Here is a 286940-nt window from a genome sequence, read left to right as displayed (position 1 = left end):
CACTGAGCGCTCGGAGTTGTCACTGTCTGATATCCTGCTGTCCCCTCAGCCCCACTGTCGCGGCTCAGCGACTGAGGGGCCAGGCCACGAGGGGCTGCAGCCCCCGCAGCTCCGAGGGGCAGCCCCCCTCACCTATTTCCAGGGTCACGCGCTCCTCGTGAGTGTCGGATGCCCTCCTCCCTCGGGCCTCATCTGGGTACTTTGCCTTCTCAGCCCCTTTCCCCAGAAGGGAAAATACTACAATACAAGCGCATGGACTGCTCAGGGATGCTGGAGTCCATTCCTTTCAGAGGCTTTCCTCATCAAAAAGCAGAAATACCTCCCTCCTGGGATGCGTTTAAGCTTCAAGTGGGAAAAAAAAGTTATGAACACCACTCCCAGCCCCTGCTTAGCAGACAGCAGGCACTGCATATGGGACCGTGCCTTCCTGTTTCCCAGATGTACAGTTTTCCAGTGATTCCCTTTAATCCTGACCTAGATCCCACATGCTGTGGTACAGCTAAGCCCATGCATTTCACCACCATAATAAAAATATTTGGGGGGCAGCTCAGTTGGTAAAGGATCTGCCTGCAATGCAGCTCCCAGTTCGATTCCTGGGTCGCCGCTGGAGAAGGGGGCTAACTCAGAATTCTGGCCTGAGGCCTGGACTGATCCCCAGGGGTGGCAAGAGTCGGACTCCACTGAGCGACTTTCACTTTTTCCCTTTTCCTGAAGAGGCTCATTTCACCACCAGTGTTACCCACTGGCAGCTCCCAGTGCGGCCGGAAGCGGGCCTAACTCAGTTCAGGGGCTGGGATCCCCAGGTGGTGAGAGGGCAAGCCTCCCAGAGTTCAGGGGCTGCAGGGTGGTGAGAGGGGGCGTCCCCAGATCCTAAAAGAAAGGAGCAGTGCTGGGAGTGGGGGTGGGGGTGGTTGTGGAAAGTGAGGCTGGAGGGTGCAATGGTTAGAGCCAATTTGGGAGCCAGACACAAGCTGGGTTCAGAGCTGATCCCACACTGCAGGGAGTCCACTCTGAGCTTTGGTTTCCTCCTCTGCCAAAATGCTGGCTGAGTGACCCTCCTCCTTGCCCGTGGCAGGAGGTGGAGAGGGTGTCTCCCAGGAGTCTGCTTGCATTCTGCGTGGTGTAACGCCCTAGTCTGGGCGTGTTTGTGTGTTTGCCCCAGACACAAACCCACAAAAGTGTCCAGGGAGCCAGATCCTTGGCCAGCCTGGACAGCAGTGGACGGCCAGGAAGCAGCAGCCAAGGAGCTGAGCTGGTCAGACACTTCATCAGTGACTGAACCCACACAGTCTAAGACCAAAAGTCCAGGGGCACATCAGTGGTTTTCAAACCTCACAAATACGGAAGGAGCCAGAACATTTCTTCTAGAGGTTGGTCCTTCAAAGCCCATCATTCTTGATTGACAGCGCTTTGGAGCAACTAAAGCCTCAGGAAGAGAAGGCCAGCCTTCCTGGTGGGCCCTCCCAATCAGCACCTATGCCAAGGAGAGAAACGTACAGCCAAGGAATGTGGCCGGAACACAGGGAAGTGTCAGCACAGCACGAAGGCACACAGATCAGATCAGATCAGTCGTGTCCGACTCTTTGCCCCACCCCCAACCACTCAACTCCCATCCTGAGGGAAATTCACACCCTGCCTGTCCCGGGCCCTTCGGGAGAGAGAACTGGCAATGGTGCCCAGACCCCACCATCACTGGGACTCTCAAGGGAGCTTTCCAAAAATGCAGATGCCCAGGCTCCCCTCTCGACCAGCTGAACCAGAATCTCTGCGGTGGAAGTGAGAAGTCCTCATTTATTACATCCCTGGATTCAGAAGGTCGTTAGGTTCCAAAACTGGAATTGAGTCTCTGTTTGCTTTTCCCAGCATTGGGGAGGAAGAGGGAGGGAGGGAGGGAGGGAGTTTTTACAGTGGAAGAATTTTCTATCGATCGTGACGGTCCGTCTCTTAACAGTTCCAAATCAGCCGCTTCACCCAGGAATCCAAGGGACACACGGGGAAACACACACAGGCCCCCTGGGCCCAAGATCACGTGCTCAGCCAGTTGCCAGGAACCTGGCCCCAGGGCCTGTCACAATCTCAAAGGGCCATCGGTCCCCCAGGTTCAGCCCCACTGGCTCGTGGCCAGCGGTCTGGCGGCCGAGGTGGCGTCCACGGCTGGTCACAGGTGGCGGGCTGCCTCCCAGACAATCTGCAGGGCCATGGAGGCGCAGGGGAGCTGGGCCAGGGTGTAGGCCAGGGAGCGGGTGGGCGCCCGCAGTTTCCCCAGGTATGCCACGGTGTGTACCATACGGCCCAGGAAGAAGACCAGGAAGTGCATCCGGGCGACGAAGGGGTTCGGTCCGAGGAAAGAGTAGACAAAGCCCAGGAACAGGAAGGGGTAGATGGTCTCCATGTCGTTCCGGTGGGCTCTGAGAAGGCAAAGGGGTGCAGTCAGCCAGGTGTAAGCTTTGAGAATGTCCTGGGTGCTGGGACCCTCTGCCCTCAAAGGCCCTGCGCCTCCGGGGATCATCTCTGGCAACCAGACTGACGTCCATCGCGGCCGGGCAAAGAGGTAACCCAGAGGCAGAGGGGGCCGTGACTCCAAGCTGGTGCCTGCGAACAGCTCAGGAAGCGAAGCCCTGTTAATGGCCTGGGAGCCACGAAGGGCTGCCGCTTGGGTTCTGCTACCAAGCCCCAGGGCCCGCCAGGACCCAGCACCTGCCATGGTCTCCCCCATCCTCCCCTCTGGCCTTGGACACCAGCAAGGAAAAGTGGGGCTCAGTGGGGTTGCGTGAAAGCTGGGGCAGGGCCTAGGTCTGCCTCCAGCCCCTGATCATTTTTTTTTTTCAATTTTGGCTGTACCACGTGGCTTATGGGATCTCAGTTCCCTGACCAGGAATTGAACCCAGGACACAGTGGTGAAAGTGCTGAATCCTAACCCCTAGACTACCAGGGAACTCCCCAGCCCATGCTGGGTACCTCCCCAAGGCAGGGCTTTTCTGAGGCCGCTTCCTTCTGAATGCAGGTTCCTGGACCCTCCCCAGTAGGACGGGCTAAGAGCACACGTCTGACATCCACGCCTGGCTCTGTCTTCTTCTGCTCCTAAGTCTAAGCAAACCCTTCCTCCTCTCAGGGATTCAGGAATAACAGTAACAACTTCCACTCACGGAGCCAGCCAATCGCTGGGCAGTAGTGATGCTGTTTCCTCTGTGCTACCCTGCTTCTTTCTTTCTTTAAAATGATCAAGTGTGTGTATATGTGCGGTGATGGGAGTGAGCGTGGGGGTGGCTGTGTATAACCCGGCCAAAAAAATGACCAACAAAGAAAACTCATCCACTTCTGCTAAGAGTTGGTTTACATTTTCCATGACTCCTGCTAATGGGCAGCTTCCTCTGCGGAGGGAGGTCGAGTCCCATAAATTAGAGACTGAGCAAGAGACCGAAGCCAGAGATGGCATGTTGGAGGCCAGATAAACAGGAACACAGTGCCCGAGCCATAACCTCCCCTGAGGAAAGGCCACATGTGTGAGGCATGGAGATGCTGCTGGAAGCGAAGCCCCTTCTTCAAGCCTTTCAGCGGGAAGGTTTCACCAAGGTTGCACCAGCAAGCCAGGCCCAGCCCAACAGCCCCTAAGTGGGGACCTGCTGTGGTCCTGCTCTTTCGTCCCACTCTTGCAAGGAGAGTCTCAGCCAAGGGCTATGGTATGTGGATGCTCGGAATTGGGCAGGGTGGGAAAGAGCAGCACTCTGCAACCCAGGGCTACAGGGGTCTCTGCACCCACTAGGGTGGGTGTGGTCAGGGAAAGAGACATTTTGGTAAAGCCTGAAAAATGAGGGGCCATCTGTGCAGGAATGAACTCTCCAGGGAGAAGGATGGGCATGTGCAAAGGCCCTGAGGTGGGAATGGTCAGAGTGTGTTCAAGGCTTAGTAAGTGAGCATTCCACACGTGTCTGGAATGCGGTCATAAGAGGGAGTGAGGCAGGATCAAGATAAGTGGGGGAGAAAGCCCTCAGGAAGCAGGGTAAAGGGTCTGGAATTCAATCTGGATGTACAAAAGCTCCCATAAACCCATCAGGGCCTGGATCTTTCTTAGGTCAAACTTGGGACACAGCAGTTGGAGTCTCTGTCCCCATATCCTGGACCAAACAAGAGTCTTCCTTCTCCTTATCTCACAGAGCCCGACCTTGGAATCCAGCCCCAGGGAGCACAAGTCTATAGCAGGGCCGGTCTCACCAGCTGGGGGAAATACTGCTGGATGCCCAGGTGAAAGAAGCCGGCTGGGTCTTGGCTTCAGGGACAAAGTGGGAGGGAAACTGAGGATGGGGGCCACTCCAGTTCCTTAATCAATCGAGCAAGTCCCTTATGTTATCTGGGAAGAGGCAGCAACTGTGGCTCTAAAATCATCCCATGCTATGGAGAAAGAGCTGTGTAACAGCAACCTCCCTACACACACCTCAGAGAACCTATTTCATGTGAAGTCTGTATGTCCCAGAATATGGTCTGCCTCCCACAGGTGACTCACGAAATGGTGCCAGCCGGGAGTATTTTTGTCATCCTGGACGTTTCTGGGAAAGTTTCAGGAAAAGCATAACTAGCATGTGATACCCATTCATTCAGACACTTCTCCTTAAAAGAGGTATTTACACTTTAAGAGTGAGTCACTTCTCAGAAAGCTGTTGAGAGGATCCTTGGCCAAACCCCAAGCACAGGTGAGAAAACAAAATCAGGGGACACAGGGTGGGGAGGAGGCATAAGGATGGGAGGAGCGGCCCCACCTCTTGGCCCCCGCATTCGGGACTAGAGGATTCAGGGGGTCACCTTTGAGGGAGCAGAGGCGTCTGGGAGCTGATAAAGCCCCTCAGCTCTGACCTTCAGCCCCTGGGGTCCCCAGTCTCCCATCCTCCTCCCTCTGGTACAATGAATACCACAGCAGGGCCCTGGCAAAGCCACAAGTGGTAAGGATGGAGGAGACGTGGGGAAATCAGCTGGATGAGGCAAGGTAACTCACGCCCTCCTCCCACCTCAGGATCTGAGCAGAGAGACATGGAGAGAGTCACGTACCAGACAGATGCTTGGGCAAAAACGTGTCATTCCAATAATAACCACTTTTTTTAAGGTGAAGGTCGCTCAAAGCAGTTTCCTGCTTTGGACTTGCATGGCCTCCTGCAGCATCAGGCCGGCCCCTTCCCCTCACCAGACATCGCAACACTAGCTGTACTTTACTGCATCAGGTGACAGGGGTGGGGAGAGGGCCCTATCCCCCTCTCCGCCCTGCCCCGCCCCTCCTGGGCAGGGACGGCAGCTGGCAGCCAGCCAGCCAGCTCTCTCCTTTTATGTCAGGCCCGCTCTCTATCCACACAGATGATTTCTTAGAAGTCAGGTTTGATACAAGGTAAAGACTGCTTAGTTTTAAAGGCAGGTATAAAATAGAGTTAAACTGCATTCTTGCAAGGAGGGCAGAGCCCATATCTGACAGCCTGGGCTCAATGGCAGCTTAGCCATCATGAGCGATGTGGCCTTGGCAGACCAGCTTCCTCCTCTATAGCTACTACAGTGGGTTGCCATGCCCTCCTCCAGGAGATCTTCCCAACCCAGGGATCCAACCCAGGTCTCCCACACTGCAGGTGGATTCTTTACCATCTGAGCCACCAGGGAAGCCCAAGAATACTGGAGTGGGTAGCCTGTCCCTTCTCCAGGGGATCTTCCTGACCCAGGGATCGAACCCAGGTCTCCTGCATTGCAGGCAGCTTCTCTACTATCTGAGCCACCAGGGAAGCTCAAGAATACTGGAGTGGGTAGCCTATCCCTTCTCCAGGGGATCTTCCTGACCCAGGGATCGAACCCAGGTCTCCTGCATTGCAGGCAGCTTCTCTACTATCTGAGCCACCAGGGAAGCTCAAGAATACTGGAGTGGGTAGCCTATCCCTTCTGCAGGGGGAGCTTCCCGACCCAGGAAACAAACTGGACTCTCCTGCATTGCTGGTGGATTCTTTACCAGCTCAGCTACCAGGAAAACTGGAGAAACTTAATAGGGAATCACTAAAAGGATGAGCCTGGGTTTCAAAACTTTCCTTGAAATCTGTTTTCCGACTTCCCCCAGAGTGGGGTTCACGTTTGGGCTCCAGCCTACACTCACCCACAAGGCAGATCTGTGCTCTAAGAACCAGGGCCTAAGTGTTTTCCTGTTTGTGTAGAAGGTGGCCCTGGCTGCACTAAAACCCTGGTCTAATATTTAACCCACATTTGCTTCCAGGGCATCTCCCATCAGGTTCCAGCCAGTTCTCCAGTAGCAGATGGCAGGATGTGTGGTTCTCTGTACCCTTGAGGTTTCATGATGCTTTGTGAAGTCAGGAGGAGGAGCCCTGGGGGCCCAGGAGCCCCTGGGTCTGGCATAGTAAGTCTCAGTAAATACCAGTCCATGGAAGGTCCCCAATAAACACTCACAGAATTATAAAAAGCATTATTAGATAAGAGGTGCTCAAAAAGTGCTGAACTGACTTTCAGCCATTTGAGCATTCGAAAAGTAGACAATAGGGGCTTCTCTGGTGGCTCAAGTGGTAAAGAATCTACCCGCAATGCAAGAGACACGAGTTTGTTCCCTGGGCCAGGAAGATCCCCTGGAGAAGGAAATGGCAACCTACTCCAGTATTCTTGCCTGGGAAATCCAATGGACAGAGGAGCCTGGTGGGCTACAGTCAGACATGACTTAGTGACTAAACAACAACTGTAGATAAATTAAATTGTGTGTGTGTGTGGGGGGGGTAGGGGGTTGGCGGTGTCTTGGCACCAGGCAGGTGTGTGGTCTCTCCCTGGCATGGTTACAGCCAGTAGAAATAAAGCACTCCAGAACCTGTGTAACTACTCCTGTGCCACAAGTAAGCTTGGCTACGCAGAACTCTCACACCCTGGGAGAAGACAAACACTCCTCTGGGTGGATGTTCTGAGCTGGCTCGGGGTATACACAGTCTTGGCAGCCTGCTGTCCCTGCTACTAATCACTCCCTCCCCCATAACCAGGTGGCGTGAGGGTCACATATGGATTATCGTGATGGGTCAGGCTTTTGTTCACCGAAGTACAACTAGTGCTTAGCACAGTACGTAATACTTAGGAAGTGAAGTGAAAGTCTCTCAGTCGTGTCTAACTCATTGTGACCCCATGGACTATACAGCCCATGGAATTCTCCAGGCCAGAATACTGGAGTGGGTAGCCTTTCCCTTCTCCAGGGGGTCTTCCCAACCCAGAGCTCCAACTCAGGTCTCCCAAATTGTGGGCAGATTCTGTACCAGCTGAGCTACCAAGGAAGCCCCCGACGCTTAGGAAGTGCTCATTAAATGTGGAATGAACAAACAGATGGACGGAACTCATATGAAGGACTGTATCTATAGTTACGTTGTTGTTGTCACTAAGTTGTATCCAACTCTTTTATCCAACTCTTCTGCGACCCAGCGGACTGCAGCCCCTCCAGGGTCCTCAGTCCGTGGGATTTTCCAGGCAAGAATACTGGAGTGGGTTGCCATTTCCTTCTCCAGGGGATCTTCCCAGCCCAGGGACTGAACTCATGTCTCCTGCATTGCAGGTGGATTCTTTACCACTGAGCCACCAGGGAAGCCCGTAGTTACATTAGAAAGGGTGAAATAGCAATGAATCTCACTTTCTATATTATGCATTTCTGTAACTTAAAAAAAAACGCAAGTACACGTGTCATTTTCAATGGCCAAGAAAAGTGTAAGGAAAAACCCCACTGACTTTCTTTCAGTAAAAGAATCTCTACTATTTTTACTGCTTTGTCCCACCCATTTCTGCCTGTGACTCATGGGAACGTGATAAGAACCATGTGAGGGTTTGTCTCCGTCTCCCTCCTGTCTAAGCTGCCCATCCTTCCCATCCCCATTCCACTCCACTGACAATCCCCATCCCTGGGGAGGGCCTCCTCCTGGTTCTCCAGCCTGTTGGTGTAAAACAGCAGAGGAAACTGCCAAAATACCCACTGAGACCAGCGATGTGAAATTAACACCTGATGGAATTTTACACAGCCCCTTTCTTTTCTTGGCTGCACCATGAGGCTGGTGGGATCTCAGCTCCCTGACCAGGAATTGAACCCAGCCCACAGCAGTGAAACCACTAAGTCCTAACCATTAGACCACCAGGGAACTCCCTACACAGCTCTTTTTTAAGAATCACTTTTTGAGTAGTATCTACTGACATGGAAAGTGTTCATGAAGTAACGTTATCTGAAAAAACGCAGAACCCCAAATTAGGTGTACAGTGCATACCTTATGCTATGGAAAATACTTAGACAGATGGCAAAGAGGAGATAGAAGAACATGTCAACAATGACTGGAATCGTGAGTGGTTTTCCCCCTTATCCTCTACACGTTTTCACTATTCCCAAACTACAATGAATAGTTCTGATCTCTGTAAGAAAAAACTATTTTGGATTGACTGGGGAAAGCTAAGCCTACGAAAAGATGTTCATCTTCACTAGGAAATGCAGAGTAAAGGGGCTTCCCTGGTGGTCCTGTGGTTAGCCACAACTAGAGAAAGCCCACGAGCAGCAACAAAGACCCAGCGCAGCCAAAAAAGAAAGGCAGGGAGAAAAAAACGCAACGTAAAAGTGAAAGGGGACGTGCATTTTCACCCATCACGTTGACAGGGATCCAGCCAAAGATGGATCCACTGAGTTGGCAGCAGCATAGAGACACATGTCACACACCAGTGGTGGGAGTGGATTTAGGTACCATTAGACAGTATTTCTTACCATTTGATTGCATCCTGCAGGTCTGTTCACATGTACACACTAAGGCAAAGGAAAGAAGTTTGGATGCGCTCTGTTCATAACAGAGAAAGACTTAGCCTAAATGCCATCAGAGGGGAAGAGGTTGGATCAACTACAGACCATCCATTCAACAGAGAAATGGCATAAATACTATGGCACCGATGTAATGAACGAAGCCCCTATATAGGCTGATATGAAACAATTTCTGTTGTTACATTAAAAAAAACCCACCGTATAAATAAATGGGTAAAGGGTGACCCTTTGGGGATACAGAGGAAAAAGCACAGCATGTGTGTTGTAAATGCAGGAGAAGTTTCTCCAAGAAGATGCATAAGACACCAGTAACACCATGAGTCCCTGGAGAGCAGATTCTTCAGGTCAGAGCTTACACACAGACTGAATGAATTCGCACTGAATAACCTTTTCTAACTCTGCCATCCTGAGCCATGAGGACGTACTACAATACTTTCCCTAACTTTTCTTTTCTTAACTAATACTTAACTAGAAATGAAATCAATGAATAAATGAAGACTGTTTAAGAGGATTCAGAAGGCAGAAGATCTTGGCCCCTGGGTATCCTCCAAGCGCCCCATGTTCAGAAGAGGGTCTGAAAGGGCAGGCTGTGATCTCGCCAAGTGCCAAGGGTACTTGCCTGAGGCAGCGTTCCACATCTGGGTCGTTCCGGCAATACTGGAGGCCTCCATGTCTCTGAGCATCCTCGGGGTTGGCAAAAGCCTGGAATACATCAGCTGAGAATTACTGTTCATGAGATGGACGGCCCAGTGGACTAGGTCTGTGGCGATGCAGTCACATACATGTCCATTCAGCAGTGTCCGTGAGCTCCTACTGTGTGCTGAGCGCTGGCGACTCATCATGAACAAGGCTGCTATGAACTAAATGCTCGTGTCGCTGCAGATTTCCTGTGTTAAAACCTAACTCCTGGTGTGATGGTGTTGAGAGGTGAGGCCTTTGGGAGGTGATGAGTTCACGAGGGTGGAGCTCTCTTGAATGAGATCAACATTCATAAAAGAGACTCCAGAGAGCTCCCTTAGCCCTTTGCGGTGTGAGGACACAGCGAAAAGACCACCATCTATGAATCAGGAAGTGGGCCCTCACCAGACACTGAACCTGCCGGTGCCCTGACCTTGGACTTTCCAGTCTCTAAAACTGTGAGAAATAAACTTTTGTTGTTGCTAGGCCACCCAGTCTCTGGTATTTTTTTATATAGCAGCGTGAAAAGAGTGAGAAAAAGGCTCCCTCATCCCTGTTCTTGGGAAGCTCACGGTGTAATGAGGGATTTGCCAATGAACCAGAAAAGATCAGGTGGTCAGAGTAAGGAAAAAGAAGACAGGGTTAGCTTTGAGAATGTTCATGGGAGATCTGGCCAAGTTTGGGAATCAGAGAAGGCTTCTCTGAGGCAGTGACAGTAAAGCTGAGACTTGAAGGATGCAGCAACATTAACCAGAAAATGGGAGGTTATAGAAACAGCATTCAAGGCATCAGGAACAGCATGTGCAAAGGCCCTGGGGTCAGAAGAAGAACATGTGTGAAGGATAAAAAACCAGCATGGCTGGAGCAGTGACAAGCAAGGGACAGAGTTCCGAGATCAAGTTGTAGGGGTCCTAGTGGCATCCTAAAAATTAGGCTTTGAACTGACAGCAGTGAAAGAGACTCCACAGGCCCCATTGAGAAACCCAGCCCCACGGGAACCAACTGCAGGTATCTGAACTTCCCTGGGTCTCAGCTTCCTCGTCTGTGAACTCCAGATCACACTGAGATCACCTACCACACGAACAGCAAGGAAGGTAAGTGGAGATGCCATGGCACGATGCCTGGCACCAGGAGGGAGCTTGAGGAATTGTCACTGCAAAGCAGGGACCCGAAGTTACACTCAGGTCGTTGAAGTCCACGCCTCTCGCTCCTGCTGCACCGTTGCCTGCACGCATGCAGCCAGCCCGCCCCACCAGCCCCTCAGCAGACTCGAATCTCTGCAGCGTGCCTTCTGCATCGCTCATCCAGTGACGGGCCCTGCTGCTTCCAGTATCTGTCCCCACCATGTTAGTCACTCAGTCGTGTCCAACACTTTGCAGCTCCACGGACTGCAGCCCACCAGGCTCCTCTGTCCATGGGATTTCCCAGGCAAGAATACTGGAGTGGGTTGCCATTCCCTTCTCCAGGGGATCTTCGTGACCCAGGGATCAAACCCAGGTCTCCTGCATTGCCAGCAGATTCTTTACCATCTGACCCAGCAGGGGAGCCCCTAGTTTGTCCCCAAGTGCTTGCTTTTTTTCTCCCCATCCTGTCCGATGGGTCTGGCCCTCTTCACCCTGGAGATGAATGCAGTGTCTGTCATGATCAAGAGCCCCCCCAACAGGAATTCCTCTTTGCTGGCCCTTAAGTCACAGAATCACTGATTCTGATGGCCCTGCATGCAGTCTGTGGGCCTGTGACACCTTTCACGGGGTCTTGGCATTCAGTGGGCACCTGTCCTAGGTGCCCACAGTCCACGAGGCTGCTCACCCCTGAAGACAGCATGGATACACGTTGGCCAGGCCAGGAGCCACGGCAGTGCAGGCATTGGAAGCAGAAGCACTGCCTCCAGCAGGGACCAGGGAGCAGGGTGGGCAGGCCTTGGGATGTACTGCCCTCCAGGAGACCTAGGTCCGGTCATGTTAATTCCAATTGTTAATAAGTAATGAAGACTAACAATGGTGGGGGCATTTGCTCAGTGCCAGGTGCTGAACTCTCCTGGTACTGTGTGACTACCCTGAAGTTTACAAATGAGGAAATCAAGCTCTCAGACTTGCCCACGGTCCCCAGGCTAATGGGTGGAGGAGCCAGAGCATCCCCGAGTCACCTCCCCACGGGGTAGTTCCCCCAGCTCCTCCCTGGCTACCTGAACACAGGGAGCAGGAATGAGAGGGAAATTCACAGGGTTGGGAGAACCCGGGAACAGCCCAGAATGGAGGTTTCCTTCTGCCACACCCTACTGACCCGACAGAAAGGCACCCCAACAGGTTTGACTCTTCCTTCCCTAATCCACGTGAAAAGAAAGCTCTGTGTGCAGCATGGCCCTGGGATAATGCCATCCCCTCATGGCAGGGTGTGGGCTCCGGAGCTGGGCACCTGGATCCAAACCCTGCCATCACAGGCAACGTCATCGGTCAGAGCCCACGTTTCTGGTGTGGGTCAGAAGTTGAATACCGCCCCCTCCTCCCCACCAGGATGGGGATTAACGCTCACTCCAAGAAGGACCCAGTTAGTCTGTGAGAAAGACTCCGTGAGGCTTTCCCAGCGTATGGGGTGGGTACAGGGCAGGGAGAGGTCAGGATGACCAGTGTGTCTCTCTCTGCTCCAGGAGTTTCTTCACCTGGGAAGCTGACCTGCCTTGTGTCCCGTCTGTACCTCTTGAGACTCGGGGCTGAGCAAGACCACCCCCTCTCCACCGTCCACCTTCAGGACGATGTCCGATCCAGCCTCGACTTGCCTTTGAGCTGGGCAAAGGGGCAGGGCCGGGGACATCTCCTCTCTGAAATATCTGGTGGATAATCAACTATCCCTCGCGGCGCTCAGGATGGCTGGCGAACTTGGCCGGAAGGTTTCCGCGGGCTCTGGCCTCCCGCCCAGTGGCTCCTCGAGCCCCGCCTCACCCCACACCCGCTCAGATCTTGGCGTCAATCTTTATTGTTGTTTTGGCTCCGGGACTCAGATCGGTGGGGGAAATTCCTCTCGAACTCCGGGGGACCCTGGCCCGAGATCCGCCGTGCGAAGGCTGCGGTGGGTTTGGGAGCGACCTCGCCGGGGGCCAGTCGGGAATTTCCACTGAAAGGTTTCTCGGGGCTCCTGTTGGGTCGGTTTCCATCCCACCCATATATCAGCTCTCTGGTGCGGGAAACCGCCGGGTCAGAGGGAGGCTGAGCCCCCCTGCAAACTCAAGTGGGACTTGGGAATCTGGCTGTGCCGAGAACTTACCTGGGACACAGCAAGCGGGTAAAACGCTTTTAAAACACCAGGCCGATGCTCGCTTAGGCGGCGCCAATACTGAGACGGGCGCGCTACCAAGGTGAGCACGGCCCCTGCGCAAGGAGAACGTGCAAATTCGAATGAAAACAAAACAACCAGGGGACCAGGACGTGCGGGCCACAGAGGAGCCATCCCACAGGGCTGGGAGGGGCAGGTCGTTCCCAGCCCGCTCCCGCACACTCCGGGGGCCGGGTCCCCGACTCCAGCCTTCCCGGCGGCTGCGGGAGACGTGAGCGCACGCACGCAGGACTGGGGGTCCCCGAGAGAAGCACCTACCTTCTTCCGCAGCCTCACTTGGCCGGTGATGACGGCCACCACGTACATTTTGATGACCAGCAGCGCGCTGCAGAGCAGGAAGGCGGGGAGCACCTGGCCGTTCATCAGCTCCAGGCCGGAGGGCGGCATCTCGGTGGCGGCGGCGGCGGCGGCGGCGGCGGCGGCGGCTAGGGAAAGAGAGCTCGGCGCGTGTGTCTCCTGGAGCAAGGAGGGGAGGGGAGAGGAGAGCGCAGGGAGGCTTGTCTGTACTCTGCACCCGCCCACTCCCAGCCAAAGGCTCTTGGGTTTTGGAAGAAGCAGTCACCGTGGGGGGTTTGTGGGTGAGGGGTGTCCCTACTGGGCCTCTAGCCCCGCCCCACCCCTCCAGGGCAAATCCTTAAACGCTTTCTAGTCTGTTTCCTCCATCTAGGAATTGGAGGGTTGTGTGGCCCTTCCTGCCTGCCAGGGGGTGCAACAAAGCCAGGAGCGTGCCCTGACCTCCACGGGGTGGTAGATTCACTAACCCGGGCTTCCCTGAGGGTCACGGCAGGGAGTGGGCTTGAGATCCGAACTCTCTGCTCCCACGTTCAGCCTGGACACTTGAACCACAGCCTAAGGACACTAATATGACTTTGTTGAATAGTGTGCCCCTCCCCACCTCTCCCCACTCCCAATGATGTCCAATCTCCATCCTCAGAGCGGGTGTGTATGTTAGAGAACATGGCCAAGGGGCTTTGCAGGGAGTAAGATAAGGTCCTAAAATGGGGAGATTTTCCTGGATTCTCCGTGAATCCAGTTGAATCAGAAGAGTCCTCCTGTGCTTCCCTGGTGGCTCAGTGGTAAAGAATCCACCTGCCAATGCAAGAGACACGGGTTGGATCCCTCATTCAGGAAGATCCCACATGCTGTGGAGCAACTAAGCCCATGCCCCACAACTACTGAGCCTGTGCTCCAGAGCCTGTGCTCCCCAAGAAGAGAAGCCCACACACTGCAACTAGAGAGGAGCCCCAGCTCGAGAAAAGCCTGCTCAACAGTGAAGACTCAGCACAGCCAAAAATGAAAATAAATCAATAAAAAGAAGTGTCCTCCTAAAAGAGAGGCCATAGAATTAGGGGAGAAAGCTGTGAAGACAGAAGCAGAGGTCAGAGGAGAGAAGATACTCCACTGCTAGCCTCAAAGGTGAAGGGAAGACGAGCCAGAGAACGCAGCCTCTAGGAGCTGGACAAGACTGGGAGAAAAAGTCTCCCCCGGAGCTTCTAGAAGGAACCAGCCTTGTGGATACCGTAACTGTAGCCTACCGAGATTGATTTTGGGCCTTTGGCCTCCAGACTGTGAGATAACACATGTGTGTTGTTTTATGCCACTAAATTTCAGGTAATTTATCACAGGAGCCATAGGAAACTAGCGTACTCTTCTACTGTCTTCTAGTATCATTTTAGTTTTCCAGGAAATTCCCAGGCAAACAGTTTGATTGTTCATTACAGGAACTTCTCAAAAGATCCGTCAGCTCTTCAGTGATGATCAACAGATTGTGAGCCCTTTGAATTTCTTGCTTCAAAATCCTCACCCAGCTGTGTCCTCCCCTCCCCATAGCCCCCTCCCCAGGTGTGCGGTGGGACCTTGGCAAAGGCAGTGATCTTGTCACTGTAGTTTTACCAATGTGGCTTGCTTTGCTAGGGGGCTTCTCGATGACTCAGCAGGTGAAGAATCTGCCTGCAGTGCAGGAGACACAGCAGACTTGGGTTTGATCCCTGGATCGGGAAGATCCCTGGAGGAGGAAATGGCAACACACTCCAATATTCTTGCCTGAAAAATACCATGGACAGAAGAGCCCTGCGGGCTACATAGTCCATTGCATCACAAAGAGTTGGACATGCCTAAGCACCAGCATGAGACCCTGGGGAAGTGCGGAAGATGGAAAAGTTAGTTTCTGGCGCCCATTCTGACCTTGGACCTGCCCGGAAGGACAGCAGTGTCAGTCTGGTTACCCTAAAACTGGGTTCCCCCTTGGTGGGTGTTGAGTCAAAAGACATACCGAGCCAAAGATCAGGAGAAGGAAGGATTTACTTCTTGCAGCAAGTAAGAAGAACACTGGGTATCTTTCTGCAATCAGTGTCTCCCCAGCAGCACAACTGGGGAAGTTTTAAGCTGAGGGTATATGCGTATTCATAGAGTGACTTGAGCAGAGGACAATTCATCAGAGAATCATGGCAAAGGTTGACAGAGTCCAAGCTTTGAAAGTGAAAGTGAAGTTGCTCAGCCGTGTCCAACTCTTTGTGACCCCATGGACTGTAGCCTACCAGGCTCCTCCATCCATGGGATTTTCCAGGCAAGAATACTGGAGTGGGTTGCCATTTCCTTCTCCAGGAGATCTTCCCGACCCAGAGTTTGAACCCAGGTCTTGAGCATTGTAGGCAGACACTTTACCGTCTGAGCCACCAGGGAAGTCCAAGCTTTCAGTTCAGTTCAGTTCAGTCGCTCAGTCGTGTCCAACTCTTTGTGACCCCATGAATTGCAGCACGCCAGGCCTCCCTGTCCATCACCAACTCCCGGAGTTTACCCAAACTCATATCCATTGAGTCGGTGATGCCATCCAGCCATCTCATCCTCTGTCATCCCCTTCTCCTCTGCCCCCAATCCCTCCCAGCATCAGAGTCTTTTCCAATGAGTCAACTCTTCACTTGAGGTGGCCAAAGTATTGGAGTTTCAGCTTCAGTATCAGTCCTTTCAATGAACACCCAGGACTGATCTCCTGTAGAATGGACTGGTTGGATCTCCTTGCAGTCCAAGGGACTCTCAAGAGTCTTCTCCAACACTACAGTTCAAAAGCATCAATTCTTCGGCGCTCAGCTTTCTTCACAGTCCAACTCTCACATGCATACATGACCACTGGAAAAACCATAGCCTTGACTAGACGGACCTTTGTTGGCAAAGTAATGTCTCTGCTTTTGAATATGCTATCTAGGTTGGTCATAACTTTCCTTCCAAGGAGTAAGCATCTTTTAATTTCATGGCTGCAGTCACCAGCTGCAGTGATTTTGGAGCCCCAAAAAATAAAGCCTGACACTGTTTCCATTGTTTCCCCATCTATTTCCCATGAAGTGGTGGGACCGGATGCCGTGATCTTAGTTTTCTGAATATTGAGCTTTAAACCAACTTTTTCACTCTCCTCTTTCACCTTCATCAAGAGGCTTTTTAGTTCCTCTTCACTTTCTGCCATAAGGGTGGTGTCATCTGCATATCTGAGGTTATTGATATTTCTCCTGGCAATCTTGATTCCAGCTTGTGCTTCTTCCAGCCCAGCGTTTCTCATGATGTACTCTGCATTTAAGTTAAATAAGCAGGGTGAAAATATACAGCCTTGACGTACTCCTTTTCCTATTTGGAACCAGTCTGTTGTTCCATGTCCAGTTCTAACTGTTGCTTCCTGACCTGCATATAGGTTTCTCAAGAGACAGGTCAGGTGGTCTGGTATTCCCATCTCTTGAAGAATTTTCCACAGTTTGTTGTGATCCACACAGTCAAAGGCTTTGGCATAGTCAAGAAAGCAGAAATAGATGTTTTCCTGGAACTCTCTTGCTTTTTCAATGATTCAGCGGATGTTGGCAATTTGATCTCTGGTTCCTCTGTTTTTTCTAAAACCAGCTTGAACATCTGGAAGTTCACGGTTCATGTATTGCTGAAGACTGGCTTGGAGCATTACTTTACTAGCATGTGAGATGAGTGCAATTGTGTGGTAGTTTGAGCATTCTTTGGCATTGCCTTTCTTTGGGATTGGAATGAAAACTGACCTTTTCCAGTCCTGTGGCCACTGCTGAGTTTTCCAAATGTGCTGGCATATTGAGTGCAGCACTTTCACACCATCATCTTTCAGGATTTGAAATAGCTCAACTGGAATTCCATCACCTCCACTAGCTTTGTTCATAGTGATGTTTTCTAAGGCCAACTTCACTTCACATTCCAGGATGTCTGGCTCCAGGTGAGTGATCACACCACCGTGATTATCTGGGTAGTTGATTAAAATTCCAAGGCTCAGAAAATGTTATTATCATTCCCCAGGTTTTGGTTGATCTGGGAGCCAAGCATGTAAGGAGGCTTTAAATTCAGAAAAATGCCTAGGAAGGTGCTTCAGGCTAATTTTTATCATGGAAACTTTACATGGGAGTTTTTACAACTCCTCCTGCCTGATAGCAGTTTGTTCTTTGGTTCCCTTAATCTCATTATTACTGGGACCCGTTCAAGGACTAGCACTGTGGCCAGGCTTAGATCACAAAATGGCTTAGGTCAAAATGGCTTCTCTTGTGTCCAAAAAACCATATACGGTTCTTTTCTTCTGGGGACCCCCTACCCTATCTTACAGCCTAGCCTGTACTCCAAAGCAGCAGAGACCAAGGAAAGACTTGAGCAGAGGGCAAAGACGCTGGCCGTGGACTCTGAAGCCAGATTCAGCTGGGCTCGAATCCCAGAGCCAGCCCTCAGTGACAGCTGTGTAGCTTTGGGCAGGCAGCTGCCCTCTCTGAACCCATTTATTCAACTGTAAAATTCAGCCAACAGTCAGTCACTCCCCACAGTAGTTGTGGGAACAAAGAGGAGTTATGTCTGATTATTAAGCACCTGGTACATAATTGACCCTCCATCAGTTGGAGCCTCTGAGCCTTGGTTTCCTCATCAAGATGGGGATAATGATGGCTAGCCAGCAAGGTTCAGAGTCAGACACGACTGAAGTGACTTAGCAGCAGCAGCAGCAGCTAGCAAGGTTGCTGGGAGGGAGACGCTTGGAAAATGCCCACTCTTGCTGCAGGGAACAGTGGGTTGGAGGGGTCGGGGAGGGGAGGGGAGGGGCTGGCTTCTTGTCCATTTATATGTGCCAAGCCTCCCTTTATCTGGACAAAAGATGTGTTTGACACCCATGTCACTGGAGCATGGGGCTGCGGACAGATTGTCCTAGCCTCATGAGATAAATGATAGAACGCAATCAAGGACCATCACAGAAAGCAATGGATGTCCTGAAACATGTTTTATCTCTGACAGGAGACTGGGAGGAACTGTGCTAACTTGCTCCTTGTTGATGTTTTGTCTGAGAACAGAGGCTGCCCACCTCTCTTGCCATCAATTCAGGGAAACCACTGGAGGGGGCTGTCTCCCTCGTCCAAAAGCTCTGTTATAGGGCAGGGGTCTTTCTCTGCACCACCCCTGAACTGTGGGCTGGAGACAGCCAAGGGGGGACCCTCATGTTCATCCCTCCTTGGGCCAAGGGGCCTGCTTGGTCTTCTAAAATAGCTAGGTAGAAACCTCATCAGCAGAGGCAGGGAAAACCAGGGTGGACAAAGATTACCTACTGTTACCTGTAGCCGAAAATAAGAGGGACTTTGTGGGGGAGGCCCTTCTGACCCACGTGTGTGACTTCACGGTAGGAATCTTTTCCTCATCGTCTGCTGACATGAACCAGCTAAGCCAGGGCCCAGTAAGGACAACAAACCCTTCTCTGATCTTCTTTCAAGAATTTCCCTAAAGCCTCCCTCAGTCGGCGGAGCTGCCTGCTGTTGTTTTTGGTGGTGGTGTTAATTTTCTCTGAGCTCCAGTTACATTCTTTGCCTATAAAATGGGATCCGTGCCCCTCCCCCCTCCACTCCTTGCAGGGGGCGTGGTGGGGGGGGCGGTGCTGGGCGGAGAGCAGGAGGTGAGAGTGTGCACCATGGGCCTGGCCCCAAGGCCCCCAAAAATACAGGGGTGAATGCACAAAAATGAGGGCAAGAGAAGGCCCTGAGCCACCCCGGGAAGAGGCCTGCCACCTGGGCTTTGTAAATGTTTGGTCTTGTCCGGGTAGTAGTTCCACAGGTGACTATATACCTAAAAATTCACCACGGTATAGTCAAAATGTGTTACATTGCTGTTTAAAAAGAAAAAAAAAAAAGCTACAAACGTTTCCCCGTCCCAAGTCTAGAGCCCTGAGCAGAGAGCAGCTGCTGTGTGCCAGCCTTCTTCCAGCTCACTCTCCTCGGCATTTCCCGAGGATCAGAGACCAAGTTCTTCCCGCTGTTTCAATTGTCTGTGACTTCAGAAGAGGCTTAGAGAGACGAGGAAGTGGCCCCACCTCAGTTCCTGACCTCGGTCATTATTACTGGGGTTTTCTCCAGCCAGGGATGGGGAAACGCAGTGATTAAAAAAAAAAAAATAGACTGTCTCAGCATCATGCTTTCTCAGAGAAGCAATGTTTGCGAAATGTGGTATGTGGTCAACGGGAGAAGCAAACCTGGATGAGTGAATGCTTTCAGATGGCTCTGCAGCCCCTCCTGGGGCAGAGGCCACCAGGTGGGAACCTTGAGCTCCCCTTGAGATGAGCAATTCAAGGAAGGGCTGTTGCTTTTCATCTGCCAGCTCACCTCTCCTATCTGCCTTCCTCTAGGAAATCACAACCTTCCTTTCATCTCCTTGCACCCCATGGGGTAGCCATGTGACCCAGACCAGCCAATCACAATGTTTTTAGCATTTGGGCACTGAGATTGGTTCAAGCAGAGCCAATCAGAAACGTTCTCTGGGAGTTTATATTCCCACACTGATAAAGAAATCCCTCTAGGCTCCAGGTTTGGGGTTGGGGTGGGGCGGCTGTGGTAGTGGTGGCCTGATGCTTCGTGCAGCCGTTCACTTTCCCACTGTCCCTGCATGGTGCAGGCTGTTATTCTCAAGGAAACAAAGAGGCTCCAATCTCTGACTCATCCAGCCTAGGAGTCTAGGCGTTTCCTTTTTAGCTTCAATAAAACATCACTCAAATCACATCCCTCCTCTGCTCCAAACTCTGCAGTGGTGCCCATCTCACTCAGAATAAACGCCAAAGTTTGAACAACAGCGCATGGCCCTAGCCCATCTGGTCCCCATCTGGTTTTCTATGAACTCCCTTCTTACTCCTTCCTCTCCTCATTCATTCAGTTCGGTCACACTGCCCTCCTTGCTGGTCCTCAAATATAGGCCTGACACTGTCCTTTCTCTGATCCCTCTGCCTGGAATTCTCTCCTCCCAGGCATCCATTGCATTGACAACTCACCTTCAAGTCTTTGCTCAAGTCTCACCTTCCCAATCCCTTTCAATCAGTTTTGAAGCCTGTCTCCACCCCCAGCTTTCCTGATGCCATTTCCCTATCTCCACTTTTTCTTTTCTTAACACATATCACTCAAAGACAGATCAGATAACTTATTTAGTATCCTTACCCAGCAATTCATTCCAGTATTCTTGCCTGGGAAATCCCCTGGACAGAGGAGCCTGGCAAGCTACAGTCCATGGGGTCACCAAAGTGTCAGACACCACTTAGTGACTAAAATGCTCTAATACCTGGCTTTCTTGGGGAGGGGTATCTCTTTTGTTTACTAATGAACCACCAGCATCAGTCCCACGCCTGACATGTAGACACCACTGTTACCTGTTGAACGGAATTGAACTGAAGTAAGGCAATGGCACCCCACTCCAGTACTCTTGCCTGGGAACTCTCATGGACAGAGGAGCCTGGTAGGCTGCAGTCCATGGGGTCCCAAAGAGTCGGACCCGACTGAGCAACTTCACTTTCACTTTTCATTTTCATGCATTAGAGAAGGAAATGGCGACCCACTCCAGTGTTCTTGCCTGGAGAATCCCAGGGATGGCGGAGCCTGGTGGGCTGCCATCTATGGGGTCCCACAGAGTTGGACACAACTGAAGCAACTTAGCACGCATGCATGCAAGCTAATTTGATTTGGATATCTTTATAAATATATCAGAATATGAATCTAGTCCAAAATAAGTAAAGTCCCAGAGTTTAGTTCTGCATTCCAACTCCCATCTGCTTACTTCTTGGAATTCCCCTGCAGCGAGCCTGGCTGTCTCTCCTGCCTGCCAAGCAAAGAGTACAGGAAGAGAACTGGGTGTCTCTGAGTGGGACTGGCTGCCAGGCAGGTTGGGACCAGAACAAGATTGCCCCAGGACACCTATCTTTGATAACTATTCAGTTAGGGCTGGAAAAGAAAATGTGACTTCAAATTTGGATAGTTGGCATGCTGACAACACAAACACTCATCCAGCAGTGTAGAAATATAGAAGCTGACCTTTATTGACAAGGATAAATGGTTAAGCTCGGAAGCCACCCATCAGTGAACCAGGCTGATCTGGGGCTTCTATGACAAACCTAGACAGAATATTAAAAAAGCAGAGACATCACATTGCCAACAAAGGTCCATATAGTCAAAGCTGTGTGGATCACAGTAAACTGTGGAAAATTCTGAAAGAGATGGGAATACCAGACCACCTGACCTGCCTCTTGAGAAATTTGTTTGTTTGTTTGTTTTTTGAGAAATTTGTATGCAAGTCAGGAAACAACAGTTAGAACTGGACATGGAAAAACAGACTGGTTCCAAATAGGAAAAGGAGTATGTCAAGGCTGTGTATTGTCACCCTGCTTATTTAACTTAAATGCAGAGTACATCATGAGAAATGCTGGGCTGGAAGAAACACAAGCTGGAATCAAGATTGCCGGGAGAAATATCAATAACCTCAGATATGCAGATGGCACCACCCTTATGGAAGAAAGGGAAGAGGAATTAAAAAGCCTCTTGATGAAGGTGAAAGAGGAGAGTGAAAAAATTGGCTTAAAACTCAACATTCAGAAAACGAAGATCATGGCATCTGGTCCCATCACTTCATGGGAAATAGATGGGGAAACAGTGTCAGACTTTATTTTTTTGGGCTCCAAAATCACTGCAGATGGTGATTGCAGCCATGAAATTAAAAGATGCTTACTCCTTGGAAGAAAAGTTATGACCAACCTAGATCAGATCAGATCAGTCACTCAGTCGTGTCTGACTCTTTGCGACCCCATGAATCTCAGCACGCCAGGCCTCCCTGTCCATCACCAACTCCCGGAGTTCACTCAGACTCATGTCCATCGAGTCAGTGATGCCATCCAGCCATCTCATCCTCTGTCGTCCCCTTCTCCGACATTACTTTGCCAACAAAGGTCCGTCTAGTCAAGGCTATGGTTTTTCCAGTGGTCATGTATGGATGTGAGAGTTGGACTGTGAAGAAAGCTGAGCGCTGAAGAATTGATGCCTTTGAACTGTGGTGTTGGAGAAGACTCTTGAGAGTTCCTTGGACTGCAAGGAGATCCAACCAGTCCATTCTGAAGGAGATCAGCCCTGGGATTTCTTTGGAAGGAATGATGCTAAAGCTGAAACTCCAGTACTTTGGCCACCTCATGCAAAGAGTTGACTCATTGGAAAAGACTCTGATGCTGGGAGGATTGGGGCAGGAGGAGAAGGGGACGACAGAGGATGAGATGGCTGGATGGCATCACTGACTCGATGGACGTGAGTCTGAGTGAACTCCGGGAGTTGGTGAAGGACAGGGAGGCCTGGCGTGCTGCAATTCATGGGGTCGCAAAGAGTCGGACATGACTGAGCGACTGAACTGAACTGAACTGAACTGATGGTTTTTCCAGTAGTCATGTACAGATGTGAGAGTTGGACCATTAAGAAGGCTGAGTGCCAAAGAATTGATGCTTTCCAACTGTGGTGCTGGAAAAGACTCTTGAGAGTCCCTTGGACGGCAAAGAGATCGTACCCGTCAATCCTAAAGGAAATCAACCCTGAATATTCACTGGAAGAACTGATGCCGAAGTTGAAGCTCCAATACTTTAGCCATCTGATGCAAAGAGCTAACTCATTGGAAAAGACCCTGATGCTGGGAAAGATTGAAGGCAGGAGGAGGAGGAGCAAACAGAGGATGAGATGGTTGGATGGCAACACTGACTCAGTGGACATGAGTTTTAGCAAACTCCAGGACATAGTGGAGGACAGAGAAGCCCGGCATCCTGCAGTCCATGGAGTCGCAAAGAGTTGGACAGGACTTAGCTATTGAACGACAACAGTTGGCACTACTGATAAAGAACCCACCTTCCAATGCAAGAGATGAGAGAGATCCCCTGGAGGGGGGCATGGCAACCCACTCCAGTATTCTTGCCTGAAGAAGCCCATGGACAGAGGAGCCTGGTGGGCTATGGTCCACAGGGTCATAAAGACTCATACATGACTGAAGTAATTTAGCATGCGTGCATGCCAAGCTCTCTGTCTAGGCTCCTGAGTCCAGCCTGACCCTGAAACCCATTCTTGAGATAACCTTCAGGGATGATGCCATCCCACTAAGGACCAGAGTCAGATGGGATGATGGCCCCAGGGTCACTGCAGCATTGCCCTCACACCCGACACAGGGCTAATCACAGACGTCATGATATTCAACCTTCCTGAGAAGAGATGACTGTTAGACCCACTTTTGAGATGCGGGGCTCAGATGGAAGCTGTACTTGCCCCGGGTCCTACAGCTGGGCTTTGGTCCAGGAGGACATTCTTTTAATTGATTTACTTATTTATGGCTGCATTGGGTCTTCGTTGCTTTGCACGGGCTTTCTCTAGTTGCGGTGAGCAGGGGCCGCTCTTCGTTGCTGTGTGTGGGCTTCTCGTCGCTGTGGCTTCTCTCGTTGTGGAGCACAGGCTCTAGGCATGCAGACTTCAGTAGCTTCAGCCTGTGGGCTCAGTAGTTGTGGCCCATGCGTTTAGCTGCTGCACGGCATGTGGCATCTTCCCGGACCAGGGATTGAACCCGTGTCCCCTGCATTGACAGGTGGAGTGTCATCTACTGCCCCACCAGGGAAGTCCAAGGTGGACATTCTTGTCACAGAGTCCGTGCTGTTCTACCAGGCCCACAGGAGCTGGTACGTGGCAGGCACTCAAGAGGCAGCAACCTTTACTGTGTAATTTTAAATTATTTTTGGCCCCACCATGTGGCCTGAGGATTCTTAGTTCTCTAACCAGGGATTGAACCCTCACCCTTTACCATAGAAGCATGGAGTCTTAACCACTGGACCACTAGGGAAGCCCTCTTTTATTAATCAATTTTTTTAACTTTTAAATAATTTAATGTGTAATATAAGGTCCTTTCCACTGTCTCCAAGCTTCTCCACATCAGGAAACTCTTCCTAATGAGAAATAGCAGGATTGCTCAGATGTAAAGCCCAGTGACTATCCAGAAAAGACTGGATAGTCACGCAATGGGATATTATTCAGCCATTAAAGGGAATGGCATACTGACAGACTACAGTTCGGATGAACCTGAAAAACATCAAGATGAGAGAAAGGAGCCAGACACAGAAATCCACCTACTGTATGATTCTCTGGCTAGGTGTCAACTACAAATTGGCACTTACCAAGAGCATTGCCAATGACTGAACCACAAAGGCATTTGCCATCTGCCTCTATGGAAATTGAACCCCATGCTGCTATAGGTGTTGACCTTCAACAGTCCCTGAGGGAGTTCAGGGTGGAGCGAGGCACTCCATGCTCCAGGGAATCTGGTGGGACAGATCTTTAGATAGTTGGATGTTTTTAGGAACAGATTTTATGATCTCAATCCTTGCATCTCCTCATATCCTAGAGAAGCACTGAATCCCTTCATGGTGACATCAGATCCTCATGACTAACAAAAACCTTTTGTAAAATGAGTGCTTCATGGCACTGAACTCCCCCTTCACCAAACCCTTCAGTTCAGTTTAGTTCAGTCGCTCAGTCGTGTCCAACTCTGCAACCCCACAGACTGGAGCACTGCAGGCCTCCCTGTCTATCACCACTCTCGGAGTTTACTCAAACTCATGTCCATTGAGTCAGTGATGCCATCCAACCATCTCATCCTCTATCGTTCCCTCCTCCTCCCACTTTCAATCCTTCCCAGCATCAGAGTCTTTTCAAATGAGTCAGCTCTTTGCATCAGGTGGCCAAAGTATTGGAGTTTCAGCTTCAACATCAGTCCTTCCAATGAATATTCAGGACTTATTACCTTTTGGATGGACTGGTTGGATGTCCTTGCAGTCCAAGGGACTCTCAAGAGTCTTCTCCAACACAGTTCAAAAACATCAATTCTTCGGTGCTCAGCTTTCTTTATAGTCCAACTCTCACATCCATACATGACTACTGGAAAAACCATAGCCTTGACTAGATGGACATTTGTTGGCAAAGTACTGTCTCTGCTTTTTAATATGCTGCCTAGATTGGTCATAACTTTTCTTCCAAGGAGTAAGCGTCTTTTAATTTCATGGTTGCAGCCACCATCTGCAGTGATTTTGGAGTCCAAAAAAATAAAGTCTGTCACTGTTTCCACTGTTTCCCCATCTATTTGCCATGAAGTGATGGGACCAGATGCCACGTTCTTAGTTTTATGAATGTTGACTTTTAAGCCAACTTTTTCACTCTTTCACTTTTATCAAGAGGCTCTTTAGTTCTTCTTCGATTTCTGCCACAAGCGTGGTATCATTTGCATATCTGAGGTTATTAATATTTTTCCTGGCCATCTTGATTCCAGCTTGTGCTTCATCCAGCCCAGCGTTTCTCATGATGTAGTCTGCATAGAAGTTAAATAAGCAGGGTGACAGTATACAGCCTTAATGTACTCCTTTTCCTATTTGGAACCAGTCTGTGGTTCCATGTCCAGTTCTAACGGTTGCTTTCTGATTTCTCAGGAGGCAGGTAAGGTGGTCTGGTATTCCCATCTCTTTCAGAATTTTCAACAGTTTGTTGTGATCTACACAGTCAAAGGCTTTGGCATAGTCAATAGAGCAGAAGTAGATGTTTTTCTGGAACTTGCTTGCTTTTTCGATGATCCAACGGATGTTGGCAATTTGATCTCTGGTTCCTCTGCCTTTTCTAAATCCAGCTTGAACATCTGGAAGTTCACAGTTCACATACTGCTTCTGTTAGGTCCATACCATTACCAAAACCTTATATATTGACTTTTCCCCACTGCCGCTTTGGAGCTGTCTCTCGGAGCTATCTGAGATGCTGCCTCCTGGGCTGCAGTCCTCATTTTGCCCCAAATAAAACTTAACTCACAACTCTTAAGTTATACATCTTTTTTTTTTTTTTACATCTTTTTTTTTTTTAAGTTGGCATAAGCAATATCCAGAAGAGGCAAATCCAGAGACAGAAAACAGATGGTGGCCAGGGGGCAGTGGAGCGGGGCATGGGAGTGATGGTTTGATGCATACACAGTGTCCTTGGGGGAAGATGAAAATGTTTCAGAGAGGGTTGGTGGTGATGGGTGCACAACAATATGAACACACTTGATGTCCCTGAATTGTACACTTTAAAATGGCTAATTTTCCACGAAAAAGAAAAGCCAAGGTGGCCGTCTTGTTCGTGGCTGTATTTGCACACCTAGAGCAGCATCTGCATAGAGCTGTGCTGGGTCAGCATTTGTCAGGAGACGGACTGCCTGCCTGTGTGCACGAGAGGCTGGTGAGTTGCTGGGGCTGGCCGTGGCTCCCGTCCTGGTCTGTCTCTGGGGAGGGAAACGCCCTCCCAGCTCTTCCGAGCTCTGACCCAGCGTGTCCTGGATGGACCCCATCTGCTGCTCCTGGGCTCCGGGCCTCAGATCCCGGCACTGATGCAGTCAGGCAGGATCAGCAGTTCCTGGAAACAGCTTGGGGACATGACATAGCCTAGAGGAGCGGGCGGAGTGAGTAGGAGAGAGGAGAAATGTTTGTCTCAGCACGAACCACGGCCAAGACTTTTCCAGGGAAGCGGCAGTCAGCCCGAGCGTGGAATCCAGGCAGAGGCTCCGGAATCAGCCAGGGTTGAGGCCCCTCCCTGTCCGGGGTGCTCGCATTGAGCGGAACATGCCAGCCTGCTCTCCCACGCACGCCACCCACCGATGCTGTTTTCCTGTGTCCGGCTCTCAGACACATCGGGAGCCCATTTCATGGGAGGCCCTGGAGGGGCTCTTGTACATTCCTGAGATCGTGTTCAGCGTGCGATGGCTCAGGGGACAGCTGGCTAAGGTTTTCAAAGGCAGGAACGATGGGAACACCCCCACCTCCCACTTCTTCAGCAGCCTCCAGGCCCCCAAACTTCCTCCACTCCACCAAAAAAAGCGCCAACCCCTCTCCCTCCAGGACAAAGACAGTCTTTTATGACTGTAGGCTTCTAAACTAATCCTCCAAATATGCCAGATGCCGAAACTGTCCAGGGGGCAAAGAGGTCACTTCCTGCTTTAGCTCTGGTGCAAGGGTCATTTCTGCAAGTCCCGGTTGGGCCATCTCCACTCGAACCCTGCCAGTTTGGGGAACTCACTGTCTTCCAGTAATAATAACAAGAGCAGCAATAGCAATGGCAGCTGTTAGCCTTAGGTAACCTCCCAGGAGCCAGGCTTCCTTTCCATGCTGTACCTGTAAACCTGCCTTTTGTTTTATGTCTAGCGCCTCGGCCTGTGATAGGGAGCATTCTCAGGCCTGTTTCCTACATGGGAAAATGGACTCAGGGCTCAGAATGACCTTCTCTAAGACCACAGATTTGGGCAGAGATGGAAATACCCCAAGACAGAGCCCGTGCTCTCAGCCTCCAGGTAGAGCTAAGGTTTGAACTGAAGTCAGCCATTCCCATCCTGCACAACTCTCTGTTCAAAATTCTTCCTTTACACTGAGCTGGATCTGCCTTCCTGGGCCACCGAAAATAGTGCTATTCCCTTCTTCTCCCCACTGCCCTTCAGAAATTGGAGGACACACTGGGTCCATCCAAATCTCCTCTTCTGGGTGAAACAGCTGCCACCCCATCAGCTGATCCTTAGATCCCATATTTTCCAGCGGCCACGACCCAGTTCAGAAAGATTCCTCTTAGAGGGGCCATCACCCCGTGTGTCACTGAACCAACTCAGACCAGAGGGGAAAATTCTTACCCCTCGCAGCTACAGACACAGGAAGCACAGTGACCCCAAGCCGGGCTGGTTACCAAGTTTGTGGGCCCCAGTGCAAAATGAAAATGCAAAGTCTCTTGTTCAGCAGTTATTAAGAAGACAGCAGAGCAGCTAACCAAGCTCAGGACCCTGTGTGAACACACAGGACTGGCCCTGAGCTCAGGGTAACTGAGTGTGGGGTGAGAGGAGAAGGCATGTCCTAATCAAAGCCAGAGAAGGAATAACATCAGACCTTGATAGGACCTTTCTGGAGGCCAGCATCTTATTATAAATAAAAACACAAACAGTAATTGTTGCTGTTTGTTGTTCAGTTGCTACGTCACATATGACTCTTTGCAACCCCATAGACTGTAGCATGCCAGGCTCCTCTGTCCTCCACTATCTCCTAGAGTTTGCTCAAATTCATACCCATCGAGTTGGTGATGCTGTCTTACCATCTCATCCTCTGTTGCCACCTTCTCCACCTGCCCTCAATTTTCCCCAGCATCAGGGTTTTTTCTAGTGATTCGGCTCTTCGCATCAGGTGACCAAAGTATTGCAGCTTCAGGGTAACTCTAAGAGCTAATGAGAGGTCTGACAACAATCTTTTGGAGCAAATACTCATAACACCAAAATTTCCAATTTTCATAGAAGATTCCTGAGGTTCCAGGGAGAAAAACAGCAATAGTAACAGGATCACAAGTGGAGAATTCAGATCCTGATCCACAGAGTTGCAGACCCATGCTGTGAACCCCTTTGCAGTCCAGCCTCTACAAAGACAGAGGTTAACATGTCTGTAGGGTGTTGAATAATGTCCCCAGAAAACATATGTCTGAGTCCTAACCCACAGCACCTGTGAATGTGCCCTTATTTGGAAACGGGGTCTGTATTAGGGTTTTCCAGAGAAACAAAATCAAACACAAAATCAGGGACTTCCCTGGTGGTCCAGTGGTTAAGAATCCGCCTTCCAACCCAGGTGACACAGATTCAATCCCTGGCCAGGGAACTAAGATCCCACAAACTGCAGGGCAACTAAGCCTGAGTGCCAGAAGTACTGAGTCTGAGTGCTACAGTAAAGATCAGACACCTCTCCCCCCCAAAAAATCAATCATCAATCAAATCATTTATATGTATGTGTGTGTGTGTGTGTGTGTGTGTATATACACAGAGAGAGAGGAGAGATTATATGACTATATAACTATATAGATATAATCTAAGTGGCTTCAGTTGTGTCTGACTCTTTGTGACTTTATGGACTGTAGCCCGCCAGGCTTCTCTGTCCATGGGATTCTCCAGGCAAGCATACTGGAGTGGTTGCCATTTCCTTCTCCAGGGGATCTTTCCAACCCAGGGATCAAACCCGAGTCTCCTGAGTCTCCTGCACTGGCAGGCAGGTTCTTTACCACTAGCACCACCTGGGTATCTATATATAATCCATATAGAGTTTGTCTATCTATCTATCCTCTAAAGGGATTTATTATGAGAAATTAGCTCATGTGATTACAGAGTCTGAGAAGTCCTGTCAATTGCCATCTGCAAGCTGGAGACCCGGGAAACTGGTAGCATCGTTCAGTCCAAGTCCAAAGGCCTGAGAACCAGGGGAGTCAATGGTTTAAACCTCAGCCTGAGGGCTGGGGAAGCGAGTGAGCCTGGGAGGCAGGAAAAGAAGAGTGAATCCTCGTTCAGCCCTGGTGACTGGATGGAGCCCACCTACGCTGGGGAGGGCGTCGGACTTTCCTGAATCCACTGATTCAAATGCTAATCTCATCCAGAAACATTCTCACAGACACCCTCAGAAGTAATGCTTGATCTAGGTACCCAGTGACCAGTCAAGTTGACACATTAAGGTAACCACCACAGGGTCTCTGCATACGTAATTCAGCTCACTGTTTTTCAGCGCTAAGCCGTGTCCCACTCTGTGACCCCATGGACGGCAGCACACCAGTCCTGCCGTACCTCCCCTATCCTTCACGATCACTTAGATCCTTAATTAAGTTAAGGATCTTGAAATGAAGTCATCTCAGATTTGAGGTGGACTCAACGCAATGGCTGGTGACCTTGAGAGCGAACAGAGAAGGAGACTCAGATGCAGAAGAAAGGCCATGTAGAGACAGAGGCAGAAATTGGACTGATGCAGCCACAAGCCAAGGAACACCAAGGGCTTCCAGCCGACACCTGAAGCTGGGCAAGAGGCATGAAAGAGAATCCCCCAGAGGTTACCAACCCTGCCTACACTGGGATTTCAGACCTCTGGCTTCCAGAACTACTAGAGAAAAAAATTCTGTTGTTTATATGCGGTAATTTGTCACGGCAGCCCCAAGAAACTAACAAAATGTCTTTCTGTGTTTTTAAAAGGGTTTGCATGTCCACAGGACACGTGTAACTGCTGGTTGGATCTCTAGAGAGTGCTTACTTCATGTAATCCAGCCAAAGACCAAAGATATCTTTAACCAGTACCGCCAACCTAAAAATAAATCTGCAGGCACCTTCCTGGATCCTCAGAGACCCAAGAACTGTGGATGGGAAGTGTGACTCTGGTTCAATGCCTTGTTGAACAAGGAGCCAGAGAGGACAGGTGGCTTCCTTTCCCTGGAGAAAGCTCCAAGGTCAGCACGAGGGCCAGCCATGTTCGTAAGTAACAATTTTCTAGTAACCATGTCTAAAAAAAACAAAAGAAAGAAACAGTGAAATGAATTTCAATAACTGTTTGAGTTCCCCCAGAATACTGTAATAAATCACCAGAGATTTGGTGAAGTTCAAACAACAGAAACTTAACTCTCTCAAGTTCTGGAGGCTGAAAGTCTGAAACCCAGGTGTGAGCAGGGATGAGCTCCCCCCACCCTCTAGGAGAAAATCTGTTCCTTGTCTCTTCCAGCTTCCTTGGCTTGTGGTTGCACCCCTCCCACTTACAAGGAAGGAAGCCTGGCGTGCTGCTGTCCACAGGGTTGCAAAGAGTCGGATGTGACTGAGCTACTGAACAACAACATGTGATTTCACTTAGGGTTTACCTGGCTAATCCATGATAATCTCCTTATTTGAAGATCTTCAACTGAAGACTTTCCTGGTGGTCCAGTGGTTAAGACTCCACACTTTGGGGGCATGGGTTCAATTCCTGGTCAGGGAAGTAAGATTTCATAGCCAAAAAAAATCTTTAACTGAAACACAATTGCAATAAAGACCCTTTCTCCATTACAGTAACACTTATAGATTCCAGGAGTTAAGACATAATATCTGGTCCCATCACTTCATGGGAAATAGATGGGGAAACAGTGGAAACAGTGTCAGACTTTATTTTGGGGGGCTCCAAAATCACTGCAGATGGTGATTGCAGCCATGAAATTAAAAGACGCTTACTCCTTGGAAGGAAAGTTATGACCAACCTAGATAGCATATTCAAAAGCAGAGACATTACTTTGCCAACAAAGGTCCGTCTAGTCAAGGCTATGGTTTTTCCTGTAGTTATGTATGGATGTGAGAGTTGGACTGTGAAGAAAGCTGAGCGCTGAAGAATTGATGCTTTTGAACTGTGGTGTTGGAGAAGACTCTTGAGAGTCCCTTGGACTGCAAGGAGATCCAACCAGTCCATTCTGAAGGAGATCAGCCCTGGGATTTCTTTGGAAGGAATGATGCTAAAGCTGAAGCTCCAGTACTTTGGCCACCTCATACGAAGAGCTGACTCATTGGAAAAGACTCTGATGCTGGGAGGGATTGGGGGCAGGAGGAGAAGGGGACGACAGAGGATGAGATGGCTGGATGGCATCACTGACTCGATGGACATGAGTCTGAGTGAACTCTGGGAGTTGGTGATGGACAGGGAGGCCTGGGGTGCTGCAATTCATGGGGTCGCAAAGAGTCGGACATGACTGAGCGACTGAACTGAACTGATCCTTGGGATATCATTTAGCCAACATAATATATTTTGAGCTTCCTAGTTGGCACTAGCGGTAAAGAGCCTGCCTACCAAAGCAGGAAATGCAGGTTTGATCCTTGAGTCAGAAAGATTCCCTGAAGGAGGGCATGGCAACCCACTCCAGTATTCTTGCCTGGAGAATCCCCTGGATAGAGGAGCCTGGCAGGCTACACCCTCCCACTTACAAGGAAGGAAGCCTGGAGTACTGCAGTCCATGTGATTGAAAAGAGTCGGATGCAACTGAAGTGATTTAGCACACACACAGAAATGTATTTTATTTAACCAGTAGATCCAAAATATCATTTTAACATATAATCAATATTTTTAAATTATTAATTAGATATTTAACTTTTTTTTTTCATATTCAGGTATGAATTTTACACTCATGACACATCTCAGTTTGGGCTTTTCACATTTCAGGAGCTCAGGGATCATTTCTGGTTTGAGGTTGCCATAGGGACAGTGCAGCTCTACATAAAATATTCTAGGACTTGTCTTTCTGGTTTTATTTTATTTCCTTAAGACACTTGATACAAAGGTCACAGATGTGATTAGAATCTCAAGCGAAACTCAAGCCTTTCAGTTCAGCTCCCAGGACCTGTGAATCAATCTGTCAAAGTTGCCTGTGAGGTATGGGCCCAAATAGGGGTTGATTTCGAGCAAGTTGGACTTAAAAAATTCAACTCTGAAAACCCCAGCTTATTACCAAAAGAACAGAACTCTGCTTCCTGTCTGTGATGATAATGTCAACCCAGAGGTTGAGTTTTAGTTTGAAAGGCGCTGACTTTCTGTGACCACTCTATATGTTAAATCTTCTTATCCCACTTTTGAAGAAAGTAAAACTGGGACCTGGAGATGCCCAGTTACCTGCCCTCAGGGCCAAGCGGCTAAGGAGCAGCAAGGAGCACAGGCCTGATTCAGTTGCTGCCAGGCACCACCGCTTCCTCCCTGAGCCTCACTTTCCCCATCTCTAAAATGGGCATGAGAATAGACCTTCCTCTGAGGATTACTGAGCTAATCCAGGTAGCACATAGAATTGTGACTGGCATTACATGCACACGACTGCTGCTGCTGGTGTTGGGATAGGTTTATTTAAGTGATCCTGTCTAACGCCAGAGGCAGAGCCCTCAGGCTAGGGTGTGTGTGTGTGTGTGTGTGTGTGTGTGTGTGTGAGAAGGGCCACCGGCCCTCCCTGGAGGTCCCTTTGGATAGACCCATTTGAATGCAGAGTTCCAAAGAATAGCAAGGAGAGATAAGAAAGCCTTCCTCAGAGATCAATGCAAAGAAATAGAGGAAACAGTAGAATGGGAAAGACTAGAGATCTCTTCAAGAAAATTAGAGATACCGAGGGGACATTTCATGCAAAGATGGGCTCAATAAGAGACAGAAATGGTATGGATCTAACAGAAGCAGAAGGTATTAAGAAGAGGTGGCAAGAATACACAGAAGAACTGCACCAAAAAGATCTTCACGACCCAGATAATCACAATGGTGTGATCACTCACCTAAAGCCAGACATCCTGGAATGTGAAGTCAAGTGCGCCTTAGGAAGCATCACTATGAATAAAGCTAGTGGAAGTGATGGAATTCCAGTTGAGCTATTTCAAATCCTAAAAGATGATGTTGTGAAAGTGCTGCACTCAATATGCCAGCACATTTGGAAAACTCAGCAGTGGCCACAGGACTGGAAAAGGTCAGTTTTTCGTTCCAAATCCAAAGAAATGCAATGCCAAAGAATGTTCAAACTATTGCACAATTGCACTCATCTCACATGCTAGTGAAGTAATGCTCAAAGTTCTTGAAGCCAGGCTTTGACAGTGAGTGAACCATGAACTTCCAGATGTTCAAGCTGGATTTAGAAAAGGCAGAGGAACCAGACATCAAATTGCCAACATCCATTGGATCATTGAAAAAGCAAGACAGTTCCAAAAAAACATCTATTTCTGCTTTATTGACTATGCCAAAGCCTTTGACTGTGTGGATCACAACAAACTGTGGAAAATTCTTAAAGAGATGGGAATATCAGACCACTTGACTGCCTCCTGAGAAATCTGTATACAGGTCAAGAAGCAACAGTTAGAACTGGACATGGAACAACAGACTGGTTCCAAATCAGGAAAGGAGTACGTCAACGCTGTATATTGGCACCTGTTTATTTAACTTATATGCAGAGTACATCATGAGAAATGCCGGGCTGGATGAAGCACAAGCTGGAATCAAGATTGCCGGGAGAAATATCAATAACCTCAGATATGCAGATGACACCACCCTTATGGCAGAAAGTGAAGAGGAACTAAAAAGCCTCTTGATGAAAGTGAAAGAGGAGAGTGAAAAAGTTGGCTTAAAGCTCAACATTCAGAAAACGAAGATCGTGGCATCTGGTCCCATCACTTCATGGCAAATAGGGAAACAATGGAAACAGTGACAGACTATTTTGGGGGGCTCCAAAATCACTGCAGATGGTGACTGCAGCCATGAAATTAAAAGGCATGCTCTTTTAATTTCTCTGAGAAGTTGGCATGAGCAGCAGCAACAGATCAAATAAAACTGATAAAAGGCCCCTCCATGAATATGTTTGCTCCTTGAAAAGAAAAGCTATGACCAACCTAGACAGCTTATTAAAAAGCAGAGACATCACTTTGCCAACAAAGGTCTGTCTAGTCAAAGCTGTGGTTTTTCCAGTAGTCATGTATGGATGTGAGAGTTGAACTATAAAGAAAGCTGAGTGCCGAAGAATTGATGCTTTTGAACTGTGGTGTTGGAGAAGACTCTTGAGAATGCCTTGGACTGCAAGGAGATCCTACCAGTCAATCCTCAAGGAAATCAGTCCTGAATATTCATGGGAAGGACTGATGCTGAAGCTGAAACTCTAATACTCTAGGCTCCAGATGTGAAGAGCTGACTCATTGGAAAAGACCCTGATGCTGGGAAAGATTGAAGGCTGGAGGAGAAGGGAAAGTCTGAGGATGAGATGGTTGGATGGCATCATTGACCTGATGGACATGAGTCTGAATAAGCTCCAAGAGTTGGTGATGGACAGGGGAGCCTGGTGTGCTGCATTCCATGGGGTCACCAAGAGTTGGACACGACTGAGCAACTGAACTGAACTGAACTGGCAGTCCAGTGGTTAAGATTTCACCTTCCAAAGCAGGGGGCATGGGTTCGATCACTGGTAGGGGAGCTAAGATCCCACGTGCCTTGTGCCTAAAAAAACCAACATAAACAACAGAAGTAATATTTAGCAAACTCAATAAAGACTTTAAAAATGGTCCACAGTTCAGTTCAGTTCAGTCACTCAGTCATGTCCGACTCTTTGCGACCCCAGGAACTGCAGCATGCCAGGCCTCCCTGTCCTTCACCAACTCCTGGAGTTCACTCAAACTCATATCCATCAAGTTGGTGATGCCATCCAGCCATCTCATCCTCTGTCATCCCCTTTTCCTCCTGCCCCCAATCCCTCCCAGCATCAGGGTCTTTTCCAATGAGTCAACTCTTTGCATGAGGTGGCCAAAGTACTGGAGTTTCAGCTTTATCATCAGTCCTTACAAAGAACACCCAGGACCGATCTCCTTTAGAATGGACTGGTTGGATCTCCTTGCAGTCCGAGAGACCCTCAAGAGTCTTCTCCAACACCACAGTTCAAAAGCATCAATTCTTTGGCACTCAGCTTTCTTCACAGTCCAACTCTCACATCCATACAGGCCACTGGAAAAACCATAGCCTTGACTAGACGGACCTTTGTTGGCAAAGTAATGTCTCTGCTTTTCAATATGCTATCTAGGTTGGTCATAACTTTCCTTCCAAGGAGTAAGCATCTTTTAATTTCATGGCTGCAGTCATCACCTGCAGTGATTTTGGAGTCCCAAAAAATAAAGTCTGACACTGTTTCTACTGTTTCCCCATGTATTTCCCATGAAATGATGGGACTGGGTGCCGTGATCTTAGTTTTCTGAATGTTGAGCTTTAAGCCAACTTTTTCACTCTCCTCTTTCACTTTCATCAAGAGGCTTTTTGTTCCTCTTCACTTTCTGCCATAAGGGTGGTGTCATCTGCGTATCTGAGGTTATTGATATTTCTCCTGGCAATCTTGATTCCAGCTTGTGCTTCTCCCAGCCCAGAGTCTCTCATGATATACTCTGCACTTAAGTTAAATAAGCAGGGTGACAATATACAGCCTTGACGTACTCCTTTTCCTATTTGGAACCAGTCTGTTGTTCCATGTCCAGTTCTAACTGTTGCTTCCTGACCTGCATATAGGTTTTGCAAGAGGCAAGTCAGGTGGTCTGGTATTCCCATCTCTTTCAGAATTTTCCACAGTTTATTGTGATCCACACAGTCTCCCCCGCCCAGAAAAAAAAAATCTTTAAAAAAACAACTGTTTCTTAAAAAAATACAAAACATAATGATGTGTGTACTAGGTAAGGAAGAAAGGAGTCGGGGTGTTGCTGGACGGCCCAAGAACCCAACTGACTGGTTGGAAACTAGGGGGTGTACTGGCAAGACCAGAATGTTGGCCCCCTATAGGGGGCTTACCTCTATAGAGATAGCTGACGCAGGGAAGCAGCCCCAGGCTGGTCAGAGCCACCATGGCCACAGCTGATTGGACAACAGAGAATATCTGACCGCAGGCAGCCAATGGGAGGCTAACCCACAGCCAATGAAATTCACAGCTGGACAGCTCCACCCAAACAGACGTCCCCAGGTGTGAACAGAAGATACCAAGAGAGATGGAAAGGTGGGCATGGGGATGGAGCCTGGACCACGAAGAAGAGTCTGAGCTCAGCTGTCCAAGAAGTCGGTGCGAGCAGCAGGAACAGATCAAAGAACGTTGACAAAAGGCCCCTCCATGAATCCGCTTCGGGTCCTCGCCAGCCCTGGGATCCTCACCTGTGTTCCCATGTCCCCCAGGAGAGGTTCCCCTTGCACCCACCGCGGCGTCTCACAGGAAGTCCCTCGAACCCTGAAGCCTCAGTGTGGCTCTAGCAACCAGGAAGCTACCTGCCACCAACCAGAGCTAGTCAGCGCGGGTCTGCCACCTGCTCTACACGGCACCGAGTCCACTGGAGGCCAAGTCCCCACAGAAGAGCGTTTCAGATCCGGCTTGTCCTCTGAGTACCATAGGATAAGATGACATTTTCCATGCAACCCTCTCTCTGCTTCCCTTCCCCCGACCTGACCGTAACTCCTCCTCCCTGAAGGCCTCCCTGCTCCCACTTCATCCCAAGAGCCAGATCCCCACTACCAGATAAGAGCACAGTATTGACCCAGACCCGCCCCTTCCAGCCAGCAGCCCCCTCCTCACTGTGGATTTGCTACCTGTCCATTCTCTGGGCAAGATTCTGGCCATGTGGACCCATCAAAGGCCACTAGGGCCACGGGTGCATCACTGTTGACCGTGTTGGCAGCAGCAACTGAGAAAAGAGACAAACCAGCACTCTGGGGAGGGGGTGAGACCCCAAGGATGAGCAGGAAAGTTTGGCTCCCAGGAAAGAGTGAAACCTGGCAGAGAGAATTGGCTTTCCCCTCCCAGACAGGCCAACTGAGAGACAGAGCTTCAGCTTGAGCTCGAAACACAAGCTGGGCAGTAAACTTAGTGATAAAGTAAAAAGTGTTACATAACAAGATTACCAACAATGAGTCAACTTTAGCTGCCGGACTCTGTGTATACACAGTATTAGTCAGTTGTCTTCCTTATTCCCATTTTAGAGGTGAGGAAGTTGAGGTTCAGAGGAGTGAAATGACTTGATCAATTTCCATGCTAAACCACAGTGAGATCTATATACATATACCTGATATATGTGAAAAAGACTTCAGAGAGCTGGGGGCAGGGTGGAGGAAAGGACTTGGCTTGAGAATGGGCTGATACTCAGATGGAGCTGACCCCCACGGGGCCAGCTGGACCCTCTGACCTTTCCCACAAGCTCCAGCTTCCAATTCAAACTGTCCATCTCAGAACTGCAGTCAAGTAGCACGTGGGCTCTCATCGACTGCTCAGCCCAGAATGCTGGGCTATGGAGGGGGGCGGGGAGGGGGTGGGATGCTCCAGAAGCTTCCTCAGCTTGGAGCCAGGAGAGGAAGGACCAGATATGTCCCCAACTTCACTGTTTCAGGGCAAGCTACAGCCAGGGACCCACGCAGCTCGGTTTTATGCACCTCTGGAGGCCCTGTCCCCGCCACCTCATCATAAACCATCCCCTCCCACCCGGGAGACAGCGCGGTTTTGGCCGCAGTTCCCGCAGGAAGGAAAAATGCTGTTTCCTCCTGGTTGGAGGTTGGATTTGCTTCCAGTTGTCAGTCATCCCCCAGCTCTGCACGGAGCAGGTGAAAAGTCAGGCGGGTGATCGGAATGCCAAGGCCAGCCCCTGTGGGAACCAGGGACCTGCAAGGCCCAAGAACAGTTTTTGTGTGTCTGTTTGTTTTTGGCTGTGCCACAAGGCTTGTGGGATCTTATCGCTGACCAGGGATTGAACCCAGGCCCTCGGCAGTGAGAGCGCGGCGTCCTAACCCCTGGCTCATCAGGGCATTCCCAAGAACAGCCATTTATTTTTTTTCTTTAACATTTAATTTATTAGTTGCGGTATGCGGGATCTAGTTCCCTGACCAGGGAGCAAACCCAGGCCCCCTGCATTGGGAGCGCTGAGTCTTAGCCACTGGCCCATCAGGGAGCTCCTGAGAACAGCCATTTCTTCAGGTTGCAGAATTTGAGTGGGAGACCGGAGTGCCCAGCGAGGTGTCTTGCTCCCTCATTCATTCACTGATTCGTCCATTCAACTCCTGAACCCTGAGTGCTGCGCTGTGTGCCCGGGTCACAGACGTCATATCAGAGGCTCCCGACATTGGGAGGGGTTCAGGGCTCCCTCCGAAGCCGTCACTTGACCCGGCGACCTCTCCCTAACCCAGGCCTGGAGTTCCTCTGAGCCAGTCTTGGCCCTCCATCCTGCCTCATCCCCTGTCCCCGGGTACCCTTTCCTGAGCTCACAGGCGCTGACTTCAGTGATGTAACTGCTGGCCTGAAATCTGAGGGGCTTGGGGCTTTGCTTTTCTCCAGCGTGACTCAGGCACAGACAGGACCTGGGATGTGGTAAGGTTCTCTGTTTTTACGCAATTGTTTTCTTCACTCAAACCACAAGCTTTGTAGGGGGCATCCCCACCTCCCTTCTCAACCCAGTGACGGTCAGGATTTAGACACTGAGTAAATAAAGAACCTCTCCTCTGCTGGGGTCAAGCCCAGTCCTCAAGAAAGTGCTGCCGTGGAGGCAGGCCTCGGTCCAGAAACACCCTCTGCCCCCGCAAGGCTGGGACGCAAGGCTGCCTCCCTCCTCCCTCCCTCCTTCCCCTTCTCCCCTTCTCCCTTTGCCTCTTTTCCCTCTTCCCCAGGCAAGAAAGTGGTCTCACGTTCCACTGCTCAGCAATGAGAGATTTGATGTTTCCTAAACTTACTGTATTTCCTTTGGTTTTTATTTTTGTTTCTTTATTTGCATGCACCGGGTCTCAAGTGCCGCACAAGGGATCTTCCGTCTTCGCTACAGCATACGGCATCTTTAGCTGCATTGTGTGGGGTCTTCGGTTGTGGCATGCCAACTCTTAGTTGCGGCATGTGGGATCTAGTTCCTTGACCAGGGCTCAGGCCCCCTGCATTGAGAGCGCAGTCTTAGCCACAGGACCACCAAGGGTAGTCCCTGGGTCGCTATATTTCTGAGAAAGAAAACCTGAATAGATGAATAGATGATTCATTCATTCATGGAGTGGCACAGAACTATTAAGAGCATATGTTCGGGAGTCAACCTGTTGGTGTGTCCAGCTTCACTGCTTGCTGTCTTTGCGATCGTAGACCGGTGAATCCCCACTGTACCTCCATCCCCTTGTATGGGGTGTGGTGAGGACCGAGGAGGGCTTCCCAGGTGGCGCGAGTGGTAAACAACCCGCCTGCCAATGAAGTAGATGTAAGAGATGCGGGTTCGATCCCTGGGTTGGGAAGATCCCCTGGAAGAGGGCATAGCAACCCACTCCAGGATCCGTGCCTGGATAATCCCACGGACAGAGGAGCTTGGTGGGCTACAGTCCATGGGTTGCAGAGAGTCAGACACGACTGAAGTGACTTGCACGCATGCATGAGGACTCGGGAAACGGTGTCAGCAAGGTGAGGTGCTGAGCACCTCTCTGAGGGCCCTAGGAGCCTCTGGGGGTCTCAGGCCGGGGGGCGAGCGGTCAGGTCTCTGGCTGCTGGGGGGATGGGGTGCCAGAGGAGAGGGGACAAGTGAAGAAGCCAGTGAGGTTGCCTGGGTGGGAAAGGATGAGGCCCGAGAAAAATACAGCAGAGACCGGCAGGCCTGAGCCATAGGCTGGCCACCAGGGGTCAGAGACAGAGGTCAGAAGAGCTGATCCCTCTGGGGGAAGGAGGGGAATTGATCAGGATGAGATGCAAGGGAACTTCCTGGGCGCTGAGAAGTTTCTCCACCTCCATCTGGGTGGTAGTAACACGCATGTCTACAAAGGTTTAAAAAAAAATTTTTTGTGTGTGGAGCTGTCACTTAAGATTTGTGTGTTTTACTGAGATAAATTGTACCTCAATAAAACAATAAAGGGAATCCCCTGGCGGACCAGTGCTTAGGACTCAGCACTTCCACTGCTGGGTCCCAGGTTCAACCCCTGGCCAGGGAACTAAGATCCTGCAAGCCAAGCGGTGCAGCCAAAACAAAAAAAAAAAAAAGAGAGAGAGGGGAGAGAAATAAATAAATAAATTTAAAATAAAATTCCAATGCTCACATCTAGGACTTGAATAGCTGAGTAGATGGGGATGTCATTTCTGGAGGTGGGAAGCCTGAAAGAAATGCTGACTTGAGAGAAAAGATCAAGAATTAGGTGGGACTAATTTGTGGGCCTTCTCTGGTGGCCTAGTGACTAAGACTCCAGGCTCCAAATGCAGGGGACTTGAGTTCAATCCCCGGTCAGGGAACTAGATTCCACATGCTGCCACTGAAAGATCCCACATCCCGCAGCTAAGACCAGCGCAAGCAAAATAAGTAAATAAAATATTAAAAGAAAAAAATCACTGACTGCAGTGGGAGAAGGGTTGGCGGTGGGTGAGGGAAGGGGTGAGCTGAAAGTCCTTTGAATAAATCAGATGTTATCTTGCCTAGGGAACTTTTCACTGAAGTTCCCCAAATTCTCCACATGGGGCTTAATAGAAACTTAGATATAAAAAGGAATGTTTTTTAGTCAGCAAAAGCTAATGTGGTCTTAGGTTAGAGTGACAGAGCTCAGGACCAAGCCGTGGAGAGATGGCCCAAATACATGACTTTTCCACTTCCAGAACAGCTATCGTATCAATCACTTTCCTGTAGAAACAAAAGCAAAAAGTCGCACATAGTGACATCGGACATTTCTGTGACGGGAGGAAAGGTGCATGCTAAAAGACCCTGCTGCTGGGAAAGGCTGAGGGCAGGAGGAGAAGGGGACGACAGGATGAGATGGCTGGATGGCATCACCGACTCGACGGGCATGAGTCTGAGCAAACTCTGGGAGTTAGTGATGGACAGGGAGGCCTGGCGTGCTGCGGTCCATGGGGTTGCAAAGAGTCAGACACAACTGAGCAACTGAACTGAACTGAAGTCCCTTCAAGTTGTGTCTGCCTCTGCAACCCCATGGACCGTAGCCCGCCAGACTCCTCTGTCCATGGGGTTCTCCAGACAGGGATGCTGGAGTGGGTTCCCATTTCCTTCTCCAGGGGATCTTTCTGACCCGGGGATCTAACCCACGTCTCTTATGTCTCCTGCACTGCCATCTGGGAAGCCTGGAAGGAGGACACCCAGTCATCCAGTCATTAACAGTGTTTATCTCTGGGGAGAAGGACCAGAGACGGAAAGAGGAGGGGCAGAGCATCCCCCTTAATTTACACACTTCTATATTGGTGGGAATTTTAATCACAAGCTCTTATTTCACACCATCCCGCCTTGCGATATATATATATATAAGTTCCCTGAGCAGGCACCAAACCCAGGCCCCCTGCATTACAAGCACAGAGTCCTAGCCGCTGGGCCAGCAGGGAAGTTCCCAGCCTTGCTTTAACTGCCAGTTTAGAGGAATTGTGGGGAATGAAGGGACAAACGGACTGACCCCAGGAGGCAGTAAGAGACAAATCTAGAGGGCGGGACTTCCTGTACAACACCTAGCCATTCTCTCCAAAGGGTCACTGTCCCCGAAAGGAGGGCTGCTGCTGCTAAGTCGATTCAGTCGTGTCCGACTCTGTGAGACCCCAAAGACGGCAGCCCACCAGGATTTCCTGTCCCTGGGATTCTCCAGGCAAGAACACTGGAGTGGGTTGCCATTTCCTTCTCCAATGCATGAAAGTGAAAAGTGAAAGTGAAGTTGCTCAGTCGTGTCCAACTCTTAGCGACCCCATGGACTGCAGCCCACCAGGCTCCTCCGTCCATGGGATTTTCCAGGCAAGAGTACTGGAGTGGGGTGCCATCGCCTTCTCTGAAAGGAGGGCACTAGCTTATAATCTCAAGAATGTACAATCACACATGATGCACAGCCCTGGGTTGAATATCAGCGGGCACAAACCAAATGGAAAGGTTGACTGGAGAAATCTAAATAAAATCGTGTTTTATAAAAAAATAAAACCCATGCTCCCTGCTTTGGAAGGTGAAATCTTAACCACTGGACTGCCAGTTCAGTTCAGTTGCTCAGTCGTGTCCAAGTCTTGGTGACCCCATGGAATGCAGCACACCAGGCTCCCCTGTCCATCACCAACTCTTGGAGCTTATTCAAACACATGTCCATCGAGTCGGTGATGCCATCCAACCATCTCATCCTCTGTCATTCCCTTCTCCTCCCGCCTTCAATCTGTCTTTTCCATTGAGTCAGCTCTTCACATCAGGAGCCTGGAGTATTGGAGTTTCAGCTTCAGCATCAGTCCTTCCAATAAATATTCAGGACTGATTTCCTTTAGGATGGACTGGTTGGATCTCCTTGCAGACCAAGGGACTCTCAAGAGTCTTCTCCAACACCACAGTTCAAATCATTAGTTCTTTGGTGCTCAGCTTTCTTTATAGTTCAACTCTCACATCCATACATGACTACTGGAAAAACCATAGCTTTGACTAGAGAGACCTTTGTAATGTCTCTGCTTTTTAATAAGCTGTCTAGGTTGGTCATAGCTTTCCTTCCAAGGAGCAAGAGTCTTTTAATTTCACGGCTGCAGTCACCATCTGCACTGATTTTGGAGTTCCCAAAAATAAAAGTCTCTCACTCTTTCCACTGTTTCCACATCTATTTGCCATGAAATGATGGGACCGGATGCCATGATCTTAGTTTTCTGAATGTTGAGTTTTAAGCTAACATTTTTACTCTCCTCTTTCACTTTCATCAATAGGCTTTTTAGTTCCTCTTCACTTTCTGCCACAAGGGTGGTGTCATCTGCATATCTGAGGTTATTGATATTTCTCCCGGCAGTCTTGATTCCAGCTTGTGCTTCTTCCAGTCCAGCATTTCTCATGATGTACTCTGCATAGAAGTTAAATAAGCAGGGTGACAATATACAGCCTTGACGTACTCCTTTTCCTATTTGGAACCAGTCTGTTGTTCCATGTCCAGTTCTAACTGTTGCTTCTTGATCTGTATACAGGTTTCTCAGGAGACAGGTCAGGTGGTCTGGTATTTCCATCTCTTGAAGAATTTTCCACAGTTTGTTGTGATCCACACAGTCAAAGACTTTGGCGCTCAGAGTCAGTCAAACGTGGCTTCACATTAGGACTCCTTCAGGCTCAAGTGTGAGGACACAGACGAGGTGTCCCAGGTCCCAAACCCTGCTTTTCTCATTTACCAAACCCAGACGAGGGCAGCTCAGCTTTCGACACCACCTGCCACCTCGCCTCCAGAGATGTGGGCAGCGGTCCCGGCCTGGCTCTTCTGAGGACTGAGTGACTGCTCTGACACTTCCCTCAGAAGCCTGCCCCATGCAAGTTCTCACACGGATTAGCAATCTGCATTCATTTTGATTCAGTTCCAAGTCTGGCTTCTGGGCATGCGTGGTGGCCCAGGGGTTAAGAATCCACCTTGCAATGCCGCGGACACCAGTTCAATCTCTGGTCTGGGAAGATCCCACATGCCACGGGGCAACTAAGCCCATGTGCCACAACTGCTGAGCCCACGAGTCACAGCTACTGAAGCACACCTAGGGCCTGTGCTCCGTAAGGATAGGCCAACGCAGAGCAAAGCCTGGGGACCTCGGCTAGAGAGTGGCGCCCACTCTGCAACTAGAGAAAACCCACTTGCAGCAATGAAGACTCAGCATTGCCAAAAAATGAAAAATATTAAAAAGGTAAAAAAAAAGCCTGGCTTCTCATGACAGCCAAAGGCAAGGCTCAATCCTTCATTAGCTCTTGAGTTAAAAACAACAATAAACAAAAAAAACCCTGAAGGATGTTACTGACATAATTGGGGAAATTTCAATGTGGACCACATGTCAGATAACATCGTGTTGAAATTAAATTGAGTAAGATAATGGTGATTTTAGACACGGTCCTTAACCTTAGGAGACACATGATGAAGGGTTTAGGGCTGGAGTTTAATGATCTCTGCTTTCAGATGGGTCAGGGAAAAAAGAAAGAGGATACCAGATGGGGACTTCCCTGAGGGTCCAGTGGCTAAGACTCTGTGCTCCCAGTGCAGCAGGCCCAGGTTTGATTCCCGCCTCAGGGAACTGGATCCCACATGCCACAGCTAAGAGTTTGCTGCTAAGTCACTTCAGTCGTGTCCGACTCTGTGCGACCCCATAGACGGCAGCCCGGCAGGCTCCCCCATCCCTGGGATTCTCCAGGCAAGAACACTGGAGCGGGTTGCCATTTCCTTCTCCAATGCATGAAAGTGAAAATGAAAGTGAAGTCGCTCAGTCGTGTCCAACTCTTCGTGACCCCATGGACTGCAGCCCACCAGGCTCCACCACCCATGGGATTTTCCAGGCAAGAGTACTGGAGTGGGGTGCCATTGCTGCAACTAAAAGACACCCCATGCCACCACCAAGTAAATAAAATTTTTAAAAACTATTTCTTTATCTGACTGCGTTGGGTCCTCTTTCGGTACACAGGATCTTCAGTCTTGGCTGCGGCATGTGGGATCTTTACTTGCGGCATGCAGACTCTCAGTTGCAGCATGTGAGATCTAGCTCCTTGACCAGGGATCTAACCTGGGCCCCCTGCATTGGGGTCACGCAGTCTTAGTCCCTGGACCATCAGAGAAGTCCCCCATCCTGACATCACACAAGCTGTGATGCCCACCAAGCTTGTGATGTCCACCCACTGGCCTTAGGTTGAAATTTGATGGGCTAGACAGAAATGGAAAACAATGCAAATGACCATCAGCTAGCAAACAGAGAGACACAAGGTGACATATCCTTACGATGGAATACTATTCAGCAAGAGAAAAGAAGTATCTACGGGTACACGCTGTGACCTGGATGAACCTCAAACATATGCTTCGGAAAAGAAGCTGGACTCAAGAGACTACGTACTACACGGTCTGTTTATGTGACGTGTCCAGAAAGGGAGAAGCTACAGACAGAAAGATTAGTGGTTTCCTGGGGCCGGGACAGGAACTAGCGGTGACTGTACATGAAGGATCATGTTGGGTTGATGAAATGTTTCAGAACTGATTTATGATGATGGTTGCATAACTTGGTAAATTTACTAAAAATTACTCAATTGCACACATGAAAAGTGTGAACAATACGGTTTGCAAATATGCCTCAATAATGTTGTTTTTAAACGTCCCTGGGCCGGAGCACACTAACTTACGACCTCGGGGTTTTGGACGCACCGGGTCCCGTCACCCTTGCTTGGCGGTCTTATCCCCCGCCGTCATCTCCTTCGCTCTCTGGTCATATTTGTGCTGCCCCCACTGGGCTGTGCATCCTCAGGGGAAGGAGGGGCCGTGTGTGTTTTGCTCACACCACACACCAGGGCCTGCTCGAGGAAGCCGCTCTCTAAATATTTGTCTAATGAGTGAAGGGATGGTGTCATGTTCTTCCCGTTCGGGAAATGGCAGGGTTTCTAGTTGCTCCTGTTACATGGTCATCAAATATTTCACCACTATCCTTTTCCATGGCTGTGTGCGTGCTAAGTCACTTCAGTTGTGTCAGACTCTTTGTGACCCCATGGACTGTAGCCCGCCAGGCTCCTCTGTCCATGGGATTCTCCAGGCAAGAATACTGGAGTGGGTTGCCATTTCCTCCTCCTGGAGATCTTCCTGACCCAGGGATTGAACCTGCATCTCTTAAGTTGCCTGCATTGGCACGTGGGTTCTTTACCACTAGCACCACCTGGGAAGCCCCCTTGGCTGAGTACCCGGGAATACCTTTACCCCTCAGGAGAGCATTCAATCCTGTTCATCATGCTGCAGTCTGAAACCTTGTCCTTGTTCCCTGGAATTACTGACTTTAGAGTGATTTGAGGACTTCCCTGGTAGTCTAGAAACTTCACTGGTGGCTCAGACGGTAAAGAATCCGCCTGCAACGTGGGAGACCCGGGTTCAACCCTTGGCTTGGGAAGATGCCCTGGAGAAGGGAATGGCAACCACTCCAGTATTCTCGCCTGGAGAATCCCATGGACAGAGGATCCTGGCGGGCTACAGTCCACGGGGTCACACAGAGTCAGACACGACTGAGCGACTCACACTTTCACTTTCACTGGCAGTCTAATGGTTAAGACTCCATACTTCCAGTGCAGGGGCCATGACTTGGATCCCTTGTCTGGGGACTAAGAACCCACACGCCACATGGCACAGCAAGAAAAAAAAAAATAGAGTAATTTGGGCTTTAGGGCCTAACATTTCTACCATTTACCAAAGGCTTCCTATGTACAGGGGCTTTGTGTGTACAATTTCATTCAACCTTTGCAAGTTCTGTGGACCTGGTGTTATTATTTCCCCTAGTTTGCAAATCAGGAAACTGAGGCCCAGAGAGGTTAAAGCAGTCACCCAGGTCACACAGCTGGGCAGAAGCAATGTCAAGATATGAATTCAGGACCTTCCAAGTCCAGGCCCTTGAAACTAAACACACATCTGAGTCATTCAGTGAAATGATATCCATCAGACACAAGGGCAGGGAAAGGGGGTTGAGAACTGGAGTTTCTCTGAACCCCTGTTGACATCTGTTTTAATGCCTACAAACTGCATCTTGGGTAATTTTAAGAAGTAGAAAATAGATGCTTTATTAATATCAGTGAATAGTATGACTACTTCAACTAGGGGTCCGTTTGTTACCTGGTTGCCGCTGTTTTCTACCTCTGCCCGTCTCTCAAGATCGCAAGTAAATTTTCTGCCTTGGCTCTTTTGCAAAATTTCTTCCTTGTTGAAATCGCTGGGATGAACCCAGATTTCCCATTTTCTAATCCTGAGTGCTGGCCCCATCTAGTGGTTAAAGTTGGGAAGTACACCAGCCTTCCTCTGTCAAGCTGCAGCGTGAGTCAAGGTTTTGGGGAATGAATGCCTCCTGAGTTCAGTTCAGTCGCTCAGTTGTGGCTATTTGTGACCCCATGGACTGCAGCACGCCAGGCTTCCCTGTCCTTCATCATTTCCCGGAGCTTTCTCAAACCCATGTCCATCGAGTCGGTAATGCCATCCAACCATCTCATCCTCTGTCGTCCCCTTCTCCTGCCCTCCAGTAGTCATGTATGGATCTGAGAGTTGGATCATAAAGAAGACTAAGCACCGAAGAACTGATGCTTTCAAACTGTGGAGTTGGAGAAGACTCTTGAGAGTCCCTTGAACTGCAAAATCAAGCCAGTCAATCCTAAAGGAAATCAACCCTGAATATTCATTGGAAGGACTGATGCTAAAGCTGAAACTCCAATACTTGGGCCACCTGATGCGAAGAACTGACTCATTAGAAAAATACCTTGATGCTGGGAAAGATTGAAGGCAGGAGGAGACAGGGACGACAGAGGATGAGATGGTTGGATGGCATCATTGACTCAATGCCCATGAGTCTGCACAAAATTTGCAAGATGGTGAAGGACAGGGAAGCCTGGCCAGCTGCGGTCCATGGGGTCGCACAGATTCAGACTGAGGGGCTGAACACACAATCCTGCGCGCTCTCTCCATCTAGTGGTGAGAGTTGGGAAGTACACAGGCCTTCCTCCGACAAGCCGCAGGGTGAGGCAAGGTTTGGGAGAATGAATGCCTTCCAGCGCTTCTGGGACAAAATTAGCCACAGTCTTCAGGTCACCAGAGGCCAGGTTCTCCAGATGCGTTCTAGCTATCTCTTGGGAGGTCGCCTTAACTCTATTATTTAATTATAAGCTATTTAATAAAAGGAAATAACAGAACATCCTAGATTTACTAGGTGTGATATTTTGCTGTATTTCCTGCAGCTCTCAGAATCTTCAGTAAAAGCAGACCTCTAAGCCCCATCTTTTTGGCCTTCCTCCCAAAAAGTCATCTCCATGCCAAAATTGAGAGCATCAGTTCCTTGTAATTATATTTTGTTTGTTTGTTTTATTTGGCTGCACTGAGTGGCATGTGAGATCTCAGTTTCCCCATGAGAGATCAAATCTGTGCCCGTGCATTGGGAAAGCAGAGTCTTAACCACTGGACCACCAGGGAGGTCCCATAATTTTTTTTTTTTTGGCTTTGCTTTAACCACACGTTATATGGGCATCTCTGGTGGCTCAGACGTAAAGAATCTGCCTGCAAGGCGGGAGACCCAGGTTCTATCCCTGGGTTGGGAAGATACCCTGGAGAAGGGAACAGCTACCCATTCTAGTATTCTTGCCTGTAGAGTTCCAAGGACAGAGGAGCCTGGTGGGCTACAGTCTCTCATAAAAATGTAGAGATTCCCTGGTGGTCCAGTGGGGGCTTAGGTTCAATCCCTGCTCAGGGAACTGAGATCCCACCAGTTACTCATCAAAGCGAAAAATGCAGACCCATAAATGATGTACTGCACATATCCTTTTGCCACTTTTTCTCTGTCACTCAGCTCTGGTTCCTGAAACTTACAGAGAGTAATCCGCATAGTTCTAGTGCAGCCATTTTTATCTTCTGTATAACATCCCATTGCAGGACTAAACTAGGGTTTGTTTATCTATTCCTCTAGTGATGGAAAATTAGCCTTGATTTCAATTTTTAATATTACAAACAGCACTACAGGAAACATCCTCGAATGTGTCTTCTTGTGTCGGTGTGTGGGTCCCCCTAGGACTGGGCTTTGCCAGGAATGGGTTACAGGTGGGCAGGTGGGAAGGGCTGGAGGCAGCCAGGCCCCTGAGCCCAGCACATGGAATTTCTAGGTCACAGGGCATGTACGTCTTACGTCTTCAGCTTCACCAGGTGTTGCCAAATTGGTCTTATCCCCAGTGCTACCTCTTTAACTGACATTGGGGGGATATTGCTCCCCCAAGAGATCTGGGTGACTGCCATTTCCTGGGTATATAGCTTAGCCCTGGAGTGCATGCCGCCATCTGCTCATTGCACAGGTATTTCTTGACATCAGCTGTGCCATGAGTCATACCATCCCTGTGTCTGACCCAAGAAGCTCGTGTCTTTGACAGCCTCTGTGAAGCTGGCAGGCTAACTACCTGTGAGCTTGCCAACAGGGCAAAATCTGAGACCCTTCCTCACCACGTGCAAGGCACTATCATGAGCCTGCTGGGGGCAGAAGGCTCCCTCTTGGCCTGTTTTGAAAGGTATGATGGTTAATTTCATCCATCAGCTTGATTGGGTCGTGGGGGCGCCCACGTATGTGTGTGTTAGTTGCTCGGTCGTGTCCGACTCTTTGCGACCCTATGGACTGTAGCCCACCAGGCTTCTCTGTTCATGGGATTCTCCAGGCAAGAGTACTAGAGTGGATTGCCATGTGCTCCTCCAGGGGATCTTCCCAACCCAGGGATTGAACCTGGGTCTCCTGCATTGTAGGCAGACGTTTTACCATCTGAGCCACCAGGGAAGCCTGGAGTGCCCATGTATTTGGTTTAATGTTATGTCTGGGTGTGTCTATGAGAATGTTTCTGGATGAAATCAACATTTTTTTTTTTTTTTTGGTCACACCTCATGGATTGCAATATCTTAGTTCTGTGACCAGGAATCGAACCTGGGCCCCAGAAGTAGAAGCTCCAAGTCCTAACCACAAGACGACCAGGGAAATTCCCAAGATCAACATTTAAATTGGTAAATGGGTGAAGCTGATCGCCCTTTCCAATATGGATAGGCTTTGTACAGTTCATTGAAATCTGGGTATAATAAAAGGCTGAGTAAGAAAGAAATCTCTCTCTGCCTCAATGATTTCAAGGTATGACATTGAACTTCTGCCTTGGAACTCAGACTCAGGCTAGAGCTACACCATTAGTTCTTCTGGGGTTCAGATGTTTCAGCCTCCATAATTATGTGAGCCAATTCTTTGTAATAAATTTCTCTACACTTGTGCACACATGCACACACACACATGGGCTTTCCAGGTGGCTCAGTGGGTAATGAATCTGCCTGCAATGCAGAAGACACAGGAGCGGAAGGTTCAGTCCCTGGGTCGGGAAGATCCCCTGGAGAAGAGCATGGTAATCCACTCCAGTATTCATGCCTGGAGAATCCCGTGGACAGAGGAGCCTGGCAGGCTACAGTCCCTGGGGTTACAAAGAGTCAGACGCGACTGAGCGCACATATCCATCCACACATATACATCCTATTGGCCCATTTCTCTGGAGAACCCTGGCTAGTACAAGGGGCTCACGGTTCAGAAAGAACTTCACACCACACCCTGTGTTTTCTTAATAGCATTTATTACCATCAGGTGATCACAGCAGTGCTTTTTGTTCCTTTGCTTATTTTCCATCCACCACAACCCCATGAAAGGAGGTCCCTGGTCTGTCTTCTTCACCCTTGCAGAGAGCCTGGCATATGGGCGATGCTCAGAGAATCCTGGCTGAGTGAATGAATGAGTAAACATAGGCGCTGGACCAGAGCAGAGTGAGAACGGCAGTGGTGGGCATGGAGACGTTGTACTGGAGGAGGGTGGGAAGTAAGTAATCTGCAGGTTCTGAGCATTTACGACGTCCTTGCAAGGAGCCACGGCTCAGTTGCCTCACTAGCGGCAGGAGGGGAGTCCTGTGCTCAAAAGCCAACACTGGAGCGGTGGATGTGTACCAGGTTCCTTTGGTGGGAACAGCCCTCTCCGCATCCCACAGTTACACTGGGGGCAGCCATGATCGTACCAGGAGATGCCGCTCCCACCCCAGGCCGCAGCTGATTGGATCAAGGAGCACCCTGATCCAGGCTGGGCCAATCAAATCGCTTCCCTGGGAGTTTGGAATTGGGGCTAAGAGTCAATAGGGAGAAAGAGAGAGTGATTCATGGTTTCCGTGTGTGTGTGTGTTGGGACCCGCGCACATAAAACAAGGTGCTATGCAGAGAAGAATGGAGTGGGGCCACACCAGGGAGCTGATGAGAGAGGAGGAGGAGAGAGGCAGGCACTCTGGACCTGACTCAAGTCCTTCCTTGGCCCGTGGGCACTCGCACTTGGGCACTGCGAGACCCCTCTGGGCCTGATGACCCAGTTACTTTTACCGCTTAATCCAGTTCTGGTATTTTCTTTAGCTTGAAGCCCACAGTGTCTATGGATGAAATCAATGTGTTAACTTGCCACCTGGGTGTGTGTGTCCACCCGGGAGGAAGATCCCCTTTCCTCTTTGTGTTTTGCCTGTTAAGTGGGAGGGCAGCCCTGGGCCCACGCCCGTCGGGAGGTCAAAGCAGGTGCCTAGGTCCCAGAGGGAGAAGAAGCCCGCTTTGAGCTAAACAAATGCCATAGAGAAGCCAGGCCAGTCTTTCCCAGACCTGGCTCTTGGCCATGCATTTGTGATCGACTTGGGGACCAGAGGTGTCACGTGTTTAGGGAACAACGGTGAGAGACCTGAGTGGTGTGTAGGAGCAGAAAGAACAAGAAACTTCTTCCGGAGGTTTTTCAACAACAGCAGTAACAACGCCTTGGGGTGTTTTCCAGCAATATTGCGTTTATAAAGGATTCTCCATGGGGCAGCTGGTCAGTCTCCGGTGATGTTCATGGGACTTGGAGGGATCATAAAAGTGAAATGGAAGAATACTCCCTCCCCAACACACACAGCCTTGAAAACACTGGATTGTAATTGCTGGGACCTCCACCCCCCCCCGCTCCCCCCCTCCCCCCCCCGCCAGAAGGGCACCCTGTTGGGCGGCACTGAGTCTTTCTTATTCATTGTAAATCCCTAGGGGGATAGATCCAGATCTCTAGGGGGATAGACCCGAGAAAGCCTTGGACTGCTTGAAGGTAAAGGAGTAGAATGGACAAAGACATCCAGAAGGACTTCCCTGGTGGTGTGGTGGCTAAGAACGCCCCTGGCGATGCCAGGGACACAGGTTTGATCCCCAGTCCAGGCAGACCTCACATGCCCTGGAGCAGCTAAAACTGTGCATCACTACTACTGAGCCCGTGTGCCGAAAACTATTGAAGCCCGAGCACTCTAGATCCCGTGCTCCACAGCAAAGAGTCGCCCTCACTCACTGCAACTAGAGAAAGCCCACGTGCAGCAACAAAGACCCACCACCGCCAAAAATAAATTTTATTTTTTTAAAAGGAAGGGTTTTGGTGAAAGTCTGTACCAGAAACACAATTGCAGAAATGCACAAGAAAAGAGAAAATCAGAGAATCTCCTGGGGAGTACCCTCTTGATTTTTTTTTTTTTTTAATCATCCAGGAGTGCAAGGAGAGAACTTTCCAGAAGTCTTGCCTTCCACGCCACCTGCTCCCTGCCTACCTTCTAGGTTCCCACCCTGTCCTACACGTCCATTTCACTGCACTCACATCCCACGACCACACATCTACTCCTCCATCTTCCCTGAGCCCTCTGCTAAGGTGCCCCACGCTCATCCTGTCAGCCGACCTGTGAGGCAGGGACGATGGTTACAGCCATTCTACAAAGGAGGAACCAGGGCCTAGAGAGCAACACTAACCTGCCCAGGGTCCTATTGTTTCCTGCAGGTTGGAGGAGAGAGAGAGGCAGGTCAATGGGTGAGGAGGGCTCAGGGGGCCTCCCAGGGTCTGAGTACCCATCCTGACTCCACCACTGTCTACTCATGTGATGAGTTCCTTGGGCACATCATTCAACCTCTTGGAATAAATATTCCACCTGTAAAATAAAGATTTCCACTTCACAGGGCAGGCTGAGAATTAAATGAGATAATGACTCAAATGCACCCAGAACCTGGCCCTTAGCAAGCTCTTAAATAAAACTACATATAATAATGTTATTTGTAAAACATATGATGGTCTATAAAAGTGTCTGAATCCACAGTGGTTGAAAATAAATCAGTGATTGATTGACAGGGGAGGAGGCGGAAGGGGAGAGACGAGAATTACAAAATGGCAAGGGGACTATTCTGGGGATGACGGGCATATAAATGTGTCTAAACTTGGTTTGATTTGTTGTATATCAACTTTGGATCTTCTCTGGTGGCTCCTTGGTAAAGAATCTGCCTGCCAATGCAGGAGACTCAGGTTTGGTTCCTGGGTTGGGAAGATCCTCTGTAAAAGGAAGGAAATGGCAACCCACTCCAGTAGTCTTTGCCTGAGAAATCCCAGGGACAGAGGAGCCCAGCAGGCTACAGTCCATGAAGTCGGACATGAAGTCTTCAGTCCATGAAGTCCACAAAGAGTCGGACATGGCTGAGCAACTAAACAACAAAATGCTGTTTTTAATGCTCCATAGCCATTAAGATTTTACAGAAATAAAATGGGTGTCACTGTAAAAGATAACAAGAAAAGAACACCAAATGCCACGTGCCCCAGGAGAGCCCCTCCGTTGAAATAGATACGGATGCGACTAAGTTGAGTACAGCGTTTAGGGTGGACAGCTGGCTTTTTATATAATCTAGGGGTTTGAAATTTTTCTGTTGTCATTTTTTCTGAAGGGCACAGAGGTAGTGAGAGTGGGATTTGAACCCAGGTCTCTTGAGTCCTCAGACCAGCAGCTCACCAGCACCCTCTAGTGCTTCCCTCGGGGCGAGCGGGTCTCGCCAGCCTGGAGCAGTTTGCCGTTCTACCAGCCTGGTGAGACCTCGCCTTACCGTCAACTCGGAAGCGCTCTGGGAAACAGGTGTGGACCAGGGCGACGCTGTCTCTGGTCCTGAAAATCTCCTCCAGCTGCGACCCCAAGGGCCGTGCCCTACCCCGCAGCAGAGGTGCCCGTGCGAATGTCAGTTGCTCAGTCGTGTGCCCTTTTTGCGACCCCACAGACTGTAGCCTCCCAGGCATCTCTGTCCATGGGATTTTTTTCAGACAAGAATACTGGAGCGGGTTGCCATTTTCCTCCTCCAAGGGATCTTCCCAACCCAGGGATTGAATCCGAGTTCCCTGTGTCTCCTGCGTTGCAGGCGGATTCTTTACCAGCTGAGCCATCAGCGAAGCCCCATCCCCAGCAGAAGCACCCTTCCAAGACTTTCCTGGTTGCTCTTTAGAGTTATGACGGCCTTAAGGAGTCAAGCTGGTGGTTTTGAATGTTTCTTATTATCAATTTAAACATTGTAGGTGATGCTCCAAGAGAGAAGTGATAGAAAGTGTAAGGGGGAAAGGAACAATGTAGGGACCCGGGGACAGTGGGAGTGAAGGGGTCGGGCTTCCAGGGACAGTGATGCAGGATGGCAGCTACCATGGGCTTGGACAATTTATGAAGACAGAATGTGGATTGAAATACCCAGAAGCACTCCCCTCTGTAAGATTTATAACAAAAGTTAATATGAAGTGGAGGACTTCCCTGGTGGTATGGTGAATAAGAATCCGCCTGCCAATGCAGGGGACACGGGTTCGATCCCTGGTCGGGGAAGATTCCACATGTCTCAGAGCAACTAAACCCATGCACCACAACCTCACACCCTCAAGCCCACACTCCCCAACAAGAGAAGCCAGTGCAATCAAAAATAAATAATTAAACCAATTTTTAAAATATGAAATGGACTTAACAGTTCTAATGGAGTGGCCACCAGGAGCCATATCCATGCTAGCAAAATGGAAGAATTCATGTAGCATCAAACTTGTCCACAGAGAGCTTCAGTGCCTAATGTTGTCTGAAGAAAATATGAAACTCCTTCAGTCGCCTGAAGGACAATATTATAGGAAATAATTAAAAAAAAAAAAAACCCACAGGCTCTCCACCACCATCCCCCCAATCTGATTGCTTCCTTTGCCACAGCAGCAAGTTTTCTAGGTATACCTTGCACAGATCTCAGAGTATTAGAAGCTCCCATTCAAAGACAATTTCTCTTAAGATATTCGTTTGTTTGTTTTTAAAATATTTATTTTTCTTTGGCTGCGCTGAGTCTTAGTTGCAGTATGTGGGATCTAGTTCCCTGACCTGGGATTGAACCTGAGCCCCCAGCATCGGGAGCGCAGAGTCTTTGTCACTGGGCCACCAGAGAAGTCCCTACAATTTCTCTTAAGATGTTCTAAATGAACTAATTTTTATCTTAAGATACTCAGTGATACTGGAAATACATAAGTTGTTTTACATTAAAAAAAAAAAGCTTTCTTAAAAGAGGAGGAATGGGACCTTGTCAAGGTCATTATGTAGTTGAGGGGCATGTGGGGGGTCAGTTATGTCCTCCTGAGGCACAGATACGGCCAGATTGTCCAGAAAGCTCTTTGTGGAAGGTTTTGAGGTTCTCTGCCCTGTGGCCATCTTCCCATCCTCCATAAATTCCAGTGGCCAACTTCAAGATAAGTGGCCGAATGACAAATCAGGGAATATTCACATTTTCAAGGGGACATAATGCCATTGGAGAACGCACAATAGCACAAATGGGGAGGGTTACCCAGGCACCACAGCAGCCTTGCCCTTGGCTAGCTGATCCAAGGTCAAGATACTGGGCTTGGGTCCTTTGGCTTCTCTCTCCATGAAGGCACTGCCAGGCCAATGGGGCCTTGGAGCCTCCACCACTGAGACCTACACGCCCCACTTCTGGGATCCTCTCTCCCAAGTTGGGGGTCACTCAAGTGTTTTTTACATTTCCACGGGCCACCCTGGATTCTTCTAAGAAGCCTTGGAGAAGCCCCAGCCAGTCAGTATCAGCTTCTATTGTTCGGAAGCCAAGAACCTCCACTGATGGTGCAGGTGGTAACAGAGGCAGGGAGCTCAGGGAAATGCGGGGATTTGGACTTGATTACTGAACCCATGTGGAGATACTGCAGGAGGCACCCCCGTCCCCACCCTCCATCTTCCAGGAGAGGGGAGACCCAGAGCTCAAAGTGACCACATGCAAAGCAGGTGTCACCCCAGCTCCCCTGGGGACTATGTGACTGCCGAGGAGAAGGGGTCCAAGACTCTGAGAAGCTGAGACTGAGACCGCCCTCCACCACCACCACCACCACCAGGACAGGGCTGGGCACTAACAGAACTGGAAAGTCAGAAGCAGTTGAACGCCACGTGCAAATGCCAACATCTTGCCTCAGAGGCCCCCAGGCCTTTCTGTGAAGATCTGTCTGGAAAAATTTTCTACTGTATCCAAAGGGCCAGGACCTCTGGAGAGTTGAGAGATGGATTCTATGGGGGCTAAACCACACTGTGGTCTAAAATTCCATTTTTCCAGGTCTTTGCTAGAGAAAAAGTGGGGTGTGGAAAATTGCATAATGGACTTCGCCATGGGCTGTCTGGAGGACTGGGGCCAGCTGGAGCTCCAGACCCTCAGAAATGCCCCCAAGGACTTCCCTGGTGGTCCAGTGGTTGAGAGTCCACCTGCCAGTGGAGGGGACAGAGGTTCCATCCCTACTCCTGGAAGATTCCACGATTGGCGGAGCAACTAAGCCTGCAAACCACACCAACAGAAGCCACTACCAAGAGAAAGCCAGACACTTCAACCCGAGAGTAGCCCCCACTCGCCGAAGCGAGAAAGCCCATGTGGGGCAACAGAGACCCAGTGCAGCCAATTAATTCACTGAAAAGAAAAAAGAAACTCCACCTCTGAAGGAACTGCAAGAATCCGCTATTTCACATAATCAGGCCATCTGGGGGAGGGGGGTGCGGGGTGTGAGAGCTATAGATTTTGAAGGTTATCCAACCAAGGAGGGCTGGCAGAGCTCGGGACACACAGGAGACTGCACAGGGGGACTGGCTCAGCAGGCCAGGTGACCGGGGATCAGGCAGTGTTGCGGGCTGATTAATGCAAGCCTGGACCAAACACAGACCCTGTCACGTGACATCAAAAGGGTATAAGTAGGGCTGGAGCCTCACACTGCAGGAAGCACACCCCTGGGTACCACAGACTTTCCAAGGAGAGCTCAGCATGAATAATGGAAAAGGAATCAATCTTTAGATCCTCAGCTTCCACTGAACTCCTTCCTAAAATTGATCTCCTTTTCTCAACCTGCCCTTCTCTCACGGTACAGAAGAAAGAGCCGGCTTTCAGCCACCCCATCCCTGACACCATTAGACAAACTGAAGCTGTGGGTACCAGCGAAGTCTCCTTCAACCACGGCCCCCACGATCGATGTATTCATTACTTACCAAAAGGTTAAAAACATATTCATGCTATTTTGGCCGTTGTGGCTAAAGGACGATTATAAGGATGACTCAATCCAGAAAGAAAATTTCCATATTCAGAGGGTTATAATCAGAGGAACTTAACATTTTTTTAAGTTAAAAAAATATTTAGTTATGGTCAAGAAAGACATATCATATGATGTTACTCATAAGTGGAATCTAATTTTTTAAAGTGATACAAATGAACAAAATGAACAAAACAGAAACAGTCTTACAGATATGGAAAACAAACTTGTGGTTTTGAAAGGGGAAACGTGGTGGGGGGATAATTCAGGAGCTTGGGATGAATATATACACACTCCAAGAAGACTCCCATGGAGGAGGGCATGGCAAAACCCAGCCCAGTATTCTTGCCTGGAAAATCCCATGGACAGGGAAGCCCAGTGGGCTACAGTCCATGGGGTCACATAGAGTTGGACACGACCGAAGCAACTCAGCACTCATGCGCACATATCTGTTGTTCAGTCGCTGAGTCGTGTCTGACTCTTTGCAACCCCATGGACTGCAGCATGCCAGGCTTCCCTGTCCTTCACCATCTCCTGGAGTTTACTCAAACTTATTTCCATTAGTCAGTGATGCCATCCAACCATCTCATCCTCTGTCGTCCCCTTCTCCTCCTGCCTTCAATCTTTCCCAGCATCAGGGTCTTTTCTCATGAGTCAGCTCTTTGCACCAGATAGCCAAAGTATTGGAGTTTGAGCTTCAGCATCAATCCTTCCAATGAATATTCAGGGTTGATTTCCTTTAGGATGGACTGGTTTGATTTCTTTGGAGTCCAGGGGACCCTCACACATATATAAAACAGATAATCAACAGGACATACTGTATAGTACAGGAATGCTACTCAGTATTCTGTGATAACCTATATGAGAAAATAATCTTAAAAGGGATGAATACATGTGTATATATAACTGAATCACTTTGCTGCACACCTGAAACTAACACAACATTATAACTCAAGTATACGCCAATTAAATTAAAATTCAAAACATAATTTAGTTGCGGAAATAGACATGAAACTTGCCATCTTAACCATTTTTAAGTGTATAGTTCAGTATTGTTAAGCGCATTCACATTGTTGTCTCTCCAACTTCCAAAACGCTTCATCTGGCAGAAGTGAAACTCAACACCCAGTGAACACTAATCCCCATGGCCCCTCCCCCAAGCCCTGGCGACCAGCATTCTGCAGTCCAGTCTCTGCAAATTCAACTGTTCTAGGGACCGCGTCTGAGTGGAGTCATACGGTACTTGTCTTTTGTGACTGGCTTATGTCACTTAGCATAGGCTTCATAGGAACTTTTATACACTTTACAGTTTTAGTATGTATTTCCACTTTTGTTCCCCCTATGTATGACAGTTGATCAGTAAAAAGAGTGTTTTACCACTTTAAAGATTCATTTTCATGGATACATCCATTGCAGCCAACGATTTGAGCATTTTCTGCCCATCAAGTGCAATTTATACACTCTCATAAACCAATTTCAGTTTAGAAGAAGCAAAACTTATATGATTATGATTTTTACAGTATCACCAAGGGTCAGACAGTAGCACATACAAAGCTGTCTTTTTTAACCAAAGAAACCTTTTATTTGAGAATAGTTTTAGATTTACAGAAAATTTGCAAAGTTGATACAGACAGTTTCCATATAGCCCACACACCTAATTGCCCCTCCCTCCCCTTTTTTTCTGGGGGGGCAGCCGCTGCACTGCTTGTGGGTTCTTAGTTCCCTGGCCAGGGACAGCACCTGAATCCCCTGCATTGAAAGGCGGTTCTTAACCACTGGACCACTTAAACTGACAACGAGGAAGTCCCTCATTATAAGTTTGAGTTAAGTCGCTCAGTCGTGTCCGACTCTTTGCGACCCCATGGACTGTAGCACACCAGGCTCCTCTGTCCACAGGATTCTCCAGGCAAGAATACTGGAGTGGGTTGCCATGTCCTTCTCCAAGTTTAAATGGTTGCAAAAGACTCAATACCCTATTATCTTGTCTATTATTGCTAATAATAATAACACCACTAGTTGCTTTGCTCTTGTAGGTATGCTCAGTGGAATCTGAACTCCATGGCAGTTTCACCTGCCTTCCTCCAGTTACAAAATGCAGGAACAAGTCAGATATTTACAATCAGTTTTTTGTACTTGAATTCACATTTCTATCCTGTTACCCCATGAAATGTCATCCTAATGAAGTGTACTTTCTGCATGAAGTAGTTTATTAATCATCCTGTCTAATTTATCTGCAACAAGATATATATTTACATACACACACACATATATACAACAAGTTAAAATTTAACATGAAACTTTTTCTGGTGACTGCAAAGCTCTAGGTGTTAAAACATTTCTTTTGGACGACTCTATTTTAGTATGTGGGTGAGTGTGCTAAGTCACTTCAGTCGTGTACAACTCTTTGCAACCCCATGGACGTCACCCAGCAGGCACCTCTGTCTGTGGGATTCTCCAGGCAAGAATACTGGAGCAGGTTGCCATTTCTTTCTCCAAGGCATCTTCCCGATCCAGGGATCGAACCTGTGTCTCTTATGTCTCCTGCAATGGCAGGTGAGTTCTTTACCACTAATGCCATCTGGGAAATACTGTGTTTAGTACATAATCGATCAAAGCAACATAAATGTGTTACAAATTTTAAAATAAATAATTATTACACCAAAAAGTAAGACTTTTATGGAAGGTGTATCTTTTAATGAGATGGACAGGGTTCTCACTCTCTTTTTCTTTTCCATTTATTTTGAGTTTCCACAGGGAGAAATTACTGACTGATTTTCTTCTCTCCAAGGGCTGGAGGTAAGAAAAGGGAGGTGAGAAAGTAGTCTGCAGCAAGCTGGGCTGCTGGAGTCTTGCTCAGGAAGGAAAGAGGAAAGGAGCTGAGTTTCTATTGTATGGAAGAGAACTATACTCAATATATCATAATTATGTATAATGGAAAAAATCTGAACAAGAATATATATACATTATATGTATTTTTATTGTTATATTATATAATAAAATACATATTATATATAAAATTATATTATATAATTATATACAATCATATCATAATTATAAATTATATAACTATTAAATAAATTCAATCAATAGTTTATATTTTAAAATATTATATATTATTTTATAATAAAATATAAATATATAAATATATATAATACAAAATTATATACATATAATTTATATTATATATAATATATACATTATATTATATATACTATATAATTATATATATTATAGGCATTATATAATATATAATTATATAAATATAATGAACAATTAAGATATAATTGTATATTATATTTAATATAATATTATATATATACTATATACTGCTGCTAAGTTGCTGCTGCTAAGTTGCTTCAGTCGTTTCCGACTCTGTGCGACCCCATAGACGGCAGCCCAACAGGCCCCGCCGTCCCTGGGATTCTCCAGACAAGAACACTGGAATGGGTTGCCATTTTCTCCTCCAGTGCATGAAAGTGAAAAGTGAAAGTGAAGTCGCTCAGTCGTGTCCGTCTCTTAGCGACCCCATGGGCTGCAGCCTACCAGGCTCCTCCGTCCATGGGATTTTCCAGGCAAGAGTACTGGAGTGGGGTGCCATTGCCTTCTCCCTATACTATATACAACATATGGTATATATTGTATATATAATGTTATATATAACTTATATATAATTATATTCAGTTCAGTTCAGTCGCTCAGTGGTGTCTGAATCTTTGAGACTCCATGAATTGCAGCACACCAGGCCTCCCTGTCCATCACCAACTCCCGGAGTTCACTCAAACTCATGTCCATTGAGTCAGTGATGCCATCCAGCCATCTCATCCTCTGTCGTCCCCTTCTCCTCCTGCCCCCAACCCCTCCCAGCATCAGAGTCTTGTCCAATGAGTCAACTCTTCCCATCAGGTGGTCAAAGTACTGGAGTTTCAGCTTTAGCATCAGTCCTTCCAAAGAACACCCAAGACTGATCTTCAGAATGGACTGGTTAGATCTCCTTGCAGTCCAAGAGACTCTCAAGAGTCTCCTCCAACACCACAGTTCAGAAGTTCTTCGGTGCTCAGCTTTCTTCACAGTCCAACTCTCACATCCATACATGACTACTGGAAAAACCATAGCCTTGACTAGACAGACCTTAGTTGGCAAAATAATGTCTCTGCTTTTCAATATGCTATCTAGGTTGGTCATAACTTTTCTTCCAAGGAGTAAGCATCTTTTAATTTCATGGCTGCAGTCACCATCTGCAGTGATTTTGGAGCCCAAAAACATAAAGTCTGACACTGTTTCCACTGTTTCCCCATCTATTTCCCATGAAGTGATGGGACCGGATGCCATGATCTTAGTTTTCTGAATATTGAGTTTTAAGCCAATTTTTTCACTCTCCTCTTTCACTTTCATCAAGAGGCTTTTTAGTTCCTCTTCACTTTCTGCCATAAGGGTGGTGTCATCTGCATATCTGAGGTTATTGATATTTCTCCTGACAATCTTGATTCCAGCTTGTGCTTCTTCCAGCCCAGCGCTTCTCATGATGTACTCTGCATAGAAGTTAAATAAGCAGCGTGACAATACGCAGCCTTGACATGCTCCTTTTCCTATTTGGAACCAGTCTGTTGCTCCATGTCCAGTTCTAACTGTTGCTTCCTGACCTGCATATAGGTTTCACAAGAGGCAGGTCAGGTGGTCTGGTATTCCTATCTCTTTCAGAAGTTTCCTTGTGATCCACACAGTCAAAGGCTTTGGCATAGTCAATAAAGCAGAAATAGATGTTTTTCTGGAACTCTCTTGCTTTTTTGGTGATCCATTGGATGTTGGCAATTTGATCTCTGGTTCCTCTGCCTTTTCTAAAACCAGCTTGAACATCTGGACGTTCACAGTTCATGTATTGCTGAAGCCTGGTTTGGAGAATTTTGAGCATTACTTTATTAGCATGTGAGATGAGTGCAATTGTGCAGTAGTTAGAGCATTCTTTGGCATTGCCTTTCTTTGGGATTGGAATGAAAACTGACCTTTTCCAGTCCTGTGGCCACTGCTGAGTTTTCCAGATTTGTTGGCATATTGAGTACAGCACTTTCACAGCATCATCTTTCAGGATTTGAAATAGCTCCACTGGAATTCCATCACCTCCACTAGCTTTGTTCATAGTGATGCTTTCTTAGACGCACTTGACTTCACATTCCAGGGTGTCTGGCTCTAGATGAGTGATCACACCATCACGATTATCTTAGATGTGAAGATCTTTTCTGTACAGTTCTTCTGTGTATTCTTGCCACGTCTTCTTAATATCTTTTGCTTCTGTTAGGTCCATACCATTTCTGTCCTTTATCGAGCCCAACTTTGCATGAAATGTTCCCTTGGTATCTCTAATTTTCTTGAAGAGATCTCTAGTCTTTCCCATTCTGTTGTTTTCCTCTATTTCTTTGCATTGATCGCTGAAGAAGGCTTTCTTATCTCTTCTTGCTATTCTTTGGAACTCTGCATTCAGATGCTTATATCTTTCCTTTTCTCCTTTGCTTTTCACTTCTCTTCTTTTCACAGCTATTTGTAAGGCCTCCCCAGACAGCCATTTTGCTTTTTTGCATTTCTTTTCCATGGGGATGGTCTTGATCCCTGTCTCCTGTACAATGTCACGAACCTCAGTCCATAGTTCATCAGGCACTCTATCTATCAGATCTAGGCCCTTAAATCTTTCTCACTTCCACTGTATAATCATAAGGGGTTTGATTTAGGTCATACCTGAATGGTCTAGTGGTTTTCCCTACTTTCTTCAATTTAAGTCTGAATTTGGCATTAAGGAGTTCATGATCTGAGCCATAGTCAGCTCCCGGTCATGTTTTGCTGACTGTATAGAGCTTCTCCATCTTTGGCTGCAAAGAATATAATCAATCTGATTTCGGTGTTGACCATCTGGTGATGTCCATGTGTAGTCTTCTCTTGTGTTGTTGGAAGAGGGTGTTTGCTATGACCAGTGTGTTCCCTTGGCAAAACTCTATTAGCCTTTGCCCTGCTTAATTCCGTATTCCAAGGCCAAATTTGCCTGTTACTCCAGATGTTTCTTGACTTCCTACTTTTGCATTCCAGTCCCCTATAATGAAAAGGACATCTTTTTTGGGTGTTAGTTCTAAAAGGTCTTGTAGGTCTTCATAGAACTGTTCAACTTCAGCTTCTTCAGCATTACTGGTTGGGGCATAGACTTGGATTACTGTGATATTGAATGGTTTGCCTTGGAAACGAACAGAAATCATTCTGTCGTTTTTGAGATTGCATCCAAATACTGCATTTCGGACTCTTTTGTTGACCATGATGGCTACTCCATTTCTTCTAAGGGATTCCTGCCCACAGTAGTAGTTAAATTCACCCATTCCAGTCCATTTTAGTTCGCTGATTCCTAGAATGTCGACGTTCACTCTTGCCATCTCCTGTTTGACCACTTCCAATTTGCCCAGATTCATGGACCTAACATTCCAGGTTCCTATGCAACACTGCTCTTTACAGCATCAGACCTTGCTCCTATCACCGGTCACATCCACAACTGGGTATTGTTTTTGCTTTGGCTCCATCCCTTCATTCTTTCTGGAGTTATTTCTCCACTGATCTCCAGTAGCATATTGGGCACCTACTGATCTGAGGAGTTCCTCTTTCAGTATCCTATCATTTTGCCTTTTCATATTGTTCATGGGTATATATTATAATTATGTTATGTATTATAATTATATTATATCATTATGCTTATATATAATATTTAATTAAATAATTATATAATATTATATATTTATATATTGAATATTATATATAATATAAGTCTATGCAACCTCATAGACTGTAGCCTGCCAGGCCCTCTGTCTATGGAATTCTCCAGGCAACAATACTGGAATGAGTTGCCATTTCCTCCTGCAGGGGATCTTCCTGATCCAGAGATCAGACCCACATCTCCTGCATTGGCAGGCAGATTCTTTACCACTGTTCCACCTGGGAAGCCTGTAAGTCAGCTATATTTTAATTAAAAAAAAAAAAAGAAAAAGAAGAAAGGAAAGTGGCTGAATTTCTGGTGTATTGCATCCTTACAGTGATCCATCCCACATGACCTTGATAAGTCATCTGTTATTCCTCCAGGGACTCACATACCCCAGGCTGAATATGGCTAGCCTAGCAAGGGCTGCCACTCTACCCCCAAAGGTGGGTGTGCAAAGCACCTCTCCTAGGACCCCCTGACAAGCTTTCTCCACCAGGGCTGGTATGAACAGGTGAGCTGGTATGAATAGGTGGATTGGCTGCCAGACCATATCTGTTGAGTCTAATCAGTTCTCCTTCTGCCTCTGAGGACAGTGGCTGACTCAGGCATGCAGTTGGCCAAGTCCAGCATGTTCCCTGGGGTGCCGCTGTAAGAGATGGAGGAGCAGCTCTGTGGCCTCCGGGGCCATCCGTGCAGAGAGAAGGAGGTTGGGACTCCAAAGGTCACAGAACTTGGTTCATTCCCTCTCTTCCTGGCTGAGTGGCTCTGGACACTGAACGTCCCTTCTCTGGGCCTCTGTTTCCCTATCTGTAAACTGGGGATCACAGTGGTCCTTCTTTTTGAAGTTGTCTGGGTACCAGTGAGCTGATGCAGATACAGCCCTTACTGCTGCAGATAGTAAGAGGTCAGGAAGACCTTTTGCTGTGACTGTCACCTCTTTTTGACCCTCTCAACAAACCCATGAGGCTCACAAGTCAGTTCAGTTCAGTTTAGTTGCTTAGTTGTGTCCAACTCTGCAATCCCATGGACTGCAGCACAACAGGCTTCTCTGTCCTTCACCATCTCCCAGAGCTTGCTCAAACTCAAGTCCATGGAATTGGTGATGTCATCCAAAACATCTCATCCTCTGTCGTCCCCTTCTCCTGCTTTCAACCTTTCCCAGCATCAGGGTTTTTGCATCAGGTGGCCAAAGTATTGGAGTTTCAGCTTCAACATCAGTCCTTCCAATGAGTATTCAGGACTGATTTCCTTTAGGATGGATTGGTTGGATCTCCTTGCAGTCCAAGGGACTCTCAAGCATCTTCTCCAACACCACAATTCAAAAGCATTCATTCTTTGGCCCTCAGCTTTCTTTATAGTCCAACTCTCACATCCATACATGACTACTAGAAAAACCATAGCTTTGACTGGACGGACTTTTGTTGGCAAAGTAATATCTCTGCTTTTTAGCATGCTGTCTAGGTTGGTCATGGCTTTTCTTCCAAGGAGCAAGCGTCTTTTAATTTCATGGCTGCAATCACCATCTGCAGTGATTTTGGAGCCCAAGAAAATAAATGTCTGTCACTGTTTCTATTGTTTCCATATCTATTTGTCATGACATGATGGGACTGGATACCATGATCTTAGTTTTCTGAATGTTGAGATTTAAGCCAACTTTTTCACTCTCCTCTTTTACTTTTATCAAGAGGCTGTTTAGTTCTTCTTTGCCTTCTGCCATAAGGGTGGTGTCATCTGCGTATCTGAGGTTATTGATATTTCTCCCAGCAATCTTGATTCCAGCTTGTGCTTCATCCAGCCTGGCATTTTGCATGATGTACTCTGCATATAAGTTAAATAAGCAGGTGACAATATACAGCCTTGCTTTACTCCTTTCCCGATTTGGAACCAGTCTGTTGTTCCACGTCCAGTTCTAAGTGTTGCTTCTTGACCTGTATATGGATTTCTCAGGAGGCAGGTCAGGTGGTCTGGTATTCACATCTCTTTCAGAATTTTCCACAGTTTATTGTGATCCATACAGTCAAAGGCTTTGGCGTAATCAATAAAGCAGAAGTAGATGTTTTTCTGGAACTCCCTTGCTTTTTTGATGATCCAGAAAATGTTGGAAATTTGATCTCTGGTTCCTCTGCCTTTTCTAAATCCAGCTTGAACATCTGGAAGTTCATGGTTCACGTATAGTTGAAGCCTGGCTTGGAGAATTTTGAGCATTACTTTGCTAGCATGTGAGATGAGTGTAATTGTGCAATAGTTTGAACATTCTTTGACATTGCCTTTTTTTGGAATTGGAATGAGAACTGACCTTTTCCAGTCCTGTGGCCACTTTCAACCTTTCCCAGCATCAGGCTTTTTCCAATGAGTCAGTTCTTTGCATCAGGTGGCCAAAATATTGGAGTTTCAGCTTCAACAACAGTCCTTCCAATGAGTATTCAGGACTGATTTCCTTTAGGATGAATTGGTTTGATCTCCTTGCAGTCCAAGGGACTCTCAAGCATCTTCTCCAACACCACAGTTGAAAAGCATTCATTCTTTGGCTGAGTTTTCCAAATTTGCTGGCATATTGAGCGCAGCATTTTAACAACATCACTCTCACTTCGTCAGCTCTTTCGAGTCTAGACAAACGCCTTCCCTGCTCCATGGCCCCTGAGCTTCAAGGAGCTCAGTATGGACCCTCACCCACTGACTGCCTTCCCCAGAGGTCCAGAGGGTAGGGGCAGCCCCCTCTACTTCCTTGCTATCTCCCAGCATCCAGCAAGGAGCTGGCCTTGTAGCAGCTCAACGTAAGAATGGACTTCTGGGTTGGACCTCGCACGTCTGCCTTGCTGTAGCCACAGGGCTCAGCCTGGGGCCCGCAGTCCACAGCACTCAGCAACTGTTTCAGGAAGGCAGGTGGGTGGGGAGACTTGACAAACGCTCAGGATAGCTCCAGGGGAAGTGAAAGGAGGGCTGACAAAGCAAAGTGTGGGAAGATCTGGGAAGAAAACGAAACAGTAGAAGTTAGGCATGGGTTTGAAACAGAAGCTAACCACTCCAGTATTGTTGCCTGGAAAATCTCACAGACAGAGGAGCCTAGCAGGCTACAGTCCATGGGATTCCAAGAGTGGACTTAGAGACTAAACCACCACCACCACCAAGCGGGTCCCTAGACGGCTTTTCTCCAACTCTGGAGTTGGAGAAGACTCTTCAGAGTCCCTTGGTCTGCAAGGAGATCCAACCAGTCCATCCTAAGGGAGATCAGTCCTGAATATGCATTGGAAGGACTGATGCTAAAGCTGAAACTCCAATGCTTTGGCCACCTGATGCGAAGAGCTGACTCATTTGAAAAGACCCTGATGCTGGGAAAGATTGAAAGTGGGAGAAGGGGACGACAGAGAATGAGATGTTGGATGGCATCACCGACTGGATGGACATGAGTTTGAGTAAACTCCGGGAGTTGGTGATGGACAGGGAGGCCTGGCGTGCTGCAGTCTATGGGGTCGCAAAGAGTCGGAAACTAGCAAGCGACTCAACTGGACCAAGCTGAGACGATTTTCGTGCCACTCGCAAAGAAGGCGGCACAAAACCACGCCCCTGAACGGAGACGTCTGGCTTTTGTGCCACTCACAAAGATGGCGACACGGAGCCACACCCCTAGCCAACGAAGCCGTCCTATGGAGTGGGCGGACCTAGAGGTCGGAAGTGACGCACACCGGAAGTCCATCCCACCGCCCGGCCGCCTGGGTTGCCCAGACTGCTGGGAAGGCCGTAGTTGTGGGCGCTCTGTGTGCTATGCGGCTGGATCCGCGGCTTGGGGGCGCCGCGGCGCTGAGGCTGCTGCTGGCGGCCCACGTGGTGGCGGCATTCGAGCCTATAACTGTGGGCATCGCCATCGGGGCCGCGTCGGTGCTCACTGGCTACCTGTCTTACAAGGACCTGTACTGCCGCTTCGCCGAGTGCTGCCGCAGCGAGCGGCCGCTCAACGCGTCGGGTACGGCTGGGCTGCCCTGGAGGGGCTCGCGGGGTGCGGGAGACAGGCCCCTCGCGGGCGTCAGTGCCCCCGCACCCCGCGCTCACCCTTCGATGGGGTAGGAGGGAGAGGTGGGGTTTCGGTCCCGGCTGCAGCCTCGGAAGCCGTGTCTTCGGAGAGATCCTCCGGATCGTGGGGGGTTCTGCCCAACTTCCTCCCTAAAAGTTTGCATTCCTTGGGAGGACAGTAAGAAGAAACTGAAAAAGCACCCGCCCTTCTGTGCCGTGTCGACCCTATTAAGTACCTTTCAGACGTGCAGCGTCCGCCCCGAAAGCCCACATCTGGCCCTCGGTTTTCTTCCAAGCCAGTAGGGTTGACTCGGGGAATTGCAAAGCAGCCCAGTCGAGAGGGCCAGTCCTTGGGTGAGCGAACACATTTAGTTTCCTTCTCCAGTCCGTTTCCTTGGAAGTGGCCTCGTGTGACCGCAGCCCCGTGGTTCCGCCTCAGTGCCAGCCCTGGGGTTTGGCAGAGATCCCATGCTGGACCACTTTGCGAACCTGTGCCTTCCACTTTGGCCAGCTGGGGCGAGCACTGCTTTTCTGGTGCGTGTTTAATGTGTATTTTTCTCTCTTGTTCTCGGGCTGGCTCCTGCAGCCCTCAAGCAGGACTTGGAGGAGAAGCTGTTTGGGCAGCATCTGGCCACAGAGGTGATTGTCAAGGCGCTGACCGGCTTCAAGAACAACAAAAATCCCAAGAAACCACTGACTCTCTCCTTACACGGCTGGGCTGGCACAGGCAAGAATTTTGTCAGCCAAATTGTGGCTGAAAATCTTCACCCCAAAGGCCTGAAGAGCAACTTTGTCCACCTGTTTGTGTCGACCCTGCACTTCCCTCATGAGCAGCACATAAAACTGTATCAGGCAAGGAATTGTTATCCCGTCCTCTGGCTTCTCCGACTGGTCTGGGTGACCCACTCCCTGACTCCATCCTCTGATTCTTTCTTTGCGCTGCAGTAGCCCCAGACCCCACGGGTTTAAGGCACAAGCCCCCCACCCTGGTGACCCTTTGCCATTTGCAGTTCTGCAGCTTCTGCCTCACCGATTCCAAAATAATACAGCGGGGTGTGGGTGTGCTCAGTCGCTAAGTCGTGTCCGACTCTTTGCCACCCCATGGACTTGTGGCCCACCAGGCTCCTCTGTCTGTGGCATTTCCCAGACAAGATACTGGAATGGGTTGCCATTTCCTTCTCCAGGGGATCTTCCCGATCCAGGGATCGAACCCGCGTTTCCTGCGTTGACAGGTGGGTTCTTTACCACTGAGCCACCAGGGAAGCCCAGTACAGCGGGGTGATGTTCCATTAAAAGATGGAGCCAAGAGCGGGAAGGTGACTTGCTCCCTACAGTCTTTGTGACCTTACGACAAATGAGAAACTGGAACCCAAATCTCCTGTCTCCCAGTCTGCAGGGTAGCTGTGCTGTGCAGTGAGTATGCGCAGCATCCCCGTCCCAGCCCTTGGTTAAGTGAAACAGACTCAAATGGCTTTATTTAAGGCTCCCTTGGGAATTCCTTGGTGGTCTCGTGGTTAGGACTCCATGTTTTCACTGCTGAAGGCACAGGTTTAATCCCTGATCAGGGAACTAAGATCCCTCAAGCACAGCCAAAAATGAAAAAATAAATTCCTGCCTATGATGTAGCTTCAGCTTGCCCTCTGCATTTAAGCACTGAGGACCAGAGGATTTTTTTTCCTCCTCAGTAGCCGTTTTTCCCTTTGCTCCTCCCGTCCTTCGCATTCTTGGCATTGTATTGTTAAGTTGTCCAGTAGGGTTCTTGTTTAAGTGGACATCCTTGTATTCCTACATCCTTAGTGTTCCTATTTAGTGTTAGGTGGGGACTGAGATAAGGAATAGAAACTGAACAAGGAAGTAAAAGTGTATATCTGCCACATAAACAATAAGACAGGGAAGACAGCCAAAAAGAGAATGATTTTCTTATTTTCCAAATTCTTTCATAATTCCCTGGAAATACAGGCACAAACGCTTGTCATGACATGTTATCTAGGTCAGCGTCTTTGTTCACTGCACTTGTAACGCCGTACAAGGCACTGGCCTTGGATACAGCGCTGGTCTTAGTCTAGTTTCTTATTCCTCAGTATGTCTAGTAGAATTGAGATTTCCATCCACAGTGAGATGAAAATTACTGGTTGGTTACCAGTGAAATGATAAATATTCACATATCTTATACTTCTTAAACCTTTAAAAAGTTGCTCTGGGTACTTCATTTGAGTTAGGAAAACACTTATTTGCCTTTTAGCACCCATCTCTCTGCTGGTTTCCGTCCCCCCCTCACCCCTTTTTTTCTTTCTTTTTTTAAAATTTAATTTTTTAAAAAAATTTATTTAATTGGAGGCTAATTACAACATTGTAGTGGTTTTTGCCATACATTGACATGAATCAGCCACGTTCCTCCCGCTTTTTATAGATGAAGTTTTGGAAAACTAGTTACCCAGTGAGTGCAGATTAGGATGTGGTTTTTGTTAAACCCCAGAGAGCTCTGATTTTTCACCTTCCTGAGTGTGAAGAACAGCATAGCATTTCTCCCCTGGGCACACCCTTTTGAGTCCCCATGCCCCATTTCTTCTTTTATGGTTGGTCCAGGACCAGTTACAGAGGTGGATCCGGGGTAACGTGAGTGCATGTGCGGGCTCTGTGTTCATATTTGATGAGATGGATAAGTTGCACCCGGGAGTCATTGACGCAATCAAGCCGTTCCTGGATTACTACGAGCAGATTGATGGCGTGTCTTACCGGAAGGCCATCTTCATCTTTCTCAGGTCAGTGGGAGGCATTTCTTGAGTGGGAATGTACCGAGCCCTTCATTTTCCCAGGGCTAGAATGAGGTGCTGGGGACAAATGTGCCAGCCTGGCAAAAGTAACTTGCAGACGTCTTCCAGGGCAGGGGCAGGAGGAAACGAATGAAGGAAATTGTTTCTGAAAATAGGCAGTTTCGCTGCCTACACATGTCATCTCTGGGGTTTATAAAAAGTTGCAGCGTTACACACCAAGTTGTTTTTTTTTTCTTCTCTGCCTGAGAAAACAGATTTTCAGCTCCTGAGGGCAGATGCTTTGTTTTTTTTCTTTGTCTAGTAGCACATACTAAATACTCCTTGATTAAAAATAAACTTTAGAGAACTATCACAAACTGATTCCATCTTAGAAAACTCACAGCATTTCCTGATAATAAGTGACATCAGTAAGAAGTCATTACAACCCTTTAATACATATAGACTGGTTTATATATTTGGCTTTAAGCTGCATAGAAACTGAAAAAAAAAAAGAGTGAACTTAGAGCAGGTACGTTTCCTGATTAGAGTCTTTTTCTTAAAATTAATTTTTATTGGAGTCTAGTTGATTTAGTGTGGTGTTAGTTTCTGTGGTAGTTTGTTGTTCGTCGCTCAGTCATGTCTGACTCTGTGACGTCAAGAACTGCACCACGCCAGGCCTCCCTGTCCTTCACCATCTCCTGGAGTTTGCTCAAACTCATATCCATTGAGTAGGTGATGGCATCTCATCCTCTGTTGCCCCCTTCTCCTCCTGCCCTCAGTCTTTCCCAGAATCAGGGTCTTTTCCAATGAGTCAGGTCTTTACATCAGGTGGCCAAAGTATTGGAGTTTCAGCTTCAGAATCAGTCCTTCCAATGAATATTCAGGACTGATTTCCTTTAGGATGGACTGGTTGGATCTCCTTGCAGTCCAAGGGACTCTGAAGCGTCTCCTCCAACACCACAGTTCAAAACCATCAATTCTTCAGTGCCCAGCTTTCTTTATGGTCCAACTCTCAACATCCATACATGACTACTGGAAAAACCATAGCTTTGACTAGACGGACCTTTGTTGGCAAAGTAATGTTTCTGCTTTTTAATATGCTGTCTAGGTTGGTCATAGCTTTTCTGCCAAGGAGCAAGTGTCAAAAGAAATTTAAAAACTTCATGGCTGCAGTCACCATCTGCAGTGATTTTGGAGCCCAAGAAAATAAAGTCTGTCACTGTTTCCATTGTTTCCCCATCTATTTGCCATGAAGTGATGGGATCAGATGCCATGATCTTGGTTTTTTGAATGTTGAGCTTTAAGCCAGCTTTTTCACTCTCCTCTTTCACTTTCATCAAGAGGCTCTTTAGTTCCTCTTTGCTTTCTGCCATAAGGGTGGTGTCATCTGCATATCTGAGGTTATAGCAAAGTGATACATACATGTGTACACTGTGTTTTAGATATTTTTAGCCATCTGGGTCACCACAGAGCATTGAGTAGAGTTCCCTGCGCTATGTAGTCGGTTCTCACTAGTTATCTTTTATATATACTAGTGTGTATATGTCATAGAGAAGTCAGGGTGTGATTTTAATCTGGTTTCTTTGGCAAACTCAGCAACGCAGGCGGAGACCTCATAACTAAGACGGCCCTTGACTTCTGGCGGGCTGGGAGAAAGAGAGAGGACATCCAGCTGAAGGACCTGGAGGCGGTGCTGTCTGTCGGAGTCTTCAATAACAAACACAGTGAGTCTCCCTGAGTGGGTGCCCTCTGCCCTCCGCCCTGCCCACAGCATCACTGTTCTCTCTCTTTTTTTTATTCTGGCCCTGCGGCTTGTGGGATCTTAGTTCCCCAACCAGGGATCGAACCTGTGCCCTCTGCAGTAGAAGCTCCGGTCCTAACCACCAGACTGCCAGGAAAGTCCCAGCCGTCTCTCTTCCTTTCACAAAACCACAGAATCTGCTCACCCCTGTAGCTTGGCTGAAGTAGGGACTCTTTTTTTGGAGGGCATGCTATTCTAGAAGCCAGTTAGCGGGGGTAGCCAACCAACCTTACATCAGCCTTGACCAAAAGCGAATCTTGAGGGCCGCATACGTGGGGAATGTGCTGGGGATCAGGACAGGCCCTGTAGGAGCCGCACGCTGGCGGGGTGACAAGGACAGAAGTGTCAGGAAACCCAGCTGTGCCCTGTTCCCCAGGTGGCCTGTGGCACAGCGGCCTGATAGACCGGAACCTCATCGACTACTTCATCCCCTTCCTGCCCCTGGAGTACAGACACGTGAAGATGTGCGTGCGGGCGGAGATGAAGGCCCGCGGTTCCGCCGTCGATGAAGACGTCGTCACCCGAGTGGCAGAGGAGATGACGTTCTTCCCGAAGGACGAGAAAATATACTCAGACAAGGGCTGCAAGACCGTGCAGTCACGGCTGGACTTCTACTGAGCCCTCGTGCAGGCGGGCTGAGACGCGAGCAGGCGCCCAGCAGACCTGGGGCCGGGCCCGAAGAAGCACTTTGAAGACCTCCTCGGGATTTGCTCATTTGCACCTGTGGACTCGCAGGATCCGGAAGGTTCTGAGGGTTGATTTGTGAAATGATGCTCCGCTGTCAAGTGAACTTGTGTTGCAGCATGACGGCGGCGCAGTTGTTCACAGATGGAAATGAACTTTTGAAATCCGCCTCCCCCACACACTTAACTGACCTTGACAGAAGTGCCTTGAGAACAGAGGCCAAGGACTCTTTCTGACCCAACGGTACCCTCATCCCAGAAGCTGAACTAAAGTTCAGGGGCTAATGCAAGCCAGGGAGCATTGGTTTTCACCTGCCAGAAACACTCTTCAGCTCTAGCTCTTTTTCTTTTACAGAACACGTTCACTAAGATGAAGTATTTTCAGGTAACATTGGTGGCACCTTCGGGCACAGATTGTCCAGTGGGAGAACCCAGGTCTGAAGGCCAAGCACACGGCTGGGCGAGCCGTCTGCTTGTGGGGTGGGGGCTCCGTGCCAGGCCCCTGCGGCCCCACAGAACGGGCAGGACCTCTCCTTCTGTCCGCGGCTTTGCTGCTGTTTACAACCCTCGTCGTGAGATTCCATCCCCAATTCTCACTTGGTGTTGACCGCAGCCTTTCTGGTACTGCTGCTCCTCCTGAATTTCAGCCAGGGCTCCGGGTCCCACCAGCCATCTCATCTCTAGAGATGGACCAGAACACAGCCGTTGGCTTCGAGTTTGAGTCCTTGGTTCCCACGGTGGAATGCTTGTTACAGTTTACATGTGGGTCAGCTTTTCACTTGACTCCACAGAACCATTGGAAATCCGCAGAACCCCACCATTCTCCACAGATGACACGTGCCAACTGGATGGTCAGCTTGCAGGTTCTGCATTGCCAAAGAGAAAGTATTGTACACTAGAAACGCTTGAGTTTTTAAGAACATGGCTATTTTTAATAATGTTTTTACTGGGAATCTTACATAATAGAGAAACAAAACGTTGCTTATTTTAAAACATGTGAAGGGATAATTTCCTGTTTCTTTATCAGATGCTCTTAAAACAGATGGTCTTGGCTGGTCCTGGGTGTCATCTAAGAATGATGTCCTTTATGGTGGTGCCAGGCTGCACTGCCCTGGCCTTGGGGAAATAAGACTTTGATTCCAGCCAGTGTGAATCGCTCCATCTTGTGGTTGCAATGCAACTGAAGACGCGTAATGAGAACATGCAGCTTTTTTATATGTATAAGATGTGGCAGAATGAATGTTCCTACAGCATGGCAGTGCCTTATAGAGGATCACACTTAGTCTTTAAAAAATGTCAAGGTGAGGCTTGAAACTTTTAGTACCTGTCTTCAAGTTGGATCTAAATTAAATTTCTTTTATAACCTTTTGGGTGTCTGGTCAGGAGGAGATAAGATTTCTTGTTTACAATGATGCAATAAACTCAAGACGTGTTGGCTACCTTTGGACTGCTGTTACTGACTTGTAACTTGAAAAGGCCACAGATGCCCATGGCCCAGCCTCCTCACCCCGAGTAAGACGTAGATGAGTTTGGACTGACCTACTGAATGTCAAATAATAAAGCTTAAATTTTATCATGAGATGCCACTTGAAGATTTTCTTTTCTGGTTTATTTGGGAGCTCTGAAGTTTGAGCTGAGAAGAAAGGCTCTTTAATAACTTGGGTGAATTAGGCTTACTGGACACGCTGGTTGGCTGTCTTCATGTCAATGTTTACCTTAAAGGCTGTTCGGTACAAAGTTAAGTTGGATTAGATGATGAGTCACACCCCAGCTAATTTTCCTGGATGTAAGTACCATCAGAAAGAGCTGGTCTCACTCTGTGTTTTGGCTGCACTCCACGGCATGTGGCACCTGAGTTCCCCCACCGGGGGTCAGAGCCACACCCCCTGCACTGGAAGGCAGTCTTAATCACTGGATCACTGGGGAAGTCCCAAGCTGGTTTTCTAACAGATATGTTCTAAAATGAATGCAGGCAGGAAAGCGAGGCCCTAAAATGTGATTCACGGCTGCCATTCTGGACCTAAAGTGTGGCCAAGCTCAGATCAGGAAACCTGCTTGCCTGGTCTTCCCGCCCCGAACCTGAAAATAACAAAATCCTTGTTACGTTAACCAGATCTCAGCTTAATCTCTCAACCTGGGCTCTTCAGCAAGTGATTTGTTCACAATGGCTCTTCCTAGGACTGAAGATGGAGCCCTTTCTACAAAGTTGAGACCCTCTTCACCATCAGGTCACCCACTCCCCCCGTTTTCAGATTGGAAGTGTGCACCCCGTGAGCCTGCCCTCTCTCCATCTGGGTCCCAGGCCTCTGCCGCTTCCACTTCACCCCACATAGCCTCATCTGGAAGACTGAACTTTCTAGGTGAGTCAGGGACCCCAGTGTCCCCTAACAGAGACTCCCAGGGGCTGGGGACTTCTTCAGATGAATGGATAGCCCCAATCCGTGACTCCTGGGGACATGACAGCAGGCCAGCTTCAGGGCAACATCAGGAACTTCCCAGTGCTCAGGGCTGCCTTAGGGGCCTGGGTGGCCTTAGTTCCTGTACTGGGTGCATAGCCCTGAGGCAGGGGTCCCCCGTCTTCTGTGCCTGCTGAAGACCGCCCCTGTGAGCACTGCAGACACACACCCACAGGAGCCCTTGTAGGCACACATGTGTTGCACAATACAAGGTATTTAGGCGCCTACACTGCTCTGTGCTCCTGCCTGGCTTCTCAGTGGGGGCTAGGTCTCCAGACTTGAATGAACTTCACAGCTGGGAGTTGGGAGCTCCATGAACCCGTGATACCCCAGGGAGCTGAGCAGAGCCGGAGCCACCCGGATCCTCAGCTGTGTCACGCTCCTCCCCATTTCAGCCTGGGATGCGCTGTTAGGTCTCAATTCACAGCTCAAGCACAGAAGGTAGGGCCTCGAGGTGTTTTTTTCCCACTAAAAATGTATTCACGAATCATACTGTTTTATTGTAAAGTGGCAGCATTTGCATTTAACAAATAGAAACACCGTGCTCAGCGTCATGGGGGCTAAGCTTTCCTAGAGGTTTGGGGAGTTGATTAAACATGATGAAAATGAGTAAAAAAATATGAAAAACCGTATTTTATGAAAATTTGGCAAAACCTGCCACTGAGTGCATGACTCATTCAGGAATGGAAAGCAGAGAGGGGCCATTGCAAAGCTGACTGACAGGCAAGCGACAGGCTTGCAGACACTTTGCTTTCCAGGAAATTCTGTTTCTAACAAATTGTTCACAGTGTTACTAAGATCATTCACAGTGTTACAGTTCACAGTGTTACTGTGATGAACACTCTTGGGAAGGACACTTGGGCCTGAGTGTGTCTGTCTGCTGTCTAAGGCTCATCGCCCTTGCAATGGTCATCCCATGACAGGTCTGCTCGCTGCTCCAGCCTCAGTCCCCAGTCACGCCACCCTAGAGGACAGACTGAGGGCGGCAGGCGTGGGCATTTACGCAGTAGTGACATCACAGCGTACGTTGTAATGATAGGAAATTACTAAAACACACACAAGTCAACAACTTAAGAGTCTGAAAAGTTTCTCATAATGTTAAAAACCATTTTAAATAAAAATGATCACATTTTTCAGTAAAACTGATTCATCCTTCCTTGAAACAGAAACATTTGAAATTAAAACATGATTTTAAAAAAAAAAAATCATGAGCCCTGGCTTGGCTGGGCTGGGAGCTGGCTCCTCCCCTCCTCTGCAGGCCCTGGGGTCTGCTCCCCGTCCGCATCTGTCACCAACAGCCTGCAGATTCTGCTGGATGAAAAAATAATGCCCGGGCAAGCGCCTGTCCTGTCACACAGGACGAATTCATTTCACTCCTCGTCCAGGACCAGAGAGGGGACGCGGGAAGCAGCCGCTCTGGCGCCATCAGTCATCATAGTAGTAATCTAACTTGGTGAACACGGTTTTACAGCCTTTGTCGGAGAAAACTCTCTCCTCTTTGGGGAAAAATGTCATTTCCTCAGCCACCCTGCTCACAATGTCCTCGTCCACCTCGTAGCCTCGCGACTGCATTTCGACTCTGATGCACATCTTCAGGTGTTTATATTCCAGCGGGAGGAAGGGAACGAAATAATCGATGAGGTTTCGGTCAATTAAGCTGCTGTGCCAGAAGCCACCTGGGAAGAAAAAGGTGCTGTTCATCCACCGTCGGTCTGCCCATCGGCCTGTCCACACGCGTGGGCAGTGTGTCGACCACGAGGGGGAGCCCCGTGCCTGCCCTCAGGGGAGACTGGTCTAAGGAGCAGGCAGACTAACCAGTGAGCTCGCCTGGCTCGTCAGCAGCCAATGACAGGGTGACGCCACAGTGGGCGGGGAGGCCTCTCAAGACGTGAGCTCAAGACCTCACGCGGGAAGGAGGCTCACCGGCTGTCCCAGGACAGACAGGCCATGCAGGGAAGGGACCAGAGACTCACAGGTTGGCAGGTTCACAGAACGGGGAAGGTGACGGGAGTTCCCGGGGAAAGACCAGCCTCTTGGAAATTTGCGACTGGCTGGGGTTCCTGTGGCTGGATCAGTGACAGGGTGGACGCTCTCTGCCGCCGCCACCGTGTCCAAACCCTCCAGAGCGTTTGGGGGACCAAAAGCTAGAGCCCCCACTAACGTGTGAAGACAGTGCTGTTCTGGCCGCAGGGCGCACGCTTTCCCGGACGAGGCCTGAGCCGCCGCGGTCACGGGTCTGGGAGGACCCCGGCCTCTGGACCCTCCCACTCCCTCCTGAGGCGAGCCAGCACCCGCTGGGTCACGGCCGGAGGTTCTTCAGAATGTCTCTCCTTCCACCTTCCCGCTTCTGTCCTGTGCCTTAATCCCGGGCTGGCTCTGCCGCCCTTCCCACCTGGGTTTTTCCCCCACACTACCAAGCACTCCTCGGACACCACCTGGAGGCCCTACAGTTCACCTCAGTTCTGGCGACACTGCACCCGGAGACCTCATCAGGTCCCACAGGCTGGGCGCTGTCCCACAAGACAGCCCCCCCAGCCCCCGACCGAAAGTTCCGGCTGTCCCCTGTGCTTCTGAGGGGCCAATGATGTCCCTCCTTGGGTTCAATTTCTTTGTAAGTGGAGCTCATGGAACTCAGAGAAATCTTTTACGACTAGACTACTGGTTTATTATAAAAAGATATGACTCAGGAACAGCCAGCTGGAGGAGACGCAGGGGCCAAGGCATGTGGGAAGGGGCGTGGAGCTCCCATGAACTCTGAGCCCATCACTCTCCCCAAATCTCTGCGTCTTCACCAACCCGGAGCTCTCCGAACCCTGTCTTTTAGGGTTCTTAAGGAAAATTCTCTACGTAGGTATGACTGATTAAATCACTGCCCACTGGCGACTGAATCAACCTTCAGCTGCCCCTCCCCTCCCCAGGGGCCTGAAAGGGTTGGAGACTGAAAGCTCTAACCCTCCAATCCAGGGCGGTTCCCCTGGAAAGCACCCCCCACCTTAGGTATTCTGCAAAAGTCACCTCACTTAACACAGACTCCGGGTGGCTGAAAGGGGCTTGTCAGGAACATCAAGACACCTTTATGGCTCTCACTTCTTGGAACCTCCAAAGGGCTTTAGGAGCGCTGGGCCAGAAAATGCGGACAAAGGCCAGACACACGTTTCTTACTGTCAATCATGGCATCACAACTGGGGTTTATTCTTTTCCTGCCCAACAGGGCTTTGCACACAGCCGGGGCTCAGTAAACATCTGACTGACTGGATGGGGTGGAGTCTGTGGCCGTGGGAAAGAACCAAACTGAGTGCTGGGTGGTAGGCCCGCAGCAAGTGGGACAGCCCTGGCCAGTCTCCCGAAGGCCTGCTGGACTTGCCTGAGGCTGGGGACAGAGCACAGCCAGGCAGACGCTGACCTGCCTCCCGGGGTTCACAACGGAGGAGCCGCCCAGTCAGCCAGTAAACAGATGATCCCCCGTAGTGCCAGGGGCTGTGAATGCTGAGTTGGGGCCGTCAGGCAAGGAGGGCAGAAGGCTAATCAGCCAGGGAATCAGGACAACCAGGACCCCCAAACAGAGAGACCCCTGAAGAGTGTTCAGGTGGAGCAAATGACTTTACAGAGCCCTGGTGACCACTCCCTGGCCTGTCCTCAGCCTGACAGGCACTCCCCCACATGTCCCCACACAAGTGCACTGGGACTTCAGCTGCCTGCTCCCATGCCTCCAACGCGTCATTTCCCCTGCTCCCTGCAAACCTGCTCCTCCTGGAGGCCACCCCCTTAACGAACGGGGCAGGGAGGGGGGCCCTGCCAAGTGCTCAGACCAGATCCTCGTTTCTCATTCCCACACACAGTCTCGTTGTGGGAAATCTCATTGTTTCTACCTTCAAAGTACACACCAGGCCGACAGTGGCTGACCACCCCCACCGCGGCCACGCCTGGCCAAGCCGCCAGCATCTCTCCTCTAGGTTGTTGCAGCCGCTCCTCGCCGGCTGTCCCCGTGCCCCCACTGCCGCCCTCAGTTTGTTCTCCACCTGGCAGCCAGGCAGTCCTGTTAAAACTAGGTCTGAACAGGGCAGTCGGCTCAAAACCCTCCAAGGACTCCCTTTTCCACTTGCAGCCGAGCCCTGCTGTGGGTCCCCAGGCCTTCCACGATCTGCAGCCCACCCCAAGCTCCAGCTCTTATCTGGCCCCCTGCTATTCTCCTATGTTCCTCTTCGTCCCGGCACACTCCCACCTCAGGGGCCTTGCGTGTGCTGTTCCCCCTGGTGCAATGCTTTTCTCTCATTTCCCCATGGCTCCCTCATTCCTCAGGTCAGCTCAGATGTCACCCTCACGTGAGCATTCCCTCACCACTCTATTTATTTAAAACTGCAGCCCTTCCTTGTCGGGCTGTTCCTCCAGGGCACAGACCCTCAGAGTTCCATGGCAAGGCAAGAAAGCAAGGGACCTGACGGCCCATCTGCATCAAAGCCTCCCCAGCAGTCTTCCTTGTTCCACCATCTGCTTCGATTTAACTGAAGAAAACAGGAAACAAATATTCAAGATCTTGAGGATCAACAAAGTTCCTCTTTCTTGAGTGTGAGTATAAGTCACCTGAAGTTTGTTTACACAGATTCCCTCAGAATTCAGACCTCAGTAGGCCTGGGGAAGAGACCGAAAATCGGTCCCAGGTGATGGGGAGGCTGTCAGTCTAAAACAGGGATGCAGGATCATGAATGGGGCCAGGGGAGGGGTCTGGTGTTAGGAGCAGATAACCCCATTTACTGTGCTTTCTTTTCTTTCGCTGCGCTGCACTGCATGTGGGATCTTACTTCCCTGACCAGGGTTCGAACCCATGGCCCCTGCATTGCAAGTGCGGAGTCGTAACCACCGGACCGCCAGAGCAGTGCCCCCACTTACTGTTCTTGTTATTGAAGGCCGACACAGACAAGGCATGCTCCATGTCTTTGAGCTTGATTTCTTCCCTCTGCTTTCCACTTCTCCAGAAATCTAAAGCCACATCTGTGATCCTTTCTGCTCCAGCATTGCTGCGGGACAATTCCAGTGAGTAAGGACTGGGGTGTTTCTCCCCGAAGCCCCCAGGGCTGGGGCTCAGAGCTCTTCAACCATGTCCCGGCCCCGACTTTACCTGAGAAATATGAAGATGGCTTTCTGATAGGAGACCCCATCCAGGTTGTCGTAATAGTCTAGGTAAGGCTTGATGGCGTCTATGAGGCCGGCGTGCATCTTGTCCATTTCATCAAATATGAAGATGGACCTCGCACAGGCACTCACGTTGCCGCGAATCCACGACTGTAACTGATCCTGAGTGACAAGGGGGAAGCCAACAGAGATTCTCAGAAGTGCGACTGACACAGCGGGGGGAGCACTATTAACACCACAACTGGGGTCTACAAAGGCTGCATTTACAAGAGCTTACTGTGTGCTTCCTGCTGTGCTGAGAACTTCACACGAGCTCTTCTGTTCCTCACCACAACCCCACACAGTGGGCATCATCATGCCCATTTTACAGATGAGAAGACCGAGGCACAAAGAGCAGAATCAACTCAGGTTCCAAAATTTTCCCAATGTTACAAAATTGGGCTGTAACAGAGTGAAGACCTGAACCCCACCCTGCCTGATTCCACGGCCCCACACCCTGATTATAATTCTGTGACGTGTCACATGGATGCTACATTGCTAGTCCTCTGTCATCAAAATGAACATGTTAAAATGTATCCTGTGGACACCAGCCTTCTTGGGAGAAAGCAGAGACCGAGCAACCTCTTCCCTGATTAAGTCCTTGGAAGAGCCTGGAGAAGGGCTCTAAGGTTTCGAGAGGGGTAAGGAGACCTCAAGAGCACACATGCTCGAGGATGAGTGTGGGGAGGCAACATTCCTGAGTTTCTGAAACAGTGCCTGGAGACTGCTGGAATAAATCTGCTTAAATGGAACATTCCCTACAAACATTATGTAGGTACTTCTTATATTAAGCAATCAAGATGAGAAGGAGAGAGGACCCTTTCCATCAGAAATTTGAGCTATGGTTTTGCACAATGCTTTCCTAGATGTTTCCCCCTACGATAAGGAGAGGGCTTCCCAGGTGGCTCAGTAGGTAAAAGAATCCGCCTGCAATGCAGGAGACACAGGGGACCTGAGTTTGATCTCTGGGTCAGGAAGATCCCCTGAAGGAGGACACAGCAATGCAGTCCAATATTCTTGCGTCAAGAATTCCATGGACAGAGGAGCCTAGCAGGCTACAGTCCACGAAGTTGCGAAGAGTCAGACACAACTGACGCAACCAAGCACGACGTAAGGTAAGAAGAAGAGTTAGCTATTAGTTTCCGAGGAAAATTCTAGAAGTTACGATATAGGTCTTGACTTCTTATGATCTGGAGTTTTGCTTGGCTACTCAGACCACGGCTACAGTGTTCCATGGGTGCCTATTAACCAAAGCAGTAACTTTGCTCTGTTCGTGCAACGTCACTTCAGTCGTGTCTGACTCTTGCGACCCCATGAACTGTAGCCGATCAACTCCCCTGTTCATGGGATTCTCCAGGCAAGAATACTGGAGTGGGTTGCCACGCCCTCCTCCAGGGCATCTTCCCAACCCAGGGATCGAGCCCGTGTCTCTCAGATCTCCTGCGCTGGCAGGTGGGTTCTTCACCACTAGCACCGCCTGGGAAGCCCATCTCTGCTCTGGAGATATGAACTGACCTCTATTTACAGCAGAACCTCAGGAGAGCTGGAGTGACTTGAACAAGGCCACAAAGTGAGTCACTGTTTAAACGAGAATTCCTTCAGGTCTGGCGGGCTCTAGCCGCCAAGGCCTTCCATTCTGTTCCTCCCTCTTACAGACAACAGAGAACGTACATGGAGCACTCACTACAGGCAAGACCCTGTTCTAAGCACGGTTCACCCGTTTTATTGTGACGTTCCAAAACCCGTCAAAGCAGTTAACTACTGCATTTCCTATTTCACAGACCAGGAAACTGAGGTGCAGGGAGGTTACGTAACTTGCTCAGTCACACAGCTATTGAACAGTGAAGATGGAATGCTAACTAGGAAGAGCAACTCGTCCCTATTTGCCTGGAACTTTCCCAGTTGTAGCAGCGAAAGCCTCACATCCCAGGAACTCCTGGGCGGTCAGTGACCCTGATGCTCATCCAAGCTGAAGGGAAAAATGTGTTCACACAGGTGAGACAAAAAAAAGGCAATAGTTACCAATGATTTGAACGCTCATGTGCTGAGCATCATGTTACATACTTGACAGGTTTAAGAGCTCAAGAAATTCTCAGACTTCCCTGGTTTTACAATGGTTAAGACTCCCAGCTTCCACTGCAGGGGGTGGCACGGGTTCAAACCCTGATCAGGGAATGAAGACCCAACATGCTACGTTGCATGATCAAAATTTTTTTTAAAAAAGAAATTCTCACAACTGTCATTTGACAGATGAAGAACCTGAGTCTCAAGAGAAGTCAGGTGACTCTCCCAACGTTACACAGCTAAGTGGGAGCCTGGGGCTGAAATTCAGATGTGTCTGCCCTGGAAGCCAGGCTGTTAAATCAGTGAGTTCAAGTATAAAAGCAAACTTAGGCCTCCCTAGAAATGTTTCCCCTTTTATAAAACATGTTAGATTCGAAGAGCTTTAACCTGGATTTGATTACGTCCATCTGTAAAATCCTACCACACCACTTACTAAGTACCACATGCAGCCTGTTTTCAGAAACCAGCTTTGACGTTGTCATTGCTTCTGTCATCTCCAACCCTCTGTAATTTCCACACTTTTTAAAGGGAAACGGCCATGTGTGGCTGTTTTCAGGGCTCACTCCTTTCAACACAGAACATCCAAATCCCATCCCCCAACAAAGAAACCCTAAAGCCAGCATCGTCCCTGAAGGATTCCCAAATTCGACCCTTGCCTTATACAAGGTGATGTTCGAGATGTGTGGGAAGTGCAGCGTGGCCACAAACAGGTGGACATAGTCACTGTTCAGACCACCCTCGTAGATATTCTCCGCGATGATTTTGCTGACAAAATTTTTGCCAGTGCCTGTCCACCCGTGCAGGGAGAGGGTGAGAGGTTTCTTGGGCTTCGGGTTGCTGATGAAGCCGGACAAAGCATTTAAGATGACTTTCTTTGCAAGATGCTGTCCAAAGAGCTTGCTGTCGAGATCCTTCTGCAGCGCTGCGAAAAAATCCAAAGCCAGTCAGGCAAGGAGTAGGGGGACACACCTGGCAAAACGTAGCCGTTTACAGGCTCACGTAAAGCCGGCAAAGCCCGCTAAGCTCTTCCAACCGTTTACTGGGACGCAGATGTACGTAGGCACTCGGCCCAGATGACCCGTGAGTCCAGGAGGCCCTCCCTCTGCAAGTCCTGCCCACACTTTCGGATGAGACCCACCCCGGCCCTGTCCCTCCCCACCCGAAGGCCGGCAGGAAAAAAAGGGCAGCTTAATTCAGATCCGCTGCTCCGAGTCGGGAGAGCCCCCACCAGCCTTCCCGTCTCCGGTGAGGAACGAGCAAGAAATTCTCTGGAGGAAGTTTCGGATCGTCCACCCGTCCGCCTTCTGGGCGAAGGTGCAGCTGGCATCCGCAGGTCTCAGACCAAAGTCCCGTCGGCCTGCGGTCGTGGCCCAGGAGCCAGGCCCCGTGCCGCACGCCAGTTCCGGGTCCGGCTCCCCCGCCCGCCATCCCCCGGCTGGGCACTGCCCGGGCTTCCGGGCCTCCTGGCTGCCCCCCGCCTCTGACCCCCTTCCGAGCTCTCACACCAGACCCCGGCCCATCCTACCTTCCCGGCTGAGGCTCCGCTTCGGGCTGCAGCACTCGGCGAACAGGCAATAGAGGCGCGGGTAGGAGATGTAGCCGGTGAGGACGCCGCCGGCCAGGGCCAATCCCAGGCTGATGGGCTCCACCGCCCGCACCGCCAACGGCGCCAGCAGCAGCAGGCCCAGCGCGGCCCGCCCCAGCTTCATGCCGGGACCCGCGCCGCCCCGCGCGTTCTCGCGCCTACCGCCGACCGGCGCCGCCACCAGACCGCGCTTCCGGTTCCTCCCGCCGGCGCCCCCATACTTCAAAGGGGCGGATCGCCTCCGACGCCGGCGGCCGCCATCTTTGTGAAGGGCAAAGCCCTTTCCTGCTTTGGGCGCTGGGGTAGTTGGAGGGGCCTTTTTTTTTTTTCCTTTTCCTCTTTTTAGTAAAACTTGCATTTGGGGAACAGTTTTACATGGGCTTCCCTGGTGGCTCAGACGGTCTGCCTGCAATGCGGGAGACCCGGGTTCAATCCCTAAGTCGGGAAAATCCCCTGGAGCAGGAAATGGCAACCCACTCCAGGGATTCCCCCAGCCAGGGATCCAACTCGTGTCTCCCGTTTTGGCACGGGGATTCTTTACCACTGAGCGACCTAGGAAAGCCCTAATCTTTTGTAGGATTCTCAACTATTGGAATTTGATGCTCTTCTTATGATTAGATTGGAGTTATGGGTTTGGGTGAGGAATATACAGAGATACTATTTTTATAACATCATATCATAGGTACATATAATCAACATGATTTATGACTGTTGACGTTGACCTTCCTCACCTGGATAAGGTAGTGTTGGTCAGGTCTCTCCCAGGTAACAGTTACTTCCTCTCATTCATTGATTCATAATTTTGAGGATCTCCTATGGACTAGATCCTGGGGATTGAAGAAAAAAAAATGAGGTGCAGGTGAATCCTGCCTTCACTGACCTTGCATCTGAGTGAAGGGGAAGAAAAGAAAATCTCTTACAGATGAGAAAACAGGCTGCAAGGCAAACAGATGTGTCCAAGGATTTAATAAAGAGGCTGTGAGCAGGACTCAAATCCAACTCCAAAGCCAAATGTCACTAACCACACGATACCTGATTTAAATCAGCCCAGGAGTCAACCAACCTGTTCTTTCCTCATCACAACCTGTGTACCTGCCTCACAAAAAGCGACACCACAAGTGGCACCAAACCTGGTCACTCAAAGGCTGGTGCCTATCCCAAACGAGAAGAACCCCTCTCAGTGACGGAACTGTGCTTCCGAGTTGCCCAACCCCAGAACATATGATCTGAGTCACTGCTGGTGCAAGGAGACACAAAACAAATAAGGCTAGGTCCACTTCATATTTAATATTTAAATGCTTAAAATTATTTTTCTTTCTTTAATGAAAAGAAACATAACTGTAAAAGTCAGAAAATACTAGTGTTCCTTTGATCGTCTAGATTTTTCTACTTTCAGCTGGATCCATTGTAAACAGTGAAGGAGGCATTTCTGAATCTCACTCCAGATATTTGAAAGCAAGAGACAATGACAGCATGTATTATAATAAAAGCCCAATCTAAAGGATATTATCTTACCCTGAAACACAGACCCATTTCCTCCTGACCCGGGGCAAATACTAAGAGAAAGTCAACATATTTACAAACAAGATTTAATAATGCTCACAAGACTAGTTTGCCCCCAAATAGGAAAACTACACATTGTTTCAAAAGGTTACAAATTCAATGCCTGAAAATCCCACAGGTAAGCAGTGGGACTGACAGAGTCTGTTTTGGGAGCCATCTGCTAGCCAATGAGCAGGCTTCTGTCCAGGAAATCTTTTATCATGGGGATAAAGGGAGTGGACAACAGTTATTTATATCCCACGCTGCACCTCTCCCCATTTAGCCTCCCTCAGTACCGCCTGTTCATCTTCTTGAACTTCTCGTAATGATAATCATCCGTGGCCTTCTCATTAGCAGGACGCTTGCGGTTGGGAGGGGACCCTGAGAAGGAAAAGAGGAAAAGCTGTCTGCCACGCTAGAAGCCACTGACAGGTTAGCTCTGCACAGGCTAGGTCAACCACACCTGTGCCTCACTCTCGAGAGGCGCCCCAATGCCCACCCTGGTCAAGAGGAACACAGGAGGGCCGCAGGGAATATGTGTTGCTGAGCAACAAGCACGGTGGAGTCAGGTGCCAGCTGAAATACACTGACTTTAGTGTTAGACCAGGTGAGTAGCAGAGTCCCTTGGACTGCAGAGAGATCAAACCAGTCAATCCTAAAGGAAATCAATCCTGAATATTCATTGGAGGGATTGATGCTGAAGCTGAAGCTCCAACACTTTGGCCACCTGATGTAAAGAGCTGACTCACGGGAAAAGACCCTGATGTTGGGAAAGATAGAGGGCAGGAGGAGAAGGCGACAGAGGATGAGATTTTTAGGTAACATCATTGACTGAATGGACATGAGTTTGAACAAACTCCAGAAGATAGCAAAGGACAGGGAAGCCTGATGTTCTTCAGTCCATTGGAGTCACAGTCGGATGTTACTCAGCAAATGAATAATAACTAATTCAGCAAACTCTTAACTGCATTGAGAGTCTGACTAGGTCAGGCATGGCACAAGCTTTTAGACATGACTTCCTTTCACCTGCCCAGAAATCCCAGCAGGTGCATGTTACCGTCTCTCCTCAGAGAGGTTAGCTGACTTGCTCAAGGTCACTCAGAAAGTGACAGGAAGCTAAGCGTTGAACCCAAATCTGGTGCCTCTAAAATTTCTGTTTAACAGAGATTAATAACAGGAAACTCTTTGGGAATCAAAGACTACTCGGCCAAAGTGTTACAGGAAATAATTTCTGAAGTAAGAAGGAGGAACAAGAGAAGTCTCAGCAAATGTAGCATTTCCTAAGAATTGTCCCATTGTTGATGAAAAAGATGATACTGCCTGGTGCTAAGAGCACGTGGGGAAGGGCACTGCTGGATGGACGATCATCATTACATAGGGAAACATGGGAAACAGCCTGAGTGTCTCGCCAGAGGAAAGCAGTTAGACTAAAGGATGTCTACCTGTACAGCAGAACGTGACGTGCCCACTGAAAGGGAAATATAATTTACTGTCATGAACAAACAGGCAGAGGACAGACACTGAAGAGCGGTGATATCCTATTAAGTATGTATACAATATATGTGTGTGCTTTTTTAGAAGTCGGGAAGGTTACAGAGCTGGCCCTTGGTATCTAGGGTTCAACAGCCAATCCCAGGCAGTGTAGTGCTGCATTTGCAATCACTGTTGGTTGGCAGCTGTGGGTACCGAGGGCTGACTGTGGAACTTGAGCTTGAGCATCCACAGATTCTGGTGTTGGCAGCAGGTCCTGGAACCAGCCCCCCGAGAACACTGAGGGTTAACACTACGTAACAATGTTGTGTATACCAGAAACTAACACGGCAGTGGAAAGCAATTATATTACAACTGGAAAATAAATAAATAAAAAGAACCCACTGTATAGCTCAGGGAAAAAAAGGATCTATTGTACAGCATGGAGGACTATACTCAATTTCCTGCAATAAGCCGTAACAGAAAAACTGTGAAAAAGAACGTGCATATGTACGTGTAACTGAGCCACTTTGCCATACAGTGGAAATTAATGCAACACTGTAAATAGACTATGCTTCAATAAAGTAAATTGTAAAAATAAAAAATGTTAACTGTGGCCTTCTTTGGGTGGTGAAATCATGAGTAACTTTTGTTTTTGCTTATTCAAGTTTTCTGAGTCTCTGTTACACTTGATAGCCCATTGAATCCTTAGAGCAACCCCCAGTGGTACATTTTATTACCAACCCCATTTTAAAGGTGAGGAAACTGAGGCTTGGAAAGGAGATGGCACATAACCATGGTCCAGAGAAAGAACTAGAACCCAGATGCCTTGGCCCCAAAGCCCAAGCGCCACCCCTCCCCGCCTCCACCGACCCTGGGCCACAGCCGCCCCCAGCGGCCCTGAGGCCCCTGCTGTACTCACGCTCAGGCTCCGGCTTCTCTGTGTCCCCCACTCGCAAGGGTCGGGCTTTGGGCTCCTCTTTGTTTCTCCGTATGGGAGCGTTGAGCTCCTCGTGGTAAACTGGACCGAAAGAGACCAGGGGGTGTGTCAGACAGAACAGGGCCCAGGCACCTGAGCCCAGGGGTGCGGGGAGGAGCCGCCGCCCCGGAGACGCGGCGCTCACATCGGTTGTGCTGCACGTAGTTGACAGCCATGTTGGTGGGCACGAAGGAGGTCTCGCTGTCCTTCTTCTTGTTCTGCTGCTCAGCCAGCAGGCGGGCCTTGGCGTCCTCCGTGGAGATGATGTTTTTTATTTTCGCACTGTGGGGAGAGAGGGGCCACTCCACAGTTAGAGCTCTGCCACTGCGGGCCTCAGATGGAACTGACTGGAGGGGCTCAAAGCACCCCTCCTCGCTCAGCTGCATAAGGATGTCATCTTTCTCAGGGCACAGCTCTCTACAGTTCACCAACTCCCCTGCGACCAGAACATCATGGCACTCTCACAGCATGGGAGATGCAGGACTTACTCTCTTCTGATTGAGGGGAAACTGAGCCAGAGGTCAGGTGAACAGGTGAACTCCCTAAGGCTCAAAGCCAGTGAGGCCAGCAAAGAGGTGAGAACTCAGACGTCTCCCAACTTTCTACCACACCCGAAGAAGATTCTGACCCTGTATTTCCTCCACAAAAGTCCCCTTTTAGAGCAGATGCTTTGTAGTTGAAATGAAAGGAGGATCACGGGGTGGGTGAACCTTATCACTGCTCCTGCTGAAGCGAGCGGGAGACTACAAGCACCTATTGGAAGGACTGTGAACAAAGGCTAAACAAAAACAAACACTTTCAGAACTTCCCCGGTGGCCCAGTGGTTAAGAATCCACCTTCCAATGCAGGGGACTTGCGTGTGATCCCTGGTTGGGAAACTAAGATTCCACACGCCATGGTAAGCCCGTACGCCACAACTAGCGAGAAGCCAGCATGTCACAATGAAAAGATCCAGAATGCTGCAACTTAGACCCGAAGCAGCCAAATTAATAAATAAATATAAAAGAAAAAACAGAAAGAAAGTATCCCTCTACTTTATAAAATAAAACAAATACTTTTGTTTTTGGTGGTGACAGTACCTAGGGTCTTTAACTCCTCTGATCAACCCAAAGAAACTCTGGGCAGCAACCATGTCAGCAGGCCAGAGAGGGTAAGTTTGTATCTGTGGATTTCCAAGGAGACAGGTTAAGAAACAGCCCCCTTAACTGTTACCTGGAAAGCAGAGAGCTAGCCCTTCTGCCTAGGGGCAGGAGAGAGGCGCAACTGTGGGTCTGAAACTCACTCGATGCCGAGGTCCACCTCGGGGATGCCGCTCAGCATCTGGTTAGACAGCATCTCCTCCGTCTTCTTTGCCGAGGAAACCCGGATGTTTTCTGGCAGCTCATAAAGGCAATCCTCTGCATTCTTTGGCTTGACTTTCTGTTCCTCATGTTCCACGATCCCTTTCCGCTTCTTCAGTTCTGTCTCAATGTACTTCATCCTGAAATGAGATACCCGCAGGCCTCAGGGAGGGGCAGGACAGCTCCAACCCTGGCCCAGAGCCATGATGGGTGATGATGAAGTTGTCATCATTCCATGGAGAAGTGAGAAAAATAACTTTTCAGTTTTTAAATCAAGCTAAAAGTTTTCAATTTAAAGCACTAGTCTATACAATGAGATCCTGTCCCACCACATTATGTGGAAGTTTCTTTGATGGCAGTTTTTATTTAACAGCCTTGGTGGCAAAATGAAAAATGGGCAAGTCCAATGTTTCTCCCTACAATTTTCTTTAAGGGGTGGGATGGGAATATTACCAGCCAAGGAATTTAAAAATTCTAAGAACCACGTTCTTAAAGAAATCTTGAGGTTTTCAAAGTTCTCAAGCCTGAGGTGGTGGGGTAAGGGGGACCAGGGACACAAGAGGGGTCAAATTTGCTGTTTTTGGATAAGATTAGAAATGTCATCTGTGACTAAATGTCAGACACTATCTGGCTGGAGCCCACCTCCAATCGCTCAGCGCTGAAAAGACTGACACCTACATGTCGGCATCCTCGTCCCTTCGGTTGGTTTCTGCAGAAAATGATGTCCCCAGATGGAGGTCTTCCTCTTCGCTGATCCTACAAAAAAGAGAACAGTGAAGGAGAGCCTTAGAGTCACATATAAATGAGGCTGAATATGATGCTACATGAATAAAACAAGTATGCAATGAAATGTACAACATCCTGTCCATAGTTGGAAAAAATAAGATACATATATAACACGTAACCAAAAGGAACTCCAGGAATATACGCAAGCACACTGATGGCCTCTGGAGATACTTCAGGGGGAAAGAGTAGATATATTTATTTTTCACTTTTGCGTTGCTTGTATTATTTTGGTAATTGTGTTTTCTATGTTTTTCTTAAAAAAGAAAAATAACTTCCACGTGGGTTTGAAAGACAATATATAATGCACCCTTACAAGAGGTGCCTACCTACATTACACTAAGTTAACGTTTGAAGAGTTTCTGTTTTCTTTGCTTTTAAACAACATACTCTTTACAGAGCACAAAGGGCACTTCAAGCCGTATACAAGCTGCAGCAGGCCCCAGCTCCCTGGCTGGCAGGTGGTGCAGGTGAGTTTGTATCTGAGCCTGTTTTGCACGTACTTATCTTTGCCCCTTTCCTTTAGTTTCTTCATGTCCACCATCCCGCCTGTCTTCATCTGAAAGGGATCATCCTGCAGAAAGCAAACAGCGGAGAAGCAACATCTATGTAACTCGCAGTGGAATGTTTTGTTCTTAAAGAAAACTCAATCACCCACTGAAGAGCAGTCACATCTTCCCACTGCCCAGGGAGGGTTCCACAACTCACCACTAGAGTGGTCTCTTCTTGTACTTTCTCTCCCACCAGCAGGGCAACAGCACTGAGAATAACCAAAAAGCAGAGGAGAGAGAGAGAGAAATGGCACAGTTCAAAGATCAGGAGAAACATTTAGGAAGTCTGAAGAGACATTTAGGAAGTCTGCAACATTAGTGCGGGGTTAAGATTTGAGGAGTGGACACCAAAGTCAGATGGAAAGCCTACAAGAATAACAGGGATCAAGAGACACTCTAGGGACTTCTCCTGTGGTCCAGTGGCTAAGACTCTGCACTTTCAATGCAGGGGCCCTGGTCGGGGAATTATCCCACATGCAGCAACTAAGAGTTTGCATGCTTCAGCGAAGACTGAAGATCCCATGTGCCACAACTAAGACCTGGTGCAGCCAAATAAATAAAATAAATGTTATGAAACAATAAGAAAGCGAGAGAGACGCTCTAGATGCTAGAGATGGGGGTAGTGTTCACCTAAGTGGTACACTTTCCTACAAAGTCATTTGGCATTATCTTGGCTTAGAAACCTCATTTCTAAGATTTTGCCCTCACAGAAAATGAAGCTAAAGACAAGTGTAGGAAAATACTATTGCAGCCTTATTTGGTGGTTGAAATTTGGCACAATGACCTACAGATCCCAAAACAGAGGGGGCAAGTTAAATTATGGTATGTATATCTGGTGGAATATTATGCAGCTATCAAAAAGGTTTTTTTTTTTGGGGGGGCGATTACCCACAATGTGGATGAATACCCACAATATCATGAATTGAAAATACAGTAGTTACCCCCCCCTTAGCTGTGGTTTTACTTTTCACAGTGTCAGTTACCTATGGTCCAAAAATATTAAATAGAAAATTCCAGTAATAAAAAAATTCGTAAGTTTTACATTATCTATCAGCTATTATGAACAGTGTGACGAATCTCTGCCCTCTTGCCTGGTCCAACAGAGGAAGTGAACCACCCTTTTGTCCCGAGGGTCCACACTGTATACACGACCCACCTATCAGTGTGGGGAAAAATAGTCTGCATAAGATTAGATACTATTCAAGCTTCAGGCATCCACTGGGGGTCTTGGAACATAGCCCCTGTGGATAAGAGGAGACTACTGAAGCATAGAATAAAAATAAGGCTGCTCACAGTCTTTACAAAAGAGAGAGAGAAAACAGGCAGGGAAGAACATTAAATGTCAATATTGGTTACCTCTTTATGGGAGAATTATAGGTACTATTTATTTTCTTGATTATACCTTTCTAAATTTCCCAAACCCTTAACAATCAGTGTGCATTTCACAATTAATTGAAGTGTAATAAAGACACTAGTCTGGACTTCCCTGGTGGTCCAGTAGTTAAGGATCCACCTGCCAATGCAGGGGACATGGGTTTGATCCCTGGCGGGGGAAGATTCTGCAAGCTGAGGGGCAACTAAGCTTGTGAGTCACAACGGAGCCCACATGCCATGAGTCCTGAAGTCTGGGCACCCTAGAGCCCATCTTTTGAAACAAGAAAAGCCACTACAATGAGAAGTCCAAGCACTGCAACCAGAGAAAGCCCCTGCATAGAAACAAAGACCCAGTGCAGCCATCAGCTCAGGTCAGCCGCTCAGTCACGTCCGACTCTTTGCGAACCCACGGACTGCAGCACGCCAGGCCTCCCTGTCCATCACCAACTCCCAGAGCCTACTCAAACTCATGTCCATCGTGTTGGTGATGCCATCCAACCATCTCATCCTCTGTCGTCCCCTTCTCCTCCTGCCTTCAATCTTTCCCAGTATCAGGGTCTTTTCCAGTGAGTCAGTTCTTCATATCAGGTGGCCAAAGTATTGGAATTAAAACAAAAACAAACCAAAAAACACAAGCAATGACCTGTAACTCTGGAAGAAGTGAAACTTGCTCAGTTGTGTCCGAGTCTTTGCGATCCCATGGAATACACAGTCCATGTAATTCTGCAGGCCAGAATACTGGAGTGGGTAGCCTTTCCCTTCTCCAGGGGAATCTTCCCAACCCAGGAATCGAACCCAAGTTGCCCGTATTGCAAGCGGATTCTTAACCAGCTGAGCCACAAGGGAAGCCCAAGAATACTGGAGTGGGTAGCCTATCCCTTCTCCAGCAGATCTTCCAGACCCAAGAATCTAACCAGGGTCTCCTGCATTGCAGGCGGATTCTTTACCAACTGAGCTATCAGGGAAGCCCATGGTAGCTCTGGAGCAGACTTCAAGACCACAAGGCTCAGGGCATGTCCTGGTTGAACATTTGCAAACAACAACGCTTGAATCCCTCTCCAGGAAGTACAAAGTGTAAAGTTTGTCAAGAAAAGGGGCTGTCTATGTCTGAGAATATATTTGTGACAACGACCCGGGCGGGGTGAGAGGAGTCGGGGGAGGTGGTGTCTCTTGTCATCCCCTCCTGTTCTGGGTCCTCTACTCCCAAGCGGTACCCACCTCACCCCGTTGGGCCTCTTCCTCAAGTTCTGCACCTCTCGGGTCTCTTCCAGTTTTAATCTTAGAAGAGAAAAAATAAATAAAAAGGCAACGCACAGGCTGAGACACCCTTCACGGAACTCAAAGAGTCAAAAGGCAGCTTCGACGGACACCAATGACTGGCCGTCTAGCCGCCCGCAGTGGTCCAGAGAGTGACTGTGTCTCAACACACCAGGAGTCAGATCCACTTCGCATCCCAGGGGCACCCCTCCCAACCATGAGACCTTGGGGCGGCGGTCTCATCCCTAGGAGCCTCGTTTTCTTCGTTCGCAGAGGGGTAACGACACCGCTCACAGCAATGGTGTCAACGAGGTACCCGGCTGGTCGTGAGTCCCCTTAGGTTGCCTCTCTCTTCCTGCCCCGTAGGATCCCGCCCCAAACGCACCGAACCTCCTCTGAGTCCTGCTCGTCTTCCTCCGACTCCGAGTCGGCGCGGCGCCGGCGGAAAGTCTTCCCGGTGACCCGCATAGTCGCACCGGCACTGCTGTCCAGAGCCGCCAAGCCTCTGTGCCGAGAACTGGGATACTTCCGGCGCGCGGCTGTGAGGTCAGAGCGCCGGCCAAGCCCGGCCCCGCCCCCAGCTCCGGTCCCGCCCCCAGTCCACACGCCCATCTGACCACGCCCCCGTCCGTGGCGTCGGCCTCTCCCGATTGGGCAGCCCAGGGGGGAGGAGGCGGGGCGCGGCTGGCCGGGCCTCAAGACCCTGCGCCCGCGGCTCGGAGGGCGCGCTTGACTGACAGGCGGCGGTGGCGGCGCGGTTGCGACTGCAGGTGAGTTCCGGGCCGCCGCCGGCTGTTTCAGGGGGCCGGGTCTCTCCGAGCAGGGGCGCCCCAGTCCGGCTCCGGGCCGGCGGGAACCTGGCCCTGCCTGGTGCGCATAACGCCGTGGCCAGGTGAGCGGAGCCCGGGACCCCCCTCGGCCGCCACTGCCCTGACCCCTCCTCCGGCCGGCGCCCAGGGTATCTTCTCGGGCCCCGGGCGCCCCACTTCGGGCCCCTAGGCTCCGGAACAGGGGGCGCCGTCTCTTTCATTTCTGCCTGGGCCTGCCCCAGGGTTGAAAGCACGCTTGTGGCGTCTCGGACCGCTGACTTCTTTCCTCCGGTCTGGGCCCTGACGTGCACTTTTTTTTTCCTGTAGGGACAAAAGATAACCACTTCTTAGCCGTGATGAATTAAAGCCCCAGCCCCGACTCCCCAGCTAACGATCGCTTCCAGCCACTTCTCCCGGAGGAGAGTCGTGTCTGGTGTTTTGAACCCACTCGGGAGGGTTTGAGGGCAGAGGGTGCTTGCTGGCCGCTTCCCGGGACCTTCGGGGGCCTTGTTTTCGTCCTTTGTCACGAGGACTGTCGCTCTGGCCTCCGCCCCTTCTACCCGAGGATGCTCTGAGGATTAAGTTTATTTGAAAAACAGGAATCAACCGACGCTTAGGATATAACTAAAGGCATAAATAATGGCTTATGGGACATCTAGCAAGCCCTTATTAGTTTTCCTTTTTTCAATATGCTGTCTGTCCTTTCCTTAGCAAGAACTACCTCTTATTAAGCGCTTAACGTGGCAGGCACTGGACTCAGCATTATTTCATTAAACTCATCCAATAGTCCTAGGAAGTAGATTCAATTATTGTTTCTCATTTTGCCGAGGAAGACACCAGGGCTCAGAGAGGCAGTGTGTACCTCAGGGAACACAGCTGGAAGGGGGAGTAGAAATCAGTTACAGGCCTCCCTCGCGGCACCTTGCGCTCAGTACCTGGCACAGTAGAGTTGGTTTTCTGCAGGTTCCCTCCTCGTGAAGACCATCCGGAAGTCGGGCAGCATTTCTGGAATGCCTTACTGTTCTCTGGAACAGTCTCCTCTGAGGTTGCCGTCGTCTTCCGTGTACTGAGACAGATAGTAGACTCGGGACTTGTTGGAACAGCCTTGTGGTTTTGATGAAAAGCCATAGTTTAAAAGTGTCCAGGTCTAACCCTCTGCAGTCTGGTTCAACCAAACCCAGATGCACATGGGGGTCACTGGGCCCCTCGTCTGTGATGGCTGCAGGAGACGCTCCTTGGGAACTGCCGCAGGAACCCAGGGAGTGGACGCCTGCAGCTCTCATGCTGTCAGAGTTGGCTCCAATGTTGCCCTCCCAGGATCCCTCCCACCAGTGGGTACTGGACAGCACTAAGGAGAGGGCTGCAAGGCCAAGGACATTTCTGCTGATATCCCAGGAAGGACCATCTGGTACAGATGTACTGTCCCTGCTGGGCAAGACCAGCGTGCCCACTGATAACCTCGGTCTGACTGAGTTGAGTTTAGCAGAAGTGATGCTGCAGAAGTGGCAGGGGTGAATCTGGTGGCCTGTGGCTGGGCTGAGGGGCTGCAGATCCTCTGAACTTGGCTGGGCCTTTTAGGGGGTGGGTTGAAACTGCTTCCCGGAGGGAGCCTGTGGGAAATCTGAGTTCTCTTCAGTTCAGAGAAATGCCATGTTTTTCATTTGGTTTGAAGGTTTGGTTCTTGAAGAAAGTGTCCAGGTTTGGCTTGAGTTTGGGTTCGCGCACTAGCTCCTGGAACCAGGTGAAATGTGGGCTTGTCTCAGTGAGCATTAATGTCTAGGTCGATTTAGGAAAATCATTTTGCAATCCAGCAAAATGATTGCAGCTCACAGCCTGGCCATAGTAAGTATTCATTGAGTGTGGGACAGACTTACTTATTCAGCAAATATTTACTGAGCTTTCAGTATACAGGGCACTGCTTTGGGTGCTTGAAATACGTCAGGGAGCAAAAGAGACTAAAGACCCCCTGAACTCATGGACTTTATGTTCAGATAACCTGATAACTATGTAAAGGTGTTAGAAGGTGATGCTATGGGTAAAAAAAAGTAGAGCAAGGGGAGGGAATCAGGATCGAGAGAGAATTGACTTGCAGATTTAAATTGGTGTTCTGGTTTGTGGTTTGGTCGGTGACATGACAAAGCAGTGGACTGAACTGTAGGCCCTGGGTTCAAGGACCAGTTCTGCCAGCTTGCTGTGTGAGCCTGGACAGGAGCCTTTCCCCACCAGAGCCCCTGCTCTGCCATCCGCTGGTCGTGTGACTTCAGCATGAACCTCTCTAATCCTCTCCTGCTTCGTGGTTTTAGGGGTCCTGGTCTGAGTTTCTGCTTTTACTTACTCCAGGGTTTGCAGCTTCTCAGTGACCTGGGCCAGTCACTGCCTCTAGCCTGTCAGCCCCCAGGGACTGCCAGCATGGAGCAGCCATAACCCCAATTAACGGACTCTTATGGCCCCTTGGACAGAGTGCAGTACCAGGCTTCAGGTCGTGCAAGGATGTTAACCTAAACTTAAGGAACTGAAATTGAGCAGAAAAAAGTGCTGTGTGGAGAATGACTCAGAAGAGTTGCTTGTGAGGAAGGCCAGGGGAAGCCACCCTTGGGGTTGGGCATTTGGGTCTGAGGACCTGAAGGTCATCATCCCCACTCCAAGCTGTTTGGCAGCTGGTAGAGCTGACAGTTCAGAGCACTGACTTTGGGTTAGGCAGTCCTGGGTTTGAATCCTGGCTCAGCTGTTCTGTAGCTGTGCAACCCCCAGCCAGTTGCTTCCCCTCTCTGAGCCTCAGCCTTCCCTCTTTTAGTGATGGAGGCGGAGATGAATTTTGCTCTCAATGTTGCCTGACCTCCAGGGTGATTGTGAGGATTTCGTGAGGTCTGTTAGTATCCGTTTCCAGTTCACAGGGCCATCCTGAATGGGGGCAAGCAGAACTTGGCAAGAAAGAAGGGCTGAGGGTCCTGCCTTGAGAGTTGGAAGGACAGTGGACTTGGCGTATTAAGTCTGGTTAAAGAGAGGAATTTGGGGGCAAGGGGATGGCTTGGAAGTAGAGTGGGGAGCAGGCAGGAGCGGGAGGTAAAGGGGACATGTTTTGTGGGGTAGAGGGGAGCATGGAAAGGTGTGGGCACAGGTGTGTGGGGTGGCCAGTGTGGTGAGGATCAGGGCAGGGGGTGTCCTTGTGTTGGTGCCGGAGTTGGCAGCATCACCTTTAAATCCTGAGGAGCTGGGCTCGCAGCTGGCAGAAGGATGTAGCCAGAGCCTCCAGGAAGTTGATGAGTAATGGGCCCCTGAGGCCTGGTCTCAGTGGTGGTGCCCAGATGTGCTGCCTCACTGCCTGTGCCCCTGTGCGGGGCTGAAGTGGGGGTGGCTTTCCCCATCACTCCATGAAGGCCCCGGGGAGGGGGGACTCACCCGCCCTTGTTCAGGACAAGAAGCCTCTTAGCCGTCTCATCCGGGGCCTGCAGTGGGCAGGCTCTCTGCCAGACCTGCCAGCCTGCCTCCTCTCCTCCTGCTTTCTCGTCGCCGAGAGGAGGTGGGTCTGGTGGGTCAGGAGGGAGAGGTGCCCTGGGTGTCTGTAGCGGAGGCGCAGCCCCTTGGCTGGCATCTCGAATACCAGCTATGGGGCGGTGACTCTTAACAGCACCACGGAGCTGCTGCTCTCAAGAGGGCCCATGCCCAAATCCAGGCCTCCCCGCAGTGGAGGTGTCTTTCCTTTTCAGTCTTTATTAAACACCTTCTGTGTCCTTTCCGTTTATTTTGCACAGAGGGAAGGATGGGAAGGCTCACCCCACCTGGCTCACTTCCCGCTGTCCCACTGCCTTGCTCTGTGGTCTTGGGCAAGTGGCTTCCCATCTCAGAGCCTCCGTTCTTCCTCCATAAAATAAGAAACAGCTGTCCTCACCCGAGAGTATGTAGTGAAGCGCTGCCCATCACGCCTGGCTCAGAGTAGGCACTCGGTCCTGGAGCTCCTGTTGTTGAGCTGTTGTTCAGTCGCTCAGGTGTGTCCAACTCTTTGCGACCCCATGGACTGCAGCACGCCAGGCTTCCCTGTCCATCACCAACACCCAGAGCTTGCTCAAGCTCACATTCGTTGACGTGAGTTAAGGTTACCTTTTCCAAAAGACCCTTCTCTGCTCCCATCTTAAGTGAGATAAAAGGAATCTTTAAAAAGTTTCTATTTTGATCATGTAAGCGCCTGTTCAGTGTTTCAGATTTTTAAAATGCCAAATATTTTCATGGTCACTTGCATGTAGTGATCTGGAAAATATTCAAAGAAAAATTGAAAGCCAGTGGTATTTAACCAGCCTCAAATTGTGCAACCATGATGTGTAATAAAGAATTTGAAACAAACAAACAAAAAAGTTTCTATTTTGAAAAAAGTCAAACCCAGACAAGTAAAAAGAGTCATAAAATGAAATGCCATTTACCCTTTACCTATATCCACCAACTGTTAACATTTTTGCCCCATTTACTCTCTATGTATTTATATATTCATCAGCATCAGAATTATTCTTGCCAATCCATTTAAGAGTAAGTTGCAGATATCATGACCCTTTGCCCTTCAATATTTAGGAGGAATCATCTAAGAACAAGGATACATAACCAGAAAATGGTTTTCATCTTGAGAAGCTTTTTTTTTTTTAACTACATCAGGGCTTAGTTGCAGAGCTCGGGTTAGTTGCTCAGAGGCATGGGGATCCAAGTTCCCTGACCAGGGATCAAACCCACATCCCCTGCATTGGAAGGCGGATTCTCAACCACTGGACCACCAGGGAAGTCCCCATCTTCAGAAGCTTTAGTGTTGATCTAACACTGTGTCAGTTTCCCCGGGCTGCCATAACAGAGTACCACAGGCTGGATGACTTACACAACAGAAATTTATTTTCTCACGGTTCTGTAGGCTGGGGGTCCAAGCAAGAGGTCAGCAGGTTTGATTTCTTCTAAGACTTCCCCTTGACATAGCGGTGGTGACTTTCTTGCTATGTCCTCACGTGGTCCTTTCTTTTGGTGCCTCTTGGTGGATCCAAATCTCCTCCTCTTATAAGGACACCAGTCACATTGGATTAAGGTCCACCCTAAAGACCTCACTGAACTGAACTACTTTACTTTTGGGGGGATAGTTTGCTTATTTTTAATTGGAGGATAATTGCTTTACAATGTTGTGTTGGTTTCTGCCTACATTAATATGACTTAATTACCTTTTATATAAAATAAATAAATACATAGTTTAAAACAAAACCAAAAACACAGCCAGTGACATACTTTACAGGCTTCCCAGGCAGCACAGTGGTAAAGAATCTACCTGCCATTGCAGGAGACCAGGGTTCGATCCCTGGATTGGGAAGATCCCCTGGAGGAGGAAATGGCAACCCACTCCAGTATTGCCTGGAGAATTCCATGGACAGAGGAGCCTGGCGGGCTACAGTCCATGGGGTCACAAAGAGTCGGACACGACTAAGTGACTGAGCGCCACAACAAACTTTATAGTACCGAGCATTTTTTGAACATTCTTCCTCTTTTTTAAAAAATTTATTAAAAAAAAATTATTTATTTGGCTGTGCTGGGTCTTAGTTGCCACACACAGGATCTTTTGTTGCAGCATGTGGGATCTAGTTCCCTGACCAAGGATGAACCTGGGGCCCCGGCGTTGGAAGCTTGGAGTCTTAGCCACTGGACTAGTAGGGAGGTGCTTGCTGTTCAGATAAATACAAACTCTGAGCAAGTCCCTATGATCAGAAGTCGTCACGCTAAATCCTTGCTATGTGTCGTCCCACCTCATCTTCTCAGTCACCCTACCAGCCACCTGCTGTCTTTGTCCCCATTTTCCTGGATGAGGAAACTGAGGATTGGTGATTTTAGCTAAAGACACCAGCTTGTGAGTGACAAGATCGAGGAGCTGAATGCAGGTCTGGCTGTCCCCATAATTGCCCTCCGTGATCGTAGTCAACTCCAGGGGTGACGCCTGCGGAGCAGCTGACTGCAGTAAGAACGGAAAGTGGCTCCCGTGAGCGATTATAATATCCTTCATGGCTGCACACAGGCACCCTGGTGTTGAAACAGGGAACTCTGTGTCCCATGAGGGCAGCGCCCATGCCTGGCTTGTTTCCCATCACCCAGGAAGGTGCCTGGTCAGCGTTGACTGGGGACCAAGATAAAGCAAAATGACAGCTTTTAGACGGCCGGGGTCATCAGAGTGTGATCCTTGCAGACTTGTGCACTTCAGATGTTTCAGGTCCTGCATAGAATACTAAGCATCTAGTTTTTGATACTACCACTCGACATTTCCCCATATATAAACTGGCTTTCTTAAATTGAAGTCTAGTTGATTTACAGTGTCATGTTAGTTTCAGGTGTACAGCGCAGTGCTTCAGTTATACATATATACGTGAATTTATGTTTTATTCAGATTCTTTTCCCCTATAGATTATTGCAAACTATTGAGTATAATTCCTTGCGTTATAGAGTAGGCCCTTGTTGGTTATCTCTTTATATATAGTAGTGTGTGTATATACTTATCCCAACCTCCTAATTTATTCCTCCCCTTCCCCTTTGGTAACCATAGTTTGTTTTCCATATCTGTGAGTCTGTTTCTATAAACTGATTTTTAAACATTAACTTAAAAAAAATATTAGTAAGCCTTAAACTTTCTATGTTGCTCAGACACTGTTGGGAGGCCAATAAATTTATATAATGTTTCTGGAGGAAAACTTGTCGGTATATATCTAGTACTTTCAAAACAAATATTTTGACCCAGTAATTTTTCTTTTGATCAAAGATGTAGTCAAAGACTTATATTCTAAAATAATCCTCACTGCCATACACACACACACTCACACAGATATCCTGTGTCTACCAGTAGGAGAATGATTGAGTAAGGTATTGTAGAGCTTAGATTATATGTGGTGTGATATTATCCAGCCACTAGAAATGAAGCTGTTAAAAAAAATTAAGTGATGTGGGAAGCATATAAGCACACTCAGTCCTGCCTGGCTCTTTGCAACCCCATGGACCACACAGCCCATGGAATTCTCCAGGCCAGAATACTGGAGTGGGTAGCCGTTCCCTCCTCCAGGGGATCTTCCCACCTCAGGTCTCCTGCATTGCAGGCGGATTCTTTACCAGCTGAGCCACAAGGGAAGCCCAGCAATGAAGTTGTTGAAAAGAAATTTAGTGACATGGGAAACAGAATGTGAACCTCCAAAAGCTGTATACAAATTAAATCTGTTATGTTTTGGCTTAGGTTCTTTAATATTTATTTATTTGGCTGCAGCATGTGGGGTCTAGTTCCCTGACCAGGAATTGAACCTTCTGCCTCCACAGCATGGAGTCTCAACCACTAGACCACTAGGGAAGTCCCAAGCGATTTTTGTTTCCTTCTTTTTTGTTCATCTGCATTTTCTACAATGTTTTACTTTATTTTCTTACTGTACTGGGTCTTCGTTGCTTTATTTGGCTCCCTCTCTAGTTGCGGTACAGGCTTCTCACTGCAGTGGCTTCTCTTCTCGCAGAGCATGGGTGTAGTTGCAGCATGCAGGCTCAGTAGTTGGGACACAAAGGCTTAGTTGCCCCTCGGCATGTGGAATCTTCCCAGGCCAGGGATCCAGCCTGTGTCCCCTGCCTTGGCAAACGGATTCTTAACCACTGGATCATCAGGAGAGTCCCTTCTACAAACTCTATGATGAATTTGTGTTGCTTTTGTAATACAGACCCTAATAGGTTACTTTTAAGTATCATCTTTAAAGTTTTGAAAATAAGAGGAACCTGTGTCTGGCATCCTTGGTACATGAGGTTCCCCTCTTAGGTCTGTGCTTGTTTCTCCCCAGACCCCTGAGAGCACCTTGGGGAGCAGAACCTCCTTCCCTGGAGATCTCCAGGCCCACAGAGAGTGAACAAGACACTTGGGGACCATTTCAGAGAAGGGCATCAGCCCCTGAGAGGTCCCGGAAGCCCCAACCCAGGAAGTGCCCCAGGCTGCTACCCGGCTGGCTTGAGAGCGCAGCTCTTCACCCCATGACTCATCCAGAAAAGGGTCTCCTCTTCACTCCTTTGTTTCTGCCTCGTTAATTTCCGTGCTGGATTAAAACGTTTCATCTCCTGCCTAGCCTGTAAATAGAAAAAGGCTGTTTGGTTTGGTTTTAATAAAATTAATGTACGTGATAAAGATCAGCGTGGCCCGCAAAGCCTAAAATATTTCCTACCTGGGCCTTTGTAGAAAAAGTGTGCTGACCCCTGACTTAGAGCAAGGCTGTGCGCTGGATAGACCAGTCAGGTCCCCGCCCACTGTTTACTAGCCCAGAATTGATCTTGGCCAGGTTCCTTGCTCCTTAAACTCCAGTTCTGTTTCTTCATCCATGAAGCAGGGGCAGCGACAGTACACAGGTTTGTTTGCCACAGGGCTTTTTTTTTTTTTCTTCTGCTTCTTCTATCTGAAGTTGCAAGAACCTGAGTCGTAGGATGGCACCTGTGACTCAGGAGTGGGCCTGTCGACCGTCGTCCTTGTCCGGGGCAGTGTTCCTGGCATGGAGTCTCCCGCTCATGACCTGGCTTCACCATCTAGCCCAAGAGATGGAGCGCATACCAAAGACACTGAAAAGCCCACATACTGCAGCTTAAAATAGTGTGAAGCTGGCAGCCACCCAGCACACTTGACCTCAGTGGAAACGAAAAAACTAAAAGTCTGACTTCAAGTGAGGAGGCTTGGAATTCAGAACCTTGAGCCCCGTCATTGTCACGTGACCGTTTTAAATGGTAGCTTCTAACTGCCTCTCCCTCTTTGAACTGCCCGCGCCTAGAAGACGTGGCCCACCACGGGGGGCCAGTGTTGACGCGCAGACGCACCCTGTTGTGTCAGTAGCCTAGGCTTGCTCCCGACCCGGGGGTCAGGGGTCCTGAGCAGCGGGAAGTTCTTGGGAGGCTGGAAGGCTGATCTGAGGGTCTCAGATCAAAAGGATGATCTGAGTGCTTCCACGATCTGAGGCACTCGTGGAAAGGGTGGATCCTCTGGTCCAGCGGGGAGCAGTTGTCGGAGCGGCCCCCCGTGGCCCTCCGCTGCCAAACCATCTCTCGGGGATCACAAAGGTAATGCCCAGCAGTGACTAGTGAGGGGTCTGACACCGCCCCGGGGGTAGGGCTGACCCTGTTTGCCAGCTCCACCCAAGCCTTCTTCAGCCGTCCCAGCAGTGGTGTGTTTTCATTGTCCCTGGAGACATACCGGAGAGTATGTCTAGCCTGTGGATGCCCCAAATGTCCAAAAATTCACTCCCTGCCCCCCCTCCCTCAGGAGGAATTGTGGGCTGTTTATAGCTTCTGCTTGGTGTTGAGAGTGTTTCTTTTTCAAGGTTTATGTATGTATTTTATTTTGATGTTGGCCGTGCTGGGTCTTCGCTGCTGCGAGCACGCCTTCTCCAGTTGCAGCCGGCGGGGGCCACCCTCTGTTGCAGTGTGTGGGCTTCCCTTGCTGCAGAGTACAGGCTCTAGGTGCGCGGGCTTCAGTAGGTGCCGCTCCTGGGCTCTTCAGCACAGGCTCAGCAGTTGTGGCTCAAGGACTTAGTTGTTCCAAGGCACGTGGGGATCTTCCCAGACCAGAGGTCAACCTGGTGTCCCTTGCATCACAAGGCTGACTCCTAACTACTGGACCCCCAGGGAAGCCTTGAGAGTGATTTTTAAGGTTAACAGAACGACATGAAGTGTGCTGGTTTGTCTTCCCAGGTTCCCCAGCAGAAGCCTGTGCTCACCCCAGCCCAGCGCATCAACTCACCACCGTTGGCCGGGACCGAAGAATGCGGAGGGTGACTGCCTCCGGGGGCTGTCGCTTTGCACAGAGGTAGGGCCTTCAGCCTCTCCCACTCAGGTGTCGCCCTTACACACGGACCAAGAAGGAAGTATAGATTTTTCTTTTTAGGTGAAATGATAGAATCTTGGTTGTGTGGGTTTTTTTTTTTTTTTCTTTTTTGAGTCTCATAGAAAGATGTATGCGGATGAAATGATGTGATATCTGGGATTTGCTGCCCAAAGGAGGAAGTGGCAGGTTGAGATTCAGCAAGGTTGGCCATGGATTAATTGTGAAGCCAGGTAATGAGTGCTTGGGGGTGGGTTACACACTTCTGTCTCCTTCTGCCTATGTTTGCATTTTCTGTACGTTCCAAAGAGCGGGCCAAGAGTCTGACCCACTTGGGTTTTGGCCCCAGTCCTGGAGCTCCCGTCTGCAAGACCTGGGACTAGAGGTGTCCTGTTTAGTCATCTATAAAACGGGGAAAGCCCCGCCTCTGAGATGGCCGGGGAAGCTTTCAGGGGAAGAATGCATGGAAAACACTAAGTTTGGCCCCTCGTCAGCACCAGTCACTCCTGTCTGGCGTGGAGTCTGGGCCACTTCACCGTGGGCAGATCTTTTGGGGTGGGGTGGGGCTTGCAGGAGGGCGCTTGAGGGGTCCACCTCCCTCTGGTGGTTGCACAACCTCTGCCTTTGATTAAAGCACCGTTGGCTTCTCCTGCATCTTTGATTGGGCCCTTTTTCTCGGTAACAGTTTGGAGCTAGAGTCAAAAGCCAGGTTCCTGGGTACAATTTCTGCTAAAATATTGGGTGGCGGCAGCATTTACTTATTTATTTTTAAACGTTTTCTTTCGAGATAATTATAGACTCAGAGTAAGTTGCCAAAAACTGTGCTGGGAGGTTCCCTTCCCCACGGTCCCCAGTGGTACCGCATCTCTGGTGTATCCGTAGTACAGCGTCATGACCAGCAGAGAGACCGGTACACCAGGGAGCTCATTCAGACTTCACCAGTTTTACTCGCACTTGTGTGTGTGTGTGTGTGCACGTGTGTGTGTTCAGTTCCAGGCAGTTTTCGCTGGTGGCTCAGACGGCAAAGGCATCTGCCTGCAATGCAGGAGACTTGGGTTTGATCCGTGGGTCGGAAAGATCCCCTGGAGAGGGGAATGGCAACCCACTCCATATTCTTGCCTGGAGAATCCCATGGACAGAGGAGCCTGGAGGGCTGTATTCCGTGGGGTTGCAAAGAGTCGGACACAACTGAGCAACTAATACGTACAAATGCATACAGGTCCATGTCACCACCACCACAGTCAAATACAGAGCTGCCGGCACACCAAGGAGTTCCCTCCAAGGAAGCATCTGCTTTTCAAACTGAAATAGCTTTTTTCCCCTTCTGGTTTAAAAAAGAAGAATTAGCAGGCAGTGAAGATGGCGGAGAATGGCGGTCTCGCCGGCGAGAGCAGTGGGAGCGGCACGGGGCAGGGGTGTCCACAGAGCGGGTAATCGCTGGCTTCAACCGTCTTGGGCAGGATCAGCGGGGCCTGGCGTCCAAGGCCGCTGAGCTGGCGATGGAGTTGGATGAGCACAGCGCAGTGACTGATACTCTGAAGGAGGTAGCGATGGAGTTGGATGAGCACAGCGCAGTGACTGATACTCTGAAGGAGGTAGCGATGGAGTTGGATGAGCACAGCGCAGTGACTGATACTCTGAAGGAGGTAGCGATGGAGTTGGATGAGCACAGCGCAGTGACTGACACTCTGAAGGAGGCAGCGATGGAGTTGGTTGAGCACAGCGCAGTGACTGATACTCTGAAGGAGGCAGCAATGGAGTTGGATGAGCACAGCGCAGTGACTGATACTCTGAAGGAGGTGACTGATGAGCACACGCTGAAGGAGGCAGCGATGGAGTTGGTTGAGCACAGCGCAGTGACTGATACTCTGAAGGAGGCAGCAATGGAGTTGGATGAGCACAGCGCAGTGACTGATACTCTGAAGGAGCTGGCGATGGAGTTGGTTGAGCACAGCGCAGTGACTGATACTCTGAAGGAGGCAGATGAAACCCGCAAGTGCTGCCTCATGCTTGGAGGGGTGCTGGGGGAGCGGACCGTCCAAGAGGCGCTGCCTGCCTTGGGGAACTACAAGGAGCAGATACAGAAGATCACAGATGCTGACACAACAGCTTCAGGCAAAGGGAAAAGAACTAAATGAACTCTGGGAAAAGCACAACCTTCGTCTCCTGGGGGAAGGCAAGAAGCCAGCAGCCAAGGAAAACTCAGAAGGCGCTGGGGCTAAGGCCACCTCAGCCGGCGTGTTGGTCTCCTAGGAACCAAAGTCTTTGCATTGTTTTCTACCCTGATTCCCACTTCGAATTTCTCTTTATTGTTATTATTATTTTCTCTGCCATTGTAATATTTTTTTGTTAATTAAATGTTTTGGTCAGGAAAAAAAAAGAGAGAATTATGCACAGAAGAGCGTCAGGATGGAAGTTTGCCACAATATCATCAGCAGTTTATTTTACTTTATTGTTATTGTCGTTTAGTTGCTAAGTCATATCCAACTCTTTCGTGACCCCATGGACTGTAACCCTCCCAGGCTCCTCTGTCCATGGGATTTCCCAGGCAAGAATACTGGAGTGGGTTGCCATTTCCTCCTCCAGGGGATCTTCCTGACCCAGGGATGAAACTCGTATCTCCTGCATTGGCAGGCAGATTCTTTACCACTGAGTCACCAGAAACTGAAGTGAAGTTGCCCAGTCGTGTCTGACTCTTTGTGACCCAGTGGACTGTAGCCTCCCAGGCTCCTCTGTCCAGGGGATTTTCCAGGCAAGAGTACTGGAGTGGGTTGCCATTTCCTTCTCCAGGGGATCTTCCCGACCCAAGGAGCGAACTCAGGTCTTCTGCATTGCAGGCAGACGCTTTACCGTCTGAGCCTCCAGGGAAGCCCTCTATTTTGCTCCTATACCTTGTACTTTAAAAAGTATATCGTCTGAGTTTTGTTTTTATAATTGTAAAAAAAAAAAAAACAAAAGCAACAACCACACAGCTCTTATGAAATCTGTCACCCAGTTACACCACCGTTGGTGCTTCAGCGAACATCTTCAGACCCCTTCCTAGCTTGGTTTGCCCGCCCTTCTCTGCGACTTTCTCATTCTCAAATAACATTATCTGGAGGAGCTGCTGCTCTGACTTCCTCCTCTAGTATCTTGGAGTTTAAAGATTCTTCTGTAAGTGGGGTTTCTCACAGGAAGTGAGATAAGTGGCCTTTGGGTCACCTGGCCTCTCTGAAGCTCTTGAGAAGAGGGAGCTTGCTTGCTCAGAGAAGAGCGCAGTCCCCTTCTGGTTTTGCCTTTCTCCTTGGTTTTCAGCCCTGGCCTCTCCACCCTGCCCACTGCTGCCCCCTAGTGTAGAGTGGTCTCCAGGTCAGGGAGCTGGTGTCTCTCAACAGGACTGCAGTTTTAGATTCCCTAACAGGCAGCTCCCCAAATGCAGGAAGCACCCTTGTGTCTTCCCTATCAACAGTTCTCATCATCACACCCAGCGCTTGAATTCTAATCATCTCCCTGCACTTGCTGTCCCTGGGCCAGGCATTTCGCTGATATTTCCTTAGTGAATCTTCTGAGCAACCCTTCCGGAAGGTGTTATCTCCTTCTCCAATCGTCAGGCGAAGAGGGTGAGGCTCAGAGCAGTTAAGTAGCTTCTCTGGGTCACCAGCAAGTACGTGACAGATCTGGGGCTCGAGACCCAAGTATGCACTTAACCCCTCAGCCTCTCCTGCCTCCAGCCGGCAGGGGCTGCCATTAACCCAGGATCCCTTGTGTTTCCTTATAGGTGAGCCCGGGCCAGCATGGGGGACTCCAGGGACCTTTGTCCTCATCTTGATTCGATAGGGGAGGTGACCAAAGAGGACTTGCTGCTCAAATCCAAGGTAAAGGGTCAAACTTTCCGGGACTGAGGCCCACACCCAGGGCACCCCCCGCCTCCACCGCATTCCTGGGATACAGACATTTCTGAAGCCGCGGAAGCACTGGCTCCCAGCAGTCTCAGCTTGGCCTTTTATGTAAATGGAAAAGCTGGCGTCTGTTCAGGAGGCCTTCCGGGGCTGCGTCCTAACAGCCATTAATTACCACGTAGACCATCCATTTGGGAGCGCTGATGCCCATTAGTGGCTGGAGCAGGTGCAAGGCGGAGAGTCAGGCTCCGAGAGTCCACGGGCGTTTTTGCACACTTGACCTGAGGAGGGCTCAGGGAGGTTCAAAGAGAAGAGGTGGGCCTCTGTTTTTTTTTTTTTTTTTGTCTATACTGTGGCTTGCAGGGTCTTCGTTCCCTGACCAGGGATCCAACCCGTGCCCCCTGCAGTGGAAGCTTGGAGTCCTGACCGTGGGACCCCCAGGGGACTCCCAAAGGTGGGCCACACTGAGTAGGGAGGATGTGCTGTTTGTCTGTTTGTTAGATTAAAAACAATTTAAGTAGGTAACGCTTTCACATGGTTCAAAAATGAAATGATGTAAGAAGAAAAATGTCAGGGAGTCCCCCTCCCACCCGTCCTGTGCTCACCCTCTCCATCCCACCCTCCAGACAGCCACGAACGTTGGATTCTTTTGTATCTTTTCAGAGTTTGCTTATGGGAATACTTATTTTTCATTTCCCCTCTATTACATAGAAAGCAGCGTACTGTAGCTGTTTTGGTAACGTGCTCTGTTCGCCTGGCAGAGTATCTTGGAGCTCTGTGGTCTCAGCACATGGGTCTCGTGGTCTGTCTTAAAGCTGCATCATAGTTCACTGTGTAGACTCCGCAGCCGATCCTCTGTGGGTGGACATCTGGGCGCTTTGCAGCATTCTGTCTGTATAGTGTCCTCGTGTTCAGGGGCAGGGCCGTGTGGAGGGGCCATTCCCAGGGGTGGGGTTGGGTCAGACTCCTAGACAGATTCCTGTGTCTTCTTTCCAGGCACCTAATGCTGGTCATTCAGCCTCCCTGCACCAGCAGGTGCTGGGTGGCTTCTGGCCTGAGCTGGCTCAGTCTCAGGTGTGATTCTTCAAAGTTCCTGTGGCTTCTTTTGAAGTCGTCTTGTTTGCTGCTACTGAACCAGGTTCATCTGCTGATTCATAGCAAGCCAAACGCTGAGACACCGAGGTTTGCAGCAAAGAAAGGGTTGATTCACAAGTGAGGAAACAGGAGAACAAGCCTCAGATCAGCCTCCCAGAAGGCGAGGGTCTTGGAATATTTATGGGATGAAGAAGCAGGATGGTCTTAGGCATGGGGAGAGATGAGGTCATCAGTGTTCTGCACAAGTGTGTCTGAGTTATGTGCTTCTTCCTAGGATGCGTGTTCAAAAATGGAGGTGCTTAGCATGATCTGAGGCTGAAGTTTTGGGCCCTTTGACATCAAAATGTCATTTATCAGACACTTACACACACCCAGTTTTAGGGTCAGTGGTCCCAAACAGTCTTAGCCGGCTCGAACTGGACAAGACTCCAAGTTTCTGAAAAAACAGCTTAGACCCCTATTACTATAGCAACGCATACATCAGAGCTGTTATCTGTAGGGGTGATTAAGGAGTCTTGTGATGTATAGGCTAGGGGTTTTTTACCCAGCTGTTCCCTTAGTTGCTGTTGTGTAAGACAAGTTCCATTTCTGTTCATCACCAGTTTCTGCTAACCCTGTAGAGGATGGTTTCAGTGTGGTCAGGAGGAAGAGCAGAGCAAGGCTGTGGTGCATTTGCCCCATCTAACACTGGTCTCTTCCTGCGTCTGCACAAAGGAATAAGTGAAACAAACTGAGAGTTTCTTGGGAAATCTGAGAGCAGGGAGGAGACGAACAAGGTGGGAAGAGGGAGGCAGAACTTGGGAAGATCGGGCTGGGACATGGCAGCCTTTTGGAAATCTACAAAATGAAACCAACGTGGTTTTAAAATACCCAGAAGGCGCAAGGACTGAGCCGGGTAGCTCACAATGGAGGCGATGCAAGTGGCTGAGAAACTCTTGAAAAAAGGTGCTTGACTTCCCTGGTGGTCAAGGATTTGGCCAGGAAACCAGCATGGCACCGTTTCAGATGCGCATGGCACAAACTGCTGTCACTCAGGAATAGGGAGGAGGGACGTGGACCCGATGTTTGCAGTCAAGTTACCGTGACTGCAGGGGTTCAGTTCCCGTGCTCGGAATGTGTCTAGGAGCAGTGTGTGTACCAGTTACAAGATACAAATACAGCAGTGTTTACTGAGCATTCTTTGTAAAAGGAAAACACTGGTGGTCAAACGCATATCTACCAGGAAGGGAATGAGTGAAACAGTTGTGGCGTCTGTACCCACAGTGTGGGCCCCCGTGTACTTATCGCAAAGAATGAGATGGGGATCTCTGTGTACAGACACAGAAGGGTGGCCCTAAGTAGGTGACAGAAGCCTGTTACTGAGAAGTGTGTACAGTGTGATCTCATTTTTACTAGCCCAAGGTATGGAGGGAAATACTTCAAGTTATTACAGCATGTATGTATTATATATAATACACTACATATTATGTACAGCATATATGTAATATATGATACATTATGTACAGCATACATATATACAATATATGACACATATACAGCATATATGTTTTATATATAATATACTACACATTATATACAGTGTATATGTATTATATGTAATATAGGACACATTATATACAGCATATATGTATTATATATAATATATGACACACATATAGCATGTATTATATATAATATACTACATATTATATACAGTGTATATGTGTTGTATGTAATATGCTACATATTATATACAGTGTATGCGTCATTTAAGTTGTTGAAATAAGCACATAATACTTTTATCATTCATATGACTGAAATGAAAAAACAAATTTGGGAAGATGGGAGTGAACTGTGAAATCAGAAAGTCACAAAAGAGATGACAAATTTGGAAAGGTCAGGAGTAGCAACTTTGAGTCTATCGAGCAGACTGGTCTCCTGCCCCCTTAGCATCCTTGGCAAGAGACCCTAAGACACAGACTGCAAACCTCAGCCCCACTGATGGGATGAGCTGCGCCTTCTCAACCTTGCTGAGAGAGCCATGTTCAGGATTTTTACAAACACAGCCAGAATCTGGGCTTAGTGGAAAGAAGTTCCCATGGAGGCCTAAGGGTCGATGTGGCCACCCTTGGGAGGACACTAGACCTTTCCCGTAAGTCTGATGACCCTGACTCCTCAGCTGATAGTGCTTCTGACAGTAGGGTCATGACCTCTCCAAACCTCCATTTCTCATCTGTAAGAAGGGGGTCTTGGGACCTATTGCAGAGACTGTGATAAGGATTACATGAGCAAGGTCCAAAGAACTTAGCTGGATACCTGGCTCATTATGATCCCTCACCAGGGATCAGCTCTGTAACTGCTTCAGAGACCAGTGCTTAGAATTCATCTCACAACTGGCAGAGACACACTGGGTATTGTGAAAGCTCAGCTGGAAACTGCTGTTCTAGAGAGGCACAGAGAAAATTACTTAGGACAGTTTAAATTATAATGAAAAGACCTTGAAATATAGTGAGTTAAATGAGATAGGAGTTTGCTTTTCTCATTGAGCAGTCCAGATGTAGGTAGCTCTGATAGAGTGGATCTGTCATTCTCAACACATGCCTTTCACCTCCAGGTCCAAAGTGGTTACTTGAGTTCCTGCCATCACATCTGCATTCCAGCCAATGGAAACAGGAGAGAGACCAAGGGTTGTGCAAAACTCAGAAGTGGCACATGTCACTTTTACTGTTACGCTATCGACTAGAACCGAGTCCCATGATCACAGTGGGGGCTAGGACACATAGTCTGTAGCTCACTGACCATGTGCTCAGCCAAAATACGTAGATTCTTTTATTAAAGCAGGGAAGAGAGATATCAGTGGACCAGAAGCAGGCTCTGTCATCCTGATCAACAGATACCTGGGTGTTTCTGTGGTCAACAGATATACTGATCTGATTTGTACCATACTCTGTGAAGTCGTAGGGGTAGGCAAAACAGACCATCCCTCCTTCATGGAGCCCATAGTCTAGCCGGGCAGAAAGGCTTAAATAAATGAGTGTCATAAAGGAACTGGCAGTCCGGAGTTGATGATAAGAACGTGCAAGAGAGAAAGAGGCTGATATTCCCTGGTTTACGCAGAGAACCAATAAAGCTCTTGACACAGGGCTTGTATTGCTCATGAAGGCACAGGGCACCCTCTCAAGGGGCTGAAGGCACAGGGCGCCTTCTCTAGGGAGTCTTGGAAACCCGGGCAGGAGAGTACGCGCGACGGGTTTCTGCGCTCCATCAAATTAGCCGGAGAGAGAGAGAGAGAGAGAAAGAAAGAAAGAAAGACACGGGGACCCAAGCTCTGATGGAGCAGAGTGCTTTAATGGTCTTTCTGTGAGTATATATAGGCTATGGTACAAGAAATTTCTTTCAACAATGATAAAGATCAGAAAACCAAAAGTACAACAACCGTTACCAAGGGAACAAGGGATAATAATGGTCACAAGGTCAGGAGACAGTCCATATCCAAGAAAGAAGATCGAGACTGGGCAGTTTTGTCTTAAGGAGAATGTTTACTGAAGGAGATTCAAGCCTGTCTCATCGTATGACCTCAGTCCTGAGAGCTGCGTGCAGTTCTACTCGCTTCTGGCAGAAGCTGATAAGCAACAGAGGATTTATGAGAAACAGCACGTAGGAATCCTCCTGTTAAACATTCCCTGATAAGCTTTAAGTGATTGTATTGAAAATGTTTTTTCAGGCACATGAAAAAACAAAATTCGAACAGTAAAGCTTAAAGTGGCCCCGTGGGCTGGAATCTCTGTGAGGCAAAGCCTCTGGGCTGAGTCTGATGGCTCATGTCCTGTGGCCACTCACACCCTCCTCTTGGTCTCTTTCCCCGCCTCACACAGAGCACCTGTCAGTCATGCGGGGTTTCTGGACCCAACCTGTGGGCCTGTCTCCAGGTAAGTTTCCTGCAGCTGTTGGGGCCCTGGAGCTGGGTCCAGACTCTGGGCTGGGAATACCTGTCCTCTGTGGGCGTGGCCTGAAACCTTGGGCAGGGACACAGGGCATGGATGTCTCGGGTGTGGTGCCCAAACCAAGAGGGCCCCAGAGTGTGTGAGCCCCTGGGCTGCCTGCCCTTCCAACCATTAAAGATGAAGAGGGAAAAGCTCTGGACTGAATGAGCCCATCAACATGAAGGGGAAATTTCTGTTCAGCACGTGCATATGAGACGATGTAGCATCTTGGCTGTGAACCCTGGCACTTGTTAGTGGCAGTCAGTTCCTGGGCTGGGGCTTCCCAGGTGACTCAGTGGTATAGAATCCACCTGCAGTGCAGGAGACGCTGGAGACAAGAGTTTGATCCCTGGGTCGGGAAGATCCCCTGGAGGAGGAAATGGCTACCCACTCCAGTATTCTTACCTGGAGAATCCCATGGACAGAGGAGCCTGGTCGGCTACAGTCCATGGGGTTGCAAAGAGTCAGACGTGACTGAGTGACTGAGCATTCACCCACCCAGCCACACACACATACACACACACACCCCTGGGCCAGTTTGGGTCTTCGTTTTGCCATCTATAAAGCAGAGGCCACAATACTGACGACTGCCCCCGCCTTGTGGACCACCCCCCTTAGGGTAGAATTTGGCAAGATGGTGCCTGTGATGGCCTTAACATGGTTCGTGGCCCTTAGACAGTGTCCAGTAAAATCTGGTTGTGATTATTATGCTCATGCAAAAGAGTAACAGTAAATGTGTGAACAAGTGACGATTTTCTCTGAGGGGGGCAGAATTACAGATAATTCATTTTTCTTTATAACTTTGTAGTGTTTTCCAACTTTGCCACAAGTATATATCACACTATATAATCTTACTAAAAATTTCTTTGAAAACAAATACAAGGAGAGACAAAAAAAGGCAGCAAATGGGCACAAAGATCACAGTTCAAGTCTCTTAGCAGAAGGCACAGGAGCCTCCGTAGGGCTCTGGCCTCGTCCTTTGGGGCCTGTCGCTCAGGGTAAACTACGCTGCAGGACATGGTCTGGGGCCCCGGGGACGGCAGGAAGTGGGGGTCATGGCCCTGCCTCCTGGGAGCCCACAGACGCCCCCCTAGAGACCGAGACGGAACCCGACGCAGAAAGTGACGCCGCCCCTCTCCAGCTGGTGCATGGCTGACCACTGCTCAGGGTGCACCAGCGCTCTCCTGCAGTGAAGCCGTCTGACAGCCAGGGCTGGGTGGAGACCACAAGCTGGGCCGTGGGAGCTGGGCGGATCTGGGGGAGGAGAGTGCAAGGCCAAAGGCAGGTCACCACGGGGCACGGGGTCAGCACAGGGCCCCCGGCTGCCTCTGCCCGTTCAGCGTCCCCGTCAGAAAATGGCCATGAGGCCCAGGCTCCCCCCGCCCCCACCAAAAGTGTGGCCCTGCCAACTGGCCCATCAGGAAGTGGGGTTTTGGTGGAAAAGGGGTGAGTGGAGGGAGGAGCAGGTCAGGGCGCCCAGCAGCCAGGCCTCAGCCCAGGGCCCACCGCCCGTCTCGCTCAGAGGCGGGGCAGCTGTGTGGCGGCCAGCCGTGCCCAGTGCACACCTTGGGTGTGCAAACCGGCAGCCGGGCCTTGGTCCCTGGGGTCCCGGGGTGGCAGCGGGGATACCCCCTCACGGCGTGGCCCTGTCTGTTCTCTCGGCCCCCCGCCCGCTCCCCTTCCATCTCTCCCCAGGTCTCCTGCTCCTACGTTGGCTGCGGAGAATCCTTCGCTGACCACAGCACCCTGCACGCACAGGTGAGCGTGGGCCCTGAGGTCAGACCCCAGCTCCAGCCGCCCTCTGGCTCCACCCGCCTCTCTGGGCCTCGGCGGTTGTGTGTGTAAAATGGGAACAGTCACGGCAAAGAAGGAAGAGAGAAGGCAGCCGCAGCCCTTGGCAAGCCTGGCTGAGGTGGGGAGCAGAATCTGAGATTCCTGAAAATCTGAGATTTTCCCGAGCCCGTGTAGCTGAGGCAGGCCCGCGGCACCCGGTAGGCCAGTGTGTTCTCCTTCCTCTGCACCCTGCCCTCTAGGCGAAAAACCACAACCTGACGGTGAACCTGACCACGTTCCGGGTGTGGTGCTACGCCTGTGAGAAGGAAGTGTTCCTGGAGCCGCGCCTGGCGGCCCACCCGCCTGGCCCCGCGCCCAAGTTCTCAGAGCAGGTGAGGGGGCGCAGGGGCCAGCCGGCGGCGAAACAAGGGCGAGGGCAGGGCAGCGGGTCCCCGATGGTGTCTGTTCCCACTCCGAGTTTCCAGGTGGCTCTGAAGAGCTCAAGTCAGCTAATGCCCGCTGAGCCCCAGCCCTGTCCAGGGCGGTGTGAGGGCTCAGGATGCAGAGGTGACTGGGGGCGGGTAGGCCTTGGGGGTGCCCTGGGCCAAGGCCGGCACGGGAAACACCCAGACACCCTCCCCCCAGGCAGTGCACCAGGCCAGGAGCCATTCAGGCCCTTCGAGGAGGCGGGTGGGAGAGCCCAGCGTGGAGCTGACCCTCAGGGAGGGCTCATTAAATCAGCATCTGAGCCTCCGGAGAGGCCTGACGTGTCTGGGTACAGTGCTGTCTTTCCTCCATGTTGACAATGATGGTCACATAATAGGTGCTCAATAAATGTGTATGGCCTATGTTTGTGGACTTAAATGATCAATATATATGAGTTGTTTTGTTTTTGTTTTTGTTTTTTTTTTACAAAAAAGTCTATAAAAAAGTATATACAAGTCCTGTTTTGGATGTGTGTGTGTGTATTAACAGTTTAAATGCAACAGAGATATAATAATCAACAGTGTTTGTCTCAGAAAAGTTGGGCTGCCTGTTGTTTTTTCTTTGTTTCTATTTTTTTCTCAAATTTGTTATAAATAAAATATTATTACTCATTACTGTAAGTAAAGCACAAGCCAGAGAGTTCTTAGGGCAAAGCCACCAGTTCAGTTCAGTCGCTCAGTCGTGTCTGACTCTTGGCGACTGCAGCACGCCAGGCCTCCCAGTTGGTCCATGACCATCTCCCGGAGTTGCTCAAACTCATGCCCTCTCTTAACCACCATGTCCCCTGCTCAGGTGGGCTGACTGAGTGGCTAGGGGTCTGGGCTTCTCCCCCGACACCCCAGCGCAGGGCCCGTGCCCAGCCCCTCTCCCCCCTCACCTACTAGTCTTCCTGACTTCTCACCCTGGTTCTTGGACGCAGGACTCTCCGCCGCCCTCCCACCCTCTGAAAGCCGTCCCCATCGCTGTGGCGGACGAAGGAGAGTCCGAGTCGGAGGACGACGACCTGAAGCCACGAGGTAACAGCCCCGCGAGCTGTGCCGCCTGGACAGGTGGGGCGGCGTAGGGTGGTCTCTGTGACATGAGGGCTTCCCTGGAGTGCAGCCCTGGGGCCCAGCAGCCCTCAGCCACGCCTCAGCCCTGTGCCCCTGGGCAGGCCGGCTTCTTTCAACCCGGGTCGCTGCCCTTGCTGACTCGGCAGGTTTCCCGGGCAGGTCCTCGGGGGCTCGGGAGCCACAGCTCCTCTCCGAGTGCTCATGGTCCCCTCCCTCTGTGTGTGCTGGTCCCCAGGCCTCACGGGCATGAAGAACCTCGGCAACTCCTGCTACATGAATGCGGCCTTGCAGGCTCTGTCCAACTGGTAGGTTTCGCCTCATCTGGGATTTGGGGGGCCCTGGGAATAGCAGCTGCCGCCCCCAAGTTGGGGCGTGTGTATTGCTCATAGAAGCCTGGATGTGCGTACACATCAAAACGCCCCAAACCACACCTGCCCTTTGACCCAGCAATCCCTCCAATGGGAATTTCTCCTAAAGGAGGTACCAGTACCCAGAGAGGTTGAAAAAGCTGTCTGTGCTGTTCCTCACCCTGCCATTTATTGGAAACATGTTAAAGGCCCATAAAAATCACAAATTTAGTACAGACCAGCTTTACGGTGAGTTCAGGGAAAAATGGTGCAGGACAATATTTACTGAAACGGGGAGGAGTTCAGAATATGATAAGTAGGAAAAGGTTGTGATCCTTTATATGGTGCAGTCCCATTTTGGGGGTGAAAATATTTTTTTCCATCTAAGACACCCTCTACTCCCTGAGGCTGGGCCATCTCCTCTGCCTGGCACTCAGGGTCTCACACCTACTAAGGGTTCTGTGTGTGTGTGTGTGTGTGTGTGAGAGAGAGAGAGAGAAGGAGGGCAAGGATGGGGGCTCTGCATGCATAGAAAATTCTAGGAGGATATCTTCAGAGTAGCTATCCCCACTCATGGTAGGATTAAGGTCAGTTACTATTGTTTGCTTATCTGTACTTCCTAATTTTTCTACAATAAATGACTATTTCTTATGTAACGAGGTAACAAAAACAAAGAAAAAAGAAGCGAGGGAGAGGCCTTCAGGCTCAGGAAGGTTTCTAAGCAGGGGCCGATGAAAGGAGGGGTGATGCTTCCTCTAATTTTTACACAACAGTCTTTAAAGAAAGACCTTATCTCCAGTGCATTCACATTCTACGGTGGCGGGGTTAGGACTTCAGTGTATGAATTTGCAGGGGGATACAATTCAGCCCCATAACAGGTGGGGTCTGTCAAGTCACCTACAGGTATTTATGGCTCTGGGGGGCCCTGGTATATCCCCACACAGGACAGGTTTTCTTCTCCAGCCAGCTCTTGTAAATGATGCCATGTACCCTTCTCTTCTTTGCTGACCTGGCTCCCTGCCCCCTCCCTCAGCCCCCCGCTCACCCAGTTCTTCTTGGAGTGTGGAGGCCTGGTCCGCACAGACAAGAAGCCAGCCCTGTGCAAAAGTTATCAGAAGCTGGTCTCTGAGGTCTGGCACAGGAAACGGTGAGTGACCGAGTCCCCGACCTCTGGCAGGGGCATGGGGACAGGCTTTCTGTCGGGCCCCTTGATGGAGCACTTCCAGTGCCCTCAACCTCTCGCTACCACGGGCCACACTTTCCCCTGTGTCATGCTTATGGGGGCCCTTCCAGGTACAGGTCACAGCCAACTCTGGCTCGCAAACTGGGGAAACTGAGGTTCAGGGAGATTGAAGCGTCTAGCCCAAGATAACACATCTTGTGAAAGGCGCAGCAAGAACTTGAACCTGGCGTTGACTGCAGCTGGCAGCGCTTCAGAGCGTGTGTGCTGCGGTCTGGAGACACACGGTGACCACTCCTAGGTCTCAGCCACATCTGTGCACATCGAACAAGGTTTCAGAAGTGGTGGCTGACACTGACCAGGGGCTTTAGCTCAGTGTAAAAGGAATTTAAAGACCAGATGCTTGGGGTAGATCCAGGAAAACGTTAACATTGGGAATAAAGTGAGTGCATCGAAATATATTAAATTAAAAGCAGATTATTAAACAGCATGATGCAATACAGCTCCAACTTTAAGCCACGTTCAAGTGTTTACCTGCGTGTAATTTTGTGTCTGCATTGTCCAGGAAACGTCTGGAAATCTTCATGGTCATTATCTCTGCAGGATGCTGCTAGTGTTGATGATTCTTTGCTGTGCTTTCCTGAAATTTTGTATTTTTTTTTCCGAAATTTTCTACTGTTGAATAATGAACATGTATGACTTTTGAAATTAGAAAGCAACAGTAAATATTTCAGAATGAGAACCATTTTAAAGGAGGCATGTCACGGGCTGGCAGGACGTGATGCCATCCTAGTCAAGAGCTGACTAGGCCTGGCTGAGCCATGACTTGATGTTTTCCTTTCCTGACCTTAGAGATGTGCAGACCTGCTGGGTCCCTGGCCGGGCCAGCACCGCCCAACATCGCGGTAAACGCCACACAGAGCCTGATCTGGCCATCATGGTTGTCCAGCTGCCCTCTCAGGCTTGAGTAGCTCAGAGCAGACCACCGCCTGTACTAACGGATTTGGTCTTCCTACAGCCCCAGCTACGTGGTTCCCACCAGCCTGTCCCATGGGATCAAGTTGGTCAACCCAATGTTCCGAGGCTATGCCCAGCAGGTAGGCCATCTGAGCTGCCCCGGGGGACACCCAGGGCTATAAACCAAGACCAGTGTGGAAAAAACCAGAGGTCTGCTTTGCCAGACGGGACTCCTAGACCAGACTTGCTGCCCGAGCCCTTCATGGGTGCAAGGACCTCAGAGCCTCCCAGAACCTGCTGGTGTTCTCCCCACTTGACAGGTTGGGAGACTGAGGTTCAGCAGGCAAGTCCTTGCCCAGTGACCACGTATCAGTTACACAGCTGGTACAAGGCAGAGGGGAGAGTTGACCTCAGGCAGCCTTGATTCTAGGCGCATGCATCTCTGACCACTCACATAGGCCTGTGCTTTCTCCTTCCCCGAACCACGGGCAGAATTTCACTCTTAGTAAACTAGACATTTTGATGGTAAGTTTTTGTAAATCTAGAGAACCCCTCTGGAATCAGTGGTATCTTTCTACAGCATAAAATCATGGACCCACGGTGAAGCAGAATGCAGCCACATGCTGCCCACTGCCCCAAGCTGACCGTTCAGGTCCTACCCCAGATGGGGGTTTCACTGCTGGGCTTGCAGCCGGGGCTGAACCTGTTTGACATTCTGCTGATGAAATCCACCCAGAGCCGGCCCCCTCCCTCAGCTAGAACTGAGAAATCAAGGCCCCTCTCTCCATGTCGGCGACCTGAGGCTTTGGGTGTGCAGCTGGCTCTGGCCACTGCATAGTCGCCACCTTGTGTGGGTGGGACTTGGGCCCTAGGGGCTGCTTCTGACATCCAGGTTGGGGACTGTGAGGGACAGGACTGGACTTTGAACCCAGTGGTCCCACACAGGCACCAGGGGCCCCCAGCTGCCCGCGGCCTGCACCATCATCTTCTGACCTTCTGAAGCACCTCCTGTGTGCACCGTGCCTGCCTGAGCCAGTGGGCAAAGCTGTGCCAGAGGCCTTGCTGCCCTGGCTCCCCCTGGGCTTGCGACCTCATCACAGAGTAGTCAGGGTCACGGCAGCACTGCCAGGATCAGAGGCCCAGCCAGCCTGCAGTGGCAGCTGTGTTCTGCCCACTTCCTGTCCTGGCCACTGAGTCGTGCCCAGGCCTGTGGGACGCCTGTCCCTCCTGCCACAAGTCATTGGAAGGCGTGGGCACCAGGGCTGGCAAAGGGCCAGAGGAGCAGAGAGCACCAGAGATGGGTTAAGATTGTTGGTGGCCTGGCCTGCCGGCTGGCGTTGCTACCCACAAAACTCAGCCGGGTGCTCACATGCATACACCCCCACAGCGTCACCTGTGTCCTACTCAGCTCCGTGCTTACTCTCACTTCCCCTCCTTTTGGGAACAAGGAGACTTTCATGGCTGAACGCTTACATCCGCTGTCTCCCATGCTCAGTCAGAAGCAGGGCTGGAAAGCAGGAGCCTGGAGACGGGCAGACCTGGGTCACCCTGTCCACTCTGCCACTTCAGAGCACGAGACCTGGGAGGGGTCGGCTGGCCACCCAGCCTTTGCGTCCTCCTCAGTAGAAGGGGTGGAGAAGGAAATGGCAACCCTCTCCAGTATTCTTGCCTAGAGGATGCCATGGATAGAGGAGCCTGGTGGGCTGCTGTCCATAGGGTCGCCCAGAGTTGGACACGACTGAAGCGACTTAGCACGCATGCATGCATTGGTGAAGGAAATGGAAACCTACTCCAGTACTCTTGCCTGGAGAATTCCAGGGATGGAGGAGCCTGGTGGGCTGCCATCTACGGGGTCGCACAGAGTCGGATACGACTGAAGCAACTTAGCAGCAGCGGCAGTAGAAGAGGGTCAGGTGGGCCCTTCTGGGGAGGGCTACCCATGCTGAGGCCGCCCTGGAATTCCAGGACACCCAGGAATTCTTGCGCTGCCTGATGGACCAGCTGCACGAGGAACTCAAGGAGCCCGTGGTGGCCACAGCGGCGGCGCTGACCGAGGCGCGGGACTCGGACTCGAGTGACACGGATGAGAAGCGGGAGGGTGACCGGAGCCCCTCAGAGGACGAGTTCCTGTCCTGCGACTCCAGCAGCGACCGCGGCGAGGGCGACGGGCAGGGGCGCAGCGGGGGAGGCTCCCAGGCCGAGGCGGAGCTGCTGATGGCGGATGAGGCGGGCCGCGCCATCTCCGAGAAGGAGCGCATGAAGGACCGCAAGTTCTCGTGGGGCCAGCAGCGCACCAACTCGGAGCAGGTGGACGAGGACGCCGACGTGGACACCGCCATGGCCGCCCTGGAGCAGCAGCCCCCGGAGACGCAGCCCCCCTCCCCGCGGTCCACCAGTCCCTGCCGGACGCCAGGTACCAGCCAGCTGCGGGAGCACCCCGGCCCTGTTGGGCCGCAGCCCTACCCTGGGGGGTTTAGACGGGAAAGAATCTGCCTGCAGTGCAGGAGACCTGGGTTTGATCCATGGATCTGGAAGGTCCCCTTGAGAAGGGAATGGCAACCCACTCCAGTATCCTTGCCTGGAGAGTCCCATGGACAGAGGAGCCTGGTGGGCTACAGTCCATGGGGGTCGCAAAGAGTCGGACACGACTCAGTGACTAACACTAGGGGGCTGCTCTCCCACTAGACCTGGCCTGTAGGTGAGCAGTCAGGTGAATAGCATGTCACTTGGTGAAGGAGTGAGATAGGAGCCTTCCCCGAGTTCAAGCCCCCAGCGGGAATGGGAAGTGTGTGGACACAGGTCCTGTGTAGGGGCTGGGGAGTGGGCTGGGCTCAGGACAGAGGAGACGTGGTGGGTTCAGGCCTTGGTGCCCTTCGGAGGTGCTGGAGGTCTTCCTGACCAGGCTAGGGGCTGGCTCAGCCGCCCAGCACTGTCCCCCTCGCTCCGTCCGCCCCTAGAGCCGGACAACGAGGCGCACATGCGCAGCTCCCGGCCCTGCAGCCCCGTCCACCACCACGAAGGCCACGCCAAGCTGGCCAGCAGCCCTCATCGTGCAAGCCCTGTGAGGATGGGGCCGGCCTATGTGCTCAAGAAAGGTTCGGAGGAGCGGGAAGGTGGAGAGGGGAGGCGGGCAGGGCCTCCCATCCTGGAGCTCGGGCAGGGGGCGGGAGCGGGGCGGGTGGCGGAGGTTGCGCCCCTGGTGGCGATGTTTGGTTCGCGAGCACTTGCTACCAGGGGCTGTGCCAGGCGCCCTTCACGCGGTGTCTCTGAGCCGTCCTAACATGGCTGGGACACGAGTTGTTGCTGGGGGGGATCCCACAGACCCAGGAGGTGGAGTGGGAGCTGGTCACGTGACTCGTACAGGCGTGACCACCCAGCGCCTGCCCCTGGCGCCGGGCAGGCGGGCGGGGCGGGGCCTAGTCCCAGGTCTAGCCCCAGGATGTGGTGCCCCCAGCCCAGGTCCCCGGCAGCCGGCGGCGGAAGGAGCAGAGCTACCGCAGCGTCATCTCGGACATCTTCGACGGCTCCGTCCTCAGCCTCGTGCAGTGTCTCACCTGTGACCGGGTGGGTGCCGCGCGGGGAGGGGAGCGATGCACAGGGCTTCCCACTCAGCTTGGGGCTGGGGCACTGGCTCTCCGCCCGGTACCTCCCGACGCCTGCATCTCTCTAGAGGCAGGCCCTGGTCCTGGGGCTCCCCGTGTCCCAGGACTGGGGAGCTGGCTCTCTGCCACACACCTGTCATCTGGCAGCTGGGGTTTGGGGTCCAGACCTGGGCTCATCTGGGCAGGGCAGAACCCTGGCAGATGGAAAGCCAGGCTGACCTTCAACCTTCCCCCCGTCCCAGGTGTCCACCACGGTGGAGACATTCCAGGACCTGTCACTGCCCATTCCTGGCAAGGAGGACCTGGCCAAACTCCACTCGGCCATCTACCAGAACGTGCCGGCCAAGCCGGGTGCCTGCGGGGACAGCTATGTGGCCCAGGGCTGGCTTGCCTTTATTGTGGAGTATATCCGACGGTGGGTCCACCTCCCTGCCTGCTGGAAGATAACCACCCTTGACCTGGTCTTCCTGGAGCTGGCAGCCTGATGGGCCAACAGACCTTTAACAGCAAAATACCAGCTTTCACAGGGATGAGGGTGTAGTTCGGAAGGGGCTTGAGGCTGAAGGATGCTCGTGAGTTAGCATGTTCTGTGGCCATACTGAGGTGGCCTGGTGTGAGCAGGGCCATAGATTGGAAGGCAGTATGATGGGGAGAGTGACCAGGTGGCAGCTAGAAAGGAGGGCAGTGGCTGAGTGAGGGCCTGGCCCTGCAGGGAGAGCCGGTGGGCTTTCTGGAGCCCCTGTGTGTTCCACGAAGCCTGCTTTACCCTCCTGATGTCAGGAACCTGTGCTCTGCCCTGAAGACAGGCCAGCATGGCCAGGGCCTCTTCACAGACAGGGAAGGCAAGACTCAGGGGGAGGTGACGTCACCCTCGCAAGGACACTGGCTGGTGGTCCCAGGTTTCTGGCTCCAGACCTCAGCTCAGACCATGTGCCAGGCCAGGCTGCCTCTCTGGATCCAAACAGACCTCAGCCCCCCAGGCCCCCCACGTCTTACTCTTGCCAAGACCCTGGCAGCACCCCCCCACACTCGCTTTCTGTCTCTGTAGGTTCGTGGTGTCCTGTACCCCTAGCTGGTTTTGGGGGCCAGTCGTCACCCTGGAAGACTGCCTGGCTGCCTTCTTTGCTGCTGATGAGCTGAAGGGTGAGTGGATCGGGCGGGAATGGGGCTGGGGGGCTGGGTCAGCATACGGTTCAAGGTTCCGGGACGCACTCTCAGCGTCTCACCCCTGCCTGTGGACTGGGTCTGGGACTGCACACTCTGGCAGCCCCACCAGCCTGAAGCTCTTAGGGGTTCCCCTGTTTTCCTTTCTTTACTTATTTGGTGGGCAAATTGGATAGCATTCTTTAATTTTGCGTTTCCTTGATTATTGATAAGCTCAGACATTTAAAAAATGACTGTATTTCCCATTTTGAAACTTCCCGTTCCTGTCCTCTTCCTGCTTTTCTGTTCAGTGATTGGCATTGCGTTAACCTTTGGGAAAACCCCTTTTAATTTTTAAGTGTGGTAAGATATGTATTCCCTTCTGGAGAAGGGAAAGGCTACCCACTCCAGGATTCTGGCCAGAATTTCATGGACTATACAGTCCATGGGGTTGCAAAGAGTCGGACACAAGTGACTTTCACTTAAGACATACATAACATAAAATGTAGCGTTGTGACTACTTTTAAGTGGTCAGTTCAGCGTAGTGTTAACTATATACATACTGTTGCGCACCCAGTCTTCAGAACGTTCTCCTCTTGCGGAGCTAAAACTCTCTGTCCCTTAGATAGCCGTGCCCGGTCTCCCCTTCCACCCGCCCTGGGCAACCACCATCCTACTTTCTGTTTTTCTGAACGTGACTATTCTACTTGCCCCATCCAAGTTGAATCATACAGTGTTTGTCGTTTAGCAACTGGCCTGTGTCTCTTAGCGTAACGTCCCCAGGGTTCATCCATATTATGGCAGGTATAGAATCTCCTTCCTGTTTTAAGGCCGAATAATATTCCATCATTTTGGATAGACCGTGTTTTGTTTATTCATCATCTTGTCAGTGGACCCTTGGCTTGCTTCCACCTTTTGGCTCTTGTGAATAACGCTGTAATGAACAGGGATTCACAGATAACTCTTTGAGACAGTGATTGCATTCCCTTTGGTTATATGCCCATTAGTGGGATTTCTGGGTTATTTGATCATTCTCAAAATTCTGGCTTGCTTGAAATTCTCCAAGCCAGGCTTCAACAGTACGTGAACCGTGAACTTCCACATGTTCAAGCTGGATTTAGAAAAGGCAGAGGAACCAGAGATCAAATTGCCAACATCCGTTGGATCATCAAAAAAGCAAGCGAGTTCCAGAAAAGCACCTATTTCTGCTTTATTGACTATGCCAAAGTCTTTGACTGTGTGGATCACAACAAACTCTAGAAAATTCTTCAAGAGATGGGAATACCAGACCACCTGACCTGCCTCTTGATAAACCTATATGCAGGTCAGGAAGCAACAGTTAGAACTGGACATGGAACAACAGACTAGTTCCAAATAGGAAAAGGGGTACGTCAAGGCTGTATATTGTCACCCTGCTTATTTAACTTATACACAGAGTACATCATGAGAAACGCTGGGCTGGAAGAAGCACAAGCTGGAATCCAGATTGCTGGGAGAAATATCAATAACCTCAGATATGCGGATGACACCACCCTTATGGCAGAAAGTGAAGAGGAACTAAAGAGCCTCTTGAAGGAAAGATAGAAGCATCTGAATGCAGAGTTCCAAAGAATAGCAAGGAGAGATAAGAAAGCCTTCCTCAGCAATCAGTGCAAAGAAATAGAGGAAAACAACAGAATGGGAAAGACTAGAGATCTCTTCAAGAAAATTAGAGATACCAAGGGAACATTTCATGCTAAGATGGGCTTGATAGAGGACGGAAATGGTATGGACCTAACAGAAGCAGAAGATATTAAGAGGTGGCAAGAATACACAGAAGAACTGTACAAAAAAAGATCTTCACGACCCAGATGATCACGATGATGTGATCACTCATCTAGAGCCAGACATCCTGGAATGTGAAGTCAAGTGGGCCTTAGAAAGCATCACTACGAACAAAGCTAGTGGAGGTGATGGAATTCCAGTTGAGCTATTTCAAATCCTGAAAGATGATGCTGTGAAAGTGCTGCACTCAATGTGCCAGCAAATTTGGAAAACTCAGCAGTGGCCACAGGACTGGAAAAGGTCAGTGTTCATTCCAATCCCAAAGAAAGGCAATGCCAAAGAATGCTCAGACTACCACACAATTGCACGCATCTCACACGCTAGTAAAGTAATGCTCAAAATTCTCCAAGCCAGGCTTCAGCAATACGTGAACTGTGAACTTCCAGATGTTCAAGCTGGTTTTAGAAAAGGCAGAGGAACCAGAGATCAAATTGCCAACATCCCCTGGATCATCAAAAAAGCAAGCGAGTTCCAGAAATACATCTACTTCTGCCTTATTGACTATGCCAAAGCCTTTGACTGTGTGAATCACAATAAACTGGAAAATTCTGAAAGAGATGGGAATACTAGACCACCTGACCTGCCTCTTGAGATCTCTGTATGCAGGTCAGGAAGCAACAGTTAGAACTGGACATGGAGCAACGGACTGGTTCCAAATAGGAAAAGGAGTACGTCAAGGCTGTATATTGTCACCCTGCTTATTTAACTTATACACAGAGTACATCATGAGAAACGCTGGGCTGGAAGAAGCACAAGCTGGAATCAAGATTGCTGGGAGAAATATCGATAACCTCAGATATGCGGATGATACCACCCTTATGGCAGAAAGTGAAGAAGAACTAAAGAGCTTCTTGAAGGAAGTAAAAGAGGAGAGTGGAAAAGTTGACTTAAAGTTCAACATTCAGAAAACTAAGTGATGGGACATCTGGTCCCATCACTTCATGGGAAATAGATGGGGAAACAGTGGAAACGGTGTCAGATTTTATTTTGGGGGGCTCCAAAATCACTGCAGATGGTGATTGCAGCCATGAAATTAAAAGATGCTTACTCCTTGGAAGGAAAGTTATGACCAACCTAGATAGCATATTCAAAAGCAGACATATTACTTTGCCAACAAAGGTCCGTCTAGTCAAGGCTATGGTTTTTCCAGTGGTCATGTATGGATGTGAGAGTTGGACTGTGAAGAAAGCTGAGCACCGAAGAATTGATGCTTTTGAACTGTGGTGTTGGAGAAGACTCTTGAGAGTCCCTTGGACTGCAAGGAGATCCAACCAGTCCATTCTAAAGGAGATCAGCCCTGGGTGTTCTTTGGAAGGAATGATGCTAAAGCTGAAACTCCAGTACTTTGGCCACCTCATGCAAAGAGTTGACTCATTGGAAAAGACCCTGATGCTGGGAGAGATTGAGGGCAGGAGGAGAAGGGGACGACAGAGGATGAGATGGCTGGATGGCATCACCGACTCAATGGACACGAGTTTGAGTGAACTTCGGGAGTTGGTGATGGACAGGGAGGCCTGGTGTGCTGTGATTCATGGGGTCGCAAAGAGTCAGACACAACTGAGCAACTGAACTAAACTGATGAAAGTGAAAGAGGAGAGTGAAAAAGTTAGCTTAAAGCTCAACATTCAGAAAACTAAGATCATGGCATCCAGTCCCATCACTTCATGGCAAATAGATATGGAAACAGTGACAGACTTTCTTTTCATGGGCTCCAAAATCAGTGCAGATGGTGACTGCAGCCATGCAATTAAAAGACACTTGCTCCTTGGAAGAAAAGCTATGACCAACCTAGACAACATATTAAAAAATACAGACATTACTTTGTCAACAAGGGTCTGTCTAGTCAAAGCTATGGTTTTTCCGGTAGTCATGTATGGATGTGAGAGTTGGACTATAAAGAAAGCTCAGCAGCAAAGAATTGATGCTTTTGAACTGTGGTGCTGGAGAAGACTCTTGAGAGTCCCTTGGACAGCAAGGAGATCCAACCAGCCCATCCTGAAGGAAATCAGTCCTGAATATTCATTGGAATGACTGATGCTGAAGCTGAAACTCCAATACTTTGGCCACCTGATGGGAAGAACTGACTCATTGGAAAGACCCTGATGCTGGGAAAGATTGAAGGCGGGAGGAGAAGGGGACGACAGGATGAAATGGTTGGATGGCATCACCGACTCGATGGACATGAGTTTGCATAAGCTCCAGAAGTTGGTGATGGTCAGGGAAGCCTGGCATTCCGCAGTCCATGGTGTTGCAAAGAGCTGGACAAGACTGAGTGACTGAACTGAACTGAATGATTGTCCTATTAATAGTTTTATTTTCTTGAGGAACTACTATGCCATCTTCCATAATAACTGTGCTGATTTACATTCCCACTAATAGGGCACAAGGGTTCTCTTTTCTCTACATCCTTGCCAAAAGTTGTATTCTCTTGTCTTTTTTAAAAACCTTTCTGGGATTTCCCTGGTGGTCCAGTGGTTGGGACTCCAGGCTTTCACTGCTGAGGACCTGAGTTCAGTCCCTGGTCGGGAAATTCAGATCCCATAAGCCGTTTGATGTAGCCAAAAATAAATAAGTTTCAAAAATTGAAAAGCTTTCTTTTTGATAATTATTCTAACAGGTGTGGGGTGACACCCCATTGTGGGTTTCATTGGCATTCCATGATGATTAGTCATGTTGAGCATCTTTTATGTACCTGCTGACCATCTGATATCTTCTTTGGAAAAATGCCTATTTAGGTCCTCTGCCCATTTCTAAGTGGTACTCTTTGTGTTTTGCTATTGACCTGCATGAATTCTTTACATATTTTGGATGTTAACCCCTAATATTATATGATTTCTAAAATATTTTCTCCCATCCTGTAGGTCACCTCCTCATTTTGTTGCTTGTTTTTTTTTTTGCTATGCAGAAGCTTTTTAGTTTGATGTAGGCCCACTTGTTTATTTTTGCTTTTTTTGTTTGTGTTTTTGATGTCATAGCCAAAAAAATCACTGCCAAGACCAATGTCCATGAAGTCTTTTCTCTTATGTTTTCTTCCAGAAGTGTTACAGTGTCCGATCTTACATTTAAGTCTTTAACTAATTTCAAGTTTATTTTTGTGAGTGGTGTAAGATGGGGTACAGTTTCATTCTTTTGCATGTGAATATCCAGTTTTCCCACACTGTTTATTGAAAAGATTATCTTTTCCCCGTTGAGTATTTTTGGTGCCCTTGTCAAATGTTAGTTGACCATATATGCACGGGTTTACCTCTGGCCTCTCAATTCTGTTCATGATTCTCTGTGTCTGTTTTTAGGCCAGTACCATACTGTTGTGATAACTGGACTTTTTGCAGTAGAGTTTGAAATCAGGAAATGTGATGCCTCCAGCTTTGTTCTTTCTCAAGATTCTTTTGTTTATTTGGGATCTTTTATAGTTTTATGTGAATTTTAGGATTTTTTTCTATATCTATAACAACGTCATTGGATTGCATTGAATCTGTAGATGGGTTTGGGTAGTATGGACATTTTAATAATATTTATCATTCTGCTCCATGACCATAGGATATCTTTCCATTTATCCGTGTCATTGTGTGGGAACAACTCAGTATTCCTGAGTTGTATCCTACCATTTAACTTGATTTTGACACTTTCTACTTAGAGACAGCCCCAGAGCCCAAGGTTAGAGACTCAGTCCTACAAAACCTCCCCCTCCCCAACTTCAGACGCCAGACACAAGTGCAAGTTGTCACTGGGATTCTGACCAAGTGTCTGCAGAGGGGAGTCCCAGCAGCCCCCTCCTGGGCTTCAATTAGAGCAGCTAGAGCAGCTTGCAGAACCCAGAGAAGCATTTTATTCCTAGATGACTGGTTTATTATTAACATAAAAGGATATGACTTAGGAAGAGCCAGATGGAAGAGGTACATCGGACAGGTCATGTGGGAAGCTGTGCGGCATTTCCTTTCAGATTTTCCATTTCCTCATAATTCAGTCTGGGTAGGTTTTATATTTCTAGGAATTCATCCATTTCTTCTAGGTTATCCAATTTGTTGGTGTATAGTTCATTGATATAAAGTCTCTCATGATCCTTTATATTTCTACAGTGTTGGTTGTATGTCTCTTCTTTCATTTATAATTTTGTTTGAGTCCTGTCTCTTTTTTGTTGCTTAAACTGGCTAAAGATTTGTTAATTTTTTCTTTTTGGAAAAAAAAAAGTTTCATTGGTTTTTTTCCCTATTGTCTTTCTAGTTTGTTTCATTTATTTCTGCTTTAATATTTATGATCCCCTTTCTCCTGCTAACTTTGGGTTTAGTTTGTTCTTTTTCTGATTCCTTAAGGTGTAAAACAGATTGTTTGGGAACGTTCTTTTTTGCTTACTGTAGGTATTTGTTGCTCTAAAGTTGCCTCTCAGAGTTGTTTTTGTTGCCTCCCATAAGTGCTAGCGTGCTGTATCTTCATTTCTGTCCCAGAATACTTTTTGATTTCCTTTTGATTTCCTCTTTGACCCATCAGTTCAGGAATGTGTTGTTTAATTTCCACGTATTTGTGAGTTTTTTAGGTTTCCTCCTGTTACCGGTTTCTAGCTTCATACCGTTGTGGTGGGAAAAGATATTAGACGTGATTTTGGCCTTCTTAAATACGTTGGGGTTTTTACTTTGTGAGCCAACATATGATCTCTTCTGGAGAGTGTCTGTGTGCATGTCTGAAGGACGGGTGTTCTGGTGCTGGTGGATGGAATGTTCTGTGTGTGCCTGTTAGGTCCATTTGGTCTTTAGTGTTATTCATGTCTGCTGTTCCTTTATTAATTTTCTGTCTGGATGGTCTGTCAAAGTTTCCAGCTGTTACTGAATTGCTGTGTATCTCTCCCTTCAGTCGTGCCTTCAGTATTCAGGTGCTCCCGTGTTGCCCGCAGTTGTTACATCTTCCTGATGAACGCACCCCTTTATCACTTATAGTGACCCTCTTTGTCTCTTGTAACTGATTTTGGCTGAAAGTATTTTATCTGAGATAAGTACAGCCACTCCTGCTCTCTCTTGGTTACCACTGCACAGAATATTTTTTTCCATCCCTTCACTTTCAACCTCTGTGTGTCCTTGAAGATAAAACAGAGATCTCGTGTAGGCAGCATGGTCTGGTTCTACTTCTGAGTCATCATGTGTCCTTCTCCACCATGTCGCATCCTTTCTAACCTTGGTCTCTTTATTTTACTGCCCAGGTGACAACATGTACAGCTGTGAACGGTGTAAAAAGTAAGTGTGTGCATTCTGGAGGCTTCTCCTCGACTTCCTGTCTCTATCTTCCCCCTGGCCTTCCCCAGGGAACTCAGCCTCACAGAGTGCCTGGGGTGGGAGGGGCACTCGCCTACCCCGGCCCCTCTCCAGATGCTCACGTCTCCTGCTCTCTCCTCCCAGGCTGCGCAACGGGGTGAAGTACTGTAAGGTCTTGCGGTTGCCGGAGGTGAGTGGGCAGCTCCCCGCCCCTCTGCCTGCTGGTCCTTGTCCACCGCGTGCACAGTGCTGTGCAGGGCAGTGGCTGACCCCCTCCCAGACTCAGGAGACCCGTGGAGATTCTGCTGCTGAGTCTTGAGAGACCCCCCCCGTACCCCCCACCCCGGGAGGGTCTGGCCGATGCCAGGGAGGCTCGTTGTTCAGTGTGTAACGCAGAGCCCAGTTCTTTCATCCCTCAGCACGCCTTGTGAGGGCAGGAGCAGGTGTGGGGCCACCGAGCTCACCCTCTGGGGTGAGCCCGAGGCAGGGCTGCTGGCAAGGCCTTTCTGAGGAAGTGGCGTCTGAGCCGGGCCTGCGGTCGTAGGCAGGTGTTGGCCTGGTGGAGCGAGACGAGGGGAGGAACCGGTGGGGGAAACCCTGAGGCAGAAACAGGCCTGGCCGAGGCTTGTGGCTGCGACGAGAGGTGTGCGTGGCCTAAGGCACACGTGCCGAGCTTGGCTCAGCCGGTCTGGGGGGAGCCTTTGTGGAGAAGCCTTCTACAAGTTGGCACCCACAGAGCTGGTGGTTAGAGTTCTTTGGGGGGTCAGTGTGATGGGCCAGTGACAGCTTCTTGTCCAGACCAGCCGAGTGTTCCAGAACAGCCCATCCCAGCGGCCAGGCCTGGTGGTGCAGCTCAGTCACACCTACCTTCTCTAGGGACTGGAAGCTGGCCTGGGCCCACTCCCATCCATGGTTCTTTTTTTAATGGCTCTAATAAAGGCTGTTAATCTAAAATACAACCAAATTACAAGTAGTCAATAAGGATTTTCCATCCTTGAAAATGTGTATTGAACAAAGGGAGGCTGCTCAGACACCCAGGGGGTGCCCAGCTAGGGTGGGCAGCATACCCCCAGGCGTGGTTCTTTGAGGTGTTCACACGGAGTCAAGGGCCGGACCATTGGCTCCGGGCCTCTGCGAGGCTGTAAGCACTTTCTTGTAGTCACCTGGGCTGCAGGGCCTGAGTGGGTCACACAGTGGGCTGGGGGGGCAGTTCCCGGAGCCCTGACTTGAGGCCTCCATCAGGTGCTGGGGGTCACGGGGCCCTGGCCAGACCACGAGTGATCGGCACCTCTACCCACCTCCCCCAGATCCTGTGCATTCACCTGAAGCGCTTTAGGCACGAGGTCATGTACTCTTTCAAGATCAGCAGCCACGTATCCTTCCCCCTCGAGGGCCTTGACCTGCGCCCCTTCCTCGCCAAGGAGTGCACGTCCCAGATCACCACCTATGACCTCCTCTCGGTCATCTGCCACCACGGCACGGCAGGCAGTGAGTCTGCGCCCGCCCCTGCCCCGACCCCGCCCAGTCCCCCGGGGGCTCCGTCACCGCCTGCATCTCCCGCCGCAGGTGGCCACTACATTGCCTACTGCCAGAACGTGATCAACGGGCAGTGGTATGAGTTCGACGACCAGTACGTCACCGAGGTCCACGAGACGGTGGTGCAGAACGCGGAGGCCTACGTGCTCTTCTACAGGTGCGGTTCTGCCAGCGCGCCGGGGCCCTGCCCAGCAACCCGCGAGCCTAGCGTTCCGCGCCACCTCCACGGGACTTCACCCGGGTGCAGAGGGGCGCCTGAGAGGGCTTTAGGCCAGGGAAGAGTGATGATTGGGGGTTTTAGAAAGAGCCTGCTGCTCTGACTGCTGTTGGGAAAGCAGGAAACCCACGTAGTTGAGTTGGGTTTTCTGCAGTGGTCCTGGTGGGAGGTGATGACGCTGGAATTCTGGCAGGGGTGGTGGGGCCTATGAGATGTGGAGGATGCTGAGATGGGAGGATGCTGAGATATGGAGGGGTGCTAAAATGCGAGGGTGCTGAGATGAGGGCACTGAGATGAGGAAGGTGCTGAGATGAGGGGTGCTGAGATGAGGAGGGTGCTGAGATGCAGAAGGGTCCTGAGATACGGAGGGGTGCTGAGACGTGCAGGGTGCTGAGATAGGGAGGGGTGCTGAGATGAGGAGGGTGCTGAGATGAGGGGTGCTGAGGTAGGGAGGGGTGCTGAGATGAAGAGGGTGCTGAGATGAAGGGTGCTGAGATGGGAGGATGCTGAGATATGGAGGGGTGCTAAAATGAGAGGGTGCTGAGATGAGGGGTGCTGAAATGAGGGTGCTGAGATGAGGAGGGTGCTGAGATGTGGAGGGGTGCTGAGGGGCCTGAGACGTGGGGCTTCCTGCACGGGGCGTGGCTCCCACCCCTGACCCGCCCCCGTGCCGCCCTGCCCCAGGAAGAGCAGCGAGGAAGCTGTGCGGGAGCGGCAGCAGGTGGTGTCCCTGGCCGCCATGCGGGAGCCCAGCCTGCTGCGGTTCTACGTGTCCCGGGAATGGCTCAACAAGTTTAACACCTTCGCGGAGCCAGGGCCCATCACCAACCACACGTTCCTCTGCTCCCACGGAGGTGAGGCCACCTTCCTGTGCGGGGGGCGGGGCGGGGGAGGGCTGGCAGGTCCAGCTCCTCTGTGTACCTTCCTCCTCAGGGATCCCGCCCAACAAATATCACTACATCGATGACCTGGTGGTGATCCTGCCGCAGAATGTGTGGGAGCACCTCTACAGCAGGTACGGCGCCCGCAGCATCCTCTTCTGTCAAGGAGGGCCTGGGAGGGGTGCCTCCTTGACCCCACGCTGCCCTCACCCCGGTAGCAGAGCAGCACAGAAGCAGTTTGGGAGTGGCTCCCCCTTGCAGCCGTGTCTGCCTGGGGCATCCAGCCAGACCCTCGCAGTCACAGGGGACAGAAACCTGGCCAGAGAGAGCATGCGGTCCCCTCGCAGTCCATTGTGGGGCTGCCGGCTGGTAGATGTCTCTCCCCACCCCATGCCTCACTTGGGGCCATGAGTGCCTGCTGCCTGAGGCCCTCCAGGTTCAAGTCCCTCAAGAGCCTGTGGATCTCTCATGGAGGGGTGAGCCCCTGCCCAGACTCAGGTCACTCTGCACCCAGCAGGCGGGCTGTGCCATGTCATCGGGGTGATATCATAGTATGGGGAGGAAGAGGCTGGGGAATCCCTGCTGCCCCAACTCCTTGGACTGGCTCGGCCCCACCCACTGGCAGGTCAGGCGTGGCCTGTGCCCTGATGGATGGGTTAGAACCCCGTGAGAGCATCCCCAGGCCCAGTGTAGACCACCCCTGCGCCCCCAACCTGCCTGCAGAAGGACCTGCAGCCTTCCTTCAGCGTTGTCCTCAGAGTCAGGTCAGGTGAGCTTCGGCCACCACGGCCGCTGCCCAGTGGCCAGGACGGGAAGCCAGAGTGTTGAATGGTCCTCGTGACCATGAAGCACATATTTGTGACGCCCCTGCCCTGGGGCAGGCGCTCTCCTGGATGCTCCGGGCCCTCAGGTGCGCGGGCAGCCCCGCCAGTCAAGTGGGGAAGGTGAGCTGAGCCAACAGGCCGTGCGCAGGGAGCCCAGGGAGCCTGAGGGCTGGGCCAGGGCGGCACTAGGAGACCTCACTTTCTGGCAGGTTCTGCTGCCTCCCCCGGCGGAGCCCTCCCCTCAGGACTCGTGTGTGTGTGTGTCTCTCTCTCCCGCCCACCCGGGTGCAGGTTTGGGGGCGGCCCCGCTGTGAACCATCTGTACGTGTGCTCCATCTGCCAGGTGGAGATCGAGGCTCTGGCCAAGCGCAGGCGGGTGGAGATCGACACCTTCATCAAGGTGCGAGGGGCGGGGAGCCCAGGGCAGGCAGGCTCAGGTGGGAGCCTAGTTCTGTAGGAGACCAGAGGGCCAGAGGCCAGGCCAGATGGTGAAGGGGGTCACCGGAGGGAAGGGTCAGGTTTAGTAAATTCAGGTGCCTCCGCTCAGGGGACTCCACGCAGCTGTTAAAGGGATGGGTGCTGCCCTTTGGGGCTGGATAGTCCTTTATTGGGCTGGTTGTAGGATGTTTAGCAACATTCCGACCTCTGCCCACTTGATGCCAGTGACAGCAAAAATTACCTCCAGACCTGGGCAGGTGTTCCCCCGGGGAACCACTGGGCTCTGTGAACTGACAACGGAAGGGTGCATTGAATGAAAACACCAAGTTGCAAGATGGGACCCAGTATGATCCGGTTTGGGAGAAAAAGACTCCTGCGGGGGCCACCGGGGTATGTGAGAACCGAGACCCCAGGTGCTGCTCACAGGGGTGGGACCCAGGGTGCCTCCATCATTCAGCAGTCCAGGGTTGGACGTTAGACACCTGGCTTCGTCGCTGTTAAAAAATAATATGTCAGGCTAGTTAAGGAGTGAGCAGGGGACCAGGTTCAGTTCAGTGCAGGGGGAACAGCATCTGCCATGCGATCTCAACTGGGTTTTTACAAAGTCATTAACAAGAGATTCACCCAAGTGTTAGCAACAGTCCTCAGAGTGATGGGAGCATGGAGGAGAGGGTTCTTTTCTTTGAACTCGTCTGGCAGTTCTAAACTTTCTCTGGGTGTCCGGTGTTTCGTGAGAGTCCAGTGTGGGGCCCGAGAGGGGCTGGATGTTCTCACTGACCCTCCCCTCGGCTCCACCCCGCCCAGCTGAACAAGGCGTTCCAGGCCGAGGAGTCGCCCAGCGTCATCTACTGTATCAGCATGCAGTGGTTCCGAGAGTGGGAGGCCTTCGTCAAGGGCAAGGACAACGGTGAGTCAGGGGGACCTGGCCCATGCCCGCCGCACCCCGTGCTGGCAGGGACTTGGGGCTTGCCCACCTCCCGGGAGTGTCCCAGGAGGTGTGGGCTGGGGTGCCCGGATCTGAGCCCGCCCAGCAGGTTTTTGGTGCCACCCTTTCCAGCGCTCACCCTCTGCACAGAGCACGGGTGTTCTCCCGCCCGGTCAGGCATTCTGGTTGCAGCAGGACAGGAGCTATCTCGTGCTGCCCGTTCCGTTCCTGCCCCTCTGCCCTGTGGTGACCAGGGTGACTGCCCTTCCTCCTGCCAGGCCCTTTCCTCTGGGGACTCCGTGGCCCTAGATAGATGTTAGTTGTTCGATGCCTTCAGACTCTTAGGACTTGGATGCTGTTATTCTCCACTCACAGAGGTGGAGACAGCAGGGCCGTTCATTGAGACCCTGGGCTCGCTCACCTGCACGTGGCTCTCTCCCTACCCCTTGAGTCCCACACTCGGCTCCCAGACCAGGGTTTAGAGCCCAGCGGGGCCAGCAGAGCCCGGAGCCTCTGAATGTTCATTTCACCCTTTCGAGCACAAGCGCTGGACAGGACGTGGGGAAAGGAGGCGGGTCTCACTGCCATCCACACACCCCCTCCCCGCCTGTAGCGGCTTTAATTGATCAGGAACCCGGCTCCAGAGTCACAGCCCCATCTCGGGCCAGACTCTCAGATGAGGGCAGGGTCCAGCTGACACTGGATGTCCACCTCCCCACGACCGCCTCTGCCCCAAGCTAGGGTCTGAAACTGGGGCTGGTGTCCTCAGGATGCCCCTCTGCCGGGTTCAGGGACACCATGAGTGCCTCCAGCCTTTAGACTCATGTAGATGAGCCTTTGGAGCCCTGGGTGCCTCACCCCGTAAGACCTTGACCCTGACTCCTGGGGCCCAGCACCACCTCTCCAGGGTCACAGGTATGATCTCACACCTGGAGAGCAGCTCTCATCTGCTGAGGGCTGGAGGCTGCCAGTGGCTGGGGACTGGGTTTCTGCCCACTGCTGCAGAGGCCCAGAGGTCCTGAGCCCGAGCTGTCTGTTTCAGAGCCCCCGGGGCCCATTGACAACAGCAGGATCGCACAGGTCAAAGGAAGCGGCCACATCCAGCTGAAGCCGGGTGAGGCTCAGCCCTACCCTGCCCCCTCCCAGCCGGCCAGGCTCCCCTCCTGGCTCCTGGGAGCCCCCTCTTGCCACTTCCTGGCTTCCAGGTCCTCCCAGGAGCCCCCTTGCCCCCTGAGTCAGGCTGCGACATCCATCCAAGTCCAGGCCTGGGCCTTGAGCAGAGCGATCGAGGTGCTTAGCCTCTGCGTGGGTGCCCCAGCCCCTCTGTTCCCTACCCACGCCCTCTCCCCACTCTGCCACCTCACCTGCCGTCCTTTTTGCATGACCCCCACCCCAGGAAATGAGGGGCTGCAGCCACAGATGTGCCCTCTGGGGGTCCTCAGGGGAGGGGCTTGCCCCTGGAGAACCCCAAGATTCCCATTTACAGCTTGGCACAGAAGCCCATGATTGTCCTCCCTGCCCCCCCGCCACCTCCTTGGGGCCTGGCGCTCCCAGAGCCCCCCTCTCAGAGCCCCCATACTGCCAAGGTGGTGGCTCCAGCAAGGGCAAGCCCAGCCTGAGCGGCAGCCCCTCGGACCCTGCAGGAGCTGACTATGGGCAGATCTCCGAGGAGACCTGGGTGTACCTGAACAACCTCTATGGCGGCGGCCCCGAGATTGCCATCCGCCAGAGCGTGGCTCAGCTCCCGGACCCGGAGAGCTTGCACGGTGAACAGAAGATCGAAGCCGAGACCCGGGCCTTGTGACTCGGTGGGCCAGTCTGTAAGTCCCCTCCTCCCTGGCAGAGACCCTCCCATGTCTCTCAAGCATTGGGGAGTGCCCTGCGCACACAACCCCCCCACCCCTGCACCCCCTCCCTGAGGCTGCTCAGAAGAAGGACCTTCTCGAGGGATGACCCAGCTGTCCCCACAGGCCCCCGCCTTTGCCCTCCGCCCCGTGGAGGGTGTCTGTCCCCAGAAGAGAGGCTGGCCGCTCTGGAAACCCAGATGTGTAAAGAGGCAGAAGAGTTATTTTGGTTCACAGTGAGTAACACCGCAGCTCGGAAATACATCCCCTTCAGGCTTGTTTAAATGACCACGGCTCCGCGACGTTAACTCGGGTCCCTGCCGTTGTGTCGTCGCTGTCACCGAACCTGCCCTCTTGCTGGCTCGGCCCAGCCGTGGTCCCTGGAACCCTCAAGTTGGGGGCTGCGGCCTTGGGATGGGGGGTCGCAGGGGGGCTGCTGTTTCCCAGGCGTTGCCCACCGGTGCCTGGTCCAGCTGCGGGTCAGAGCCCCGAGCAGGGTGCCGCACACCGGCCCTGAGGATGCCGCCCCCGCGGGTCCCCGTGCCAATTCCTGCTGAGGCCCCGCTTCGCCCGCACCCTGGTCGGTCATCACAGAAGTCTCCAGAATCCTGCTCGCAGCGTTTCTCCTGCAGACTTAACAACTCTGGACGCATTGGCAGTTGGGACCCAGGGGCGGGCTTGGTGTTCTGTTCGGGGGGACGGTTTCCAGAGGCAGCTGGTCCCCTCTCACTCTGCCTTGCCCTGCCCCGGGCATCACTGGTCACTTGCCCCTGCCAGGGACCCAGGTGGTGCAGCAGGAATCCCTCATATTCCTGTGTTTGCTGTTAATGCAGCTTCCGTAGCGGGGGCGCTGACATTTCTCCCCAGCACTGAGCCACGCAGAGCCCCTGGCCCGGGGAGGGGAGTGCCTGGACCAGCTCACATGGGTGGGTCCCAGAAGGGTGTCTTGTAGATGCTGAGTGAGGCCACCGCCGGGGTGCTGGGACCCCTGAGCACAGCAAGGTGACACAGAAGCCCCTGGACAAAAGAGCCAGGTGGAGAGGCCCACCTCCTTGGGGCCAGAGTGAATGAGGGGCAGGGAAGGGGTCCTGGGACCAAAGCCCCCCAACTGCTGTGCCCTCAGTCTCCGTAGAAGAGATGCCCATGGAACGTGGCGGCCGGTGGCCCTGGCAGGGCCCCCGAAGCTCTCACAGTGTGTCACTTCTGTGATCTCGTTGCACCCGGATCTGGTTCCTTCCCCACTGAGGCAGCCGAGATCAAAGAACAGGCTGCTGCTGGAATCTCTGGACATTTGCCGCAGCCCTTGGGAAGTTGGCGCCGCCGCCAGCAGTCACCCCGCCCTGCAGATCCTGGCGGCCGCCCGCTGCCCCATTTTGTGACATGGACTCCGCTGTGCAGGTTGTACTCGCCCCACGTCTGCGTCTAGCGTGAGCTCAGAGCATCCCAGTAAACACATGCCATGCCCCACAGTCCTTGCCCGCGTCTCTGCATCCGCTGCACTTAATTCTGTTCCTGGGTGGGGAGGAGGCGAGGGAACCTGGCTGCCGTGGGGGAGGGCCGTGGAACCACCGTGATAAACGTGACAAGTGACCAGATGTGGCAGGGGGCTCTGCACGGCTCCCCAAGAGGCTGCAGGAGCGGAAGAGGAGACCGCATCGCTTTCAGCCCGTGTTGGCCTCTGTCCTTCCTTTCCTGGGACCCACCCCAGCCCCAGAGAAGGGGGGCCGGTTGTGGTCGGGGCTTGAGGCCCCCATCGCCCACAGATCTCTCTTCTCTGCAGCATGGACCCCTCGGAGCAGTTGAGAAGCAGGGGTTCTTGCTGGACCCTTCGAGGGCGGCAAAGCCTGGGCGGGGGGGCGGGGGCACCATCTCCTCCCCAGCGGCTGACCTTGGCACCTCTGTCATGGCATTGTGGTTGCCCGTGTCTGGCACCCAGGGCTCCCTGACACTTAAGTGACGCTAGTGTTTTACAGCCTCTGCGGTTTGAGTTGGTTTTGTTTATGCTTTGGGGGTTTGGAGGGGAGAGAAGAGCTTGAGATTTTATGTATGACTTGAAACATTTACTTGCGAAATCCCATCAGACGCAGATCTGCAGAAACATCAAGAGAGTGATAAAAGGGGCAACAGATACCCACCCCCAGGAAAGACTCTTACAGTCCCACTGAAGCCCCTCCAGAGCCTGCGGATCGCCCCCGCCAGCCTCAGCCGAAGCTTGTTCCCTGCATTTCCTTTGGCCCCCAGTTCAGTTCAGTCGCTCAGTCGTGTCCGACTCTTTTGGACCCCGTGGACTGCAGCGCTCGAGGCCTCCCGGTCCATCACCACCTCCCAGAGCTTACTCAAACTCGTGTCCACTGAGTCGGTGATGCCCTCCAACTATCTCATTCTCTGTTGTCCCCTTCTCCTCCTGCTTCAGTCTTTCCCAGCATCAGGGTCTTTTCAAATGAGTCAGTTCTTTGCATCAGGTGGTCAAAGTATTGGCGCTTCAGCTTCAGCATCAGTCCTTCCAATGAATATTCAGGACTGATTTCCTTTAGGATGGACTGGTTGGATCTCCTTGCAGACCAGGGGACTCTCAAGAGTCTTCTCCAACACCACAGCTCAAAAGCATCCGTTCTCCGACACTCAGCTTTCTTTATAGTCGGCCTCACTTTTCTTTATACTTTCACCACGTGCGTGCTGTGTGTGTGTGTGTGTGTGTGTGTGTGTATGTGTCTGAGCCTCATTTTAGCTTTGCTCCCCCATTTGAATGGGGGAATCTCATGGTAAAGATAGGGTGACTGGCTTTTCCTGTTTAACATGGAAGATGGGAATGGGAAAGTTTTGTCTGGAGGGTGGAGTCATCTGGAGGCTTGGAGATGAATATTCATTTGTTGCAGCTACCACAGGAGGGTGGGGCTTCCCAGGTGGCACTAGAGGTAAAGAACCTGCCTGCCAGTGCAGAAGATGTTAAAGATGTGGGTTTGATCCCTGGGTCCAGAAGATCCCCTGGAGGAGGGCATGGAAACCCACTGCAGTATTCTTGCCTGGAGAATCCCATAGACAGAGGAGCCTGGTGGGTGATGATCTATAGGGTCACAAAGAGTTGGATACGACTGAAGCGACTTACCACACGCACAGGAGGATATAGGTACCACTTGGCCTTCAGATATTTCCTCTGTTTTCCCTTGAAATAACAGGCTGGGCCACACTGAGATAGAATGTGAAAGCAGAGCAGGAGTGTGTGGTTGGTGAACTTGGTTTACAGATGAGTGGAGATGGGCAGCGCTGGGCGGCAGAGGAAGTCGCCTCCATCTTCTGTCTCCCACATGGCATCCTGTGGTCTGGCTCCTCCCTCCAGGCTGGCCCAGGCCTTGCTCCAGCAGCACCTTTTAGAGTCAAAAGCCACCTGGCAGACCGGGGAGTCTGTAGACCAACTGCTACCTGTGTCTGCAGGCCTTTCCACCTGTCTGTGCTTCTGTTCACAAAGCTGCATCAGAAAATACATTGGTAAGGTGCTGCTGCTGCTAAGTCACTTCAGTCTTGTCCGACTCTGCGACCCCATAGACGGCAGCCCAGCAGGCTCCCCTGTCCCTGGGATTCTCCAGGCAAGAACACTGGAGTGGGTTGCCATTTCCTTCTCCAATTGCATGAAAGTGAAAAGTGACAGTGAAATTGCTCTTAGCGACCCCATGGACTGCAGCCTACCAGGCTCCTCCGTCCATGGGATTTTCCAGGCAAGAGTACTGGAGTGGGGTGCCATTGATTTCTCCATTGGTAAGGTGCGGCTATCCCCAAAGTGTAGTTTCCTTACCTTTATTCTAGTTGGAATTCCATGCGAACAGTAGATTATCCTGCGAGTCTTGCCCAACCACATTTTGAGTCCCTGAGAGCCTCGGGGAAGGAAGTGGTGTTTCGGAACCATACCTCCCTCTGGTTGTCTTCCCTATGACACCTTTATCTGTCCACAGCTGAGAGGCTTGTTGGTCATAGCAAAGGCACAGGATGCAGAAGAAATTAATGCCTTTGGGAAAAGCTCTTAAAGAGAGCCATCCCCATTTTAGACAAAGCGTGTCCAGGAAGGCTGTCCCCAGGATGTATGTGTTCCGATGCAGCCTCCAGGCCGTCTTTGGACCAGGCACCAGCATGCAGCCCAGATGAGGGCTGACAGGAGAGTCGGCACTGCAGGCAGGGCTCTTGGCCTGGCATGGTGGGAGGATGCACACGCATGTGGGTCATGAGGCTCCTGGGGCAGAATGCTGTAGCACCCAGGGGATCCTCCCACCCCTTTGCTCCCGGGGCCCAACAGAGGAAAATGAGGAAATCCCTGTGTCCTCCCGCAGCTTTTGGCCCCCAGGCTCTGAGGACAAAGCCACGTGGGGGTGGTTCTGTTTCTGCTCCCATCTCCAGCTCATGGGAGGTCATTTAAGTAAACACCACTCGTTCTACCATCTGGACAGAGATAGTGTTAGGTCCGAACACGTGCAGCTGTGAAGAAATGACTCCTGACACAAAGAGGCTGCTGAGTGCCATTCTGCAGCCTTTGCACTTTAATCCTGGGTCTCAAAGGGTGCTGCAACAAGGCTTATGCCTCCCCTTCTCAGAAAAGGCCAGCAGAAGCCAGGGAGAAGAAGGAGAGGCCTTCTGTAGGCCAGGTGGGCAGCGCCAGGGTCTGGACTTCCTCACTGCCCAGGACCCATGGAGACGTTAATCCCCACGTGGCGGCTGGGCCTGCTATTGGTCACCATCCAGGCCTCCTGCTCCTTCCCTCACTCACACCTGCACCATCCTTTTTTTTTTTTTTTTTTTTTTTTTTGCTGTCCCTGGATCGCACAATCCAGAGATCTCTTTTCGCTTTAATTTTAAGAGGGAGGGCATCCTGGAACCACCCCCGCTGCCTCTGCCCACTTCCATTTCCGGTCTAGTCGCCCTCCTGGGGACCCTCGTCCTTCCCTCCTCGCAGGCAGGCTTCTCTGCCACTAGGGGTCGCGCGGGCGCCTCTGCGCAACGGCGAGCGGGGGCGGGGCCGGCCGCAGGGGGCGGGGAGAGACGGAGAGGGGCGGGGCCTGGCCGGGGCGGATGCTGCGATTCCCGGACCCACCCGAGGACCCTGACCGACTAGTCTGAGTCAGGGCTTTCTGCGCTACCGAGGCTGCCTTCGGGAGCGCACCAGGAAACCAACGGTCCGCCGCTCCTACTGCGTCACCGCCCCTGGTTTTCGATCCCGCAGGGGCGGGAGGTGGGTCGCAGAAGGTTCAAGTGTCACATCCCCAGATGCTTGAAGCAAGTAGCTGTATATAAAGACGGGCCGAGCTGGACGGCGGGCGGTTCAGTGTTTCAGACCTGCGCGCAGAGTGAGGTCACAGAGCTCCCAGCCCTGAATTCTGCCCAGGAATCAGAATAACACCATCACGGAGACGGGAGTGAGCTCCCGCTCAGAACTGATATCTAAGAACCTCAGAACTGACATCTAAGCTGTAGCTGTGGCGTCGACCGAGTGCTTTCTTGCCGGCCTCCTGTCCTCACCCCGCTACCCCGGAACCGGAGGCCAGAGAGGTGGCAACACGCGCCCGAGGCTGACCCAGCTCCCAGCCCCTCGGTGCTCCCCGGTCCAGCCGGCGAGGGGGGCGGTGTGTGTGAAGGGTGGGGGTAGGGTGGAGAGGGCGGTTCTAAGAGACAGGTGGAGACATTCTGCCTCCTACAGACTGTTAAGAGACTATTCCCCAAATATGAGAAAAGCCCAGAAAGAAAGTGCTGGCAACAGTCTTCCCATAATAGCCCTTTGCTGACAACCTGGACCAGAGGGCCTCGGCAGGACAGTCATAGGCCGCCTTGTTCCCTTGACCACCCCTGTCTCTTGCCCGAGAACCCTGCCTTGGCTCTCTGACACCATCCTCCCCAGCAGAGAAGACATCAGGCTTTGCTGAGAACTTGGCGATGTCCGTAGGAGCTGAGGCCACAGTGAGGCTTGGCATCTCATTGGTGGCCTCCCCTCCCACCCCCTCAGCAAGTGAGTGGCACTTGGCATTAGCTAGGGCGCCCTGCTCACTTAATATTTCACTCCCTCACCAACTGTTTTCCTACCTTGGCTCTAAAGAGCCTTAAAAAACAAAGAGGTCTGGGCATGAACCAGTCTCCCCCCAGCAAAACCCGGGGTGAGACTGTCAGTGCTGGATATGGAAAGGGCCGGCCGGTGCAGGCACAAGGCCCTTACCCTTAAACGCAGCAGGCTGTCCTGAGCTTCACACAAGCCAGTGATTATTCCAGCCAAGCTGCCAAGAAGAGGGTGGGCTTGAGCACTCGTGACACCAGACCACGAATGAAATGCAAACCTGCTGCAATTTCACGGCTCCCTCCATCCCCCCACAGACAGTTGGGTCCTCGAAATCCCAGCGTAGCTGCTAGCCAAATTTGCATGCATGAAAAATGCCCCGGACTGAAGGAGCTTCCCCAGAACTCTGCACTGAGTCAACCTGAATTCTGCATCACCAAGGTCTCTGACAGCTTTTCCCCAGAGGGCCAGGGTGGAATTTCGAGCTGGCTGGGTCTGAGGCCCTTCTCCAGGCAGATGGCGCCGGGACTTATGTCCAGTTTACACCGTAAATCAATGACCTGATCGGAGCTCAGCCTCCAGCCCAGGGGACTCTGATTGCTTCCAAGACTGGGGTCACCTCTTTGTGCAACAAAGCAGTCCCGCGATACTGTGCCAGAAGTTACACTTTTATTTAACATTTAGAGGATTAACATATAGTTACAAGGTCGATATGAGCCTTCCAATGGAAGCACTTTATTTGGTTTAATTCCATCTCTAGAGACAAATGGGCAATTCCAGAACCTTTACAATGGCAGTGGGCCGTTACAACACTGAAACGCCTCCGAAGTTTAGAATTAGTGCAACACACACTGATAAACCCAGAAGTTTAAAGGTGCTGGACACCAGGTTAAAATAGAATTCTGGATCACTTTTTAAAGTTTTTTTTTTTTTTTCCTTTGATGATATAAGCACAGGAGGCAGAGCCATTAGGAAGTATGAAATTTGACTTCTCTGGAAAAATACTTAGCATCCACATAACCTTTTCATGTTCAGTAAACTTTTCCCCAGCAATTACAGATGTTACCAAAAGGGACTGAGGCCTCTGCACTAACCGCTGGAGAGACAGACTCCTCGAACCCCAAAGCTTCAGGGTGTTCATGATAAAAGCCCAAAGGAAAATCCCATCCCAGCTTACCATGCCTTTTTATTCTTTCCTATTCTGCAAAGGAAAAATTGGGTAAACGACAAGTTCCTCACTTTCTGTTTTTAAGTTATTTTCAGAGTACGTTCTTTAACAATGAGTCATTCTTACAGCATAACAATATTCTAGCGTCGGTGGAGAAATGATGGTCAGTGGATATGAGGGAAGGCTGAGAAAGCACATGGCAGAGTCCACGTTTCTACTCTATGTGAACTGCTCATAATAATATATAGACGACTTCACAGTAGGATTCCCAGAGTAAATGATAAGTCTCAACTAGCCTATAATAACTTATTTTCTTGACTAAGCCCCAGCTGGTACAGCACTCCCCTTTCCCCGTAGCCACACAGACTGGCAGAGAAGCAAACACCGAGGTGAACATTGAAAAGCACTTCTTCGTTCTTTTTTGGACGCAGGTGGTACAGAGAAAAAGAAAGGCAGAGGGGACACAAGAGGACACAAGCATAGTCCATGTCAGGTTAAACAGACGTTTAAAAGAACAAATCCTGCAGCTTATACCTTTCCCCCTAATTCAGAAGGAGTTCATCTACCCTGACCCCTAATATGAAAGATGCAATGCACATGCATTCCCGAGGCTCTAGAATCCAATTTTTTTTTTCTTAAAAAAAAAAAAAAAATTAGCATCCTTGTGGAGAGCGGGCAGCTTGACTTGGTGAAATTCAGAATTCCTGGAGACGCCTGATGGACAAACCCTATGTGGGGTTGCTGGGGCTGCACGGAGCAACCACGCGCCTGCTGGTTTGCAGGGACGCGGGTGGAGCCCAGACTCTTCCTGTCCTTTGGCATCCTGGCTTCGCCGTCATCTGCCAAGACAGTCTTCTTGTGAGACTGAGGAGCCTGGGACAATGGGGCTGCCCCCTGGGTTAACAGAGGGGTCCCAGACGCTCACAGCTGCAGAGGCTCACTCTGGGGCGGAAGGAGTGAGAGGGGCCCAATGCCTGCTCCAACCTGAAGCCACTTCCTCTTCCCCTGCTCACACTTGGCGTTTGTTCCCTCGTGGTTTCCTGTCACCAAAGGTTGACTGAGCAGCTTTGAGGCTGGTGTGTGGTCAACCCTGGTTTGCTGAGAGGAACCATTTTCCTACCCCTGAACCAAGGCCTAACCCTCGGGACCCGTCCTGTCTGTACCGGTCCCTTCAGCTCCTGCCAGATTTCCTTGTCTTAGATTCGCAAGTGTGGCAAAGCAGCAAGGAGGCTCAAGGTGACCATCTAGTCACCAAAAGCCGAACAACAGGAAAGATGCCTGATGGCACCCTGGGGCTTCTGACGGGATCTTTGTTCACAGAAACCCACAGTCCAAGATTTCTCTTGACTGTTTCTGCACCAGGTAAGTAGAGAAGCTACGCTGCTCTAAGGCGTGAGCGGCCCACTGGGTACGGGACCTCATGTCTTCCTCAAAGATCCATGAGAGGAAGGAGATTCAGCTCAAAACACGATTAACTCTGCGTGGCCTGGAGAGCACACGCTGAAATGTGGAAGCTGCAGCCACAGGATCACTTGGCGGACCACGAGAAGCACAGGGGCTTTGGTGATGACAGCACTGGAGTCCTAAGGCGCGGACTTTGGAATTCACAGAAAGGGGAGAGTCTTCCTTTGGCCAATGAGCTAATGCAGAGGCAAGACGCTCATTCACGACCCGCGGTCCTTATCAATGGGTGGCCAACGGGGAGAAGGTGGGCTGGGATCTTCCTTGACCCCATGAAAAGGGAGGGGACACAGGCAAGACAGCGGGACTGGCCTAAGAGCTGGAATTTGACTTCTGGTGTGGACTTTTCTAGGCCACTGAAGACAAGACCTCAAACAAAAACGTGTGTGTGTGTGTGTGTCCACCATGGACACTCAGGCCGTGAAACATTTCAAGGGCCGATTGTTTAGTACCTGGTGAGGGTCCATAGTCAGGAAAGGACCACCGAATACCCAATGGACTTGGGAAAAGATGAGTATTTTCTAACGTAAGGGACACATCAGTGACTTTTGGGCACCCAGTCCACCAGGCGCAGGCCTGACCCTCCTCGCCCAGATTCGGTTGTCTCGCCGGGAGACCAGTGGCAAAGTTTTCACGGAAAGGCACAGTGTGAATCGTGGACGGGCCGGGTTGCGCCAGGTGGACCGAGGTCGCGGGGCAGGGACGCCCTCCCCCTGCCAAGAGGCGGCCAGACTGGGCCAGGGGCGGAGCCGGGCTCTGAGGAACATGCTGTAAAAAGGAAAGAAAAGAAGAAAGCGAGCAGCTGCAGGTGGGGATGGATGTCAACTTCAGGCTGAGGGGCCCAGGGCCACACAGCAACCCAGGCCCAGGGCGTTCGCGGGCGCTCAGGCCTGTGGAGACAAGCAGACCGAAGGGTTTCTCCTGGGAAGGCTCCCCGAGGCTCTGGCTCCCGGAACCACCTTTAGCAATCTACAACACAAAAGACAGAGAAAGAAAAAGGCAGTTAGAGTGGAGGGCGGGCAGGTCAGGGGCGGGCACTCCGCCTCTCAGGCAGACTGCACCGCCCTGGACAGGGCGGGGGAGGGGGCATTTTTAGAGCACTTGGTTACCACAGGGCAAGTCTGAGATAAGGAACTTTCACGGTTTTATCTGCAGTCAGAGCAGCTAGTCTTTCCTTCCGGGGCAAGAGAAAGCACCCAGGAGACGGTGCACTCCCGCACGCCCCAACTCATCTGTCTCATCAATTGAGCTCTGAGACAAAGAAAGAAACCAGCTTCCCAGAAAGATGTCAGGAGCCCAAGGACCCGGTTCTCTCTGTGACCGACACTCTTGGTTCCTTGGCAGTAAAAGGCAGCATCTTTGATGAAAAGGAAAACCTATCGCTCAGTAATAAACAGTGAAAGTTCTTCATCTGGGGGACAGAAGAGAAATGAGAGACAGACTCCCGAAGCCCACAGGCGCACACAGGGTGAGCAACAGAGAAGGTGTCATCATTTAACAAGGGGGAAAGGGCAGAATTTTTCTTTTTTTTAAAAAAAGCATTTGGCTAGAAAACTCCCCATTATTGAAGATGAGAGGGTTAAATGCTTGGATTACACAGAATTTCTTGGAGAGGTGAAAAATCATTTAAAATACACAACACTGAGAAAAATATAACGTTTATTAGAGAGTCAGATACGAGGGTACAGCTACAAGATGCCACACAGATTCTTTTCTCGGAGGATAAGGAAGAGAGAGGAAACAGTCATGTTGGCCGTATTTAAACAAAACTTACTCAGAACCCAAGTGTCTACAATAAACTCAAGTGTGGATCAGCCGGCAGGGGACCTAGCTACCAGTGTAACCGTCCTTCCGGCTCCCCCAGCGGTTACAAAAACAAAAAGGTCATTAGGCAGCAGAATCACCAATAAAACAAACAAATAAAAGAGTAAAACGTTAAAACAACGAATTCAAGTCATCCTTTTAGTTTTTCTATTGCAGTATATACAAATAGATTGGGGAAGGGGCAGTTATGGACATATTTCACAGAGAGCAATTAAAAAAAACAAACTAAACCATAAAAGAGGACAGTCACAATTCAGTTGGCCAGTGGAACTTCCTCTAGTCTAACTATTTTGGCGGTTATTAAATAGTCACTTGGCAGACACCACACACATACACGAAAGTGCATGGGCATCACTGACGATAAGACCACTGCTCTTGAGTCGCAGGCATCGGAAAGCAGCAGCCCCACCCGGCTGCGCTGGGCTTAAAGGGAGGGCAGCGTTTGTGGGGCAGGCTGAACAGACTTATGAACAAGGTAGGGAAAAGAAAGAGTCTACATCCATTCTTAGCTTCTAAGTGTATCTCTGCATAAAAGGAGAAAACTTTATACACAAGCTGAGACTTCGCTACTTTTGACGGATTCACTGTTACAAGAACACAAAGTGTGCCTTGGGGGTGGAAATGGAAGTTCCCGAACTCTTTGGGAATTGTTTCAAGACTTCTGCTAATCCTTTGCACACTGACTTAGATGGACCTGAAACTAAAAAATATCTTCTGCTGTTGAGTCACTAGGACACAGATTCATCTGGTTGAAGGTACTGAGGCATACAAGCTAAAATAATGATCATAATTTACGTGCCCAAATCGCCCCACCCATATCCAAAAGACGTTGAGCTATTTCCTGAATTAGATTTGCACAGCTCTAAAGAGGAGGGGAATAAAAGCAAAATGAACAAACAAATAAATCAAAACTCAACCGACTTCATGGCATGCCATACTTTTCAAATCAAGTTTTAAAAAGCCTAATGTTGACTTGCCTCATTTTAAGACTTTTTTTTTCAGTGTCTAGTTTATTTTCTCCAATACTTCACAGTCTGGAAATGAGTTCATCCTGGGTTTTAATGTCTTAGGTATTCACTTGGTTTACATGCCCAAGGCTGTGACCACCTACTGTTCATGAACTCCCCAACAGATTTTCCTTGCTGTGGTAGTTAAAAGGAAGTGCTGAAATGATTCTCCTGAGAGATCTGGGGTCAGGATGGGTGGTTTTATCGATACTACAGCAGCAAAGGTATAATAATGCAAAAGAAATTTAAATGACAATTATACTAAAAAAATAAAATCGGGCTGGCCAGTGTCGGTTTCCTGTTTTTGATACTGGATCACGATTTTGTCAGATGTAACCACTTGGGGAAGCTGGATAAAGGGGATCTCTCTACTATCTTTGCAACTCCCTGACAATCTGTGATTATTTAAAAATTAAAAGTGTTTTAAAAATCAGGCAGTCATTAAGTAAAGGTTACTACATTCCATTTTGGTGGCCCTTAAAATGTTAGCTGCCCAGTCTTGTCCAACTCTGTGACCCCATGGACCATAGTCACCGAGTTCCTCTCCAGGCAAGAATAATGGAGAGGCCCTTGGGAAATGCAGAAGAACTTTCTGCTAGAATCTGCCACAGGCACCCATAACTCCTGCCAGGTCCTGGACCCCATAATGCATTGCTGTCAGTTTTAAAATCAGTTTTAAATTGACCCGATCTTCTAAAAGGAGTCCATAGTGTAGAAGCAAGGAGCTGATTTCCTATTTAAAAGTAGGAAGGACATGAATAAATAATTTTCAAAGCCAAAAAAAAGAGAATCTCAATCCTATACCTTTACTCTGACTCATTTTTAGCTGGTTCTCTGTGATCTCAGGGAAGATTCTAGACATAAGCACAACCATTGGGCATGTCCCCAGTTTCACTACCTAGCCTGCCAATTTAAAAATGCAAATCCCCATGTGACCCAGATTCCTTTAAGATGGTGAAACATTTTATTATATAATTAACCACTTTATGGTTATTATATAAAAGGATCCAGAAGTTCTAAAATGATTTTCAGTAAATATACACTTTGGGTCTTAACAATGCCAACAATTAAAACAAACCAAAAGAACCTTAAAAAGTGATGTGCTGGGGTCTGTGTGTTGCTTACAAGGGTCTATTCACAACACCACCTGGGCACAAGAAACCTCCCACAGAACAGAATGAAGAGAGTTGTTTTTACATAATCTATCTCAACAGCTCTAGCACGTCTGATCAACTCTGTCAACTGGCAAAAGAAAGATGAGTAGTCATATGTGAAAACCAACTGGTTGAAAGACCAAGTTTTCCATAATTCAATGGGTTGTCTAGGATCGTATCGACATAACCGGGTAGCATGGTGCTCTAACAATGATCTTAAACATGTTTAAGGAAATAGACACACTTTTGGTACCAACGCCATTCTTTACTTACGCTATTCTTTATTGATGACTTCCTCCAAAATGAATGACTGTAAAACTTAACGCAGTTCAGTTTATGAAGTTACCAAATGTAACATCTTAAGGTGGTTCACTTTCTGGCAGACACTAGTTATTAATGAGAGCTGAAGTCTTCTGCACCCCTAGGACATGCATGGACTTTCAGATTCAGAAATATGAATCAGAAGCTAAAAGGCAACTTTTTGGTTATCTACAGTCGCTGCCCCAAGGAGAAATGTTTATCAGATTTCAAAGGACACCATTGTAAATTGGCAGTTGGCAGCTTTCCAGGGAAAATGTCATGAGCAAGTGACACTGAATTATCATCAAAACCAGCCCAGGAAATTCAGCTTGTGCCTAAAAGAAACACACACCGTGACGCTCCCCATCCAGTCTTTTGAAGAACTGCCTGTAACAGGCATGATTGCGGGGAGAAACAACTCCAATTTTAAAGTTTTGTGGTTTTTTTTAAAGTTGTATTAAATATAAGTCTTAGCACCTTTGGCATTTTTGTCCAAATAGACTTCGACGTAGGAAGTGGGGACATAACCCTCTTCATCTTCATTTCTCCGAATTCGGGTCCACCCGTCGCCCTTGTCTTCCTCTATTACGTACAGCGTCTCTCCTTCAACTACTGAAATGGTTCCCTCATTCTGACCTGAAAAAGCAAAGTCAGAGTAGTTTAGGTTTCTTGTCAAACCCGGGTTTGGAGCAGACGGCGAGTCTTGCAGTGAAACAAGTGGAGAAAAGACGGACGCTCTCCTCCCATCCGGAAGCTGCCAGGCCCTCATCCTGCGTCGCTAGGACCCTTCTCTAAACTCCCCGTGGGAGCCCTCTCTCTCCTGCCTCCCAGAACAGGCGGCATCTCCCCCGGAGGAAATCTTAGGTCCTCTTCTCTACCCTCCCCTGAAGGTGCTCCTTTGGCATCAACGACACCTCTTTACACAGCAGCATCTCCGCTTTTCTTTCTCCCGTTCTGGTTCTTATCTGAGGCTTAGGTGCCACCATGCCTTCTCTCTGAAGTCCATTTCCACCCTGATGGTGCCTGGGCATCTGGGACACAATTCAGGTGAACCTGCGCTCACTGTCTGGCCTCCCAAACTAGATCCTCCTCCCACTTTCCCATTTCAGCGGCCATCTCCATCATCCCAGGAGCACAGCTTCAGGGATCAGCTGTGGGTTCCTCCCCGCTTCGTTTCCAACTTCCAATCAGCCGCGCATCTGAGCGTGTTATTGGCTGCAGCATCTCTACGTTCATCTGTCTCCTAATCAAGGCCCCCAATACCATTCACTAAGATAATTTCAAAAGACTAGTCACCACCGCCCAAGCAGTGTCCCGAAAGGCAGACTGCTTAGGGGGCTGTTAATAGCGGTAACTGTGGATGCAGGGGGAGAGGGATGGTGTGGACCTGAAGTTACACTGGGAGCACTGAACCTCAGGCTTCTCTTCTTTGTTTTGTCACAATGAACATTTAGTTTATCGAAGGCTCTAAAAGTCCTACAGTAAAGGGAATTTCCTGGCAGTCCAGTGGTTAGGACTCTGCCCTTCCACTGCAGGGGGCATGGGTTTGATCGCTGATTGGAGAACTCAGATCCTGCAAATCAAAGAGGCAAGGATGAAAAAAAAAGTCTTACAGCAAAGAAGTTCATTTATCCCAGGGTTTCTGAAAAACGATCTGAGCGCCAATTCCTTCTTTCACAGCATCCTTCCCAGCATCCTGCAGGACGCTGTTTCAAGGCTCATCAGTTTGGGAACCATGAGGTTAGGCGTCCTAAGCATTTGCCCTGTCTTCTAACTGATAGCACACGTATGAGAATAAATGTCTATGGTACAGACATTACAGTAAATGTCTGCTTGTGTCAACAACCTGCTCAAATACTTTCTGGAGGGCCTGATGTTTGCCAGATAACATACAAGTGTTTCTCTTACCCATCCCCCACACTGGCCCCAGACCCCTCCTCGTCTTATATTCCACTATTACTCCTAAGACACCTGAGCTCCAGGCGCACAAACCCCGTGCCTTTCCTGCTCCACGCTTGGCAGTGCCTGTGCCTCTGACACTCTGCAGCATGGTGAGTTCAGTGGATAAGAATCCAGCTGCCAATGCAGGGGACACGGGTTAGATCCCTAGTCTGGGAAGATTCCACATGCCACAGAGGGGCTAAGCTTGTGCGCCAAACTATTGAGCTTGTTGCTCTAGAGCCCGAGAGCTGCAACTACTGAAGCTCGTGCCCTCTAGAACCAGTGCCCCACCAGAGAAGCCAGCGCGATGAGAAGCCCTTGCACCAAAACGAGAGAGGAGCCCCCGCTCGCCACAACCAGAGAAAGCCTGTATGCGGCTGTGAAGACCCAGCACAGCCAAAAATAAAAATAAATACATCCCCTCAGGGAAGGGGTCATATCCTCGTGTGGACCCCCCATCACTCCGTCCCTCTCTTCTGCTGAACCTCCTCTGCTTTATTTCCTCCCAGGGCAGATGCCAGACCACACCACCTGCCTCCCACGCTTTCAGGGGTCTTTGCAAGACAGGAGCTCCATAAGTATTGAAGGTGTGGATGATATAATCATTATTCCATACTACCTGCTGCAATTAAGCTCACCAAAAGTTGGTCAACAGTCCAGACCCAAAGGCAAAATACACAGCCCTCAAACAGAAAGAAATCAGAATCACAGATATTACGGGCAGAACGAAAGAGGAAGAGAGGAAGGTTCTGAAGGAAGGTTCATTTGAAGCCTCTTCCTGAAAGGAAGGTTCTGAAGGCTTCAAAAGAAAGTCTGACCACAGAAAGAGAAGAGGGACCTAGACAGTTGGTGTTACCTTCAAACGTGTAGAGGGCTTTACATGTCCCTATGGCAGGAAGAGGCTCCTCGTCGTCAAACTCGTCATCAAAGTCTGTGGCCAGCACCTTGACCTCACTCTCCTGACTCTGCTCCTCTGTGTAACTGCCATCGGGGCTGCTCAAGAAAGCAAAACACACAGCAACTATAGCAACTGACCCCAGCAAGCGCTCGAATGCAGCCCCTGCGAGAGCCAAGTGCTGGCAATTCCGGAGCGTTGTAACCAGGGACCGCCCCTCACCCCGCAGGCTCCAGCACCATCCGCGGGGCATCAGACAGCTGCACTGTGGGGAAAACCACAGGCCAGTCATGACAGACGCATGGAACCTGACAAGGACCTTGTGCTTGTCTCTGATTCCAGAATCGGGCAGTAAATACAAAGCCAAAAACAAACAAACAAAAAGCCCCAAGCAGGCGCCGTACAGATACTGTACCTCTCCCGATCCTGCGCGCAGTTGTTGACGGAGGGGGCATTCTGCGCCTCGTACATCCCACTCTGCCGACGGGCCTGGTCGCTGCGGGCTGGGAGTCGGCCTTCCACCTCGGCCAGCCAGGCCTGCAAAGAGAAATCAGGAAAGACTCTGGTCTGAGCTCAGCTGAGGGCCGGACCAAGCAGGGTTCAGGCCCCCAGTCTGGGCTTCTGATTGGTCATTGAAGCCGACTGAAGAAGGACCACGTGGCAGGGGTGAGGAGCCTCCAGTCTGTTTGCCTTGACTGTATACACGTACTTGAAGGCAAAGTTGGAGGCGTGTGAGCAGACTTACATTTAACCATTGCTCATAAAGTGGCAGAAAGACACCGGCCTGTCTTAAACTCTAGGGCTTTCGTTCATTTATTTATTGCCCGGCATGTGGGGTCTTAGGGCTTCCCTCATAGCTCAGCGGTAAAGAATCCGCCTGCCAATGCAGGAGACACGGGTTCAATCCCTGGGTGGGGAAAGACCCCTGGAAGAGGGTATGGCAGCCCACTCTAGTATTCCTGCCTGGGAAACATTATGGACAGAGGAGCCTGGTGGGCTATGGTCCACGGGGTCACGAAAGAGTCAGACATGACTGAGTGACTAACAACAACAATATGAGATCTTAGTTCCCAGACCAGAGATTGAACCCATGTCTGCATCCCTGCATTGGAGTCTCCGCCACTGGACCACCAGCAAAGTCCCCACGACTCTCGGGCTTTTTAAGCAGCTGTGTGACTTCTGATAAGTCGCATCTAGTTCCCCCGGTTCCAAAAATTCTGTGACCGTGATGTCACACTGGGAACCATGAGGGTCCTGCCACACTTAAGCAGTGACTCAGTTTAAAAGCCACACTTCCCTTTTATCTGCCCCCCTCCCCGCCTTAGGAATGTAGTATTTTTTATAATAGTGAAGAAACCTTGTATACAGGAAATCAAAGTAGATCACATTTTCTTCAGCAACCTTTGAAATAGTGTAAAAATGGCAAAAGAATCCAAATGACCAGAAAAGGACATTTCTAGGTTCTAAAATCTCAACCAATAACAACTTACTGACAGATTCTAGAAAGAATGAGAAAATGTCATATTTGGCTTTTCATGGCTGGAAATAATCTATTTTGATCAGAATTATCAGTTAGTAATTTATTTTTCTAGTCTTTACGTTTTAGGGGTGGGGGGAGAAGCCTTTTGTTCACAGCTTGAAAGATTCATTATCTGTGTTTCTTCTTCAAGTCTCGTGTGTGTTTCCTACTGGTTTTCATCTTTTGATAATGGGTCCTTAAAAACAACTATAACATATTTCGATGGTTCCCCCCACAACCCAGAAATAAACCCTGTATTTAGGATTAATTGGCTTGTAACAGCCAGTTACAAGCTGTCTTGAACAGCCAAGACAGTTCAAGGAGAGAAAAGGTCTTTTTGACAAATGGTGCTGGGACAACTGAAAAAGAATGACTCCGGACCTGTACTTTTAACCGTGTACAAAAATTAACTCAAAACGAACCAAACACTTAAACAGAAAAGGGAAAACTACAACATTTAGAAGAAAACATAAGCATAAGGGTTTGTGACCTTGGATTAGGTGCTGGTTACTTAGTTATGGCACCAAAAGCACAAGTGATAAAGAGAAAAAAAACCTGATAAATTGATTTCATCAAAATTAAAATGATTTGGCAGTTCCCTGGCAGTCCAGTGGTTAGTACTCAGTGCTTCAATAGCTGGGGCCCCGGTTCAATCCCTGGTCAGGGAACCAAGATCCTGAAAGATGTGTGGTATGGTCAAAAAAAAACCACAAAAACTTTTGTGCTTCAAAGGACATCTTGAAGAGAGTAGAAAAGCAATCCACAGAATGGAAAAAAATATCTGCAAATCATAGATATGAAAAGGAATTCACATCCAGAATATATTTTGAAAATGTTGACACTGATACCAAAGCCAGACAAAGACCCTGCAAGACAATTACAAATATTAATGGCTTTCTTAAATTTGTCGTTTTGATTCACTGAGATGATGGACAACTGTATACTCCCCAATTATACCCACTGTCGACACAAGGTGAGACAAACCAACTTGAGTGAATTTAAGTGAAACACTTAAATGAAAACCAAAAAACACCCGTATATAACTATCACCTTAAACAGTGTCCCCTTTAAGGGACACCACTAAAACAGGACACGCTGAAAAGCAGAACAGCAAATGGATGACAGTCTCTTTTTCCTTTCATCATAACTCGTGGAACACCTGACTTTTCCCGCTGCATCCCTCACAGGGAAAGAAACGCTGGTGCTCTACAGCCTCATCGTCCCATGACCCCACACCTACTTCTGTTTCTTTCCTTTATTTTTTTTTCCCCCAACAAAACTTTTCCACAACAGCTTTTTCCTACCTCGAATTTCTGGGTCTCTAGTCTCAGTTTGTCTATATTGTGGCCGACTTCCGCTAATTTGTGATCCAAACTGGTGGGGTCTCCCATTTGCGGATTCTTTAGGTAGACATCTTTCATTTTTGCGATGGCGTCTCTGAAAAAGAGAAGGGGCAGAACATGGTCAAGTTAATGCCACTGTTAGATTTAGAGCAAATGACTCCCTGCCAGGCAGGGGACTGGGCGGTAGGGTGGACAACTTTGCTGAACGTCAGCAAAAGAAACTCTACACTAACCACCCAACACAAGACCAATGACACCAACTGCATTGCGAGTCACAGGAAATAGTTTAACCAAAATATAGAAATAAGTGGAAGAGAATTTCTATGTCTTCACTACCCCTCCACCTGCCTGCTTGCCTCTGAGCCCACACATCCTGCTGCCACATGAAGGGTGCCATGAACCATCTGTTCTCTGTAGGAGCCTTCTACCCACTTGCCCTCCCAGTCCACATACCCTGTTCTATCTTTTATACACACATACACACACACACATAGGCCACGCTGTGCGGCATGTGGGATCTTATTTCTCTCATTGCTGTTCAGTCGCTAAGGGGTGTCTGACTCTTTGCAACCCCATGGACTGCAGTGTGCCAAGCTTCCCTGTCCTTTACCATCTCCCAGAGTTTGCTCAAACTCATGTCCATTGAGTCAGTGACGATATCTAACCATTTCATCCTCTGCCACCCCCTTCTCCTTTTGCCCTCAATCTTTCCCAGCATCAGGGTCTTTTCCAATGAGTCAGCTCTTCACATCAGGTGGCAAGGTATTGGAGCTTCAGCTGTAGCATCAGTCCTTCCAATGAACATTCAGGGTTGATTTCCTTTAGGATTGACTGGTTTGATCTTGCTGACTTGACCATGGGTTGAACCTGGGTCCCAAACATTGGACACTCAGAGTCTTAAACCACTGAACCACTGGGCAAGTCCCATCACTCTACTTTCTTTTATTTCCACTGCATGTATTGCTTCCCAACATTACATATCTTGTTATTATGCTTATTGCTTATTGTCTATCTCTTCCTCCTAGAACAGCAGCTCTCTGAGAAGCTCTCTGGGCTCAAGCCCTTTGGTAACATGATACACCCCCAGTGGCCAGACCACACCTGGCATACAACAGATGCTCAACAAGTACATGACCTTCCCAGGTAGCACAGTGGCAAAGAATCCGTCTGCCAATGCAGGAGACGCAAGAGATGTGGGACAGACTGTACGGTCATCCACAGGTTCACGAGTCGTCTCTTTACTTCATGACCTGTACCTCCAACTACTGCCCTATTTCTCAGTAAAACTTCTCAAAAGAGGTGTTTGAAGTCATTATCTCCCATTCCTCTCCTCCAGATCTCTCCAGAGGTTTATCATTTTTATTAATCTTTTCAAGGAACCAGCTTTTGGATCTGTTCATCCTCTCTGTTGAATATGTGATTCTATTTCGTTAGTTGGTACCCTTTCCTTTAGTATTTATTTCCTTTTTTCTATCTTCTTTGGTTCAATTTGTTTCTAATATGTATTGAAAGCTGTCAATTTCCCTTTGTGAGCATTGGCTTTAATGACATCCCCAAATGTAGGTGGAGAATGTGTGTTAAGGTTAAGTTCTGTTTCACATATTTTCTAATATCTATGATGATTTCTTCTTTAATCTATGTGTTACTTAGAGCTACATTCTTTCCTTTTCTAAAGCAGTAAAAACAGATTTTATTCAAAACTAATTACAATTGGGGGAAAGAGGAGAGTGAAAAAGCTGACTCGAAACTCAACATTCAAAAAACTAAGATCATGGCAGCTGGTCGCATCATTTCATGGCAAATAGAAGGGGAAAAGTGGAAGCCAGTGACAGCCTTTATTTTCCTGGGCTCCAGAATCACTGTGGCTGGTGACTGCAGCCATGAAATTAAAAGACGCTTACTCCCTGGAAGGAAAGCTATGACAAACCTAGACAGCATATTAAAAAGCAGAGACATCACTTTGCCAACAAAGGTCCGTATAGTTAAAGTTATGATTTTTCCAGTAGTCATATGAGAGTTGGACAGTATAGAAGGATGAGCACTGAAGAACTGATGCTTTTGAATTGTGGTGCAGGAGAAGATTCTCGAAAGTTCCTTGGACTGCGAAGAGATCAAGCCAGTCAATCCTAAAGGAAATCAATCCTGAATATTCATTGGAAGAACTGATGCTGAAGCTGAAGCTCCAATAATTTGGCCACCTGATGCAAAGAGTCAACTCACTGGAAAAGATCCTGATGCTGGGAAGGATTGAGGGCAGGAGGAGAAGGGGGAGACTGAGGAGGAGAGGGCTGGATGGCATCATCAACTCAATGGACGTGAATTTGAGCAAACTCCGGGAGATAGCGGAGGACAGAGGAGCCTGTCGTGCTGCAGTCCAAGGAGTTGCAGAAGAGTGGGACACTACTTAGTGACCAAACAGCAACAAAGCTGGGTCTCCACTGTCGCCTGGGCTTCTCTCTAGTTGAGGGAGTGGGGACTACTCTCCAGTTACAGCACGTGGGCTTCTCATTGCAGTGGCTTCTCTTGCTGCAAAGCATGGGCTCTAGAGCACAGGCTTAGTAGCTGTGGTGCATGGGGTAGTTGCCCCATGCAGTGTGGGATCTTCCTGGACCAGGGATCGAACCCATGCCTCCCGCGTTGGCAGGCAGATTCTTTACCACTGAGCCACCAGGGAAGCCCTGAAGTTGATTCTTTTGAACTGAATAGTTTGGGGTGGGGGGCGGTTACTTGGCTTGAGAGTCAGTCTTCTCACACCCGGTTCCTTCTAGCTGACACCTTCATGGTCTGTCGTTTTCCGTTCTTTACTCTCAACCTCTCTGCACCTAATGAGCGGGTGTGTCTTTTGTAACTGGCACACAAGTGGTGTGCTAGTTTCAGGTTTTTGTCCAGTTTGAAAATCTCTTTTAATTGGAACATGTAGTCTGTTCACATTTAACATACTGATTCATTTTATTTTACAAACACAATATGCCAGGCACTGTCCTCAGCCCTTGAGGTACCCTGGTACACTTCACGCGGGCATATTAACTCCCTTTTCATGGTGAGGAAACCCAACTACCAAGAGCTTAAGAATCTTGTCCAACGTTTGCAAATGAAACAGGTGGAACCAGATTGGAACTGGGGTGTCTAGTATGCTTGGTATTTTCAATCTTCCACCCTAATTTGTGCTTTTGATTTGTCCTGCCTATTTTATATATATTTTTTCTCTCCCATCTTGCCTTTTTGGATTATTTTAAACAAAAACAAACCAAAAATCCAACCTTTTCCAGATCATGTCACCTCTGCTCAAAGCCTTTCATTTTCTGTTTGTCCTGCGTAAAACGTAAGTTGCACAACAGAGGTTTTTGATGTTTTGTTCATTCTTTATCCTCAAGGCCTAGAATATTCCCTTACATACAGTAAATGGTCAACAGACAGAGGTGCAGTGAAAGGTGAAGGTGATTTGCTTTATTACTAGCGAGCGCTGCTCTGGGGGTTCAAAGGTCATACCATGGTCACAACCCAAGTGACAGAAACTGTTCTCCATGAAATCAAACAATTAGGGAGGGTCTGTCAATCACTTATAAAATGGCATTTCAGATATCTGAGTCATAACTTGCTACTCCAGGCAAACTATATCTGCTTACTTAGTAAACAGCATGAGGTTTATAATGGATTTATAAACCTTTTATATATGGTCCCAGATGTTATAAAAAGTACAAAGACAAAATTTTTATTTCACAAAGTATATTTTTAATTCAAATCTAGAACAAAGTTCATTATATGTGTTCTTATTTTTAACATACTGAAACAATGTTTATAAAGTGATATATTTTTCAGGAGTTGCTCTTCCAGGGATTAAAAAAATATATATATAAACCACTTTTTATCTGTGGTTTTTTAAACTGGCTGCCTTGCCAACTTGGTTTATTTTTTGAATAACTAAATTATAACCTCAGCTTCAGTATCACTGGGTTTCCCTGGCAGCTCAGCTGGTAAAGAATCTGCCTGCAGTGCAGGAGACTCTGATTCAATTCCTGGGTCAGGAAGATCCGCTGGAGAAGAGATAGGCTACACACTCCAGTATTCTTGGGCTTCCCTGGTGGCTCAGCTGGTAAAGAATCTGCCTGCAATGTGGGAGACCTGGGTTTGATCCCTGGGTTGGGAAGAGCCCCTGGAGAAGGCAATGGCTACCCACTCCAGTATTCTGGCCTGGAGAATTCCGTGGGCCACACAGTCCATGGGGTCACAAAGAGTTGAACACGACTGAGTGACTGTCACTCACTCCCTCGATGTCACTGAATCTATGTAGGGCTACCATGTGGCGACTTCATGCCACACAACATGTGGGCTCTCAGTTCCCTGACCAGGGATTGAACCCACGGCCCCTGTACTGGAAGCTCGGCGTCTTAGCCACTGGACTACCAGGGAGGTCCCTCAGGTTATCCTTTAAGTCCAAATCTCCATTATTCAATGACTCACTGAAGTCCCTCAGTGAGAATATAGAAAGTGGGGGATTTTCTCTTTTTAAATTACGTGTAGTCAATTAACAATGTTGTGTCAGTTTCAGGTATACAGCAAAGTGATTCAGTTATACATACACGTCTAACTTTTTTTTTTCAGACTCTTTTTCCTTATTGGTTATTACAAAACACTGAGTTGCTGTTGCTCAGTCGCTAAGTCGTATCCGACTCCTTGCAACCTCAGGGTCTGTAGAATGCCAGCAACAGCAGAGACAGAAACGTGTATTTTAAGTGCTAATGCACAGGTAAATGAGAAATGCGTTTTAAACCTGTGCAGAACGTTTATTTTCTCTATAAAAATCATAACTATTAAACCAAATAAATCGCCTATAATGGAAGGTGATTTAAGAATAAGCTGGTTTGCTCAGACATCATACAGACAACAGAATGTTGCGTTGTACTTGTGAAATTCTCTTATCTAACCTGATTCTATAGTCCATGGTGACAACGTGGTAAATGTAGTGCTACTACAGTAAGTGAACACATCCAAAAAAAAAAAAGGAGAGAGAGAACCATAATGCATTTTGTTCTCCAAACTTAGAATAATACCTATTTGTTAAAAGAATCCTCCCCGTCTTTACTTATTTTTATAATAATAATTATTATTTTGGCCATGATGTGTGGCATGTGGGAATATGTGATCTTAGTTTCCCCACCAGGGGTTGAACCTGTGCCCCCTGCATTGGAAGCACAGAGTCTTAGCCACTGGACCACCAGCAAAGTGCCCAGGAATCCTCTCTGTCTTGAATAAAGGAATCCAGTAGACTAGCTATGACCAAACACCTGGCTAAAACAACCACCTAAATTAAAATCTAATTTAGAGCCTCTCATCTTTCCAAACTGAACTCGAATTTCTTAATAAGTCGTTTCAATCCACTCTACCTTTGATCCATTTCCTTTTGGATTTCTTTATTTAATTCATCGACTTTCTGCTGGAGCTTTTTCCTTCTCTGTTCGGGTGGGAGGTTGCTGAAATCTTCTGGTGTCGCGCCCTGCAGATACAAACAGAAATTAGCCAGAAAGCCTCCTTGAAAAAAAGACACCGAGAGAAGCCTGCAGGGAGATTCCCCAGACACCAGGGCGATGCAGATGTCTGCGTGTGTTTTCATGAAATAAATTAAGCTCTTTCCCACGACACCCAGCTGAGATGCAAAAATCCATGCATGCAAACTGCAAAGGCCCCGCAAACCGTTTTCCATGCTGGCCCCGCAGCCTCCGACAAGGAAGGGACCCCTGAGACAGGAAGACATACTTCTGACCCCAGCGAGAATCAGTGAGGAACTAGTCTGGAGACAGTCTGCACTTCGCTGTCAGTGTCGATGGCAACACTGAAGCTTTAGGCTTATGTTTTCTTCCAATAAAAAAACTGGTAAGTGCCCCCATCAACTGTTTCATGTCGATGGCACTGTTCCCCACCCCACCCCCACCCCCGGCTGAGTATTCCTTCCCGTCTCTGCATAGAGCCTGAGGCCAAAAGTTTCCACCCCTGTGAAGTGGCAGATGGGACATCTAGTTCCTCCAGGAATGTGGGTGAAAAGGACATTAAGGGAAAAAACCCTCCCCCAGCTCCCATCCACTCTCCTTGCCTCTGCTTCCTCTAAGTCACTTCTTTTTATCACCTTTAGGAGCATCTCAGAGAATTCGCAGAGAATCACCCCCGCCCCCACTCCCCCAGTTTCAAAACCAACTTTTCCATAATGTCTGAAATCAGCCTCAGCTGTTTCTAACTCATCGGAAGAAGTACACTTTGTTTTTTTGCTGTACTACACGGCATGTGGGATCTTAGTGCCCTGACCAGGGATCGCACCCACGCCCCCTGCATTGGAAGGCAGAGTCTTAACCACTGGACCGCCAGGGAAGTCTTGGAAGAAGTATACTTTGATATCTTGATTCCCTTTCAAAAACAACTGCTCTCTTTCCTCTGTGTATATGTTATAAGTAGAAAATATCAACTATGACTTGCCAGACTTTTACCCACGCTTACGCATCATTTCCTTAAATGAGGCTATTTTCATAAAGAAAGAAATTTGCTCAATAGCCAGGGATAAGCCAGGGAATTTGAAAAGAGATTTTGCTTTAGAATCCCTTAAAAAAAAAAAAAAAAAGCAAGACAGACTTGCTTGGGAGTGGATGGAAAAGAAGGGACCTGGATAATGTAATTGCAAAATCAGCTTGAGTTTGCCAAGCAGCTTACACAGGGGCTTGTGACTGAAGTTCCTAGGCTGCTTATTAGAAAATGCCAGGCTTCTGGGTTGGAAGTTTGTGATTCAGCAAATAGTTCACCACTGAGGCCACCAAAGACCTTTCAGCTAATATTCTCAAAAACTGTGTGTGCACGCGCGGGTGCGTGCACGTGTTTGAGTGGGACGAGATCTGAGTGAAAGCAAAATAGAAGTGATTATTCCCTAATGCCAACCCAAGAAAGCTCGACTTGCTTCTAAAGCTAAGATGAAGCCAACTAATCTTCAATATAATAATAAAACAGGCTTGTTTTTCCTTTTCCATATAATACTTGAAACCTCAATTGCTTTCCAATTTTCTCAACTCAGTCACTGAGCCCAAAAGCTCAATAGTTTGTTCTTATGCTGAATTGACTTAAATCAGCATGTTTTCTGGAACTGGAGATTTTATTTTCATTTTTGTTTTAATGCTGCTGCTGCTGCTGCTAAGTCACTTCAGTTGTGTCCAACTCTGTGTGACCCCATAGACGGCAGCCCAGCAGGCTCCCCGTCCCTGGGATTCTCCAGGCAAGAACACTGGAGTGGGTTGCCATTTCCTTCTCCAATGCATGAAAGTGAAAAGTGAAAGTGAAGTCGCTCAGTCGTGCCCGACTCTTAGCGACCCCCTGGACTGCAGCCTCCTAGGCTCCTCCATCCATGGGATTTTCCAGGCAAGAGTACTGGAGTGGGGTGCCATCGCCTTCTCCGTGTTTTAATGCTAGACTGTGACAAAACGGTGGAAGACGCACTGCTTCCGAAGGCAGGAAAGCTAGTAAGTGGTCGACGTTCATTCATTCAGATGCTCTGAGCCTCACTATGTGCTGTGAGACCCAAAGACCTTTCTACAATGATAGAAATGTTTTCACACGTCCACACCATCCGACCTGGTAGCCGCACGTGGCTGCTGAGCCCTTGAAATGTGCCCAGTGCAATTATGGAACTAAATTTAAACATTTTAGTTACATGGGAGATTCAGGTCAACAGTTCCTCTAGATCCAAAGACACTCAGGTCTCTGGACAGTACCTTCAAAAGTTCACTTTGTCGTATTCACCTTTTGAAGCTTGAATTCTTTCAAACAATACTCTAACCTATGATTTATTTTGCCATGAAAGAATTTTTATTTCTGCCTTCGAGTTGGAGTAGATTTTCTGAACTCTTTGGAGGGGCCTCAAAGAGACTGGCCCTACCAGGGTTTGGAAGACAGGCCGCAGGCACGTATGTATATTTTCAATGGCTGTGACTCTAAGGAGATCTTGTTTTACTTGCTATCGGAATCAAACACTTGCTCGCTTGACATGAGCTGCTTCTTGAGATTTATAATTTTTACATCCACCCTATCTTTGTGTAACTTCTTTATCAGCTTCAAAGTGAGGGTATCAAGCAACAATATCTCAAACAGAAAGACTGTCTGATAATATTATCTTTTGCCGCCAGCACCTCAGCAAAAGAACAAATAAAGGGCGAAAAAGAAGCCCTGGCATCTGACAGATTCCCAGTTAATTGACCCACTGTCTCCCAAATTCATACTGATGTTCATTTAAACATCTAGATCTTTCCTTCTTGTAGACACCTTAATCGAGAACTCTTCTCAGGATTTTATTTTACCCTCTAAGAAATGTTCCATTTAATAAAAAATTCTCTTTAGGGCTGGATCAGTTGTCAAATACCAGGTCAGGTCGAAAAAATTATGTATATACTTTTATATATACTCAAGCACATGTAATAGTACATACCTACAAAGATAACCATAAATACTGTCCTATATTCTCAATAACAGTGCGTAAAATGCTGATGTTATTCCTGGTCGGACTGTCAAGTTCATCCTGTCCATGACTTCAGGATACTCTCAGCTGTGGTGTTTGAGCTTATTATATAACTTACACATATCTGAAGAACAGTATGGGTTATGTGGTTAAGGGTTTCTTTTAATAGATTTAATGATTAGTTTGACTATTTACTAGGGCTATGAAATTAAAAGTAGAAAACACCGAACACTAAAGAAATCATTTTAGAAAGGCTTAGGAGGCTCTTTTCATTGTCCATAAAATTGTCTTTGATTTCTTGAATCAGCTACGCACAAGGCACCAATGTATTTACGGAGCAACTTAAAAGTTTCATGACCTTCAACTCTCGAAGGTGCCTTAGACCTGAGTCTGAGCCCAGCATCATTCCTGCATGCCTCCCTCAGGTCCCCAGTGATTGTCATCTGCTTCTGTGGCTCCTGGAGAGGAGCAACTTTCAGCTATTCAATTTGCTTTCATTTAGAATGATTCGATACATAAACTTCCTCATATTTAGTATTTATGTTTATGTTCATATTTAAATAAAGCTTATCAACATCTGTCATCTGTCATCCTCTTAAGACTCCAGTGGTAAAGAAAACCAAATCATGAGTTAAGCGTTAATTTTCTTAATGGGGAAAGATTATGATCACCTCTGTTAGACTCTGGACCTTCGTATTCCAGAGATCTAATAAGGAAACACCAACAAAGCCACACACAAGGGAAACACACATCGACAGTTAACTGTGAAGATAGGTTGCACGAGGCACAGCACCCACAGAATGTACACCGAAAGGCCTGAGTAGATTCAGGACATGCATGGGGTAATTGTGCTTACCAGCTTGAGAGAAAGCTTCGCGTAAAAATCGAAGGGGTAACAGGGAAAAAAAGAGAGAGAGAGAGAGAAACAACAACACATGAGAAGAAGAGGAACTTGGTCCGTTCCACTGAATTAACATAACACATAAATTCAACCTGGCGCTTTGTGAACATGGCTTGTAGCGGATCTGTGCCGAAATTCCCAAGAGGGGCCAATCTACCCAAACCTTTCTTTAGTGGTCATGTTGCCAGAGCAAAGTATAAAGATAGGAAAGGAGAGCTTCCGCTTACTCTTCTGGATTGGTCATGTCAGCCTGAGTATAAATTAGTAAGAGTTTGCAGTCGGTGACATGTCATGATGATAAAAGATGGAAATGATCACAGAAACTTTTGTTCACCAAATTTTCCATGGAAAGTTTCCCACAGACTGGCAGAGTTGGGAAAGCAATGAATTCCACAACATATCAGTAATATTTTTATCTTAAGGGGCTCTAATACATCTGAACACTGGCATTTCCTAAAGGACTAAGGCAAAGTCTCAAATTGGTAAATGGGAACCAAGGACTGGAAGATGCTCTGAAACCCGACCTGCAGGAACCAGGAAGCCTCTCAGCACCAGGTTGGAGGTGGATGCTCTCTCCTACCTGTGTACTGCAGGCACTTCCTGCTATACAGAAGGTGTCTTCTGGAGCTTTCTATCGAACTGGGGGCCCCACCCACAGAGGTTCCAGAGCACCTGGGGAGTTAACAGAAGTTGCTGCTCTTGCAAGTGACCTCTAGGAAACAGCCAACTGTCTTAACTACTGAGGGGTACTTACTCCTCGCTGTGGATTTCCTGTTAATTGCCAGGACACAGCAGTTTGCAATTCTGCTAGGCCTGGAGGTTGGCAAAACTATACCGATTACTGGATCCAAAACCAGATTAAAAGGCATCTCAAAATTAGGAAAAGAAACACTGGTTCTTCAGTGATAGGTGAGACGTGCTTTTTGGCAATAAAGCAGTATTTTGAGAGTTTGGTGCATATTTACTCGGCTGTTGTAATCCTAAAAGTTCAGGCAATTGGTAGGAGGATCCAAAAATACATTGGAGATAGAGTGGCAGAGAAAGTGCCTCTTGAATTTATTTACTTACTTGGGTATTTATTTATTTGGCTGCACCCAGTCTTAGTTGGGGCACATGGGATCTCTAGTTTTGGCAAGTAAACTCTTAGTTGCTCCATGTGGGATCTAGTTCCCAGACCAGGGATCAAACCTCGGCCCCCTGCATCGGGAATGCAGAGTCTTAGCCACTGGACCACCAGGAAGTCCCCAGGGCCCTTTGGTTTTAAATTGGGAGGGAACAGGGTGTTAAAAATTCCTTAACTAGATTTAAAAAATCTTATTATTCAGACTAACTCAAAGTTGATACTTCATTGTGAATAGACATTAAGCTTTTAAAGAAATTTTCCCTCTGGGGGAAAAATACTTTTAAGGAAAGGCATAGCAAGACAAAGTTTTGGGAAGAAAAGATGCAAACTGTCATATTTGTGATCGCTGTCCAGGTAGGCAATCTATATAATGCCTTGAGCCCCTCCTGTAAATTTTAGCACAGATCTGTTTATCACAATTTGAGTTTTTTACAGACAACGCTTTTGGTGCACAGCAGAAAACCTTGCAAATATCTTTCTTGCAAAGCAGATGACCGTATATAAACGTTTCCTCACACATTACCGTGTAAATGTTGCTAATTTGAACTCGGCACTCTACCTGCTGTCTATTCGGCTACTTCCATGGCTTAAGGTAATATATATATATATATATATTTTAAAATTTTATTTATTTTAAAAGTAATATATTTTTTTTTAGCCATTCCAAAAACAGAATTCTAACATCAAGACTAATAGCACAGGACTATTACCACTTCATAATAAAAATAAGTCATTAGGATTGAGAACAGATCCCAATAGAAATAGGCAATATTGCATTCTCAAATCCAATTTTCTGAAGTGGACAGGTAATGGATAATCTACAAGAAGTGCCATCAGTATAATCTTTTTAACGACTGTAAACTGGTTTTCCATCTTAAGTTGCAAGCCAGCCAGTTAGATCCTTTTAAATTAGAAACTGAATCACCTGCCAAGAGAATACTTTGAAAGGCTGCATTAAGTGCGCTGCGAGACACCTGAAGTACTAAAAAGCTGTCAGTTTCAGGCAACGATTATGGAGCCTGGGGAGCCACGAGTGTCAATAACACATGAGGGCACACAGAGCTGGCGGGTCCATGTGTTATTGGGCCGTCACAGGTACTAACCTCAAGTACAGAGAAAGGGGACAGTGAACACGAATATGTAAGTGTCTGTGGTCTAAGGTCCATGGAAGGTCATTTCACTGCTCTGTGACCTTGCTCAGGCTTCGCTGATTTTTTTTTTTGGTTGTCCTTTATGGACCCATCTGTTTCAGATGTGCATGTGGGTTAGGGAGCCACACACGGCCGTCTGCGAGACTGCCATTCTCCTGTGACCAGCGACGTTTTAGGGGTGAGATTCTGCCGTAAAATCACACTCAGTGACACCAGCTCAGACAGCAGTCCCAATCCACGCAAAGGGGAGAAACACAAGCTCGGCTCGCTGACGTTTTTAGGAAGCTTGTTATTGGAAAGTTCGGCCCCTTTTTCCATGCAACTTTCCGGGATGAAGAAGCCTGTGGTTGGGTGGGTACAAGGAGGCTTCTCCCGCTGTCTGGGTCAGAGAGCACCTGGGTCCCCAGTCTTGGTGCTGTCACAGGGGTTAGTGCCTGTGCCGTGACCGCACGACCTGGCCGTCACAGGTAAACTTACAACATAGTCCCTAGCTTCAAAAGCATACGTGGGTTTCCCTATCGTCCTCTTCATGAGTTCTTTGTGAAAACAGAGAGCCTGAGTCTGCCAATAATCAGCAAGAGAACAAAGTAAATCAAATGAAATTAACCAGAAGATTGTAACATCTGACAAACAATTGGTAGGGATTTTCAAAATCTTTTGATCAATGTTGATGGTATTTTTCCATACAATGAACTCTAAAGTGTGGGGAGGGGGGAGATAGGTACATATTTTAGATTTAGAAGGCCCTTACTCAGATCAGGAAATCTTACGACAGTAAAGTCACACTTTGTAGACTGCAAATTGAGAACACACAATCTTGCTTCATTTTTCTTTAACTTACATAAAGATGAAATAGTGGTTAATAATGGTGGCATGCCAATCTTTAAAGATGTTCAATGAAACATTTTCTTACAAATGTGAATGATTTACAACAAAAAATATTTTATCCTACTTATTCAGAAACAAAATCAGTTATGTGACAAAATATTTGCATTGCATTTACACATTCTGATAATCAGAAACAAATGATTAAAATCTAGATCAGAAAGCTGCACAGCACCATAAAAGACACATTAAAGTCACAGATTTGTTATTCTCCTAGAAGCCTTTCCCTGTCTTTGGTGCAATAATCTTAAAAAGTGGAATAAATGAAATACTAGTGAGGACTGTATCATTTTAGTTAGGGATCCTGTAAACCACGTACGTTCTGTTTTGAAATTGCTTTAAAATCAAATTTATTTCCCCAAACTTCAGATTTTTTTTAAACTTCCTTATCTTATTTCTATGATGCATTTCCTTTTCTTTTTTCGCACTGCTATTTCCTGAAGAAAAGCACATCAAATCTGACCCTAAAAACAGATCAACTAAAAATGAGAGAAGTAAAAATATGTTTATACTTATTTACTGATGCCTCATGTGTGTGTGTGTTTTATTCTCAAAAACACACTCACCGTTTGGGAAGTTTCTTTTAAAGATAGAGGTTTGCTGAGCACAGATTTGAGGCGTAAGAAATAAAATTTATTTTGCTAATTATGTTTTTTTTTTTTTAAAGAGAAGGGCGTTCCTTTAATTTATCAAAATAACCCATTTCTCACTTCACTGTTTTTGTTTTCAAGTGTTTATTTTTTTCCTAGCCATCTTTTCTTATGCTTATTGATTACTGACATTCTCGGTCTCTTCCTAAACATTTAGAGAACACATGAAACATGCTTCAGAAACCATTTGCCACCAAGATTGTGATGTTGACGGAAGAACGGGATAGATACATACACAAACAGTGAAAAACCATGAATATTCGACATTTTTCATTATGAGATTACAAAAGACAATGCAGACATATTTTTATAAATATAATAAATGAGTGCTCTGTAAAGGTTTTGGAAGCAGCAGAGGTGGGGTAACTGTTTTACAGTTAATGTAAAGCTTCCTAGTTGATAGTCTAGTATAGCGACCTATAGTCATCTGTTGGAGATTCTCCCATGAACAAGGAGCTGAGATGGATGGAGAATTAATTCTAAAAGCCAGCATAATGGAGATCTAATTATAGAGTTCAACATGAGCCACCATCCACTGCTGAAGCTATGTTCTGCCTTCTGACAAAGGCGCTTTTGAAATCTTCAGGAAATTAAATTTGAATTCTTACCCTGATATGCTGGGTAACCTTAAAACAGGATAATTCCACCAACTATACTCTTTGCAGAAAACTCAGATTTCATTACCAAAGCAATCAGCATATAAAAAAATGAGGGTTTTGCCCCTTATTTTAAAAGGTAACAATGTAGCTATTTTTTTTAACATCTTTTATACACAGAGGAAAAGAAAAGAAAAAATTTGTTACAAGGAACATATCTCCACTACAACCATATTGTAACTCTCACAGACCAGAATAAAAGAAAACCTTACCACATATGTGTTTAATGTTTGTTTACCCATTATTCATTATAAAGAGTGTTTTGAGATGGCTTAGACTGACCATTTAGGTTTATTCAGGTGGCTACAAATGAATGACCTTGTTCCAATTTTTTTCTGAAAAACCAAACTGGTATCTGCTTTGGGCTGCTGATCAATTCCATAAAACCCTGTGACTTAAGCACACGCGATCTTAATCAGGACGGCAAAACTGAGTCAGTCAGAATAAAACAGGTTCTTCTTGAGTGTGAACACATAGACTCTCAGATCATAAACAGGTTCTCTGGCTTTAAATCCCGGCTATATATCTTCCTAGCTTCATCTCTGTAGGTACCAGTTTGCTTATCAGTAAAATAAAGAAATCTTAGTACCTAGGTTCATAGGGTGGTTGACAGAATTAAATAAGCACGTAAAACAGAGTCTGGCAAAGGACATGTCAGCTGCTGTTACGTCACCCTTTCAAGATACGTACTGCACTAGCTCTTATGCAGTCAGATCTGTTCCCAGATATCTGATCAACATCTTGTAAATTCACTGAAAACAGCTAAAGAAACCCCTGTAACCCATACCATTTCCCTGCAGACCTGGAGGCATAGCTCAGAGAGAAGTACCCTCTTTATACACTGTTTCAGTAATTATTAAGCAAATATTTTCTGACTATGCAGTGATTTTCACCTCTTCAAATGTTGCTAGCTTTAGAAACCAAATTTAAGTTTCCTTTTTTTAGTTAGATCAAGGTAAAATATTAATGACTTAGATATTTCAGAAAGGAAATGAAGCAAGGTCCCACCAAAATGGATTAGAGACAAAAAAGAACTCTGGCTGGCTGGCTTCCCCTCTCTCTCCTTCCATCCATCCTGCTTCCTTCCTTTTTCTTTTTCTTTTTTTGCTCTCTCTGTGCTCTCTGTGGCTCTTCTTTCCGGCTATAATGAATCATAGGTTCTTATTGTTTTATGTTATGGGAAAACACAATGGAGTCATTCACAAACAAAATTAAGTTATGCGGAACAAAACACGCAACCAAAGCGCACCAGAGAGACAGGACTTGAGAGGAGAACTTACCCCACGCTTTAGACTCCTGAAGCAGTGGATTTTGGGTTTGGAGGTCATGAACTCGTTGAAGCGATGGGAGAGGGGTTCCTTTTGCTGCTTGGGAGACTGGGGGCCGTTGGGAACAGCAGAGGGTGAGGCAGAGGCAGGGGGAGGTGGGGGAGGCTGATGGGGGGATGTTAAAAGGGACATAAGCTACGTGTAAGAGATGGAGCGGTGACAGAGTAAAAAATCAGAAACAAGAAGATAAGACACAAAACAAAAATAAGCATCAAATAATATTTGAAATCCAAAGCAAGTCAAACACAAACAATTAAAAATTTAGGCCATGGTCCAAAGGAAAACATGGAAGGACATGTTAAATGGAGAATATGGTGAAAGTGGGAGTTTTAGTAAGTAAAGCAACAGAAGAAGAGCAAGAAATATCTGACAAGAAGCTCATGCAGACTTTGACATGCAAACTACCGTTCTAACTAGGTACCCTAACCCAGTCTAAGCCAGAAGGGTAAATACTTCTAGGCCACCTAGACTAACACAGCTGGATGGGAGAAAATGAAAGTCCTTAAATGCTAAGGTTGTGAAAACAGCAAGACAGTCTTAAAACGAAATTTTAAATTATTCTAAGGTTAAAGCGGTTCGTGTCGCCTCGATCACCCACTTTATGCCCAGGTTAATGCTGCCATGCACCTACGTATCACACTCTAGAAAGAAAATAAAAAATGTTCATGGATACATATGTTAACATGAGCTCAAAACCAAGTTGTTAATCCATGGAAACCATTTCGATTAGAGATGCTGATACATGGTTATAGAAATGTGGCACAACGTCCCTTCTCTCAGCCCAGGGAACCAGCAATCTAGGAGACTTAGGAGTGAAAGGCGTGATGCGAAACGGCCAGAGGTCAGTAGTCTGTTAGTGTGGGTGACACGGTGCAGGTGATAAGTGCATCTGAAATAAGACAAATGGCCATGGCCAAGGTACCACCACCGAAGAGAGATATTGCCTTAAAACAAAACAGCACACTAGCCTTCTGTTTGCATTCTGAAACTACGAGCTTAAAAATCTTCATTCCTTTAAAGACTAAAAGACAGAGTGAACATCTCCACACCTTGTAACACTCATATCACACTGGGTCCAGTCATCAGTACCTTATTTTTTTTGATGAATGGCCATAACTTTCCTTTGGATTTGCCACCAAATTTGAGCTCTGATTTGCCTTCTCCTCTGGAATTTGAAAGGCTGTTATCTGACACAGTGCGTTTCATAGGCTGAGTGTAATCCTCAAATTCAATGTCTCCTGGAGGCTCGAACCCAGACTTATAAGCTTCTACGACCAGCTGTGAATCCTGCAATGATACCCATCACACACAAATATGTTCCAATCTATGTAAATACTTTCCACACACTGAACTATGATGCCCTCACACAGATGACATTCTAAGGAAGTTATACTGAGTAACAAATTTTTTTCTAGTAATATTTTTATCATTTGAAAGAATAACTTGTAAAGCTATACATGTAGTTGAGATTTCAAGATAATTTTAATAACTACTTTTCTATATTTAGAGAAATGAATATTAAGAACAACTTTGCCAAAAAGCAGAAAAATTGGGTCATTTATTATGCAATTCCCTTGAAAAATTGTTGTTGCTTAGTTACTAAGTTATGTCTGACTCTTTGCAACCCCATGGACTGCAGCCCTCCAGGCTCCTCTGTCCATGGGATTTTCTAGGCAAGAGTACTGGAGTGGGTTGCCATTTCCTTCTCCAAGGGATCTTCCTGATGCAGGGGTCGAACCTGCATTTCCTGCTTGGCAGGCAGATTCTTTACCACTGAGACACCTAGGAAGCCCTTCCCTTGAAAAATGCAATAATATATAAACTGATTCTCATCAGAAGGTCTTAAAGCAATTTGGCATACACAAAGTCAAGGCAAAAAAAGATGCTCCCTCCAATTTCTTTGGTTCACTGTGGTTCAAAAATTTATCGAATATTTTCCTTTATATATATATTTGTTCACTAGAATGTAAGCTCCCTTCTGTTTTTCCTCCACTGCATCCCTCGCACCTGGATGATGCCTGATGATAATGACAGAATAATTATTAGCTGAATAAATGAGGGAACTGACTGCCTACTCTGTGGTGTCCCCCTGCTAGGAACTTTGAGTTCAGAGTCTTTTCGGGGTCAGGTGATGAAGACCAATGGGTAAGGAAATGACAACCATCGTGTCCAAGATAGATAGATGTACAGTTAAAGTATTACAAAAGCACCTGTGACTTGTAATAAAATTCTAACTCAATGATATCTGATTAAAAAAGAAAAATCTATTAGAGAAGACAATTTGGAAAGATCTCAACTTTCTACCATGAGCCCACATTTTAATTTGTTGTAGCTATTTTAGCTAACATGGAATTTGTAGGTGTGCCATAGATGTCAGTTGTCTTGTAAGAGCCAATCATCCTTCCTTCTGAGTAATAAGAACCCTGATTTTAAGCTGAGCACACGGCCACCCAGCAAAAAAGCTTCACTCTCCAGCCTTCTGTACAGCAGGAAGTGGCCCCAGGACTAAGTTTTGACTTCTGAGATCTCTGAGATGTAGGCAGAAGCACAGTGAGCAATTTTAGAAAGCTTCTTTAAATAGATAGTGTGGACTCTTCTCTATATAATGCTTTATGGAATTTGGATGTGATGGCTGGAGCTATGGAAGCCATGTTGAGTTTGAAAGTCATATCATCAAAAGTTGTGAACTAGGAGAAGCCTGAATTCCTGAGGATTTGCAGATCATTTGCCCACACCGCGGTTGGACGCTCTGCCTGGCAGACATCTTCATGTGGGAGGAAAAACAAACTCTTAAGACACTCTCTTGTCATTGTTACATGAACCTAAACCTACCCTCTCAGGCTTCTCTGGTGGCTCAGCAGTAAAGAATCTACCTGCCAAGCAGGAGACGTGGTTCAGTCCCTGGGTCAGGAAGATCCCCTGGAGAAGGAAATGGCAACCCACTCCAGTATTCTTGCCTGAGAAATCTCAAGGACAGAGGAACCTGGGGGGCTACAGTCCTTGGGGATGCAAAAGAGTCAAACACGACTTAGTGACTAAACAGTGACAACAAAACTTAGTAACATCCACAGTCCCAAATGCGCCAGGGACCACACTAAATCCAAAACACGGAGGGCTGAATTTAAAAAACTCTGTAAAGGTATTGCCATTGTTGAAAAGTACTTGTGACCACTGAAAGCAACTACTCTCAGATGACTGAATATGGTCACTGTGGGAAGGGACAGGGAAATAATGGAACCACAGTTATACATTAAGTCCAAACTACAGTACTTACATTTTTCGGATCAATTGACTCGGCTGCCTTTACGATTCCATCCAAGCATTTCCCAATGATGGGAATCACCTGCCGGTCCAGCTCTGCGTATGTCTTCACTGATTCTCCAATTCTCACTATCCTCCTCTCCTCCATCTCTTGTATTTTCTGCAACATTAGAGTTTGCATAAAATTAGTTTGGTTTACTACTATTTAAAGAAGTTGTTTTTTGGCAGCATTGTTACCTCTAAAAAATTCTCTAGGAGGGAAATAGGCCTACAAAAAGGTTCGAGTTAGGGACTTCCCTGGCGGTCCAGTGGTTAAAACTCTGCCCTTCCACTACTGTGGGCAGGAGTTTGATCCCTGGTCAGGGAACTAAGATTCCTTCATGACGCTCGAGGTGGCCAAAAACAAATAAAAAAAGGTTAGAGTTAAAGCAACCATAAATTTCTTGTGCTTCTACTTTAGCCAGCTGGACACATACTTTACTAATTGTGAGGCTGTCTAAATGTACACTTTACACAATTCCATTCCAATTTCAGTAAGAACCTGAAATGCAGGTAGTTTTACTATTAATACCATTTGGTTCAGTTCAGTTCAGTTAATGGATTTCAAATATTTCCTCCATCTTTGAGCCACTGTTTCATCCTTTACCAAAAGCATGGCATCCAGGTTAACTGCCTTGACCCAACACAGGCTGAGATTAACTAGTGTACCTTCCTTCTACAAGTTGGGTGTTTTTTTTTGTTTTTGTTTTATTTCTTTTTAATTGAGGATAATTGCTTTACAATATTGTGCTGATTTCTGCCATACAACAATGTGAATCAGCCATAAGTATACATTTGTCTCCTCCTTCTTGAACCTCCCTCCCAACCCCCCCACCATCCTTCCAGGTTGCCATAGACTGCCTCGTTGAGCTCCCTGCGTCATACAGCAAATTCCCACTTCCTATCTGTTTTACATATGGTAATGTATATGCCTCATTGCTACCCTCTCAATTTGTCTCACCCTCTCCTTCGCAAGCTGGAAGTTCTTGTTTGCTGTGTAGACACCAGGGTACACATTTTTGTTATTTTTTCTACAGTGGAACTTGAAGTTGTAAAAAATTCCCATAGTGGGAGAACAGCATCATGTATCCTCTCTCACACTATTCTTGACAACTTAGAGTAGCCCAAAGAAAAACAGTCCAAAGGAAAGACAACAGGACTATCAAAACAACAGTGAGCTATCACTTCACACCTGTCAAAACGGCTATCAGGAAAAGTCTACAAAAACAAATGTTGCTGAGGATACAGAGAAAAGAGAACCCTTGTACACTGATGGTGGGAATGCAAATTGGTGTAGCCCTTTGAAAGCAGTATGCAGGTTCCTCAAAAAATAAAAATAGAGCTACCATATGATCTACTCCTGGGTATATATCCAGAAAAAAAAAAAAACATTAATTCCAACAGACACACGCACCCCAATGTTGACAGTCATCTGCTCAAATCCTACAACTGTCTTCATGTTGCTCTGACTCCTAAAGGTTAGTTTGGCACTTTTGTAAGCACAGTGGTCCTTTTAGCAAAAAGAGTGTTAATGTAAGAATCACAGTTCTAAGTCTGACCAAGAATGGTTGCAGGGTCAAACTAAGGAAACTTACAAAGTCTATGGATTAATCTTGAAATTCATGTTACGTTTCATCTTAATGTCAGTATGTGCTTAATCTGAAATTTTTTTTAAAGTGATTTGAGTTAGAGGAAATTTAGAATGCTATAAATACTTGGAAATCATGATTCCAAGTAACGTGTTTCTAAACCAAGCAAATCTGAGAGAGCTGAACCACTTACCTGAAAGATATTGGGAACGTGAGTGTGGTAATATTCATGCTGCTCGTGGTTGAATTTCTGTAGAATTGATGAGTAATCTGTTTTGCTGTCCTCTGCCATTTGATGACGCGTTTGAGCTTGCTGTCGTGCCTTAAGGCAAAAAATGAGAACTTCCCATGTTTATACATAATATATAAAAGCTTAGGATTGCAAACTGGAGGGACTGGGGGTAGGGGGTGTCACATTTTCCTCAAACATATTCTATTTACCAGGTGCTGGTTTTTTTTGAAAATTGTTTAAACAACCCAATCCAAAATAGGGCAGAAGACTTGAAGACACATTTCTCCAAAGAAGACCCACAGATGGCCAATAGGCACATGAAAAGATGCTCGATATCACAAACTATTAGAGAAATGCAAATCAAAACAACAGTGAACTATCGCCTTGCACCTGTCAAAATGGCTATTAGGAAAAGTTTACAAATAACAAATGTTGGTGAGGATGTAGAGAAAAGGGAACCCTTGTACACTGTGAATTGGTACAGCCCCTATGGAAAACAATATGCAGGTTCCTCAAAAAAATAAAAACAGAACTACCATATGATCCAGCAAGTCCACTCCTGAGTGTACATCCAGAAAAATAGATACGTGCACCCCCGTGTTCATAGTGGCACTATTTACAACAGTCAAGTCAGAGAAGCAACTCAAGCGCCCACCAACAGATGAATGGATTAGGAAGATACGATATACATACACAACGGAATATTGTGTGTTAGTCGCTCAGTCGTGTCCAACTCTTTGCCACCCCATGGACTGTGACTCGCCAGGCTCCTTGTCCATGGGATTCTCCAGCCTAGAATACTGGAGTGGGTGGCCATTTCCTTCTCCAGGGGATCTTCCCGACCCAGGGATCAAAACCGGGTCTCCTACATTGCAGGCGGATTCTTTACCATCTGAGCTATGTCTTGGAATATTACTCAGCCATAAAAAAGAAGGAAACACTTCCATGTGTGCTAGCATGAATGGACCTAGGGACTATTCTGCTTAGTGAAATAAGTCAGATAGAGAAAGACAAATACTGTAGCAGATCACTTACAGGTGGAATCTAAGAAAAAAATATTACAAATGATTCTCAGACTCACAGATATAGAAAACAAACTTGTGATTATCAAAAGGGAGAGGGACAAATTATGGGTATGAGATTAACAATTCAAACTACTATATTTATAATAGACAAGCAACAAGGATATACCTTATAGCACAGGGGAATATAGCCAACACCTGAAACTAACATAATATTATAAAACAACTTCTGTTGCTGTTCATTCAATAAGTCGTGTCCGATTCTTTGCAACCCCATGGACTGCAGCATGCTACGGTCCTCTGTCCTTCGTTATCTCCTGGAGTTTGCTCAAATTCATTTCTGTTGAGTGGGTGATGCTATCTATCCAACTCATCAACTACACTTCGATTTTCACAAACCCCACCATTATTGCCTTAACACGGCACTACTTTCTAGTTTGAAATGTACCAACATTCTTTATTGTCTACACTTGGCCCAATTCACATATTTATTACCAAGATTTAGGTTCCCTCATGGGAACCTCTGATCCTATTTTTTATTTTTTGAGTCAGGGACAGGGGATCCATAATATTTTTTATCCAATTATCAAAAGAGTTCATGAATTAAAAAGGCATGTGAACCACTAATCTATAGGGGTCTTTCTAAAACCCTCCACTATGGTTTTTTTCAGAACATATTTTAAAGCAGCACTAAGTATGGAGTCCTCTCTGAGCCTTGTGTGTGTGTGTGTGTGTGTGTGTGTGTGTCTTTCAGTTGCTCAGTTGTGTCTGACTCTTCGTGACCCCATGGACTATAGCACACCAGGCTTCCCTGTCCTTCACTATCTCCTGGAGTTTGCTCAAACTAATGTCCATGGAGTCAGTGATGTCATCCAACTATTTCATCCTCTGTCGCCCCCTTCTCTCCTGCCTTCAACCTTTCCCAGTATCAGGGTCTTTTCCAATGTTTTATTGCATTGCTTTTCTCCTAAATAATAATAGAACTCCTAAATTTGTTTCTCTCTTTTAATTCATAGTTTGGTTAATTACACACAAACAACAAAGAGGCTATTACCGACAAGCCGTGTAATCGATTTGAAAGTTCAAACAAGAATGTCTGAAAAGCCTAAAGTCCTCCACAAATACCAATGATTGTTATGCTGGTATTAGCTCCTCAGATTCCTTGGAGGAGCCTTGATAAATATAATCTCATGAATCTCTAAGACGATCTGAGGTCCATGCAGGGCAAGAACTGCCTCCTGCCAGGTGAAGAGATGGCTTGGCTTGTGTGCTTGGCAAACTTACCACACCAAGCCAAGAACACAACAGGAGAAGGGCCTTGTTCCAACACAACCAAGGCAACTCTTGTCTGCTTGTTTTGCTTTGTTTTACTGAAACTATTTTTTTTTTTTTTAAGATAAAAACAGAGAACCATTCAAATGCCAACACGAAGAAAAAAGGTTGGAGTTGTCTGTCTGTCCTACCCTCTGTCTGGTCGCTGGTTCCAGGTCGGTTTCTTTGCATCTCAAAGTCCTTTATTGGTTTCCTGCCTCTGTGACTTGAAGGCTTAACCTGATTTCACTTCCGTGACACGCTTCGCTCATCTGTGTATCTGTGAAGCCACGGGGGTCATTCAGACCTGCTTCCTTCATTCCCTTCTCTGTTTCTCGGTAAACATTTCCCTAGTGCAGGTATCAATATTAACATTTCCAAACTGATTTCCTTATTACCTGAGATTTCTTAGTTTCTTAAGACCTTTAGGTACTTAAAACCCAATTTACCAACGTCTCATCTCCCCTCCGTTATTAGTCCAGCTGCCACGTTCTTCCTCTTTGTCGGCGGCCTCTTAACGCCCTTCCTGACCATATGCTTCGGCTTCCGCTTTACTGTGCTCCCCAGCACATGTATTAGCCAGTCCCCAGCTACCCTGTAAAACCCATGCCCTTCCAATACACAGTAACCCCCCTCCGTTTAAACAGTAGCCTTCCCACCTACGTGCACTCCATCTGTTTCCGTGATGCAACCAACTCAAAAACCCTTTTAACTCTTGCAGTTACCTAGAGTTTTATCATGTCTCACTCTGCTAGGACTATGGAAAAAAAGCGACAATGACAACCCACCACCAAGGAAATTCCCAGGTAGACCCCCACCTCCGTCCCCCCCCACCCAGCCATTTCTAAAAAACTCACTACTTCATTCACAAACCTTCTTCAGAAAAAAGTCAGAAAATCCCCAGGGCAGGCAGGTTCCTTCATCTCTTTTATAAATGAAGAGTACCAAGGTGGAGCATCTCCTGATTTATTTTGGAGAAATGATCCAACTTGGTGAACACTGAATATAGCTTAGTTCTGAAACAAGGATCAGAATGTCATCACTAAATATGCACGTATGTGTGCGTGTACACACACACACACACAGCCCACATAAGCAGATCAATGCTTCCTGACAATCTGTCCATCATAACGACTGTGGAATATTTCACTCATGAGAACAGGAGGCGAGCCTGCTGGAGGTGCCCCAGGTCCACCTGATGGGAAGGGCCTGTTACCCTCCTTCCTCTGAACTCCCCAGAATCTCTAATGTTTTTGCTTTGTCTAGATAATTACTTTCTGTTGTTGTTTAGTCACTAATTCGTGTCTGACTCTCTTGCTACTCCATGGACTACAGCCCACCAGGCTCCTCTGTTCACGGGATTTCCCAGGCAAGAGCACTGGAGTGGATTGCCATTTCATTTCCTTCTCCAGGGGATCTTCCCGACCCAGGGACTGAACTCAGATCTCCTGCATTGGCAGGCGGATTCTTTACCAGTGAGTCACCAGGGGAGCCCAAAATTGCTTTAATAAGCCTATCAACTCATTGTTTCGCAATGCCCCATACGCTGTAATCCCTAAATACAGCTTGGTGACTGCTACACGTAAGCTACGGAAGAAACTGAGATAAAGAAGAGCATGGATAAAGTCCAGCCTGGAAAGTGAGAGCACGGAAGAAAACAGACTCCAGAGGGAAGGAACTGGTCTACCCTTTGTGAAAGAAGCATTACGTCTTGGGCAGTTTTCTGAAAAGAAAAATCTTGGCCTTCAGGATGCAAAAGCCTTCGTATATCTACAGTCTGTCTCTGAGTCACTAAAAAGATAAAGCAACACTTAGAAGCAGCAAAACATCGTCGCATATCACGTTCTGCAAGACCATAGACGGAACACAGGGCTGTCTTAACGCTCATCCCAGGACCCAGCTGCTTTGAATTAATACCCACTGTTGAACTCCAGGCCCAGGAATGTGCCACTGTTCTGACTAAGATTTACTATGGAAATCTATTTTTGTTTCATAAGCTGTGATGTTTACTTTGCACTGGAACTTCAAGAGTCTCTCTCAAACAACAGGGCTGAGTCAGTTACTCATTATTACAAATATGCTTTTAAAAGTAAAGTATTTTCGAAAACTTATTTGGAGAAACTGCTAAATAACTAGATATTTTCGAGAGTGCATCTCCTCATGCCTAAGGCTGCGTGAAGATTAGAAGCATCACCATTTCCCAGCTCTTTGTAAGTCTGTCTAAAAATAGCAACTGTTATCTTAAAGAGGTACAGTATTTCCATCCTCAGTAAGACCATCAGCTATTTCTTTTCATTCAAGTTCCCATTCTAAGAATAAAAGATAAAGCATCTTGTGGCAACATTACTGTGGGGCAGAGAGAAGTTCAGAGGATTTTTTTTTTTTTTAACGAGTCAGAGTTACAGAATTTAGAGATAATATTCTAAAAAAGTCCAGAATGACCACAATTGCCTGAGGCCATAAGTCACAGAGATCTTTAAATAAGCGCTACACCACTTTCACCGTCAGTCAGAAAGACTGAGCTTGAACTGTGGAATTTCTTTAACAAATCCTTGGGAATCTCCCCAAATAAATCCAAATTGGCCTAAGTATGTATCACTTAAGTGTGACTTCACTGCTTGGTAATTCTTAACATTGTTTTATCGACATCTGCTTCAAAGGTCAGAGTTACAGTTTCTAAATAAAGGAAACAATATTTTAGAAACCAAGCTGCAGCCCAATGCTTCTAAATCCTAATGGGTTTAAAGACAAAAATACTATAATCCATTTAGTTAGTTAAATTTAGATGATCAACATGGCCAAAATGTGCAGCTACTTCCTGTTCAATTCATTAAGAAAAGAATACTGCTGGCTGAGTCTCAGTCGTCATAAACAGAGAAAATGAGCCGTACTAAGGGATGTGTTTACTTTCATATGGGGAACGTCGTAGATTTTCTTACTATGTTATACCCTCACATATTTTACCAGGACTTCTTATGGCTTTTGACCTTTTAACGAAATGAATAAATACAGACTGGTTCTATTCATATACATCAGCTCAGTTCAGTCACTCAGTCGTGTCCGACTCTTTGCCACCCCGTGGACTGCAGCACGCCAGGCTTCCCTGTCCATCACCAACTCCCAGAGTTTACTCAAACTCATGTCCATTGAGTCGGTGATGCCATCCAACATCTCATCCTCTGTCGTCCCCTTCTCCTCCCGCCTTCAATCTTTCCCAGCATCAGGGTCTTTTCCAATGAGTCAGCTCTTCACATCAGGTGGCCAAAGTATTGGAGTTTCAGCTTCAGCATCAGTCCTTCCAATGAATGTTCAGGGTTGATTTCTTTTAGGATCGACAAGTCTGATCCCTATACCCTAACTCATATACATAATGAAGCGTAACACGGCTTCTCTTGTTGTGGCTCGAGGACTCCAGAGCATGCCCCTTCAGGAGCTGTGGAATGAGGGATCTTGAGCTTTCCAGGTGGCGCTAGTGGTAAACAACCCGCCTGCCAATGTAGGAGATGCAGGTTCGATCCCTGGATTGGGAATTTCCCGTGGAGAAGGGCATCGCAACCCACTCCAGTATCCATGCCTGGAGAATCCCATGGAGACGGGCAGCCTGGCAGGCTATGGCCTGTAGGGTCACAAAGAGTTGGACATGACCGAAGCAACTGAGCATGCATGTGTGGGGGATCTTAGTTCCCAGACCAGGGATCAAACCTGTGTCCCCTGCAGTGGCAGGCAGATTCATAACCGCTGGACCATCAGGGAAGTCTCATGAGATATATTAATTTTTTGAACATGTCCTCAGACTTCTCAGAATTGTATCCATTGCTGTTCCTTAAATGACAAACTATTCATTGCAGAAGAACTCAGAGCTTTGAAAAGTCATTTTTTCCCTTGGGTTGGAGTATGTAATATAAGAACTTAGAAAGGCCCTCCTCGATTACCAAAAATTGGGGGAACACAATGTAGAGGGTTTCATCAGTCGTAGTTCCAACAGCAGTAAGTATCTTCTGGAGAAGTTGGACTTCCAATATTTTATTTCATCATCATCATGTTGTTGTTCAGTCGCTCAGTCGTGTCCATCTCTTCGAGACCCCATGGACGGCAGCACACCAGGCTCCTCTGTGCTCCACTATCTCCCGGAGTTTGCTCCAATTCATGTCCACTGAGGCAGTGACGCTATCTAACCATCTCAGCCTCTGCCACTCTCTTCTTTTGCCTTCAATCTTTCCCAGCATCAGGGTCTTTTCCAGTGAGTTGTCTCTTTTCATCAGGTGGCCAAATTATTGGAGCTTCAGTTTCAGCATCAGTCCTTCCAGTGAATATTCGGGGTTGACTTCCATTAGGATCAACACATTTGATCTCGTTGCAGTTCAAGGAACTCTCAGCATGATGAGAAACCAATTGTATTTTAGGCCAGGAAGAAAGGGGAGGCTAAATCAAGATTGTATTCTGAATTTACTATTCTGCACCACAGCTAAGGCTGCCCATATTTATTATTCAATAGCCAGCAACTTGTAGCAGCTCCACTTAGGGGGCAGATGGCCTAACCATCAGCCCCGGAAACCAGCATACAGCATTCCAAAAGGGCACACAGCCTGGCCTGGAGGCACAGCAAGAATGCGGCAACTACCTGAGCTGCTGACTTCATGTCATAGATAAAATTAAACACACCAGTTTTATAATCTGGGTTATGTGACTTCTCTCCATCTTCATCAGTTCTTTTTTTTTCACCTGATTACAAAAATATGCTTGTGGTAACTAATTCAAATTTATAAAATTGTACGGTGTAGAAAGTAAAAGTCCCTGCACGTCCCATTTTCTGATAATCACTGGTAACACTGACAACAGGACCTCAGGTGACATGGAGAGGAGGTAGAGCAGCCTCGGGAACTTTCTGGTGAAAGTTCCAAGAACACAGCAGCAAGGGCATCACTAAATGAATGATACCACCACGCTATAAGGATCGCTAGTCAACAGCTGGCAAAGTTGGTGTGTCTCAGAGTCACCAGCAGCTCCGGCGACTGGAGCACCTTGCCTTTGGGATGTGGCCAGGTTAATGGGAAGAAATGCACACGTTTTCATGGCATACAAGGATATTATAACCTGTTTTTTAGGTTGGTTTGTTTGGCTGTGCTGGGTCTTCACAGCTGTGCGGACTTTTTTCTAGTTGCAGCGAGCAGGGGCTACTCTTCGTTGCCGTGTGCAGGCTTCTCACTGCTGTGGCTTCTCCTGTTGCGGAGCACGGGCTTTAGGGCACGTGGACTCAGTAGTTGGGGCTCAGCTGCTCTGTGGCATGTGGGGTCTTCCCAGACCAGGGGTAGAATCCACGTCTCCTGCGTTGGCAGGTGGATTCTTTACCACTGAGCCACCAGGGAAGCCCTAAGTATTTTATTTTTTAAATTTACTAATTTTGCTGTGCCACCCGGCATCTTAGTGCCCTGACCAGGGATCAAACCCAACCCCCCTATGATGGAAGCACAGAGTCTTAACCACTGGACCATCAGGGAAGTTCCAATAGGTATTTCTGAGATCAGAAAAATAGCACTCTTTTAAGAATCACTGAAACCTCTAACTGCTAGACTGAATTTCTCTAACATTAGTTAATGATTAGAAGCAAAACTGATTTCACCCTAGTCTTTGACTTAGCAATTCTACTTCTGGGAATTTGTCCTAATGAAATAATCTTCAATGTTCATAAAGAAATCCACTAACCCTAATAATTTGAGACAAATGTCCAGTAATGTAACTGATTAATTGTATGTCATACTATTGCATAGCACCTTGCTTATTTAGCCTATTGTATATACATCATGCGAAATGCCAGGCTGGGAGAAGTATAAGCTGGAATCAAGATTGCCAGGAGAATTGCCAATAACCTCAGGTATGCAGATGACACCACCCTCACGGCAGAAAGCAAAGAGGAACTAAAGAGCCTCTTGATGAAGGTTAAAGAGGAGAGTGAAAAAGCTGGCTCAAAACTCAACATTCAAAAAATGAAGGTCGTGGCATCCAGTCCCATCATTTCATGGCAAATAGATGGGGAAATAATGGAAACAGTAACAGACTTAATTTTCTTGGGCTCCAGAATCACTGCAGATGGTGACTGCAGCCATGAAATTAAAAGACGCTTGCTCCTTGGTAGAAAAGATATGACAAACCTAGGCAGCATATTAAAAAGCAGAGACATTACTTTGCCAACAAAGGTCTGTATAGTCAAAGCTGTGGTGTTTCCAGTAGTCAAGTACGGATGTGAGAGTTGGACCATAAAGAAAGCTGAGCACCGAAGAATTGATGCTTTTGAATTGTGGTGCTAGGGAACACTCTTGAGAGTCCCTTGGACTGCAAGGAGATCCAACCAGTCAATCCTGAATATTCACTGGAAGGACTGATGCTGAAGCTGAAGCTCCAATATTTTGGCCACCTGCTGCAAAGTGGCGACTTATTGGAAAAGACCCTGATGCTGGGAAACATTGAAGGCAGGAAGAAAAGGGGGTGACAGAGGATGAGATGGTTGGATGCATCACGGACACAATGAACCTGAGTTTGAGCAAGCTCCAGGAGATGGTGAAGGACAGGGAAGCCTGGCATGCTGCAATCCACGAGGTTGCAAAGAATCAGACACGACTGAGCAGCTGAAAATCAAGAAAATTGTGTGGCTTGGAAGAAAAAATAATTTGAAAGAGTATTGAATAAGGGAAAGTGAAAGCTCTATGTGATTTAATTTAAGTTTCCAAAGCAATATTTACAACATACCCTCATTATTATTAAAAAAAACCCATCACTAATGATCACTTTCGAAAGTGATGAAGTTATAGTTTAGTTTGCTAAAAAGCTTAGTGAAAGAGACAAATTCTATGCAGAATTCCAGAAACAGTGAAAGACTGAAGCAGTAAGGCTTGTCTTTGAGGTACACACACACACACACACACACACACACACACACACTCTGCCCTGAGACGTATAGTAGGAGGGGCATTAACAAAGGAAGAGAAGGAGCTCTCTGTCTGGAGTAATGTTATTGTATGATAGATGGCATTGTTTCAATTTCCCAGCAAACTCTTGCATCTAGAATACATTTTCAGTTCAAGACTAAGAATGCATTTAAAAATTCCTATTCAGACAGAGTGCTGTGAGTTTTTGTTGGAGGCTTCCAGACCAGGGAGTTGCCAAAACAATGAGCCTGTCTTTGATAAATTATAAGGCCAGCTAAAATACAGAACAGAGAAAAACTTCAAAATAAGTTAACCAAAGAAATATGCCTGAAGTATTCCAGCAATTTCCTGATTTTTTTTTTTTTAAACAGGCTTACAACTTCTAGCCCCGGTATTGTAGGTTACTTTGGTACCCGGTCACTGAAATAGAAGCGAGAGAATACGGAAAGATAGCAAATGAGACCAGCATCTCAATCTCTCATGGGCCATTCACTTGCTAAACAGTTTTTAAGAAAAGCCTTCTGTTTCCCTACGCCCCAGTTGCCTTATTTAAAAAGTAGAATTAGAAGGTGAGCTACAGTTTCTGCTGGAAGAGAAGCCACTGCTGATATAACTTGTCTTGATGCTGGCATACCTCCAAGGTAAGCTGGAGAAAACAAACGTGGCATGAGCTCAGAGATCTTGGTCAAATATAAAGCATGGTCTCCAAGACTTGGTCCCTCCTCCCTCCTGGTTTCTAACACATTATATTTGGCAAGGGTCTTGAGTTTTTAGTTACAGTAGATTGACATTAATTATCTCTTTCTCTTCCCTTTTCCCTGTTAATGAACAACATCACCCCCAAATATGACACTTGTGAGGTTCCATATATGCACAGCTAATGAGAACAGCTGAGATTCTGGAAAGTTAATGACTTAACTGTATGATGATAAACAGTGATCACTGTTCTCTGTGGCTGTGGCGTTATTGTGAAGAACAAATATACTGAAAGCACTATGGAATGCAGCTCTACAAAAGATACATTCCGTAGAAGAGTGAAAAAAATTAATCATGTTATATACCCCAGGGAGAGAAATGAAATACCATGGAATCTGAGATACACACACACACTGAAATATTACTTAGCCATTAAAAACAATGAAATAATGCCATTTGTAGCAACATGGATGGACCCAGAGATAATCACAGTAAGTGGAGGCAGAGAAAGACAAATACCATGTGATATAACTTACACGTGGAATATTTTTAAAAATGATACAAATGAACTTATCTACAAAGCAAAAATAGACTCGCAAATATAGTAAACAAACTTATGGTTACCAAAGGGAAAATGTGAGGGGGATAAATTAGGAATTTGGGGTTAACAGATACACACCACTATATATAAAATAAACAATGATGACTATATAGCACAGGGAACTATATTCACTACCTTGTAATAGCTTGTAATGGAATAGAATCTGGAAAAGTACATATATACACGTATATGTGGGCTTTCCTGGTAGCTCAGCTGGCAAAGAATCTGCCTGCAATGCAGGAGACTCCAGTTCGATTCCTGGGTCAGGAAGATCAGCTAGAGAAGGGATAAACTACTCACGCCAGTATTCTTGGGCTTCCCTGGTGGCTCAGCTGGTAAAGAATCTGCCTGCAATGTGAGAGATGTGGGTTTGATCCCTGGGTTGGGATTATCCCCTGGAGAAGGAAACAGCTAGCCACTCTAGTACTCTGGATTGGAGAATCCCATGGACTGTATAGTTCGTGGGGTTGCAAAGAGTTGGACATGACTAAGCAACTTTCACTTTCACACACACACATACATATATGTGTGTGTGTATGTGTATATATATATATATATATACACACACACACACACATATGTATCACTGAATCACTTTGCTGTGTACATGAAACATTATTAAAAAACTATACTTCAATTAAAAAGAAAAAAGAAATCTGAGGTGTTTGGTGAGCAGCTGTTCATCCTCAGTACCCAAGTCACAATAGATATTTCCTCTAGGATTCCCAGAGGAAAAAGTCCATCCCTGCTGAAGATATGTTCATACAAAAAAAAATAATAATATTAACAATCATAAAAGCACAAGGAAATAAACCACCGTGAGAGCGGACACAATAGGGAGAAAAACTAGCACCATAAAAACTTGAGCTAAGGGACTTCCCTGCTGGCCCATGGTTAAGACTGCACTTCCAGTGTAGGGGCCCAGGATGATCCCTGGTTAGGGAACTAAGATCCCACATGCTGAGTGGTGCAGTCAAATAAATAAAGTTATTGTTTTTAAAATAATCTTGAGCTAAAAGAACAGTTTAAAGAAAATACAAGAGAAGAACATTTTAAAATGATTAAAGAAATAAAAGAATCAAAATAAATCATAAGAAAACGAAAGACACAGAATAAAAAGTTTCATACACATCTGAGTCCCAGAATTGACAATTATAGAAATGAAAAGACAGGTATATTTGCAGAGGTAACACCTGAGAATTTTCCTACATAGATGAAAGAAACAAATCCCCAGTGAATCCCAAGTAGAGTAAATGAGAACCAAAAAGCTCTGTATTTTGAAATAACACAGAAATGTCAAAACACCAAAAGAACACCAAAAGCAAAGATAAGGTCTTAACAGATAGTGTGGACAGTCAAATACCCACAAAAGGAATGTTACTAAGTAGTTAGTCAACTTCCCAAGAGGAACAATCAAGGATAAAAGACAATGGAATGAGGTTTTCAAAATGTTTAGAGAAAACCATTGTCAGCTTAGAATTCTATACCTAACTAAACCATCACATTAGAGTGAGGACACAATAAAAACATTTCAGACAAATAAACAACTTATGATTCACAAGTGAAAAGAAAGTGTTAGTTGTAGTCACTCAGTCATGTTCTACTCTTTGTGACCCCATGGACTGTAGCCCATCAGGCCCCTCTGTCCATGGAATTCTCCAGGCAAGAATACTGGAGTGGGTTGCCATGCTCTTCTCCAGGGGATCTTCCCATCCCAGGGATCGAACCTGGGTCTCCTGCATTGCAGACAGATTCTTTACCATTTGAGCCACCAAGCCCACATACCCTTATGAAAAAAAATAAAAACAACATCACTTAGGAAGGAGGAAATTTAACTTAAAACATGTAAAATTTAAAATAGTTTTTAAAATTTTTAATATAAATTTAAAATGTTCCCTGAGAAGGGAATAATATGCAAGAAGGAACAACACTAAGCCTGCCTAAGCACATGTCTATGGCTGTGTGGATAGATGGCGAAGACATGGCTTCCCCCTCTAGATCATCCCTGGGGCCCAGTTTTCCTTACTGGACCCCTTGTACACACTGAGGCTTCACGTCAATTACTATTTATCATGTATTCCCAACCCACTATCCCTGGCCGAGTTCTGTAGACAAGAGCAGTGGTTAAGAACAAAGAGCTCATTTACTATACAATCCAGGAGTGAAATCACATGGTACACTGGCAGGAACACTGAATTCAAAAAGAATTCATCGAAATATGCTTCAGTCTCAGCTCTCCCATATCCAGCAGGGCCACTTGAGGTTAATGGCAATTTAACATTGATAGCCTTACCTTTTTTTTTATCTGTAGAGGGATAAAAGAATTATGGTAAGGACTGAAATCCTTTAAGAAAAAAATAAACCATGTTCTCAGTGTAAATTTTTTGAGAAGTTGGTTCAATAGCATTTTACACGGATCACATTCATTCTCCCATTTTACTCTTGATATCCTTCACAATCGGTTCTCACATCATCTCTCCAGGAGACCCTACTCAGCCCCCTGTTCTGTAATACCATCAGCATGCTACCCTCAGTGCCTGGGATGAAATTCTTTTCATCTCAGAGGCTCCCTCTCTGCTTTATCTATTCAATTTCTACCCATCCATCATACTCAAGTCCTGATTCTTCCTTCAGCTCTATCCCAACAATCTTTAATCCATGTAGGGCTTTTCCAGATGCTGAATCTATGAGCAACTTTTGAGCTCCTAGTATTTGCTGGTCACAGGACCAGGTAATTCCACGTATGATGTACCTCATTATTTTTTAAATTATTTGGCTGCACCAGGTCTTAGCTGAGGCACATGGGTCTTTTAGTTGTGGCATGCAGAATCTTTATTTTTAGTGTGGCATATGAATCCTTAGTTCTGACCAGTTTTCTGACTACTGATGGAACCCGGCTGGACCCCTGCATTGGGAACGTGGAGTCTGAGCCACTGGACCGCCAGGGAAGTCCCTCAATAATTTTTTAACTACTGCTGCTCTTAATATTTTCACCATGGGCAGCTTTGCATATATAAACATTATCTTATTCTGTAACTGAGTTTTCCTGATCTCTCCATCTCTTTGTTATCTGCTAACCAAGGCCCTTATGAAAGATATTCCTTTATAACCTTACTGATGCTCTGAACTATTGGTTCAATAAATACTCTAGCAAATGCCTTGGATGTTTAAAATATACTTAATCAGGGACTTCCCTGCTGGTCCGCTGGTTAAGACCTTCTGCTTCCACGGCAGGGAGTGCAGATTCAATCCCTGGCTGGGGAACTAAGATCCTACATGCTGTGTGGCATGGCCAAAAACAACAACAAGAAGATAAAATATACTTATTGATTCACAGCAGGTTGAAGGCAGAAGAACTAAGAAGAGAAGAGTCCGAAGCAATCAGAAGAACCCCAACAAGGAAAATACAGATGACAATAGTGTCAACCAATGGATTCACATCCAAACATAGGCTCTGTTTTCCTACATCATGTACCACTGAAACCTCTCAGCCAGCCCCTGAAGTGTATAATATTATCCTTATTTTATAGAGTAGGAAACAGGCTCAGAGATGAAGTAAATTGCGTCACACCAGACCATTATCAAATGACAGAAACAAGATAAGAACCTTTATCTGTGTGGTATCAAGACACAGCTCCTGGCCAAGTTAGACCATTTACTACTAGTAAAAATTAAAGCATTTTATTAAATGACTTGCCATACAAAAGCCTTTAGAACAGTGAAGGGCATGATGGAAATGCCAAGAATTGAAGCTACACACACACACCCCCAAATAAGTAAATACCGTTTTTAGTTAAATTCATTTTATTTTATACTCATATATTCATATAATATGAGTGTTTGTATTCACTTTATGTTTTATTCAATTCATTTTTATTTTCAGATCTATGGTATGGGAATGAACTATCATCCTCATCCTATTGCTATTTTGAACATTTACTTAGAGGCTTGCTGTTAGGAGTACTAAAGCAAAGCTAAGATAGATCTTCATGTTAGCATTTTCATGTAAATCACATAATGTATACTGGAAATATTTCATTGAAGAGGTTCTTAAAGTATTCTTTTTTGGGGGGGAGGGGGGGCATGCCACACAGCATGCAGGATCTTCCCAAACCAGGAAGGGCCAGGAATCGAGCCTGTGCCCCTTGCAGTGGGAGTGCAGAATTCTTAACTGCTGGGCCACCAGGGAAGTCCTAAAAGTATTCAGTCTTTACACAAATTCACTTTGGGCAGCACCCCCATCCCCAGCATTTCTGATACTCTGAGATTTTGACATTTTTACTTTCCTATTTCTTTTTAAACATTTACCCAAACTCCATTTGCTGTGCAAAAACCACTTATTTCCAAAGCAAATAAGCAAAAATTAAGGTCAACAACATAGAGACTGTAGTAATCACTAGCAAATGGACTAAAACTGGGAGCTGAATGCAACTTTAAGAGTATCTGGTATGTGAAACATTTAACCATAGTAAATAATTTTATGTTTTGACATTCCTATCACAAATTCAATTTTTAAATATTGAGTGTAGCCTTAAAAAAAAAACTTCATCACGCTAATATTCATTTATGACATAGATCAAAGTTGTGTCCCATTTCCAAATATAAATACATGTATTCTATATTTAATAATTTGGGGGAATTTCCATTAAATTCCACTTCCCATGGGAAGCATCAAAGGAAGAAAACACATCCATTATTACTCAGGACAAATATTAAGCATCAAAACAATGGAAACCGATGTTCATTCAATACAGGCACACTGAGAAGTAAAATAAATAAAACAAACTCTACAGATATGACTGCTTACTGGACAGATGTAAACAAGAGGGTAACGAAAGTGACTTTTTTGAGCATCTTTGTTGGAACATTGATCCTCTTTTAAAGAATAGTTACAGCAACAATACCATTTTAAATTCTATACATTTTCTCTTGTTGCAAACAAAACAATTTTTAAAGTAAAAGATCAAGCTGCCGTTGCAAAATTTGTTTCCTGCATTCATGCTAACCACTTCCTCTTTTGGGGAAAAAAAAAATTGTTTTCTAAATCGTTACAGTGAACAATCCCTTCAGATAACCAGGCAGACATTTGCTATAAAGCAAATTTGGGGAAAACACTAAAGATATTCACATGTTTAATAAAGATGTCAACCTCGTAGTTACAGAGAGGGAAGAGAAAAAAATTTAATAGTACAATTCCTTATACGTACAACGACTAAAGTAGTCATCTTGCTAGAGAATGTTTCCCCAAATGGTAAAAAAATTTAACACTCTGCTCCTCAGCTGGCTTCAGTTAGAACAACTTTGCCCTGTTGGTGCTTCACAGAGCCAGCATCCCTGATTCCAACTGAGGGCAACCTCCCAAACTAGTAAATTTAATTTGCTTTATTAAGATAAGTATCAAACTGATAATCAAAGTAAACTCCTTCATTCTTGCTTAATACTGACACAGATTCTTTACTAAAACTGTATTTTTCCCTTTAAGGGATTCTATTTTGTAATATCGGAGAAGGCAATGGCACCCCACTCCAGTACTCTTGCCTGGAAAATCCCATGGACGGAGGAGCCTGGTGGGCTGCAGTCCATGGGGTCGCTAAGAGTCGGACATGACTGAGTGACTTCACTTTCACTTTTCACTTTCATGCATTGGAGAAGGAAACGGCAACCCACTCCAGTGTTCTTGCCTGGAGAATCCCAGGGATGGGGGAGCCTGGTGGGCTGCAGTCCATGGGGTCGCTAAGAGTCAGACACGACTGAGCGACTTCACTTTCACTTTTCACTCTCGTGCATTGGAGAAGGAAACGGCAACCCACTCCAGTGACACATAAAAACAGTACCTGTATATTTTATTATAATTAGAAACGTGAAGTTTTATCACCTACTTCTTAGAATTCTACCTTAATTCATAGATGACTGTCTTATTCTATAATACTTTATGATAGGGGCATCGATGAAGAATTTAAAAGCTAATAATGTTCAAAGTCAAAATATTTTTAGAAGCTGTAATATCACACAAAAATGGAATGCAAGCTCCCTAAGAAATGGAGACATTGTTCAAAAGGCTCATAGTCAGCCTTTTAATCTAATATAACTTTAAAAACATTTTCTTAAATCAGGTGATACAGGAAAACTCACGATTAGGCCAAATAAGGCAACTTCTCACATGGTCTAGAGAATTCTTCTGGTTAGTCAACACTCAGAATTGCAATGAATTTGAATTAAGAAGCCAAGTTAACCATTAGACGGCAAACAACTGCCTAGAAAATGAAGACGTTGGCAGTCAAAGAATCAGACAAGTTAAACGACACTAGACCTATACAGGAAAAGGAGAAATGGATGCTGGAGTTTAAAAATCAAACCTCGAACTCACTAACCATTTCTGCAGCTACTTGTAACCAAACGAACAGCAGTTTCTGTTAAACAATATCCTATTTTGCATTTAGAAATTATGTAAGAGCCAACAGTCACAAGGCGAGGGCGAGTTGGAGAAAGGGAATTATTCATTGCCTGACATGGATGAACTCAGTTTAATGCATGCATTTAGAAAACACTGTGCTCTCTGTTGGGAAATATTAGTGCACATTCCATTCATTTTGATAACCTTTTCCTTTTCATCCCAGCGCCACACTAGCCGGCTGCAGCGTTATCAGGAAGCAGAGATGAGGCACCGCTTCTCTTCCACGTCTGTCTAGTGTATTATTATTCCAACGCACAGGGACAGATAAAACCCGACTTTAATGTGTTTGTCACCAGAATGGCATTCAAGAAGTACTTAGGGAACACGTGGGAAAACTCACCATACAGTCCCTGAGTGTTAGGAAGAGAGTGAAAGGCGAATTCCTTAAAGTCAAGGAGGCAGTGATTCCATGATGGTGTCTGTGTCAACCCCGCACCTGGCCAGGATGTAGGCCATAGATAATGGCTGAGGGGATGAATCGATGGATGGGAACAGTTCACAGCTCAGGAATTTTGTCAACAAAGGGAGATGTTACTAATGGAACAATATAAACCAATCATCCTCCAATTAAAAAATAAATTTAAAAAATGTTAACCCTCCCCCCCTAAAAAAATACGACACAAATAAACTTATCTGTGAACAGAAACAGACTCACGGACTTAGAAAACAGACTTCCGGTTGCCAAGACGGAGGGAGAGTGAGGGAGGGATGGACCGGGAGGTTGGGCTTGGCAGATGCAAACTATTATATAGAGAATGGCTGAACGACAAGGCCCTACTGTGTGCACGGGGAGAATTACTCAGTATCCTGCGACAAAGCAGATGAAAAAGAATGCACATATATGTACAACTGAATCCTTTTGCTGTACCGTAAAAGTTAACACGTTATTCAGTTCAGTTCAGTTCAGTTCAGCCGCTCAGTCGTGTCCGACTCTTTGCGACCCCATGGACCGCAGCACGCCAGGCCTCCCTGTCCATCACCAACTCTGGGAGTTTACTCAAACTCACGTCCATCGAGTCGGTGACGCCATGCAACCATCTCATCTTCTGTCGTCTCCTTCTCCTCCCGCCCTCAGTCCTTCCCAACGTGTTATTAACCAACTATATATCCATAAAACAAATTTAAACAAGTTTTTTAAAAATGAGAATAAGACCATGAAATGCTGATTCTATTAGAATTCTCTTAAATTAAAAAAAAAAAAGTATGGAGCAACTCATTTGGGGGCCTATGTTTACATAGAAAAAGACAAATTTGGAATTTAATTCTATACCAAATTTAGAACTATACCAAATGGAAGGAAACTGCAAGAAAGACATTACTAGAAACAATTTTTATGAAAATAAATTAATGGCTACTTAGAATTCTTATTCTTCACGAGTAATCTCCAAACTGTATAAAACTTGAAATACTGACTCCATTAAAAGTAGTCTTGGGATTTCCCTGGTGGTCCGGTGGCTAAGGCTCCCTGCTCCCAACACAGGGGCTCCGGGTTCCATCCTTGGTCAGAGAACTGGATCCTGCATGCCGCAACTAAGAGTTTGCACGCTGCAACTGAAAGATCAAAGACCCCACTCGCTGCAACTAAGATCCAGAATGGTCAAACAAATAAATATTAAAAAAAACGTCTCCTGCCCACTTCTTTATACACTGTACTCTACCACCATCCCCCCCCCAAAATCGAGAATACATGAAGAGCTTAATTGCTCACGGTGGCCATGAACACTAGTCCTTTGGCACCATGTCCACTCTGATGGCACTGGTACTGAGCTTCTGAGAGAAGGGGCCATGGAGAGCTGGGCTGTCTGTACTTCTAAGCCTAACCCTTAAAAATGTGTGACTTGGAAATGTTAATATTCCAGTTGTCTAGGCTTTTCCCATCACACAATATTTCAATAGTAGTGATGAAAATTTTAAAAGATCAATCACATAGTAATTAAAAGTGTAGCAAAAAGCTTGACTGGGGTAAGTAAAGATAACTGTATAATTATATACATACATACATATGTATATGGCTATGCAGGTGGCTCAGTGGTAAAGAATCTACCTGCCAAGCAGGAGTCACAGGTTCTATCCCTGGGTCTCCTGGAGAAGGAAATAGCAACCCACTCCAGTATTCTTGCCTGGACAATCCCATGGACAGAGGAGCTTGATGGGCTACCAATCCGTGGGGTCGCAAAGAGTCGGACACAGTTCAGCGACTAAACCACCACCACTACCATACGCCAGAAAGAAGAAAGTCTGTTTTTAAAATGAGTTAAAGATTTGGGCATTTTACAAAAAAGGTTATTATAACTAGCAGATAATAGCATACGAAAAGATGCTCAACATCATTTTTTATCAAAGAAATATAAAGGTAAATTAAAAACACTACCAGAATCCACTCCATACTCATTAAAAAGGCCGAAATAGAAGGACTGAGAACCAACCCTCGGTGAGGGTGAGGAGCCGCTGCTGAAGGTGTGTCCACTGGTAAAGCCACCTTGTCAAGGTCTGACAGCGCACTGCGCCAGATACGCACCTGTGACTCAGCGTTCCGCCTCGGGCACACCACTAAGGAGGAGGAGAGCCCGTGTCTGCCAACTGAGGTGTATACACATGTTCGTACGAGCTTTGTTCTTCATTTGGCCTCAGTATGGAAACAGTCCAAACATCTGCCAACCTGAGAACGGATAAACTGTACATCCGCACGACGGATGCCACGCAGCAACACACATCTCCCTTACTTGCAACGAGAGTATGAATCTCACAGACACCATATTGAGTTAGAGAAGCTAGACAGGAGAATACGGATGGTATAACTTGTATGAACTATAGAAACAGGCTAAACAAATATATGTCCCATGTCAGGATAATAGTTATTATTATTATAATAATAACTTTGAGGTGGGGATAGGGTCCCAGGGGGACTGCTGAGGTCTTAGGAACGTCCCTTATTTGGGGTCCTAGCACACAATTTCATTTATATGCAAAAACTCTTTGAGCTGTCCACATAAGACATGGCCACGCTATGGTATGTAAATCACACCTCGATAAACACCCATTTGAAAGGTCTCGGGACCTCCCTGGTGGTCCAGTGGTTAAGACTCGTAACACAGGGGACCTGGATCGGCTTCCACAAGCCAGGGAGCAGCTGAGTGTGCACACTGTAATTACTGAGCCCTGCACTCTGAGCCCACCGCCACCACTAGGGGGTCCGTGCACCTCAAGCAAAGACCCTGCGTGCCCCAACTAAAACCTGGAACAGCCAAGTAAACAAATAAAATATATTTTAAAAAAAGCCTAGAAGGACACATATCATGTGGCGAAAGTGACCACCCCTGAGGAGGGTCTGGGAAGGGGAGGGCTGGACAGCAGAGAATACTTCACCTTATTCTCAGTGCTTTAATTGCCTTTTTTTACATGAGACTCCTGTAGCTGAGTAAGACATAACATGGTTTAATTGTTCCATGTTTGCTTGCAGTCCTTCGACCTCTCAATATTACAAGACAGAGAGTAAGGATTATCTTTTCCATCTCGTTAAAAGGGAGGGGAAAAGGCTGGTTTCCCTTACCTTTAACCTGAACATGTAGGTCACAAGCCACAAGATGACCTATTCCACCCTATACTGGTTCTCTGACAAACCCCGCTTCACCCATTTCAAGTCACTACAGCTCACTCCAAGTCTTCAAATTCAAAACTTTCTGACAGCGGCCTCTTGGCAAGGGAAAAGAAACCGCCTGGCTCCTTGCATTTTCATCACCAATAAAAACCATTCCATTGAACTGACTTTCTTTCCCCATCATTCTTCTAAGGGACATGGCAGGATCATGACACCCAGATATTTCCACGGGCCCACAGACAAGACTGCCAGTGGGTCTGGGTTTTTTTTGTCTGTCTATTTATACATATAAATTTACATTTAGTTAAACTGGGCACCTCAAAGCTAACACATGCCCGCTTGTAAGCAAAGGACGAAAGACATACTCAAGGTGAACCCAAAGCCAAAGTGTGGGCTGGGGTAGATCTGGGCAGTCTCTCTGCGGAACATTAACCCCCCAAAGGGAAAGAAGATCAGCTCCCACCCAGATCCCATGCAGCACAGAAGAAGCATCATGCAGACACAGTCCCCACGGATGGTGTCATCAAACACAAGCGCGATTTAGGAAAGTCCGTCCTACGCGCAGTAGGAGCAGCGACAGTATCTTTGTAAACACAGGCTTATCATTCCAAGGGCTGTGGAGCTGACTGCCGGAAAAAGCAGGGGGAGTCACCTCAAAGACAACTGGGTAACTGAATCATTTGCAGAAACTGGAGGAAAAGACATTTATAAGAGATCCGAAGACTCTCAGAAGTTAAGATGGGAAATTACATTAAGTGCCCCTAAGAACTGAAACACTGCTTCCTTTCAGCTTGATCCTGACAAGAGGCTTCACTGGCGACAGATAATGCAAAAACTAATACAACAATCAAATCATGGCTTTGCTTTGGGGAAATTACAGCGCTTCAAGTCACATTCATAAACAGAATAATTTAAGAATTCCGATGTTTATTTATTTTTTTAAGTGTGAAGTGCCCTAGTTTGTGTCAGGAGAAGCACAGTTATCGTTGTTATTATTGTTTTTTAAATATTTATTTATTTTTATTCATTTGGCTGTCCCAGGTCTTAGTTGCGGCACATGGGATCTAGTTCCCTGACCAGGAATCAAACCCAGGCTCTTTGCATTGGGAGCACAGCCTTAGTCACTGGACTACCAGGCAAGTCCCAGAATTTCAACATTAGACAGTGCACGTCCTTAGGGAGGAGGTAAATAGGAGAAGGGGACGACAGAGGATGAGATGGTTGGATGGCATCACCGACTCAATGGATATAAGCTTGGGTAAACTCTGGGAGTTTCTGATGGACAGGGAGGCCTGGCGTCCTGCGGTCCATGGGGTCGCAAAGAGTCGGACACGACTGAGCGACTGAACTGAACAGAACTGCAATAGGACTTCCGTAAACATAACTAAATGACACTGTCAGTATAAGAAATAACAATGCATCCTTGGAAATATTAAAATAGTTGAGAAGAGCGATTCAGTTTGGTAGTACCTTTCAAAAGCGCTAAAGCTGCAACCGGACCTAGAAATTGTGCTTTTGATACATTAACTCTCTTGGACCCGACCCAAGGGAGGAAAACTGAAGAATCACCCTGGAAAATTTTTCAATCACAAAGGCCCAGAACTCACCCAGCAGGTGTAGATTCCCTAACCTTAAGTGGGAAACTCAGACTGATGTGGTCCCGGCCTGGCCGTGAGCCGGGAGAGCTTCCCGGAGAACCCACTTTAAATGTGGGCCAGAGTGGAAATTCCAAGGAACATACATTTATAATCACACACACTGTCTTCTCAATCTCACAGGTTTTCTCCTGTGACTTCTACCTTCTTATGTGACTGAAATATAAGGCAGTGGTGATGTTGGTATAGGAGGCTTGCCAGTCTCTATGCAATTTTTCATACTCAATATTTGGAAGCAATCATGGGTAAGCCTTTACAACATCATGAGATCTTAACTAACACAAAGGTGAAGTTCACCTGACACTAATATAATATTGTAAGTCAATTATACTTCAATTTAAAAAAAAAGGAAGAAAAAGGCTAAAGATTGCAAGTAGTGGCTGGCTCAGCGGCTTCAAGAAGTACTACAATGTGCATTCTGTGAGCTCTCTAGAAAAGCTGGGACTATGAATGCAAAATCTGGAATGATATTTCCACCTGTGTAAAAACAGGTAAGCGTAGGAAACTACATGTAGGATCAGATTTTTCATTTTGCGGAAAGTGAATGCTTTCAAGGACAAAAAAGGAATTAGATCAGTAGTTAGAAACTCTCCCACTATAAAATATTACAAAACATTTAAGGAACATTTCTAAATAATAATTTAGAAAATAAAAAGGAACATTCCAAAATTAATATAGAAAACTAGAACAGCCAAGAAAGAAAAACCACAGGTTTCTATTTCAATGAACCAGAAAAACATTCTACTTCTGCTTTATTGACTATGGCAAAGCCTTTGTGTGGATCACCATAAACTGTGGAAAATTCTTAAAGAGATGAGAATACCAAGACCACCTGACCTGCCTCCTGAGAAATCGGTATGCAGGTCAAGAAGCAACAGTTAGAACTGGACATGGAACAACAGACTGGTTCCAAATTAGGAAAGGAGTACGTCAAGGCTGTATACTGTCACCCTGCTTATTTAACTTATATGCAGAGTACATCATGAGAAATGCTGGGCTGGAAGAAGCACAAGCTGGAATCAAGATTCCTGGGAGAAATATCAATAACCTCAGATATGCAGATGGCACCATACTTATGGCATAAAGTGAAGAAGAACTAAAGAGCCTCTTGATGAAAGTGAAAGAGAAGAATGAAAAAGTTGGCTTAAAGTTCAATATTTAGAAAACTAAGATCATGGCATCTGGTCCCATCACTTCATGGCAAATAGATGTGGAAACAATGGAAACAGTGACAGACTTTATTTTTGGGGGCTCCAAAATCATTGCAGATGGTGACTGCAGCCATGAAATTAAAAGACACTTGCTCCTTGGAAGAAAAGTTATGACCAACCTAGACAGCATATTAAAAAGCAGAGACATTCCTTTGCCAACAAAGGTCTGTCTAGTCAAGGCTATGGTTTTTCCAGTGGTCATGTATGGATGTGAGAGTTGGACTGTGAAGAAAGCTGAGCGCTGAAGAATTGATGCCTTTGAACTGTGGTGTTGGAGAAGACTCTTGAAAGTCCCTTGGACAGCAAGGAGATCCAACCAGTCCATGCTAAAGGAAATCAGTCCTAAATATTCATTGGCAGGACTGATGCTGAAGCTGAAACTCCACCTGATGTGAAGAGCTGACTCATTGGAAAAGACCCTGATGCTGGGAAAGATTGAAGGTAGGAGGAGAAGGGGATAACAGAGGATGAGATGGTTGGATGACATCACCAACTCAATGGACATGAGTTTGAGTAAGCTCTGGGAATTGTTGATGGACAGGGAAACTTGGTGTGCTGCAGTCCATGGGGTCACAAAGAGTCGGACACGACTGAGCGACTGAACTGAACTGATTTCAGTGAACATCGATGCAAGATCTCAAGTAAAATGTTAATAATGTAAATTCAGCTCTGTATTTAAAAAAAATATACACCAAAATCTAGTTACACTAGTCCCAGGAATGCTAATTTGGTTCAATATAAGAAAACTTAATAATGTAATCTGTCCATTAATGGATTAAAGGAAACAGAAAAGGTATTTGATGATATTCAATATCAAGTTGAGTTTTTACAAAAACAACCTCTTGGCAAAATAGGAAAAGAAGGGAATCCCTTATAATAAGCCTGATAAAGGCTTATTATAATCATGTTTAATGGGGAAACATTTGAAACACTCTCTTTATCTAGAACGAGATAAGGAAGTCCACAATAACTGCTTCTGCCAGGATAAAAGAGGTCATAACCAGAAGAGCAAGATAAGAAAAATAAATAAAAGGCATAAAGACTGAATAAGACTGTCATTATCTGCTGTTACGACTGTCTCTAAGGAAAAGAGACAAAATAGAAATAAAAAGAGTTTATTAGCAAGGCATCTGGCTCTAAATGAATATACAAAAGTTTTATGTTCATTTAACCTCCAGTTGTTTTTTTTTAATAAACTTTGGGTCAATCTATTTTAATTGAGTAACATATTAAATACTTTGGGGCATTAACATTTCATGAGAACTTATGGTAATTTATGGTGCATTTTGGGGCTTCTCAGGTTGGAGAAGGCGATGGCATCCCACTCCAGTACTCTTGCCTGGAGAATCCCATGGACGGAGGAGCCTGGTAGGCCGCAGTCCATGGGGTCCCACAGAGTTGGACACGACTGAAGCAACTTAGCAGCAGGTGGCTCGATGTTAAAGGATCCGTCTGCTAATGTAGGAGACTCAGGTTCAAACCTTGGGTAGAAAAGATCCCTTGGAGGAGGAAATGGCAACCCACTCCAGGATTCCTGCCTAGAGAATTCCATGAGCAGATGAGCCCAGTGGGTAGCAGTCCATGGGGTTGCAAAGAGTCAGACATGACTGAGTGACTGTTACATTACTATGAGCATGGTAATTTTACCAGCAAATGAATGTATCTTTTGGTAAACTAAATATCCCCACTCAAGATCAAATATAGATATTAAGAATGTGTTTTCTAATATACTAGGTAATTTTAGAGGAAGCCATACTAATCTATGCCTAGGCTTTAAGCAAGGAATTTGGCAGAATTGGGCGAATAACTAAATACCTAATTTACAATATTTTCCAAGCAAATTCATCTCCAAATTATCTGGCAAAAAGTGAAAGAAATCTACAAAAACCCAGTGCTTTTCCCCACATAAAAGCATGAAGCTATGAATGCCAAATCAGCCCTGGGCAGTCAGGAATGAATACGGTTCTTTAACAGCCTAATTTTGTTTACAGTCATATTGATGACTTTTATAAAAAGAAAATTTAGCTTCTAGGGAAAAAACACACAGGGAACCACAAGAAGACACAGTACAAGCTTTATAATTATATTCCTAATTGCCAACCACACAAGTCCATTTTGGGAAAAGCTTTGGAGAGGACCTCCCAATGCAAGCCTTGGGCTACAACCTGTTAGCAACCTGAATGAGTCCATCAGAACTCTGGCCACTAGCGTGAGTCTCTTTATCTTTTTATCAGAAGCAGTGCCAGCAGCCAAGCTCTTTCAGATGGCGCTGGGCGGTCTGCTCCAGCTTTTAAGAGGTCGATTTTTTTTCTTTGAAAAGCCATTAAGAGAGAACCACAGTCTGCGGAAACCACCCCGTAAGATATGTTCATGGTTTAAGTCTCCACGTTAATCGTCCTAGTGACTAAAGAAATCAACACGCTGCTTAAATCAGAACACTGAAGATTCCCCCACATTTTAGATTCCCCCACCAGCCTCCTCCTAACACCCCACACCCCAAGTTGACACGAAACGAAAATAATCCCAAGTTGAGTGGCCTTTTGTGGTTGCATCAGAAAGAAGAACTTGGGGACCAGCAGTCTGGGAGGATACGTGACAAGCATTAAAAGGGGAAATGAAAAAAAAAAAAGACTCTCGCTTTCACCTTACCTTTTCAACATCTGCTTTCGTAACATTTATGTCAGCATCCATTTTCTCAAAGTACTGCTGGGCTCGGTCAGCCTCTTTGCAATCCCGCTCAAAACGTCTTTTACTCTAAGAGCAGAGGGAGATGGTGACAGGGAAAGTGATTGTTAATGAAACCATGAGATTCCTATATGAAGATGTAATTTTATCATAATTTTATCGGCATTCCCTCATGCCCCCTCCCCAAAAGCATTCTTTTCCGAACTGATTTGTTCCATGCCATCATTTCAGGAATTTATTTTAAAATCTGCCTTTATTTCCATCCAAACTGTCTAATCTTTGTTCTTCCCTATGATTTTTAGAAAAAAGACTCCACTTGGGTTCTTTGGGGCTCAACATTTTACTTCCAGTAATAATCTCTAGAAATCAATTAAATCCAAATTGTAAAATTCCCTAAAGACGTTAGGGTCTCTATTTTGTACTTCCTGTTGATTCAAACTTAAGTTAAATTCAGATCAGAAACACCTATAAAGACATTTCTTGAGGGTTGGTTTTTCACTTACTGATTCTAGTTGCTTCCAGCACATCTCTATGTGTTGCTGTGCCTTCCGTCCATCGTGAAAGTGCTGGGGGGTGGGGGGAGGAGCAGAGACACACCCATGATTAGTACCCCATCTTGCTCTTATTAAGACTTGAAAAAAAATTCACCCACTCCAAGGACATTTAAATATTGAATATCTAGCCCATGCATTCCGAAGAAATGTAAGACTTAAAAAATAAATGAGAAATGAAAACAGTAATAAGTCAATAGTCACAGAGTTCCATCTGACTTTAGCTATAAGACTACTGAATGCTAAGAGTTATTTATGCTACTTGTAAAAATGACAGGAATGCTTTATAAAGATGGCAATCAGATCTTTATTTTTAATCGCTTTGAGATGTAATTCGTATATCATACGATTCACCCACTGAAACTGTTCAATTCAATGGGTTTTAGTCTAGTCACAAAATAAATAACTCTCATCACAATCAATTTTAGAACATTTAAAAAAATTTTCTGGCCATACCCCTGCCACCCCACCCTCCCGAGGCACGTGCGATCATAGTTCCTCAACCAGAGATCGAATCCTCACCCCCTGCATTAGAAGGCAGAGTCCTAACCACTGGATTGCTGGGGAAGCCCCTTGAACATTTGTATCACCTCAGAAGAAATGCTGCACCTCTTAGCTGTCACCTCCCATCTTCCCCAGCCCTAGGCAAATACCGCACCACTTCCGGTCTGTATAGACTTGCTTATTCTGGATATTTCATATGAAAGGAATTGTACAATATGAAGTCCTTTGTGACTGACATCATGCTTTCAACATATCATAATGTTCACTTAGTCTGAATGTTTCCAATGATCACACATATCAGTACTTTATTCCTTTTATTGCCACATGGTAATTTTTTGGGTGACCGATCCCCAGTTTGGGGCTATTATGAATAACGCTCCTGCAAATACTTGTCTAAGTTTTGGGTAGATGTTTCCATAACTTAGATTTTCTTAAACTTCGATTCACCTTCCTGCCATCTGCAAAGGTCCTGTGGCAGGTATATGTTTGGTGTTGACCACCAGGGACGTCAGAGAGGCAGATCAAAGTGAGTCTCAAGAATGTGAGGAGATGGGGTCAGAGAAGAAAGGTGCAGCCTATGCAGAGTCTGTAGGCTTTTTGTCTGCATGAGCTGGGAAGTCAGGGATGTCATGCAAGAATGTTCCAGGTGGGAGTCCCTCTCCAACCCTAGAAATGATGGACACTTGCACCCTGGGGCGGCAGTGTATGTGGTGACAGAGGCTCAGACTCTCGGTGTCCTTTGATCGGGAAAATCACCAATAAATCAGATCAGATGTGGGCTGTGAGATATGGAGAGGTCAGAGTGATTCCAAGGATGTTCTGACCTGCATGGACCATGTGCACGAAAGCCCTTGCCCCCTGTTAGACTTGACAGGTTCTGGCAGATCAGAGAGCAGGAATTTCCATCTGCACCGTCGCTAGGATGCAAAGGGGTGACCAAGTCCTTTGACCAAAGGCCACAGCTCTGGCCGGGCAGTGCCCCCACAGCTCATCTCTGAAGTTCCTACAAGGCTCCCCTGCTCTTTGAGACCTAGGGCCACGGCAGCTCCCTACTGTGATCAGCCCAGGGTGTGGGGAGTACCAGTCCATCCCTTTGCTCTTCCTGAATCCTCTCCACAAGTGCTAAATGCTCCTTTTAACAAATGACCTTCCTTCAGTGACCCGGCGTGAATGTGCTGTCTGTCTTCTGGCGGAGGAGGTAAGCATGGCTGGGAGGGGGGTGTAGTGGAGGGAAGCAAAAGGGTGGCGGGCATGGAGAGGTCCCCTCGGTACTCAGAGCCTTTTCTCTCACCTCATCAGAACCTATGGCTTAGCCGAGACACACAAGGTAACTGACCCCGGGAGGCCAGAGAGGAGGAGACAAAAATCAGACTCTTTTTTTTTTTTTTTTTTAAAGAACAGTGTTCCTTTATAAGGGAATGTTTTCTTGTCTCTCTTCGGAGGTCACGTTTCACCATTTTAAGTGCCTCTTGACAGCAAGGTTTACCCATCTAGCAATTTTTTTGGTCTGGAGGAGCCCCGTGGGGCTTCGTATTTCGAGTCTCATAATAGACAGAGGGATACGACAGAAAAGAGGTGGATACGACCAAAAAGAGATGGAGTCGAAGGTAGGCATAAACAAGTAAGAAAGGATGGACTTTGGGGAGGCGTAAGATGAGCCCAGAGCAGAGTTGAGCTTTGAGGGGAAGTACAGAACGGGAGCAGGTTTTCTGAAAGTCACAGACATCACTTTAAAGAAGGCGAAGGGGGGTGGGGAGGACCTGGGGAGACAGAGGAGTGAGGGGTTCGGGAGGGGGACAAAGGCTCAGCTGTGCCCCTCGGCCCTGAGAGTCCCTCATCCCCAAACTATCCAGAGGACCAGCCCCATTTCCTATGCAGGTCCCTGGTGTCCTATAGTTGGCTGAAAAGCTATCCCCATTTCTCCCCAATCTTACTTTGAGATTCAAAGACAGACACAAAAAGAAAACCTCGGCACCCAATTCAGAGCTGGGCTCTAAGCTTCTACTCTAACAGCAGCTCTGAAATGAACGGTTTCACAAAACGAAAGCTCCCCCACAGCCAGCACCGTCCTGACCGAGAGGAAACGCAGCCCAAGAACGTGCAAAAGCCACGGACCCTGCACAGGAAAGGGGGATCGGGCTTTACCAGCAGAGGGACCGGCTCTGAAGACCACAGTCTTCCAAAAAAGGCCATGTTTGGGATGCACGAGTGGATAATTTGATCAAAAACCTACTAGATAGTAAATTCTCTTGCTTCTTCATTTCCAGGTTGAATAATAAATATGCATTTATTTTTCAAGCACAGTGTGGACCTCAACTTTATTGGTTAGCTTTTTCCCAGGAAGGGCTCCTGTCATGACATTCTCCCCCACCATCCCCGCCCCCCGCCCCCGCAACACCAAAACAATTATTCAAGAAGTACACTTGTGCTTGCATTTCCTGTGGCTTAAGAGAAAAAAAAAAAAAAACTGTCACCGATTTTCTTTCTAGTCTTTCTTGCCTAGTATGTGTTCTCCAAGATGGATTTGCCTACAAGACACAAAAATCCTGGGCTGGCTGATCCCTTAGGAAACCAATGGACGGAACAAAAGCCCTTCTGATGGTTTCGAGCATCCCCTGACCTAAATAGCAGCGGCCCTTTGTAGCCAGCTAGATCTTCCCTCCTTTAATGGCTTTATTTCAACAGTTGCAAAGTTAAACAAACCAACCAGCTTGCCAGATGTGTTTCTTGTTTATTAACAAACAATGGTCAAACATTTCTTCGCTGGGCAGTGAGCAAGTGTGGATCTAAAAAGTGTGCCTCCAAGCTCTAAATAAAGACGAATTGTTCTCGAGAAAAAAAGATAATAGGCACTTCTTTTGGAGCCACGGAGTGAAGTCATCACAGCTCTTTGCTCCTATCAGAGGAGAGACAGGAAATGCCATCTCTAGAGACCCAGGAAAAAAAAAAAACAACGCTCTTTGCTTTCTCCTGTAATAAGATGCTTTAGTCTCTCTTCAAACATGATAATAGACCTTTTTAAATGCCTGATGCTATCTGGGTGGCAGCAAAGCTTACTTTCAACTTTTGGTTGAACCTTAAAATATACAGGTAAAATCTATACAAATCAAATGAGCCTTCAAAAATTTTTCAGAAATTTCCCAGGGACCAGGAGGAGCTGAGATTTAAAAAAAAAAAAAAAAAATCACAAGAAACCTAAAATAGGCAGGCATTAACTCAAAGCAAAATGACAAAGACAAAGCTTCGAAGCAGATTTAACTGTGCTGCAAGAAATCATCCTTAGGCTGAATAGATAAATGGTGAGATTATTTGTTACTCACACACTGCAATTAGGTACAACAGCTACTCATTTTGCTATATATATAACATAGATCAACAATTTTAAAAACTACATTAAAAAAGCAAAATACGGCATTGATGTGAAAAGAGCCACGTCTTTAAAAAAAAAAAGGTGGAAAAAAAATAACAGAATAAACACTCAAATAAGGAGAGCAGCCAGCCAGCCAGCCATCTGGAATTTTAAATAAAACTCAGATTCTACATATGAAAACAAAGGAACACAAAAAACTTTAAAAGGGGAAGAAGAAAGGAGTTTCCAGAAAATATAGCTGTGACAGATACTAGAATTTCCAAAAAACTGTACAGTGTGATGGGCTTGAATACCAGCAGGCTTCTAGTGCTAGCCTGACTCAGGGTTAATTAACCTAATGATAAATCTGTGTGTGTGGATATTCATGTGGACTGTGTAGGGAAGCTGTGAAGCACCTTCAGACAGGTTCAAGGCAGTTGTCACTTCAGTGAAGCCCAAACCATAACCCCAGAAACATTTGTGATGGGAATGGCCTTGTGGTTTTCTTCAGTAAGACCTGTTTCCTCCAAATTCATTTATAACAAAAATACTTTCTCAATGGACTTGTTTAAAGTTCCTAAAATGCCTGCCTCCCTGTGTCGTGTGCAGTTACTTAACTTCCCCCATAATACTGACCGTCCGGGCACTGGGCAGCCCCCACCCCCAGCCCAGTCCAGGTCCAGCAGCTCTGGTCAAGTTGCCGTCACCCCCTCTCCTGCTGCTCCCCTCCCCCCAGCACCCTCTTATTCTCCTGCTGGCTTTCACTCCCCAGAACTCTCCACAAACACACTATTGCTCTTTATGTCTGCACACGAGGCTCATGGGATCTCAGTTCCCCAAACAGGGATTGAACTTGGGCCCTCGGAAGTGAGCGCACAGAGTCTATCCACTGGACCTGCAGAGAATTCCCCGCATCCACACTTTTCACCTAGACTCCAGAAGTCTTTTTTAAAACTGTTCTTCAAAACAATCCATTCTTTCACATTCCTTAAGATTCTAATTCCTCTGAAGAATCCTGATTCACTCAGGATGAAAGGATCTTCAAAGGATCGATAGTAAGCAGCCAATGGCTTAGATTCTTCAGGTGATCTCTTCCAAGGGTATGAAACTGTTCTTCCAAACCAAACCAAGGGAAATCACCTTTAATAAGGGTTTTAGATAGAGTGCTAGGTGAATAGGTGAAGCTTCAGGGACAGTCATCCTTCCCTGAGCTGAAAGGTTTAAAGTCCAACTCAAATCATTCATTCAAGTGTGTTCATTGCACACCCACACGTGCAGGGTGCTACATTGCTTGTGAATAAAACAAAGTTCCTTTCCCTGTGGACCTGTAGACACAGTGGTAGGAGAAGAGGGTAAGGAACTAGGGAGGGATGGGTGTGGGGGCAGCGTTTAGACGGGGCAGTCTGGGAGGATGCTGAAGCAGAGGCTTGAACAAAGTGCAGGAGTGAACTTGCAAAGTTCTCAGAAACACCGTTCCAAGCAAGCAGCGGGAACAGCTAATGAGGATGCTTTGAAGTGGGAAAGGGCTTGGCCTGTCCAGGGAACTGAGAGATGCCAGTGCAATTAGACTGAGAGGGAGGGTAAGGCAGGAGAAGAAAGCAAGGGCCAGACCGTGGATGGCTTCCCAAGCCCCATGAGCACTGTGGAAAGCTACTGGAAAAATGTAAGAAGGGAAGTGACATGGTCTGATTTGCATTATCACAGGGTTGTGCTGCCTGCTGTATGGAGAATGTACTGAATGGAAGCAGGAGGGGCAGGCTGCTGCACCTGCCCAAGGGGGAGCTGGTGGTGGAGATGGAGATGGGGAGCTGGACCACTGACCAGGGAGCAGGCCTGGAAGCAGAGACGAGTTAAAACTAAAAGGCTTAGGACAGTCCATCAGATGAGAGATGATGAGAGACTGGTTGTGCAGGAAGTGCTGAGAAGTGTCTGGATTCAGAACATTTACTGAAGGTACAGCCGACAGGACCTGACGTTAGCCAGAAGATGGGGCGTAAGGGAAAAATAAGCCTTGGGTGCCCCACGTTTTTGGCCAGAACAACTGGGTTAAAAAGGGCTGCCATTCACAGACGGTGGGAATTGTAGATAGGAATGCTGTGCTTAGTCACTCAGTCGTGTCCGACTCTTTGTGACCCCACAGACTGTAGCCCGCCAGGCTCCTCTGTCCATGGGATTCTCCAGGCAAGAATCCTGGCATGGGTTGCTATTTCCTTTCAAGGGGATCTTCCCAACCTAGGGATCAAACCCAGGTCTCCTGCATTGCAGACAGATTCTTCACTGTCTGAGGCACCAGGGAAGTGCTGGACTGGATAACAGGATAGGACTGGGGCAGGATAAAGGATAAACTCTGGGGATCCACAGTTTGTTTTTGGACAGGTTGAGTGGGCCACCTCATCACAGAACTCTGGGACATCCTTTACACTCTTCCTGGGCTCCAGGGCCTCCACTGACAACGATGCTGTGTCAGTGAATCAGGGGAGAGACACACAACTTTTGTCAAGGAATTCTCACAAATTTTATAAGAAAAAGGTCTCATTCCTACTTACAAGGGGGAAATACAAAGTCACATTTCAAATTCAGGAAGTCAAGGACAAAACTGAAGGATCCTGATAACTAAGTATGTCATCCCATAAATGAGAAAATAGAATTTCTTTGCTTCATTAGACCAGTGGTTTTGCAGGTGACAGAGCCACAGTGGGGACAGGGTCTTAATAGAATGCTGGTCTAAATAGAATATTCTTTGAAAACAAAGAGGACAGAACAAAACAAAATATACCTTCTAGATATACATTAAACCCGAGGCTATTAGTGGGTGTTGTATAAGCATGACATACAAAAGGCCAACTAGTTTTGGAGGGTTTCCTGCTTTGTGAGGGGTTTCCCAGGTGGCTCAGTGGTAAATGAGCAATGCAGGAGATGTGGGTTCCATCCTTGAGTAAGGAAGTTCCCCTGGAGGAGAAAATGGCAACCCCCTCTTGCCTGGGAAATCCCACAGACAGAGGAGCCTGGTGGGCTATCTATACAGTCCATGGGGTTGCAGAGTCAGACATGACTGAGTGACTCAGCACAGTAACACCAGTAAGGAAGAACTAACTGCTTTTTTAGACCCACTGCTCTTTTTCCTGATCATGAAATCTAATATCTGCCTTGCTTTTCTGCATTTTCTTCTTACAGGTTCTGGCTTTATAATAGAGTATCCACAGCTGAATCTCAACAGGACTGAATAAATCAAAAACAGATTTGCAATTAGCTTGATCACACAGATAAGCTCCTTTTACTTTCTGCTTTCCTTCATGCTACGTTTTAACTGTTCACTGTCATCTCTTATAAAAACATGTTCTAGGGAGTTTGCTGGTGGCCCAATGGTTAGGATTTGGTGCTTTCACCGCCATGGCTGGGGTTCAGTCCCTGGTCAGGGAACTGAGATTCCCCAAGCTGCACGGCAGGGTGCAGCCAAAACAAACGAACAAAAAAAAACATGCCCTAGACATATGAGAGCCAGTCTGGGCTGCAGAACTGCCTTACAGGCAATTAAGTTTGTTTTGTAAGTTTCATAAACAGAACCTATTCAACACCTAAACTTTAAGAAGAGTGCGTGACTTTTAGTTATCAATTTTTCAACATCTCTGAAACCTTGGGGAAATTTTTCTTATGGTCATTTTGCAGTAATGTAGGGTCTTGCAAGCATTATCTGAGATTTAGAAAAATTTTAGTGAGTCACTGAAGGCATTGTATAATTATTTCCTCTAGAACTCTTCAGATAACCATTGCCAAAAACTGATTCTGCTCCTGGCCAACATTTTGAAATGAAGCATTCTTTCCACCTGCCGGGAGAAATGTAGTTAGAGGTTCCAGTAAATGTTGGCTGGAACCTCCTGATTCCCCTCCTGGAGCTATAAATCTCCATAAATCCCTCATATGTGGTTAGTGGTGACCACTGCAGATAACCCTACACAGACTCAGAGGTTGGAGCTGAACACTGCTCTCTAAAATTATTTAATAACTATAGCCACTAAAATTCTAATTATGAAAACCACATATTTTCAGGACTTCCCAGGTGACACTAGTGGTAAAGAATCTGCCTGCCAATGCAGGAGATGCAAGAGATTCGGGTTCAATCCCTGGGTTGGGAAGATCCCCTGGAGAAGAAAATGGCAACCCATTCTAGTATCCTTGCCTGGAAAACCCCATGGACAGAAGAGCCTGGTGGGTTACAGTCTATGGGGTCACAAAGAATGACCTCATGGACTGAAAGAACTGGACAAAACTGAGTGACTGAGCATATACACAGAAGGAAACACAAAAATGAGGATTTTGATTGACAAGGATTTTAAGTTTTTGTTCTTTAATTCAGAGTTTTTGTAAAATTTTGGCAACTAATAAATGAATCACAGTCACTCTACCTAAAAAGAAAGAATAAATAAAAGAAATTGAAGTTTTCATTGCATGTGGTCAGATTACAGAGATAATGAATATCGCTCTCATTGTAAATTTATAAAAATCTAAAAAAACCAGCCCAAGCTTCCTGATAGCCAGATAAAGAATCTGCCTGCAATGCAGGAGATACAGGTTTGATCCCTGGGTCAGAAAGATCCCCTGGAGGGGGAAATGGCAACTTACTCCACTATTATTGCCTGGAAAATCTCATGGACAGAGGAACCTGGTGGGCTACAGTCTGTGGGGTTGCAAAGAGTCAGACATGACTGAGCACTCACTCACACTCATGAAAAGCAAGCCAGTATAAAACTTCCAGATTTTACACATTAAAATTCATCATGCTGCCTTAGAAAGAACTGTTGATTTCCCCAGTTGTTTCTACCCATGATCACTGAACACCAGTAAATCCAAGACACTGGCACAAAATCAGATGTGTTCATTTATCTTTGAGAATAAAAGACTTATGCGAAGCACAGGAAACGGTCACTGTATATTTTGACTTATACTCACCCCAAGGGCAGGCTACTAATTCCATTACTTCTAAAGAGAAGGTGAGCATCTTGCCAAAAATACAGTTGCCTTGAGTGGACCCATTAGGTGAAGAAATTAAGAGCCACTGCCCCTCTCAGGCTTCCAGAAGTGCTGGTGGTCCCTAGTGAGGACTGCTGCTGGCTCAAACACCAGGCAGGAAAGAACCTAAATGGCTGTGCTCTTGCAAATGGCAAGTCAAAGCTCTCTTTTAAAGAATTTCCTTTCACAAAATCAACACATTTTCGTCAAAACAAGCAAACACACTTTTGTGTATCAGGACAGACACTGGTTATTCATAATACTAGGTGAGTGAGCTCCCTACAGAACAGAGCATGTGTGGAAACTGCTGCATAAAAATCGTATTTCCTCAAGTCTACAAATAACAAATGAAAGAGAGAGTAAGGAGAAAAGGGAACCCTCCTACACTGCTGATGGGAACGTAGGTTGGTGCAACCATCATGGAGAAGAGCATGGAGGTTCCTCAAAAATCTAAAAATAGAGTTATCATATGATCCCGGGGCTTCCCTGGTGGCTCAGGTGGTAAAGAATCTGCCTGCAACGTGGGAGACCTGGGTTCAACCTCTGGGTTGGGAAGATCCCCTGGAAGAGGGCATGGCAACCACTCCAGTATTCTAGCCTGGAGAATCTCCATGGACAGAGGAGCCTGGTAGGCTATAGTCCATGGGGTCCCAAAGAGTCAGACACGACTGAACGACTAAGCACAGCACAGCACATAAGATCCTGCAACTTCACTTCTGGGCATATATCCAGACAAAACTAGAATTCGAAAAGATACCTGTACCCCAGCGCTCATAGCAGCTCTATTCACAAGAGCCAAGACATGGAAACTTAAATGTCCACAACAGAACAATAGATAAAGAAGATATGGTACATATATACAGTGGAATACTACTCAGCCATAAAAAGGAACAAAATAATGCCATTTGCAGCAGTACGGATGGGCCCAGAGATACCATATGGCATGACTTCTATGTTGAATGTAAAATATAGCACAAATGAACGTACCCTCAAAACAGAAACAGACTCCTAGACATGGAAATAAGACCCGTGGTGGCCAACAGGGAGCAGGGGAGGGAGAGGGATGGACTGGGGTTTGGGGCTGATAGATGCAAACTATTCCATTTAGAATGGATAAACCAGGGCCTACTGTGCAGTACAGGGAACTGCATCCAATCTCCAGGGGTAAACGACAATGGAAAAGAATTTTTTAAAAGAATGTCTATATGTGCATAACTGAGTCAGTTTGTTGTACAACAGAGATTGGAGCAAGATTGTAAATCAACCATGCTTCAATTAAAAAATGAAATAAATTTTAAAAAATCATCTTTCCCCCTAAAAATATGAACAGTGAGCATCATTCTATCTTACAGTTGGAGATTTTTTGAAATTAATTTTTTGAAACTCTCAGGTTGTACACTTTTTTAATTAAAAAATTTTTTTGGCCACTCAGCATGTGGGAGCCTAGTTTCTGCTCTACAGCATCGTGAATTGGTTATACCTTTAAGACCTCAAGATTCTGCTTAAGATCAGACAACTCACTTGTGAGCACAACATGGCCCAGAGGCAAGGAGAATGTCCGTATCCCCCTCTACTCTCATCTCTCACACCACCAGCGTGCGTTGCCTCAGCCGTGTCCAGCTCCGTGTGACGCTATGGATCGCCACCTGCCAGGCTTCTCTGTCCATGGGATTCTCCAGGCAAGAATACTCGAGTGGGTTGCTGTGCCCTCCTCCAGGGGATCTTCCCAACTCAGGGAGCGAACCCGTGCCTCTTACATCTAACCTGCATTGGCAGGCGGGTTCTTCCACTTCCTTTCAAATCCATCCAAGGAAGGAAGGAAACCTCATCTTTTGCATAGTGAGCCATTTCTCACCTTGTTAGAGATTAATGTGCTCAAACATAGAAAAATCTAGATGAAAAATGATTTTCTACTGCTATTGGAACTGAACGTGGAAACACTCTCTATTGGGAGTAATAAGATCCAGCAGTAATCCTGTAAATTCTAAACTGTCCCTTTGGGCAGGGAGGAACTCACCACTATATTAAGTGGCTCAGAAGGTATTAGGCTGACAGTTAAGAATGGTACTTCAGCAGGACAGTATTTCTAGCCAGCCACAAGAAACAATAGCTTGACCTAAAATTTTAAAAGCAGCTTGTTTTCAATGCCATCCGCCAAGTCAACATTTTTAGAAAGATCCTTTTAAATGCACCTGTTATGACACATGGTCACAAGGAGACCTGTAGACGTTCCTGCTTTCTGTAATAAACCCTGATCAAGCCCTTTCTCTGGAGTAGGAAGGAGATTCTGTATTGAGAAGCAGAAGGCCCTGATGGGAGGTTCCGGATGTGCAGTGCCTACGCATCAATACCAGCGAGGTGCTAGGCGGTGGGTACTTGTCTTGTTGTAACCCTCCCCGCAACTCTGGAAGGGGTTTATTACCATCAGCCTCACTTACAGATGCAGAACTAAGTTGCTCAGAGTTTTACATCCTGACTAAGGTTTCCTAGCTAGTGGGGCTGTTGGAGTCCTAAGCGGGTTTGTTGACTGCAGACCCTGGGTCCCTTCCTCACCTCCCCGACCACCAGGAGCTGAAGCTCTCCGGACATACTTCTGATTCAGGCTCTCCTCTCCTCCCAGGAAGATCTGAAGTTCACTGGCAGCGCTTCACAGTGCCGCAGTGAAGCAGCAACTGAATGTGACCCCAGAAGAGCTGGATTTGGTCTCTAGCTCTCTTGGTGTCCTTCTGCTGATAGTTACCATCACCAGAAAGTGGAAGCGATAGCAGTGCACTGTGGTTTTGAGAATCATCCTTAAGAAAATTAGATCACTTACTAAGAAAAGTCAGGGTAACCAAAAGTAAAAGGTCACGGGGAGAAAGGCTGCTCAGCACGAGAGCATCCCAAGGAGCCCTTCTACAGCCCTTTCTACACTGCAGAGACCTTCATACCTGTCAATCTGGCATCCTTGGATGTAAGTTCAAGAAAATAAACTCAGCGGGAACAAAAGCTCGTATGCGAACAACCACTGCCCAGAGAGGGGGGCTGGCTGGGGGCAAAATGTAAGTAAAACAATGAGCAAAATGTATAACAGCCCGCCCCTCCTCCTCATCAGTTATTATCACCTATAAAAATAAGCACTTGAGGCCAAATGGTTAAATATCCAATATTATCAAAATAATTGTCGATATTAGAGCATCAACATACTGCCATATCAAGCATTCTAAATAATGGTAACTATTACCATGTAATAAAGCAAATAAGTTCATAAATCATTACATTAAAACACTGGAAATGTACATGTATTTATTGATATTCTTTCTAGAACTTTAAAAAGTTTCAGTTTCCTAAATTTTCATCTGAATAGAATTACAAAAGGCTTTAAAAGAGTATGTTGTTTACATCTCCTCCCAGCAGAACATCTGACTCAGAGAGAGTAATTCTCCCTAAAATAAAAGCAATGCTATGTATTGCAAGATATCATTTAATGTCTGACTGTACTACCTATCATTTACTCATTAAATGACTATAATTTTTGATTAAAGAAGGAAAAGAATTCAAAGTACAGATATGACACACTATAAAAAAGACATATGATTAACAGTGAGTCAATTAAACAAAAGGATGCAGTCATAACACAGAAACACAGGATCCCCAACTAGTAAAGTCCCACTGAGAACTAAGCTATGCTGAAGATGGCTGCTTCTACTCCTCAATTCTTCCTTTCACTCCAAGAGTATTGATCGAGAGCCCGACACTCGTCACTCTTTTAGGGGCTGAGACAAGACATGTCTTGCCCTTGTGGAGTTTCCAGTGTGGGGTGAAAGAGAAATAAACAAACACTTAAAATGTTAGGTACTATTAGGTACTAAAGAAGGCAAGAAGAGAAGGGGATGGCAGAGGATAAGACGGTTAGATAGCATCACCAACTCAACGGACATGAGTTTGAGCAAACTCTGGGAGATAGTGAAGGACAGGGAAGCCTGGTGTGCTACAGTCCTTGGGGTCGCAAAGAGCCAGACACAACTTAGTGACTGGACAACAACAACAACAACATAATGTTATTTACATGAAAATGCAAACATGAGAATCTAAGCTTTGCTTTAGTACAAGGAGAAGGCAATGGCACCCCACTCCAGTACTCTTGCCTGGAAAATCCCATGGATGGAGGAGCCTGATGGGCTGCAGTCCTGGGGTCGCTAAGAGTCGGACACGACTGAGCGACTTCACTTTCACTTTTCACTTTCATGCTTTGGAGAAGGAAATGGCAACCCACTCCAGTGTTCTTGCCTGGAGAATCCCAGGGACAGGGGAGCCTGATGGGCTGCCGTCTCTGGGGTCGCACAGAGTCGGACACGACTGAAGTGACTTAGCAGCAGCAGTACAACAAGTTAAGTGACTGAACAACAACAGCTAAAGAAAAATAAATAAATAAAGCAGGGGGAAGTAGCATAAATGAGGTGGAGAAGGTGGGAGGACCTTGTAATTTTAAAAAAATATTTCTTTCTTTGGCGGTGCTGGGTCTTAGCTGTGGCATGTGGGATCTTTAGTTGTAGCACAGCAGCTTAGTTGCGGCGCATGAGATCTAGTGCCCTGACTCGGATGGAACCTGGGCCCCTGCACTGGGAGTGCAGTCTTAGCCACTGGACCACCAGGAAAGTCCTATAGTCTTCAATAAGATAAACGAGACAGACCTGAATGAGAAGCCGACACTCCTGAGAAAGAAGTCGGGAAGTGGACTCTGCAGATACTTAGGGAAAAGTTTTACCGAGGCAAGAAAACGCAGTGCAAAGGCTCTGGGCCAGGACGCAGAGGGCGTGGGCGAGGAGCAGCGAGGGGCCGTGTGGTTGGAGGGGAGGCACTGAAAAAAGCAACAGGAGGCCAAGTCACGTGGACTTCACACTTCACGATTCACTCCAGAAAAGAGAATGAATACTTCCCTCTAAGGTAAATACACGGAGTTTTCAACTCAGAGTGTTGGCTAAAATGCTAAACCGTATGAGCGAAGGAAGGTCAGTAAGAGACACGAGGCACTGACCAAAGGAACAAATAAGAAGAAGGTGTTTAACAGAAACTTTGCGGGGTCGAGGGAAATTCTGGAGCCAGGGAAGCAGTCCAACATTGCATCCAGATTTACCGTGTTTATTTTATGACTGTATGGGGATTTTGCTTCATTCCAAACCTCAGTATTCTGTTTCGCTGCTTCCTTGCCGTCACATAAAAGTTCCCCTTTCGTGAACAGTCTATCGAGCCTGTCACCCTACTGGAGCTCTGGCGCACACATTTTGGGTCGGGTAATTCTTTGTCGTGGAGGCTCATCCTGTGCATTATGGGGTGTTAACAGCACTTCTGGGTTCTACCCACTGGAAGCCAGCAGCAACCCCCACCCCCAGCTATAATAACCCAAACAACCAGAAACATCTCCAGACATTGACAAATATTTGCTGGGGTGGGTAGAAAAAGCTGTGCCTTCTTGGGAATCACCACTCTAATGTGAACAGACAAAAAGCCTCATCTCAATATAACTTTGTTCTAAACACCTTCCTGCCTCAGGGCCTTTGCACAGCTGTTCTCTCTACTGAATCTTTGTCCCAGGTGGCTCCCACTTGTCCCTCAAGCCCTCTGGGGAACCTTCCCCTGATATGGCGCATGAGCATGTCAGCTGTTCCCATTATATGTTCATTTGTGTATATACATTGGACTTTGTTGACACTATCACAATTGCAATTAAATAATTATTTTGGTCATTATTATTTAATGTCTCCTCCATTTCAGCAAAAACTCTACCAGTCTTATTGGCTCATGTATCTCCAGAGCACTCAGAGAAGGACTCAAACGTACACAGGAAAGCATTTTGTCATCGTTGTTCGGTCCTCAGCTGTGTCCAACTGTGACCCTACAGACTGCAGCACGCCAGGCTCCTCCGTCCCTCACTATCTCCCAGAGTTTGCTCAAATTCATGCCCACTGAGTCAGTGACGCTGTCCAACCATCTCATCCTCTGCCACCCCCTTCTCCTGTGGCCTTCAATCTTTCCCAGCACCAGGGTCTTTTCCAATGAGTCGACTCTTGCATGAGAAAAGCATGTCACTGGCCAACTTTGGTATTTTATTACAACAAATTATTACGTGCCTCACAGGCAATCCAAGTACAGTGATATAGACCACGGCTTAATGGTAAATCTCTTCGGTCAAAATCTTGACTATGAATATACTTTACTCGAGGGTACATTTTTCCCTTTTGTTAACAATAAAAGTCATGAAAAGACTGTAATGGTGATGAGAGGACCAAAAAGGCCCTTTATTAGATGACAATGAATGAGCCAGGGAACAGAGGGTCTGTAACTGAGGCCATCTTTCTGGCTCTTTCGAACTCCTTATAAGGATTTATTTTAATACAATTTATTCCACACAGCAGACACCATATTACCTTGCTTGCTCTTGTATGTCCCAGAGCCTCAAATATATTTAAATTCATCGTAAAAGGTTAGTATTCTGGGGCCCACAAATGAGTTGCAGAGTATATAATGGACCCTTGAAATCATACGTAAAGACCTGGACACACTTTCTAGGAATAGGGTCCTGAATTTTTATATGCTTCTCAAAGGTGGCAATTTAAGACCCACTGTCTCATATGATTTCATTTAACTTTGAAACTTCTCAGGAGGGACTTGCCTGGCGGCCCAGTGGTTAAAACTCTGCACTTCCAATGCAGGAGACACAGGTTTGATTCCTGATTGGGGAGCTAAGATCCCACATGCCTAGCGGCATGGTCAAAAAATAAATAAAATAGATAAGCAACAAGGATTTACTGTATAGCACAGGAAACCATAAAAACAAACAAACAAAAACTTGGAGGGATAGTCCCATCATCTTTGCTCCACCTCTTAGGAAGAAAAACAAATTTTAGTTACCGATTTCCTCTCCTGCTTCAGCTCCTGGACGTAGCGCACTAACTCCACAATGATCTGAGAGGTCATATTCTCGGAGATGAGTTCATGCTGCCCAGCATAATCGTTCATTTCATTCAGGGTGGCAAGGAAGGCTTGGCAAGCCGTATACCTACAGAACAGAACACACACCACTCCTTTCCAAACAGGGCACATCCTCTCTCACGCGGCTTCCCGCCAGCGAAAGAGTAATTAACATTACTATCAGGGTAATATGCCTCCAGCTCCCATAGGGTCTTGACAAATTCATTACACATCAGGGTGTTCTCATCAACATGGCACACAATTAATTACAACTGAAACATTTTTCATTTTGCGAAGCCAAATTGCTCTGTATCAGGCAACATTTGGCTTTGTTACTAGCCCAGGTAAAACCCCAAATACATATACCTACTAAATGTTCTAATGTCATGGATATTTAGATCTAAATTAGAGATGATACTTTTGGACTAGCCATGTTAAGATGTCTTAACTGCTGTCTGAAACGGACATATTTCCTAGATGAATGAGACACCTGAATTTACCAAGATGAGGAATGCACAGTCCATCCACACTTCCTGTATTTGCTTATAGGCTAAGCTTTTCCTAATTACCTTAATTGAAACAATCTGGACGAGGTCTAGTGCCTCTATAAGAAAAGTTATTTAAGTTTTTATTGTCTTCCCCCAATTTAAAAATTGACACAAATATGAATGAGGAATGCAATTTATTTTTGTAGGTATACTACATCTACAGAGTATATGTAGATTTCCTTTATAATCATCACCAAGGACATATACATACGGCCACATAACAATCAGTGATAAACACACCTGTATTCTTCTTCCTCCTTCGAGTTCTTTTTAGGTTGGTATTTCTTTGAAAGATTCCTAAAACAAAAAGGCAGACATATCACCTTATACAGAAGATAATTGAGAAATCAGGGATAAAAGATGAAGTTAGTATTTTTGTTTACAAGTTAAAAAGCCACAAAATGTTCACAATTGAACCATTTAATTCCTTTCATCTTTCAATGTGAAAGACTTGCATAGGTTTGAATCTTTTAGCTAAAGACAGAGCAAATAAGAATAGGCATGGTCACCAGCTGGTCACTTACCTGGATGTTAAGACCTGACATGATTTAACTAGAGGGCAGACCATGGGTTTCTATGCAGTGGCTTTTATTTACAGCACTGAGCTGGGGTAGTTTTTCTTACCAGGTCACCATCCCCTATACTCATCCTCAGTCAAGCATTATTGCTCTAAATCCAAGGCAAACATATGGGCTGGGTCCGAATGTTTAAAATTAAAATTCAAAGGGCGTGTTTTCAAGGCTCTGCGGCTGTTCTTTCAAAGAGCTAATGAAAACCACTTGTGTGAATAAGTCTCCTTGAAGGAAGTAGAAACAATATTTGGAGGGATGTTTATGCTAAGACATTTAACTAGGAGAAATTTTAACCTGTGTAGCAGGCTCACACTGAACACACTCAGATTAGCCAAAACTGCTCTAATCTCTCTTCCTAATCCCACCTCCAGGTCAAGAATCCAAATACTCCCCTCTACATTCTGCAGGCCTAAATTTACATAAAAACTAAGAGTGATCTCGAAAAAAGAAAATTCACTAATGGCTCCACTGATTGATTTCTCTTGGGTCCTATTTTGGCTTCTGTAGTTAGAAGAACAGCCATAGATAAAGAAGATGCAGTACATATGTACAATGGAATACTGCTGCTGCGGCTGCTGCTAAGTCGCTTCAGTCGTGTCCGACTCTGTGCGACCCCATAGACGGCAGCCCACCAGGCTCCGCCATCCCTGGGATTCACCAGGCAAGAACACTGGAGTGGGTTGCCATTTCCTTCTCCAATGCATGAAAGAGAAAAGTGAAAGTGAAGTCGCTCAGTTGTGTCCGACTTGTAGTGACCCCACGGACTGCAGCCTACCAGGCTCCGCCGTCCATGGGATTTTCCAGGCAAGAGTACTGGAGTGGGGTGCACACTGGAATACTATGCAGTCATAAAAAAGCATGAAACAATGGGATTTGCAGCAACATGGGTGGGCCTAGAGACTATCGTACTAAGTGAAGTAAGTCAGAAAGACAAAAACAAATGCCAAAGCACAGCACAGAGGAACCTGTCTGTGAAACATTTTTATGTAAGTTTAGAAACTCACAGATACAGAGAACAGATTTGTGGCTGCCGAGGGGGAGGGGACGGGGGAGGGAAGGACCGAGAGTTTGGGATTCGCAGATGTAAACTATTGCCTGTCGGATGAATGGACCATAAGGTCCTACTGAATAGAACAGGGAACTATATTCAATGTCCTGGGATAAACCATAAGGAAAACAATATGAAAAAGAAGTGACTCAGTAAGTACATGTATAAATGAGTCACTTTGCTGTACAGCAGAAATGAATACAACATTGTAAACCAACTATACTTCAACTTTTACAAAAAGAAGAAGGAGGAGAAAGAACAGTCCTAGGAGGTGACCCGTGGTCCACACTGAGACTCTCCGTATGACGCCATTTCACTGTTCACTTCTCTTTTTATTCCCTACTGCTATTCCTCTTTCATAGTACCTACTTTCATTATTTCACATTTAATTTCTTTCATTTCCCCTGAATCTACAGATGTGCCTAGAGAAGTATACAGTAATCAATTTGCAATTTTGATCATGGTACATTTTACAGACAGAGTGAAACGTGAGTTCATCTCCAACAGGTGTTACTAGATGACACGAGAGGCAGAGGACTTCAGCAAAAAGGACATTGCTCTGGGAATCCAGAGACCAAGTGTCTGGATGGTGTGACCTCGAACAAATCAATGGGCAAGTCTGTGCTTCCAGTTCCTCATCTCAAACCCTGAGGTAGGGGCATGAAATGACCTCTCTTGTCCCTTAAAGTTTCGAAATTCCAAGGGAATATACATCACCCAATAGAATAGTGATTGCTGCAATTACTTAAAAAAGGCAGGGGTACATAACAATTTAAAATTTCTAAGTAGACAAACTGATAAAAGAAAAATGTACTGACTTGGAGGTTGCTATCACATGAGCTGTGTTTCAACTACGTCGTGTTTTCTCTACTGATACTCTCACAGCAAAGATTATCTGGTAGATTTAGATTCAAAAGACTGTGAAGAAGCAATATTTCCTAAATATGAAATATCTAAAGCAAGTACTTCAGAGAAAAACAATGATGCAGAAAAGAGAAATCTTGCATATCGAGAACACAGTGGAATTCTTTGAGGTGGTCTACCACATTTCATCTTTAAAGATTTGGGGACTTCCCTGGTGGTCGATCCCTGGTTGGGGAACTGATATCCCACGTTCCTTGGAGCAAGGAAGCACCTACACCACGGTGAAGACTAAGTGCAGCCAAAAAAAAGATAGATTTAACAAAAACAGTGGCTCCAACTTACATGTACCAGGAATATTAAAAGGGGAGCCATGGAAAGCAGATGCCTAATCAATAGATTCTTTGGCAAATATATTTAAAGTAGCATATATGTGATCTTCAGTATTGAAAAGCCTAGAAGTTTTATGAGACATTTTTAGTGCATGGTTTTAAATAATGACCATTTCTTCTGCTAACCATAAACTATAAATGGAAAAATGCCCCTTCTAAATTCACACCTTATATAAAAATCCATTCAAAACTGTTTTTTTAGAGGTTTATTTAAACCCACACTTTCTTTTTAGCTTCCAGTCCTTAGCAGCCATAAAAATAGTTCAAATTTTATACCTAATTGAAGGAAGCAGAGCTTGAAGAGATCCAGGAGAAACCAGCACTTTTTATAGTTCCGTTTTCCCAGTCAAACCCCAAACAGGATTAAAGACCTGTTGTGGAAGATCTGCAGTAAAGATGGTCCACTTCTGTGCATGAGTATCACTTTGACAGTGTTACACATATATAGCATTCAAATGCTTCTTAAAAACATCAATGAATAATTTACTCTATAAATGCTAACAGAAAACTAAAACCTTAAGAGGTCTAGAAGAGAACTTCAGATCCAAAGATACTTCTGTCAGGGGCCACTACAAAAAAAAAAAAAAAAAAAAAAAAGAGCCTTTCCATTCTCTCGAGATGGGCTTTCTTGCCCTATGTGTATGAAGTTATTATAAAAATAAGCAAGCAAATAAACCACCAAAAGCAAATTTAAATTTATGGGATCTTTCTGAGAAACAAGTGTTTTATATATTTGCTCTTCAGATAGGCTAATTAAAAGGTAGGAGGAAAATACACTTCTTTTAATAAAAATACTAGACTTAAATTTGGTTGTTCCTAAGAGCTGCCAGGAGGCTTTTAAAAGGAGATGCTTAGGCTCCATTTCAGATCCTCTGAAACGGAAGGTCTAGGGTTGGACCCAGGAAATTTTTTTTTTCTATCTTTCTTTCATACTTTTAAAAGCTCACCGCAGATTTCCAGATAAAGATGGCAAAATAAAATCTCATCAGAGAATTGTGCTTTTTTCCAACAAGAGGTAAAATAAAAGCCAGGAAATTTTCCAGAGCAGAAAATAAACCAATGAAGAAAGGCACATAACCTCAGTCTACACACTTTGAGAAGCGGTGACCCATGTGAGAGATGGAAGGTTCTAGAACAGTGTACAACAGATGCTTGACCCCTCCCTCACAGTCACTGGAAGGGAAATAAGTCCGCGGAACATGGACTGACTGAAAATCGAGTCAGACAGAAGTTAAATGAGGGGTGAGCCAGCACTCAGGGAACAGAGACAGATAAGCTCCGAGATGGAGACAGGCAGACTGAGCATCCAGATTCCAGGACTTGGCAGGGGCCGGGGCTGGCCCCCTGGGTTTCCACTTCTCAGGGCCGCAAGCTGAATGCCTGGGGGAGATCACCCCAAACCTAAGGACCCCCAAGGAATAGGAGTGAATGCTTGTGACCTAATGGAGTGAATGTCAAAATAGAAACACTAACAAAGTTTCAGAAGAGACAATGAAACTCAGAGTCTCAAAGACAAGAGGTACAAAGTCAGGCGCCCCATGGGGTTAACTGAAACTGGTGATTAACACGAATTCTTGAGCTTGCCTTCCAGTTTGTTCAAAACCCCTCTGCTTGTAACCTGCCTTCACCATTCAAGCTTGCTTTCTTGCTACAAAAGCCTTGCTTGTCTTCCAGGCATTACACAGCCGAAACAGTAAGATGTTTGCCTGGGAACCTGGAGTCAGCTGTGTTGAGCTCAAGTTCAAGCCAACTAACACTGGTTTTGTGTCTTAGTTGCTCAGTCATGTATGACTTTTTGAGACCCCATGGACTGTAATCCACCAAGCTCCTCTGACCATGGAATTCTCCAGGCAAGAATGCTGGAGTGGGTAGCCATACTCTTCTCCAGGGGATCTTCCCGACCCGGGAATCAAACCCAGGTCTCCTGCACTGCAGGTAGATTCTTTACCATCTGAGCCATCAAGGAAGCCCCACCTAAACCTGGAGCTGCACAGGTGTCCAGTGAATGGCCTTTTGATGGCAGAGGGTCAGAAACTCCACCCTCAGATCATGCTAAGCACCTCCATTTTGGAACATGCATCCCACAAAGAAGCAGGCAACTCAGGTACACCTGCACAGAAAACGGATGACCTCATCCTGCCTGCAATCATCGTTCTCCACACCTAAGGCCAACCACCACCCTGCTTCTTTAATAAATATCCCAAGCCCCTCGCCTTCCAGGAGGCTGATCTGGGACTCGTTCTCCTGCCTCCTCCCTTGGCAGCCTTGTGAATGAACCCTTTCTCTGCTGCAAACCTCGGTGTCTCAGTGTTTGGTTTACCGCGTGTTGGCCAACGAACCTGATCTGGTAACACTTTCCCCTACCCTTACCCTGTAATGGAGACAAGGCAAGACCAGTGGTTCCAGAAGCACAGCAACGATTGTTCACATTCTATCAGATCAAACAGGAGCGCTGGTGACGCTTGTTAATACCAAAAACATGCTCAGACATCAACCTAAGACACTTACATGCTTTATCTCATTAAGACCCCTCAACAACCTCGTAAGGCAGGAAAGATCATCATCCTTATTACTCACATATTACAGATGAAAAAAGACAAAGCACATAGAGTAATTTGCCCCCAATCATTATTACTGTTAAGTGGAAGAACATTCCGGACACTAAGACTCTAGAGCGGGGTCCCCCACCTCCAGGATCTGATGCCTGATGATCCAAGGTGGAGCTGATGTAATGATAATAGAAACACAGTGCACAATAAATACAACACACTTGAATACCCGAGACCGTCCCTCCCGCACCCCAGTCTGTGGAAAAACTGTCTTCCGTGAAACTGGTGTGCCAGAAAGGTTGGGGCCCGATGCTCTAGAGTCTGTTCCTTTTAAGCACTTCACCAAACTGCCTGCATTAAATACAAGCAAGGTGAAAAGATGCAATGTAATACAGAAGACAAGGGAGGAAGAAAATGACAGAGAAAAACCCAATCTGGAAGAAAATATATGAGGGTATGAAATAAACAACTGACTTTGCAATTGAAAGTAAGGAAAATTGATAAAGAGGGATCAACCACAAAGCATTGCTTGGAAAAGTTACCAAACTGCTAAGTGGCACAAAAAGGTTAGAATAAATATTGGGCTGCCCCTAGACTTTTACACCAGAAGACAATGTAGCAACAACAAGGTTTGGAGAGAAAGAATGACCACAGAATAATTTAAGTCAAATTGTTGTTAGGTGCAGTCTATCCTCCATATCTCTGGGGTCCACATCCATGGAGTCAATGAACTGCAGATGAAAAATATTAGAGGGGAGGGGGGAGTTCCAGAAAGTTCCCCAAAGCAAAATTTGAATTTGCTTCACGCTGGCAACAGTTGACACAGTATTTACATTGTATGAGGTATTATAAGGAGTCTAGAGATGATTTAAATATTTGGAAGGATGTGTGAGGGTTATACACAAATACTATGTCTTGCTATATAAAGCAACTTGAGCATCTTCAAATCTCCGTATCTGAGGAGGTGGTTCCTGGAACCGATGTTCACAGACACTGGGGGATGACTGTAGAGTGGTATTCTCAAACAAGAAAGAACTCGAGGAGCATGCCAAAAGTTCCCATCACGGGTAAAATATCCCTATTTTTCTTGATGCCAACAAACAAGTGCAGAGGCTGTGGTAGAAGGAATGCTGATGAACATTTATCTGTAATTAAGACAAACTAACTGTGAGACTCATTTTATAAACCAAGTTATATAACTCAACTAGGAGAGGAAGTAAAAGATGTAAATACTCTCTTCTTTATCTTTCCTAGCAGTGAGTCAACTGAGACTGTTTAAAATTACAACATGAGTTAAAAACAAAACAAACAACAACAAAAACACACACAAAAAACCCCACCAAACAGCAATGACAACCTGCATTTTTTTTTTTTTTGCTAAATCTTATAAGAATTTAATATTTCAAGCTCAGTAAATCCTTCAAGTTTCCCTTTAATATCTTGCTAACTGTTCAAGTAAATTTAAATTCAATACCTTGTATATACAATGTGCAGTATATTTTATAAAATGACTTTGACAGTTTCCTTTTATTTACAATGGGCTCCAATTAAAAAAAACAAAAAACAAATGACCAGGATAAGAATGGCTCAATAAGAAAGTACAAATGACTCCAATGCATAAAAACATACTCAACCTCATTCTTACGAAGAAAAACATAAATTACTGGTCAGATCTAGCAATATTTACTTATCAAATTAGCAAAGATTTAAAAAAGACGGGTAACAAGAAGTACTGAGGGTCAAGGTGGGGAGCAGTGCCATGCACTCTTGGATGGTAATAATGTTACAGTTTCCAAGAAGGGCCACTTAGCAAATTTTACCAGAACCAAAGTGCTTCTTTTAGTAACTTATTCTCTAGACATGTTTGCCCAAGTGTTTCATTCAAAGTTATCCATCGCAACTTTGTTCAGAGTTGCAAACAGCTGGAAACAATCAACTATCCACCAATCCAGTACAACACTGTATAGTTATAAAAGATAAACATGAACTTCTAGAATAATCTGCAGGATGCAGAAAGGCAAGGCCACCCTGAACTTCAGGGAAGCAAGGATTAGAAGTTTCAGTCATATGAGTTCATTACCTGGTCATAACAAATAAGTCAGTGTTTTGTTTTGTTTTGTTTTAAGAAACAGTTGCTAAGGGGCAATCAATATTTGGTTCTCTTATATAGGTCATATAACATATTTTAAGATTATATTCAGAATTTAACCCTGCCTTGAATGGAGGGGATTCCCCGGTGGCTCAGCAGTGAAGAATCTGCTTACAATACAGGAGACATGGGTTCAATCCCTGGGTCAGGAAGATCCCCTGGAGGAGGGCATGGCAACCCACTCCAGTATTCTTGCCTGGAGAATCCCATGGACAAAGGAGCCTGGTGGGCTATAGTACATAGGGTTGCAAAGAGTCAGGCATATCTGAAGCGACAGAGCACTCATGCACACATGCCTTGAATGGAGTGTAACTATAGTAGGTGTCAGCAAGCTTATATAAGCATATATATATATATATATTTATATTTATATTTACATTTGAGAAGGGGACGACAGAGGATGAGATGGCTGGATGGCATCACTGACTCGATGGACGTGAGTCTGGGTGAACTCCGGGAGTTGGTGATGGACAGGGAGGCCTGGCGTGCTGTGATTCATGGGGTCGAAAAGAGTCGGACGCGACTGAGCGACCGAACTGAACTGAACACGTACATAAGCAAGCTTAGCAAGGACCAGACACTAAATATTTCAGACTTGCAAGCAGGTCATGGTCATGTGGTCTCTGTTGCACTATTCCACTGCCATTATTTTTTGCAAAAACAGCCACAGACAATACATAAATGAATGGATGTGCCTGTGTTCCAATAAAACTTTATTTATAAAACCAGGCAGTGATGGATTGGGCCACAGAGGTGGCCAATAGTTTGTTAACCACTGACCTACAGAAACCAAAGCCTTAATTATCATCTTCTACATCTAAAATAAGTTAGCGTTTTTTTTCTTCTAATGCAGAAAAGAATTAACGACAGATATCTCCCCAAAAAAGTGATGTTTTTCAACATCATACTGATATTTCAAGCAAGTCTTTGTTGAATATGCTCCAGTCACACTGGCTGGAACTTTTCATTCCTCGAACTTGTCACCACTTTAGGAGCTCTGCACTTGCTGACTCCTTGGCCTGGAAGAACGACTCTCAGACCCTTGCTTGCTGTCTGTCAGTTCTCAAGCTATGGATTTTCCCTGGCCGGTGTGACTAAGTAACCCTTGCCCCACATCAAGCTTTAATGCATCACTGGTTTTACTTATTCAAGGTGATAAAATGCTATCTTTAAGTGATTTACGGCCTTGTTCATTTGCCTGCGGTCTGTTTTCCATAGTGCGAAGATGAATCCCTCAGGCTCTGGCACTTCCGATGTCTCTTTCACTAGAATCCCCTCCCCTAACCCTACCGACATATTGTTAGTTGTTCTATTTGTTGCTAAAGCCTCATCAGCTCTTATAGGCCTGTGACAACACGCAATTCTCCTTGAAACAGTGTTGACCAAATATTGCAGACCTGTTCCCATTGATTCACTCTTTCTACAACTATTTACTAAGTCCCTAGTATGTGCCAGTCACTGTTCCGTACTATGGGGATTCATCAGTCAACACAACTCAAGGAGCCCTGCCCTTGAGAGGTTTATATTCTAGCAGAAGTGGAAGGCAATGATGAACAGTATATAAGAAAATTATACAATATTAGAAAGTTATCAGCACTTTGGAAAAACCAGAAAGTACAGCAGGGAGGCAGGGAGACCCTCACTGTGCAGGCGACATTAGAGCAAAGACTTGAAGGAGGTGAGGCAGTTGGCCACGTGGATCCCGGGAGATAAACCTCTATGTGATCCATATGAACGGCCATGCAGCATCCCTGTGGCGAGAGCAGGCCTGGCGCGCACAAGATTGAACAAGGAGGCGGGGATGGTTAGAGCAGAGATACGAAGGGAGAGATGATGTAAGAGAGGGAGGGAGACCGTTTGTGTTCGCTTTGTAGGACATCCACCGTAAGGATTTAGGATTTACTCTGAGGGAAACTTGAGTTGCGGGGCAGTGGGGAGAGGGAGAACTGGGCTGCAGGGATGCAGATTTTGAGCGGAGAGATGCCTTTTCAGATACGTTACATGTGAGATGTTTTCTAGACATCCAAACGGAGATTCTGAGCAACCTGCTTCTGGAGTTCAGGACAGAGGTCTAGCTTGGAGACACATATCTGTTGCCATAGAGACCATCCTGAAAGCCAGGAGACAGACAAGATCACCAGGAGAGCATAGACTGATAAGAAAAGATGACCGGGAGTTGGGCACTGGGACAGATTGGGGTGAAGGGGCGGGAGGAGACGAGGAACCTCTAGGGAGCCTGAGCAGAGCCTTCCAAAGAGCTTTCGGTGAGATAGGAAGGAAGCCTAGAGATAGGGGTTTCAGATGCCAAGTGAGGGAAGTGTTTTCGAAGAGGCAGCATCCACCCCATCAAAGCTGCTGAGGGGTCAAGGATGGTGAGGACTGAGGACAGGCAACTGGCTGGGGCAGGATGAAGGTCACGGGCACCCCTAGGAGCAGTTCACACAGGTGAGCTCAATAAGGAGAGGAGGGGTGAGCTCAAAAGTTTTGTTTTCTTTGTGGATTTTCAACGACGGGAGACGGTGCGTTTTTGTGCAGATGGGGATCATCTAATAGAAAGTGAAGCACTGATTACATGGAGATGGAGGAAAAACTAGTGGAATCGAGTTCTGGGAAGGGCCAGGGTGTAAGAGGTGGGCTGGGATTCAGACAGGAGCATCAGGTATGGGAACAGATTCGGACAGGTGGGTTACAGAGTGTGAAACTCTAAGGATGTTTTCCTTGGACTGCTTCGATTTTCTCAGGGAAGCGGGAAGCAAGCAGTGAAGATAGTAGGAAGGAGATGTTGGGGTGTGTGGCAAGAGAAGCCATGAAGAACTCAGGCAAATGGAAAAGCAGATCAACAAAAGACAGTCTGATTACTCCTCAGCGCCAAGGGCCCTGCCCAGATCTCAGTCTTAAAGATTAGAAGACACTTTCAGAGGATTAGTAATTGTCTTGAAGGCAAGGTTCAATTACTCATTATCTGTTTTTGTCAACCTCTCCCATAAGCATAGGACTTTCCTGGTGGCTCAGAGGGTAAAGAATCCGTCTACAGTGTAGGAGACCTGGGGTTCGATCCCTGGGTTGGGAAGATCCCCTGGAGGAGGGCATGGCAACCCACTCCAGTATTCTTGCCTGGAGATTCCCCATGGACAGAGGAGCCTGGTGGGCTACAGTCCATAGGGTCGAAAAGAGTCGGACATGACTAAGCGACTAAGCACACACCCATAAGCACAAATTTAGATACTTTGCAGGGATGGAGTGAAACAAATGTTAACATTTACATCTCAGGAAAAGGACTTCCCAAGAGATAACAGCCACAGCAGTAACACTGCTATTCTAGATCTGAAACAGGGGGAAATGGTCAATGGAGAGAGCTATTAAATGTTACCCCAAACCTACTGCTGGAATTGGGAGTCTTTTCCAATAGCCTCCAGTTTTGTTACCTAAATCCTCGCTCACAGAGTCATGAGAAAGGGCCGGGAGACAGGTGCTGCCCAGAGGGCAGCAAAAGCAGTGCCTTTCTGTCCTGACACAGAACTGACGGAGAAGCTTGCCGAGGACAGACTTCACGACATTGGATGACAAACCTCCCAAGCAAATCAAGGCAGTGGCGGAGGCTCCAGGAAAGAGGAGATGACGCCAAGACAGAAAGTCAATGGAGGCAGGGAAATCCTTTAGGGGAGACCAAGCACAGCGCAGCACACTTTGGCTAAAGCTGTTGCGCAACCCATCTCCACAGGAAAGACAACATTTTATGACGGTGCAATGTTTAAATAATCAACACGGAGCAGCTCGCTGGCCACTCACACTGTCAGTTATGAAGCTTTCAACTGCTAATGAGGCTGATGCACATATAAGGCATCAGAAGTTCATCTGCAATAGAATTCATTTATAAAAATAAGTTTATTTATGAAATTCTTATTGAGGAAATTTAATTTTACTTAAATTTTATTCAGCAAAATTAAAGACAATTTAATTCATAGTAAATAAATTATCAAATTATTATTAAATAATATATTTATTACTAAAGAAATTTGTTGTTGCTGCTGCTCAGTCGCTATGTCATGTCCAACTCCATGACCCCATGGACTGCAGCACGCCAGGCTCCTCTGTCCTCCACTACCTCCCACAGTTTGCTCAAATTCATGTCCATTGAGCCGGTGATGCTATCTCACCATCTCATCTTCTGCCGCCCCTGTCTCCTGTTGTCTGCACTCTTTCCCAGCTGTACTATTAAGCAAATAAATAGTAAATTTATAAAAATTCTTTATAAAAATTATTTCATTGAGCAATATATATTGTATTTTATTTGCTCAATGGAAACAAAACTTATCATCCATGAAGTGCACCGTATGTACCACTTAGGTGCTTATTAAATGACATCAGGAGCTCTCTAAGATGATTCTTTCAAAGATACATGACATTCACCTTGTCCAGATGGTCTTTGGATTAAAATGAAATGTTTCTAAATCGAAAGTCATCTAGATACTCACAATCTGCACAAACCAACCAAACAAGAAGTCATTAAAGATCTTGCCACTTCAAGCTTAGTTCTGCCAGCAACTTTTAAATATTTTATGTAAGAACACAAACTTCTTGGATAATTTTGTCCTTGGAGTTGTAAGAAGGGCTGCCTGAGGACCTCTCAGCTGCTGCTGGAGGGAAGATGAACCAGACGAGCTCTCTGGAAAACTGACTCCATCTGCTAAATCTAAACATACACAAAGCCTAAGACCCAGGAATTCCACTCCTAGACATGTACTTTACAGCCCCCAGTTGGAAACAAGCAATAGCCTAGTGACAGCAGACTGGACAAGCTTTGGCACACTCATCAACCAAAATAAAAAGCACCACAACATGTAACATGAATGAATCTCATAGACCTAATGAGGGACAAAGGAAACCACATACAAACGGTGCATAATAAATGATAACATTCACCAAAGCTTCAAAAACAGGCCAGACCAATCCATGCGGCCAGAGATCAGCAGAGTGGTCAACCACGGGGGCAGGGGAGGGGCATGAACCAGAAGGAACCGGGGGAGTGGACACTGAGGCTGGTAATTTTCTGTTTCTTGACTTGGGTGCCGATCACATAATTGTATTCACTCTGAAAACTTCTGGAGTCATACACTTGTGATATGTGTACTTCTCTGTTGTTATGCTTCAGATAAAGTTTTCTGGGGGAAGAAAAAAGCTGCTCAAAAATTCAGCTGCTGACCTTTTAAGCAACAGAGTATAAAAGCAATAATTTGGTTTTTCTGTTTACTGTGCTCTGAAAAATAATTTTCTATATGAAAAAAATTGCTTTCACTGAAATATAAGCTTTCCTGAAAGGGGAAAATCAATATTTAAAGGCTTACACATTTATGGTATAAAATGAGGATATAAATGACCCTTACATTCATTCTGCAGTTAACAAACAACCTTTCTCAATATCAACTTACCTGAGTTGCTTTGCATAGCTGAGTTCAATCTCTGTCCTCTCCTTAACAAATTTGATGTATTTCTCAAGAATATCAATTCCCCACTGTGTGTGTTTTTCTAAGTTGTCAAATTGATCCTGTTAATAAAAAAAAAAACAAAGGCAGAGCTTGTAATCTTTCTCTGTGATTAACATAACTTCAGTGCACAGTTCTCTCAACAATATATCAGTACGTAGAAAGCAGTTCTAACATTTTCCATGATTGTACTTGGGTGCTTTTTCGTTGAGCAATTTTAAATCAACATTACCAAATTTGGTTTGAAAACTGCCTGAGATATTGAACTCTGACCCATCCGTTCACGTTCCCTATTTCTGTTTAGAAACGTGGTGTTTGGATATATTTAATGTATTGGCGCAAAGCAGAGTGTCTTCTGCAGATACCAAAAACTGAGACATGAAACACACTCCCGAGTTAACTCAGCCATACTCTTAGCCCCTTAAGGGTCATTTGCGAGTTAACTTTCAACATAAGCTCACTGAAATTTGGGGCAAAGAAATGGGAGAGAGAAGAGTTACAAAATAAGAGTTCAAACAAATAAAATGACTCACATGGACTCTATTCAACATTCACCCATGCGTCAAGCCTACCGTGTGGGGCAGGTATGGTGACTGGGGCTGGGGAACCAAGAATAAAAATATAGCCCCAATGTGCCGAGTGCCTTGAGAACAGCAGTCTGGAAGAGTGAGAACGGGTAGGTATTCCAGCCACAGCTAATGCAAAGGGAGGGAGAGGAATCAGGTGGACTGGTCTTGCTAGAGCCCAAGGTGGGGGTAGGATGCAAGGGAACGAGTGGCAGTGGCTGATGGAACCAGAGGGGCCTGGCTGAATCACCCAGGGCCTTGAATGCCGAGTTAAGGTGCTCAGACTCTCTGGTGGGCACCAGTGAGCCACTGAACGGCTTACAAATGGAGGGGCACTGCCAGAGATACATTTAGCATCACCAGGATCTGGAAGTCAGGGGACTGTTCAGTAATCCAAAGGCAAAAAACCAGGAGCAGAGGGAAGGAGTCTACAGATCATGAACAAAGAATCAGCGAGGATGCAAACGATTACATTTAGAATGCATGAACGAGGACCTAATGTACAGCCCAGGGAACTATATTCAGAATGCTGGGATAAATCATAATGGAAAAGAATGTTTAAAAATGCATTGAAAAGATTATAAGAAAAGAATATACATATGTGTATAACTCAGACACTTTGCTATACTGCAGAGATTGGCACAACACTAAATCAACTGTACTTCAATTAGAAGGGCTTCCCTGGTGGTTCACATGGTAAAGAATCTGCCTGCAATGCCGAAGACCTGGGTTCAATCCCTGGGTCGGGAAGGTCCCCTGGAGAAGGGAATGGCCACCCACTCCAGTATTCTTGCCTGGAGAATTCCATGGATGGAGAAGCCTGGTGGGCTACAGTCCATGGGCTCGCACCACTGAGCTCAAACTCAGCTAGCCTTCATGACAGATTAGATGGAGAGTTGGAAGGGATGTGGAGGGGAGAATCCTAGGGTGGCTGCTTGGTTCTGCTTCATGGAACCCTAACTCAACAAATCACTTCACCCCAAACTGCCGCCCCTCTGCCTGTCTTCTCCATGAAGCAGAACTCGGCCCCACACAACAGTTGGAGAAACGACGTAAGAAATTCAGGTTTTCTTGGACGTCCCTGGTGGGGTACGGTGAATAAGAATCCACCTGCCAATACAGGGGACATGGGTTTGAGCCGTGGTCTGGGAAGATGCCACATGCCAGCAGGGCAACTAAGCCAACTCCACAACCACTGAGCCTGTGTCCTAGAGCCCGTGAGCTGCAACCACTGAAGCCCATGTACCTAGACCTGTGCTCTGCAACAAGAGAAGTTGCCACAAGGAGAAGCTGGTGCGCAAAACAGAGTGGCCCCCACTCTCCCCAGCTAGATGAAGCCCATGCAGAGCAGCGAAGACCCAGCATAACCGAAAAGAATTAATTTAAAAAAAAAGGAAATTCAGGTTTTCTTTTACTAGAATGTTTTCTAATTGAAAATTAGCACTGTAAAATGTTTATCTCCATACCTAATAATGTTTACTGTTACCACAAAAAAACTGAGTGAAAGAAAGTGAAAGTCACTCAGTCGTGTCCTACTCTTTGAGACCCCATGGACTGTACCGTCCGTGGAATTCTCCAGGCCAGAATACTGGAGTGGGAGAAGCCTTCCCTTCTCCAGGGGATCTTCCCAACCCAGGGATCGAACCCAGGTCTCCCTCATTGCAGGCGGATTCTTTATCAGCTGAGCCACCAAAAATCAAGGACCAATATTAAAGACTTTCACTGATTCCTGGTCCCCGAGAATAGATTTCACAAACTGAGACTTCACTGCTCAAGAAGGTTATTTATGTTACCTCTAAGGACAAGGATGGTCAGGCAAATTTAAAGTGTAAACAAGACTGTAGATCTCTTTAAAGTACTGCAGAGAACAAAAATACAAACAGTTCAAGTAATGATTGCAATCGTTCCTAGTTATTCAGAGGCTTCTTTTATTTTTAATTAGCTGTTTTATTTTCTTCTTTATTTTGGCTGCTCTGGGTCTTCGTCGAGGTGCATCAAGGCTTCTCTAGTTGCAGGGCTTGTGGACTTAATTACCCCACAGCATGTGGGATTTTAATTCCCCAACTAGGGATCAAATCTGTGTCCCCCTCATTGGAAGCTGGATTCTTAACCACTGGACCACCAGGGAATTCCCAGAGCAAGGCTACTTTAAAGCTTTCTGCTAATCAGTAAACCGTTGTTAATACAGTTTTACAATGACCTTATTTATTTAACTCTTTTTCATACCCCTCCCTCCATTTGAGACCCCTCTCTCTGTATAATTTCTACCACCAGAGCCTTACTTTTTTTTTTTTTTCACCCATGCTACAGGGCATGTGGGATCTTAGTTCCCTGACCAGGGATCAAACCCACACCCCCTGCGTTGGAAGCATGGAGTCAACCACTGGACCATCAGGGAAGTCCCCAGCCTTACTAGTTTTAAAGGTATAGATGTTTCCTCAAAATCTTACTAAGATCATCTGCTCTTAGATTTCACCCTTGTCCTGCTAACAACCAAATCTCCTACTTTTCCTTACTATATTATTTTGCAATTCTTTTCAGCACTAATGCGTACAATATAAAGCAATAGCTTTTGAGATCAAAAAACTTAAAAAAAAAAAATTTACACTTGAATTGAGCCTACCTTAAAAATTACTGGCCTCAAACCAACAATATGTTTTCAATAAAGTTATCTCTATTCAAGACCATTCTGCAAGCTATAATAAAGCACTTACTAAAATAAGTGTCCAAATGGGATAGAAGATCTTAATAATAATAATAAAAAAAAAACCTGACTCAGTAACCAACTAGCACTTGCTCATGAATACAGCATAGTTCTTTTTTCTGCTATATTACAACACCTCAGTGATGCAAGACTCTACTGTTGCTGTCACATGGACGGCCGCAACATGGACTTTCTGACAGCAGCTACAAGAAAATTCAAAACAGATGAAAAACCAATCAACCCGCTTACATTCTTGATGAAAATGTGGAAAACTTAATGGGAAAAAAAAAAAAAACCCAAAACCCTCCAGATCTTAAAAAGACTCTTTTATGAACAAATATTGTAGGTGGTATTTTTCAAAATAGCCTTTACCACTTTGCAGATGGTACCATGATCAAAAATGAGTCCTTTCCATTTTCTGTGAATTATACTTGATTTAAAGAGCGGCAGGGAGAGAAAGAGAGAGAGAAAATGTATCCTTTGCTGTTTGATGTCACATCGCAGCAGTTTTGAAGACTCCTTTCCCCTCTTAAAATTCATTAAAGACCCCAAAGAGCCTTTGCTCATCTTATTTTATCACATACGCATGTGTGTGTGTGTATCTGTGTACACACACACAGAGGCTGTGCTGGGTCTTAGCAGCAGCACACAGGACCTTTTTGCTGCAGGATGTGAAATCTAGTTCCCTGACTGGGGATCAAACCCAGACTCCTTGCATCAGGAGCGAGGAGTCTTACCCACTGGACCACCAGGCAGGTTCCTGTTTATCTGCTTTATAGCTATCAATATTTACTCTATCAGAAATTAAAAGTTGAAAGACTTAAAAAATATCAATTAATTTTAAAAGACAACAATAAATTTGTTGTATATTAATTTACCTAGCATATATATATCTATATATATTATTTTTAGGCACTTTATTTCAAAAAAACACCCCCTCGCCCCACAAAAATTAGAAGTATGGTACTGTTTTACATGTCTACAAATCTCTTTAATGTCTGGTTTAATAGAAGACAGCTGGATTCTCATCTTCTTTCACATTCAGTCTGTTGTGGGTCCTTATTTTGGTGGAAGTATATAAAAAAATACAACTTAACCCAGATATGCAATGGTTAGAAAATAGAGGCATATTTCAATGTCCTTTCTAGATAATTGTGGATACCATACCCAAACTCAACAAATACTAGTTTCTTAAAGGCTAGCTGGAATGTGAAACTTGAAACCATGGCAATGAATTTTTCATACCAGTTGCAATAAAATGCACTAGTCTGTCTTGCACTGTGAATGGATCTCTTACCTGGGCATGACTGCATTATGCTCTGGTCATTTGGAAATGTTATTTCACTTACTATGCAGATCTTCCAAGTGTCGACATGTTTCAATATAAACCATTTTAGAAACACACGTCTATATCATTACTGATCTTATCCGATGAGTCTTTAAGTATGTGGCAACAGTCAGGTCACAGTGGCAAGGACACATTTTCCAAAGCTTTAATTTCCACTTAAAAGCTGGGATTTTATCTTTAGCTACAAATACGGTCAGTTGTTTCCTTGAGGTGACAGGCTTGATTCATTCACTTTAGAGAAAATGTCTGCCAAATGCCCAAGAGTTCATCTGTTGATTGTTCTTTGAAGTAAAAACGATAGCCTATGATAAAAGTGGGCTTCCCTGGTGGATCAGTGGGAAAGCATCCACCTGCCAATGCAGGAGACTCAGATTCATTTCCTGGGTTGGGAAGATCCCCTGGAAAAGGAAATAGCAACCTGCTGTGGGATTCTTGCCTGGGAAATCCCATGGATAGAGGAGCCTGGTGGGCTACAGTCTGTGGGGTTGCAAACAGCCAGACACGACGTAGGAGCTAAACAGCAGCAGCAGCATGACCGAAGCAGCTGAGCTGTGCTCAGTCACTCAAGTCGTGTCCGACTCTTTGCAACCCCAAGGAGTGTAGCCCGCCAGGCTCCTCTGTCCATGGGGATTCTCCAGGCAAGTATGCACTGGAGTGGGTTACCATGCCCTCCTTCATTTGGTCTTCCATGGTTTCCCTCATTGCAGGGCAGATTCTTTACTGTCTGAGCCACCACGGAAGTCCAAGAATACTGGAATGGGTAGCCTATCTCTTCTCCAGGGAAATTTCCCAACCAAGGAGTTGAACTAGGGTCTCCTGCATTGCAGGCAGATTCTTTTTCAGCTGAGCTACCTGGGAAGGCCCCTGATAAAAGCAGCTAGTCCAGCTCAAAATACAATCACTTAAGTATTCTGGATTAAGTATTCTTAATACTTTAATATACTGGTTTAATTACTTAATACTTTAATATCTGGTTTAAGTATTCTGGTTCCTATCTTGCCACACTATTAAAAAGATGAATGATGTATATTCAAACATTGAAATTTAATAAAATCATTCATCTTTACTGTTTCATCAAAGACATTTAAAAATAAAACTGATTTTTTTTTTCTTTAAACAGGCAATGATGAGAATACAATAACCACTACCACAATTTGGAGCCAGCACCCTGATTCCTGCTAAGCCACCAGTCATCTTACCCACCACTGCTTTTGTATCATTAGTGCAAATGCCCACACGGTGAAAAAGACAATGTCTTAGTATCATTATGAAAATAGTTTTGACCTCGTGCACTCCACGAGAGGGTTTCTGGAACCTCCAGAGGTTCAGAGACGCACTTGAGGAACCTCTATCATATGACACATACCCTAAAATTTCACTTGAAAGCTTCATACTGCCAAAGACGAAGAAAGTCGGATAATGTAGGACCTAATGGAAAATGTTTAATTTATAAGTGTATACTATATACACACTCAACAAATAACTCCAAATTTGCCAAGAGAACTGCAAACGGATGTGTCCAAGTAACTGATTACAACCTGACAGGTACCTTTTCAGAATCCCCTTCCCCCTCCCCCCCCTCCCCCCTTCTCTTGAATTCTCATTGCTCCTTGAATTCTAATGAACCAAAGGCTCCTGGCAGGAGCTTTCAGCCACAAGGGGCCGAGTAAGCCGAAAAGACAAATGAGGAAAGTGCAACTGTATTAATCAGTATTTTACAATTATTTTTTTCAGGTCTGGTTTTACGTCCTAGACTGTGATCAAGCTCCTTTATACACTGAAGATTGAACAATGAAATAAGCATGACCTCTAGCATTGGTTTAGGTCATGAAGTTATCGTCATCAGAGGTTCTAAAAAATCATGAAGTTTATTTATTTTTTTGTATTTTGGGTTTCTATTTTTTTTTTTTTTGGCTCCACCATGTGGTATGCGTGACTTTAGTTCCCTGACCAGGGATTAGCATTGGGAGCGTGGAGTCTTAACCACTGGACCGCCATCAGTTCAGTCAGTTCAGTTCAGTTGCTCAGTCGTGTCCGACTCTTCGAGACCCCATGAATCGCAGCACGCCAGGCCTCCCTGTCCATCACCAACTCCCGGAGTTCACTCAGACTCACGTCCATCGAGTCAGTGATGCCATCCAGCCATCTCATCCTCTGTCATCCCCTTCTCCTCCTGCCCCCAATCCCTCCCAGCATCAGAGTCTTTTCCAATGAGTCAGCTCTTCACATGAGGTGGCCAAAGTACTGGAGTTTCAGCTTCAGCATCATTCCCTCCAAAGAAATCCCAGGGCTGATTTCCTTCAGAATGGACTAGTTGGATCTCCTTGCAGTCAAGTCCCCAAATCATAAAGTTTAATACAAACAAAATTTGCCTTCCCATAGACCTACAATATAAACCCATCAGTCAGGGTGAAGACTGGTTTCTCTAGGTCAGATATAATGACTATTCTTGCTTACTCAAGAAGACTTCTGAAATCGGATTTTTTTTTTTTTTCCAAATTATACCAAAGAACTAACACAGGAACTATGAGCACAAAAACTATTTAAGATGAAGAGACCCATATCGGCCACAGTGAAGCTGTCTCCAAAGTACAGGTCAATTTTTAACACGATACTTCCTCTAATCAAAAAGGATATTAAACAGACACATCCAAAGCCAATCTAATAAGAAACTAAGTTGCCAAAGTCACCTCTGTATAAATGGCGCAGACTGGAGAAAGGGTATCCAAAGGCAACCCTCCTCCACACAGAAATGCGGAAATCCATCCCCTTGCCGGAAGTTACTTACTCAGGAAAGGGAATTATCCCCTCCTGTCAGTGGGGCACTTCCATGTGGTATCAAAACACTGTTTTAGGGTGCTCTAATTCTGTAAGAAACCCGCTTTCCTAAGGACTTGGGCGCCTTGAGAAGCACCTGATCCTGAACGGCTGTTTCTCTTTTGGCCGTGCCATGGGGCACACGCGATCTTAGTTCCCCAACCAGGGATCAAACGTGTGCCCCCTGTGGTGGAAACTAGGCGTCCTAATCACTGGACAGCCAGGGAAGTGCCCCAAATGGCTCTATTTCAACACAATCCCTTGGGATGATATTACCGGTGTTGGCGTCCTCTTCTCTTTGAGGGAAGTGTTAGAAGAGATTTGAAAAAAGACAGATACAGGTATATGTGTAACTGAATAATTTTGCTGGATCCCTGAAACTAACACAACATTGTTAACCTACTATTGTATGAGTCCCTAGTTGCTCAGTCATGTCCAACTCTTTGAGATCCCGTGGGCTGAAGCCCCCCAGGCCCCTCTGTCCATGGGATTTTCCAGGCAAGAATACTGGAGTGGGTAGCCATTCCCTTCTCCAGGGGATCTTCCTGACCCAGGGATCAAACCCAGGTCTCCTACATTGCAGGCAGATTCTTTACCGTCCGAGTCACCAGGGAAGCCCTGTTAATGTCCTATACTCCAATGTAAAATAAAAAAACTTTTAAAAGAGTGTCAGAGCAACCTAGATGTCTACCAACAGATGAATGGATAATGAAGTTGTGGTATATATATACAATGGAATATTATTCAGCCATAAAAAGGAACACATTTGAGTCAGTTCCAGTGAGGTAGATGAACCTAGAGCCTGTTTTATAGAGTGAAGTATAAGTCAGAAAGAGAAAAGCAAATATCATATATTAATGCATATACATGGAATCTAGAAAAATGGTACTGATGAATCTATTTGCAGGACAGGAATAGAGACACAGACACACAGAACCGAGAGGGGTCACAGCACACAGCAGGGGAAGGAGAGCCGGGATGAACTGAGAGAGCAGCCATCGAACATACAGATTACCACGTGTAAAACAACTAACGGGAAGTCACTGTGTAACAGGAACACAGCCTGGAACTCAGTGAGAACTAGAGCGGTAGAATGGAGCGGGAGGCAGGTTCAAGGGGGAGGGGACAAATGTATACTTATGGCTGATTCGTGTTGTTCTGCGGCAGAAGCCAACACAATATTGTAAAGCAATTACCCTCCCATTAAAAATAAAATTTTTAAAAAAGTTACTACACACACACACACAAAATGTCAGAAGATATAGATTTACCCAGACTGAATGTAAGAAAAACTCACTTAAAAAGTTTTTAAAAATCCACTTGAGTCTGAATATTCAAGTGGTTGCATCTATAGAAAGAACAACAAAAAATTATAGAACTTTATAAACAAAAATGTGTCATCCAAAATACCATCTGCGACTCTATTTCTTGGATGTTTAACAAAGATTTCAATTCATTTCCTTGGACAAAGGAAGACTTGTCCTCATACATTAAATTAAAGGCAGAAATACCCCAAAATATAGGTTCAACGTAAAAGCTGTCAAACCTTGAAAGTGATGAAAAACCATTACCCAAAGTGACGTCAGCGTTTGTCCACAGTAGATAAAACGTGAGAGACAGCATTAGAGGGTTTCTTTCAAGGAGCCAGATAGCCTTGTGTTTTGACAATACAGATTTTTGCAGATTCTGTCAAACCATATATACATCTGCTGATTCTGAAATGGGTCCAGTGAATTGGGGTGGTGCGGCTCCTTGGGTTGAGAATGCCTACTCAGGCAACAGCCTGTAACATAACTGACAAAATAGGGGCTCTGATGTGACAGGGTCACGGCTGGACAGTCAAGTTGGTACAACAGATTTTAATTAGGAAGGGAATGCATGCAAAACGAAAGGCTTTCCTGAACTTGCTGCTGGTGCTAAGTCGCTTCAGTCATGTTCGACTCTGTGCGACCCCATAAGATGGCAGCCCACCCGGCTCACCCGCCCCTGGGGTTCTCCAGGCAAGAACACTGGAGCGGGTTGCCATTTCCTTCTCCAATGCATGAAAGTAAAAAGTGAAAGTGAAGTCGCTCAGTCGTGTCTGATTCTTTGCGATCCCATGGACTGCAGCCCACCAGGATCCTCCACCCATGGGATTTTCCAGGCAAGAGTACTGGAGTGGGGTGCCAATGCCTTCTCCGTTCCTGAACTTGAGATCTCCTTAAAAAGCAGGTCTAGGGATTCCCTCGTTGTCCAGTAGCTAAGACTCTGTGCTTCCAATGCAGGGGACGTGGGTTCGATCTCTGGTCAGGGAACTGGATCCCACGTGCTGCAACTAAGAGTTTGCATGGTATAAGGGTGTATAATGCAAGCCGCCACTAAAAATTCTGGGTGCTGCAACTGAAAGAACCCACATGCCACAACGAAGATCGAAGATTCCACGTGCCACAACTAAGACCCACTGTAGCCAAATAAATAAACATTTAAAAACAAACAAGGAAGTCTACAGCATGTCAGAAAAAACAGGTACAAAGTTAGGTATATTTGCTATAATGAGTCACTGTTGTGAACTCTCTCTGTTACGAAAATGAAAATACTAAAGAATCACTCCATGTTCTTTCCAGCCAGTGCTCTGGAAACATGAAAGGTAAGGACATAAACACGAGATGAAAATACATGTTCAAGTCAAAAACAAAAACTGTAGCTGAAGTTTAAGAGGCAACAGAGTATGGGTAAAGTTATTGACATAAAGAATGTGGAAAGGCGCACAGTACATGAAAAGTTGCGTCTTGGAATTTTTCTAACAATAATTACATTGTGTACAAAGGGCAGTAAGGAGGCTGGTGCTGGCTGGATGTACAACAAATAAAAGGCCCCAGAAAGCAGAGGACTCAGGCCAATGAATGAGGGGTGCCCTCGGCCAAGTGTAATGTGATTTTACCCTGCATCCTGAAATGAAAAGAGAAGGTAACAAATCATATGTGAGAAAAAGCACCCAAATTCTGACTGTTCTGGAGACCAAGCAGATGAGACTCGCAGGGGAATTTGCTCTGGAACATACTGCTTTAAGAAGCTGCAGTGAGCTTCCGGCCTATTTCAATGTTCTTAGAACACCTTAATCACTCTCTGCCCTCTTCTCTGTTCCTTTGGATACAGTAAAAGCAACAAACAAACAAAAACAGACATCTGTAACTACCCCAAACAGACTGCGTGAAAGAGATAGCAAAGAATAAGATTTTGAACGAAAAAACATTTCAAGGAGCTTTCACTATTTTTCATTAAAAAAAAGAAAAAAACACTAACTTTGTAAATAATATTTCATGGTTAATATATATATTTTTTAATTGGAGGAAAATTGCTTTACAATTTGTGTTAAGTTTCTGCCTGTAAATGATATTTTTAATGGTACTCCTCCAGACAGACATTGTCAAATATTTAAGTAGAGGAAGAAAAGAATGAAGGGTGATGGGTAGGGTGGGGTAAATTAGGAGTTTGGGATTAACAGATACACACTACTGTATAGGGCTGCTCTGGTGGCTCGGAAGGCAAAGAATCCACCTGCAAATGCGGGAGACCTGGGGTTCATCCCTGGGTTGGAAAGATCCCCTGGAGGGCGTGGCAACCCACTCCGGTGTTCTTGCCTGGAGAATCCCCATGGACTGTCGCCCGCCGGGCACCTCTGTCCATGGGTGTCTGAGAGTCGCAAAGAGTCGGACACGACTAAGCAACTAAGCACTACTGTATATAAAATAGACGAACAACAAGGACCTACTGTATGGCACTGGGAACTATACTCACTATTTTGTAATAACCTATAACTGAAAAGAATCTGAAAAAAAAAATATATATATATATATAAAATCGAATCACTGCTCTGTATACCTGAAACTAACACAACATTGTAAATCAAGTATATTCAATGAAAGAAGGAAGGAAGGAAGGAAGGATGATGAAACTATAAAAACTAGGCTCAGAAAGCCGGGTCTAGCTTGAAATTGTAGTGGGCTGCATCAATGCTGATTGAAGATGGAAATTAGTCAGAGAACAAAACCTTGCTCTTTATAAGAAAAAAAAACGCTCTCCTTGTGACAGAACGCTCTCATTGCTTAGTCAAGTTTGTTAAGATGAACATTTTTAAAACAAACGCTCAGGATCATCGCCATCTGGCCTCGACCTGGAATGGAATCTTCTCATTCCTTTCCAGGTTTCTGTGCATCAGCTTGGACATGGAAGGCTGTCTAAATACGAACTGGTTTCTTTCCTGGGCCGGCTCCCTCAGCAGGTCCAAGAGTTCAGTCCCCTCCCCCTCCTCCAGCTGGCCAGCCATCCTCTGAGTCCTAGAGAACTCACTGTACCTCTCAAACGTCCCACACCATCCTCCACAGGTTTAAGACTAACCCAAGGGCAGAAGAAAAGAGGGAGAGGGAGAGAGGAGGAAACCACATTCTGAATACCAGGAGGAACTTTGAAGGCGGTCCAAACTCTAACGAAGAGCAAAGTATATAAACTAAACTTTTAATGAGAAGGAAAAAGCCAGATTTTAAAACTCTGACTTATTTCTAAACTCTATAAATTATTTCCAGGTGTGTGTGTGGGATTGGGCAGAATATTAGAGAAATACCATAGGGGAAAATTTTTGTTTAAGTCCTGGCACCTGAAACTTAGTTAACACCAATGAAAAAGAGTAAACGCGTAGCAATTAACTCACTTCCAATGTTAAGTAAAGTCGGTTCAGGGACTTGCCTGGTGGTCCAGTGGTTAAGAATCCACCTTCTAGCATAGGGGTCACAGGTTCAATCTCTGGTCGGGAAACTTAAGATTGCACTTACCACCGAGCAACTAAGCTTGCATGCCACAGCTAGAGAATTTTTGAGAGTCTGTTTTGCGACCAGGAGAGCTCTTATTTGTACGAAACAGGTTTAAAAATACAGAATAAAACATTTTTATTTCTGCTATTATTCACAACATCTGGTCCAAATACTACATATTTTTTAAATACTTAAGTTTAAAGAAGGCATGTTAGAAAAACTAATGAAAGACCCTGCATGATGAAGACCTGACGCATACAAATAAATAATAAAAAAGTATTTTAAGAAATATTAATTCATCTAGTGACACGCTTTACCCATGTGTCACACTTACTGTGATTAGTTTTATCTTCCATGGTAGAACCAGATTGTTATTACATTACATGATATATTTACTGTAGTTCCTTTCTAAATTTTAAAAAATCTGGAATTCCAAACACATCTGGTCCCAAAGGTTTTGGATAATGGGTGTCAGACCTAATTTGGGGAAATCAGTTGCTCAATAAGACAAGATAAGGAAAAAAATATAAGGATTAGGAAGGAAGAAATATGTCATTCACAGAGCATATGATTAACTATGTAGCACAGACAAAAGAATCCAGTGATAACTTTTAAGAACTAAGAGTTTAATACAGTTGCTGGATATAAAATCAATGCATAGGACGCAACTGCTTTTCAGTACAAGAGCAACAAGCTGAACGTGAAGTTTTAGCAATAATATCATTCACAACAGCATGAAAAATTGCAACTGGGTAGAAATGAACTGAATAAAAAATCTGTGAGACCATCAGGGAGAAAACAATAAAACCTTCTTGAGACATTGAAGAAACCCAGAAGAAATGAAGAGATACAAGGCTCTATAATGTAAATATATCAAATCATTCCCAAATTATCTATAGATCTAATGTAGTTTCAATTAAAATCCCAGGTTTCTGGAGAATGTAATTCAAGACTAAAAGGAACTGCAAAAGTCAGTCAACAGACAAAACACTCTTGAAAAGCAAGGTAGGGGTAGTGGCCACACCCAGCACAGACTTACTGTAAAGTCTGTGTGGTACTGTGTGGTACTGGCCAGGGACAGAAAAATAGGAGAATGCAAAGACGAGACGGCCAGGAACAGGCCCAAGCCAAAAAAGACTTTGTCTAGAAAACAGGTAATCGTATAGAAGAGTCAGAGAAGCTAAAGGCAGGAACCGGAGGCTAGAATGAATTGGTTTGAACTCCAGCTCTTTGGGGCTTCCTTGGGGGAGTCAGATGGTAAAGAATCTGCCTGTAGTGCAGGAGACCAGGGTTCAGTCCTTGGGTTGGGAAGATCCCCTGGAGAAGGGAATGGCAACCCATTCCAGTATTCTTGCCTGGAGAATCCCATGGACGGAGGAGCCTGGTGGGCTACACAGTTCATGGGGATCACAGAGAGTTGGACATGACTGAGTAACTAACACTTTCACTTTAGCTCTTTGATAGACCAGCTATGTCACATGGAGCAAGTTACTTGAACTCTCTGTGCTTGTTTCTTATCTAAAAACTGGGAATAATAGCAGGATCTGTAGGAATTTGTAAAAGGATTTGTATAAGCTGTCTCACACTTAGAACACTGCTTGGTACATGGTCAGTCCTTAGTGAGTGTTAATACTAGCATCATGACCACCATCATACCATCATGATCAAAGGTCAATGGGGAAGAAACAGGGCAGCAATGGAGAAACAGACAGAGAACAGGCGTGGGGGGAGGGGAGGAGGGAGAAGGGGAGATGGATGCAGACAGTGACAAAGAAATTTACAACACCATATGTAAAATAGACAGCCAACGGGAATTTGCTGTATGACTCAGGGAACTCACACGGGGCTCTGTGACAGGCTGAAGGCTGGGATGGGGAGGGAGGTGGGAGGGAAGTCCAGGAGGGAGGAGACACGGGTGTACCTATGACTGATTCGTGTTGTTGCATTACAGAAAACCACAAAATTCTGTAAAGCAATTATCTTTCAATTAAATTTTTTTTTAAAAAACGAACAAAAAAAATTCATTTTGCCAATCTGTTAAACACATTGCTTTATTATGTGTTTCTTTGACGACTGATGAATTTAAGTTTTTTACACTGGTTCATTAGCATTTGGAATTTCCTCTCATAACTATTCTCTTAACCTCTATTCACTTATCTACTAGAAATTTTGAATTTATCTTATTGCTTTGCATAAGCTCACCATTTCTTAAAAGTTTAAGCGTCATGTTTGGTATAAATGTCTTTCGTAGTTTGTTGGATTTAAAATTGGATGTATATTTTTTATGCAGAGAAATGTAATATATGGTTATGGTTACCTCAGGGGATTAGAGAACTCTGAGGGTCCCCCCACTATTTTATACTTCTCTGTGCATTCCAAGTTTTCTTCAATGAGCATTTTCCCTGATTATCAATATGCTGCTGCTGCTAAGTCGCTTCAGTCGTGTCTGACTCTGTGCGACCCAATGGACTTCAGCCTACCAGGCTCCTCTGTCCATGGGATTTTCCAGGCAAGAGTACTGGAGTGGGTCGCCATTGCCTTCTCCGATTATCAATATAGTTTGGTGTTAATTTAAAATTAGCTATTATTTTTAAAGATACCTAAGGAGAGGCTTCCCTAGTGGCCCAGTAGTTAAGAATCCGCCTTTCAATGCAGGGGACACAGGTTTGATACCTTGTCGGGGAACTAAGACCCCACATGCTGCAGGACAACTAAGCCCGAACCACAGTTACTGAGGCTGTGTGCTGCAGCTAAGACCCGCTGCAGCCCACAGTACACATACATACGTATTTTAAGACACCTAAGGAAATAGCATACGTAAACATCTAGTATACCGGAAGTAACTCCTACCTTCACTTTACTGTATTACCATTTCCTTCCAGGCTGTGTGTGTGTTAGTCGCTCAGTCGTGTCCGACTCTGCGACCCCATCAACGGTAGCCCGCCAGGCTCCTCTGTCCATGGGCTTTTCCAGGCAAGAATACTGGAATGGGTTGCCATTTCCTTAATTCATGATAAGAATAGCATAAATGCTGCCATTTTATTCAAGTGTGGTGCTTCTACTAAAAGGGAAAACATCTCCACTGACTTATGTACATTAAACAGGAATCCATGGCTCACTTTCAAATGTCTTTTCGTCTAAATTTCTAAACGTGCTGCCAAGTGCCGACACCTTCATAGTAATCCATTTACCAAAGATGCGCTGGGAACTCTCACCTGTAATCCCAACACTAGTTACCTTTTTCACGGAGCACGACCTCATCTGAGCCTGGCTCACCACGTCTTGCACCATCAAACAAGACTAACATGGCACGTGCCACCAGGGGGGTCATTGTTAAATATTTGCGGAATGAATGAATCAGTGGAAACTTCTTCAGCTACAACTGTAACTCTTCTGCTGTTTAATTCCTTCAAGTCCATGATCAGAATGAGTTTAGCTCACATACGTTGTTTTTATCCTGGATTTCAGGATAATGTGTGCTGGCCTTTCTGCCAAGAGCTAGGACTGCAGTTGCGAGCAGAAAAGTACCGTGCTCTCATGGAGGCATTAAACATGTTACTTTTGAAGAACCTACAATAACATGAGATTTTACATATATAAGGTTGCTTTTACTTTTTGGCCTTGTTTTCTACAACTTCCAATCACAATAACTAAGATTTGCCTTAAGTCCCTAAAAGTGAAAGTCACTCAGCTCATGGAGTTCTCCAGGCCAGAACACTGGAGTGGGTAGCCTTTCCCTTCTCCAGGGGATCTTCCCAACCCAAGGATCAAACCCAGGTCTCCTGCATTGCAGGCGGATTCTTTACCAGCTGAGCCACAAGGGAAGCCCAAGAATACTGGAGGGGGTCGCCTATCCCTTCTCCAGCGGATCTTCTCAACCCAGGAATCGAACCAAGGTCTCCATGCCCTTACGTCTCTGAGCTCAGGTGCAAAAAAAAAAGAAAAAAAAAACCTTAAAATTCTAGTACATGGCTGCTTTCCCAAGCTGTTACCAAGGAATGTGAGACAGCCAAATGTTTAGATAGCTATAATTCTGGCACAAGTATTTTCTTTTCTTTTCATTAATCATACATGAGTAGTCAGTTTTCTTGGCTACCCAGGAGGCACTAGTAGTAAAGGACCCACTGCATCGGGAAGATCCTCTGGAGAAGGAAATGGAAACTCACTCTAATAGTCTTTCCTGAAGAATCCCCATGCATAGAGGAACCTGGCGGGCTACAGCCCATAGGGTCACAAAGAGTCGGATACAACTGAAGTGATGTAGCACTCAGCACAGTTTTCTTAATAAGTAAAAGCTATTCAAGTTTTTAAAATAAACACAAACAGATAGCTCAAAGAAAACCCATCGTGTTTGGCTCTATTTTTGAGAGGTTGTAAAGTGTTTCTAGCTGCATCTTATTCCATTCTTTTGAGCTATTTCTGTGTCACGCTTTAAAAATGAACTAAAATGAGTAAGCTAAAAACATACAGCGTTGCTAGTCAGACTCCGTGTTTTATTGCAGGGCAGGGGGAGGGAGGTTTGTGGACGCTGCAGCATGAGGCACCACAGTTGGCCTCCTATCTCAGCACCCCACCACGCTAACAGTGTGAAGTCACATAACTTCTGTGAGTGCAAATACCACTCTTAAAGCCATTGAACTGTACACTTATCAGTTCAGTTCAGTTGCTCAGTCCTGTCGGACTCTGTGACCCCATGGACTGCAGCACGCCAGGCTTCCCTGTCCATCACCAACTCCCGGAGTTTACTCAAACTCACGTCTTAATAACTAAAAGGTATTCAAGTTTAAAAAATCAACACAAACAGATAGTTCAGAGAAATATTATGTATATTTTACAATAAAAAAAGTTTATGCGGACTTGCCTGATGGTCCAGTAGTAAAGAACCCCCCTTCCAACGCAAGGGACGTAGGTTTGATCCCTGGTCTGGGAAGATTCCACACGCCTTAGAGCAACTAAGCCTGTGAGCCACAAGTACCAAAGACACTGCGCTCTAGGGCCCTAGAGCCACAGCTTGTGAACAGGAGAAGCCAGCCACAATGAGAAACCCGGGTACTGCAACAAGGACCCGGTGCAACCATAAATAAATAAATAAAACCTCTGTTTATTCTAAGTAAAGGAAACAAAGTCCAACAACACAAGAAGAGGTCATAATAATAGTTGGTACTATAAACAGCAATTGAAACAAAAGTCAAGTTCAAGTTTCGCTTTAAGAAAGATCAAAACCTAATAGCGATTAACCTTGTTGTTCTCATCGGAGTGACCCAAAGCACTTCCAACATAGAATTTGGCTTGCAGAGTTACTTGCTTTTTTACTTATTACAAATAAATGAATAGCAATACTGCCCAACAGAGTAAGCCAATCACACCCTGGTTATTGTCATACAACACCATTATGTATTTGAATATTTTAATATTCTTGAAACTAGAGCCTCCCTCTTGGTGTAGTACCAAATTTTAGGGGTTGTACCAAATATGACTTTTTTAGTTTGGTAAGGAATTCACCTCCAATGCAGGAGACCCTGGTTTGATTCCTGGGTCAGGAAGATCCCCTGGAAGGGATAAGCTACCCATTTCGGTATTCTTGGGCTTCCCTGGTGGCTCAGCTGGTAAAGAATCTGCCTGTAATATGGGAGACCTGGGTTCGATCCCTAGCTTGGGAAGATCCTCTGGGGAAGGGAAAGGCTACCCAGTCCAGTATTCTGGCCTGGAGAACTCCATGGACTGTATAGTTCATGGGTTGGGCCAAGACTGAGTGACTTTTTTTTTTTATAGTTTGCCTTCTCCAAAAATGTAATATAGTTAGAATCAGACAGTGCGTAGCTTTCTCAGACCAGTTTTTTCACTTAGCAGTATGCATTTAAAGTTCCTCCCTGTCATACACAGACCTACTGTATAGCACAGGGAACTCTAATCAATATTATTTAATAACCTATAGGGGAAAATAATCTGAAAAAGAATGCATATATTTATATGTGTGTGTGTGTCCCTGTATAACTGAATCACTGTGCTATACACCTGAAACTGACATGATATTGTAAATCAACTATACTTCAATTAAATTTTTTTTAAAGTTCCTCTATATCTTTCTGTGACTTGATAGCTCATTTCTCTTTATTGCTGAAGAATAGTCCATCGTCTGAATATACCAGTTTGTTTTACCATTCACCTATTGAAAGACATCATGTTTCTTTCTTGAGTTTTGACAATTATAAATAAAGCTGCTATAAACATGGGTGTGTCTATCTGACTGATATTTTCCCTTCAGAAAAAAAAAATCTTGACTAATTTAAAGTGTGGTAAATTGTAGGCATGCCATGCAAATTTTTTTTTTCAGGCAGTATTTGTAAAGATAGCATAAACGAGCAAGACGGTATTCACTTCCCCAGGGAAACCTCTTGAAACTCCTAGTCTTAGCTAGCTCTCCAAGCACGGTCTCATAATATGATGTACTCCTCTCTTGTGGTAATGATAAGAGTATAAATCCACACTTATCTGGGATGTTATTTGATTAGTAAGCTCTATGAGGGTAGGCACCCTCTGTGTGCTCACCCCTGTATTCCTCTGGGGTATAACAGAATGAGTATTTTGGCAAAAGAACTATTTTAATAATATCAAAAGAGCCAGCGTTAGTGAGAAATTTCTTAAACTTAAAAACATTTCAGGTTTTGAAAAGATTCAAACAGCATCTCATATACAGCTGATTAAAAATTACTGCAGAAAGAAAAAGACAAAAAGGAATTGCTAAGGTTCACTGCAATTTTCGCTACCTCAAAATTTTGTTTTTAGACTTGTCACATAGCATATGGAGAATACGGAATTATTTTTTTAAATGGAGTATGACTGCTTTACAAAGTTGTGTTATTTTCTGCTGTACATCAACGTGACTCAGCTGTGTACACATGTATCCCCTCCTCCCACCACCCCTGGATGATTTTAAAAGCAGTAAAGAAGAGTCCACTTTTATATACAGGCACTTACCACTTACGAAAATAAGAATACATGAATAAAGATATGTGATGTACATATAAGCAATGGAGTATTATTCAGTCATGAGAAAGAAGGAAATTCCAACATTTGTGACACATGGATAGACTCGGAAGGTATTATGCTAAATGAAAGAAATCGGACACCAAAAGACAAATATTGTATAGTGTCACTTATATGCGGAATATAAAAAAGCCAAACAGAGAGTAGAATGGTGGTTACCAAGGACCAGGGAGTAGCATTGGAGGTGAATGTGGGAATGGTGAGATGTTGGTGAAAGGGTGGAACCTTCCAGTTAGAAGGTGAAAAGGTTCTCAGGATCTAATGCACAGCATGGTAATTATAGTTAATGATGCTATATTACATACCTAAAAGTCGTTAAGACAGTAGCTTTTCACTGTTCTCACCACAAGAAAGAGAAGATAACTACGTGACATGATGGAGGTGTTAGGTAATGATAGTGGTAACCACTTTGTAATATATAAGCATCGAATCAACAAGTTGTACTTCTTAAGCTTATACCATGCTATATGTCAATTATATCAATAAAGCTGGGATAACGAATGTAAGGTAGCTAAATTGTTTTACGAGAATTTCTACAAACTGAAAACTCTGCTGCATGAAAATCTGAAGTGGGGAATTTATTTCAAGCAAGTAAGTATCAGCTTTTCCTAGCTAGAAATAATAAAATAACACATCAAAAAGACAATCAAATTGTTATATTTTTCCCCAGACAAAAGCCAACATACACCAGCCAAGATGATTTCCTGGGTTAAACCAACAATGCGATTGCATTGGTTTCATAAAAAGTCTTTATGAGTTTAACAGTGATTTTGGATGAAAGAGACATCATGGAGTGGAGTGATTTAAGAAAATATTCTGGGAGTATCAGTTTTGTAATTTGCTCCTGTGTTTACAAAAATCAATAAGTAAAGCTCCAAAAGAGCTGACTGCTCCATCTGGGGCCCAAGCTGCCACACAAATTCCTATTTGACAATAATTAACCGGAAAGAAAGAAACAATACCACTCCTGCTTGTTTGGCTGTTTGTTTTGGTTTTCTAAATGATGGCTGGCCAGGAAGGAACCTCGAGTTTTTCGAGTGGTCAAATGCGCGGTGCTGATCATATCTCTGTAAACAGTGGACTATTTCACAGGACCCCACTAGATTAAACACAAAAAAAGCCTACAGAACGTGAAAGCAACCTGGACGTCCCTTAGGAGGCTGTTCTGATGATCTGCCTTTTAGGCAACAGAAGTATGTTCCAATCATATTTCTCCATGTGGATACTAAAGGGAAAATCCCCACTGGCTGTCAACACCCTAGATGATACACAAGGTACGAACAGCAGTGATTCAGCCTGGGAGAAAATGGCATACGTGCTTATTGTCACATCAGCAATACACGTGAACACTGATTTTTCTCATTGAATTCGGGTACTTGAGAATCGCCCTGTCATTATTCTTGTGTTAGGCATTTTTTCCTTTTTTGGTTTATTAAATGTTATCTATTTGAGACTAATAGTACAATGACAACTTTAAAATGACGGTTTCTGTAACATTTGAACTACCTTACATCAACATAAAACCAAAAGGTGGGACTTCCTTGGTAGTCCAGTGATTAAGACTACACCCTTCCAATGCAGGGGCATGGATTCAATCCCTGGTCAGGGAACTAAGATCCCACCCACCCCATGACTTGGTCAAAAAATAAATAATAATAATAATAAATTACAGGGAAAAAAAAAGGTACTAAGAATTTATTAAGAAGAAAGTGTTAGTTGCTTAGTCGTGTCCGACTCTTTGCAACCCCATAGACTATAGCCCGCCAGGCTCCTCTGTCCATGGGATTCTCCAGGCAAGAATACTGGAGAGGGTTGCCATTCCCTTCTCCAGGGGATCCTCCCAATCCAGGGATCGAACCCCAGGTCTCTTGCATTACAGGCAGATTCTTAACTGTCTGAGCCACCAGGGAAGCCCTAAGAATTTATTAACAACACCAAAAATTGCCAATAGGAAGAGAGCATTAATATGCTATGCCAACTCAGCAAAGAGAGAATCCAATTCAGACCTTGAGTTTCTTGTACTTGGCTCTGAATGCCTTAACAGATTCAAGGGAGGGGAGCACTCCAGGACTTTGAAAAGCTGCCATCTTTTCAAGTGGCAGGCAGCCTTCAGCCTTTCATTCCCACTGCAGGAACAGCAGAGAATATAAAGCCCAACTGGCCCCTGTAGACTGTGGGTGTCAGGACATCCTTTGTTACTAAGACAAATCAAAATCACCATTAATAGATACTCTAGATCCCCACCTGCTAAAAAAAAAAAAAAAAAAAAAAAGCCTTCTTCAAACAATGTCAAATACTGGCTATTAATATTTTTCCAACATGCTTTTGACCTAACAGAAAACTGGCCATTCAGAACAAATGGGTTTTTGGGTATTGAAAAATGATGACAGCAATTTCTAGAAACCTCACACCTGGTCAGCTTAAGGACGGCTGTCAGGTCTTTTCATATCCACCCCCTAGGCACCTCATTCCGTGCTTTGCACACTGCATGTTTGTGGAAGTGAGTTACAACACAGGTAAACTGCATGATGTTTATAGTCGATCTAACTATAGTAGCTTTACAAAAAAAACAAAACCACGTAGCTATTTTTAGTCCCACGCAGTAATTACAGTGAGATGTAAAAAGTCAACCTTGACTGCTCACCATCTGCTCCTTTCTCTTCTTTGGAACACTAACATTAGCCAACTTAACTGAAAGCCACTAAGTACTGGTTTGGGTAGACAGCTTAACAACTGATTTGGTGAAAAATTAATTTGCAAAGAGAACAGTTCCCAATTAATTCTTCGAGTTTGGGCTAATGTTGTGGGTGTATTTTTTTTTTTTTTAATTGCACCTAATATACCCTTAGAACCTGTTTTGCAACAAGAGTTCTCAGACAATCATTAAGGAGACTTGAAACACAACACAGCAATCCTTTAATTACTTGGGAGAAAATTTCTAGAACCCTTCTGAGGAGTTTAAGCTCAACTGTTTTATATAGTGTTTACAATGGCTTTTAAATTTCCAAAGATCAAGAAGCTTCCCAGATTGGTTGTCGTCTTGGAGATAACAAATATGCCCAGTACCAATCTGCTTTTTATCTTTTTTTTGTCTTAAACTGAGATGAAATTCACCTAACGTAAAATTAACAACACTCAATTGTTGAGCAGATATTGAAACATTTGATTACAAACAGTTAAGGAGAACTCAATACGTGCCTGGTGACAACACAGTTGTCAGACCTCTTTGGAGGGTGATCTGATGACACTTACCCAAGTTTTTGGTATTTATCCTTCAAATATACTTACACTGATGGAAAATAACACATAGAAGACTATTAATCTGCACTGTTTTTAATAGGAAAATATACTGAAGGCAGTTGAATGATCTTAGCAAATTTCAATATATCAGTATCATGGGATTTTATTAACTAAAAGTTAAGTTACATTAAATTACAGGACATTATACTCAATATTTTGTTATAATCTATAAGGGAAAAGAATTTGAAAAAGAATATACACATAATTAAATACATAGTTATATATATTGATGTAGACAGTTTTATATAAAACTATCACTGTGTTGTATACCTGAAATTAACACAACATTGTGAATCAACTATACTTGAATTTAAACAAAAAGAAAAGAGGAAAAAAGGGACACACGAAGAACGAGGTAGCTAAGGAAAAAGACGAAATAAAATACCAAGATATTACAAGTGATAAAGGGTAGCAAAAAGTGAGAATAGTATACTAACGTTTCTATGGGGGAGTGGCATCTGTTTATAAACACTCGATAGCTCACTGGAGCTATCCATCGCATACGGACGTGAGAGCTGGACCGTAAAGAATTGATGCGTTTGAACTGTGGCGCTCGAGAAGACTCTTGAAGGTCCCTTGGACTGCCAGGAGATCACACCAGTCAGTCCTAAAGGAAATCAACCCTGAATATTCACTGGAAGGACTGATGCTGAAGCTGAAGCCTTGATACGTTGGCCACCTGATGTGAAGAGCTGACTCATTGGAAAAGACCCTGATGCTGGGAAAGACTGAAGACAAAAGGAGAAGCGGGTGACAGAGGATGAGATGGTTAAATAGCATCACTGACTCAACAGACATGAATTGGAGCAAACTCTGGGAGAAAACGGAGGACGGAGGAGCCTTGTGTGCTGCATTCCATGGGATCACAGAGTTGGACATGACTTAACAAACGAAAACCAACAAGTCACTGGAAGAAGTCACAAAAAAAACACCAGTACAGTATATTAACGCATATATATGGAATTTAGAAAGATGGTAACAATGACCCTATATGTGAGACAGCAAGAGACAGATATAAAGAACAGACTTTTGGACTTTGTGGAAGAAGGCAAGGGTGGGATGATTTGAGAGAATAGCATTGAAACATGTATATTATCATGTGTGAAACAGATCAGCAGTCCAAGTTCGATGCATGAAACAGGGCACTCAAAGCCGGTGCACTGGAACAGCCCTGAGGGACGAGACGGGGAGGGAGGTTCAGGATGGGGGACACGTGTACACCCGTGGCTGATTCATGTCAGTGTATGGCAAAAACCACCATAATATCGTAAAGTAATTAGCCTCCAATTAAAATAAATAATTAAAAAAAAAAACAAAATAGTAACAATGATTGTCCCCAGGGAGGAAAAAGGGTGTATCGCCTATTCAAATACATAAATAAATTCAGTATGTAAATAAGAAATAAATCATTCCTTTGAAATCATGACTCTTCTCCAGTTTGGCTACTTTAACAGTCTTCTCTCAGGGCTGAACTCGCAGAGTTCATTTAAGTGTGGAATTACATGAAGGATATCACAGGGAGAAACGACACACAAGGAGGGTTGGTGGGAGGAGGTGAAGAGGCACGAAGCTACCCAGGCAAGGGTGCTCCTGGTGGAGGGTGAAGCTGGACAGAGCAGTGCAGAGCCCAAGGGGAGAAGCAGGCTGGTGCTTAGGAAGGAAGGCAGATTTGGCTGAAGAGAGTGTCTAGGGATACCGGGCAGGCTGGCAAGGTAAAGGGTTGTCTAATTACAGGGTTTTTTTTTTTTTTTTGATGTGGACCATTTTTAAAGTCCTTATTATAATTGTTAAATAATATTGTTTCTGTTTCATGCTTTGGTGTTTTGGCTTAGAGGCATGTGAGATTTTAGCTCACCAACCAAGGGATCGAAACTGCACCCCCTGCACTGGCAGGCAAAGTCGGAAACCCTAGACCGCCAGGGAAGTCCTCTTAAATTCCCATTTTACTCCAGCATGGCAAGAAAGACCTCCTTAGGTGTGGGCTCAGGGCCACGCCTCACCTACCGCGTAAGAGATAACCCAGGTTCCTACGTGTTCTCCCCGCAGTACCCCTTGAAGCTGCCTACGAGATCCCAAGAATGGGTCATCTTTTAAAATCTGAGTATTTAGCATTTTCCGTTTACCTGAGCTCAACGTCCTACTGACGTCGGCAAACCCGACATTCCTCCTATCTAGTCTCTCTTTTCTCCCTTTCTTTCTTTCCTTTCATCCCATGTGAGATTGCCTGGTCCCCAGGATGAGCCCACAGTTCAAAGATGACCAAGTAAATAGTGTAGAAAATCCTCTAATCTCCCTTTGAGCTACCCTGGTCTCTGCCACATTGTAAAATCAAGATACGTACAATCTTCAGCTTGGCCTACGTTTGCAATCGTTTAACAGCCAGTCCCATACTCCAAGCATGTGACCTGAGTGGGGTCTATACCTCAAACAAACTTGATCTCTTTTTAATCAAACAGATCTTTTTACAGACTATGGGACATGGGTGGCACCTAACTGAACACTGCTGATGGAGATGATCCTTTGCCCATTTCTTTTTTTTTTTTTTGCCCATTTCTGCAAATGACAAAATTTTAAGTTTTTCTTTCTTCCAACAATCAAAGCATGTGTAGATCTGCTTGGAATTATCAGGAACATTCTTTATCCCAGTGTCTCTCATCTAATGGAGGGTTTCCTTCTCATTCGACTGGCTGTTCCTTCCACTTTCTCAATTATTAGCACTTCATAAACCAAAAGATAATCCAGAAAGTAAAGAAGAAAAAAGTTGCCAACCTGCATTTCATTTCCATCAGTGTCTGAATATTTTTATCTAGAAACGAAGCATTGACGGCCTAAAAGTTTTCCTGGAATGATCTCATGTAGCTACCTTATTTACCTGCAGCTACCAAAGTGACAAAATAAGTTTAACATCCAGCCTTTCAGGTTTCTCAGCCAAAAAGCTTTTGTTTGGCAAAATAGTCCCAGATATTTCTGTGTATGGAGTCACACCCAAGACATTCAATCCATGTATAGAGCATCTGACAACTTAGGGAATGGGTCTAATGAGTCTATTTACATGCCACTTTTTGATCTGTTGAAACTTCTACAAACCTCCGATTAAAATTATTGGCATCTCTTTGAGCTCCAGTGTGGGAACTGTATGTAAAATTTCTAAATAGAGTTGCTAGCCTTGGAAGTAGTTACCCGACCATAATTGACCTTGATGTATTCTCCATGTATTATGAAGTATTACTCTTGGGACAACCACCTCTAGGGTCAATTGATCCTGGAACTCAGATTACCCTAGAACACTTGAAGGGGCCTGAGGTCATGCGGTCTAATTTACACCTAATTCATCAGTCACCTCGACAAAACCCCCAACACAGAAAGGAGTACTCATTTAGTTTCTTCTCAACAGAAAACTCAAGATCGTCACAACACGGAAAGGTGAACACCAACACACAACGCTCATAAAGCTTATTGTGTCAGACACTCACTGCTCCAAGTATTCATTAACTCATTTAATGTTCTCAGTACCCCCATAAGGCAGGCACTCTTCTCCCCATTTTACAGATGAAGGAACCGAGGTCGGATGACTTGTCCACAATTACTCAGCTAGTTAGTATCATGTTATGAACCAAGCCGTCACCATCCAGTCCCTTGCTGTTGAACAATGTGGCGCTGGCTAAATTGTGGAAATCTTGTTAAAAATAAAAGAACTTTAAGCAATCATTCAGTTCAGTCAGTTCAGTTCAGTCGCTCAGTCATGTCCGACTCTTTGTGACCCCATGAATCGCAGCACGCCAGGGAATCATTAGAGGCTATCAAGCCCAAGTGGTCCACTCAGAGAATGAAGACAGAATGAATGAGCAGCAGACAGACAACGAGATGCATCTGCTTAGCTTTAGTCTAACAGGTTCATTGCCTCCAGAATATTGACTCTATTTCACAACTAAAGCAACAGAAATCATGGCATTTTACTTGATATTTCTTATATAACACTTCTTTAGTGGATCAGTATGGCTTACGGAGAGAAGATGCATTTTAGGCGGGAAAAAACTAGAAAAACTATTTGCTATGAAAAGGAATTGCAGGGAAATGTCCTCTTCTGTGGGTCCATGGCTGTGACAATAATGCAGAAAATCTTGAGGCTTGGTAAAGAATGACACAGTATCATCATATTCAAAGTTGACAATTTCATGACAAGAACCTTAGGACAAATTTAGTTTAAGGAGTTTATTTTCTCCTCTATCCGCCTACAATGCAGGAGACCCTGGTTCAATTTCTGGGTCAGGAAGTTTCCCTGGAGAAGGGATAAGGTACCCACTCCAGTATTCTTGGGCTTCCCTGGTGGCTCAGATGGTAAAGAATCCATCTGAAATGCAGGAGACCTGGGTTCGGTCCCTGGGTTGGGAAGATCCTCTGGAGAAGAGAAAGGCTACCCACTCCAGTATTCTTGCCTGGAGAATCCCCATGGACAGAGGAGTCTGGTAGGCTATAGTCCATGGGGTCGCAAAGAGCTGGACATGACTGAGTGACTAAGCACAGCATAGTTTAGGGAGTTTATTTTCTCCTATAAGTCTTCATGTCAGAGCTTCTCTGTTTCCTATCCCATCATCTTCAGAAAGAGTAAGCATAAATACTACTTGAATGTTCCTCAACTTTTCGATTTCTTATTCTAAGGAATTTCTTTGGAAAGGTATTTTATTTTATTTTTAGATAGAAGAAAAAGACAAACTGTAGCTCTATTCTTAAGTAAATGAACAATGGTAGTATTATTATCAAGCATGACACCCAAGGATATTGTTTTACTTGTTATTGTGTAAGAAATCACCCCTAAACCTTAGTGGGGAAGAATCATTTCTAGGCCAGCAGTTTGACAGGGACAATTTGTCTCTGATCCTCCATGGCTGGGACCCCAACTGGAAAGGCTTGAAGGCTGTGTATGGGGACTTGACTGCAAGAGGGTATGACCATCTGCATGCCCTTCCCTAAGGCTGGCTGTTGATTATGACTGTTCGCCAAGCCCTCAGTTGGGCTGTCAGCTGGGACCCCTACAGTTAACTTCTCCAGATGGATTCTCTACATGGACAGCTTATTCATTGGAAGGACTGATGCTGAAGCTGAAACTCCAATACTTTGGCCACTTGATGCCAACTCACTGGAAAAGATTCTGATGCTGGGAAAAATTGAGGGCAGGAGGAGAAGGGGATGACAGAGGATGAGATGGTTGGATGGCATCACCGACTTGATGGACATGAGTTTGAGCGAGCTCCGGGAGTTGGTGATGGACAGGGAAGCCTGGCGTGCTGCAGTCCATGGGGTTGCAAAGAGTCAGACACGACTGAGCGACTGAAAAACAACAACAACATGGGCTGCTTGGGCTTCCTAACAGTATGGTGCTGAATTCTAAGAGTAACCATCCCCAAAGGGCAAGGCCAAAGTGCATGGTGTATTTGGTATATTTACAATCCTGCTTCAGAAATAACATGGCGTCACTTTTACCATATTCTACCGGTCAAGGAAGTCATAAGGTTCTGCCTAGGGTCAAGGGAAAGGGACAGAAGCCTTCCCCCGCTCCTCAGTGGGAGGAATCTCAAGGTGACATTGGAAGAGCAGGTAGAATGGGAGATACTATTGTGGTCATCCTTGCAAAACAGAACCTGTCACATGTGTGAAGTAGAATCCCTCCCTCCACCCCCCCACCCCGTCCAATCTGATTGATTTTGTGATCTAATATTTTAAACTACCTCTGAGAAATGCAAAGGGGAATATTAGGCCATATATCAGGCACGAGAGAGATCCCTAAGTCAACAGAATGCAAACTGAATAATTATAAACATTCTTTAAGCATCTCCAAAGCACACGCGGAGCTTTCAAAGAAGTACAATTGAAACTCAGATTGTCTGCAAAAGCTTATTAAAATGATGCATGTGTGACATTAATTTCTGATTATTACCAAAAACTCAGTGCCCATCAGTGGCCATTTACTTTTATTTTTTCATCTATGAATCGGTACATTAGTTTTACTTCTATGCCTATCGAAGCTTCAGATCTGTTTATTATGCTCCTATAACATTTTACAAAACCAATCAACTCTTAATAGTCTATGCCCTCCTAACCTAACACAAGTCTCACATTATGATTCTCAGTAAGGTTTTCTTTTTTTTGTCTTCGTTTTTTTTTTTAGCCATGCCACGCAGCATGTGTGACGTTAGTTCCCTGACCAGGGACTGAAACCTCATCTCTTGCATTAGAAGCATGGGGTCTTAACCACTGGACCACCAGGCAAGTCTGGATTTTTAGTAAGGCAAACAGTGGAGCAGAGAGAGCACAGCCCCTGTCCAAAAGGGCAGCATATTATGACAGTTTTTCTAAAGTTAAATAAGAGTGCTTGTAGGAATATAACCATGTCAAGAGCTTAGAATTTTCTGATTCCCCAACCTTATATTGAATAATCAGATCCAAACAGACCCAAACAGCCCAGAGCCCAGAGCTCCAGATGCATATATTTAACTAGATACTTAGATATCTAAGAGCATCTGGCAAAATGTCCAACATTAAACTTCTGTTCTTCCCCCTCTCTCCGCCACCGTCAACCTTAATCCTGTTCTCAGTCTCTCACAGCCTTATTTTTCTCCACGGCATTTATCGTTATTGGATACATTAGATATACCCTTACACTTGCCCTTCGATCACATATATGAGGGCAATGTTTTTTTACCATTTGGTTTATTGTCCCTTTCCCGATGCCCAGAACAAAGCCTGACATATAGGAGGTGGTCATTAATCTTGCTGAATGAATGAATGATGACTTACCTGGTGCCTGAATAAATCACAATGAGAGACCCAAAAGGAATAAAGAGGCCTGGACTTCGCTGGTGGTCCAGCCACTAAGAGTCTGACTGCCCATGCAGGGGACAAGGTCGGGGAAGATTCCACATGCTACGGGGCAAATAAGCCTGTTCATCACAACTGCGGAACCTGTGCTCTAGAGCCTGGGAGCAGCAACTCCTGAAGCCCATGTGTCCTAGAGCCTGCAACAAGAGAAACCACCGCAGTGAGAAGCCCGCGCTCTGCATCCAGAGCAGGAAGCCCGCGTGCGGCCATGAAGTCCCCATTCAGCCGAAATTAAATAAATAAACATTTTAAAAAAGAAGTGACACCATGTCATGTAACTTCAAAGAAAGAGTACCTTAGAATGATTATGCTTGTAAGTGGTTAACGGGGTAAGAAAGTAGCTCCAAAGTATTGCTAGATTTTAAACTTGTTATAAAGGATAAAATGAGCAAAAACTGAGGATGTATGAAAAAGGAATCTTAGTGTTGAATCATGCTTCTTCAGCAACATCAGAATTACCTAGGAGAGCTTTTAAATGCACAGATGCTTGGATGTGCCAGCCTGGGGAATGCTGGGAAGGGAGAAGATGATGAACACCCAACGCCCAACCTGGAAACCCTGATGGAATCTCAGGGATGGAAGATGGAATAGAGATTAGAATTTAGAAAGTCTGACTTAACTAAATACATTATAGTCTGTCTAAAGAAATATAAAAGGAAAGGGAATAATCTACATAGTATCAGTAAAACAGACTCTCTTGTTTAGTCGCTCAGTTGTGTCTGACTCATGGGATGTCCCAGGCAAGAATCCCGGAGTGGATTGCCATTTCCTTCTCCAGGGGATCTTCCCAATCCAGGGATCAAACCAGTGTCTCCTGCTTGGCAGGAGGATTCTTTACCACTGAGCCACTGAGGGAAACCCAAAACAGACTCCATTCTATCCTTAATGCAGATTTACCTCTCCAGAAGAAACAGATGCCTCAGGCTTCCACAGCTTGGCGTCACAATCCATTAAATTCCTCCAACTCTATTTTGATTTTATGCTCTCCAAGAAACTTTGTATAGAATTTAACTTTCCACAAAGATTAGCCTTCAGGAAGAAATACATGCGCTTCAGCAAATATGAATAGCTTAGTCTGCTCATAGATACACTTCTCGTTGTAAATTTGAAACTTTGCGTTCTGGTTTGTGCATCAGTCTTGGGAGTTTGGTTAATGTGAGTCACCTCTAACGCAGATTGAAAATACCAATTCTGTTAGGTGAAAAGAGCTGAGAAGCAGACCCCGGTAGCCCCATCAAGGTTGCACTGAGCACAAACAAAGAGACAGCAAGAAAGAAGTGACTGTAGGTTTGCAGTTTGTGTCCAACTGGAGAGAAAACAAAAATGAACTAAGGCCAATATACTGTTTAACCCATTAGCCAAAGCAGTGAATTGACCTCATCCTTCCAATGCCCTGGCTCACCACGCACGAAGTGCACTGCCAGGTCTTCCCTAGGCAACAAGACTCCCTGGCAAATCATTTACACCAATTCCACGCTTCAGTTCAATTCAGTCACTCAGTCATGTCCCATGTCCGACTCTTTGCAATCCCATGGACTGCAGCGCGCCAGGCTTCCCTGTCCATCACCAACTCCCAGAGCTTGCTCAAACTCATGGCCACTGAGTCAGTGATGCCACCCTTAGAAAAATGTGAAGGGGTGCTCTCTGCTCCAAACCAGGGGATTAATCCAATAGGCCAATTAAGCCTAGTCTGGCCCGCAGCTTTGTCGCTGCTTTCCAACCTTCTCTGCACTGCAGTAAGGAGACTGAAGAACTAGCCCCATAGCAATTGCTTTCAGCAGTTCAAGGATGGATATCTTATTATGTCCCCAAGGTGAAGCCATTGTCTTCACCTGTTTTCAGCCGCTGTCTACCTTTTCAGGCTTCTCTTCATTCTGGCGGTTCATTCTGGAGCTCTGCATTCTGTCGTACTTGTGGGTCTTTGAACCTGGCATTTAATCCCTCCTCCAGGAAGGCTGTCCAGATCGCCCTCCCAACCTGATCACCTGTCTTCACCTGTGTAACTTACCAGTCCTACAGGACAGCATATAGATCCAGTTCTTCCCCAACTGAGTTACACTCCTATGTACAAGTTTCTGGGTAGTTTACTCTATCTTAGTTCTTACCCCTGCTGCTGCTGCTAAGTCGCTTCAGTCGTGTCCAACTCTGTGCGGCCCCATAGACGGCAGCCCACTAGGCTTCCCTGTCCCTGGGATTCTCCAGGCAAGAACACTGGAGTGGGTTGCCATTTCCTTCTCCAACGCATGAAAGTGAAAAGCGAAAGTGAAGTCACTCAGTCGTGTCCGACTCTTTGCGACCCCATGGACTGCAGCCCACCAGGCTCTTTCATCCATGGGATTTTCCAGCCAAGAGTACTAGAGTGGGCTGCCACTGCCTTCTCCGTAGTTCTTATCACAGTGTACTGCAATTTCCTATGTATGTTTCTGTCCCCTGACTAGACTGCAAGCCAGTGGGCAAGAACACTGTCTTGGCACTTAGCAGATGCTCAAAGAATAAATAGATACTGTGGACAAAATATGAAGTCTCAGTCACTTTCAAGGTGTTTGTCTCCCTCGTCTGATGTACTTTTTTCTAATTTTGGTGTCTTCCTTTACGTACTAAAGTCGTAATTATTTGCCACCAACATCACTGATCTTCTTGCTGAAAATGGTAATGACAATTAAGAGTTACATCTATCCTAAGATGATAGATAGACTTTTCATGTAACCTTAGTATCTTTTGAAAATTGAATAATGCAAACAGATAACCTAAGTTTTTTTTAATTTATTTATTTTTAATTGAAGGATAATTGCTTTACTTTTAAAGATAACTAAATTTTAAATTTAAAAATTAAGAGTCATGCTGAAAAATATATTTTACATACACATGTACACTCATGAAATCCAACTTTCTTTGCACAAACATTGTCATTTTCATATGTATCTGTCCTAACACAAACATTTTTAAAATTCTTAGTTCTCTTTGCTAAGAAGAAAACAGTCTCAAACTGAGCTGATATATAGAATATTCATTAGCTGCCTCAAGCAACAAACACCCAGCTTCTGCAGGGGAGGGGGGAGGACAATGTGACTTCGGCAGAACTTTTTTTTAAATGGTAAGAACAGCCACAAAGAATTATGTCCACCTGAGGGATAATATGAAGATTATACCTTAAGTAGATCCAAGTATGTTGCTAAAAAATTAGAATGGTTAGAGTCTTATCTCTTAAAGAAAAGAGATAAACATGCATGCATAGTCTATAATTCAGATTTCCTTTCCAAAGCACTTATTTCCAGGCACTTTCCTACTATTGCTGCTGCTGCTGCTGCTGCTGCTGCTAAGTCGCTTCTGTCGTGTCCGACTCTATGTGACCCCATGGACTGCAGCCTACCAGGCTTCTCCGTCCATGGGATTCTCCAGGCAAGAACACTGGAATGGGTTGCCATTTCCTTCTCCAAGGCATGAAAGTGGAAAGTCAAAGTGAAGTCGTTCACTTTCGTGTCCGACTCTTAGCGACCCCATGGACTGCAGCCTACCAGGCTCCTCCATCCATGGGATTTTCCAGGCAACAGTACTGGAATGGGGTGCCATTGCCTTCTCCCTACTATTAGGTTATTTTATTTTATGGTTAACATGAAAACAGAATTTTAAATCAAAGGACAGCCTGTGCCATGCAAACTAGAAATGTTCATTTAACAGAGACTAGCTTCCAGCAGGAGAACTCTGCAATTTGTTCCCAAGGAACAGGTTTGTCTGTTTTTTTCCCCTTTAACCTTCCCCCAGACTCTAGCTGGACCGTAAAGAAGGCTGAGCGGCGAAGAATTGATGCTTTCAAATTGTGGTGCTAGAGAACACTCCTGAGAGTCCTTTGGACTTCAAGGAGATCAAACCAGTCAATCTTAAAGGAAATCAACCATGAATCTTCATTGGAAGGACTGATACTGAAGCTGAAGCTCCAATACTTTGGCCACCTGATGAGAAGAACTGACTTACTGGAGAGGATGCTGATACTAGGAAAGACTGAAGGCAGGAGAAGAAGGGGCCGACCGAGGATGAGGTGGTTGGATGGCATCACTGACTCAATGGACATGGGTTTGAGCAAACGCTGGGAGGTAGTGAAGGACAGGGAAGCCTGATGTGCTGCAGTCCATGGGGTCACAAAGAGTCAGACATGAGCAACTGAACAACAAGACTCTCCTAACTTGTATTTACCCATCCCCTCTCATCCAACAATTTTGAAGCACTTCACAAGCAAGCATGCACTCATCTTTGCACTTTCTTGTGAAGGCAAAGCTTCATCGTAGCAATTGATAGATCAGGAAAACGAGGAGCAGAGATAAAGATGTGCCCAACACTAATAAATGCTGGATGGGGCAAGCCATGCAGTCCTGGCTGAGTGCTTCCAGGCCCTCTCATCCATCTGGGTGTGCCCACACCATTTCTCCCAAAGACCTATAGGTATTTTATTGCATTTCAGGAACCATCCAGTTTGGTTGTGCAGATAGAAGTACAAAGGGTATAGCTTCCTGTAAAGGTGCCGGGTTTGTTTTTTTTTTTTTTGCTGTTGAAATGAAGGGAAATATTTAATTTCTTGTTCCTAGGGAACCAAAACTTTGAGGTGCTGCCTGGGACGGCCAGATCACCCGCAAAGCGGTCAGTATCTAATTCTCTTTGCTCTGTCTCAATTTCATTAAAAGTACTTTTCATCAAGACATAATTTTGTTAGACCCCAGATCAGAAACTTGATACTCCCTTTACAAAATAATACCTTTATTTAATTGTAATACAAATTAATAGATACAAATTACAACACCTTTACAGGGCTTCCCTGTGACTCAGCTGGTAAAGAATCCGCCTGCAATGCGGGAGACCTGGGTTCGATCCCTGGGTTGGGAAGATCCCCTGGAGAAGGGAAAGGCTACCCACTCTGGTATTCTGGCTCGGAGAAATCCATGGACTACAGTCCATGGGGTTGCAGAGTCCGACACGACTTTGAGTGACTTTTGCTTTCATTCTCTTTCACCATACCTTTACAAATTAATTTCTTTAAAAAGAAAAATAACCTTCAGATTTACAGGAATGGGGGATCATTAGACATGCACGCAGCACCTGCTAGAACAGAAGCTTTGTTCATAGTGGTTTCTGCTGTGATTATAGCACAGCACTATGAGTCATTAGTTCTCAGTGATTCTCAACGTGAGTAACATTAAATGCTTTAGAAAGCAAAACCCCCATCAGTGGTTGGGGAAACACGAGTGAGTAATGGGGACAGCAGGGAGATCCAACCAGTCTACCCTAAAGGAAATCAGCCCTGCATATTCATTGGAGGGACTGATGTTAAAGCTGTCAAAGCTGTTAAAGACGTTAAACTCCAATACTTTGGCACCTGATGCGAAGAACTGACTCATTTGAAAAGACCTTGATGCTGGGAAAGATTGAAGGCGGGAGAAGGGGACGACAGAGGGCGAGATGGTTGGACGACATCACCGACTCAACAGACACGAGTTTGAGTAAACTCCGGGAGTTGGTGATAGACACGGAGGCCTGGCATGCTGTCGCCAGGGTCGCGACACAGTCGCAACACAGTCCATGGGGCCGCAAAGAGTCGGACACGACTGAGCGACTGAACTGAACTGAATTGGGGAAAGAGGGATTATGAGCTGCTAATACAGAAGATACATTTTTTAAAACTCACATTTGTTTAGTGTTAGGAGAAAAAAAAAACCAACATTCCAGCACTGGTATTCATGGTTTGGGTGGGTCTGGTCTATAAAATGTGAATAACAAACTCACAGGGTCCTTATTAGTTTATGAAAGCATGTATTTAAATCCCTTAATCAAGGTGTGTCAAGCACTGAACAGGCTGGTTCTCTCTGTTTTCACACTTTAAAAGATGGAGGGACAATTTGGGCTCTTTGCAGATTCCCCAGAAAAGGAGGCAGCAGAGAGGTTTTGCGATGTGTGCTGGTGAAGACCGAGGGGCCGGAAAAACCACATGGGGGCAAAAAGATGCCAAAACACTGATAATCTTGAAGCTGGGTGGTGAGTACAGAGGGGTTCATCGTATTTTCTCTATGTATGTTTGAAAATTCCTATTAAGAAGTTCAAACAATTAAAATTCGTGTGGCTGAACTTCCCTGTTCGCCTGAAACGATCACAACACTGGCAATCGACTATATCCCAATAGAAAATGGTTTTGGTGTTAAAAAAATAAAAATACATAAATAATAAAAATAAAATAGACAACAACGACAACAAAAACATCTGAAAGTATTAACTTGAAAGAAAGATGAGGAGAGCTCTAGCATCCCAGACCTGGGATTGAATCTCTGCTTTCTGCTCTGTGAACTTGCTAAGTTATCGTACTGTTTGTTCTGTGCTTCGATTTCCTCTCTTGTAAAAGGATAATGATGGTGTGGTCAGTGCAGAGCTGTGCCACTCAGATCCTTCTTCCAGAAAGGACTTGCTGCCCAGCTGCACAGGGTGTGGTTAGCAGACAGCTTCCTTTAGGGTCTGCCTTGTCTTCCGAGCCAAAGTCACATTGTTCTTGGGGTAGCCCTTTGCCAGTGAACGAGCAAGGCAGTGGTACAAGGGCCTGGCCGTTTCTGCCCACCGTGAGACTCCCTGAATGGATAATCTTTGCTCTAGAGCTTCTCGTTGGCCGGGTGGAGACTTTCTCAGGCAGCATTATGGTCTGATGGCTCCCTCGGCCCAATCGCAATCACTCCCTTTTCCTTTCACAGGTGGTTCCTTCCCTACACAGCTCAGCATTCCTAGTTCCATCTCAGAATCTTCTCAGATGCTGGCCCAAATGGTACTTTTAACTTCACTGGATTCTTCTGAAGATTCAATGAGATGACGGACAACAAACTTTCACAGCACCTGAGGCATGGTATGCTCTCCGTAAGCAGCAGTGTGTTTTGTTTTTTGCTTTGGTTTTGTTTTTCTTCCAGTTTTATTAAGATATAATTGACATACAGAAAATAAGTGTGAGGTATACAGCATGATAATAATCAGCAACGTTGATGACACCAATTCAACTGTTTTTAAGGCATGGTGCACGTGAAATTATTACAAGAACTACAGAGTTTATGCAATGATAATCTATTTCTATTTTTACAACCCGTAGAGTAGAGAAGTAAAGGTGGAAACTGTAGCTGCTGAACTGTTAACACACTAAAACCATAGCTTTAGTCTAAGAATTAATTCTTATTAAAAATTTCATTCCAGTTATTAGAATAGTGTGTTCTAAGTTTTAAAAAGAAACCATAATATAGTGAATGTGATATTACAGTTTCGAGGTGAACAAATCTTATAATTTGTGCAACAGGAAATTTTAAGTTTCATCTATTTTTTTGGTGGTGGTGGTGGTATGAATCCAGTTCTAGTATTAGGCAATTGAGGTTGTTAAGATTTACAGAAAGTTAGCACAGAGTCTTACAGATGAAGTTTATTAGTTAAAAGAATCAATATTAAAAAAATGTGTATATTCCCAACTAACTCTTTGACATAATAAACACATTTGGCCCTTTATTGACTTTTTGAATTCATTAACCAGACACATCACTAGGCTCAGGCCGTTAAGACTATATATTACTAAATCAGGAAACAAATATTTCATTACAAACACTAATTCCAGAAGACTTCACACCCACATTCCAAAATCTAATTAGATTAATTTCCTAGGGCATACATGTATTCTTGGTAGCTTGCAATTTTTAAGTGTCAAAATAAAGCTTTATTTTAAACTGTGGGCGGTGTTGATGAAACAAGTATGAGTAATACTTGCAGGAAACACAATATTAGCTTAGCGAGGAAGTGGGTGACACTTGAGCAGTCCTTCCAAGAGGCACTTTCCATGTCGCACCAATGTAAAGCAAGAGTTCTGATGTAGTCACACAGGAAGCACAGGCAAAACCGCTTACGGTAGTGAAGTACAGCTTTACCTACCAAAATGCAGGTTTAGGATGATATCTGAGTACAAGGTGAAAGCAACAAACTGATGGGTAAATGTCAACCAGAAAATCACCAGATCTCCCCTGTTTTGTTTAATATCTACTAACCAGAGCGTTGGTGATGGACAGGGAGGCCTGGCATGCTGCGATTCATGGGGTCACCAAGAGTTGGACACGACTGAGCGACTAACTGAACTGAACTGACTGAACCAGAGAGACAAATATCATATTACTTATAAGTGGAATTTTTAAAAAATGACACAAAGGAACTTACCTACAAGACATAAATAGACTGGGGCTTCCCTGACAGCCCAACGGCTAGGACTCGGCGCTTTCAATACTACGGCTCCAGATACACCCCTGGTCAGGGAACTAAGATTATGCATGCCTTGAGCAGTGTGGCAAAAAAAAAGAAAAACAGAAATAGATTCGGAGACATAGAGAACGACCCTACGGTGACCAAAGGAGAAGGGTGTTCAGTTGCTAAATCGTGTCTTGACTCTTTGTGACCCCGTGGACTACAGCACTCCAGGCTTCCCTGTCTTTCACTATCTCAAGGAGTTTGCTCAAACTCATGTCCATTGAGTCAGCAGAGGGATAAATTAGGAGTTTGAGATTAGCAGATACAAACTACTATATATAAAATAGATAAACAACAAGGACCTACTGTATGAACTACATTCAATATTGTGTAATAATCTATACTGGAAAAGAGACTGAAATATATATATATGACTGGATCACTTTGCTATACACCTGAAACATTATAAATCAACTATACTTCAGTTACAGAACATAAAGATAAAAAATAAATTAATATTTTTTAAAAATCTACTATCCAGAGAAGACTATGCAAACCCTGTTTTAATGGAAAGGTGGGGTTGACAGAACTACACTTGATTTTTTTTTTTTTTTTTTGGTCTGTCTTTTGAGGTGGTTTTGCTCACCCTAGTTCCAGGATTGATGTCTCCCAAGTCAGTCTTGCCGTGTTTATCCCAAACAGAAACCTCTGAAGGGTTAAAGAAGAAAAGAGCTGGAGGAGAGCTATGAACTGTTGTTAGTACTCTGCTCCATTGAGTGCTGGGCAGTGAGAAAAGCTAATAATTCTCCAAATCCTGCAACTAGTTAATTACGTCAATGTTAAAAAAAAGAATCAGTATTGTCTAGCTTGAAATTTTAACACACTATAAAGTGCTCTTTATGGGCTTCCCAGGAGGTGCAGTGATAAAGAATCTGCCTGCCAATGTAGGAGATTCAAGAGATGGGGGTTCCATCCCTGGGCTGGGAAGATCCCCTGGAGGTGGGAAGGGCAACCCACTTCAGTATCCTTGCCTGGAGAATCCCATGGACAGAGGAGCCTGGTGTACAGTCCATGGGGTCAGAAAGAGTTGGATAAGAATGAGTGACTTAGCACGCACAGGAGCGTGTCCACACATACACACACACACACACACACACAGTGTTCTTATATAAACACACACATATGCATCAGGTATCAGCCGCACGAACAACAGAAAAGAGACAACTTTTCAAGCTCTACTTTAAAGGTAAAAAAAAATGTCTAGAGGGACTTCCCTGGAGGTCCAGGGGTTAAGACTCCGTGCTTCCGCAGGCCCTCCTCCAGGGGTGCTTGCCTGGAGAATCCCACGGACAGAGGAGCCTGGCAGGCTACAGTCCGTGGCATCGAAGAGACTCAACTTAGCATGCACACATGCTTCCGCACACAGGTCTCTGGGGTGGCCAAAAAACAAAAAAAGGTCTAGACTGTGTTTGTGTGGAAGGAGTATATGAGAAATCTCTGGACCTTCTGCTCATTTTCACTGTGAAACTAAAACTGCTCTAAAAAGTAGTCTATTGGGATTTCCCTGGTGGCCTAGTGTCTAAGACTCCAAGCTCCCAACGCAGAGGTCCCCAGTTCATCCCTGGTCAGGGAATTAGATCCCAAATGCTGCAATTAAGAGTGCAAGCCACGACTAAGACCTGGCGCAGCCAAATAAATAAGCAAATAAATATATATTAAAAAATTTTTTAATAGTCTACTTTTTACAAAAAGGTGCCTAGAATTTTTTTTTTTTAATCTTTACACTGCCAAAGCAAAGAAAGGCATTAAAACTACCCTGCCATTACTTTAAAACAGCAAATGTTGGGACTTCCCTGGTGGTCCAGAGGTTAAGACTTCACACTCCCAATGCAGGGGCCCGGGTTCGACTCCTGGTCAGGGAACTAGATCCTGCATGCCGCAACTGAGATCCAGCACAGCCAAATAAAAAATAAGTAAATATTAAAAAAAAAAAAAAACAGCAAATATTAAAACAAGAGGGAAAAAAAAGGATTCATTCATTTATTCAATAAGTTATTTCTTGAACTACTACTGTGAGGCAGGTATTGTTCCTGATCCAGTTGGTCGACAACTTTCACTGCTGCCTCTTAAAAGTGAACACCACAATCAATGTCACTATAGCCAACAAATTGTGGAAAGCATTATATGCCTGGCACTGTCCTAAAAACAATATGTTTAAAAGAAAATTAAGTACCATCAACACAGGTGGCTTAACATAGTAATATGTTAACCAATATGTATTAGTTGGGTCTCTGCTTTCTTGTTATTATTTTGGGCTATTCCATTTCTTATTAGCATCAAAAGAAAGAAAGATAGCAGAGAGAACAGTAGGAGATAAAAACAGATTATATCACTTAGTAATTTATTAGCCACAAAGAGTAGACCATTGTAAGGCAGGTTAAAATTTCCAATGGATTTATTTTTACTTCACATTAATGATCAAGCTTATAAAAAGTTGAGCTGACACTTCAATAATGCCTTACTTCTTTTTAATATGCAGATACAAAACCCCAAAAAATTCAAAAGAAATTCTTGCTTTGCCATTTCTCCAATGACCAGAGACAACTTGAACAAGTCAGTACAAACTAGATAGCCTCTTACCATGACCTTTTAAACACAGTCTTGAGTAAATGCATTTTGGTTAATCTTGGAAACAAATCTCTTTTTTGACTTTGAGGTTGCAGGCTAGAGTTAAACCCGATTTTACATGCTTTCACTGAAATAGGCAGATTCCCTTCGAAGTATATAAAGCGAAACCACAGGCTCCTGTCAGTCTTACACACAATAGCTATTCAATAAAAAAATTAAAAATTGACTAAAATGCAAATTAGGAAGAGATGTACAGAAATATTTTATTATATCCTAATTACTATATTTTTTAATTTTTAAATTAATTTTAATTTTTAAATTACTTTATTGGAGTATAGTTGATTTACAATATTGTTAGTGTCTGCTGTGCAGTAAAGTAAATCAGTCACACATACATAAGTTGATATATCCACTCTTTTTTACATTCTATTCCCATCTGCTCGATACTCTGTAATGACCCCATCACTTCAAATCATCCATTTTATACTTTGTTACGACCTACTGGTATAAAATAGAAAGCCCCAATTTTCACACAATCTAGTACAGTTATTACAAATCATGGGTTTTGAGTTCATTTTTATGATTGCATGAGACCTTCCTGACATTTCCTGATTTCTCACTATCAGGAATATCAAAATTTATGCCGATGAAGAGGTTAAAAGAAAAAAGAGAAGAGAACGGTTTTACTGTCTACAAAGCAGGATGTGGCTAAGAACAGAACTTTAATGTGAAGTGCACGTTAGAAACACATCCTTTTGAAAAGCCTATAGGGACGTTGACTTGCGTTCCTAAAACATGTGTAAAACCTGATGGCGTTTGTGAAGGTCTATGAAAGCTGCAAAGACCTGTCGCAAAGAACTCATGGCCATCCAAACCAGAGCTCCATCTCTCTCCATCTAGAAGCATCGTTCTGCCAAGTTAGGCTTGAGTGCCCCGTCATTATCTCATTACCCCTGTGCAAAATTCCACAGCCACCATTCAAGGAAAACCCTCAATCAGGGCTCTGCCAGGCCGCCCCATGCACCACACCACAGTCTCTCACCACCAGAGAACTGGAGGTTCGTTTTTCAGAATTCTTCATTTTTTAATCTCACATTTTTCTTCTTTTTGTTTTTTTAAATTTTCTTTTTTAATCTCAAATTTTAATGAAATGAGGCAAATGAAAACAGACATTTTGGTGCCCTTATGCTTCTTGGAATTTAAACTCAGATTTTGCACTTCTCTTAGTACAAATTACAAGTTCCATTCTTTTCCCTCTATTAACCTCTAAACCACTCAAGGGCAAAGGGCGATACTCTAGTAGAATGCCGTTTTCTTTTTTTTAACTCTTCATGGACAGGTGCTTCCTAGAGACAACAGATAACTAGTTCTTTCTCGTAAACCTTAACAAGTGAGAAAAAATTTCAAGTAGTTTACACACCCTCTCCCTTAAAAATCTTTTCCAGTTATTTTCACTGTAGGAAATTTCAGTCCTAGAGAGTAGAAAACCTGGTATCACGAGCCTTCCTGTACCCATTACCCAGGTCAGCAGTGACCGGCTCTGGCGCAATTTCATTTCATTCCCATTCCCATCCACTATCACCCCAAACTCTTTTGAAGCAAATCTAAGGTTTCTTTGTACTTGAATATATTCCATTTCCTACTGATTTTCAACAACTTGCCTTTGCCTTCCTTTCCACCCTCTACCTGCCAAAAGAAGTGTACAGAATAACGCAGGGGATTGAGGCTATTTTATCTGGTGTTTCCTCATAACTACTATCCCACCGCCCACCCCTTTCTGGATCACCTTCTATAACATTCACCAACATCACCATGAAATGGCCACCATGGTGTTCAATCCCTAAACTACAGCCTATTTCACTTGGAAATATATTGTATTCCCTCCTCCCAATAAACCCTTTCTCTTGTTTGAACAAGTGAAAATAAAAATTGTGCCAAAATTTCTATTCTGTTGATAAAAATTTATTCTGATTCGTTCCCCCTAGGGTAAAAAGAGGCAAAGGGAGTGCAGAAGGAATTGAAGAGGAAAGAAATCCAACACTTAAAATGGTAGACTCTGCCTAATTAGCTGTGTATGAATACTTACGACCATCTGCTACTTTAAGAATGAATATTTGCAAACATCAGTCGAAAATTTGAGATCCTTTTAGCTGGGGATGTTTACAAAATGAATTCTCATTTAAGGAAACTACTGCCTTCAGGATTTTGGTATCAATAACAGTAGCTGCTTCTGAGCCTAAGAAGTGGTTATGTAAAAACAATTAAAGGGAAAAAAAAATTAATTAAGGGAGGATGCGCTCTGTTTCTATAGCTGCTCTAACCTTTTATTTTGACGTGAGATTTCTTGGCCTCCACTCAGATAGCAACCACCACCACCCCACACTTTCTTCTCCACACCCTTTACAAATGGAATTCCGAAAGGAGGCACTTTCGAGTTCCTCTTGGGAAATGTCTCATCTTGAGGACGTCTCGGTGCAATAACTGAGATTTCATCTCCTTCTTCCTCTGCACTCCGCTCTGCCCATCGCTTGCCCAGAGATCTCCTTAGGAATCCAGAGGAAGCAAGGAATCCAGAGGAAAACAAGCCCCAGTCCACAAGCCACAGCCTCTCCTCCCCAGGACCGCCAGTGCACCGCCTTGGCATCCGGGTCCGGGGAGAGAGGAGCTTGCACACACCACGCCGCTTGTTTATCCATCCGCGCCCCGGGTTAAACATCCCGGCGGGGCGCTCCCTACCGCTTTTCAGACTCTTTCCTCCCAGCGGTTAAAAAATACAAAACTGACCCCGCTAATGCCTCTTCCCGCAGGCGGCAACGCAAGGCGTCCCTCTAACTCCTACTACTCTCCCCTCCAGGCCGAACGCCGCAATCCCATCAAATCCAAGATCTGAGTTGCCCCGGGAGAATCCCAAGCGCACCCCAAACCACCACAGGGCAAACGTCCTCGCCACTAGAGGGAAGACACCAGTTCTCACTCACCCCTGCACCCCCAAACCCAAGCCCTGGGATCCGGCCCCGCCAGGGCCGCCCCGCCCCCCGGGAGAGCGCCCGACACACCCGCACCTCCTTGGAGAGACAGCAGGGGACCGCGGGTCTGGGCGCCGAATACCTAACGCAGCCCTGAAAATCCCCGGCCTTCCACGCCCCCATTGAGTCGGCCCGCCGCGCTGAAGACACGGGGGTCCCGCCCGCGCCTCTGATCGGGAGGTGCGGGGACCCAGATCCGCGTGCCCCTCTCGGGCCGTGGAGGGGACCCACACCAGCGGCCCCTGCTCTGGCCGCCGGGGCGGGGGGCGCGGTTCACACCAGCCCCCCCTCACCTCGGAAGGGCGAATCTGGCGCGCACCTCCCGCGCAAGCCGAGGCCAACGAGAGGCACTCGGACCTGCGCCTCCCGCCAGGGCCGCCGAGACCCCCGACTGGCAAGCGATCTCGTCCACCGGGGGCAGCCCGGCCCGCGTCCCCCAGCCCAGGCGCACCAGGCACCGCTCCCCGACCTCCCTGCATCCTCGCGGGCCCGGCCCCTCACTCACCCAGAGCTCGATGCCCCAGCTCATGGTGCAGGGGGCGGGAAGGGGCGCGCCGCACGGCGGGGCGCGGCTCTCCGGTCCCCCTCCCCAGCGATCCCGTCTCCCCGGGAGATCCCCGCGATCGAGGAAAGTTCGTGCTCCGTGCGGCCGCCGCCTCCTCCGGCTCGCCGCTCCTCGCCTAGGGTCTCCGCGGCGGTCCTCTTCCCCGGTCGCTCCTCGGCAAAATGGCCCGAGGAAGCAGCAGCCGCGGTCTCCGCAGCGCCCGCCCGCCCCACACCCGAGAGCGAGGGGCGGGGGAGGGGAGGGGCGGGGCCTCGCGCCGGGGGCGGGGCCGGCCTGACAGCTCGCGCACGCGCGCGCCCCGCCCCCGGCCCAACCTCCCCCCGGGAGCCCCCCGCCCGCATGGCCCAGGGGTCCGGAAGGACTTGCAGAAAGCCGGGGGCCCTGGTGGGACCTGGAGCCGCCGGCCTCCCCGCTGCCGTTTGTTGTTGTTGTTGTTTTTTTAATTATTTATTAGCAGCCACACTCTCTGCTCTTAGGGACAAACCACTCGCCTCTGAACGGAGCCGGCCTCTGTTATTACGGGGGTTCTGCCGAGTAGCCTGAGGTTGCTCCCCTGCGCCGAGCGCCGCTTTGAATTTAAGGACCATGCTTTTCGTTGCTCAACCATCAGAGCTAGCTCGAGCGGGTCTTTTCCCCCACCGCCCGGGAAGCCTTGGAGGCCCGGGGGTCTTTCGCAGCCTTGCGCGGGTGGGCGTGGGGCCAGCTGCGGTGCTGTCTGCGTACTGCACACAGAAGGACTCGGAGGCCGAGAGCGACCTAGCAGAGTGGCTGGGGAAAGGAGTCCAGGGGCGCACAACCGGTGATTTCTAATCTCTGAAACCGGTGATTTCCGACTTGTTCGGCCAAGAAACTCTCAGACGTTGAAATCACGTTGCCGCGTAGTGGGTGAAAAAAGCAAAGGCTCTGGGTCCACAGATTCGCGTTTCTGGTTCCAGTCCCGCCAACCCGCACTCACTAGCTGGGTGGCCTAGGACAAGGCCTCCACCTCTGGAGAAGCTCAGAGCCTCCTCCCCCACCTCCCGCCAAAGGGAGGCAGTAACTACCCAGCTCAGCGAGAGGAGATGACCACCTGTTACCCGGCCAGTGGTTGGTAAATTGAGAACTAATTTTTAAGTAGATACGGACTCCTTTTTCCCTACACTCCCAGAGTATACACAAATAACATTCCAGGATTGTGTGTGTGTGTGTCGCTCAGTCGTGTCCCACTCTTTGCGACCCCATGGACTGTAGCCCACCAGGTTCCTTTGTCCGTGGAATTCTCCAGGCAAGAATACTGGAGTGGGTTGCCATTTCCTTCTCCGGGGGCTCTTCCCCACCCAGGGATCCATCAGGGTCTTCTGCATTGCAGGCGGATTCTTCACTGTCTGAGCCACCAGGGAAGCCCGATTCCAGGATTGGGACTGGAGAACTGTTTGGGTTCCCACTCCTTCCTCTGAATCACTAGGCCCTTTCTCCCCCAACTTTTCTTTCTTCCTCAGCTAATCCTACTGACTTTTCTGACTATCTGTGAACTCCTAAAATGGGCCCCATTTAAGAAGTATTTCAGCTGCCTGTCTCTCTAATCCCACTACACCCAGCTTAACCAGCTTATCATTCTTCTCCAGGAGAGGGTGGAGCAAGGGTGGTGTCCTACTCCTGCAGATAAACCAAGTCTACTTCCTTTGTTGGACAGGACTACAATAAATTTAAACTGTCAAACCTGTTTTGGTCTATCTTTTTTCAGTAAGGAGTTCCTTCCACCAGTTTGTTGTTAGTGTGCGTTTTAAATATTTTGTTCTCAGTTACCCGGTCTGGAAACTCTATACTCCAATCCTGCTAGACCTGTAACCATCAGAACAGCCAGCCACTTACCTCCCAAGGTACATTCATTAACAGCTTGAGTGAGTTGGAGAGGTCAGAAACTCAATCAATACTGCACAGTTTAGTTTGCTATTTGGAAATGCTGAGTGAAATGCAGGTAATCTAACAGGACCCTGCCTCACAAATCACCTCAATTTCTTCCTGCCAAGATTTACTGTTTTTTCAAATACAGTGATCTAATCTCGACTGCCAGTGACTTGTGAAAAGATGCTAATCAGGAGGAAAAACAACCTGCAGCTCTAAAGAAGAGAAACGGGGGACAAAGAGCAAGAGATAGCAGAAAGAGAGAGAGACCCACATTAGAAGGAAACCTTTTAAGATGAGTAAGCAGGAAACAGTTATAGGAACCCATTAAAAGCCACGGCAGCAGTACTGTATGGAACTGGGTTAATTAGACCATACTGCAAATACCTTTAACTTCATTAAGTCTGGTGGTAACTGAAAAAAAGGGTTGAAGGTATCAGAATCTCCAAGAAATAAAAGGAAAAGTCACCACTGATTTTAAAGCAATGGAAACAAACAGGATTCAGCATAAAAAGAAATAAGCTAGCAAAGAAAAAAATTAAATACAGCACAGTATCTTTTAGGAGGAACTGAATCCATTTCAGTTTACCTTATAGTAAAAGGGAGTGAGTTTAAGAGAAGAACTTCTATTAACAAGTCACTGTGACTGACCTGCTTAGGAATCAGTTTTCACAAGAGGTGTTGTAAATCCTGTGGCTTCCCCACTGGCTCAGAAGTAAAGAATCCATCTGCCAATGCAGGAGATGGGGGTTTGATCCCTGGGTCAGGAAGATCCCCTGGAGGAGGAAATGTCAACCCATTCCAGTATTCTTGCCTGGAAAATCCCATGGACAGAGGAGCCTGGGGTGGCTACAGTCCATGGGCTGCAGGAGAGCCGGACATGATTTAATGCCTAAACAATTGTAAACCTCATTTATGTAAATACTGCAATGACCTCAGTTCAGTTCAGTTCAGTCCTGCAGTCCTGTCCAACTCCCTGCAACCCCATGGACTGCAGCATGCCAGGCCTCTCTGTCCATCACCAACTCCCAGAGTTTACTCAAACTCATGTCCATTGAGTCAGTGATGCCACCTAACCATCTCATCCTCTGTCGTCCCCTTCTCCTCCCACCTTCAATCTTTCCCAGCATCAGAGTCTTTTCCAATGAGTCAGGTCTTCGCATCAGGTGGCCAAAGTATTGGAGTTTCAGCTTCAGCATCAGTCCTTCCAATGAATATTCAGGACTGATTTCCTTCAGCATGGACTGGTTGGATCTCCTTGCTCTCCAAGGGACTCTAAATTACCTAGGGGATCGGTTTGGGCTATATACACCTGTTTTACCTTTTAGGAACATGTGGAGAATACTGATTTACAAAGATATGATCTTGGCAGGTGACTACATAAATTCCCACTGAATAATCTGATCACACAGATGTTATTAGCACTGAAATAAGGTATCTAGAAAATATAGACCCTGTATAGTTGCCATGGAGTTAGAGGTAAACAATTCTAATACAGTCTTTCAGCAACTCCAATGCTCTTGCTAGTATAAACATCTAATTCAGGGGCTTAGATGTAGAGATATCACTATCTAATCTATTTAAAAGGCTTCCTTTTCTTCAGTTACTAACTCATGTCCAGCTCTTTGTGATCCCATGGACTGCAGCATGCCAGGCTTCCCTGTCCTTGACCATCTCCCAGAGTATTATCAAACTCATGTCCATTGAGTCGATGATGCTATCTCACCCTCTGTTGCCCCTTTCTCCTCCTCCCTTGATCTTTCCCAGCATCAGGGTCTTTTCCAATGAGTTGGGAAAGTATTGGAGCTTCAGCATTAGTCCTTCCAATGAATGTTCAGGGTTGATTTCCTTTAGAATTGACTGGTTTGATCTCCTTGCTGTCCAAGGGACTTTCAAGATCTTCAGCACGACAGTCTAAAAGCATCAATTCTTTGGTGCTCAACCTTCTTTCTGGTCCAACTTTCACATCCGTACATGACTACTGGAAAAATCATAGCTTTGACTATATGGACCTTTGTCGGCAAAGTGATCGCTCTGCTCTTTAATACGTTAAGTGGTTTTGTAATTGTTCCATTGGGATCCTAGTGTTACACTACTTATTAGGTCTGTGGCCTTAGACAAGTTACTTAAACTCTCAGAACTTCACCTGAAACACAGACTTCCAAGGTTGTTGTGAGGCTGAAAGAAGGGAGCTGGCATGAGCACAGAGTGGATAGCCCCACACAGAAACCTCTAGAGCTTTGGTTGAATTATTTCCCTTCTCTAGGCCTCAGTTTCCTCCTCCATAAAATGGACATAACGCTTTGCTCCAAAAGTTACTGCAAAGATGAAAAGAAAGAACACATGTAAAATGTTCTAAAATGTAGCACATGGGGGCACGAGTATCAGTTCCCTATTTTTCCTCTTATTTTTTGGAGGATTTTTACTTCCTCTATCAAGGAAAGCAATCCTTTAAGCACTCCTGATGTGGTAAAACAGATTGCTTGAACTACCATTGACTGGTTGTCTATCGCTGAAGTACTCTTCTTAATGAGATTCTCAGGATTTCTTTTTTTTCCTTTAAAGTAGGTTCCATCAGTTTCCAGCTTAAAATTCTCCATTTGTTTAGCATTCAAACTACTTACTAAGGACCCAAGAAAGCAGTGGAGTGGAAAAAGTTGGAGTGGGATAAAAGGAGAACTCTGTCATGAGTAGAATCTTAAGACTGCAACCAATTTTTGTACTCAATAATGGAATTCCCCTGATGGTCTATAAAGACGTGCATAATATCAGGAAAAACCAGCTGTCTGTGGCTGAGCAAGTTACGCACTGTGCCACCGAACTGAGGAGAAGCGGACTGGAAGTTCTTCTCCAACCTGCAGGATTCAAGATGTGTCCGGGGCTAGCTTTTCCAGGAAGATGACTCTGCAAGGAGAGTTGTGGGCATTCCCCAAGCCCCAAGAAATGACATTTCAAGTCAAAGAATGAAAGTGACATTTGACTTCTGAATATATTGCCAAGCTCTAGTTTGACCTCTGGTTCCCTGTACTGTGTTTATACAGAATTTTGATCAGAAACGTCATCTCTTTTGATAAGAAAGACAAGAACAATCATGACTAGAGAATATTAACCCCATAATTACATTAAATATCTCTGGAAATTTCTAAACTGATGTCAAACATTATTAATCACACTAGATTCAAACTCCAAATTCTGCTACTAGTGGCAAACTTCAGTAGATCTTGCAATGTTAGAGGAAACAGAAAAATAAGACCCACTTGACGAAGAGGGTAAGGCTGAAAGTCAGGTTTAGGATATAGTCCTTCCAGCCCCTCAAGGCTTTTTCAGTCAGTACCTTAAAGTTTAATGCCCCTTTGAAAATGCGGCCAGGGAGAGGCAAACCTAACTTGCTCTGTTACTCAACAGGTCTGTTCCCAGTTACAGTATCATGATTATGCAAATAACCTGCTCTTGAAACTCTGAAATCATGTGCCTAAGTAAAATTGCCAAGATAGCATTTCCACAGAATTTGAGAAGTAACTATCTAAAAACCCTTTACTTTCAGTTCAATCCAGTTGCTCAGTCATGTCCAACTCTTTGCAACCCCATGGACTGCACGGCAGGACTCCCTCTCCACCAACTCCTGAAGTTTATTCAAACTCATGTCCATTGAGTCGGTGATACCATCCAAACATCTCATCCTCTGTCGTCTCCTTCTCCTCCCGCCTTCAATCTTTCCCAGCATCAGGGTCTTTTCAAATGAGTCAGTTCTTCGCATCAGGTGGCCAAAGTACTGGAGTTTCAATTTCAGCATCAGCCCTTCCAATGAATATTCAAGACTGATTTCCTTTAGGATGGACTGGTGGGATCTCCTTGCTGTCAAGGGACTCTCAAGAGTCTTCTCCAGCACCACAGTTCAAAAGCATCAGATCAGATCAGATCAGTCGCTCAGTTGTGTCCGACTCTTTGTGACCCCATGAATCACAGCATGCCAGGCCTCCCTGTCCAACACCAACTCCCAGAGTTCACTCAGACTCACATCCATCGAGTCAGTGATGCCATCCACCCATCTCATCCTCTGTAGTCCCCTTCTCCTCTTGCCCCCAATCCCTCCCAGCATCAGAGTCTTTTCCAGTAAGTCAACTCTTTGCATGAGATGGCCAAAGTACTGGAGTTTCAGCTTTAGCATCATTCCTTCCAAAGAAATCCCAGGGCTGATCTCCTTCAGAATGGACTGGTTGGCTCTCCTTGTAGTCCAAGGTAGGTGTTGCAAGAGGGCATCAGAGGGCAGACACACTGAAACCATACTCACAGAAAACTAGTCAATCTAATCACACTAGGACCACAGCCTTGTCTAACTCAATGAAACTAAGCCATGCCCGTGGGGCAATCCAAGATGGATGGGTCATGGTGGAGAGATCTGACAGAATGTGGTCCACTGGAGAAGGGAATGGCAAACCATTTCAGTATTCTTGCCTTGAGAACCCCATGAACAGTATGAAAAGGCAAAATGATAGGATACTGAAAGAGAAACTCCCCAGGTCAGTAGGTGCCCAATATGCTACTGGAGATCAGTGAGAAATAACTCCAGAAAGAATGAAGGGATGGAGCCAAAGCAAAAAGAATACCCAGCTGTGGATGTGACTGGTGATAGAAGCAAGGTCCGATGCTGTAAAGAGCAGTATTGCATAGGAATCTGGACTGTCAGGTCCATGAATCAAGGCAAATTGGAAGTGGTCAAACAAGAGATGGCAAGAGTGAATGTAGACATTCTAGGAATCAGCGAACTGAAATGGACTGGAATGGGTGAATTTAACTCAGATGACCATTATATCTACTACTGTGGGCAGGAATCCCTCAGAAGAAATGGAGTAGCCATCATGGTCAACAAAAGAGTCCGAAATGCAGTACTTGGATGCAGTCTCAAAAACGACAGAATGATCTCTGTTCATTTCCAAGGCAAACCATTCAATATCACAGTAATCCAAGTCTATGCCCCAACCAGTAATGCTGAAGAAGCTGAAGTTGAACGGTTCTATGAAGACCTACAAGACCTTTTAGAACGAACACCCAAAAAAGATGTCCTTTTCATTATAGGGGACTGGAATGCAAAAGTAGGAAGTCAAGAAACACCTGGAGTAACAGGCAAATTTGGCCTTGGAATACGGAATGAAGCAGGGCAAAGACTAATAGAGTTTTGCCAAGAAAATGCACTGGTCATAACAAACACCCTCTTCCAACAACACAAGAGAAGACTCTATACATGGACATCACCAGATGGTTCAAAAGCATACTTCACCTTTAAATCTTTGTAATTTGTGCTCCCTTTCTTTTGTTGCTCAGTTGCTAGGTTGCATCTGACTTCGACCCATGGACTGCAGCATGCCAGGCTTCTCTGTCCTTCACCAACTCTTGGAGTTTGCTCAAATCTCTCAGTTCCAAACTAATGACTGGCACAATATAGTTCTCAAATACCTGAAGAAGCCATTTCTCATAAACTTTTGGACAGATGTCACTGGTATGTGACCCTGTGAAAGTCACATAATAATTCCCAAGTGAAAAGCAGCAAGGTATAAAAACCCAGCTTTGAGCCCTTGTCAAACTGTTTTCCAGAGACTAAAAGACAAAGGTCTCCTATTTTATAAACTGGTTATTCTAATATAAAATTAAGATTATTCCTGATCAATCCATTTTTAGAAGCCTATTATTTTCAAATTTAAAACCAGAGATTCTCAAAAATGGTACCTCACTTTAAAAAGTATACAATAACACTCCAAAACATTGCAGATTCCCTTTAAAAATGAAGTGCGTGCGTGCTTAGTTGTATCTGACTCTTTGTGACCCCGTGACTGTAGCCCACCAGGCTCCTCTGTTCGTGGGATTCTCCAGGCAAGAATACTAGAGTGGGGTGCCATTTCCTCCTCCAGGGGATCTTCCCAACTCAGGGATCAAATCCCCATCTCCTGCACTGGCAGGTGGATTCTTTACCACAGAGCCAGCTAGGAAGCCTCCATAAAAAAAGGAAACTGCACTTAAAAATCCCCATTTCTTTTGACAACTAGTTTGATACTGACGTGAGGATCAGTTGACTGTCTGGTTTTTCTTTCCTCTTACCTAAAAGAAAGTATCAATTATTTTTTATTTCTTCCATGTTCTTTCATATTGCTGATTTTTTAAAATGCTTTCTGAACATTTCTCTTGAATTTCACTTCATAAGATACTGGCTACTCAGATTCTGGGATTTTATTTTTTGAAAATTTAAAAGAATTTAAAAAATAATAAAATTTGAATAAAAAGAATGCCATGTATGGTACAGTACAAGAAGCAGAGAGCCAGTTTTAAAGCACATGAGGTCCAGTCCTGGATGTTTGCCCAAAATTACCTAAATCCTTGTGTGATCCTGAGAAAATCATTTTTGAGTTCCTTGGATTTGTTTTCAAATCTATTAATAAGGTGAAAGGATTTGCTGATTTTCTAAGGACACTTCCAGCCTCGTATGAGATTTTTTATAACAATTGCAGAATAAGGATTAAATGCTGGGCTTTGTGGGCAAGGCCTGGATGAGAGTCATTTATAAATTATCAGACCATCCTTGAATAAATTTTTCTAACCAAGTCTTGTCTTTAAGAAAGGAACAAAAATACAGACCATACAAAGATTTTGTGGTCTTAAATGAGATAATGTGCACAAAGACCCTGATGCTGGGAAAGACTGAAGGCAAAAGGAGAAGGGTGTGGTAGAGGGTGAGATGTGTTAGACAGCATCTGACACAATGGACATGAATTTGAGCAAACTCTAGGAGACAATGGAGGACAGAGGAGCCTGGTGTGCTGCAGTCCATGGGATCACAAAGTGTAGGACATGACTTAGTGACTAAACAACAACAACAACATATAGAGTACTTAGCAGAATATTTGGCAAACTTAACTGCTTGATAAATAGATTAACTATTATCTCATTTGTGGATTTCTAAGACAATAAAGTTTCTTGTTCTAAGCTTCTTCATCTGTAAAATTGTGTAGTAAGATCAGACAAGAATTTTGTTCATAGAAGTAAGATGACATATCCATAATACATGGCTAAAAATCTTAGGTTGTAGAAAGAAATTAAACTACCAACTAGTAAACATTGCCTTTCTATCTTCCTGGCTACACCTTAGTGCCCTACTTTTGTTCTTACAGAGGGTGTGACAGAACCTGTACTAGTTTTTGACCTCCCAGCAGTGCAGATTCTTGGGTCAGGAAGATCTGCTGGAGAAGGGATAGGCTACCCACTCCAGTATTCTTGGACTTTCCTGTGGCTCAGCTGGTGAAGAATCTGCCTGTAATGCAGGAGACCTGGCTTGGGAAGATCCCCTGGAGAAGGGAAACGCTACCCACTCCAGTATTTTGGCCTGGAGAATTCCACAGACAACCCAACTGAGCCACTTTCACTTTCAAGAATTCATAGATTCATGACTTTGAGATTGCACAGCTAAAAGATCTGGGACTCTCACTCCTCTACTCTGTACTTCCCCTCCTGATTTTTGTTAACCTGAGTGCAGCAGTTTATTCACTTTATCTTCATTTAGATATATCATGTTAACTTCAGTTCCTAGTTCCAGTTAAAAAGATTAGGAATCTGATTCTGTCATAAAACACTGATAGTCATGCAGTATTGGGGGATTCCTTGTGGTTTTTATTTTCTTCTCTTTTGTTTAAATGATTGCCCACAAAGAGCATGCATTGTGTGGCAAGCCAAAAAAAAAAAAAAAAAAAACAAAAATACACCGAAAAACTAAATAAACCTAGCTAGTCTATTGGTAATTTTAATAAGCATTATCTTTTTTTATAACTCCATGATCAAAATAGCGATTTGGAGGGAACAAACTACTGAATTCTTTCATTAAAGGTCTCTCTACAAATTCAAAAGATTAGAAGCAAGGCAAGTTTCCACACAGGATTAAGAGATTCATACTCTAGTGGTTGGATGAAATAGCATGAAGCGATATAACAGTATTTAGCATTTTCCACGTGATTCCCACTTCAACCTGGAACAAATGACAATCTCTCAACTTCAGTTTGCTTACCAGTAAAGTGTGTGTGTATGTGTGTGTGTGGGGGGGGGGTGGGGCGGGGAGGTTAATACTTACACCTACCTCCTATCTCATCAGACTGTTCCAAGGATTACATGCAAAAATGCACCCAAAAGGCTTAACGAAGTGCCTGATACGTTGTCCTTGTTTAGTCGCTCAGCTATGTCCGATTCTTTTGCGACCCCATGGACAGGCTCCTTTCTGTCCATAGGATTTCCCAGACAAGAATACTGGAGTGAGTTGCCATTTCCTCCTCCAGGGGATCTTCCCAACCCAAGGATGGAACCAGAGTCTCTGTGTCTCCTGCACCGCAGGTGGCTTCTTTACCGCTGAGCCACTGGGGAAGAAGTACCTCATAAAGGCGCAATAAATTACTAAAACCACCTCATCAAAAATTTGCGTTAAGTGCCTCAAAACACAAAAACAAAACCACCCAAG

The 286940-nt window shown here is 46.4% G+C and overlaps 6 protein-coding genes and 1 pseudogene across 15 annotated transcripts; 3 read left to right on the top strand and 4 right to left on the bottom strand.

The window, feature by feature from the left end:
* Window positions 1–1771: 1771 nt before the first annotated feature.
* On the bottom strand, window positions 1772–13324 carry PTGES (prostaglandin E synthase). The gene is made up of 3 exons (XM_005908785.3): window positions 13055–13324; window positions 9408–9490; window positions 1772–2408 (listed from the first exon to the last, which is right to left on the bottom strand). The coding sequence occupies exons 1-3, from the start codon at window positions 13181–13183 to the stop codon at window positions 2159–2161; spliced, it is 462 nt and encodes a 153-aa protein (XP_005908847.2). The 5' UTR covers window positions 13184–13324; the 3' UTR covers window positions 1772–2158.
* A 54321-nt stretch (window positions 13325–67645) lies between these two features.
* Window positions 67646–74776, top strand: TOR1B (torsin family 1 member B). Of its 2 annotated transcripts, XM_005908800.3 has the most exons (5): window positions 67648–67913; window positions 68547–68812; window positions 70547–70722; window positions 72310–72437; window positions 72891–74776. In XM_005908800.3, exons 1-5 carry the CDS (start codon window positions 67715–67717, stop codon window positions 73130–73132), a joined length of 1011 nt encoding a protein of 336 aa, XP_005908862.1. In that variant the 5' UTR covers window positions 67648–67714; the 3' UTR covers window positions 73133–74776. The 2 variants fall into 2 exon arrangements, with proteins under 2 accessions (XP_070234952.1, XP_005908862.1); XM_070378851.1 differs by lacking the exons at window positions 72310–72437; window positions 72891–74776 and adding an exon at window positions 69145–69192 and having other exon boundaries at window positions 67646–67913; window positions 70547–70676.
* Window positions 74777–76723: 1947 nt separating this feature from the next.
* Window positions 76724–84797, bottom strand: TOR1A (torsin family 1 member A). Of its 2 annotated transcripts, none has more exons than XM_005908786.3 (5): window positions 84412–84724; window positions 83543–83808; window positions 80770–80945; window positions 80541–80668; window positions 76724–77329 (listed from the first exon to the last, which is right to left on the bottom strand). In XM_005908786.3, exons 1-5 carry the CDS (start codon window positions 84593–84595, stop codon window positions 77079–77081), a joined length of 1005 nt encoding a protein of 334 aa, XP_005908848.2. In that variant the 5' UTR covers window positions 84596–84724; the 3' UTR covers window positions 76724–77078. The 2 variants fall into 2 exon arrangements, with proteins under 2 accessions (XP_005908848.2, XP_070234951.1); XM_070378850.1 differs by lacking the exon at window positions 76724–77329 and adding an exon at window positions 77338–80155 and having other exon boundaries at window positions 84412–84797.
* A 942-nt stretch (window positions 84798–85739) lies between these two features.
* On the bottom strand, window positions 85740–94305 carry C11H9orf78 (chromosome 11 C9orf78 homolog). Of its 2 annotated transcripts, XM_005908787.3 has the most exons (9): window positions 94153–94305; window positions 93729–93788; window positions 91294–91345; window positions 91089–91159; window positions 90481–90558; window positions 89745–89942; window positions 88608–88744; window positions 88406–88504; window positions 85740–86394 (listed from the first exon to the last, which is right to left on the bottom strand). In XM_005908787.3, the coding sequence occupies exons 1-9, from the start codon at window positions 94233–94235 to the stop codon at window positions 86303–86305; spliced, it is 870 nt and encodes a 289-aa protein (XP_005908849.1). In that variant the 5' UTR covers window positions 94236–94305; the 3' UTR covers window positions 85740–86302. The 2 variants fall into 2 exon arrangements, with proteins under 2 accessions (XP_005908849.1, XP_070234953.1); XM_070378852.1 differs by lacking the exon at window positions 93729–93788 and having other exon boundaries at window positions 94153–94298.
* Window positions 94306–94425: 120 nt separating this feature from the next.
* USP20 (ubiquitin specific peptidase 20) lies at window positions 94426–139100 on the top strand. Its single transcript, XM_014482575.2, has 26 exons — window positions 94426–94537; window positions 104273–104387; window positions 108160–108256; window positions 113230–113283; window positions 115033–115095; window positions 115371–115502; window positions 116516–116612; window positions 116884–116953; window positions 118029–118142; window positions 119194–119272; window positions 121098–121545; window positions 122090–122227; window positions 122587–122696; window positions 122977–123149; window positions 123783–123877; window positions 130890–130923; window positions 131086–131131; window positions 132249–132429; window positions 132508–132634; window positions 133379–133548; window positions 133628–133709; window positions 134691–134799; window positions 135642–135744; window positions 136805–136876; window positions 137406–137582; window positions 137733–139100. Exons 3-25 carry the CDS (start codon window positions 108176–108178, stop codon window positions 137564–137566), a joined length of 2739 nt encoding a protein of 912 aa, XP_014338061.2. The 5' UTR covers window positions 94426–94537; window positions 104273–104387; window positions 108160–108175; the 3' UTR covers window positions 137567–137582; window positions 137733–139100.
* LOC102268114 (prefoldin subunit 2-like) lies at window positions 105667–106655 on the top strand (annotated as a pseudogene).
* Window positions 139101–144281: 5181 nt separating the features above from the next.
* FNBP1 (formin binding protein 1) lies at window positions 144282–276792 on the bottom strand. Of its 7 annotated transcripts, XM_070378845.1 has the most exons (16): window positions 276506–276792; window positions 232613–232728; window positions 219853–219909; window positions 219005–219152; window positions 203206–203268; window positions 202667–202771; window positions 176508–176636; window positions 174700–174846; window positions 172515–172712; window positions 171378–171560; window positions 161631–161740; window positions 156208–156340; window positions 153800–153921; window positions 153346–153485; window positions 151026–151184; window positions 144282–147232 (listed from the first exon to the last, which is right to left on the bottom strand). In XM_070378845.1, the coding sequence occupies exons 1-16, from the start codon at window positions 276527–276529 to the stop codon at window positions 147225–147227; spliced, it is 1842 nt and encodes a 613-aa protein (XP_070234946.1). In that variant the 5' UTR covers window positions 276530–276792; the 3' UTR covers window positions 144282–147224. The 7 variants fall into 7 exon arrangements, with proteins under 7 accessions (XP_070234946.1, XP_070234944.1, XP_070234945.1 ...); XM_070378843.1 differs by lacking the exon at window positions 144282–147232 and having other exon boundaries at window positions 147906–151184; XM_070378844.1 differs by lacking the exon at window positions 144282–147232 and having other exon boundaries at window positions 147906–151184; window positions 153346–153482.
* Window positions 276793–286940: the final 10148 nt, after the last annotated feature.

The sequence above is a fragment of the Bos mutus genome, chromosome 11 (genome assembly GCF_027580195.1).
Source record: "Bos mutus isolate GX-2022 chromosome 11, NWIPB_WYAK_1.1, whole genome shotgun sequence".
Classification (NCBI taxonomy): Eukaryota; Metazoa; Chordata; class Mammalia; order Artiodactyla; family Bovidae; genus Bos; species Bos mutus.
The sequence above is the reverse complement of the archived record's forward strand: the minus strand, read 5'-3'. Positions and strand labels throughout refer to the sequence as shown.

What these genes read in the sequence shown, in the direction of transcription:
- PTGES (XM_005908785.3), bottom strand. Translation starts at nt 13,183, where the DNA reads ATGCCGCCCTCCGGCCTGGAGCTGATGAACGGCCAGGTGCTCCCCGCC. An exon ending in AAGTGAGGCTGCGGAAGAAG is followed by an intron (nt 9,491 to 13,054) that starts GTAGGTGCTTCT and finishes GATGTATTCCAG; the next exon opens with GCTTTTGCCAACCCCGAGGA. An exon ending in GATGTGGAACGCTGCCTCAG is followed by an intron (nt 2,409 to 9,407) that starts GCAAGTACCCTT and finishes TTGCCTTCTCAG; the next exon opens with AGCCCACCGGAACGACATGG.
- TOR1B (XM_005908800.3), top strand. Translation starts at nt 67,715, where the DNA reads ATGCGGCTGGATCCGCGGCTTGGGGGCGCCGCGGCGCTGAGGCTGCTG. An exon ending in GCGGCCGCTCAACGCGTCGG is followed by an intron (nt 67,914 to 68,546) that starts GTACGGCTGGGC and finishes TGGCTCCTGCAG; the next exon opens with CCCTCAAGCAGGACTTGGAG. An exon ending in AGTCTTCAATAACAAACACA is followed by an intron (nt 72,438 to 72,890) that starts GTGAGTCTCCCT and finishes CCTGTTCCCCAG; the next exon opens with GTGGCCTGTGGCACAGCGGC.
- TOR1A (XM_005908786.3), bottom strand. Translation starts at nt 84,595, where the DNA reads ATGAAGCTGGGGCGGGCCGCGCTGGGCCTGCTGCTGCTGGCGCCGTTG. An exon ending in CGAACATCACCTTGTATAAG is followed by an intron (nt 80,946 to 83,542) that starts GCAAGGGTCGAA and finishes CTTGTCACTCAG; the next exon opens with GATCAGTTACAGTCGTGGAT. An exon ending in GCCATCTTCATATTTCTCAG is followed by an intron (nt 80,669 to 80,769) that starts GTAAAGTCGGGG and finishes ATTGTCCCGCAG; the next exon opens with CAATGCTGGAGCAGAAAGGA.
- C11H9orf78 (XM_005908787.3), bottom strand. Translation starts at nt 94,235, where the DNA reads ATGCGGGTCACCGGGAAGACTTTCCGCCGGCGCCGCGCCGACTCGGAG. An exon ending in AGGGACGAGGATGCCGACAT is followed by an intron (nt 89,943 to 90,480) that starts GTAGGTGTCAGT and finishes ATCTCATTTCAG; the next exon opens with GATGAAGTACATTGAGACAG. An exon ending in AGAGAAGCCGGAGCCTGAGC is followed by an intron (nt 86,395 to 88,405) that starts GTGAGTACAGCA and finishes TTTCCTTCTCAG; the next exon opens with GGTCCCCTCCCAACCGCAAG.
- USP20 (XM_014482575.2), top strand. Translation starts at nt 108,176, where the DNA reads ATGGGGGACTCCAGGGACCTTTGTCCTCATCTTGATTCGATAGGGGAG. An exon ending in CGACGACCTGAAGCCACGAG is followed by an intron (nt 116,613 to 116,883) that starts GTAACAGCCCCG and finishes GCTGGTCCCCAG; the next exon opens with GCCTCACGGGCATGAAGAAC. An exon ending in ATTGTGGAGTATATCCGACG is followed by an intron (nt 123,150 to 123,782) that starts GTGGGTCCACCT and finishes CTGTCTCTGTAG; the next exon opens with GTTCGTGGTGTCCTGTACCC.
- FNBP1 (XM_070378843.1), bottom strand. Translation starts at nt 276,529, where the DNA reads ATGAGCTGGGGCATCGAGCTCTGG. An exon ending in GCTGGGGCATCGAGCTCTGG is followed by an intron (nt 232,729 to 276,505) that starts GTGAGTGAGGGG and finishes TTTTATTAACAG; the next exon opens with GATCAATTTGACAACTTAGA. An exon ending in CGAAAGCAGATGTTGAAAAG is followed by an intron (nt 176,637 to 202,666) that starts GTAAGGTGAAAG and finishes TTTTGCCTTAAG; the next exon opens with GCACGACAGCAAGCTCAAAC.